Source organism: Balaenoptera borealis (assembly GCF_965194805.1).
Source record: "Balaenoptera borealis genome assembly, chromosome: 1".
In the NCBI taxonomy this organism is placed as follows: Eukaryota; Metazoa; Chordata; class Mammalia; order Artiodactyla; family Balaenopteridae; genus Balaenoptera; species Balaenoptera borealis.
Window position 1 is genome coordinate 92028968 of NC_138860.1, and position 220770 is coordinate 92249737.

General features: G+C 43.5%; 1 protein-coding gene and 2 long non-coding RNA genes across 4 annotated transcripts; all 3 read right to left on the reverse strand.

The window, feature by feature from the left end:
* Positions 1–36827: 36827 nt before the first annotated feature.
* On the reverse strand, positions 36828–182523 carry LOC309617473 (uncharacterized protein). Of its 2 annotated transcripts, XM_082369854.1 has the most exons (6): positions 176084–182523; positions 162755–162925; positions 150923–159633; positions 150448–150527; positions 45997–54269; positions 36828–36893 (listed from the first exon to the last, which is right to left on the reverse strand). In XM_082369854.1, the coding sequence occupies exons 3-5, from the start codon at positions 151150–151152 to the stop codon at positions 54250–54252; spliced, it is 330 nt and encodes a 109-aa protein (XP_082225980.1). In that variant the 5' UTR covers positions 151153–159633; positions 162755–162925; positions 176084–182523; the 3' UTR covers positions 36828–36893; positions 45997–54249. The 2 variants fall into 2 exon arrangements, with proteins under 2 accessions (XP_082225980.1, XP_082225979.1); XM_082369853.1 differs by lacking the exons at positions 36828–36893; positions 45997–54269 and adding an exon at positions 63550–66220.
* Positions 79308–89974, reverse strand: LOC309617586. The gene is made up of 2 exons (XR_014238068.1): positions 85320–89974; positions 79308–84540 (listed from the first exon to the last, which is right to left on the reverse strand). It is a non-coding gene; the product is annotated as an uncharacterized lncRNA (long non-coding RNA).
* Positions 182524–192153: 9630 nt separating the features above from the next.
* On the reverse strand, positions 192154–194134 carry LOC309617600. Its single transcript, XR_014238071.1, has 2 exons — positions 193998–194134; positions 192154–192353 (listed from the first exon to the last, which is right to left on the reverse strand). It is a non-coding gene; the product is annotated as an uncharacterized lncRNA (long non-coding RNA).
* Positions 194135–220770: the final 26636 nt, after the last annotated feature.

Below are 220770 nucleotides of genomic sequence, written 5' to 3' on the forward strand. Positions count from 1 at the left end.
CTTCCTCCTACACCTAAAAGACCAGATTTTCAGAGTAAATGTTTTCTGGACTTCTTTAGAAAGCCCAGGGCCAGTGGTGGTCTTCATGGGATGGAAGCTTCTCCTTTTAGCCACAAATTTTAAAAACCTCTGATGAAAGCATTTGGTTTCTGGAGACACAATTATAAATTGTCTTTGATGTCCTTGGCTGGTGTAAATGTTGTAGGAATTTTTAATTGTTGGGAACAGTTTTTGGAGTTCATAATGCTTTCCTGTCATTGCTCTTCTTTTGGCTACAGCTGATTTAAGTATTTTTTGCCTTTAGATTCAAATAGCAGGTATTGCTTCTACATGCCAAATTCTGTACAAGATACATCTATTTCTTCTTTGAATTTTTGTAATAACTTCATTAGTCCTGTGCTAGGAATGGGGAAGGAGAGACTCAGAGGGATTAGGGACTACTTCAAAGTCAGAGATAGAGGAAGGATTACACTCAAGCTTCCAGATTCCAAGTCCACTGTGTGCCCCTGAGGCTGAAGCTGTCTCCTTCTGTCTATGTGCGTATATACACAGCACTGAGCTAGATCTTGAGGAAAGTAATGTGAAATGCAATGGGCAGGTACCCATCTTAATGAAGATTATGATCTCATTGGGGCCACTAGCCACCAATGAAACATTAGGTTAGAGACATTGAATGTGTATTTGAATATATTAAATATATCCTCAGCTATTGGCTGCCTCTCCTCAAATACAACCGTGAAGAGACCAAAGGAGTATAAATAGAAAATATAATATTAATTTATAAAATTATATCTATCAATATGATATAATTTACATATACTGTAAGTCCAATCAAAATCACAGCAGGAATTTCTGGGATTATGATAAACTGATTTTAAATTTTATATTGAAGAGTAAGGATCTTGAGTAACTAACAACTTTGAAAAAGAAGGACAAAGGGAAGGAACAATTCTACTTGAAAATGAGACATTTGAGAAAGACATAGCAACTAAAGCTATAAGATTTAGGTGCAGAACAAGAAAATATATCATGGAAAGAATAAAGAGTCTCAAAATGAAACTATGCATCTATGAGAAATATATGATAAAGACAAGTATGTGGTAAAAGCATAGACTATTTAGAAAATTTGGGAGAAAATGATCTTACTATATGGAGAAAAATAAACTTGAATCCCTAACTTGACCCATTTTAAAAAGCCCTCAAAATGTGAAAGTAAAACTATAAAGCTAATAGAAGAAAATATTGGGGAATATCTGTTAGCCCTTGGATGGTAGAGACATTGCTAAATAAAACCTCATAAGTTTGAGGTGACAAGAAATAAATTGATGAATTTGACAATAATAAAAAATGAAAGACTTGAGTTCAATGAAGGACCTCATAGACAAAGTTAACAGTGACAGGTGGCTGGTGACAGCGTAGAAGATATTTGCAATACCTAAAATCTTTAAGGTATTAACGGCCAGCATGTACAGGGAATTAGTGCAAGTCAGCAATAAAAAGGTAGAAAAAAAGGACAATGGATATGCAAAGGCATGTCACAGAAGAGGAATCCTGAGTGGCTAATAACCATACAAGGAAATAAATGTTCAACCTGACCAGCAATCAGAGAAGAACCATACTGAGCATCACTGAGATGTTACTTCACATCATCAGACTGGCAAAAACTCTAAAGTCTGACAATACTAAGTGCTGATGAGAATGACTTGAAACAAACCTTTGCACCACTGGTGTGGGAAGGTCAACCACTGCAGCTCTTGTAAGGAACAATCTGGCAATTGTTATTGAAGTTACATAGGCATGATCCTATGACTCAGCAATCGCCCTCCTGGGTACATACCTCAGAGAAACAGTCCATAAGGAGAAACTGCAACTTTCTCTCTATGGACAGTTTCTCTGACCAGCATAGAGACCACTGCAAGTACAGTCAATTTACATGGACGTTCATGGAAGTGTTTTGGAGGCAACCTGAGGGTCCATCATGAAGAATACAGGTAAGTACACTTTGTATGTGCATTTGATAGAATAGTATGCAACAGGCAGAAGTGTTATACTAGATTTACATGTAGCACATGGATATCTCTCAAAAACATGTTGCAGGATTAAAGTAAGAACTAAAATAAGATTTGTAACACAATATTATTTATGTAATTTAAAAACATAGACATATAAACAGTTTTTTATGGATGCACATTTATCTAAACAAACATATACGAGTCAGACTGGAAGGACACACATTAAATGCACCAGAGGGGGTACTGGAGAACGGAAGGAAGTGGAAATTGAAGAAGAGAGTGAAAGGGAGAAAATAAAACAAAGATAAACCATGAAGGATATACTTTGGACTGAGGAGAATGAGGAATTCTGTTCTGCATAGGAACTGCAGAGAAGGGAAAAGATCAGAGTGGTTTGGGAAGACCCAAAAGACTTTTCAAGAAAGATGTAGGATGTGAGTGGGTTAGGGGTAAAGCAATTAGTGCATAAAGTGGCAATAAATTACGTCCAGCATTTCCAGAAGAAAAATTCCCATTAAAAATAAAATCAGAAAGACTCAAAATATAATAGAGTACCCTACATATGAAATGTCTGCACTTCAGTGACATTGTATATCTTTCTCTTTTCATTTTCAATCTCATTTTTAAAAACATAAATTCAGGGACTTCCCTGGTGGTCCAGTGGTAAAGAAACCACCTCCCAATGCAGGGGACGTGGGTTTGACCCCAGTCGTGGAACTAAGATCCCACATGCCATGGGGCAACTAAGCCCGCGTGCCACAACTACTGAGCTTGCGTACCTCAACAAGAAAGCCCATGCACTCTGGAACCTGAGCACCACAACTACAGAGCCCACACACCCTGGAGCCTGTGCGCCACAACTAGAGAGAGAAAACCTGCATGCCACAACTAGAGAGACGCCCACACGCCACAACAAGGACCCAACGCAGCCAATAAATAAATAAATAAATAAAATATTTTAAAAACCCATAAATTCATTAAAAGTGGCTACTACTATGAAGCAAAGTTGAATGTCAGTGCTTACTTTTAACAACTTTTCATATATTAGAGACATGTTCCTGTGTTGAAAAATAAAAATGTAGATTTTTATTAATCTCCTATATTAGTTTTATTTTTGAGGTACTTATTTTTTTTAACAAATTTCATGCACTGGAATTGAGTCTTAATATTGCTTATGGAAAGTATGAATTCATTTTGATTCCGAAAAGACAAAAATGTAATGATTTTTAAAAATCTCCCGTTTTTAGATATTTTGACATAAAAAATGAGGTTACCAGGTAAGTAAAGTCTGTCACCTGACAGACAATATAAAATATTTTTACAGGTGGCAACATTAGGTCTACACTGACAAGATAAAATTCAACAGGGATAAATGTCAGCTCCAGCATTTAAACTCAATAAAATCAATTACTCAAATAGAGAATGGGAGAAACCCAGCTCCACGATAATCAGTGAGAACAGGATCTGGGGGATTTAGTTAAGTGCAGGCTTAATTTGAGGCTATAATATGATGTGCCTTCTACAAAAGTTGCTCAATATTTGCCTGCATTAGTAAAAGTGCGCTTGTACGTCATAGGCATGCACACTTACTGTACTCTATGCTGGTCAGACGTCATCCGGATGATTATGTCCAATGCTAGATACCAAGTCTTTTTAAATGATAGTTTTGTTTGTTATAAAGATAATACATATTGAAAGAAAGATTTACAAGTGGTCAATAAGCACAGGAGAAGATTCAATATCATTAGTCATTAAGAAATGTAAATCAAAATCATAACAAAATACCACTTCACAACCACTGGAATAGCTATAATAAAAATGATGGACAATCACAAGTGTTGGTGCGAATGTGGAGAAATCAAAACATTTATAACTTGCTGGTGGAAATGTAAAATGGTGCACTTACTTTGGGAAAACATTTTGACAGTTTCTTAAAAAGTTAAATATAGGACTTCCCTGGTGGTGCAGTGGTTAAGAATCCGCCTGTCAATGCAGGGGACACAGTTCAATCCCCGGTCCAGGAAGATACCACATGCCGTGGAGCAAATAAGCCCGTGTGCTACAACTACTGAAGCCTGCGCACCTAGAGCCCGTGCTCCACACAAGAGAAGCCACTGCAATGAGAAGGACATGCACCACAATGAAAAGTAGCCCCAGCTCTCAGCAACTAGAGAAAGCCTGTGCACAGCAACAAAGACCCAATGCAGCAAAAAAAAAAAAAAAAAACTATGTGCTGCCCCAATGCCTCTTTAAAAACAATGAAAAAATGTTAAATACAGACTTATCATATGACCCAGCAATTTAACTCCTAGGTATTTATCCAAGAGAAGTAAAAATATCTATCCACACAAAAACTTGTTTACAGAGATACATATAGCAATATTATTTACAATACTTAAAAAATGGAAACAACCGAATTTCCATCAACTAATGAATGAATTTTTTTTAAAAAGGTGAGGTGATGAATATATTAATTAACCTGAGTGTGATAATCATTTCACAAACTATATATACGTCAAATCATCATATTGTACACTTTAAATATATACTATTTCATTTGTCAATTATACTTCATTAAAGCTGAAAAATTAATTGAAAAACCTTGTGAATGGATAAATAGTACAGTATATATCCATACAATGAAATACCATTTCCCAATAAAAAGGACCAAAGTACCAGTACGTGCTACAACATAGGTGAACCTCAAAAACATGTCCAGTGAAAGAAGACAGACACAAAATACCACATATTGTATGATTTCACTTTCACAAAAAGTCCAAAAAAGGAAAATATTTAGAGACAGAAAGTAGATCAGTGTTTGCATAGGGTAGGAAGGGGAAATTGGGAGTGACTATAAATGGGTTTAAGATTTCTTTTTAAGATGATGGAAATGTTTTAAAATTAGATTGTTGTGATAGTTTACAGTTCTGTCAATATACTAAAATGCATTAAAGTATAGACTGGAAATGAGTGAACTTTACAGTATATAAATTATATCTCGGTAAGGTCACTGAAAAAGACAAAAAATATAATAAAAACTCAAAGAACATAAAAAATTAAGATTATTAAGAGAAAACTCTAAAGTCAGGCAATACCATGTGCTGGTGAGAATGACTTGAAAAAATTAACAGATTTCTGTAGAGCACGCCATCCAACAAGCACAGAACACATATTCTTCTCAAGTGCACATGGAATATTCTCCAGGATAACCATATGCTAGGCCATAAGGCAAGGCCACAATAAATTTAGAAGGACTGAAATTATACTAAGTATATTCTCTAGCCACAATAGAATGAAATTAGAAAGCAATAACAGAAAGAAATTTGGGAAATTCTTAAATATGTGGAAATTAAACAACAAACTCCTAAATTACCACTGGGTCAAAGAAGTTACAAAGGAATTTAGAAATACTTTGAGGTGAATAAAAATGAAAACATAACATACCAAAACTTAAGGATGCAGCTATAGTAGTGTTTAGAGGGAAACTTACACATATAAAAAAGATCTCAAATCAATACCCTATCTTTTCACCTTAGAAACTAGAAAAAGAAGAGAAAACTAAATCCAAAGGAAACAGAAGGAAAGAAATAATAAAGATAGTGTGGAAAATAATGAAATAGAAAATAGAAAAGTATTAGAGAAAATAAACAAAACTGAAAATTGGTTTTTTGAAAAGATCAACAAAATTAGTAAATCTTTCATTAGACTTACCAAGGGGGGAAAAAAGAGAGAAGACTCCAATTAATAAAATGAAAATGAAATGAAAGAGGGAACATCATTACCAACCTTACAGAAATATAAAGGATTATAAGGGAATACAACTGTATGCCAAAAAGTTAGATAATCTAAATGAGATGCACAAATTCCCAGAAAGACACAAACTACCAAAACTAACTCATGAAGAATTAGAAAATCTGAATAGACCTATAACAAGAGATTGAATCAGTTCAAAAACAAAACAAAACAAAAAAACCCACAACACAATACAACAAAAAAACCACAGCAACTACTTACAAAGGAAAACCCTAGCCTAAATTGGCTTCAATGACAAATTACACCAAAGGCTTAAAGAATTCTTAACATGAATCATTCATACACTCTTTCCAAAAGTAGATGAGAAAGGAACACTTTCAACTCATTCTATGAGGGTATATCATTGATAAGGAAACCAAAGACAATATGAAAAGAGAAAGAGAATGAAAGAAAGACAGACAGACAGAAAGAAAGAAAGAAAGAAAGAAAGAAAGAAAGAAAGAAAGAAAGAAGAGAGGGAGGAAGGAAGGAAGGGAGAAAGAGAGAAAAGAAAGAAAGAAAGAAAGAAAGAAAGAAAGAAAGAAAGAAAGAAAGAAAGAAAGAAAGAAAGGAAATGGTAAGATCAATATATCTTATAAATATAAAAGCAAAAATTATTAATAAAGTATTAGGGCTTCCCTGGTGGCGCAGTGGTTGGGGGTCTGCCTGCCGGTGTGGGGGACGCGGGTTCGAGCCCTGGTCCGGGAGGATCCCACATGCCGCGGAGCGGCTGGGCCCGTGAGCCACAACTACTGAGCCTGTGCGTCTGGAGACTGTGCTCCACAACAAGAGAGGCCGCAATAGTGAGAGGCCCGCGCACCGTGATGAAGAGTGGCCCCCACTTGCCACAACTAGAGAGAGCCCTCGCACAGAAGCGAAGACCCAACACAGCCATAAATGAATAAATTAAAAAAAAAAAAAAGTTACTCCTTTCTCTTATTTGAAAAAAAAATAAAAAAATAAAAAAATAAAAAAATTTAAAAAATAAAAAAATAAAAAAAATAAATAAAATAAAATATTAGCAAACCAAATCCAATAATTTAAAAGCGATCATTACCAAGTGGGGTCTATCCCAGGAATGCAAGCCTGATTTAACACATGAAAACAAATTAATTTCATAGACTACAATTAATAGAATAAAGGACATAAGCTACATGATCATCTCAATAGATGCTGAAAAAGCATTTGACAAAATCCAATACATTTCATGAAAAAAACATGCAACATACTAGGAATAGAAAGGACCTTCCTAAACCTGAAAAAAGACATCTATGTAACACTCATAGCTAACATTATACTTAATGGCAAAAATTGAAAACTCTCTCTAAGATCAGGAACAAGACAAGGATGTCTATTCTCACCACTTCTGTTCAACATGAAGGTTTAAGCAAGAGCAATTAGGCGAGAAAAGGAAATAAAAGCTATCCAGATTGGAAGGAAGAAGTAAAACTATCTCTATTTGCAGATATTATAATCTTGTATATAGAAAACCCAAGGAATCCACAAAAATACTATTAGAACTAATAAGTGATATTGTAGGTAAAACATCAATATACAAATTGTATGTCTACATTAAATTGTATTTCTATACAGTAACAATGATCAATCCAAAAAATAAAATTAAGAAAATAATTCCAGGGGACTTCCCTGGTGGTGTAGTGGTTAAGACTCCATGCTCCCAATGCAGGGGGCCCGGGTTTGATCCCTGGTCAGGGAACTAGATCCCGCATGCATGCCACTACTAAGAGTTCACATGCTGCATGCTGCAAATAAAGGAGCCAGTGAGCCACAATTAAGAAGCCCACCTGCTGCAACTAAGACTGGTGCAAATAAATAAATAAATAAATAAATAAATAAATAAATAAATAAAAAAAATAAAATAATTTAAAAAAACAATCAGACAGGGATTTCCCTGGTTGTCCACTGGTTAAGATTCCACACTTCCAAAATATAAATAAATATTTAAAAAAATGAAAATAATTCCATTTACAATAGCATCAAGAAGTATAAAATACTTAGGAATAAATTTAACAAAAGGGGTATAGATGTAAATAGATGGAAAGGCATCCCAGGTTCATCAACTGGAAGACTTAATACTGTTAAGATGGCATACTCCCAAAACTGATCTTCAGATTCATCACAATCCTACTTAAGATCTCAGATGCCCTTGTGGTTTTTTGTTTGGTCTTGTTTTTTGTTTTTGTAGATATAAACAAATGCATTCTAAACTTCATATGGAAATGCAGGGCCAGTCACCGAGAATGGTCAAAGTGATCTTGAAAAAGAAGAACAAATTTGTAGCACTCACATTTATCCATTTCCAAATTTACTACAGAGCTACAGTAATTAACACAGTGTGGTACTGGCACAAGGACAGACATATAGATCAGTGGAATAGAACTAAAAGTACAGAAATAAACCTCCACATTTATGGTCCATTGATTTTCATCACAGATGCCAAGACAATTCAAGGGGAAAACACTAGTTTTTTCAAGAAATGGTACCTGGACAACTGGATATCCACATGCAAAAAAATGACGTTGGACCATTATCTCACACCATACACAAAAATTAACTCAAAATGGGTTACAGGCCTAAAAGTGAGAACTAAAATTATAGAAGAAGACATACGTAAATTTTCATGGCCTTGAAGTAGGCAATGATTTCTTATATACAATTCCAAAGGAATAAACAACAAATAAAAAAATAGATAAATTTGATTTCATCAAAATTAAAACACTTTGTTGCTTAAAATGGTGCAATCAAGGAAGTGAAAAGATAACCCACAGAACGGGAGAAAATACTTGCAAATCACTTGCCTGATAAGGGATCTGCACCTAGAATATATAAAGAAGTCTTACAATTCAATAATATAAAGACAAATGTGGGGGACCTTCAAGATGACAGAGGAGTAAGACATGGAGATCATCTTCCTCCCCAGAAATACAGAAAAAATACATCTACATGTGGAACAACTCCTACAGAACACCTACGGAATGCTGGCAGAAGACCTCAGACTTCCCAAAAGGCAAGAAACTCCCCACGTACCTGGCCGTGTGGCGGAAAGGGTCTTGGTGCTCTGGCCGGGTGTCAGGCCTGAGCCTCTGAGGTGGGACAGCCAAATTCAGGACATTGGACCAACAGAGACCTCCATCTCAATGCTAAGACCCAGCTCCACTCAAAGACCAGCAAGCTCCAGTGTTGCACACCCCATGCCAAACAACTAGCAAGACAGGAACACAAACCCATGCATTAGCAGAGAGGCTGCCTAAAATAATACTAAGTTCACACACACCCCAAAACACACCACCGGATGCAGTACTGCCCACCAGAAAGACCAGATCCAGCCTCATCCACCAGAACACAGGCACCAGTCCCCTCCACCAGGAAACCTACACAACCCACTGAACCAACCTTACACACTGGGGGCAGACACCAAAAACAACAGGAACTATGAACCTGCAGCCTGCGAAAAGGAGACCCCAAATACAGTAAGTTAAGCAAAATGAGAAGACAGAGAAATACACAGCAGATGAAGGAGCAAGGTAAAAACCCACCAGACTAAACAAATGAAGAGGAAATAGGCAGTCGACCTGAAAAAGAATTCAGAGTAATGATAGTAAAGATGATCCAAAATCTTGGAAATCGAATGGAGAAAATACAAGAAACCTTTAACAAGGACCTAGAAGAACTAAAGAGCAAACAAACAATGATGAACAACACAATAAATGGAATTAAAAATTCTCTAGAAGGAATCAATAGCAGAATAACTGAGGCAGAAGAATGGATAAGTGACCTGGAAGATAAAATAGTGGAAATAACTACCACAGAGCAGAATAAAGAAAAAAGAATGAAAAGAACTGAGGACAATCTCAGAGACCTCTGGGACAACATTAAACGCACCAAAAGTCGAATTATAGGGGTCCTATAAGAAGAAGAGAAAAAGAAAGGGACTAAGAAAATATATGAAGAGATTATAGTTGAAAACTTCCCTAATATGGGAAAGGAGGAGTCAATCAAGTCCATGAAGCACAGAGAGTCCCATACAGGATAAATCCAAGTAGAAACACGCCAAGACACATATTAATCAAACTATCAAAAATTAAATACAATTAAAAAGTATTAAAAGCAGCAAGGGAAAAGCAACAAATAACATACAAGGGAATCCCCATAAGGTTAACAGCTGATCTTTCAGCAGAAACTCTGCAAGCCAGAAGGGAGTGGCAGGACATATTTAAAGTGATGAAAGCAAAAAACCTACAAACAGGATTACCTAGCAAGGATCTCATTCAGATTCAACAGAGAAATTAAAACCTTTACAGACAAGCAAAAGCTAAGAGAATTCAGCACCACCAAACCAGCATTACAACAAATGCTAAAGGAACTTCTCTAGGCAGGAAACACAAGAGAAGGAAAAGACCTACAATAACTAACCCAAAACAATTAAGAAAATGGTGGACTTCCCTGGTGGCACAGTGGTTAAGAATCCGCCTGCCAACGCAGGGGACATGAGATCGAGCCCTGGGCCAGGAAGATCCCACATGCCGTGGAGCAACTAAGCCCGCGTGCCACAACTACGGAGCCTGCACTCTAGAGCCCATGAGACACAACTACTGAGCCTGCATACTGCAACTACTGAAGCCCCTGTGCCTAGAGCCTGCGCTCCGCAACAAGAGAAGCCACCGCAATGAGGAGCCTGCGCACCACAATGAAGAGTAGCCCCCACTCGCCGCAACTTGAGAAAGCCCATGCACAGCAATGAAGACCCAACACAGCCAAAAATAAATAAATAAATAAATAAATATTTAAAAAAAAAAAGAAAATGGTAAGAGGAACATACATATAGATAACTACCTTAAATGTAAATGGATTAAATGCTCCAACCAAAAGACATACACTGGCTGAATGGATACAAAAACAAGACCCATATATATGCTGTCTACAAGAGATCCACTTCAGACCTAGGGACACATACAAACTGAAAGTGAGGGGATGGAAAAAGATATTCCATGAAAATGGAAATCAAAAGAAAGCTGGAGTAGCAATTCTCATATCAGATAAAATAGACTTTAAAATAAAGACTATTACAAGAGACAAAGAAGGACACTACATAATGATCAAGGGATCAATCTAAAAAGAAGATATAACAATTGTAAATATTTACGCACCCAACATAGGAGCACCTCAATACATAAGGCAAATACTAACAGCCATAAAGGGGGAAATCGACAGTAACACAATCATAGTAGGGGACTTTAACACCCCACTTTCACCAATGGACAGATCAACAAAAATGAAAATACATAAGGAAACACAAGCTTTAAATGACACATTAAACAAGATGGACTTAATTGATATTTATAGGACATTCCACCCAAAAACAACAGAATACACTTTCTTCTCAAGTGCTCATGGAACATTCTACAGGATAGATCATATCTTGGGTCACAAATCAAGCCTTGGTAAATTTAAGAAAATTGAAAATGTATCAAGTATCTTTTCCAACCACAATGCTATGAGACTAGATATCAATTACAGGGAAAAAACTGTAAAAAATAAAAACACATGGAGGCTAAACAATACACTACTAAATAACCAAGAGATCACTGAAGAAATCAAAGAGGAAATCAAAAAAATACTTAGAAACAAATGTCAATGAAAACACAATGACCCAAAACCTATGGGGTGCAGCAAAAGCAGTTCTAAGAGGGAAGTTTACAGCAATACAATCCTACCTCAAAAAACAAGAAACATGTCAAATAAATAACCTAACCTTACACCTAAAGCAATTAGAGAAAGAACAAAAAAACCCACAAAGTTAGCAGAAGGAAAGAAATCATAAAGATCAGATCAGAAATAAATGAAAAAGAAATGAAGGAAATGATAGCAAAGATCAATAAAACTAAAAGCTGGTTCTTTGAGAAGGTAAACAAAATTGATAAGCCATTAGCCAGACTCATCAAGAAAAAAAGGGAGAAGACTCAAATCAACAGAATTAGAAATGAAAAAGGAGAAGTAACAACTGACACTGCAGAAATACAAAGGGATCATGAGAGATTATTACAAGTAATTATATGCCAATAAAATGGACAACCTGGAAAAAATGGACAAATTTTTAGAAAAGCACAACCTTCTAAGACTGAACCAGGAAAAAATAGAAAATATAAACAGAACAATCACAAGCACTGAAGTTGAAACTGTGATTAAAAATCTTCCAACAGACAAAAGCCAGGACCAGATGGCTTCACAGGTGAATTCTATCAAACATTTAGAGAAGAGCTAACACCTATCCTTCTCAAACTCTTCCAAAATACAGCAGAGGGAGGAACACTCCCAAACTCATTCTATGAGGCCACCATCACCCTGATACCAAAACCAGACAAAGATGTCACAAAGAAAGAAAACTACAGGCCAATATCACTGATGAACATAGATGCAAAAGTCCTCAACAAAGTGCTAGCAAACAGAATCCAACAGCACATTAAAAGGATCATAGACCATGATCAAGTGGGGTTTATCCCAGGAATGCAAGGATTCTTCAATATATGCAAATCAATCAATGTGATAAACCATATTAACAAATTGAAGGAGAAAAACCATATGATCATTTCAATAGATGCAGAAAAAGCTTCTGACAAAATTCAACACCCTTTTATGATAAAAACTCTCCAGAAAGTAGGCAGAGAGGGAACTTACCTCATCATATTAAAGGCCATATATGACAAACCCACATCCAACATCATTCTCAATGGTGAAAAACTGAAACCATTTCCAATAAGATCAGGAGTAAGACAAGGTTGCTCACTCTCACCACTATTATTCAACATAGTTTTGGGAGTTTTAGCCACAGCAGTCAGAGATGAAGAAGAAATAAATGGAATCCAAATCAGAAAAGGAGAAGTAAAATGATCACTGTCTGCAGATGATGTGATACTATACATAGAGAATCCTTAAGATGCTACCAGAAAACTACTAGAGCTAATCAATGAATTTGGTAAAGTAGCAGGATACAAAATTAATGCACAGAAATCTCTTGCATTCCTATACACTAATGATGAAAAATCTGAAAGAGAAATTAAGGAAACACTCCCATTTACCACTGCAACAAAACGAATAAAATACCTAGGAATAAACCTACCTAAGGAGACAAAAAATCTGTATGCAGAAAACTATAAGACACTGATGAAAGAAATTAAAGATGATACAAACAGATGGAGTGATATTGGAAGAATCAACATTGTGAAAATGACTATACTACCCAAAGCAATCTACAGATTCAATGCAATGCCTATCAAACTACCAATTGCATTTTTCACAGAACTAGAACAAAAAATTTCACAATTTGTATGGAAACACAAAGGACCCCGAATAGCCAAAGCAATCTTGAGAAAGAAAAATGGAGCTGGAGGAATCAGGCTCTCGGACTTCAGACTATAGTACAAAGCTACAGTAATCAAGACAGTATGGTACTGGCACAGAAACAGAAATATAGATCAATGGAACAGGACAGAAAGCCCAGAGATAAACCCACGCACATATGGTCACCTTATTTTTGACAAAGGAGGCAAGAATATACAATGGAGAAAAGACAGCCTCTTCAATAAGTAGTGCTGGGAAAACTGGACAGCTACATGTAAAAGAATGAAATTAGAACACTCCCTAACACCATACACAAAAATAAACTCAAAATGGATTAAAGATCTAAATGTAAGGGCAGGCAGTATAAAACCCTTAGAGGAAAACCTAGGCAGAACACTCTATGACATAAATCATAGCAAGATTCTTTTTGACCCACCTCCTAGAGAAATGGAAATAAAGACAAAAATAAACAAATGGGACCTAATGAAACTTAAAAACTTTTGCACAGCAAAGGAAACCATAAACAAGACGAAAAGACAACCCTCAGAATGAGAGAAAATATTTGCAAACGAAGCAACTGACAAAGGATTAATCTCCAAAATATATAAGCAGCTCATGCAGCTCAATATCAAAAAAACAAACAACCCAATCCAAAAATGGGCAGAAGACCTAAATAGACATTCTCCAAAGGAGATATACAGATTGCCAGCAAACACATGAAAGGGTGCTCAACATCACTAATCATTAGAGAAATGCAAATCAAAACTACAATGAAGTATCATCTCACACCGGTCAGAATGGCCATCATCAAAAAATCTACAAACAATAAATGCTGGAGAGGTTGCAGAGAAAAGGGGATCCTCTTGCACTGTTGGTGGGAATGTAAATTGATACAGCACTATGGAGAACAGTGTGGAGGTTCCTTAAAAAACTAAAAATAGAACTACCATATGACCCAGCAATCCCACTACTGGGCATATACCCAGAGAAAACCATAATTCAGAAAGAGTCATGTACCACAATGTTCATTGCAGCACTATTTACAATAGCCAGGACATGGAAGCAACCTAAGTGTCCATCGACAGATGAACGGATAAAGAAGATGTGGCACATATATACAACGGAATATTACTCAGCCATAAAAAGAAACGAAATTGAGTTATTTGTAGTGAGGTGGATGGACCTAGATTCTGTCATACAGAGTGAAGTAAGTCAGAAAGAGAAAAACAAATACAGTATGCTAACACATATATATGGAATCTAAAAAAAGAAAGAAAGGTTCTGAAGAACCTAGGGGCAGGACAGGAATAAAGACACAGACGTAGAGAATGGACTTGAGCACACGGGGAGGGGGAAGGGTAAGCTGGGACAAAGTGAGAGAGTGGCGTGGACATATATACACTACCAAATGTAAAATAGATAGCTAGTGGGAAGCAGCCATGTAGCACAGGGAGATCAGTTCAGTGCTTTGTGACCACCTAGAGAGGTGGGATAGGGAGGGTGGGAGGGAGACACAAGTGGGAGGGGATATGGGGATATATGTATACATACAGTTGATTCACTTTGTTATACAGCAGCATCTAACACAAAAATGTAAAGCAATTATACTCCAATAAAGATGTTTTTAAAAAAAGAAAAAAGACAAATATGTCCATTAAAAATGTGCAAAGGGGGATTTCCCTGGTGGCCCAATGGTTAAGAATCCGCCTGCCAATGCAGGGGACACAGGTTCAATCCCTGGTCGGGGAAGATTCCCACATGCTGTGGAGCAACTAAGCCCATGCACCACCACTACTGAGCCTGCGCTCTTGAGCCCACGTGCTGCAACTACTAAGCCCATGTGCTGCAACTACTAAGCCCACGTGCTGCAACTACTGAAGCTTGCACACCTAGAGCCGGTGCTCCGCAACAAGAGAAGCCACCGCAATAAGACCACGCACTGCAATGAAGAGTAGCCCCTGCTTGCTGCAACTAGAGAAAGCCCGCATGCAGCAATGAAGACCCAACGCAGCTAAAAAAAAGTAAGTAAAGTGTGCAAAGGATTTGAATAGACACTTCTTCAAAAAGATATACAAATGGCCATGGGGACTTCCCTAGCAGTCCAGTTGTTAAGACTCTGCGCTTCCACTGCAGGGGGTACAGGTTCAATCCCTGGTTGGGGAACTAAAATCCTGCATGCCACATGGTGTGGCAAAAAAAAAAAAAAGATATACAAATGGCCAGTAAGTACATGAAAAAATTCTCAACATCATTAGTCATTGGGGAAATGCAAATCAAAACCACAAGATACCACTTTGTACCCACTGTTGATTCCTGTAATAAAAAGGACATAAAATAAAAATTGCTAGTGAGAATGAGGAGAAAGCAGACTCCTCACACACTGCTGATTGGAACGTAACTTTGGAAAACAGTTTGTCAGTTCCTGAAAATGATGAACATAGAGTTACCACATGACTCAGCAATTTCACTCCTAGGTACATACTCCCCCCAAATTAAAACATAGCCACACAAAAACTTGTACGCAAATGTTCATAGCAACCTTATTCAGAATATCGAAAAGTAGAAGTAACCCAAATGTTCATAAATTGGTGAATGAATAAATTAAATATACGATCTATCCATCATGGAATACTATTTGGCAGTAAAAAGGAATGCAGTACTGATACATGCTAACAACAGGGATAAACCTTGAAAACATTATGTTAAGTGAAAGAAGCCATTCAAAAAAAGACCCCAGGGCTTCCCTGGTGGCGCAGTGGTTGAGAGTCTGCCTGCTAATGCAGGGGACACAGGTTCGAGCCCTGGTCTGGGAAGATCCCACATGCCGTGGAGCAACTAGGCCCGTGAGCCACAACTACTGAGCCTGCGCGTCTGGAGCCTGTGCTCCGCAACAAGAGAGGCCGCGATAGTGAGAGGCCCGCGCACCGCGATGAAGAGTGGCCCCCGCTTGCCGCAACTAGAGAAAGCCCTCGCGCAGAAACAAAGACCCAACACAGCCAAAAATAAATAAATTAATTAATTAAAATATTAAAAAAAAAAAAGATGTGCTATAACCATTAAATACGACCAGATTTTGAAAAAAAAAAAAAAAGACCCCATATTATATGAGTTCATTTATGTGAAAAGTCTAGAATAGGCAAATCTATACAGACTGAAAATAAATTAGTGGTTGTTTAGGACTAGGGGTGGGCTGGGAGGATTAGGGGGTACTGGTGAGAAATTGTTAATGGATATAGTGTTTCCTTTTGGGGTGATGAAAATATTCTAAAATTGATGTTGGTGATGGTTGCAAAACTGTGAATACACTAAAAACCATTGAATTGAACACTTTTTTTTTTACTAAAATAAAAATTTCAATTAAAATAAAAAGTAGAACCAAAATGTAGAAGTCAAAAACTTATGTTATTTCACTTTGAGAAAGAACTTTCCAGTAACTAGATCTATCTGAAAATGGAATGGGCTGTCTTTGAGTTGGCAAGCTCTCCGTGTAAGCAGTAAGTATTCAAGTGGAAGTTGATTATTGTCAGTTAAGAATCTCAAACCTTCCTTTCCAGATGTGCATGGTCCTGGAGCTGGCTACACAGCCTTTCATCTAAAGAAACCTCTTACCCAAAAAAGGTGTGACCAGGGTGTCTTCAATCTCACCCAAGGCTCTAGAAACTCAAACTCACTAGAGAATTCTGGGAGATTGTATAGACCATGCCTCAGAGTTATCCCAACTGAAGGATGAAAAAGTTGGGTTATTGATCTACCAACTTCCTTTTTCCTTTCCTTTTTTTTTTTCTTTTTGGCCACACTGTGCGGCTTGCGGGATCTTAGTTCCCTGACCAGGGATCAAACCTGGGCCCCTGCATTGGAAGCTCGGTGTCCTAACCACTAGACCGCCAGGGAATTCCCCCAACTTCCTTTCCATCGCTGGTTGAGGGCTGCTCTGGGGCATTAACTCTTTGGCAATTCCAGCTTGCCCTGTGTATGGGCCAAATCTATTCCTGAAGCCAGAACAGGCAGGGAGTCACCAGTGTTCACATAAATAGCCTATAAATAGGGTTTATTTATTTATATTTATTATAAATAAATATCCTATAAATAGGGTAAAGAGTGAATGTCAGGGGCCAGCACCTGCTGCAACACCCAGTGTCTAACTATAGCCCAGATGCCTGTTCTGGGCACCAGACCCATAAAAGCAACTAGTTACTAGATTTCTCCACCTATATCCACGAGCAGGGAGACTGGACTCCAGCGGGGAGTAAAACAGCCCTGGTCTCTGCCTCTTACTATGCCTCCAAAGGCATCTCAAATTCAACCTGCCCAACAAAAGACTCATTGCTGCCTCCTCCAATCCATTCCTCTTTCTGTATTTCCTGTCTATGTAGATGGCGACTCAAGCCCCCAGCCCAGAGATCTTCCTTGACTTCTCTTTATCCCCAACATCCAATCACACTATGCTTGTCAGAGCCACCTCCCACCTTTCTGGACTTTTCTAAATCAGCTATGTTTTTATTTATTTATTTTATTTTATTATTTAAAAAAAAAATTTATAAATTTATTTATTTTTGACTGCGTTGGGTCTTTCGTTGCTGTGTGCGGGCTTTTTCTAGTTGCGGCGAGTGGGGGCTACTCTTAGTTTCAGTGCACAGGCTTCTCATTATGGTGGCTTCTCTTGCTGCGGAGCATGGGCTCTAGGTGCACAGGCTTCAGTAGTTGTGGCTCGTGGGCTCAGTAGTTGTGGCTTGCAGGCTCTAGAGTGCAGGCTCAGTAGTTGTGGCACACGGGCTTAGTTGCTCCACGGCATGTGGGATCTTCCCGGACCAGGGCTCGAACCCGTGTCCCCTGCACTGGCAGGCAGATTCTTAACCATTGCGCCACCAGGGAAGTCCTCAGCTATGTTTCTAAAATATGTTATTTATTTAAACGGGAATGCAACTAAGCTAGAAAGGGGCCTTGATGATTTTCATGGTGGCTGTCAAGATGAGTTTCTATGGCTCAGTGATTGTACTGGGTTGGGCAAAATGTTCGTTCGGGTTTTTCCATAAGATGTTATGGAAAATCCCGAACGAAGTTTTTGGCCAGCCCGATACTCGTTGCCTTTGTTTTTCTGCCCAGCTAGGCTGGACGCCCCTTGAGTGCAGGCATAACACCTCACATTTTTTCTAACCTCCTGACTGAGCACAGGCCTGGGCACCAATCCCAGTAATGCTTGTGCATGCTGGCCTGCTCTCAGCATTAGACACTGCAGGCACAGTGGCCTGGACCCACAAGCCTTTTGGAGGCCCAGGAAAAAATTTTTTTTTTCAATCATAAAGAAGATGGACAGAGCATAATAAAAATAATGAATATATAGTAATGAATCCAGCCTGGATCATATTTGTCTTTATACCCACATAGTAGTGAAATACAATTGTTAATATCTTTTCGTTCTTTTTGTGGTCAAAGTGGCCCAGGATGGCAAGAGTGCCTGGGGCCCATGACAGGGATATTGCAGCCCTGGCTCTCGGGTCAGCATCACCTTCTCACCATGAAGCTGAAGCTTCTGGGCTTGTCAGGGGCTACACTAGCTGCACTACTGTTGCCCCTTGTTATTTATGCTTGAAAGAATAGCTCAGAGAACTGTGTATTCTGCCCTGTCCTACCTCCCTTTAAGACTCTGGGACAAAAATAGCCCCAAGGCCTTTTGGACTGGTTGAACTGAAGATAAGTTTAAATTTTAGAGGCTCTCAGCTTCTAACATAGGAGATAAGATGAAAAAAGAAATCCAGACAGTCTACTTTAGTTCTATCCCAATCAAACTTTCATTTCAAAGAACTATTTAAAGGACCTGACATATGTGAAACACAAAACTCTTTTTTAAAGCCTTCAGGGATATGACAAAGAGCCTGAAACGAGACCTTCTCCTTCCCACAGCCTTAGATACCCTGTGAGTGCCAAGGTATGGGCTGTGCAGGGAGAGCAGCTCTGTTTTGCCTGCTCTAAGGCCATCTGCGATACAAATTATGTGATTCCTGGACTTCCTGCAAGTTGCAAGCTGCAAGCATTTGCCCTGCAAATCAGGTGGAAATGAACAAAGGCAGCCTTGAAGGGGGATGTCTCAGAGGGCATTGCAGGCCACGGGGTGTGTGTAATGTGCGGTGGGTAAGGATGGGGTGGAACAGGTTGGAGAGGCAGAAAGTTGTTGCTAGGCAACCAGCCCGGGTGCCTTTGTAAATGTGGATATATTTTGTTTGAAGCAGCAGCTGGCAGCCACCACCTTCTTTTCTCTCCCTCCTCCTATTTATACCGAGAACATAGACCTGATCTAGAGCTCTCAGAGAGGTCCTGGGAAGATGGAGTAGGGGAGCTGGTTGGGGCTATAGGAGAAACATGCACATGAAAAGGCAAATGACTCTACAGTTCATCATAGACGTGGATGTTGACACTTACTAACCAAGATCTTAGGCAAGTGTATTTAATCTCTCTGACATTCAGTTTCCCCGGTTGGAAACCTGGAGACATAACTCTCTAGCAGGAATGTTGTGAAGATTAGAGAAAGTGCGTGCAGAGGACCCAGTACCTAGCACATAGTAGATGCTCAGTAATCAGCAGTAGAGTGTGAGAGCGTGGGCTCAGGCACCAGACTGCCTCGTCTCAGCCCTGCCACTTAGCTGTGTGACCTCAGGCATGTTTCTTAACCTTTTAGTGCCTTCACTTTTTTTCCGTCTGTGAAGTGGGGGATAATAATAGTACTTACTAACAGGGTTGTTTTGAGGATTAAATGCATTAATAATACAAAGTGTTTAGAATAGTGCCTGATCCAGAGTAAGCACTCAGTACATGTCAACGATGACTTGTAACACCATATGTACCATGTCTGAGTGCATCTGCAGACCAGGTGCTAGTGAAGCAAACTTGCAAGAGCTCATTTTTAAGGGGATTTTGATTTTGGCCAGCGGAGACCGAGGAGGAGGTGGGTACTTTGGTACCTTCAGAGCAGTATATGTGTTAATTAAGCAAGGACTGTAGCAGAATGAGACTCTGATAAACTGTGCGACCTTGGGCAAATTACTTAAACTATTTTAGCTGTCAGAGACCATTTTGTAAAAACGGGTATAATCAGGATCCCTATCCCATCTGGTGGTGATGAGGATTAAACAAGGTAGCTTGTCAGGTGCTTAGCATAATGCCTGGCCCAGAGTAAGCAGTCGAAACCTGGTGGCTGATATCATTTCTAGAAATAGAGACAAAGAAGAAAGGGAGCAGCATGGGGCCTGTGTCCGTTCCAACAGAGCCACATTAGGAAAGAGCCGCAGAAGGAGGCTGAAGAAGCTGTTTTGCCGGGCTCTGTCTTTGGGGGCTGAGATGGATGAGCTGAGGCACCGGCAAAGCCGCTTTGGCCTCCAGGTAACCAAGAGTGACCTAGACTAGGAGAGGCATCCTTCCTTCTTCAGTGTGGACACCACGACTGGCCACTTGGGGACTGTGAGGGTTGAGACCCTGGGCATTAGGACACAGCACTCTTGCTACAGACGTTGGAGTTCTCACAGTGAGAGGGGTTTCAGGAATGGGGGTGAAGCTCCCCAAAAGGAAGACCTCAGTGAGGAGGGCTGAGAAGAAGTTGTATGGTGATGGGGTCCATATAAGCAGGTAGGGACCAGACTGGTGAACCTTCTTATAATGACTACGACTATTAGCACCCCATATGGTGAAGCTGAAGGACATCTGGATGGCATGCACTTAGTAAATAATCTAAGAGGTAAAAGGAAGAAACCTCACCAAAACCTTGGGCTATTTTGCATAATTTCAGTTCATCATTTATAAAATGATGAACTAAGACAAGTGGAGAAGAAACAGCAAGCATCTATCCTTCTATCAATGGGGGAAGCCCAAGAAAAGATCCAACTGGAGTGATTAGCTGGAGGGATGAGGTTACATAGTTTGGGGTGATGAGTAGAGGTGGGTTTATGGAAATTTTTGAATCCTTAGCTCTAAAGCGTGCACTTTTTCCTAGAGGCAATGGAATATGTTGAACATTTCTGAGCAGGAGGATGATAGGAAAGAAATCATAGTTCAAAGAAATATGGGGGAAAGTATATCTTGCATCAGAAGACCTGGGTTTAAATCTTGACTCATCCTTGTAACGATGGAAAGCCATTAACCTTCCTGAGACATAAGATGAGGGTAATAGTACATTCTTCGGGGTAGTGTTAGGAACAAATGAGTGATGTGATTTGACACCAAAAGCAGAGGCAACAAAAGCAAAAATAAACAAGTGGGACTACATCAAACTAAAAAGCTTCTGCACAGCAAAGGAAACCATCAACAAAATGAAAAAGCAACTTACTGACTGGGTGAAAATACTTGCAAATCATATATCTGATAAGGGGTCAATGTTGAAAATGTATTAAAAACTCATACAACTCAATACTAAAAAGCCAAGCAATCTGGCTAAAAAATGTGTAGATGTGAACAGACATTTTCCCAAAGAAGGCATACAGATGGCCAACAGGTACATGAAGAGATGCTCAACATCACTAATCATCAGGAAAATGCACATAAAAATCACAATGAGATATTACCTCACACCTTTTAGAATGGCTATTATGAAAAAGACAATATATAACAAGTGTTGGTGAGGATGTGGAGAAAAAGGAACCCTTGTGCACTGCTGGTGGGAATGTAAATTGGTGTGGCCACTCTGGAAGATGGTATGGAGGTTCCTCAAAAACTTAAAAATAGAAACCACCGTATGATTCAGTAATTCCATTTCTGGGTGTTTAATCTGAAGAAAATGAAAACACTAACTCGGAAATATACATGCACTCCCATGTTCATTGCAGTATTATTTATAACAGCCAAGATATGGAAACAACCTAAGTGTTCATAGATAGATGAATGGATGAAGGAAATGTGAATATATATATATATATATATATATATATATACACATGTATGTGCATATATATACACACACACATACCCACACAATGGAATATTATTCAGCTGTAAAAAGGAATGAAATCTTGCCATGTGTGACAAGATGGATGAACCTTGAGGGCATTACGCTAAGTGAAATGAGTCAGACAGAGAAAGACAAATACTGTATGGTCTCACTTATATGTGGAATCTAAAAAATAAATAAATAAAAAAACCCCAAGCTCATAGATGCAGAGAACAGATTGGTGGTTGTCAGAGGTTGGGGGTAGATGGTAGGTGAAATGGGTGAAGGGATCAAAAGGTACAAACTTCCAGTTACAAGATAAATAAGTCCTGAGCATGCAATGTACAACATGGTGACTATAGTTAATAATACTGCATTGCATATTTGAAAGTTGCTAAGAGTGTAGGTCTCTAAAAAAATGTGGTGTGAAAGCACTCTGTGACTGTGTTCCCCCAGGTCTACCTCCTTTTTATTTCTTGACTCAGCTTCGTGAAGTGAACCTGCCTCTGGGCTTCAATAGCACCTGGTACATTGGCACCAGCCAGGCAACTCTTGACTGCAAAACCCAGATACCCCTTGAACTCTCTTGAACGATCTCAAACTATCTTCAACAATAAGGAAATTGGCTCCCGTAATTTAGAAGTCTAAAGGGAAGGTAGGTTTCAGGATTGGCTGCAGCAGCCTCAGGACTCAATCTGCGTACAATAATGTCTACAGGAAGAGAAACAGCGTTACTTCCAGTGGCGTTCCCTGAAGAAAAAGCTTTTCTCAGAATTCCCCCCAAAACCTCTCTTTACAGCTCATTTCCCCAAAGTGATCACATACTTATTCTGGACCTTTAGATCAAATGTTCTCAGCTGGGGGTGATTTTGCTCCCCACCTGCCCATGCCCGGGACATTTGGCAGTATCTGGAGACATATTTGATTGTCACTGCTGAGGGTCAAAGGAGTGTGTGTCACTGGCCATATAGTGGGTAGAGGCCAGGGATGCTGCTGAACACCTTACAACGCACAGGACGTTCCCCCACAATAAAAATTATCCAGGTGGGACTTCCCTGGTGGCACAGTGGATAAGACTCCACACTCCCAATGTAGGGGGCCCGGGTTTGATCCCTGGTCAGGGAACTAGATCCCACATGCACGCCGCAACTAAGAGTTCCCATGCCACAACTAAGGAGCCCACGTGCCGCAACTAAGGAGCCGGCAAGCTGCAACTAAGGAGTCCACCTGCCGCAACGAAAACCCAGCGCAACCAAATAAATAAATAAATAAAATATTAAAAAAAAAATTATCCAGGCCAAAATGTCAATAGTACCAAAATTGCGAAACGCTGTTTTAAACTTATTTATTTATTTTTATTTGTTTATTCTTGGCTGCACTGGGTCTTCGTTGCTGCGCGCGGGCCCTCTCCAGCTGCGGCAAGTGGGGACCACTCTTCATGGCAGTGCGTGGGCCTCTCACTGTGGTGTCCTGTCCCGTTGTGGAGCACGGGCTCCAGGCACAAGGGCTTCAGTAGTTGTGGCACACGGGCTCAGTAGTTGTGGCTCACGGGCTCTAGAGTGCAGGCTCAGTAGTTGTGGCACACAGGCTTAGTTGCTCTGTGGCATGTGGGATCTTCCCGGACCAGGGCTCGAACCCATGTCCCCTGCATTGGCAGGCAGATTCCCAACCATGGCGCCACCAGGGAAGCCCTGAGAAACGCTGTTTTAGACTAATCAGCCCGCACTTGGAGTGCAGGTAGCGGCCATGAATGTATGTATGGGTGAGCAGTGGCCACCTGAATAAAACTGAGACTTACTTGGGAAAAAGAAGGGAAAAGTGGGTCTGGAGTCAACAACCATGTACACTGCAGCTTTGCCCCATCAGAGCACTTATTGTGTGGCTGCTGTTTATTTATCCTCTGTGTTAGTTTTCTATTGATGAATAAGAAATTGGCACAAACTTAACGTAAAACAACACAGATTTATTACCTCACAGTTTCTGCAGGTCAGAAGTCTGGGCATGGTAGGCCGCATGCTCTGCTCAGGGTCTCACTGGGCTGAAATCAAAGCGTTGATTGGGGCTGTGGGTCTCCTCTGGGGTCCTCTCCCAAGCTCATTCTTGTGGTTGAATTCATTTCCTAGAGGTTTTAAGAGTCTGTTTCCTTTCTGGCTTGTCAGCTGGGGGCCACTCTCAGCTCCTAGAGGCCACACACACTCCTTACCATGTGGCCCCCTTATCTTCAAGCCAGCAAAGGTGCCTCAAATCCTTCTCATGCTTTGAACCTCTGACTTACTCCAGCACCAGCCATCGAAAACTCTCTGCTTTTCAAGTGCTCATGTGCTTAGGTCAGGTCCATCCAGGTAATCTATCTCAAGTTCTGATCTGGAACCTTGACTACATTGACCAAATCCCATCACAGCAGCAGCTATATTAGTGTTTGGGTGAATAACTGGGAAAAAGTGTGTGTGTTCCAAGCATCTTTGTGTTCCTGGCTTTTGGCAGGGTACCTGGCAAATATTTTTTTCTCAATAAATATTGTTTGAATGACTGAAGAACAGAATAAACAAACTCATTTCCTTTTTAGGGGGATAGAATGACTAGATTGGTCACTCGGGGCGTGTTATAAAGAGAACTGTACAATCTTGGAGTTAGAAGATACACATGGTCATAGAGGAATCTGTCGATCGTTCCAGGAATCCACATATTCACAGCGTGGGGTTCATCAGATCAAGATCTCCCTGGTTCTGAGGACTGTATTCTTTCACGATGCAGACTATTTTTCTTCACTGCCTTTTTGGCAGAACTGGCAAGCTTCTGACTCATATTAAACTCTCAGTTCACTTAAAGCTTTCCTGCATTAACTGGTATCGTGCCAGGTCTCATTTTGTACTTGGGCACATTTTATGCCACTTCCTTCCCACTCATTCTTATGCCATGGGTTCTGGCCTATCGTTTCAATCTTTTGAAGACCTTTGGGAATCCTGACTTTATTATTCAGCTTCTTGGCTCTCCTAACATGATAGTACTTGAAAATACAACAAGTACATTTTCTTTGTCTTTGTCCAAATAGTTTATAAAAAAGTGTTGAAGGAGACAAGGTCAAATTCAAAGCCCCGAGGCATGTTAACTTCTTTCCAGTTGAAAACAATGATTTAATCAACATGCGTTGCATAAGGGTTGCTGAACCTATGATGAATCTACTCTTTTATTTCTCTATCATATCTACAAGCCTATTATGGAATACTTAAATGTTTGGCTAAACCTATGCTATACAGTATACATTCAAATATACTCCTAGGAATACAATATACATCTTTTGCAGTCAGGTATATCCACATATCAGAAAATTCTCTTCTAAATTCTCAGATACGCTGTGCCTTTTTTTTTTTTTTTTTTTTGCTGCTCCGTGTGGCACGTGGGATCTTAGTTCCCTGAACAGGGATTGAACCCGCACCCCCTGCAGTGGAAGCGCGGAGTCTCAACCAGTGGCCCGCCAGGGAAGTCCCAGATATGCTGTGCCTTGAAGTATTTCATGTTGTTCTTGAGTAGAGACATAGGTATACTTTAACCCCCAGAAGGGTCTATGAACTTAAACAGGGAGGAGAGATAGTGGGGAAAAATTTAACTGTGGTAGGGGGTCCTCAATGATCTCTGACTTCTGGTATCCACATTCTTGTGTATTCTCCCGCCATATTGTACCAAGGTCAGTCTGTGTGACCAGTGGACTATAGCAGAAGTGATAGTAAGTCGCTTCTAAGATGAGGTTATAAAAGTCACTGCAGCTTCCAACTTGGCCACTCTGACTCTTTGGCCGGTCACTCTAGGGAAAGCCAGCTGCCAGCAGTGAGGCGACTACAAAGAAACCTGTGTGATGAAGAACTGAGCCTCTGACCATAGCCAGTGAGGAACCAAGTTCTCTTACCAATAGCTATGTGAGGGACTTGTGAGGGGATCCTCCAGTCCTGGACAAGCCTTCCGATGATTACAGCTTCATAAGAAACCCTGACTGGAAGCACCCAGCCAAGACACTCCTGGGTTCCTGATCCTCAGAAACTACATCAGGTAATTTTGGTTGTTTTGTGATGGCAAATTTTGAGGTAATTTGTTATGCCGCAGTAGAAAACGTATACACTAGGAGATGCTAAACATGTTGATTGGGTTTCCTTAAGGGAAGTGAATAAAATGCTCAATTCCCAGAAAACAGTGCAAGACGAGCTAGTTAATTTCTAAGGTCAGAACACTGGAGGGTAGCGCTATGAAACTTACATAGATAGGCCTTTTACCATTTTTTAAAAAAATGTCAAAAACACTACTTGTCCTTTGTTAAAACACACACATATTCACACACAGATAAAGTAAAAAGCACAAGTACCATTTCTATTCTTCTTATCTTATTCCTCAGAAGCAATTGCTGATTTCAGTTTGGTTTTTATCTTTCCTGATTTTTTTCCCAGTCAGTTATAATCACACACACAATTACAAAACCCAATTTGTGTGTATGTGTGTGCTTGTGATATTTGACAAATGTCTTTATCATTTAACATTTATATCATATGTTCTTTCAATGCCAATAGACTTGGCTCCAATATACTCATTCTAAAAGCTACATTATATCCCATACTCTGGGATTCTATAATTTATTTAAATAATTGTTCATCAGTAATTATTTATAATGTTTTATTAATGTATTTATTTGCCATTATACGCAAGGCCACAATAAACATCTTTGAGCACTTGTACAAATATTTCTGTAGGATAAATTTCTAGAAGTGGGATTGAGGGTTAAAAGGTACGTAGATTTAAAATTTTGGTAGATGATGCCTAATTACGTTTTATAAATGTTGTTCTTATTTCTTTTCCCACTAACATATTTTTGCATCCTAACACTAGATAGTAATAATTTTAAAAAATTTCTGCTAATTTGACGGGCAAAAGTGTGCAGCTTGTTTATATTTGCATATTCCTGATTTCTGATGAGAAATCCACAATCACTTGAACTGTTTTCTTATAGGCAATATATCATCTTTCTGGCTGCTTTAAAGAGGTTTTTTTTCATCTTGGTTTTCAGCAGTTTGATTATGATGTGTTTAGCATGGATTTTTTTGTGTTCTTCCTATTTGGAGTTCACTGAGCTTCTTGAATCTGTATGTCTATGTCTTTTGCCAAATATGGGAAGTTTTCAGCCATTATTTTTTCCAGTATTTTTTTTTTTTCCTGCTCTGTATTTTTTTCTCTTCCTCTGAGACTTGATTGACACAAATGTTAAGACATTTTGGTATAATCTCACTGGTTCCTGAGGCTCTGTTCATTAAAAAAATTTTTTTCTATGTTGTTCAGATTGAATAATTTCAATTGTTCTATTCAGGTTTTAAAATTTCAGTTACTGTATGTTTTAATTCTAAAATTTACATTTAGATCTTCTTTATACTTTCTGTTTCCCTGCCAAGACTTTCTCCTTCCATTCATTTCAAGAGTGTTGTTGTCCCTTACTTTGTGGAATATTTTATAATACCTGTTTTAAAGACCTTGTCAGAAAATTCCAACATCTGCATCACCTTAGTGCTGGCATCTGCCGATTGTTTTCATGTGAGTTGAGATTTCATGGTTCTTCATACACTAAGGGTGAAAGGTAGAATAAAGTCTCTCTCAGAGATGTCTGCATCCTAATTTCTAGAACCTGTGAATATGTTACATGGTAAAAGGAATTAACATTGCAGGTGCAATAAGATTGCTTATCAGATGTGGACCTTGAGATGGGGAGATTATACTGGTGGGACATATATAATCATGAGCATCTTTAAAAGTAGAGAATGTTTCCTGGTTATGATCAGAAAGAGAGGTGACAATGGAAGAAGGGTTAGAGAGATGCTATGTTGCTTGCTTTGAAGATGGAGGAAGGGGTCCACGAGCCAAGGAATGAAGGCAGCCCCTCAAATCTTGCAAATGCAAGGAAACGGTTTCCCCACAGATCCTCCAAAAGGCGCCAGCCCTACCCATACCAGGACTTTAACCCAGTGAGGCTGATTTTGGAATTCTGACCTATAGAACTTAAAACAAACATACAAACAAACAAACAAAAAAACCCCAAAACCAACTATTATTTTAATGACCACTAGGTTTGTGGTCATTTGTTGTAGCAGCAGTAGAAAACTAACACACTGAGTAATGTTGGATTATATCTTGGATATTTTGAATATTATGTTTTGAGAGCCTGGGTTTTATTTACATCTCATGTAAATTATAATATTTATGTTTTAACAGGCAATCAACCTGGATGGATTCAGGCTGAAAATTCTGTCAGCCTTTTGTAAGTCATAGTTTCAATGTCAGGTTTGTTTTCAGAGCCTTTGCAGCTACTTAGATTTTCTCCATGCGTGTGCCATTGGGGGTCATTCTGGGACCTGAGTGATGGCCCACCCTTTAGTTCAGTCTCCATGTCTTTGGTGTGTATTTAGGAGCAGATCCACACCCACACAGCACAGGATTGAACCCAGGAGTTTGTGAACAGCTTTAAGGGGCCCCTTGCCCGAGTTCCTCCCTTTCTGAGATCTCTCTAGTACTTCCCGGCACTTTGTGGCCCCCCTTATCCATCCTCTGGACGGAAGGCTTGTGCTCTATCCACCCTGCTGTGCTGCACATTTCCTGTGAATGCACCCACATTAGGGGCCAGGTGGTGGGAGAAGTGAGAGAGGAGAAGAGGATGGGGGTTCCCCCATTCTCTTGGGGAGCAGCTCCTCCAGGCAGAGAGAGAGGGTCCCCTGTGGGCTCCACTGCTGCCATTCTCACTGCCACTGCTCTGATTGCCTGGGGAGGGTGCGGCTGGGAGAATAAAGAAAAGGAAGAAAATGAACAGGGGATTTCCCCACTGTTTCTGCGTGTTAATTGCACCTGGAGCCAGAACCAGAGGGCGCTCTTTTTAGCCATACCTGTTGCTCATTTCTACATTTGGGGCTGTCTCCCATCCAGACCAAGGACGTGGAGGACAAGTGAGACACTCAGTGCTGGTTCAGTGACTCGTCGAATTCTGCTCTTCCTTCCCAAGCCCCCTGCTACCATTTACTTTTCCGAGTCCTCAGATAGGCTGGTCCATGTGTTCTGTGCAGGTTTTATAGCTGCATTCATGTGTTGACTCCATTTCATCCAGAACTGGACCCCTGCCTCTTCCCTTGGTATCTGAGGACACTTACATTTTCCCTCAGGGGTTCCGGTCGCATGACAGCTCCCCTTTTCCTTGCTGCCCTTCAATGGGAACAGGCCACAGGCAGACGTAAACCAATCATGATGAAGCAACATTCTTCATGGCACCCCCTACCTGTTCTTGCCACCTCTGTTTTCTAGGACTTTTATCAGAAAACACACATAGAGGTCGAGCTCAGTCTCAATATCCATCTATAAAGAATTCCAGAGAGACAGCTTAATGCAGTGTTTTATAAGCACGAAAGGATCTGTTGAGAATGACTGAACCCTCCCTATGAAACGGGAACCATGGAAACATTTCATTACACCTTAACATTTTAGCATGTTCCCTGCAACAAACTATTGCCATTCTAACATAAACTAGTTCCTTCTTACTGAAGACCTGGTGCACATCTTTAGATGGTGTGGCTAAGAGAATAAATGTGAATTCATCCCCTTGCCCCACCGTGTGCGTGTGCCTGCCCTTGGGAAGGCTTTTTTATACTAGTTCCCTAGTGGTCATTTGGGAAAGTTCCAGGTCCCTGCTTGTGTTTGAAGTTCATCTATTGTATTGCAAGGGAAGTGTTTCATCTTTCCTCTGTACTCTAAGGACCGCTGGCCCTTACTTTACATACTTACTTTAAATATGAGCTTTTTCCTTGTTTGCTTTAATACTGCAGCTTGGTTTCCGAACTTGAGCAATTGACCCGCTGCCTCTACGTTCTGCCCTTTTGTTTGTGATTGGACTGTGGCAAAGTAATGGGTTTTTAAACCCCTTTTGGTAGGAAACATAGTTTCTGAGCTAAAAACAGATGGCTCCCATTGGGCCAGGATACTTCTGTGCTCCCAGTAAACATTCCTGCTCATCATTTCTCATCCGATTATCATGCAGGCCAGTGCTTACCAAACATTAATATACATATGAATCATGTGAGGATGTTGTTCGAATAGAGATCCAGATTTCATTGTTCTGGGATGGGGACCGAGATCTTGCATTTCTAACACCCTCACCTGGGATATACATGCTTCTGGGTCTGCCGACAGCACTTTCGTAGCAATGTAGCAACGTGGGGCTACCCAAGAGCATTTATCAGGAGAATGTCACATAGTTTAAGACATGTCGCTAGCAATGGCTGAGATGGAGATGCACGCGCGAGTGCCTTAGGAAGTGCTCTGGAGATTTCCACCTGTGCAAGAGGCAGAGGGGAAGCCGGGCAGGGAGGCAGTCTCAACAAAAGGCTGCTCAATCCTGGAGCTCTGAAGCAGAGATGCAGCTCTAGACTCGTCTTGAGTTGAGGTGAAGGGACTAGGCCTTTATAGCCAACCCTGACCAGTCACTGGGTGCAGGCTGCCCCAGGGAGGGGGTGTCACCTTGAGCGAGGTGACTCTGCAGCTGAGGCCCTGCCGGCACAGGGCTGGCACCTCAGGCTGTTTGCACACAGTGCTTGCAGCGGCTGAAGGGCCAGCTGGGCTGCGTGTCATGTTACACACTCAGTCCTGAACCCTGGTCTCCAGTTCCTCTCTTGAGATGAGCTAGCTGAGAGCCCTCCTCTTTATTTTCCATGCTGATTTAAACACCCTCAGACATAATCCCTCCTTAGAACCTTGGCCTGAAAAGTCAACTACAGTTGGCAATGAGCGTCAATTTGAGCCTTTAGGTGGGTGGTTTGCATTTTTAAGAATTTCTAGGCTAGATTTTTTTCAACCCTGGAATGGTTCCATTTAACATTTCCTTATAGATTGCTGCTAAATCAGAGGTTCTGATGGCTGTAAGAAAACCTCTGTCTGAGGTAGAAGAGGGACTTGAGGGCTAAAAAGAAAAGAATTCCGTTTCTTGCGGGAAACAAAGGCCTTGAAGTATTTGTAGGCTGAATTGAAAGGAGAAGGGTTAGGACTGGAAAAGCCCAGTTGCAGGGGACTGAAGCAGGAAGACCGAAACCAGGCTGTTTAAAGATTTAATCCTGTGCCCCAGTGATTGTGTAACGTGAACTTTAACCTCTGCTAAATATAGCTTGTACCCTGAGAATCCTTCACACTCTAGTAAAAATAGCTGCACACTTGAATGGCTCATGTGCTCAGTGACTACAGGAAAAAGGGCCTGGGAATCCTGGGTGAGAGGAGAGAGAGGGGCAGGGGATCCCTGGGGAGACTGCGTGTGTCTCCTCGGACAATTCATTTCTGAGTGTTAGACAAGAGCCCACTCTCGGGCCCTGGAAGGGGTCCCCCTTCCTGCAACAGTGTGGGTAATGGAAAAGAACCCAAACCAGAGAGCTGGGAAGGAGCTCTACTCAAAGGCAGGCACAGAATAAGGCACAGAGGTGGCTTCCTTGGCTGGAGGGGGCCCCTACTTGTGTCATCACTGGATATAGGCTGAGGACAAACAGTGGTCTGGGGCAGGGTTGCCAGCAGAAGATCAGGTGTCCAGGAGGTGAGAGCTCTGGGTTTTTTTGTTTGTTTTTTCTTTTTACTCCCTGCAGCTTTTGAAGTACAAGTGGAATAAAGAAAAACCAAGCGTGGAGCACAAGTTTTGCTTCTGACACTAGGGTGGCTCCAAGAATCAAAGGCATTGATTGTTGCTATTTACGTATTCTAGCTCCATGCCCTGCTTCCTGTGGCACCAGAATTTTCCACATGCTGTGTGTTCAGAGATGAGAATAGAAATGGTGTCTGATGCCCCTGGGCGGGGCCACATGGAATCATCTACACACTCATTGAGGCATCTTACAAGGGCTGGGCCGGCAGAGAACCACCATGCGTGTAGAAGTGGCACAAAGTGCGTCTGACAGAGAGAAGAGATGTGTCTCTGCCCCTAGCCAATCTCCTCCTGCCTTTATCTTATCTCCTAAAAAGATTCCCTTGATAGCTTACTGCTTTCGAGCAGAAAACCTACACAAATGCAAGGTCCATGGAAGCTGCCCGACCTGAACCAAGTGATGCAAATCACCGAGTGGACAGACCTACCTCCTGGGGGATTAAGTGCGTCTAGCCATTGATTTACATGGATATTTATCCAGCAAAAAAAAGGAGCCAGCAGAAGGCAGAGAAGAATTCAGATACACTGATCCTGCACCAAATACTGTTCACAATGTCAGGCCCCTCTAGTTATCCTCAGGCCTGTTCTCTTTCACTGGCTGACTTCAGGCTACTTCTTTGCTATTGCCATTTAAATGTAGAAAAGAAAGAAGAGTCAAATTCATCGAGAAACTACTCTGTGGTTTATATACTAATCCAATTTAATGCTTATAGCCCCTCAACGGGATAGGATATTTTTCTTTCTTTCTTTCTTTTTAAATATATGAGGGGAAACTCAGAGAAAATAGGTATATGTGTCAGGGTAGGGGATTTTTAGCCCAGCTCTGTCTGACACCACGACTTTGCTTCCCAGTGGTTCTCAATCCCATCTGCACCCATGTATCACCAAAGGAATCTTGGGAAAATGCCCAGTGCCTGGGCCCCAGCCCAGGTCAAATAAATTAGAATCTCTGGAGGTGTAGCCCAACATTGGTACATTAAAAAAATCTCTCTGAGTGATTCTGGTGCATCTGGGGTTGAGATCCACTGGGCTACACCATACTGCCTCCATCCCATTCCAGTACAACCCCTGTGTTCTGCCCTTCCTCCCACTGTCTTTGGCTTTTCAGAAACACCCTGAATCTAGCTGGTCCACGGAGACCCAACAGATGAAGGAAGCCTAAGGATCGTTCCTTTCATAACAAATGTGTGCAGGGCATAAACTGATGCTGGCTTTCCTTGTTAGCTGCGTATAATGTCTGATGAACACTATTTGAATTGCAGTGTAAGCAAAACAGCAATCCTGAGAGATGTTTACTGACTGACTTGCTGTTACTACATGAGGTGGTAGGAAAAGCACTACATTTGGAGCCATAAGCATGGAAGTTCTCATTTTTGTCTGCCTACTAGCTAGCTGTGCAATGTGAGGAAAAGTTCTCTTACCCAACTGGACTTCAGTTTCCTTACTTGTAGAAAGAATGCGGGCATAGGATCTGATAATGTCTGGCATTCCTTCTATTATCTACCATGTAGATCAGGTCATTGCAACTTTCTCAAAACCTTGCAATATCCATCTATAAAATGGCTGTCATTTACTCAGTAAGTGTATCTTAAACATGTGTTTATCTCCTTATTTTAAAAAAAAACTATGAAAACACAAAAGGCAGTTTTTTCCTAAAAAATATTAGGTCAAGCTCTCTCTCCCCTACCATCTTTTTAAGAACAATCTGAGTCGATTTAGAGAATCTAATGCTTATGCTTAGACGTTAATTATAGGTTTCTTCAGTGACATGTGTGACCTTGACTTTTAACTCTTCAGGAGTGGCAATTACAGAACCTAAAGTGGGTTGTTGACACGAGATGCTTGGAAATAAGGTAACCCTTTTCTCTTTCTCCCAAATCAGAACGCATTAATTAGTTTTTGATGTAAGTATTAAGGACGTGTTCATTCTAGAGGACGTTAATTTAGTTCAATGTGTAATTCTGTAATTTAGGCATTATTCATACTTGCCGACAATGAATATTAGAGGGAGTGTAAGGAGGGAGCCCAAAGAGGCTCTTTCTGGTTTGGGGCTTGTTATGATGAGGAGACCAAGACACCCACCCATAGTTCCTGGGGTGGAAGCTGCTGGTTTACTAAGGGGAATATTTTTACAGGCCTTCCAAGGCCGCCGTGGAGCAGGCCTACTCTGACAATTCAGCTAACATGTGCTAGGCTCTGCTGCAAACCCAGCCACTCTGCTGGTTGAGCCTCATGGTACAGGGGAATCCAAGCCAACACGTAACGATTTGATCAATTCCGTGTTTCCCAACTGAGCGTGGAGGAGCGTGGGAGGCCCAGGAGGTGTCCCAGAGGAGGCCTCAGAAGGGGCAGGAGGAGCCGAGCAGGCAAGGGAACCACCATCACCAGCTCCTGATGCAGCCTGAGCTTCTGGGCTTGTATATAGTGGCCAGTGTATTTGGGCTGGCCAAAAAGTTCGTTCGGGTTTTTCGTGTTAGGGCAAACCCGAACGAACTTTTTGGCCAACCCACTAGGTGTTCTTTGGGGGAAATATCCCTTGCAAACCAATAAACAAACAAAACAACTCTTCCAACCCCACCCAAGTGAATTCTTACCTAATCCAGCCGATCAGGATTGAATTAGCATCTAGTCCTGAGGAGAGCAGCTCCTTTTCCACCTCCATCGCAGGTGGTACAGGGACCTGTAAGAGCAATTCCCCTCCGTAAAGATGTATTTACTTTGCAACATAACACGGTCAAGAAGGCTTTCTTGCGGTTTGGCTCGGGCCTTGAATTTTAGCCTTTCATTGGCAGACGGGTGGTCATGCTTACCCGGGGAGCTTCAGAAGAATGTTCAGAAAGGAACGTGGGGCTCAGACTCCCCTTAAGCCCCCATTCCCCTTGCCCGCCAATCCTCTTCGGAGTCAGGCCGGTAATGGCTTTTCTCCCCCTTCTCTTTTGTTATGGGATACTGTCTTGGGATATGGTCTCTTTAGACCCAGAGCTCAAGCCTTAACATTCCCAGGAGCCCTCACAAACTGGAACAAAGCCCTCCAGAAAGTTCACAGGTGCAGCCTGTGAGAATAATATGTTCCAGCCCGAGGTACTTAAGAGCCTGAATGCCTGGGTTCCTGGCCGGCACAGGTGTTTACTGAGTGCAGGACAAGAGGTTTCTGTCTCGGGGAAGGTTTTTTGCCCCATTACAGTTCTAACAGTCTGCTGGTTTTAGAGTCGCTTCTCCCCACCTCACCCCACCCCCCTCCAGCTATAATAAAGATAGGTCTGTGGAGATCACATTTCCATCCGTACACTGTGTTTTTGTTCCTTCTGACTAAACATTTCCTATGTTTTCCTAGCTTGTGACAATCCTATCAAAGCCCCAGTTCCCTTCCTGAACTTCCACACCTCTGGCCCGAGGACTGTGAAATCAGGATGGGGCTTCTGTTCTTTCGAAGGTTAGGCCACAGGTTTTCTTCCTAAGAAATGTCTTTGAGGATGACTAGTCTTCTTAATTATTGGGGGAGAGCTAGGCTCCCACGCAGGTGGGCCTCATTTTTTTTTTTGCCTAATGCATTTCCTAAAATGAGAGAGTATGAACTCATAGTTAAATTCACTCTCTAGTGGGGGAATGAGAAAAATACACTTGAAATTGCCCCATTTTCCTGATAGGTTTGGAGATTTGTAAGCACTGAATTTTTTAAGGGGGAGAAGAGGATACACATGGATATGCTTGAACTGTGGTCTAATTGTAGACCTCCTATCTAAGAGGAGTGTTTCCGTCTCCCTGAGAACTTTTGCAGTTGCTCCTCTGCTGTTTGGTCCTACCTAAAAAGAGCCTGGACTCCCTTCTAGTATTCTGCTTTCCTTAACCTTCCTCCTACCTGGGCTGGCGGGACAGGCTTTTGCATGTGTTCCCCGTGGGTGACACTGTTCAGAAGCCCATGGCAGGAAAGGCAAGTGCTCAGGGCTGGGCTGATGTGGGATCCTGCTGGTTTATGGTAGTTGGCCAAGCCCAGCAGGATAGCTCTGGCTGCATGAAATAGGATTCATGTTGGTGTCTTGTTTGTCTTCAGAAGAGGAAGGGAAATAGTATTTATTTACAGAAGAGGAAGGGAAATAGTATTTATTTTTGTGATGACTCAGTTCACAATGTTTTTCTCCCAGCAGGTGATGTCTAAGCTTTGACAAATCTAGGGATCTCACTCGTGCAAAAACTCTTGGGGAAGAGACCCATCTCTAGAGGATGACCAGTTGGGACAGTTGTTTGTGGACTTGCTTCTCTACGGACTGTGGCACCTGAAGGATGACTAGGAGGCAGTGCTGGGGATCACATTCATCTCCTGTTATTATCAGCCTTTGCCTTTCCTTCAAACTCCCTTCAGGGTCCCTACGGGCCATGTTGGTGATGTTTTTCTTGCGTTGCTTCTACCACCTAAGTGCGGTGTTGGCTATTGTGGGTACCATTGACCAAGGCTGACCTCAATGTCCATTTAAGCCAGAGTTTGCTTGTATACAGATAATACAAGAATAGGAAACACAGGCTCTGCTGACTGTCAATAACCTCAGTTTGAGGTCCCTTAGAGATTGTTCATAAACTGTGCTGTTCTTCAGAATACAGTCCTAAAGTCTTGTCTCATGCTATATACTCCTTGGGCTATTTCATCTATTCTTGTGGATCTAAGTTCCACCTAAGTGCTGAGGTCTTCTAAATCTATGTTTCAAGATTTCTTTAAGGGACTTCCCTGGTGGTCCAGTGGTCAAGACTCTGTGCTCCCACAGCAGAGGGGCGCGGGTTTGATCCCTGGTCGGGGAACTAAGATCCCGAGTGTCACGCAGCATGGCCAAAAAATAAATAAATAAAATCAAGATTGGGAATTCCCTGACCGTCCAGTAGGTTAGGACTCTGCGCTTTCACTGCCGGGGCTCAGGTTCAATCCCTGGTCGGGGAACTAAGATCCCGCAAGCTGTGTGGCACAGCCAAAAAAAAAAAAAAATCTAGATTCATGTATCTAATTACCACTTAGTATGTCCATGCGGGTGTCTAATCGTTACCTTGAATTTAACATATCCAAAATGTAACTCATTATCTTCTTCTCCCAGCCAGCTCTTTCTTCTGTGGTACTTCTCCTGGTGGGTTACATCGCCATCACCTACACAGAAAATCAAGAGAGAAATTTAGTCATCAGCCTGGACCCATTCCTCCTCACCTACACAATCCCTACTTCACATCACTGCCTGCTTCAAACGACCTCAATGGTTTTCCATCTCCTTCAGAAGAGAGCTGAAACTCTTTAGAATAGCACAGAATGCCCTTGTTCCCCACATATGTATACATGATCCATGAACTTGCTTTAGCCAAAGTGTAACTCCTGGCAACTTTCTGAGTTACCTATTTTGTTTTTCACGCTCCCCAGCCTTTGCACACTTTCACGCTGGGAACGCCCCTCACTCCCTTCTTCCCCAGCAATTTCTATTGCTTCTTCAAGGCTGCTCTCCAGAAATCTCCATCTCCAGATATCCTTCTCTCCACAACAGTGTCCCATCATGGGAATGAAGAGTTATTAAATTTCTGTTAGGGGCTTAGTATTTTTGAGTATATTTACATATCTTTTTCTAATCCTTTCAACAGCCCTGTAAAGAAGGTATTATTGCCCTTGCTTAATAATAAAGCAACTGGGCTCAAAGAGGTAAAGAAACCTGGGAGCAAGTTAGAAATGCAAATTCTCAGGCTCCACCCTTGGCCTACTGATTAGACTCTCTAGGGGTGGGACCCAGCAGCCTGCGTTTTAATGGATTCTTCAGATAATTCTGCTGCACACCCAAGTTTGAAAAACACTACAGAGCTTGAAGAAATCACAGGGTCCATGAAGAGAGCAATTCCAGAGGGGTTGGCCCAGAAGTAAGCACCTTTCTCTCAAGTGCTTGAAAACCAATTTCATGTCATGCAAAGATAGTAATGATACTAATTTAAGATGGGAATTAACTGGGAAATGAATTAGAATACAGGAGTTATGTAGGCACATGCAAGCTATAATTAAACCTATTGCTGAGTTTTAGGAAAATCCTCTTTGAGACCAGGAAAGTAGACTAAATGTTATCTTGTTTGGCAAAAATCTGGACTTTGAAAAGGGTCCTCTGGAAATAGAATGAATTGAGGGAAGATTGTCCCAAGTATGTATCACCTTTCTTTTCTTAACCACCCACATCTCCTGCTGGGCTACACCACGTCCCACTCCCTAACTTAGGACTGTAGCTGGGCATGGCTGGAGGTTAGGGTGACTGGTCAGCAGTACTTACCTTTAAGGAGTCTCAGCCCCCAAAGCATGCATATTTCTCTAAAGGTGAAATTTCAGGCCAAGAAGGGATATTTTGGGAGTAGGAATCCTCAACTTAAAAAGATGACTGCCTGGACTTCCCTGGTGGTCCAGTGGTTAAGACTCTGCACTTCCACTGCAGGGGACTCGGGTTCAATCCCTGGTCGGGGAACTAAGATCCCACATACCTTGCAGCACGGCCAAAAAAAAAAAAAAATATGACTGCCAAATGGATCAACTCATAGTCAGCTTATAGAGGAGTCTTTAACTACTACCACTGCTGCTAATAAAATAAAAATAACAATAACTGTCATCTAAGTATCTCTTTACACATAAGGATACTGAAATTTAATTTAATTTATTTATTTTTAAAAATATTTATTTATTTAGGCTGCGCCGGGTCTTAGTTGCAGCATGCAGGATCTTCTTCGCGGCATATGGACTCTTCGCGGCGGCATGCAGACTCTTAGCTGTGGCATGTGGGCTTCTTAGTTGCGGCATGTGGACTCTTAGTTGCGGCACGCATGCAGGATCTAGTTCCCCGACCAGGGATTGAACCCAGGTCCCCTGCATTGGGAGCACAGAGTCTTACCCAATGGACTACCAGGCAAGGCCCAGGATACTGAAATTTAGAGAGCTAAAGTAATTTATCCCAACTTATATTCTGGGGCAATGAAGCAGTCTTGCATAGTATACAGAGTAAAATAGGATGGAGAAAAATTCCCCCCCCGACTAACCTCTAACAATTAGAGTCAGAGGCAAATTAAAATTTGGCATCTCCTTCAATCATAAATGTAAGCCACAGCCACTGTAGTGATAGCGGTACCTATATTATGTCAGTAACAGGAATTGCAGATAATTTCATATTATACTACATTTGTGAATAGCTCAAATCTCTTCTATGCTCATCATTATGTCAAAATGTTGGCACTTATGGAACTTGCCTCTGGATCTTGTTGCTTAATGTACTAATAAAGAGGTAAAAATATTACTGTAACAAATTAATTTTTAAATATTATGATAACAACACAATTTCAATTATGTTTCAGTAAAATGTTTTCTCTCTAATTTTATAATTTTAGTTTATGCATTAGAAAAGTTCATACTTGGAAATGCAATTTCTTCTGTCAAGGTAATAAGAAAAGGAGCTCATAGCTTTATTCTCAAACCACCAATGCTTTTGGGATGCAGTTGCAGGATTCACCCAGAGTTTGACTAAAGCCAGCAGAGTTGCTCCTTCTTGCCAGCTGCTTCCCTTTGTGCCTGATGGCCTAACTAGTTCTGTGCTGGCTTTGGCTCTGAGTATTGCCAGAGCGTAACATCAATTTACTGCTAGCCTTGGACCAAAATGGACGAGGGTAGGAGGTGGTGCGAAAAGAAGATGGGCATTGGAATCAGCCAGGGCTAGGTCTGAATTCCAGGTTCAACACCCACTTTCTTTCTTTGCTAGGGGATTCATGAGAAAAGAAAGGAAGGAAGGAAGGAAGGAAGGAAGAAGGAAGAAAGAAAGAAAGAAAGAAAGAAAGAAAGAAAGAAAGAAAAAGAAAGAAAGAAAGAAAGAAGGAAGGAAGGAAGGAAGGAAGGAAGGAAGGAAGGAAGGAAGGAAAGAAAGAAAGAAAGAAAGAAAGAAAGAAAGAAAGAAAAAGAAAGAAAGAAAGAAGGAAGGAAAGAAAGAAAGAAAGAAGGAAGGAAGGAAGAAAGAAGGAAGAAAGAAGAAAGAAAGAAAGGAAGAAAGAAAGAAAGAAAGAAAGAAAGAAAGAAAGAAAGAAAGAAAGAAGGAAAGAAAGAAAGAAAGAAAGAAAGAAGGAAGGAAGAAGAGAAGAGCCCCCTGTGGGTGTTGAACCTGGAATTCAAACCTAGCCCTGGCTGATTCCAATGCCCATCTTCTTTTCATGCCATCTCCTACGCTGGTCCATTTTGGTCCAAGGCTAGCAGTAAATTGATGTTACACTCTGGCAATACTCAGAGCCAAAGCCAGCACAGAACTAGTTAGGCCATCAGGCACAAAGGGAAGCAGCTGGCAAGAAGGAGTGACTCTGCTGGCTCTAGTCAAACTCTGGGTGAATCCTGCAAATGCATCCAAAAAGCATTGGTGGTTTGAGAATAAAGCTATGAGCTCCTTTTCTTATTATCTCTGACAGAAGAAATTGCAAAATCATTGGCAGCATTTGTAATATTCATCGAGTGCCAATAATATGTTGGTTTCTATCCTGATGCCTTAAGAGAAACTCAGTAAATATTTATGTAGCATTGCAATGCACAGACATTATGATAGGTAGTGGGAATAAAGGGGGAAAATGACAAGGTCTCCACTTCAGGGGACACAGTCCAATAGGGCAAAATACAGGCAAACTCTATACTGTAGATTGGGATAAACAAACGTGCCTATGAAAGGTAGGGATGGGAGAGGCTCATCCTGACAGTGTGGGGTGGGGAAGCCTAAGGGAGAGAAGGGATTGTCTAGGACCATGAAGGTTAGGCAGGGCAGGTGGATTTGGAGAGTGTTAGGGGCTCTAGACTCTATAGAAAAATGTAGCGTGTCTATGGTTCAGTATATAAATGTCAAACTCTTTGCAATGGCTTACAAATCCCTATGCAGTCTGGAGCCCCATGACTCTCCCACTCCTCCTGCTTTCTCCCCTTTGCTCACCTTAGTCCAGCTGTACTGGCCTCCTTGCTGTTCCCTGCACAGACCCCCAGGCGTGCTCCTGACTCAGTGCCTTTGCATTTGCCATTCCTTCTGCCTACAACACTCTCCCCCTAAAATCAATCAATCAATCACTCTCTCCCTGGATATCCTGGAGGCCCACTCCCTCACCTTCTTTATGTCTCTGAGCAGATGCCACCTTTGGAATAACCACCTTATTTAAAAATTTTAACCCCCTGCCCACCCTGGTGTTCCACCCCGTTTCCTGCTTTAGTTTCCTCTAGAACACAGATTATCACAACCTACTATATCAGTGGTTCTTAAACCTAAGTACTAACCAGAATCACCCGGAAGACTTGTTAAAACTGTTACAACCGGTCTCGGATGCAGTAGGTCTGGGGCGGGGCCCAAGAATATGCATTTTAACAAGTTCCCAGGTGATGTTGATGCTGCTGATCTGGGACTCACTTTGAGAACCGATGCGCTGTTAATTTTACTTACTTATTTATTGCCTATCTCCACTAGAATGTAAGCTGTTTGTGGCAGGGTTTTTTGTCTGTTTCATTCCTGGCTATAAATCCAGTGCCAGAACAGTGGCCAGAACACCCAACATATTTGTTGAGTAAACAAGTGTTTGTGGCTTAAGTGTAGGGTATGTAGGGATGCTGGGAGGCATGCAGTGGGAGTATGTTTGAAAGAAAAAGTTCGGCCCGTATTTTTGATAAATTGTTATAGTAATAATAATACGTTATTATTGTGAATATAATAGTGTAACAAAACTAACTACCATTTACTGTTTCCACTGCGCCAGGCCAGTTAACAGTGGGGTTCAGAGGGACTGTATGACTTTAATTTGCTTAAGATCACTTAGTATATGTAGTAAATGGTTTAGTTAGGATTTTAACTTAAGTCTGTCTGACTCCAAAAGGATGGTCTTGAACACTAGGCTAAAAGCCATCTAATGATTGATTTTGAAACTTTTAATTTTACAATAATTTTAGATCTACAGAAGAGTCGCAGAGATGGCTTAGAGAGCCCTCATATAACCTGCGCCCAGCTTCCTCTAATGTTAACATCTGATACAACCATGCTTCATTTATTGAAACTAGGAAATTAAAGTTGGTATAACACTATGAACCAAACTACAGACTTTATTTGGATTTCACCTATTTTTCCATTCTAATGTCCTTCATCTGTTCCAGGATCCAATCCAAGACACCTCTGTCTAACAATTTTTAAAGACTCACCATGGACAAATTTGAATGTGCACAGCATGAAGTGCCAAAGATACAAAGAAGATACAAAGATGACTAAAATGCAGGGCAGTCCTTGAGGTGCATATGACAGGGAAATAGACACAGAAGTAAAGAATTCCACTAGATGAGGTCATGCCAGGACAGGGGCCAGCTCAGGGAGATTTAAGGGCCAATGGAAGGCAGACGGTTAGCCTAATCCTGGGGTTTGGGAAGGCTTCTTGGGAGAATCAGGCAGGAGGAACAGTGTGGGTAGATATTGCAGGCCACTGAGAATCAGCAGAGGGAAAGGCCAGAGGGTCATGATGGTTGAAGGGAAGAAACAGGGAGAGCTTGGTCGGGAACCACCAAGAACTGGGACATGACCCGTTGGTGCTGGGGACTAATCAGGCTACGTTCCAGGGTGCCAGCGTAGTCAGGGATATGTTTGAACTAGAATCTTCCAGCAAGAGACTGTAGGTCAAATGTTTATCCTTTGATAATTAACCTAATTGTTTACATAATGCCTTGACTGTCATTTCATTATACTTATAATTGGGAGGCAATATAACACAATGGTTAATAACATAGGCTCTGGAAGGAAACTATCTGGGTTGGAATCCCACCTGACTGCCACTTTCTATTGTACTTATGGAACTTGGAAGGTTTCTTACTTGTCTGTGCCTGTTTTTCCTATCTGTAACATGAGGATAATACTAGTGTTCATCTCATAGCGTTGGGATGACCGTAAGACACTTGGCCAGTGCTTGTGCACAGTGACTAGCCAATGAACATCAGCTACTATTATACAAGCGTGCATCTATTTCACACCTTGCTTATCTTTCTTAGACAGAAGCCAAGATACCTGAATAAAAGTTTCAAACAGCTTTCAGGTATACAGTCTCATTACACCTTCAGCATAATGTGTTGTGACCATTTAACAGGTAAGGAAAGTAGAGCACAGCAAAGTTAAGTGACAAAACTGAGATCATCTTAAAATCAAGGAGAAGAGCAAGTTTTTGGTTTAAGTTCTCAGATTCTTTATGCTGCTACTGAAACAGTGGCCAAGGTCCATTAATATTAAGGAACAGTTAGAAAAACAATTAACTGAATGTTCTCAGAGTCCTGCCTAGCCTTTATCAGCAGTTTTACCACATAAAATATTTGATGAGTCTGCCTTGCTGTGGTGAAATACCAGACCTGTGAACATTTAAGCAACTCACAAATACAGATGGATTTCATTTGCTCAGGGCCAAAGAGTCCCGAGAGTTGACAAATTCGCTGTCATAAACACGGCTCTCAGATGTGGGCTTTGGAGATGGGTGGTCTTGGGGTTGATCAAGCCAGACTAGTTCCTATGTAAACTTGGGTGAATTGTAAAACATTTAAGAGCCTCAGTTTATTCACCTGCAAAATGGGGATTCTAATACAGACCTCTTAAGGTTGTAGGGAGATATAAAAGCCGTATACATTGTACAGACCCTGGCATCCAGACAGCATTCACTAAGCATGAATTATCTTTTCCTACTCCATTTCTTTCTTTCTTTCTCTCTGGTAGCTGTAGATTACCATTAACACAGGCCAGGAAATGCCATAGATGAACAGGGAACACACAAAAATATAATTTTATCAGAGACATTAAGTGTTAGGTAGGAAGAGTCCTTACAAGGCAATGTTTGGGTGGATAATAAAACCAAGATGTGTTCTTCGTCATTAAAACTCGGAGAAGCCAGAATCACCAGCTGGATACTACAATTCTCACCTTACATTTGGATTTTATTTCTGTGAATGGGGGCTGAAATTTTGATTGTATTCGAGACTTCAAGTGTCTCCGGTGGCCTGATGGAGTCATGGGGGACAGCAATTGGACAGTTAGGTGGGACACAATCCAGATGGACCTGAGAGCAGCAGGCCTCAGCTTACTGATAGGCTCAGGCCCACAGCCCAGTCCCGTATGACCTACATGTCTAAAATGTGCTCAGAATGTTTGTCTCTATGGTTTCACCTATAAATACATACATATATACATATCAATACATATATGTGTATATATATGCGTGTGTGTGTATATATATATTTTATATACGTAAAAGGAAATAGTCAATAACTATTGCAAGACAACCAATCACCAGACTCATCTGAAAGCATCTTGTTCCGGCACCCGGGAGCTGTCCTACCTTCTAGGCTGAGCTCTGAGAGCGGCACTTCTCAGAAACATTGCTCTGCCTGGGCAGGCTGCTTCAGAGGGAGCTCCCATTTCCCTGAGAGGGTGGCTGTGTGGCCTTTGTGATGAAGCTTCTGGTCATCAATATTTGAATAGAGGCCCCTAAATAGGTGTATGCGTGCTGAGGTGCACAGTTGCAGGAAGCACCTGTGTCCTCTTCATGCGGCCTCTCTAACCCTGCCTGGAATAAACGGCCTAATCTCGGGAACCCAGTGGAGGATGGGTCGGGGGAAGGAGGCAACGCCAGCCAGATACCCCGTGTGCAGAGGTGCTATCTTGTTCTCCAGACTCTGAGGTATCTGATGGTTGCAGGCTGCTCAGCCAGCATGCTTAGCTGTGCACTGGGGCTGTCAGGGGGTTCTGGACAGTGTTCCACTAAACCTTCAGGGACTGGCTAGTCTCGATTGCCTTTCCTCTAATATTTAAAATGAATTACAGGAACTATACTCAATATCTTCTAATAACTTTTAATGGAAAAGAATCTAAAAAAGAATATATATATATTATATATATATGAACATATATAATATATTCATATATATATAACATATATGTTCGTATATATTTTATATATTCATATATATAATATACATTCATATATATTCATATATAGTATATATATTCTATACTATATATGTATATATAATATATATATTCATATATTATATATATTCATGTATACTATATATGTATATGTAATATATATATTCATATATATTATATATATTCATATACATATTTATCTCTGAATCACTTTGTTTGCTGAACACCTGTAACCAACATTGTAAATCGACTATATTTCAATGCAAATTTTAAAAATAAATAAAATAAAATATAGTAAAATGAATTCCAGATCTGTCCCCAACAGTGGATAAACGTCCTCACATTGCCTGGGCATTGTGCTGCCACCCATGTTCTCACTGCCATGAAATCCTAGGACTTTTGGCCAATATATGCCAGTAACCAGAGTGTCTACCTCTCTGTCCCAGATGTTTATTTCTACATATTGACCTTCACAGGGGGAGTGGGCATCAGAGGAGCCGTATTCCAGTTGTTTCTGCCTCTAGTCAACTAAAACTAATAAAACGTGATTTAGCCTTTTTCCATCTCGGTTTCCAAATCTGCTAAATGGAGCTAACTATCCATACTTCGTGTACCCTCTAAGAATTTGGTGGCAATAACATAGGATCACATCTACAAGAATAGCTTAAAAAAATATAGGACGTATATAGAAATGAAGGTGGTGGTAGAGTTTTAACAGTAAAACTTAATTGCTCTGGATCCCACTTATGCAGAATGTGTGGCTATATAGAAGGGGCAGTGCAAAAGTTTACCTTTGCCCTATTATGAAAGAAAGGATGTATTAAATAATTAAACAATGCATATAATATACGAGGGATATGTAACCTACTTATGAGACTGATCGGGTTTCACAAACCTTGCGGCAGTCGTTTGCAAATTAAAAATTAACGAGTCATTCCTCTATGTTCTCCAAGGCAAGTCACGGAATACCTTGACTTAGCAACACTTAGCTGTTAAAATCAGAAACATAGCACTGGAAAGGAACTCTTAGCTCATCTTAGCCAAATTTGTCATTTTACAGGTGATGAGACTGACTCACAAGGATAAATAACATGTCCGAGCTCTCTCAGTCCACCGGGAAGCCAAAAATTACACCAAAATCTACTGTCTGTTGTCATTCGTTCCATGCTGTTGGCCTGGCTGAAGCTAATTTTTCAGTTCCACTGAACAAATCCCATTTTCTTTGAATGGAAACTTACACGGAAACACAGACTCACCAGCTATGAGTAAAACAAAAGTAAACTTTACTATTACCTCACAATGTCCCTTGACCAACCATGGATCCAGGTTTTGTGGGAGGCCTGAAGCTTTTTAGATTTGGGGGATCCTCTGTCAGAAAAAGAATCAAAATTATGAGTAAAAAATTATTACCAATATAAACATTTATTTAGAGAGAAGAATCACAGTAAGTTAAAATTTTTCGAGTTGACAGATACCAGAAATATCACAAATCCAAAGAAATAACAATAGTTTTATTAATGGCCTTATCATTTATCTTATTATTGCCTTTTATTAACTGTACCTCTTTAAAGTCTTTTTAAGAGCATCCTTTGTCTGAAAACTCTTTCATTACTTCTTCACTTGATAACAGTTTTGTGATATCAGAACCTAAAAGGAGAAGAAAAAGGTAATTTAACATTTCCTTCTTCCCGGAAGCCTCTAGAATGGTTAATCAAATTTGTTTTTATTATTGATACTTAAAAATTTTTTCTTCTAGCTTCCCAACTTGTTATGGGTAATGCCGTGTAAATTTGTATGATTGTATTCAAATCTGAGAAAACTTCTCTTGTTTCTATCGTATGTGAACCATTATAAACACACTTGCTTTTGTTATTTTGCTTGGAACATACACCCGATAAATATAGAACTCTTCATAAATTCTATTTCTCACAATTCCCATAAACAATAACAACAAAGGGGATTTGATTTTCTTTGTAATTGTATACAGTACAGCATCAGGCATTTTCCTGGTAAAAGAGGACTTCTAGTCTGATTAGATGTTGAAAGGACTCAGTCATCCACTTAACAACTTTCTATATCTTATGCTTGGAAGAATTTCCATATATTATCTCTGGCTCAATGCATTTCAAACTTTACACAACAAAGTGATTCAGTTATACATACGTACATTCTTTTTCATATCCTTTTCCATTATGGCTTATCACAGGATATTGAATATAGTTCCCTGTGCTATACAGTAGCACTTCATTGTTTATCCATTCTCTACACAATAGTTTGTGTCTGCTAACCCCAAACTCCCAGTCCATCCTTCCCCCACCCCCTCCTCCTCCTTGGCAACCACAAGTCTGTTCTCTATGTCTGTGAGTCTGTTTCTGTTTCGCAGATAAGTTCATTTGTGTCATATTTTAGATTCCACGTATAAGTGACATCATATGATATTCGTCTTTCTCTTTCTGACTTACTTTACTTAGTATGATAATCTCTAGGTTCATCCTAGAGATAATGCTGCAAATGGCATTATTTCATTTTTTTTTAATGGCAGAGCAGTATTCCATTGTATATATGCACCACATCTTCTTTATCCATTCCTCTGTCAATGGACATTTAGTTTGCTTCCATGTCTTGATTATTGTGAATAGTGCTGAAATGAACATTAGGGTGCATGTATCTTTTTGTATTAGAGTTTTCTCTGGATATATGGCCAGGAGTGAGATTGTATATTTCTCCTCCACTCTTCATATATATCTCATGCTGGGGCTAAAGGACATGTTCATATTTCCATATGACCGAGGCACTGTACCTGAGAACTAAGATGGTGAGGGTGTTGGCAGGGTAGGTGATAGGAGTGTTTCAGAAAGTCATTCCTCTCTGGGACGGCTGGCAGTAATACAACTATACATGGAAGTGACTGTGACCCACACAAATATAGCCTCATAAACCCAAACTAAACTTCTCCTTCACTCACCTTCCCCTTAACTGGATTCCGAAAATGCCTGGGGCTCCTCCAATGTTACTCCACCTAGAGGTGTGTGAGGGAGTGGGTATCTGCACTCAGAATACTGCAAGAAGCAGTATTCTTAATCAATTGCAAGGAAAACGTATTACTTGGGTGAGTTTTACAAAAACCTAAGACCATGTGAACACATTGGCGAGACTCCTGCCAGGGCCGTGGAAGGGGCCTATGCAAATGAGAGGCCCTGAAGGTTAAGCTTCATGGACTTCATGGTGAAGGGCAGTCTCCAGTTCATGGAAAAGAAAGAGCTACAGCTCTCAGCACCGCGGACAGGGTGTGGCACGTGCTTACAAGGTTGGAAGTAGGGATGTCACCTGAGCAAACTGAGAAGCAAGGAGCCCACCAGGCCTGGTCAAGGGAAGGCTGACAGTTTCATCCACAGGTTCCAGCAGAAGCAACTGCAGTGGCACACGCTGGAGTAGGTCTCCTGCTACACTGGGGTGCTTGGGGAAGAGGCTGGCTGATGTTAACTCAGTGTAATCAGTCTTCTGCCCACGGCAGCCCATCATCCCTGGGCCAAGCCACCCCTGACAAAGCGACCCAGTAATCCCCTGAAACGGCATCACCAAAACCCCGTCACTCTTGTTCCAATTTAAACATAACATTTGAATCTACATTTGGACTACTGCGTCATAACAAACATGGATTTCCATGGATGTCAACTAATATAGGGGATGGTCTGATGACCATAGGGAGAATGTCTCATTAAAGGTAAACTTCTTGGACTTCCCTGGTGGTCCAGTGGTTAAAAATACACCTTCCAATGCAGGGAACACGGGTTCGATCCCTGGTCGGGGCATTAAGATCCCACATGCTGCAGGGCAACTAAGCTCTCACACCACAACTAGAGAGCCCGTGTGCCGCAACGAAGAGTCTGAGCGCTGCAACGAAAGGTCCCGCATGCCACAACAAATATCCCACGTGCCGCAACTAAGACCTGACGCGGCCAATTAAATAAATAGATAAAGGTAAACTTCTCATGGAAGGCTCAGATCCTACACAAAGGACTGTTGTCCTGGGGTCCCTTTCCAATTTATCTTCATGGTTTGTTTTACAATATGAACTTGAAGAAAAACAATTCTTTAAAATATTCTGAAATTCTGATTTTTTAGAAAGTCAGTCTGGCTTTTAACTTTCAGTGGAACTCAGACTCTTAAGGAAAAGCACTCCACGTTTGTGTCCCGTCTTCCATTCTTTCTTAATCTTCATTTTTGCTTGTCTGGACTATGGCAACAGCCTCTTAACTAAGCTCTCAGATCCACCCTATACACTGCTGCCACATAAATGCTCTCAAGCTGACCTTCCCTGTTGTCCCCTGCCAGGAGCAATCTGTCCTTGTGTGGAACACTCAGAACCCTTTGGTTGGTTCTAGTCTTCTAGCATTTAGGAAAGTCACCCTTCATCGTGGTTGTCTGTGTATGTGCCTCTCACCCTCTCTAGAGTATACATTTCTTGCATTCCCAGCCCACTGCAAAGTCAAGGCACAAAATTGAAACTTAGTAGGTACCAATGGCAGACTCCACTATTGATGTTTTACTTGACAATCATAGTAATTGTATTCTCCTTGCCAGTGACTGGTATAGAGAGGTGTCCAATAAAAGTGTCTCTGATCATGGAAAAATAGCTAGTGTGATTGATGTACTTTTGAATTTATCAAATTCTTTTTTTTTTTGCCAAACCACGCAGCTTGTGGGATCTTAGTTCCCCGACCAGGGATTGAACCCGGGCCCTTGGCAGTGAAAGTGCTGAGTTCTAACTACTGGACCACCAGGGAATTCCCTGATTTTACCAAATTTGAATGAACTAAAATGTAAACTTCACTTGCCACATCTATGGGACCTCTCAGGCCAGGTAACTCAGGTGACTCAGTTCTGGCAAATGAAATACAGGACGGCCAGTTTTTTCTTCTGCAGGATTTTGTCTCATCTGGGTGTGGTACCCAGGACTGTACGGCCATCCTGTAACCTGGAGAGGAGCACAGAGGACACAGCTGACACCCTGAGGATGGCAGAGAGAGAAATGGAGAGAGTCTGAGCTGTGGACTCAGTCAACCTAGAGTTGCCCTACCTGGGACTTCCTCATGTGTGGGTAAGGACATTTTCCTCACTGTTTAAGCCATTTTGACCAGAGGTTTCTACAAACTTCAGCCCAAAGCATCAAAAATGACAATGCTGGGCTTCCCTGGTGGCGCAGTGGTTGAGAGTCTGCCTGCCAGTGCAGGGGACACGGGTTCGAGCCCTGGTCTGGGAAGATCCCACATGCCACGGAGCAGCCGGGCACGTGAGCCACAACTACTGAGCCTGCGCGTCTGGAGCCTGTGCTCCGCAACAAGAGAGGCCGCGACAGTGAGAGGCCCCCGCTCGCCGCAACTAGAGAAAGCCTTTGCACAGAAACGAAGACCCAACACAGCCACAAATAAATTAAATAAATAAATAAATAAATAAGAGGTCCCCTCACTTCACTGTATCTCACATGACCTAATTCTAAAAAAAAGAAAAAAAAAAAAAAGAAATTTCCCATTATTCTAGTATCCACACAGCCAATGTCTACTATGTTTAAAAAAAAAAAATGACAATGCTGTTATGATAATTAGGTGGAAAGAGGGGGCAGGATACAACATGTCCAATGGGTTTTGCAGACCTCTTGTAGACACTGTACACAATGATGCAAGAGAAATATGCTAAAAACAAACCATTATGGAATCATATATCGAAAGTATAAGGTTTTTTCCAGGCAAAAGACAGAGTCTGCGAGCTGTTGCTGAGTGAAGAACAAGAATTCTGCAGAGGATATCTGTGGCTTTGGTCTATTGAGGACTCCTTTTGCCCTTCCTTTCATTGCCAACCCTATGTTCTGTGGGGAACTGTTCCTTGTGACTCAGGGAAGGGTGACCCCAAATTCCCTGGCCACGGGGGTGGGCCTGGCCAGCAGGATACACCATACCTCCAGCCATGGTGACTGTTTGAGGAATAGGAAGTGAATTTTCACTAAGGTTTGATACATGGACAATATGGACACTGGGAGAAAGGAAGGGTGCTCTTGTTTGGGTGGGGCTGTGGTTTCTGCCCCGAGGAGAGAGTTTTTTGAGAGTAAAGCCAGTCCTAGAACCCAGAGGTCCGGGGAGGATAGACAGAGCCTGTTGACACTATCTGAGCCCCTGAGTGCAGCCATGCCTGAGGCCCAAGTCCATCTATGGACTTTTCATGTGCATGAGCACATGTCTCTGATGTGCTTAGGCCGGTTTGCTTTGACTTTCTGTCACTTGCAACTGAGACAGTCCTGACTGATACAGTAGAGAATCAAACAAGGCAAGAGGGAAGTCCTGGATCTGCCTCAGATCAAAGTGGCGTCAGGTGAAGAAAGATGTGCAGGAGATAAGCATCTGTTAGGGCTTCATGAGGCAGTCCGATGCTGTGGACAGCAGCTTGGTACCCAGACAAGTGTAGATTTGGGGCAAACTGCTCTGAGTTTTAATACCAGCTTATCCACTTACTTCACTGATAAGTCTGCGAAAGCTGTTTAAACAGTAAACCTGGGTCTCAGTTTTTCCATCTGTAAAATGGGAAAGGATGACTTACCTCACAAATCTGTTGGGAGTATTAAGTAGGATGATGTATGTAAAATCCCTCACACAGAACTTGGCAGATAGCGCTCCCTGAATTGATGTTAGTTCCTGGCACTGTGGAAAAGAGGTATCAAAGTTGCTGCAATAAAAACGTTCAAAGTGACTACTAATATTCTTTGGCTCTTCCTTCCTCCTCACTGCTTTTGACTTTTATCTCTTTTGTTTTTTTATGTAATCCTAGAAGTTTAAATTGAAAATAATACTAGTCACCATTATTTGAACGTGTACCTTGTTCTTGTGCTTTACATACACTATCTGTAATCCTGACTATAATGATTCGTACATTATTCCTGACAATAATAAAGTAGGCGGCACCATGTCACAGGCCAGGAGAGATGAGTGACTTGTCTGCCCTATTAGTATGTAAGGTAAAGCCAGGAGGGCATCTAGATGCAGTTGGTGGGGGACATGAAACCCTAAGGGCATTGTTTACCATTGAAATTTTTCTTTCTCAGGAGAATTATAAAAGACATACTGTTGTTTTGAATTTCAAACCACAGTTACCCGTGTAATTAAAGAACCCGTAAGTCCTTCAGTAGGAAAAAGTGGAAGCTGACCCCGTGAATGCCAGACCGAAGGACATATCCAATTACAGTTCTAACTGGGATATACGTAAGAGAATGTTCTTGAACTTCACACAGGCTGATCCAAAATTGAGCTTTCAGGTTAAATTTAAAAGGAACAGTTTTAGAATTCGAGCTAGAAAATGAGATTCATGCTAAATGGACTTTTCCTTCACTACTACAAAAATACTGACACCAGGCCCCAAATCCACCATTACCATCACCATCCCTTCTCTGCACCTCCATCCCAATCTGTTTTTTCTTTTTTTAATGTGGGTGGTCCTATTCTGATTAGCAGCACCACCCCTTCATTAGGACATAAATGAAACTATTTTTGTTCCTATAGAAACACAAAAGTTGCCAAGACGTGTCTGAAGATGTTTGCTGCAGCCTGTTTGCAGGAGCAAAAAAGTGTTTGTCTTTATTGCTGATGTCCAGTGACAAGGGGGTTATTTGAATAAATGGAACACTCTGGTCCAGCTAAAAAGAACAGATAGATTTTTATATACTGACACGAGGAAACGTGGACAATATAGCTATACTTTGAAAAGTAAGTTGCAGAATGTTATTTAGAATATAATCTCATTTATGGAAACAAACAAACAAACAAAAAAGCAAAAGCAAAGCAAAGTATCTGCATAATGGAAAAGCCTTGAAGGAAGAATACCTTGTGCTACCAATGTGTTACCTTGTGAATACCAATGTGTTATTAGTGGTTGTTGAGTTTTGCTTTGGAGTGGGTCACAGAGGACTTTGACTTTTCACTTGAAACATTTCTATATAATTGTGAGGTTTTGGCTTCAAAAACCATTTTTTCTTTTCTTGTTTTTTTCTTTTTACAATGAGTCAGCTTTATTTCTATAGTCAGAAAATATGTAAAGATTTTAAAAATTTACCATCCACTGGTCAGTACCTAAGAGGACAGGCTAAGCTATTAAATGATGTGGTCGTGAAAGTTAGTCTCTATATTCCATGACCTTTGTCCTCTGTTTATTTGCATCACCCAGAATGGTTTTTCTTTCTTTTTTCAACATCTTTATTGGAGTATAATTGCTTTACAATGGTGTGTTCGTTTCTGCTTTATAACAAAGTGAATCAGTTATACATATACATATGTCCCCATATCTCTTCCCTCTTGCATCTCCCTCCCTCCCACCCTCCCTCTCCCACCCCTCTAGGTGGTCAGGAACAAGACAAGGTTGCCCACTCTCACCACTATTATTCAGAATGGTTTTTCTAATCCCTGACTTTTAAGACGTTTGCCCCTCACCTGACAGACCGCTGGGCTGGCTATGGGGGGGCAGCTGCTCTCCCTCTGGCTGTGCCAGTCCCTCCTCTGCTCACTTCCCCTGTCTTAACTCAGAAAGATCCGGTCAGGATGTTGCAGCTACTGGGCTCTTTCCCGTATCCTGTCTGTGGTCCCCGAGTGGAATGAAACAGCAAGATTAAATGAAAAGAAACCCTTCTTACATATTTAGATAAAATACTTCCTTTACCTTATTCTTTAACATTTCTTCTGCATCTGCCTCTTGTCGAACGCTGTGCTAGGTGGGGCACGGTCTCTGTGCTCAGGGCACACAAAGCGTCCTGGTAGAGACAGACAGGTAGGCAGTGACAGTGACAATACAAGGTGACAACTGTATTGCTACTTTCTCAGCATCCAAGTGTGTGTCTGCATTAGGTGCTGGGGGTACAAAGATAAGTAAGTCAGGGTCCCTGACCTAGAGAGGTTTACAGTCTAAGCAGTGCCGTCCAACAGAAATATAATGCAAGCCACATAGGTAATTACAATTTTTCTAGTAGCCCCGTTAAAAAGTAAAAAGAAACAGGTGAAATTAATTTTAATCAGCCATTTAATTTAACCCAATTTATCTAGCATATTGTCATTTCAACATGTAATCGATATAAAAATTATCAATGATATATTTTAGGTTAGTTTTTTCATACTAAGCATTTCACATGTGGTATGTAGCTTACAAGACATCTCCATTCAGACCAGACCCAGTTTACGTGCTCAGTAGCCACATATGGCTGGTGGCTACCATATCGGACAGGGCAGATCTAAGGAGAAGATGAGCCTATTAATAGATCATTCCACAATGTATCGAAAGCTCCCCAAGTTTGTACCTAGGATGTTGCGGGCGATAGACCTCACTCCTGAGGTGGGATGTGTGGGGGAAAAGGTAATGGTCAGGGAAGGCTTCTTGGAGGAAGCAGCACACGAACAGAGGTAGCCAGATGCACCATGGGAAGACCATGTCCAGAAGGTGGAACAGGCAGCCTGAAGACGGGCTCAGTGGTTTCAAACAGTGCAGTGTGAGCAGGGCTCATCACTAGTTTGGTGATTACAGCTTAACAAGTGAATCTGAAAAACATAAATTAAAAAAAAAAAAGTGAAACCTTTAGTGAATAGGAATGAGGTAGAAGGGAAGGACAGAAGAAGGGCTGGCAGAGAGGGAAGCTTTCCTACTCAAAAGGGAAGTCTTCATGAGATGGGAAAGTTGAGGAGCACTGTACCAGGGTAGGACCCAGTTAGCGGAAGGCAGGCTGGATTTTGGCCACTGCTCAGCCCCTCATCCAGGCCCTTTGTAGAGTGTGTGGTCTGCACAACCATCCATGGCAGCCCTCTGCTGTTCTGTCATTCTGCAGCCTCTCCAGCTGCACTGTTTTGCCACATTTACTTGAGAATAAGCATACTGGAGCTGGTTGGAGGATGTGACGTTGATCTTTTTTTCAGGGTTTGTCTGGAAACATAAGCTCCTACCTGGGCCTGAGCCTTGCTGCTTGCCATACAAGGCCCAGTGAAATGGACAGTCTGTGCCTTCTGGGGGCTTCTCTGTCCAAACACTAATAACGTGAAATGTGAAACTGGCACTGCCATTGAAAGGGCACCTGTGCCTGCAGGTCTGGAGCATGAACACCACACATGCTCAGCACGTGTCCAGGCTGTGGAGAGCTCAGCAGGACACCGATTCACTGTGCAACCTTGGACAAGTCACCTTGCCTCTTTGGGCTTCCTCTCCTCTGTGAAAGTAGGGGTTGGGACAGATGACAAAGCTCATAGGTGTTGTGATTAGCAATCTGCCACAAACTGGAGCAAATCTGCGCTCAGCAAACTATGCCCCCGGCCTGTCCTCACCTCAACCCTCATCCCCAGACCCCAGTGACACACAGACCTGAACACTTTGTCCTCCCAACCTTCCCCGCACAACCTGTTGGCCAAAACCCAGGAAAATCTGGTTTGAGATATGTATGTCCTTATGCATCAGTTTCTCCCCCCCCCCCCCCCCCCCCCCCAGTTTACACTGCTGGTGCTTTAAGAAACACAATATTGGCAAAATGCACTATGCTCAAAATGATTCCTGGGAACCGAACAGACCAGTTTGGTTGGAAGCCCGAGGCACCTTCTCTAAAGGGCTGGCCTCTCCTTCCTGTTCCCCCTTCACTGGGATGCGGTGGATGGCAAGCCAGGAGTCAGGTTAGGTCACAGGATGAGAAGTCTGAACTAGCCGAAGCTGCCTGGGACAGCTCTAGCGTATCCATGCCTTGGCTCGGCTCACTGGGCCTTTAATAATGCAATAATAACCAGCTTCTAAAGCACACAAAGGCTTTTGGAAAGCCGGAGATAAAAGCGACTTTGTTCTGTTCTTGCCCAGTACAGTAGACATCCATAGGTGTTCCCACACAAACTGGCCACTTGGCTGTCACTGTTGTTGGATTTCCCCCCCCCCCCCCTTCTTGCTTACTGAGAAGCTACAGATAGCTTAGAAGGAAAATAGCATCCAGAAAATGCACTTGAAAAAGAAAGCTGATGAGAGGAGAGCATGTTGGAAAGCTGGGTGCACTTTCTGCTGAGTTCTTCTCTTCCCTGACACTGTCGGCCCCTGCAGGATGCTGCATCTCCTTCATCAAAAAGTCATCGTGGGCCCAGTGTGAGGCTTAATGCAGTCAGAGCGTGGGCGGCCGCCGAGACAAAGCCATTTCTCCTCCGTGCTCTGCATTTGGGCTGCATCGTGCCTGCTGGAGGGAGCAGCCCCACACCTCACTCTCCCTGCCACTGCGACCCCGCCTGCCCCCATCTTCCCTATCCTTTCTCCTCCCCTCCCACTATCTCCCTCCTCCTCCCCCAACACATAGAGTTTATATAGCTGGCTTCTTCACCCCCCACTGTCTTTTCATATTACTTTTTTTTAAAACATCTTTATTAGAGTATAATTGCTTTACAATGGTGTGTTAGTTTCTGCTTTATAACAAAGTGAATCAGCTATACATATACATATATCCCCGTATCTCCTCCCACTTGCATCTCCCTCCCACCCTCTCTATCCCACCCCTCTAGGTGGTCACAAAGCACCAAGCTGATCTCCCTGTGCTATGCATCTGCTTCCCACTAGCTGTTTTACATTTGGTAGTGTATATATGTCCATTCCACTCTCTCACTTCGTCCCAGCTTACCCTTCCCCCTCCCCGTGTCCTCAAGTCCATTCTCTACATCTGCATCTTTATTCCTGTCCTGCCCCTAGGTTCTTCATAACCATTTTTTTTTTTAGATTCCATATATATGTTAGCATACGGTATTTGTTTTTCTCTTTCTGACTTACTTCACTCTGTATGACAGACTCTAGGTCCATCCACCTCACTACAAATAACTCAATTTCGTTTCTTTTTATGGCTGAGTAATATTCCATTGTATATATGTGCCACATCTTCTTTATCCATTCATCTGTCGATGGACACTTAGGTTGCTTCCATGTCCTGGCTACTGTAAATAGACCTGCAATGAACATTGTGGTACATGACTCTTTTTGAATTATAGTTTTCTCAGCATATATGCCCAGTAGTGGGATTGCTGGGTCATACGGTACTTCTATTTTTAGTTTTTTAAGGAACCTCCATACTGTTCTCCATAGTGGCTGTATCAATTTACATTCCCACCAACAGTGCAGGAGGGTTCCCTTTTCTCCACACCCTCTCCAGCATTTATTGTTTGTAGATGTTTTGATGATGGCCACTCTGACTGGTGTGAGGTGATACCTCATTGTAGTTTTGATTTGCATTTCTCTAATGATTAGTGATGTTGAGCATCCTTTCATGTGTTTGTGGGCAATCTGTATATCTTCTTTGGAGAAATGTCTGTTTAGGTCTTCTACCCATTTTTGGATTGGGTTGTTTGTTTTTATGATATTGAGCTGCATGAGCTGCTTGTAAATTTTGGAGATTAATCCTTTCTCAGTTGCTTCATTTGCAAATATTTTCTCCCATTCTGAGGGTTGTCTTTTGGTCTTGTTTATAGCTTCCTTTGCTGTGCAAAAGCTTTTAAGTTACATTAGGTCCCATTTGTTTCTTTTTGTTTTTATTTCCATTTCTCTAGGAGGTGGGTCAAAAAGGATCTTGCTATGATTTATGTCATAGAGTGTTCTGCCTATGTTTTCCTCTAAGAGTTTTATAGTGTCTGGCCTTACATTTAAGTCTTTAATCCATTTTGAATTGATTTTTGTGCATGGTGTCAGGGAGTGTTCTAATTTCATTCTTTTATATGTAGCTGTCCAGTTTTCCCAGCACTACTTATTGAAGAGGCTGTCTTTTCTCCATTGTATATTCTTGCCTCCTTTATCAAAAATAAGATGACCATATGTGTGTGGGTTTATCTCTGGGCTTTCTGTCCTGTTCCATTGATCTATATTTCTGTTTCTGTGCCAGTACCATACTGTCTTGATTACTGTAGCTTTGTAGTACAGTCTGAAGTCTGGGAGCCTGATTCCTCCAGCTCCGTTTTTCTTTCTCAAGATTGCTTTGGCTATTTGGGGTCTTTTGTGTTTCCATGCAAATTGTGAAATTTTTTGTTCTAGTTCTGTGAAAAATGCCATTGGTAGTTTGATAGGGATTTCATTGAATCTGTAGATTGCTTTGGGTAGTATAGTCATTTTCACAATGTTGCTTCTTCCAATCCAAGTACATGGTATATCACTCCATCTGTTTGTATCATCTTTAATTTCTTTCATCAGTGTCTTATAGTTTTCTGCATACAGGTCTTTTGTCTCCTTAGGTAGGTTTATTCCCAGGTATTTTATTCTTTTTGTTGCAATGGTAAATGGGAGTGTTTCCTTAATTTCTCTTTCAGATTTTTCATCATTAGTGTATAGGAATGCAAGAGATTTCTGTGCATTAATTTTGTATCCTGCTACTTTACCAGATTCATTGATTAGCTCTAGTAGTTTTCTAGTAGCATCATTAGGATTCTCTATGTATAGTATCACATCATCTGCAAACAGTGACAGCTTTACTTCTTCTTTTCTGATTTGGATTCCTTTTATTTCTTTTTCTTCTCTGATTGCTGCAGCTAAAACTTCCAAAACTATGTTGAATAATAGTGGTGAGAGTGGACAACCTTGTCTTGTTCCTGATCTTATTGGAAATGGTTTCAGTTTTTCACCATCGAGGATGATGGTGGCTGTGGGTTTGTCATATATGGCCTTTATTATGTTGAGGTAAGTTCTCTCTATGCCTACTTTCTGGAGGGTTTTATCATAAATGGGTGTTGAATTTTGTTGAAAGCTTTTTCTGCATCTATTGAGATGATCATATGGTTTTTCTCCTTCAATTTAATATGGTTTATCACATTGATTGATTTGCATATATTGAAGAATCCTTGCATTCGTGGGATAAACCCCACTTGATCATGGTGTATGATCCTTTTAATGTGCTGTTGGATTCTGTTTGCTAGCATTTTGTTCAGGATTTTTGCATCTATGTTCATCAGTGATATTGGCCTGTCGTTTCTTTCTTTGTGACATCTTTGTCTGGTTTTGGTATCAGGGTGATGGTGGCCTCATAGAATGAGTTTGGGAGTGTCCCTCCCTCGGCTGTATTTTGGAAGAGTTTGAGAAGGATAGTTGTTAGCTCTCCTCTAAATGTTTGACAGAATTCGCCTGTGAAGCCATCTGGACCTGGGCTTTTGTTTGTTGGAAGATTTCTAATCACAGTCTCAATTTCAGTGCTTGTGATTGGTCTGTTTATATTTTCCATTTCTTCCTGATTCAGTCTTGGAAAGTTGTGCTCTTCTAAGAACTTGTCCATTTCTTCCAGGTTGTCCTTTTTATTGGCATATAGTTGCTTGTAGTAATCTCTCATGATCCTTTGTATTTCTGCAGTGTCAGTTGTTACTTCCCCTTTTTCATTTCTAATTCTATTGATTTGAGTCTTCTCCCTTTTTTTCTTGATGAGCCTGGCTAATAGTTTATCAATTTTGTTTATCTTCTCAAAGAACCAGCTTTTAGTTTTATTGATCTTTGCTATTGTTTCATTTCTTTTTTATTTATTTCTGATCTGATCTTTATGATTTCTTTCCTTCTGCTAATTTGGGTTTTTTTTTTTTTCTTCTTTCTCTAATTGCTTTAGGTGTAAGGTTAGGTTGTTTGACATGTTTCTTGTTTCTTGAGGTAGGATTGTATTGCTATAAACTTCCCTCTTAGAACTGCTTTTACTGCATCCCATGGGTTTTGGGTCGTTGTGTTTCCATTGTCATTTGTTTCTAGGTATTTTTTGATTTCCTCTTTGATTTCCTCAGTGATCTCTTGGTTATTTAGTAGTGTATTGTTTAGCCTCCATGTGTTTTTATTTTTTACAGATTTTTTTCCTGTAATTGATATCTAGTCTCATAGCATTGTGGTCAGAAAAGATACTTGATACGATTTTAATTTTCTTAAATTTACTGAGGCTTGATTTGTGACCCAAGATATGCTCTATCCTGGAGAATGTTCCATGAGCACTTGAGAAGAAAGTGTATTCTGTTGTTTTTGGATGGAATGTCCTATAAATATCAATTAAGTCCATCTTGATTAATGTATCATTTAAAGCTGGCTTCCTTATTCATTTTCATTTTGGTTGATCTGTCCATTGGTGACAGTGGGGTGTTCAAGTCCCCTACTTTGATTGTGTTACTGTCGATTTCCCCTTGTATGGCTGTTAGCATTTGCCTTATGTATTGAGGTGCTCCTATGTTGGGTTCATAAATATTTACACTGTTATATCTTCTTCTTGGATTGATCCCTTGATCATTATGTAGTGTCCTTCTTTGTCTCTTATAATAGTCTTTATTTTAAAGTCTATTTTGTCTGATATGAGAATTGCTACTCAAGCTTTCTTTTGATCTTCATTTGCATGGAATATCTTTTTCCATCCCCTCACTTTCAGTCAGTATGTGTCCCTAGGTCTGAAGTGTGCCTCTTGTAGACAGCATATATACGGGTCTTGTTTTTGTATCCATTCAGCCAGTGTATGTCTTTTAGTTGGAGCATTTAATCCATTTACATTTAAGGTAGTTATTGATATGTATGTTCCTATTACCATTTTCTTAATTGTTTTGGGTTTGTTATTGCAGGTCTTTTCCTTCTCTTGTGTTTCCTGCCTAGAGAAGTTCCTTTAGCATTTGTTGTAATGCTGGTTTGGTGGTGCTGAATTCTCTTAGCTTTTGCTTGTGTGTAAAGGTTTTAATTTCTCCGTCGAATCTGAATGAGATCCTTGCTGGGTAGAGTAATCTTGATTGTAAGTTTTTCCCTTTCATCACTTTAAATATGTCCTGCCACTCACTTCTGGCTTGTAGAGTTTCTGCTGAAAGATCAGCTCTTAACCGTATGGGGATTCCCTTGTATGTTATTTGTTGCTTTTCCCTTGCTACTTTTAATATTTTTTCCTTGTATTTAATTTTTGATAGTTTGATTAATATGTGTCTTGGCATGTTTCTCCTTGGATTTATCCTGTATGGGACTCTCTGAACTTCCTGGACTTGATTGACTATTTCCTTTCCCATATTAGGGAAGTTTTCAACTATAATCTCTTCAAATATTTTCTCAGTCCCTTTATTTTTGTCTTCTTTTTCTGGGACCCCTATAATTCGAATGTTGGTGCATTTAATGTTGTCCCAGAGGCCTGTGAGACTGTCCTCAATTCTTTTCATCCTTTTTTCTTTATTCTGCTCTGCAGTAATTATTTCCACTATTTTAGGTCACTTACCTGTTCTCCTGCCTCAGTTATTCTGCTATTGATTCCTTCTAGCGAATTTTAAATTTCATTTATTGTGTTGTTTATCATTGTTTTTTGCTCTTTAGTTGTTCTAGGTCCTTGTTAAATGTTTCTTGTATTTTCTCCATTCTATTTCCAAGTTTTTGGATCATCTTTACTATCATTACTCTGAATTCTCTTTCAGCTAGACTGACTATTTCCTCTTCATTTGTTTGGTCTGGTGGGTTTTTGCCTTGCTCCTTCATCTGCTGTGTGTTTCTCTGTCTTCTCATTTTGCTTAACTTACTGTGTTTGGGGTCTCCTTTTTGCAGGCTGCAGGTTCGTAGTTCCCTTTGTTTTTGGTGTCTGCCTCCAGTGGCTAAGGTTGCTCAGTGGGTTGTGTAGGCTTCCTGGTGGAGGGGACTGGTGCCTGTGTTCTGGTGGATGAGGCTGGATCTTGTCTTTCTGGTGGGCAGGACCACATCCGGTGGTGTGTTTTGGGGTGTCTGTGACCTTATTATGATTTTAGGCAGCCTCTCTGCTAATGGGTGGGGTTGTGTTCCTGTCTTGCTAGTTGTTTGGCATAGGGTGTCCAGCACTGTAGCTTGCTGGTTGTTGAGTGGAGCTGGGTCTTCATGTTGAAATGGAGACCTCTGGGAGAGCTTTCACCATTTGATATTATGTGGAGCCGGGCGGTCTCTGGTGGACCAATGTCCTGAACTCAGCTCTCCCACCTCAGAGGCACAGGCCTGACACCCAGCTGGAGCACCAAGACCCTGTTAGCCACATGGCTCTGATGAAAAGGGAGAAAAAAAAGAAGGAAAGAAAGAAAAAAAAAATAAAATAAAGTTATTAAAATTAAAATAAAAAAATTTAAAAAATAATTTAAAAAAAGGAAAAAAAGAAAGAAAGAAGAGAGCAACCAAACGAAAAAACAAACCCACCAATGACAACAAGCGCTAAAAACTACAAAAAAAAACAAAAAACAAAAAAAAAACCAGACAGAACCCTAGGACAAATGGTAAAAGCAAAGCTATACAGAGAAAATCACACAAAGAAGCATACACATACACACTCACAAAAAGAGAAAAAGGAAAAAATACATATATCTTTATATAAAAAAAAGGAAGAGAGCAACCAAATCAATAAACAAATCTACCAATGATAATAAACTCTAAATACTAAACTAAGATAAACCTAAAACCAGAAACAAATTAGATGCAGAAAGCAAACCCCAAGTCTACAGTTGCTCCCAAAGTCCACTGCCTCAATTTTGGGATGATTCGTTGTCTATTCAGGTATTCCAGAGACGCAGGGTACATCAAGTTGATTGTGGAGATTTAATCTGCTGCTCCTGAGGCTGCTGGGAGAAATTTCCCTTTCTCTTCTTTGTTTGCACAGCTCCTGGGGCTCAGCTTTGGATTATGGCCCCGCCTCTGCATGTAGGTCGCCTGAGGGTGTCTGTTCTTCACTCAGACAGCACGGGGTTAAAGTAGCAGCTGATTAGGGGGCTCTGGCTTACTCAGGGCAGGGGGAGCGAGGGGTACAGAGTGCAGGGCAAGCCTGCGGCGGCAGAGGTCGGCGTGACGTTGCAACAGCCTGAGGCATGCCATGTGTTCTCCTGGGGAAGTTGTCCCTGGATCACGGGACCCTGGCAGTGGTGGGCTGCACAGGCTCCTGGGAGGGGAGGTGTGGATAGTGACCTGTGCTTGCACACGGGCTTCTTGGTGGCTGCAGCAGCAGACTTAGTGTCTCATGACCATCTCTGCAGTCCACGCTGATAGCCGCGGCTCGCGCCCATCTCTAGAGCTCGTTTAGGCGGTGCTCTGAATCTCCTTTCCTCCCGCACCCCAAAACAATGGTCTCTTGCCTCTTAGGCAGTTCCAGACTTTTTCCTGGACTCTCTCCCAGCTAGTTGTGGCGCACTAGCCCCCTTTAGGCTGTGTTCACACAGCCAACCCCAGTCCTCTCCCTGGGATCTGACCTCCGAAGCCCAAGCCTCAGCTCCCAGCCCCCGCCCGCCCTGGCGGGTGAGCAGACAAGCCTCTCAGGCTGGTGAGTACTCATTGGCTCCGATCCTCTGTGCGGGAATCTCTCCATTTTGCCCTCTGCACCCCTGTTGCTGTGCTCTCCCCCTTGGCTCCGAAGCTTCCCCCCTGCCACCCCCATCTCCACCAGTGAAGGGACTTCCTAGCGTGCGGAAACCTTTCCTCCTTCACAGCTCCCTCCCAGAGGTGCAGGTCCCGTCCCTATTCTTTTGTCTCTGTTTTTCGTTTTGTCCTACCCAGGTACGTGGGGTGTTTCTTGCCTTTTGGGAAGTCTGAGGTCTTCTGCCAGCATTCAGTAGGTGTTCTGTAGGAGTTGTTCCACATGTAGTGTATTTCTGATGCATTTGTGGGGAGGAAGGGGATCTCCACATCTTACTCCTCCGCCATCTTGAAGGTCTTCACTTTACTCTTAATGGAGAGAGCTGGGCTGCATATGGGATTCATCCAGACTTCCCCACCTATGCCTCTTAGATTAAAGAGTAAGAATCAAAAGCCCAGAGAGCAAAGTGATGGGACCAAGGAAACACAGCTGGTTCCATTTTGGAAACTACTAATCTGTATGCTTATTGCTACACGTGTGTGTGTGTGTGTGTGTGTGTGTGTGTGTGTGTGTGTGTGAACAACAATCGCTTTGTTTATAACCTCAGTTGTCATTTCAAGGAAGGTGGGTCCTGTGAACTGTATGAAGCACATCTTATTTATCTGAGCTGTGTTTTGGACTTGGGTATGCAAATTTGGGAATGGCAGCTAGGGCAGGACAGAATGACCTTGCATAACAGAGCAGGAGGAATCTGGGAAGGAGAAAGAGGATCCAGGAGATTAGACCAGGGGGATGGGCTGAAAAAGAGACCCCTGGTGGTTGTCCAGAAAAGGAGGGCTTTCAGAACATAATATCTGGTTGTTTGTTTCTTCTTTTTAATTGTTTGCTATGGGGTGTGCACTGTATATTCCCTCACGAAACTGTCAGGAGATTCTCCACTGTTCATTAATGTGATGTGAATAGATTTGGGGAGGGGCTGGTGCACTTAAAGGTTGCTGAGATCTGAGTTCATGTTGATGTGATGTGAAACAGACAGCTGCTGCAAGCGGCTGGTTGAGAGGATGAGGAGACAGCTGGCATCTGGGTTCTACGTGGAAGTCCACGGGGGCCCGGCAGTCCTTGTCATAATGGGCCCATTTAGAATTGAGCATGCATAGGTTTGCACATGGAGGTGACATTCACTGATCTTATAGCTATTGCCAGTCCGTTAGAAAGAGGTGCAGCCTTTTGCACAGCTGTGTGCCAGGCCCGAGGTCTTTGGCTCTCTTTCCTAGCTTCTAGGCTGTCTGAGTGGAAGCCTCCCTCAGGCCATCCTAATCAGTAGTGCTGCTTCCCAGCCACTGGCTGCTTTCCTGTTCTGCTCTCAGCCAAACGTTAGCCATACATGTTCAAACCATCATGGCAGGACTGGGACAAGCATGCTTCAATGTTGGCAAATGGAATGTCTTCCAAGACCTTCAAGATTTTTCAAACACCACACCAATGGTATCTTTTTCCTGTTCCAAACTGCTGAGGTTTCCTAATGCTGATGGTATCAAGTCTAAAGTCCTGATCCTGTTGTTCCAAGTTGTGTACTTTCTGGCCTTAACCTACATTCATGCATTCATTCATTTGTCAGATACCAATTTTGCTTATTTAAAATTGAAGATGTTCTAGTCACTTTTATCTCCCACCTAAGAAAATAAAATCCCTTTCCACCCTTCCCTGAGTAGTCCGTGAGACATTCAATCTTTGTGCACCATCCATACTGACCTGGGCTCCTGGAATTCTCTTCCCCTCCACTCTGCTTGGTTGAATCTATTTCAGTTTAGCTCTCAGGTTGCAAGGAACGGCATTCAAAAGAATCACCAGGAAAAGAAGGTTAAGAAGTGGCTGTAAGGCTACAACATAGATTTGGACTGCAGATGACAAGACTTTAAGTTCCAAGGTGGCTTCAGGGACTAGCCGTTCACCTCTCTTGTCCCAGGGGCAAGGTCTCCCTTTTCCTTTGCCGTTGCCACTTACCTTGAGCGCTGGCTCCTTTACTGACAGCTGGTTCTGTCTGCTCCTGGTTTCTATTTCCTCATAATTTTGGCTTACACATGGCTCTGACTTGCCCTGAACTTTCCAGCCCCATCTTTACCTGAAGCTAACGCCTGAGGCAAGTCTTTTAGCAACTGCCTGTGTTGCCAGATCTCCCATTTTGGTTTCCCAATTTCAGATTCCAGAAGGGAATCTAACTGACATAGCTTATCTTTTTATGCTGGTCCAAGTCATAGATCTCAGCTTGCTCAAGGAAGAACTGCCCTTGCATCAGCTTTCTCCAGTCAGGTTGATCAACCTTGGCTGGTAGACAAGGGTCCAGTTCCATCAGTGGGGACTGGAGTTGGGGTGTTTCCACACGGGCACATTTAGGTGTGAGCTGGCACACCTCTGTAACAATGACCTTAAAGCCCAGCTCAGGTCATATCTCCTCTGTATTTCTCTTCTCAATTACTTCTTCACTTATTTGGTACTTACTTTACTTATTTGGTACTTCACTTATTTGGTACAATACTTTGGTATTGTATTTTTAGTTATCCTTGTCTGTGCATTTGTCCTTTGTCACCCAGATGTTCAATAGCTTAAGGTCTGAGACTCTTAAAACAGAGGCCTAAGAACCTTGCAATCAAGGCTAAATGACCGCCCAACCTGAATTCTTAATTGCATTGTGATTTCAAATATTCTCTACTGCTGTCCCTGGAAATCACTGAAACATTTAAAGAATGCTAATCGTTTAGAATTTACATCTGTTTCTCAGAAAACCTCATATCTGGAGGTGTCATGAAAATTCCATGCCCCAATTTTTGAGGTTGAAAATATGGGTACAGTGTTCAGAATGGATAGAGGACTTCTCTAAATGTGCTAACGGAGGGCAACTGACATACTGGAGAGAGATTACAGAAACAGAGTAAGTTGGACTTGGTGACTCTGGCTATAGGGAATAAGGAAGCGTGGTATCTATTAATAGAGACACCCATGTTTTGGGCTTGGGTGATTGGGTGGAAAACGGGAAGGGAATTGTAAACTTAGAAAATGGGAAGAAGTTTTGATGTGATCCATATTTTACAGACCTTCAAATATTTATTAAGTCAATAAATATTTATTTAATACCCACTCTCTGCCAGGCACTAGGCCAGGACGGGTGGCACCAAGGTGATTAAGACACAGTGCCTGCCATCAAGGTGTTCTGTCCAGAGTGGGAGATAGCTGTGGAAATAAAAATTATAAGACAGTGTGATAAGTACTATAATGAAGAGAGACCCGTGCAAGAGATAGTGGTAGACCAAGACTTCTTAGGAAGGTCATAAAAATTTTAACAGAGAAGAAGATACTTGAGAAGGGTCACAAAGGATGACCAGGTGATTAGGGAGGGTATTCTTGCTATCAGAAACACCATTTGAAATGTCTTGGATACATTCAGAGGAGTGATAGGAAATGAAGCAAAGGCCAGTACCTGGAGAAACTTACAAGTCAGGCTAATGAGTTCAGATTTTATTTTACAGGGAAGAGGGAGTCATTGAAGAGTTTTAGTATGGTAGCAAGGAGAGCAGATTTGAGGTTATGAAATGATCACTCAGGCAGCAGTGTACAGTGTGAATTTGATGGGGATGAGACGGGAGGCCAAGAGAGTGGCTAGGAGATTATTGAAATAGTTCATAAGAGAGATGAGGAATGCTTCATCCTAGGGAGTTGCAGTAGTGATGGAGAGAAGTGAAGGCTGGAAAGACATTACAGCAATAGAATGCATAAACCCTGGTGACTCACTGGATGGAGGGGATGGGGAAGAAGGAGGAGTCTTGGGTAACTGGGCCAGTGTTGATAATAATAACCAAACCCAAAAATACAGAAGTTGGTTTTGGACAAACTGATCAACTCTACTAGACTGCTGTTTCCTTAAGAACAGGGACTATGTCCTGTTCACTGTCACAATACCTGTGCCTAGCACAATGTATTGAACACCTAGTGATTAGAGAATTTTGAGCATGTGAGTTTGAAACATCTGAGGGATATCCAGGTAGACACATCCAGTACTTAGCTTTGAAATTCAAGAGACAGATAGAAGCTAGAGAGACACATTTGGGAATCATCTTATGTAATGGTGGGTGAGCTCATCCAGGGAGACTACAGAGAGAAATGAGAAGGGGGTGGAGGACAGAATGTTGGGTAATAGCAATAGTTAAGGGGCAGGTTGAAGCAGAGGAGCCATTTGCAAAACTAGGAACATGGTGTCATGGAAGCCAACGTGGAGAGAGTATTCAAGCCTGGGAGAGGTCAACCACGTCAATGGCCATCAAGAGCTTAGAGCTCCCACTAGTGTCAGTCCAATCATTCCAGTTAACTGGTTTGGTTCTGGCCTTAGAACCATCGACTGCCTTCCCATCAAAGCCAGTCCTTCCAGGTATAGTCCCAGGTCCATAGCCTCTGTTTTCTCATCCAAGGAGCCATAGTGGTAAGTGACTGAACCTGTCTTACTTTTTTTTTTTTTTTTTTAAAGAGCAGTTGATATACAAGCTGGCTTTTTATTTTTATTTTTATTTATTTAAACACTATTTTATTTATTTATGGCTCTGTTGGGTCTTCGTTTCTGTGCGAGGGCTTTCTCTAGTTGCGGCAAGTGGGGGCCACTCTTCATCGCGGTGCGCGGGGCCTCTCACTATCGCGGCCTCTCTTGTTGTGGAACACAGGCTCCAGACGCGCAGGCTCAGTAGTTGTGGCTCACGGGCCTAGTTGCTCCGCGGCATGTGGGATCTTCCCAGACCAGGGCCCGAACCCGTGTCCCCTGCATTGGCAGGCAGATTCTCAACCACTGTGCCACCAGGGAAGCCCCGAACCTGTCTTACTTTTCACATGTTGGGATGGTTAAGTGAGATAATGCGTCAGCAGCTCTCAAAAACTTTTGGTTTCAGGACCCCTTTATACTCTTAAAATTTATCAAGAGCCCAAACAAGCTTTTGTTTAAATGTGTTATATCTATTAATATTTACCACATTATAAATTAAAACTGGGAAATTTTAAAAAACTCATTTAAAATGAATAATAATAAACCATGATATGTTAACATAAAGGACATATTTTATGAGATATCACTATATTCTCAAAAACAACTTAGAGAGAAGGATAGCATGGCTTTACAGTTTTGCAAATATCTTTAATGCCTGACTTAATGGAGACAGTAAATTCTTGTATCTGCTTCTGTATTCAATCTGTTATGATATCACATGCCATGTAACCTCTAGAAAATTCTACTGTACTCTTGTGAAAGGATGAGAGCTAAAAAGGGCAAATAACATCTTGGCATTATTACAAAAATAGGTTTGTCTTTGAGGACCCCTGAAAGTGTTTCAGGAAAACTCAGGGATCCTTAGACCATACTTTGAGAATCACTGATGTATGTGAATGCACTTTGGAAGTTAGAAAGTCCATACAAAGGTGTTATGATCACCGTGAAAAGCTATACTCTGGAATCAGAGGGATCTTTCTCATGTGGCTATAATTTGCCCCCAGAGAAGCATTATGTATGAGTAACATTGCTCCCAACAGGTACTTAGGCCATGATAGAGAAAGAGTTTCCAGCCCATATTTTTTACTTTTTCCTTCCCGAGAATTAAATTTAAAAATGTAAGTGAGAATGTGCTGTAAAAATGCAGAGTGTTAATCCAAATTATGTTGTTTTAAGTTAAGATCTTGTTATCCTCAGGCCAACCACAAAGAAAAAATAAATTAAAATATGCACACACACACATATATGTATGTAAATGTGTTTATATATCTATGTATTTCTCTCTCTCTCTCTCTCTCTCTCTGTCTCTCAACCCTTCTCCCTCTCCCCTGTCTCTCTGTCTTCTTCTCAGAGAGAGAGAAAGAGAGAGAGAGCGAGCAAGGGAAAGTTTTATGCTAGAAAATTTCTATTTAACACAGAAGAAGGCAGTAATGAAGGCACAGAGGAACAAAAAATCCATAAGGCATACTGAAAAAAAAATAGCAAAAGGACAAATGAAACCTTATCAGTAATTACTTAAATGTAAATGGACTAAAACTCCAATAAAAAAGCAGAGGTTGGAAAAATGGATGGAAAACCTCAATCCAACTATATGCTATCTACAAAAGACATATTTTACATTCAAAGACACAAATAGGTTGAAAGTGAAAGGATGGAAAAAGATATAACACACCAACAGTACCCCAAAGAGAGCTGGAATGGTTATACTAATATCAGGCAAATAGACTTTAAGACAAAAATTGTTACTGAGACAAACAAGTACATTTTATAATAATAAAGACTATGGTGGAAATTAATGAAAAATAGAATAAAAAAAGGGTTAGAGAAAATCAAGGAAATGAAAAGTTGGTTCTTTGAAGACCAACAAAACTAAGAGACGTTTCACCAGACTGACCAAGAAAAAAATACTCAAATTACTAAAATCAGGAATAAAATAGTAGGCATCACTACCAATCTTACAGAAATACAAAGGATGATAAGTGAATACTATGAACAATTTTATGCCAACAAATTAGATAACACAGACAAAATGAACAACTTCCTAGAAAGTTACAAATTACTTAAACCAAGAATAGCTGATCTAAATAGATCTATAATATGTAAAGATATTAAATTATTAATTAAAAAAACTTCCCACACACAGAAAAGCTGAGGCCTAGGTTACTTCACTGGTGAATTCTAACAAATCTTTAAGGAAGAATTAACACAAATGATTCACAAACTCTCCCCCCAAAAAACAGAAAAGGAGGGAATACTTTGTAATTCATTCAATGAAGCTGTTACTACACTGATATCAAAACCAGACAGACATTGCAGGAAAAGAAAGCTATAGGCCAATATCTCTAAAATATAGATGGAAAAGTCCTCAACAAAGTACTAGCAAACTGAGCCAGCAACATAAAAAGTATCATACACATGATCAAGTAGGATTTATCCCAAGAATACAAAAGTGGCTTAACATATGAAAATCAATTAGTATACACCATTCCATAGAATGAAGGACAAAAGCTACATAACTACCTCAACAGATGCAGAAGAAACATTTGACAAAATCTAATGTGCTTTCATGATAAAAATATTCAACAAACTAGGAATAGAAGGGAATGTCTTCAATCTACTGAAGGCCTTCAATGAAAAACCCACAGCAAACACCATACTTAATGATGAAATACTGAAATCTTTCCCCTAAGATCAGGAACAAGGCAAGTGCTACTGCCACTTCTATTCAACATTGTAGTGGAGGTTCTAGCCAGAGAAATTACGCAAGAAAAAGAAATAGAAGGGATTCAGATAGAAAAGACAGAAGTAAAAATACCTTTTTTTTTTTTTGCAGATGACATGATCTTGTACATAAAACATTCTAAAGAATCCAATCTAATAAAAATCATTAGAACTAATAAATGAGTTCAACAAAGTTGCAGGATACAAAACACAAAATCAATTGTATTTCTATACATTAGCACTGAACAGCTCAAAAATCAAATTTGGAAAGTGTAAAGAAAAAACACACTCCTTCTGTGTGTCTCCTTTACTCTCACATTATCACCACACTACTCCTGACTCTTGCTGTCACCAAATGTGTGTGAGGGGCTTCCCCACACCAAACAATCCTGTGACACTAGCTGGGTGTCCTACAATTTAAGTCAATTCTGACACCATCTATCTGGAGATAGTGTCAGATCCCACAGGTTAAGTGTTCAGTCCTACGATACTGCTCCCCTCCCCCACTTCAGACGCCAATTGCATGTCCAGGTTGTTACGTGTGCTTCTGACCAACTGGCTATAGATCACAGGTTTTCACAACCTCCTCCTTGGTTTAGATTAATTTGCCAGAGTGGCTCACAGAACCCAGGAAAACATTTTACTTACTAGATTTCCTGCTTATTATAGAAGAATACAACTTAGGAACAGCCAGTTGGAAGAGATGTGGGAAAGAGTGTGGAGCTTTCATGCCTTTTCTGAGCTCTCCACTCTCCCAGTAGCTTTGTGTGTTCACCAACTTGGAAGCTCTCTAACCACATCTTTTGGGGATTTTGTGGAGGCTTAATTACATAGGCATGAGTGATTTAAATCATTGGCCATTGATGACTGACTCAACCCCCAGTCCCTCTTTCCCCCTAGAGGGTAGTGGGTAGGACTGAAAGTTGCAGCCTTCTAATCATGGTTGGTTCTCCTGACAACCAGCCCGCGTATAAGGGGCTTTCCAAGAGTCCCCTCATTAACATAAGTGGTTGAAAGGGGCTTGTTATGAATAACAAGATACCCATTTTACCCTTATCTCTCTGAAGCCACATCAGGAACTGAGGACAAAACTCAATTATTGTAACAAAAGATGTCCCTATTGTTCTAACTACTTAGGAAATTACAAGGGTTTGGGGAGCTGTGTACCAGGAATGAGGATGAAGACCAAATTTGTATTTCATATTATAGATCACAATATCACAGAGAGCAATCCCATTACAATAGCATCAGAAAGAATAAAATACTTAGGACTAAATATAACAAAAGTAATGTAAGACTTGTACACTGAAAACTATAAAAATCATTGAAAGAAATTAGAGAAGACCTAAATAAGTGGAAAGGCATTCAAGGTTCATGGATTGGAAGACAATATTGTTAGGATGGCAATACTTCCAAAATGGATCTATAGATTCAGAGCAACCCCACACAAAATCCTAGTTCCTTTTGTTTTTTCTTTGCAGATATGGACAAGTTGATCCTAAACTTCCCACGGAAATGCAAGGGACCCAGAATAGCCAAAGTGATCTTGAAAAAGAAGAATAAAGCTGGAGGACTCGCACATCCCAATTTTAAAACTTACTATAAAGCTACAGTAATCAAGGTAGTGCAGTACTGGAATAAGGATAGTCATAGAGATCAGTGGAATAGAATTGAGAGTCCATAAATAATCCCTCACATTTATGGTCAATTGATTTTTGACATGGTTGCCAAGCCAATTCTATGGGGAAAGAACAGTCTTCAACTAATGGTGCTGGCACAGCTGGATATCTACATGCAAAGGAATGAAGTTGGATACTGACCTCACACCATATATAATAATTAACTCAAAATGGATCATGAACTTAAATGTAAGAGCTAAAAGTATACAACTCTTAAAAGAAAACATATGTGTAATCTTTGTGATCTTGGATTAGGCAATATTTTTTAGATATGAAATTAAAAGTACAAGCAACAAAAGAAAAAACAGATAAATTGGACTTTACAGAAATTAAAAAACTTTGGTGCTTAAAAGGATGTTATCAAGAAAGTGAAAAGATGATCCACTGAATGAGTGAAAATATTTGCAGATCATATATTTGATAAGGGATTTGTATCTAGAATATATGATCCAACAATAAAAAGACAACCCAATTAAGTGGGTAAAGAACGTGAATCGACATTTCTCTAAAGAAGGTATTCAAGTGGCCAATAAGCACATGAAATGATGCTCAAGATCATTAGCCATCAGGCAAGTGCAAATCAAAACCACAATGAGATACCACTTCACACCCACTAGGAGGGTAATAATAATAATAATAAACAACTGATTGTAACACGTGTTGGGAGGATGTGGAGAAAGTGGAACCCTTCATACACTGCTGGTAGGAATGTAAAATGGTGCAGCCACTTTGGACATAGTATAAATAGAATAGTAGAGTAAATAATAAAGAAATAAATAAAGAGCTGCCCTATTCTGGCAATTCCTTACAAAGCTAAATATACAGTTACCATATAACCCAGCAATTCCACATCTAGGTATATACCAAGGGAAATGAAAATGTATGTCCATACAAAGCTTACTCCCAAATGTTCACAGCAGCATTATTCATAATAGCCAAAAGGTAGAAACAGCTCAAATGTCTGTTAACTGATACATGCATAAATAAAATGCAGTATATCCATACAATGGAATATTATTTGGTCATGAAAAGAATGAAGTACTGATACATATTACAATGTGAATGAAACTTGAAAACATTATGGTGTAAGTGGAAAAAGCCAGACACAAAAGGCCACATACTGAATGACTGTAGATATAAGAAATATACAATAGTGTAAATTCACAGAAACAGAACAGATAAGTAGTTTCCCGGGGGAGAAAGGACCTGGAATGGGCAGTGACTGCAATGGCCATGAAGTCTCTTTCAATGGTGATGAAAATGTTCTGGAATTAGTGGTGATGGTTGCAAAACTTTGTGAATATACTACAAACCACTGAATTGTACATTTTAAAAGGATGAATTTTATGGTATATGACTTATACCTCAATAAAGCAGTTATTTCAAGAAATGCTAGATTTCTGCTTTTATCATGAATACTATCTTCCATTTCCTTCCAATCCATTGACCAGCCTTTTTGCCAAAATTTACACAAATCCCAGGAGTCCAGAAGCTTGAGTCTCCATCTCCTCTCTAATTTGGACTATGGATGGAAATGCCAGTGAAGGTGGAGATAGCCCTAGGAAAGGGGTCAGAAGATGGAGTTTAAATCATGATTCTGTCTTTTACTGGCTTGTTGACCTTGGGCAAGTCACCTTGCTTCTCTGAGCCTCACGTTCCTATTATGAGAATACAAATGACCCTGACCCTATACATCTCCCAGGGTTGTGTCAGCAGATACCCTGTAAATGAGAAAGTTTACTAAACTGTAAGCACTACACAAATATTAGTCTTTGTGATTGGGATCTCCATACTTAATGTCAGGGTGCACAGATTGTGAGGGGAGATATTACCACCATCCCAGGCGACTTTAATCACAACCCGAAAGAAGTGCAGAATCTCAAGTCTTATTATAGTTGTCGCCTTCGGCTGTCTGGGAACAATGATGATATTCTCCAGTGCCCAAGAGATTGAGGTCATTATTTTTAAGTGATTATTTAGAGGACCTTTCTTTTAAGGATTTTCACTTGTCTGACCTACTGTTTTGCTTTTGTTTATTTTGGTGTTTATAAACATCATTTATTAAAGCACAGCATTCTTGAGCTTTGGTCAAATGTTGATAGGCATGAATTAAAGGTTTACCTAACAGAGTCCTCTCCAGCTGCTTCCTAAAAGCAGCACAGTGCACAGCAGAGACGTTAATGTCAGCTCTATCTGGCTTTAAGTTCCAGTTTTACCACTTCCGGCCGTGAGACCTTGGGCAAATGATACTGCTTAAAGTCTCTGAGCCTCGGTTTCTTCATCTGTAAAATAGAGATTTCCAGCTTCATAAGTTGTTGCAAGGAGGAAAAGGGACAATGTTAGCACAAGGTCAAGCACATAATAAGAAGTTAATAAATCTAGTCATTATTACCGGGCCCAGACAATAAGTAATCAAGGTCAACTTCTTACCCAAGGGAAGAGGTTAGCAAGGCTGGCTTTGGGCAAACTGAAAGGAAGAGGCTCTGACAGTTATCAACTGCCTACTCGATGCCGCGTAATTTTCCACATGCTCTACCACTTGATCCCCACAGCCCTGAAATACGGGTTTTAATTCATATTTACATGTGACGAAACAGGCTCAAAGAGATTAAATACTAGTTTAAGGTAACACAGATTATACTGGAGTGTGGAATCCAGGTTTGACTGATCCCCAAGTCAAGGGTCTTTCTTTCATTCTGTGTGACCCCAGTCCACAGATTCTGGGGCCTTATTTCTCCTTCCCTTCCATCTTGTCTTCCTTTGGCTGCATAAACACAGGCCTGCCCTTTGCCTAGTGACTCCATCTGTCGCATTTCTCTCCTCCTCATTCCTCTATCTCCCGCTCCAGCCAATATCTGGATGCATGCCTCCAGGCAGAGGTCGATTCCATGTGATGGAATGCTGTAGCTGTAGCGGTAACTCGGGGACTGGATGCAGGGTTGGACCAGATGAACAAAGGTCTCTTCAACTTTATTCATCTTTCAAGGGTCAGCTCAAATATCACCTGTAGCCCTCTCTGAATTAGTCCTTCTTTTCATTGTTCTTTGTACTTGTATCCTCTGTTATATATTTACCATTACATTGAAACTCTCTGCCTATTTGTCTACTGGTCTTCTAGGCTCGGTAGAATCTCCAGTCTCAATTAAGATTGATTTAATAAAGGGCTTCTTAACATTTTTGTCCCATCTACACTTTGGCAGTTGATTAAGCTCATGAACCCCTTCTCAATTTATAAATACATAAAATATAATATATAGGATTACAAAGGAAACCAGCTATATTAAAATATAATAATCAAAAATTTAGTAAACCCAATTTGGCAATAATAATATAGTGCTTATTTATCAGCACATTAAATAACAAGATCTAGTGGTAGGTCTAATAACTACCATGATTTTGATGTAGTGATGAGCATAAATGACACCCCAAGATCTACGACAAACTTAATAAAATATATAAATACCTGTGATTTTTATTATGACAAAGTCATAGTTGCTGCAAATACTACTCTGGTTTGTTCCTTACACACATAAATGAAGATAATGTTAAATTTCAACTTCAGGTATTAAAAATAAAGATGTATTTTTTTATCTTTCAAATTAACAATCCCTTGAGTTCTATCCAAAGACTCCAGATTAAGACTCCCTGATTTAACAAGTCATCTGAAAATCTAAGGCGATCAAGACTACTGTGTATAAAATAAATAAGCTACAAAAACATATTGTACAGTATAGGGAATATAGCCAATATTTCATAATAACTTTAAATGGAGTAATCTATAAAAATATTGAATCACTATGTTGTACACCTGAAATTAACATAATATTGTAAATCAACTATACTTCAATTTAAAAAAAATGGACTAACTTCCTTCACTGTGCTTCCATAATACTTGTAATTGCACTGAGTACTTTGAATTGCAAACACTGATATTTGTTTATGTGTTTTTCTTGCCCACTGGACTGTAAACAACTTGAGAGGGAAGAACTGTCTTATTTATCTTTGCTTCCTAGAAGAGTGCTTAGCATAGAGTAGGTCCTCAATAAATAGTGGAGAATGAATGATAAGGTTTATCTTATTATTCAATGATAAAAGGTTCAGCACTGCAGCAGTGCATCTCCTTGCCTGTTTACAGCCTACCCATCATTCAAGGTGCATCTTTCCTTTAAGATGCCCCTGACTACTCCTGGCCTCACAGCTCTCTCTTCTAAGACTGTGTCCACTATGTTGGGACTCACCTTGGCACTGAATTAAGAGCCAGTGTATTTGTTCCCCCAATTTTTCTATGTTTATATAAATATTTGTTAAGCATATATCTGATAAGGGACTTGTATCTAAAGTACATTAAAAAAAAAACTCTTATAAGTCAATAATAAAAGACAAATAACTCAATTAAAGATGGCCAAAGGATCTGAATAGACATTTCTCCGAAGAAGACACATAAATGGTCAACAAATCGCATGAAAAGATGCTTTAGTGTCATTAGTCATCAGGGAAATGAAAAGCAAAATCACAATGATATACTGCTTCAGACTCACTAGATTGGCCACAATGAAAAAGATAGATGTTAACAAGTGTTTTAGAGGATATGGAGAAATTGAAACTCATATACTGCTGAGGGGAATACAAAATGGTGCTATAGCTTTGGAAAACAGTCTGGCAATTAGGTTAAACATAATTACCATATGACATAGCAATTCCACTCTTAGATATATACCCAAGAGAAATGGAAACATGTGTCCACACAAAAATTTGTACATGAATGTTCACAGCAGCTTTATTCATAATAGCTAAAAACCTGGAAACAATCCAAATGTTGATCAACTGATGAATGGATAAATAAAACGTGGCATATTGATACAATGGTATATCATTCAGTAATAAAAAGGAATGAAGTCCTGATAGATGTTACAACATGGATAAACCTTGAAAATACTAAGCTAAGTGAAAAAAGGCAGTCAAAAAGGCCATAAATTGGATGGTTCCATTTGTATAAAATGTCCAGGATAGGCAAATCTATAGCGGCAGAAAGTAGATCACTAGCTGTCCAAGGCGAAGGGGGTTGAGAAGAAATGGGGAGTGATTGCTAATGGATACTGGGGTTTTTTTCTGGAGTGACGAGAACGTTCTAAAATTGACTGTGGTGAATGTTGTACAATCCTATGACGATACTACAAACTATTGAATTGTACACTTTAAATGGGTGAATTGTATAATATATGAGTTATATCTCAATAGTGCTATTACATATGCTTTTGAAAAGCCAAATAAAGGCGAGAGAGAGCATAATTTATTCAGCAAACAGAAAGATGTTTGGCAAGGCTGGATCACTGAAGGATTTCTGGCAAAGGAGAGGCATTGGAAGCTGGAGAGTTAAGCAGGAGCCAGGTCTCAAATGATCTCGTTGAACATGTTAAGGAGTTTTGATTGATTTGAATCTGAGGGTATAGCAAAGGTTTCCAAAGGGTTTAAATAGAGGGATGAAATGATCAGATTCATCGTTTAGAAAGATGTCTAAGGATATGGGTGAAGACAAGTTCGGGGAAAGGCTTCCTGGAGGCAAGGAGACATGTTGGGGGTTGTAGGCATCCAAGTGGGAGGTGACAGTGGAAGGGATCAGGGGAAAGTGGAAGCAGAATCGACAGGACTTGAGTTTGATTGGTTATAGGGGATGGGGGGAGTGAGGGGGAGCAAGGGCTGAGTTTTAGCAAGGAGTGGGTAAAAGTGTTGAGTTTCAGGTGCAGTCTACGAATGCTAAGGTGCCTAGACTCATCTGCCTGTGCGGTCGACACAGATCTGAAGCTCAGGAGAGAGAGGTGAGGATGACTTAGAACCTCTTGTGGGGAAAGTCTTTGAGAATTTAATCTGAAGCAGAAAGTCTGGGAAACCAAGCTCTGTGTTCTAGTCAGGTTCCCGGAATGTTAAGCTCAAGTGACTGCTTTAAAATGCTGGAAGGTTCTCTGCCCCATGATTCATTTAACCACAGACATCCATTTCGTGCTTTTTTCTCTGAGTCTATTACGTCACTCCATGCAAAGGACTTTGAAGTTTTAGAAGTGACAATGCAATTTTTAATATGTCTTTGAAAAACCACTTTGGAAATCTGTTTGGCAGTATTTAATAATGCTAAACATATGCATTCTTTAAGACCCAGCAATCCCACTCCTTAGGGATATGCCCAACAGAAGCACATACATATAGTCACCAAAAGACATATACTAAAACACTCATAGTTGCACTATTGATAATAACTATAAATTGGAGGCAACCCAAATATCCATTAATCGTTTAATGGATAAATACATTGCCGTATAGTCACACAGTGGAATACTACACAGAAATGACATTGAACCATCTACAACCAAACACAAAAATGTGGATGAATCTCACAAACATAATGTTCAATGAAAGAAGCCAGACACCAGTGATTACTTATTAAAGTTCTATTTATAAAAACGGGCAAAAGGGTGTAGTTATTGGAAGCGAGCCTGAAGGGGCTTCTGGGTACTGACAGTGTTCTGTTTATTAATCTGGGTTCTGATTACTTGAGTGTGCTCTGCTTGTGAAAATTCAGCAAGCTATATAATATGTGCTTTTCTTTATGTATATTATACTACTACAAAAATTTTTTTAAATAGGAAAAAAAACCAGATTTTTTTTTTAATTGGATTAACTAAGATGTTTGCTGCTAACAAAGCCTATTGATTTCCTGCACAGACTCCAAGTGGCGTTACTATAAATGTGGTTTTTTAACCAAGAAAAGTAATTCTGATTACCACCTGAATACTTTGGCACAAGTATTCAATTCATCTGCTTCCCAAAAGCTGGTGGTGGGTGTGGTCTGTACATGTATAGGTAGTAAGGAATGCATTGTCGTCAGGAATTTAAAAGAATAAAAAAATGAACTAAGAGTCAGTTTGCCTTTTTATGATTACCATGAACTAGCAATTCTAAACAATACCAAATATCTTTTCCCTCCCCTACTAAATGATATGCTAAGTTTGAAACAATTGCTGTGGCTACTGTCGAGCTGGCCTGGACTGCTTCCACTGCCCCACCTTTAGTAGGCCAATGATGGAAATGGTAGCTATGATTTTGAAGGTATGTACATTGTATCAGAGACTGGACCTGGTCCTTTTGGTATATGAATCTTATTTAAACCTGCCAGCTGTGTGGGTTAGGTGTTATCATCCCATTTTACGGATGACAAAACTGAGGGTCAAGCAATTAAGTGACTTGCCCAAATTCACTCAGCTGGTAGAGGGAGGACCGAGGCTGTCAGTCTAAGCCTTCTGAGTCAAAGCCCACTTTCCTACTAGGCTTTCCTGTCCTTTGGTACCAAGAGGTATGTGGAGGACCCTTGAGATGTACTTGCTGAATGAGTGAAAGGGTAAATGGATGAATTGATCATTAATTAGTTCAAGGAGGAGGTTCTACATGACTATAATTTCTTTTTTTTTTTTAAATAAATTTATTTATTTATTTATTTATTTATTTTTGGCTGTATTGGGTCTTCGTTTCTGTGCAAGGGCTTTCTCTAGTTGTGGCAAGCGGGGGCCACTCTTCATCGCGGTACGCGGGCCTCTCACTGTCGCGGCCTCTCTTGTTGTGGAGCACAGGCTCCAGACGCGCAGGCTCAGCAGTTGTGGCTCACGGGCTTGGTCGCTCCGCGGCATGTGGGATCTTCCCAGACCAGGGCTCGAACCCGTGTCCCCTGCATTGGCAGGCAGATTCCCAACCACTGCGCCACCAGGGAAGCCCTATAATTTCTTACTTAAGTTGGTTTAGATAAGAAAACTCTCCATGTGCCTCTTTCCTTCAAATTTTAAAGGTAAATCCTTTGAAAGCATAGCTACATTTCTTTGCTTATTGTTTCATACACATCATCTAAATCTCACCATTATTTTAAGTAGGTTTCATTATTTCCATTTTACAGACAAGGAAACTCCAACCTGAGCGCTCAAGTGATTAAGCAATGGGCGTGCAGCTAGTAATAAGAGTGTAAGGATTAACTCAGTGGTTAAGAACAAGGGCTTCGGGGTCTGGAAGACCAGTGTTGGTGCTACCTTTTGCTAGCAATGTGACCCCGATAACATTTACAACATTTCTGGGCCTCAGTTTTAGAACCCCCCAAATTGGAATTATAATAGTATTCACCGTAGAGGTTGTAAACTGAAATGCTAGCGGGAGCCAGGGGTTCTGCATTTTTGCTTTAATGAGAGACTTGACACCTGCCTGGGATGCCCCTAAGGGGGTTGGGGGGGGGGCGGATTCTGGGGGTGGAGGTGGATTGAACTCCATTCTTTAGGCTCAAGCTCACCCATTCCCTGAAATCAGTATTTCCTGAGCGTCCATGATGTTCTAGCATGATTCTAAGTTCTGGAAATGCAGAAGTGAATAATGCTCAAGCCCTTTCTTCTCTTGAGGGAGGCAGACATGGAAACAATCAATGAAAACACAGTGTCATTTCATGGCATCTTCAAGTTCTGGGAATCTCATCACAGCAATTCCAAGGCTGAAAAGGCCACTGGCAGCTCGCGTAAGCACATCTGCCTTTCAGTAGGACGGCATCCAAACTCTTTCAACCAGGCGAAGGGCTCCATCTCCGTAAAGCCCAGAGAAAGTGTATTTTACAGTATTCTGCAGTTCACCAGGCATTTAAAGACACTCAGGTCTGGGAACCAGGTCATTTAGTTAGTCAACAAACCCATGACAGAGTTGCCAGCCCTCATCATTACCAGCAATGAGCCCTTCGTGCCTGATGGAGCACAGGCAGCGCTAGATGTGGGTCCAGTCCTGTCCTTTGGAGGTTTACAGCCTAAGACAGACAATCTAATCTGGACAGACACCTCAGAACCATCATAATAGGGCTTCCCTGGTGGCACAGTGGTTGAGAATCTGCCTGCCAATGCAGGGGACACGGGTTCGAGCCCTGGTCTGGGAAGATCCCACATGCCGCGGAGCGACTAGGCCCGTGAGCCATAACTGCTGAGCCTGCGCGTCTGGAGCCTGTGCTCCCAAAAAGAGAGGCCGCGATAGTGAGAGGCCCGCGCACCGCGATGAAGAGTGGCCCCCGCTTACCGCAACTGGAGAAAGCCCTCGCACAGAAACAAAGACCCAACACAGCCAAAAATAAATAAATAAATAAATTAATTAATTTTTTAAAAACCCATCATAATAATAATATCAATCAATCAGCACAGCCCTGGGTCTCTTGGTTGACCATGCAGTATTTCTTACACCCACTGGATCCTTCTCCTCCTCCTCCCTCCCTTTGTTTCCTGCTCAGACCTCACCTCTGCTCTCAGTCATCCTTGTTCCTAGAGAGTACAAGCCAGGAACCCTCTCACCCAGTGTTCTGAACGGACCTGTGAATGTCCATATACTATCTTTGGGCTCCCGCAAATGAACATTTCAGGGTATCTGTGGACACACACCTCATTTCATACTTATCTCTGTGTGCCACTCATATGGGTTCCAATGCGGTTTGTATATGTTCTTAGTTGTTTGAGGGGGACATTTGTGTTTATTTGCATGGATGGGAACATAATAAAGAGAATCTGAGTAGATGTGATTAAGACCTGTCTTGTTCTAGAAAGTACTCCAGTGGTTTATTTGGTGGTAATAAAAAACTAAACCAAGTCGTATGAGTTAAAAGTAGGGAGAAAGAAATAAGAAAATGGAAGGGTGTTAGGCTGGGGTTTAGTGGAACAGGAATCAGGCAAAAAGAAAGCCTGCATTCCATAATGACCTCTCACTTTCCAGGTGAATAAATGTGTGTGAACATAAATGTGTGGATTTCAAGCTAGGGGTATTTCAGATACTTGAACATCTGTTTCCCACCCTCCCAGAGTTTACCAGGTTCCCAGCCCAGCCCCCCGGTAGCCTTGCTTGGGTGGGACAGGAAGGTGGAGAGATGCCCCCTCTCTCCCTTCCTAGCGATTCTGTGGTCTCTTTCCCTACTCCACCACCCGTCTTTTTTTTTTTTTTTTTTTAATTGGTTTGGCTTTTTCCTCAGATAATGACGTTTTGGGAGTGGCATCTGAAAGGTTAGCTGGAGTGGAACAAGGAAAACAAGAGCTCTCCTCTCACCTGCCCAGGAAAGCCTAAGGGAAGAGGAAGTGTTTCTGGAGGTGACAAGAATGGCCAAGGGCAGGAAGCAGAGAATTGGCCAGGTGACCTGGGAGAAGAGTTGTAGGTGAGCACAGAACAGAAAGGATTAAGCCAACAGAGGAAAAAATAAGAGTGTGAAAGCAAAAGAGTGCCAAGATGCAACCTGGGTGCCAGGGTGGGGGGCTGAGGCGCAGTTCCCACAGTTTGGCTTCCAGCGAGGGCCCCAAGAAATTGCAGGGAGCGGCGTGTTACCCAGAGAGGAAGAGCTCTACTCCACAAAAAATGAGGCCAGTGCCTGGACCGAGGCAGTGATAGGGTGGGGTTTGGGTCCGGCTAAGCAGAGCTAGCCTTCAGATTCACGGGCGTGAATATTCCTTCGCAACCTGGAGAGACTCCAAGCCCTGCAACTGAAGAGAGCAGCCCTGAAATCCTAGGCACGGTGTTATGTGCAGAAAGGCTATGCTAATTTCTTGAGACTTTTGCACAGAGTACTGTAGGAGGCCTCTGTGAAAGCCTGCAATTCCATACACTGCCACTAACTAAGCCCTCTAGGCTTATATACGGCACTCCCACTTCCTGAAGAAAAGCTACCTTCTTGTTGAAGGCTACTCATGCCTTCGGTGGGGTCTATTTTGAGACAGCTCAGTGGGTGACTAAGAGCGAGAACAGTTAGAGGGAAGGAGCTAGTCCTTGCTAGTCCCCTCTCTTGTTTCTCATTCCCTGGACAAATATTGCCTACTTTGTTATGGCATTGCAGAGAAACAAGGACTCATTTTTCAATTAACAGGGAATCTGGAGGCTGGAGTCACCTGTTTGGGGGCTAGGTCACTGTAATATTGAGCTAAGATATCTCAACGTTGGATTGCTTGAGAGGAGAGAGTGTGGCCCGTGTGAGGATGGAAAGAATCACAGAAGGAAGATGGGGTGGATGATGAGCTCGTGCTTGAGTACGGAACGTGGAACTACTCCAGGCTTCCTCACTCAAAGCTCCTCCCACTCCCATCACCTACCAAGCTCTCCTAAGCTTTAAGGATTCTTCCTCATATGATTTGAAACCTGTCTATGGATGATTATGGGAGCATTTGGGGGCATATGTTGTGCTTTTGGGAAGGATATAGAAACATGTTTGAGTTTCCAGTGGGACACTGAAAATTTGTGGCTATTTGGGAATGTGGTTGGTGGCAGGTGGTGGTCTAGTTACCAGCTGATAGTTGCTATTTGTGGTTGAAGGTCAGAGGGATGTAGCCCAGGAGAGAACCTTAGAGACAGAAAACTCTTAGCGTTTCTCTCTGCAGGGAGGTGGCAACTGATTCCCAGGAGAGTGGATTACAGTGTCCTGGGTCCTGGATCCTAATGTATAAGAAAATAAAAACGTGAAGAAATGAAAGTCTGGATTGTATTTCTTCACTTTCCTTTTTATTAAACCTCTATTTGTGAGAACGAACTGCAGATTCTCAGACCCTAGAGATACCTATAATTGAATTCTACATGGTGGAGTTGAGCAGTTCTTAATGAGCGCTGTGATTTGAGGGTTAGAGGTTGGGGCTTGATGCATGTGAATGAGGATGCGGGTGAGTCTCCAGCTGCTATTCTCACAGATGAAAATGCACTTGCCGGCAAAGCCCCAAAGAGTTCTGGAAATTGCCATGTTTCTCCCAACACCAGTGAAGAAAAAGGCTGAACTGATACGCAGCAGCCAGGCATATAGGGTAATTTACAAAATCTCAGAATCATGGAAACCGTCCACATGGGTATTTTTAGTCCTGAGTCACAACATGTTTCTGACTCAGCCTCTTGCTAGTGTGGATTTGCACCTGCCCGTGATTATTTTGTTTCTGGCTTAACCTGGGGAATTAGAGGGCTTGGAGACTTCTTCCAGAACACCTAGTACACATTAAGAGATCCTACCAGAAAAAAAAAAAAATAACACCACCCACAGTACAAAGGGGCTACACTTGTACTAGATGAGAAAACACTTCCCTGTTTGGGGACTTGACCACCAGCTGGTGAACAGGGCCAAGGTCAGTCCCTCTGTGACCAGGTAGCTCCCATGGGTTCCCATCGCCTCAGGCTGCTCAGCCCTGACTCAAGCCAGTTTTGCACAATTGGTCATCAGGGGAATGTGTGAGAAAATATGGATGGATCATTATTTTTCACTATTGGAAAAACACCTGAAAGCCTACAGCAATTAAATCTTGCCCATTCATACATTGTCTTAAATACCATTACATGTACCTTGGCTAATTAGTAGCTTTCTACAAGTTTAAATGTTGAGCTGTCTAATAATCATCTCTGAACTTGCCCTTTCCCCTCCTGCAGAGAGCTCATGCATGGTGGAAGAACCTTCTGACTGCCGACTCCCTGTTCACAGTGTCCAAACGGTCACAGTTGAACCTCTCTCACCAAAGGCTTCCGGATGTTCCTGAGAACCAGGTAACACGTATTCAGTAGCTACATGAGCCAGGTGCTGTGCTTTGTGTGCAGTGTGTGATTTGCTCTTGCATCATAAATGCCTAGTATCATGGAGAACAGTATGGAGGTTCCTTAAAAAACTACAAATAGAACTACCATATGACCCAGCAATCCCACTACTGGGCATATACCCTGAGAAAACCATAGGTCAAAAAGTGTCATGTACCACAATGTTCATTGCAGCTCTATTTACAATAGCCAGGACCTGGAAGCAACCTAAATGTCCATCGACAGATGAATGGATAAAGAAGATGTGGCACATATATACAATGGAATATTACTCAGCCATAAAAAGAAATGAAATGGAGGTATTTGTAATGAGGTGGATGGAGTTAGAGTCTGTCATACAGAGTGAAGTAAGTCAGAAAGAGAAAAACAAATACAGTATGCTAACACATATATACGGAATCTAAGGAAAAAAAAAAAAAAAAAAGGCCATGAAGAACCTAGTGGCAAGACGGGAATAAAGACACAGACCTACTAGAGAATGGACTTGAGGATATGGGGAGGGGGTGGGGTGAGATGTGACAGGGTAAGAGAGTGTCATGGACATATATACACTACTAAATGTAAAATAGCTAGCTAGTGGGAAGCAGCCGCATAGCACAGGGAGATCAGCTCGGTGCTTTGTGACCACCTAGAGGGGTGGGATGGGGAGGGTGGGAGGGAGGGAGATGCAAGAGGGAAGAGAAATGGGAACATATGTATATGTATAACTGATTCACTTTGTTATAAAGCAGAAGCTAACACACTATTGTAAGGCAATTATACTTCAATAAAGATGTTTAAAAAAAAAAAAAGAAAAAAAAAAAATAAATGCCTAGTATCATTGCTGTTTTACAAATGAGGAATATGAAGCTCAGAGAAGCCAACTACTATGCCTAAGGTCAAACCACTTGTAGATGGTGGAACCAGGATTCAAGGCCAGACCTGCCCAGCTCTGCTTTCCATGCCCACATCCCCTATACCTCTATATTCTAAACTAAGGTCTGTGACACCAACAGAGAAAACAGTTCACTCATTCATTCGATATTTGTTGAGCCTCTGTTGTGATAGAGGCAATATTCTAGATCAGGGACTGTTAAACTTTTTCTATAAAAGGCCCGACAGTAAATATTTTAGGCTTCACGGGCTATGTGGTCAGTCACAGTGATTCACCTCCGCCGGTATATTATAAGAGCAGCTGTAGACAATATGTAAATGAATAAGCAAGGCTTGTTCCAATAAAACTTTGTTTACAAAAGCAGCCTGTGGACAGATTTAGCCCATGAATCATGCCCCTGCTCTAGGCACTGGGGTTATAGTACTGAAGAAGAAGAAGAAAAAAAAAAAAAAAAAAAGCACAAAAATGGCTGCCTTTGCAGTGCTTATTACATTTTAGAAAGGGAAAACAATTGTGTTTCCTGGACTGTTTATCATGCAGAAACTATCACAGTATCTTGGAGACATTAGGGGTGACCTAGTTCACTACTCTTCTCCCTGGGTAGCCCCCCCTTACACCTCTCCTGGCTGGTGGGCCTTCATTCTGTGTGAGTGCAGCCAGCATCAGGGGAGCTACCCCCATGCCCCCCACCAAGTCCATCCTTGTTACCCAAGCCCTCCTTTTCTGCCTCCTGTCAATTTGACCCATTCATCCCAACTCTGGCCAGAGGGCCTCAGACTTTAAAGCATCAGGATCACTTGCGGGGCTTGATAAAACACTTTGCTGGGCCCCACTCCAGAGATCCTGATTCAGTAGGTCTGGGGTGAGGCCCAAGACTTGCCATTTCTAGCAAGTTCCTAGGTAATGCTGATGCTCCTGGTCCCTGGACCACACTTTGAGAACCAATATTCTCTAGCAATAATGAGCGAGTCTAACGACTTCTCTTACACAACCTTCCAGGTATTTGATCATCAGTATCACATCAGCCTGAAGTCTTCTTCAGGCAAAACCCTCTTAGGCCCTTTAACTCTCCACGTATGAGAAATAACTTACAGATGACAAGCTCTGTCACCACCACTCAGGCTGAATCCCTAGGATACAATGCTAATGACCTCCAAGATGGTCACTGCAGATCTGCACAAACAATGGGAAACAGTGAAACCAGTTTTCAGGGCCAAAGGGTGAGAAGCAGTCCAGCGCTGAGACAGGGCAGGGTAGAGGACAAGAGCACTGGGACAGCAGTCAAGAAGGCTGGATTCCAGTCCCTCTTCTGCTGTGTGACCTTGGGCAAGGCACCTCCCCTCTCTGGGTCTCAGCTTCCTCACCTACAACATGGAAGCTGGCTGAGGTCCTTCAGACAGTGGTAATTCTATAATTAACAGGTGGGGAAATCTCAATAGACAACCCTACCACCTCACTCCCCAGGGACACCCTCGGGTGCCACTTACCCAGATTGCTCTCCTCTCCCAGCAGTCTGTGAGATCTGCCCCTTCTCTCTGCTCTGTATTCTAGTCTATTGGTACTATTTGTTCTCAAGTGTTGCTTTGCATTCGCTGAGTCTGTTAAAATCTGATGTGTGATCTGTGACTGCCACAGGCTTACATCAGTTACGCTCCTTTGCCTCACATCTGTAAGCAGAATGTTCTCTCTGGGCCTCAGATCGGCAGTTTGTGAACTCACAAAGCCAAACCGAACCTGCCTCCTTCTCTTCCTGCCACTTGGCCCCAGAAAGTACTCTGTTGGCTTCCAAGATTTCTGCAGGGACCAGTGGGCCCCCAGAGCCAGCCAAAGTGGCTTAAGACTCTCCTTCCACCCTGAGGTCCAGGCCTCAGCCACAGAGCAAGAGTTCCCTGGCTCCTGCCACCTACACCTGTGGAAAGTTAAATTGTCATCTATCCCTTCGTCTGGTCCAGCAGCTCAGCAGTCCTTCAGTTTAAATAACAACCACAAAACAAATATCACTGAGGACTCTTAGCAAGGTTTCTTTAGTCCAGTAGGATGTGGAATCCACATTCTGGTCAATATTGTGAAGGGGGTTCATTTCCCTCCCTGTGAAAATGACAATTGCCATGTAAAGAATAAATCTAGCTTAACGAGTTTAGGTAAACAGGCCTACTAGGTGGGTCAGCCGTCCATCCATCCTCAGGAGGTGGTATAGCAGGAATCAGGTAAACAGCTGAGTTAGGGGCTGCTGGTGAGAAGTTCCAGTTTGGTTGGAAGGTAAACGTGGTGAGGGAAGAGAAAGCACTGCTTAGGTCTAGCCAGCAGCAGATTTGTTATATCAGTTCATGTGGTAATTAGTCATTCTTTCTAAGCCACCTATAATTATTTCCAGGTGAGTCAATAAATCTTAGTAAAGCATTCGGGTTCTGACATGAGACTACCATGGGTTTTTATCTTGGCCCTGTTGTTTACTTGCTACATGCCCTGGGCCAGTTTTCTTAATCCATCAGCGTCTGTTTTCTTCTGTATAAATGGCAATGATAATACCTACCTCCTCAGAACTGAGAGTTAAGGGGTATAACATACATAATAGTGTAACATACATAATAGTGCTGTTAATATTATTTACAGTGCTTGTTCCAAAATATTAACCCAATTGCTTAACATGTAATAAGCCTTCAATAAACGTAATGAGATTAAGTTAGAAACTGTGGTGAAATGTTCCAATTATTGCTTACGAAATCCCTGGTGAGAGATGAAAGATGTATGTGCTGAATTTCCTTCATTCAGCAAATCTTCTTTCTCTCTGGGTAACCTCTAGTGCTTCTAGAAGTTCAGAGTCTAAGAAAACACGTGAAGTTGAGAATTCAATAGAGAACGTTGATGCAGAAGGAATTTCAGATATGTAAACCTAGTTAACCCACAGAGAGGGGGGCTACCTGCTCAAGGTCACGCAGTGGGTTAATGGCAGAGCCGGGATTGGGTACCATCCTATTTGAATCCCTCTAGCGCACATGTTTTCTCTGTTGCTTTATGCCGAGCCTCACTTGAATTCCTGAGCCATATTATTGAAACCACTCAGGCTGTTGGTGCCAAAGCTACAGTGACCTTTGTGCCTTAGAGGTCAGGGCCAGAACAGATGGGAGAGAGCTGGGTTAGGATGGGAAAGAGCAAGGAAGTAGAGAAGCAAGTCTGAAGCTCACCCTGCCCATCCCCCATACCTTACCCTTGGTCTACCAGCCTCCCACAGCACCTGCTTCTAGGTACAGATGTCTGAGGACTTTACAAACCTGGCTTATCTAACCCAGATGTCATATACTTTCCTTTCATGGGAGAACTAAGCCCCATGAAATTGACAGAAAAATCACTTTAAGGGCAGCCATGAAACTTTCATTGACTTTACTGGTTTTGCATCTTTGGCCTTAAAACCTTTGACTCTATCCACTCCCTCAGATGGTCATCTTCCCTGGATACCCAGAGATTCTTTGCAGCAGCATTTTATAGTTCTCATGGCATCTTCTAATCTTCACCAGTTCCTCCAGGGCCTTTCCACCAGGCAGGGATTTTATCACTAGGTAAAGCAAAGTCTTGATTTGGAGACCTGGAGGCTCTGGGCTCTGCAATGGGCGGCAATTTTTTTCTCTCTACTTCTATCTGAATTCAGTTTCTTTCCCCAACCCCCTCTTTTGCAATTAGACTAGGTCCTGAAGGGCAAGGACCCAGGCTTACCCTCTTTGTGACGCCTGCTGGCTCAGTGCCTGGCACACAGCAAGTGCTCGTACACAGGTGAATTAACAACTGAACTCCTCTCCCTTCTAAGGCTTTGCTATCTCTCTAGGGCTGCCTTGGATGGAGCTGTGGCTAGAAGCCAAGATAGCAGGAGAGGAGCAAGAGGGACTCAGAAAAAGGCTGCTCATCCTGGTTTTGGTGCTGGAATCAATTATTGCTGACAAGTTGCTAGTGGAGAAGCAGCTCTCTTTACGCAAATACCCAGCTTTGCCAGTGGTTCTATTCTCTTTTTATGTGAGGATTCTAGTATGAGTCATCAAAGAGTTTAAGAGTTTCTTCGTAATTTTCCAGACAAGACCTTTCCCCCCACCCATTATCCGTCTATCCAACATTATGGAGAGTCTTTTATGTAAGATACACTGTGCTAAGAGCTGAGACTGTGAAGAGAGTGAAGTATATCCTGCCTTGAGGGTATTTTACACCTGCCCTCTTCCAAACAAGAGCATGGAGAGGTGCAGGGACAGATAGATACGTGAGTGGGGTACTGTGGGGACCCTGCAATGGCACCAGCCTAGCCTGGGGGTGGAGCATGGGGAGAATGCCTTAAAGAACATTTTCTTTAAGGGGGAGAGAGGGAGAACAGGGGAAGGTAGGGAGTGAGGGGGCACATGGCAAGAGCAAAGTCCTGGGAGGAGAGTTTGAGAAGGAGACTGAGAGGCAGGCAGGACAGATCTTGGACAGCCTAGGCAGGTACTAAAAGACAAAAATGCATATTCAGTTATTTATATTTTAAAATAAAATCAATATACGTGTACAGCAAAAGAAAGGAATGAAAGGAAGGAAGTGAGGAAGAGAAAGAAAGAAGGAAGGAAGGAAGGAAGGAAGGAAGGAAGGAAGGAAGGAAGGAAGGAAAGAAAGAAAGAAAGAAAGAAAGAAGGAAAGAAGGAAGGAAAGAGAAAGAGAGAGGGAGGGAGGGAGAAAATATTTCAAAAGAAAACTGCAGATGAATAATGGATGATTTGAACAGTCAAAAGGGGGAAATAAGAAATTTTGCAACATATTCTTGTGTGAAAATGGGGTAAGAGAATAATGTTTGCAAGCAAGGATGTGAAGAAACTAAGGGGAAATAAAATGCTGAAGAAATGTGGCAGAAAGAGATGAGAAGGAAAGGTGACATAGGGTTCAGAGCCCCTTAATTAAGACTGAATAAAAAATACTTTTTAAATCATCTATCTCTGATACACTTTTTTTTTAAAATTGAAGTATAGTTGATTTACAATATTGTGTTAGTTTCAGGTGTACAGCAAAGTGATTCAGTTATACATATTTTTTCAGATTATTTTCCATTATAGGTTGTTATAAGATATTGAATATAGTTCCCATGTTATGCAATAAATCCTTGCTGCTTATCTATTGAAAGAAAGAAAACTGTCAAATGAATCTAAAATTCTGCCTTTCTTCAGTCAAATCCATCTGAAAGCAGCAGAATACACTTTCTTCTCAAGTGCACATGCAACATTCTCTAGGATAGATCACATGCTGGGCCACAAAACAAGCCTCAGTAAATTTTAAAAAACTGAAATCATATCAAGCATCTTTTCCAACCACAGTGCTATGAGATTAGAAATCAATTACAGGAAAAAAAACTGTAAAAAACACAAACACATGGAGGCTAAACAATATGTTACTAAACAACCAATGGATCACTGAAGAAATCAAAAAGAAATCAAAAACTACCAAGAGACAAATGACAATGAAAACATGGCAATCCAAAACCTATGGGATGCAGCAAAAGCAGTTCTAAGAGAGAAGTTTATAGCAATACATTCTTACCTTAGGAAACACTGAAAATCTCAAATAAACAACCCAACCTTACACCTAAAGCAACTAGAGCAAGAAGAACAAACAAAACCCAAAGTTAGTAGGAGGAAAGAAATCATAAAGATCAGAGCAGAAATAAATGAAACAGAAATGAAGAAAACAATAGAAAAGATCAATGAAACTAAAAGCTGGTTCTTTGAAAAGATAAACAGATTGATAAACCTTTAGCCAGACTCATCAAGAAAAAAAGGGAGAGGGCTCAAATCAATAAAACTAGAAATCAAAAAGGAGAAGATATAACTGACACCACAGAAATACAAAGGATCATAAGAGACTACTACAAACAACTATATGCCAATAAAATGGACAACCTAGAAGAAATGGACAAATTTTTAGAAAGGTACAATCTTCCAAGACTGAACCAGAAAGAAATAGAAAATATGAACAGACCAATCAAAAGTAATGAAATTGAAACTGTGATTAAAAATCTTCCACCAGGACTTCTGTGGTAGTGCAGCGGTTAAGAGTCCACCTGCCAATGCAGAGGACATAGGTTCAAGCCCTGGTCTGGGAAGATCCACATACTGCGGAGCAACTAAGCCCGTGCACCACAACTACTGAGCCTGCGCTCTAGAGCCTGCGAGCTGCAACTGCTGGGCCTGCATGGCACAACTACTGAAGCCCGCATGCCTGGAGCCCGTGCTCTGCAACAAGAGAGGCCACCGCAATGAGAAGCCCATGCACTACAACGAAGAGTAGCCCCCACTCACCGCAACAAGGGAAAGCCCGTGTGCAGCAACGAAAACCCAACACATCCAAAAATAAATAAATTAATTAATTAATTAAAAAAAAATCTTTCAACAAACAAAAGTCTAGGAGCACATGGCTTCACAGGTGAATTCTATCAAAGAGAAGAGTTAACACCTATCTTTATGGAACTCTTCCAAAAAATTGCAGAGGAAGGAACACTCCCAAGCTCATTCCATGAGGCCACCATCACCCTGATACCAAAACCAGACAAAGATACCACAAGAAAAGAAAATTACAGGCCAATATCACTGATGAACATAGATGCAAAAATACTCAACAAAATACTAGCAAATCGAATCAAACAATATATTAAAAGGATCATACACCATGATCAAGTGGCATTTATTCCAGGGATGCAAGGATTCTTCAATACCCACAAATCAATCAGTGTGATACACCACACTAACAGATTGAAGAATAAAAACCATACGATTATCTCAGTAGACACAGAAAAAGCTTTTGACAAAAGTCGATGCCCATTTATGATAAAAACTGTCTAGAAAGTGGGCATAGAGGGAACTTACCTCAACATAATAAAGGTTATACATGACAAACCCACAGCTAACATCATTCTCAACAATGAAAAGCTGAAAGCATTCCCTCTAAGATCAGGAACAAGACAAGGATGTCTATTGTCACCACTTTTATTCAACATAGTATTGGAAGTCCTAGGCATGGCAATCAGAGAAGAAAAAGAAAGAAAAGGAATCCAAACTGGAAAAGAAGAAGTAAAACTGTCACTGTTTTCAGACTTTAGAAAGTCCTAAAGATGCTACCAGAAAACTACTAGACCTCATCAATGAGTTTGGTAAGGTTGTAGGATACAAAATTAATACACAGAAATCTCTTGCATTCCTATATGCTAACAAAGAAAGATAAGAAAGAGAAATTAAGTAAACAACCCCATTAACCATCACATCAAAAAGAATAAAATACCTAGGAATAAACCTACCTAAGGAGACAAAAGACCTCTATTCTGAAAACTATGAGACACTGATGAAAGAAATCGAAGGTACCCAAATGGAAAGATACACCATGTTCTAGGATTGGAAGAATCAATATTGTCAAAATGACTATACTACCCCAGGCAATCTACAGATTCATTGCAATCCCTATCAAATTACCAATGGCATTTTTCACAGTACTAGAAAATTTGTTTTTTTAATTTGTATGGAAACACAAAAGACCCTGAAGAGCCAAAGCAATCTTTTTTTAAAATTAATTAATTAATTTATTATTTATTTTTGGCTGCGTTGGGTCTTTGTTGCTGTGTGCGGGCTTTCTCTAGTTGCAGTGAGCAGGGGCTACTCTTCACTGCGGTGTGCGGGCTTCTCATTGTGGTGGCTTCTCTTGCTGCAGAGCACGGGCTCTAGGCGTGCAGGCTTCAGTAGCTGTGGCACGCAGGCTCAGTAGTTGTGGCGCACAGGCTTAGTTGCTCCGCGGCATGTAGGATCTTCCCGGACCAGGGCTCGAAACCATGCCCCCTGCATTGGCAGGCAGATTCTTAACCACTGTGCCACCAGGGAAGCCCCCACTAAAGCAATCTTGAGAAAGAAAAACAGAGCTGGAGGAATCAAGCACTCTGACTTCAGACGATACTACAAAGCTACAGTAATCAAAACAGTATGGTACTGGCAAAAAACGAGAAATATAGATCAATGGAACAGGACAGAAAGCCCAGAAATAAACCCATACACCTATGATCAATTAAGCTATGACAAAGGAGGCAAGAATATACAGTGGAGAAAAGACAGTCTCTTCAATAAGTGGTGCTGGGAAAACTGGACAGTTATATGTAAAAGAATGAAATTAGAACATTCTCTAACACCATACACAAAAATAAACTCAAAATGGATCAAAGACCTAAATGTAGGCTGGACATTACTACAAAACTCTTAGAGGAAAACATAGGCAAAACACCCTTTGACGTAAATTGCAGCAATATCTTGTTTGATCCACCTCCTAGAGTAATGAAAATAAAAACAAAAATAAACAAATGGGACCTAATTAAACTTAAAAGCTTCTGCACAGCAAAGGAAACCATAAACAAAACAAAAAGACAACCCACAAAATGGGAGAAAACATTTGCAAATGAAGAAACTGACAAGGGATTCATCTCCAAAATATACAAATAGCTCATGCAGCTCTATATCAAAAAAACAAACAATCCAATCAAAAAATGGGCAGAAGATCTAAATAGACATTTCTCCAAAGAAGACATACAGATGGCCCAAAAGCACATGAAAAGATGCTCAACATCACTAATTATTAGAGAAATGTAACTCAAAAAACTACAATGAGATATCACCTCACACAGGTCAGAATGTCCAACATCAAAACTCTACAAACAATAAATGCTGGAGAGGGTGTGGAGGAAAGGGAACCCTCCTACACTGTTGGTGGGAATGTAAATTGGTACAACCACTATGAAGAACAGTATGGAGGTTCCTTAAAAAACTGAAAATAGAACTACCATATGATCCAACAATCCTACTCCTGGGCATATATCCAGAGAACACCATAATTTGAAAAGATACATGCACCCCAATGTTCATTGCAACACTATTTACAATAGCCAAGACATGGAAGCAACCTAAATGTCCATGGACAGAGGAATGGATAAAGAAGATGTTGTACATATATACAATGGAATATTACTCAGCCATTAAAAAGAATGAAATAATGCCATTTGCAGCAACATGGATGGACCTAGAGATTATCATACTAAGTGAAGTAAGTCAGAGAAAGACAAATATCATATGATATTACTCATATGTGGAATCTAATTTTTAAACAATGATATACATGAACTTATTTACAAAATAGAAACAGACTTACAGATATCAAAAACAAATTTATGGCTACCAAAGGGGAAACGTGGGGGGAAAGGATAAATTAGGAGCTTGGGATTAACATATATATGCTACTATATATAAGATAGATAACCAACAAGGAAGTACTATATAGTACAGGGAACTCTACTCAATATTCTGTGATAACCTATATGAGAAAAGAATCTGAAAAAGAATGAATATATTCGTATGTATAACTGAATCACTTGGCTTGTACACCTGAAACTAATACGTTGTAAATCAACTATATTCCAAACAATTTAAAAAATTAAAAATAAATTTAAAAAAATAAAATCCTCCCTTCCTGCCTACCTCCCTATCCTTGGTCCATTCCCGCAAATAAATTATAGACAGCTTCCAAGGCATCCTTCCAGGAAATAATGCATATATTAGAATATTTGAATATTTATTTATGCATACTCTTTCTTATTTACACCAATGATCATGTACAGTGCTTACTGTTCTGCACCTTGATGTTTTTAGGTGTTTTTTTTACCTTATGTATTAGAAATCTTCTTGAATCAGAAGGTACAGATGCATGACATTGATTTTAACAGCTGCAGAATTCTCCAGTCATTTGTTTAAAGCCTCCCTGTTGCTGGACATTTAGGTTGTCTTCAGTTTCTATTACGAACATTGCTATAATGAACATTTTGGCTCGTGTGTTCATTCAACAAATATTTGTCGAGCATCTCTGTAGGCCGGGAACTGTTGTGAAAACTAGCATACAGTAGTGCCATATATTATTGTTCTTTTGTGAGGATATCAATAGAGTAAACGAGAATTGCTGGACTAAAGGAAATGTGCATTTTTAGTTTTGATAAATATTTCCAAAATGCTTGCTGAATGGCTGCAGAAATCTATACTCCCTCCAAGATTATATGTAAATGGTCAGTTTCTCCCTCCTCCCCAGCATGGAATATTATCAAACTTTAAACACGTTACCAATCTGACAGCCAAAAAATGCCCTCTAGTTGCTGCTTAACTGCATAATAATGAGTGAAATTGGGCATCTTTTCTTGCTTATTGACACTTGTATTTCTTTTTCTGTGAATGGCATGTTCCTGTCCGTTGGGCATTCTTCTACTGAACTATGGTCTTCCTACAGTTCCGTGCCTGTTCATTGTAAATTAAGGAAATTAGTCCCCTGTCATATGTTTTGCAAACATCTCTTCCAGGTAATCTTTTGTCTTTTGACTTTGTATATGGTATTTTTGCAATGCTTCCTGGTAGAGATAAGGTTCAAGTCGAGTCTTGAAAGATGAGTAATAATGATGAATAACTCTGTCTAATGCTTCTTAAGTGCTGAGCACACTTCAAAGTGCTTCATATGTATTTGATATTGTATCATTAATTTCTACAACAATCCTAGGAGGTGAAACTATTATTATTCCCATTTTAAGAGGAAGAAACAGAGGCACAGAATGGTTAAATCACTTGTCCAGGGCCTCATAGTTGCAGCAAACCACAGATGGGATTCAAAGCAAGGAAGAGCTATTTGCCAGGTAGCCTAGGAGAGTCAGCAAAGGCATGGAGGTGTGAAACAGCACAAAATATCAGGGGAATTTCAAGATAGGCCGCTTCTGAGGGAGGGAAGGGAGATAGAGGTCGAGAGGCATGCGGGTCAATTTTACACGCCTTCGCAAGGGGTGGGTTAGTCTGGTCTCCCCAACCAGGGCATCGTGCCCTTGAAGGCAGGGTCCGTGTCTAAGCCCCGTGTTAATAGCACCGTGCAGAACATGTCCAGGCAGCTGGGGAAAATGGAAATGCCCGTCACTGTGCCTGTGCCAGGCATGTGTGATGTAAGGCATTTTACAGCCTTAGCTTATGACTCAGGAAGCCTTGGTGGGTTCACTGATTGAACTCCTGGGTGTCTCAGCCATGGGTGGCCAGGCCTTCTTTCCACAGTCCATGCTCCATCCTCTGCAGATGGGCTCTCTGCTTTGTGGTCATTGGCAGCAAATGCTTCTCCAGTCCCACCATTGCATAGCACATTTCAGGGATGTTTCCGTGTTCTCAGGGGACTCAGAGGACAAGAGAACTAAGTAAGTCTGTGCTCAAAGGTCACGTCACCCCTCCAAAAGTAGATATAAATAAGTTTGGATTATCTGTCTCCTGTCATTAATGTATTTGTGCCCTTCTTACACGGTGGTGATACTAAGCCCTGTGTGATGGACAGAAGGTTTTAGACTAACCAAATGTGCATTCAGTTCCTTTCTAACAATGCTTGGCCTCCAACTTGTCTGTGCTTGGCAACCTTCCCATAAGGCTTCTCAGTGTTGAGGCAGAAGCTGTAGAAATATTGGCTTCAGAAGTAGTATGGCGGGGAAGAAAGAGTCCTGGATTAGGAGCCTAATACTATAATATTCCAATATCATCCAGTCCCAGGGATGGCAGAACCCTGCCACTCCCCTCCCTGCACCTGTGGCAGACATTGCTAATCAATCGTGCACTCTTTTCTACAGAACCTAGATGTAGCCTCAGACTCCTCAAAATGCTGGACCCAGTAAGCATTCCCAGTTAATTGCACCTGGCTCTTGAAATGAAATGTATTTGTCATCCCCAACCTACTGGTTTAAAGCAGAGTTCTGGAGTCGGATAAACCTGAGTTTAAATTCTGTTTGTGTGATCCTGGGCAACTTAGCCTCTCTAAGCCTTCATTTTCACCATCACAACATTCCTCAGAGAGTGTATGGGAAGTCAAATGGGGATAGTGTGCCTTGAAAGCTCCTTGAAAAACACAAAGTCCAGTTCCAGTGTCAAATCTGAGAAGTCATCTAGAATCTCCAGACTGTTCCCAGTTCTCTTTTGTGAAAAATCAGACGGAAAGACTAGTCCATCTCCAAAGTCCTTCCAGCTCGTTCAGTGGGGCTGGGCTGCTTCCCTGTCACTCATTCATTGATTCATTCAATGGCTTTTTCCCAAGTGCTACTTCGGGCTAGGCAGGCACTGTTCTAGGCTCTGGGGCAAAGGCTCTGTCCTCTAGGAGCTTCCATTCTAGTAGGGAGGGAAACAGTAAACAAATTGTGTAATGTCAGCAGGTAGAAGGGCATGGAGAAAAACAAAAGACAAAAAAAAAAAAAAAATTGGAGAGAGAGTGTCTGGGGCAGATTCCTGAGCTGCAGATTGTGAGGTGAGAAGTACCCTGTCAAGAGACAGCCCAAGAGAACGGAGGCTGGGAGGCTGGGGGGCAGTCCTTTGCCCTATCAAAGCGCTTGGGAATGATAAGAAGATTGCGTGATTGCCAGCCCTCCTCCCACGCAGCCTATCAGGGAGCTGGAGCCTCTCTTTCTGCGAGAGACTTGGGTGGAGTACTCGGACTTTAAATCCATTTATGTGAGAACTCTTTGCAGGGAAATCCTGAGTCCTAGTATCAAGGCTCACAGAAAGGGAGAGAGGATGAGAGCTGTGGTCCCATTTAGGAGTCTTGAGGAAGTAAGGCAATCACCTCAGGGCACTGCTGACAACTGGCCAACAGTGGGAGACTGCCAAGCCTTCCCTGGCAGGCAGCTGTCACGAGCCTTCAAAGGGGCGACTGCAGGCACCTGCCAGGAAGGACTTGAAAACCTGACCGGAGGGATGACAAGAGGGTCTTAAAAATGGCACCAAGATGATAAAAACCACAGATAACCAAAGTGAGGGAGAAAAAGAGAAGGCACCAGAGCCTCATCTGAACCAACAAGGAACCTGAGGGGGGCCTATTCAGGACAAAATACAAACGTGGAAGTGGATTTGACACAAGAACCAAGAAACAAGGGAAACTGGCATTAATGGCTTCATGACAGGGCTCTGTATTTTAGATTTACTGAGCATTTACCATGTGCCAGGAGCTATTCTAAGTCAATTAGTCTGTTATCTCATTAAATTTCTTCATCAGCTCTGTGAGGTTATTATCCCCATTTTACAGATTAGAAAATTAAGGAACAGGTGGCTTAAGCAGCTTGTGCAGGGCCTCTCAGCTAATAAATAGTGAGGTAGTATTCAAGAAATATTAGATCATTGAATGGATAAATGAATGTGAAACTAATCTCTTTTCCTCTTGAGATATTATAGTAGAGTACTAGCTCCTTGGACATGGTTTATCAGCAGTTCACCTAGTATTTGACAAAATCTCTTGTAAACTCTTGTAGAAAAGAGTGGAGAACTGAAGGGGGAGTGATGGTTGGTTGGTGGGATTTGTTAACAGGTCAGGACGTCCATAAGAAGGCCTCCAGTGGCATTTGCCATTCATGCCTCTGTTTTGTCAAATGTGTCTTTAACTTCTGCCTTGGACAAATGCATGCTCATCGAATTTGAAGAGGACCCAAGAGGAGTGAGGTATAGAATGACAGAATGAGAATCCCCAGTAATGGCTGGGACAATAAATGAACAGGGTGAACTTTACCAAGGACAAAGGGAAAGCCCTGCCCCGGAGGCTGCAAAAGCTACCTGCCCTTGACAACCGGGGCAGACTCAGAAGAAGTGTAGATGAAGAAGACAGAATGCAAGAGGACTCCAAGTTCAAGTTGTCAGTGGAATGTGCCTCCTTAAGACGCGCATATAGTCTGAGGTTCTGCTGACAGAGGGTAGCCAGAGAAGGGGGTCCCAAGGTACTTCACACTGGTCAGACTCCAATTGCAGCAGGTTGGTTTCAAGCACATATCAAGAGGGGCACTGAGCATGCCCAGAGAAGGGCATTTAATGAAATCTCTGCAAGCTATTTGACATTCAGAATATAAGGAGGTACTCGGGATGCTTCCCCGAGAAGACGCAAGTCTTAGGGGTTATGTCATAGCTGTCTAGTTATTTGAAGAGCTTAGCCAAATAACTCCAAAAGGCCAAAGTACAATCAAGGAGTAAAAGCATAGTGTGGCAAGCCCTCACAGTGTAAAGGTTTACCACGAAGATTTTGTCCTTGAAATACCTGAGTTACTTAATGTCTTTTAGCTTTAATTTCCTCCTCTGTAAAGTGGAGCTAACAATAGTATATCTTTTCCCAGGAATATTATAAAAAGAAATTGGAAAATGCCTGTAAAGTACATAGCCCAGCGCCTGACACACAGGAACCACTGAAAGTGTTAGTATTTATTTTACTTTAAAATGACTTACGCTTAGAGCTGACTAATAGTGGAATAGATTGCTATCAAAGTCAGTGAGCTAGCTTCCTATCACGGATCATTGCTAAGTGTTTACAGGGGTGGTGTGGAGAGGATTCCATCACTGGGTTGGGGATTGGAATCGATGGGCTCCAGCGTCTCCCTTCTTCCACTTTTATTTTAAGGAACCACCTCACCTCACCCTCCATCTCAGCTCACAGGATTTGGATGAGTCTGATCCCACCTTGAGACCCAGAGGTTGGTAGCAGACCCAGGCTTGGCCCTTCCCTGGGTGGGGTAATTTATTCCCCTCCCACAGGACATGCCTGTGACCCATGTCAGTCCAACAACAGCTTCAAGATGGTGCTAAAACTACTGCCACAAAGAAGGTTTCTTTCTCCTGGGGTTGCTAACCTTAAGCCTGAATCTCTTAGTGGTGTTACTGAGAAAGAAGTCGAGAGAGAAAACTGAATTTGAGAGATGGAGTGAAACAAATTCCTAATGACATTCTTTTAACAACTAGATCCAGCTCTTCCTAAAATATTCCTGGACATTTCAGCTACCTGAGTCAACAAATTCCTCTAAGTTAGTTTGACCCAGAGACGAATAGCCAAGCCTCCATCCTACTGTCTTTAGGAGGATAGGGATATACAGGAAGCTGGGGAAAACAATCACAAATTCCTTTGGGCAATTCCCATCGAAACAATAGCCCACATATGACTGCAAGTACGTGAGAGACCCCAAGTGAGGACCACCCAGGTGACAGCCCAGTGAAACCCCAGAACCGTGAGTGATCATAATAAAACATTAGAGTAGTTGCAGTAGGTAACTGAAACACACATGGAACAAGGGCACCTCAAAATCTGGAGCCCACAGTGAACTTTCACTTTGTTTCTGGGCTACTTGGAGGCTCTAACTGAGATAGAGTGACACTATAAATGCAGCCTTTATAACCCCTTGGTCTACCTTTTTCCTTATCAGTGGTTAGGATGACAGCCCTTCTTAAATTCCCAAGAATTTCTTTTATTCTTCTCCCTCATCAATTCACCTCCCTCTTATTCACCCAATCTGTGTGCACACACATTCAACACTGTGCGTAGTAATAAGGGGATCCTTTTCCAATGTCAGGTCAATCCCTTTCACCTTACTTTGGGGGTGGGGTGGATTAAATCAGGGAAACCCTTTTGTTCCTTGGAGTAGCTGTTACTTATAATGAAGTTACTGAGTAGGTAATATCTATAAAATTAAAGTGCACGTACTCATGGATTTAGGAATCCTGCAATAAGCATTTATTCTGTGGATACTCACAAAGGTTTGCTAAGATATCTGCACAAGGATATTAATTGAATCACTTTTGTAATTGGGTCGGGGGAGAACACATTATCCATCCACAGGGACTGGTTGAGTAAATTATGGTACATCCAAATGATGGGATCTATGAAGTCAGACTAAAAAAAAAAAAATAAGAGAGATAAATCTGTGTTGCTCTGGAAAGAACATTGGTATATCTTATGAAGTGGAAACAACACTCTTACCATGTAGCATAATCCTGGTGGACACCATCCATTGTGGAGCCCCATCAGGGCTCCACAAAGCACAACGGGGTGAGTGACCACAGAGCCGTGTAATCCTCAGGCTATTTTGGTGTGTTAATAATATTTAAGCACAAGCAGATATGTAGGTATATACAAAAAATTTTTCCCCTGGGAAAAAATCAAAATAAACTCTTAAAAGTGGCACCCTTGGGAGGGGGCTAAGTAAGGGGATGGGAGATATCACTTTTCATTTTGTACATTTTTGTATGTATAGATTATCTAATCAAGTACTTGTCTTCCTTAATGTCTGCGGATATTACTTGATGGTGGGGAAGAGGAGATTATGGGCCATGACTGTTTTATTCTTTATCCCTCTCTGTACTTATTTTTCAAACACTGACATGTGGCTTTTTTTTTTTAAGCCACTAAGCTGTACCATACGCCAAGCATAATTTTTGAAGATTATTCAAGTGATCCATTTTTCTCATGCAAAGTATATATTTTTCATGTTGCAACATTCCCTCCCATGAGATGCTTGTTTCTACTTGTGACAGAAGCCCCGAAATCCTTGGGCAAGCGCATACTTCTGCACCCCGTGCAGTCAGCGGAAGGTGGGACTGGGGTAGCAGGTGGGTGACAGCTCCTGCAGAAAACCGCCGCCCCCTGCTCCACCTGCCTTGGTCAGTCCCTGCCAGGTGGCCCATACCATCAGCCATCAGATTCCTCAGCGCTGCTTCCTGCGTGCCAGCTCCCAGGGCTTGTTTAGATGAAGAGGGAGTTGAGTCAGCAGATTTGCCCGATGCGAGGCCGGCCTGGTGCCAGCACAATGCCCTGCCTGGCTTCAACCGGCCAACTCCAGCAATAGCTGGCAAGATGGGGTCAGAGCCGCCTCTTGGGTTCCGGAAATGAGCTCACTTCCATTGGCTGCCCTAGGGAGACAGATGCTCGGCCAAGGGGAGCTAGTCTGGAGGAGGGGCTGCTATCTCACCAGCACCTCGGGGAGCGGGAGGGCACTGGGTAGAGTCTGAGGAACCCCGACTCTCCCATCTGACACCATCTTCTGGGCAAGGGCAGCTCCCAACACGGCCCCTCTGCGACCTCGTGGACAAGGACATCTTGCACATTTCTCTGCAACACCCTCTGTTCTGTTTCCTCTGCCTCTTCTTGGCTGGGGTCCACAACTATCAAAAGCCAAATGACTAGAAGAATTCAACAATAATTGAATTATTATTCAGGATGGTATATCCGTGAAGTGGGAGACTTCCTTGCTGCCAGCCCTAAATCACTGTCTCTTTTGAGCATCTTCTCCTAATGGTCGGTCAGGCTGAAAGAACTCCCCTCTCAAACCCTGTATATATACCTACTCAAGCCCCGATCGCTTCTTCTCACAAGTTCACTCTGCATCCAGGCTCTTCATGAATCAACAGAAGAACTGGCTGGAATGATCACTCTTCATTCTGGGGGTCCCATAAGCTCTGTTTGGCTTCGTGTTCCTACTGACTGAGAAAAATGCTATCTTATCCCAATTTTCACGGTTTGACCGTCGGAGTGGCCAGCTGGTTCCCGTGGCATTTTGTTGCTTTCCATGGTATCACTTGCCTTGAATTTGAGCTGCTCTTTTTCAGAGGCAGAGAAGTATTCTGAGCTTCCTTCAGGAGAAAGCCCCAAAGACTTCAAATATTGGGCGTCCGCTTGATGTGAAGAACAATAAAGAACAGCAAAGTTCAAGAGATGATTTTATGCCAATAGAAGCTTCTGCCCGGAGACCCTCCACTTCAGAAGGGATGAGTCCCCCTTGTCAAGAGACCACAAATGCTGGTACCACTGGGTATGTGACGGGGGAGACAATGTTATTGACTGATGTCGGTCAGGTCCTAGGAGAAACACTAAGAATTTTGATCTTATATATTCCTCCCAAGAATTCTGAGTGGAAGCATTTTTGCCCTTTTCTTCATAGAGGACGGAACTGAGGTTCAGAGGCATTTGGTGACTTGCTAGGGTCACACAGCTTAATAGAGCCCCAGTCTGTCTCCTGCAAACCCCCGACAGCTTCTTTCTGGATGAATGAGGTGACACCACAGACTAAAGAAGTAAACAACTCCTTAGTTAGTGAATTTGCAGATTGAGTGTTCAGACAGACCCAACTTGCCACCCTCACCGATACCAAATGAGTGTGACCCAGCCCTCTGGTTCACTCACAATGGAGGCTCTGTGCCACCACGGCAAAGAGATGGTGAGTCTCTACCTGCAGCAAACAGCATCCCTGCCCTGAACTTAATTCTCATGAAAGTTTATCAAATAGGATTGAAAGGAAAACCAAAGGAAGCTGCAAATCCCCTTTCCAAGGCTCCAAAATTGACAGCCTTTAAGCCAAAGGCCCAGCTCACTTATCCTTCCCAGTGTTGGTGGATCTAACTGTTGGAAAACCACTGTCCTCTGGGGCTATGTGGGCCCTGGTCCCAGAGCCTTTCCCTTCTCATGACAATATGGCTGAAAGACTGCACAGGGGCTACTGTCCCCCTGAAACACCTTCTTGTGGGTAATGATAACAGCAGATGTTGCCATTTAGAAAAGCACCTTGCAGGCCTGGCTTTTGGCCCCATGGTTTCCATGACGAGGCTAGAATGGAGTCTCCTGGGGCCCAGCTCTGGCCAAACCATTATCAAAGTCAATTTTCAAATAGAGCCGACTCTCAATTATTCATGGATAAATGGTTCAATCTGTACACCCTCTTACTCCTCCTCACTATTGCTCTTCCCTCCCTATGCCAGCTGCCTTTTGGCTCTCCTCATTAATACACCCACCAGAGCAGGAATAGGCAGAGGACTGGCGATCAGTCAATGTTAGGGCCTGTTAGCGATCACAGTGGAGGGTTTGTTTAAGGAGCAGGTTGGGTGGAATGTGGATTTCAAGTATTCTCGCTAATCTCATTCCCCCTTATGGACAAGAGACAACTGCCTTAATTTCTTTGAGCCCCTCTGCTAAGTCTTGCCAGGAGAAGAAAGAGAAGGACTGAAATCCACACCCCCAGAGCCAGGTCCCAGGCTGCGACTAGCTGGATTGAGAAGGCAGGCTTGCCCCGTGCTGCCCCATCTTGCAGACCTAGGATACTTGTGTGTATTTGCTCAGAATCTTCAAAGGACTGTCTCTTGTGGTGGATGGGAGGAAAGTGGGTTTTGAGATAAATGAAACGCTCAAGATGTTTCCTTTCTTGAGTGGCTGGCGTTTTAGATTTCCAAATCAAATAAATTAGCAAATAAAATATGAAAACTACTTTTAAAAATTCTAATTCACACACTGTAGCAGACATCACCTCTTTCCTAGCAAACAAGAAGACTTCCCAGGCTTAGGATGAGTTACATTCCCCCAAAACGATACCATAACTTCTCCTTATGTTATTAATAATAATAAATCCTAACTTATATTGATGCATAAGTGCCTGATGCTATGTTAATAAACATATATGAAAATATTTAATCTTTACAACTCCATGAGGTAGAAACCACTATTATTCCTGTTCGCAGCAAGTGAGACTTAGGGAAGTTAAGTCACTTGCTCCCGATGGCTCAGCAATAAAGGGGCTGAGTGGACTGTCTCACCCAATCAACGGACCTCATGGCCCTTGATCCACCAAGTGTTCCACCTTTTCTACAGTGTGGTCCACGTTACATGTTTTAACCTCTTCTCTTGACCAGAACTACAACAACCAAAACCCCAGTTATGTAACTGGCGATCCCCAGCCCCCATCCTGTCCTCTCCATGTGACCTCCTGATCCCCAAATGTCTAGCCTGAGGGCTCCTCTGCTCTGCTAGATCTTCCACCCCGTTTAGCAGTGAATTGTGCACATCACGTGGTTCATGTATTTGTTCTTTCAGCATTGTTAGGTCTTACGTTGTTATTTAACTTTTTCTGTGTAAACGTCATCTCCCTAGAGTCAAGAGTCTCCTGGGAAGGGACAGTGTCATGCGTCATACATAACTGTAATTTGTCATGGTTCTTACCATTATACTGGGCACAGAGTAAGCCCATAACACTGGTTTTCTGATTATTTAGTTGACTGATTCAGAGGTAGAAACCTCTAGTGTATCTCTCATGGTGCTTAACATAGCACTAGGCATATAGTAGTATGGACAAAGAATGTCACCTGCCATATCAGTAAACAAAGGATGTTGCAACTATCAAGCCATCAGCCACTGCAGCTGCCCCCAGCTGTATACCCTGAGGGGATTCAGGATGGAAAAAAATAGGATACTGGCCCTAGATAGTTAAGGTGCATATCAAAGGAATGATTTCAAGAGCCCAGACTCTTGCTTCTTCCCATACATAGAAAAGCACTAAATTCATTAACTTGGGATGTCTGGTTTTCTTTAATTAACAATAATCTTTTGATGTTTTGACTACCTGATTTTTTTTTTTTTGCAAAAATTCCTATATATCCTGGCTCCTCCCTCACCTCTTTGGAATAGTCCCTCAGAGCTATCTGAGATCCTGCCTCTCAGGCTTAAGTTCTCAGTATGTCTGCTGAATAAAACATAATTCTCAACTTTTAGGTTGTGCATTTTTTTTCAGTCAACAGTTTATACTCAATACAATTTTCGTTGACTGTTTTGAGTGTCAGACTACCCAGAAAAAAGAAAGAATGAGTCTAACAGTTACTGAGCCTCTACTATGTGGTTTATATGTATTATCTAATTTAAACTTCACAATAATTATGTGAAGTAAATACTGTTCCTATTTTTCATAAAGCCCCAAATCCACAGTTGATGAAGGGTGATACGAGGGTTCACAAGCAGAGCCCAGGCAGCAGGGTGAAGAGACCCCAGGCACCTGAGGAGGTTGGCCTGGGACAATCAAGGATCCCTCTTGGGGACACCCAGGAGGTAGTCATGTGGCGGGCAAGATGGGTCCGGGGTCAGACAGGTCAGGTCCTAGGACCAACGGAGAGTTTGGGCTGGGTATCTCATCCAGCAGCCCCCAGGAGTGGCCCATGGGGAGTTTCTGTCCCCAGCCTTGGACCTAGTTTTGAAGCCAGGCTCCGCCCATGGCTAGTGTTTGTCTTTGGGCAATTGACAGAAACCACTCTAGCCCATTGCTTTCCAGTTGTTCTGGGACCTGAGCTGGTTCCAGCTGGATAAATCTGTGTCAGCCCAGAGAGAAGGCTCCCTAGGAATCTGTGGGAATGTAGGGGAGGCGGCAAGAAAAGAGACAGCAGGATTAAAAGATTTAACAAAGAAAGCATTCCTTCACATGGGACAATGCCCCACGGGCTGGTTCTGAAGCATTTGTGGAGTGGGATTTGTATAGCCCAGGAACATGAGAGTTTGTATTTACCTAAACTTCTACAAACTATTCAAGCATGCATGTCTTGGCGGGAGACGGGGACTGCTCCAGGGTTCCCAGTTCATCCTGCCAAGTCTCTGCACACAGACTCAGTACATGCCTGCTCCCATTTCAAGTCGTGAAATGTCCATTTCAAGTCTTAACGGGAAGGCTGATAGGTGAGACAGACGTCTACCAGCAGGAAGGAGGGCAAAGACAGTGCCCTACCGCAAGCCACGCCCCAGCCCACCCCAGGGTGCACACCCTTGCACACAACCATCTCCATTCTGCCCAGAGGAGACAGCGCTGTCTTTGCCTGAGCTGCAAGAGAGGGGCCGCCAGACTGGGCTCTGCAGGTCCTGAGACAGAACTGAAAGGGGCAGGGCACAACCAGTAAAAGAATAACACAACCATTAAGAACAGGATACCACAAAACCAGTTAGAACCTACTAGACCCAAGATGGAGGAAGATTCAACTTCCAGTAGACCTGAGCCTCATTATGTTCTCATTGTAATACATTAGCATATGCTACATGACACACCCACAGGTGCCAGGACAGTTCCCAGGCCGACCATAAAAGGCCAAAGAGTGGGCGATGCCCCATTTCCTAGAAATCCCTTCCTTTTCTCCAAGATGGTTAGACTATTTCTCCCACTCATTAGCCTATGCAATTACCCAGCCCATAAAAAAGTTAACCGTCTCCGTACCTTGGGGTCTCTCACCTTCTGAGACGGCCCACACCCTGTCTATGGCGTGTATATCTCCCTGAATAAATCTTTCACTCTACTTTGACTCACTCTTGAATTCTTCCCTGCTTGAAGCCAAGGACCCTCACTTGGCGGCCCATCCCAGGGACTCACCCCAGACCTTGGACATGACCATCCTCTTGTGCCCCATTTTTCCTACAACAGTCCCTTCCTGTCCCGTTTCTCAGGAGTCTGGCCTCGGCATCTTCCCTTGTTCGCCAGTGCCTGAATATAGTAGGTGTTTGATAAACATCTGTCCAATAAGTTAGTTGACAACGTTTCAGGTATGTCTATTAACCTGCCCCTCTCTGCAGCGCTGCGGCTGGCCTGGCGATTGCATAAATCTGGCAGGCAAGGTGGAGGATCGGGGAGAGGGGCGTGCAGGGGGCCCACTAGACAGGTGTGATGCTGCTCAGTTTTCAGAGCAAGACAGGGATTGGCTCTCGCAGACTTCCTTCCTTACGGATGCAGAAACAAGGCCCAGGGAGGTGAGGGGACGACACATGAAGATCCAGCCTCCTCATGCCCTGTCCCTCCCCTTTAATTACTCCCTGTGGCTTACCAAGTCCTACCTCCTTAGCCTGGCACCCAAGGCCCCTCCAGACCCTCCCAACTTAACTCTCCAATCTCAATTCTCCTCATGCCCCACAGCTTCCACTCCTGTCGTACATTTAGTACTTCTAGTACTTTGTGGTTCCTCTACCTCCATCACCCTTCTCTCTTTTTCCCCTCTTCATTTGACAGACTTCTCAATTTGGATTCCACTGCCATCACCTCCTCTGAGAAGTCTTCCTGGGATGCCTCTAGGAAGGCTTAGAAGCAACCTGTCTTTGAGTCCAATAGTATACTAGCACATGCAATGGTGCTGTGTTTGGGTTACCTGGCTTTCTCTCTCTCCTTCCCGGGAGATCTTTGAGAGAAAGGATCTTCCACCACTACTGCCTGCCTGTTACACAGCAGAAGCTCAAGGAATGTGAATGACAATAGCTACTAGTTATTCAAACCAGGCACTTTAAGAAGCTCTTTCCGTAACGTAACTCATTTAATCCTCACAAAACAACCCTAGGAAGGAGATTATTGTGATGTTTATTATTTTTAAAGTATCTGTTATTATAATCATCATGACCATCCCATTTGATAGGAGAAGACAAGCCAAAGGGGCCTGGAGGGGAAGGAGCACACAGACATCACCTTGCTGACCTCCACCTGCCAGCCAGAACCCCTTCCCTCTTCCCAGAACCTCTCCCCTCTCCCACTCTCGTGCCAAGCTCCTTGCCTTCTCAGCAATGTTCCCCCTGTTCACAGTCTTTTGAAACTGTAACTGTCTCTCCAGATCCAGTCACATTTTCCATGACACTTTCTATGCCCTCTGGCCCAAATAGCTGGCTCCTGACTTCCCACGGCATTAACAGCAGCGTGTAACACATTCTTTGATTTCTCTCTTATTTGTGTCATAACATCACATTCTTTCCAAAGTAATGGATGCTACGTGCTCTTCCAGGCAAGGGTCTGAGCCCTCTGCTCTTTTTGTCTTCCCTCTTGTGCGCCCAGCTGACTGTTAGGGGCATGAGACATGCTCAGTAAATACCTACTGATACTTGGAACAAAACACCCAGAAGATCCACCGCATCTTCTCAGATGATTGTTGCTATTTGCCATCATCGTAACTGTCACACCGTATGGGGCTCCCTTGCTAGATGCATGTGTTCTCATCTCGGGATGCGCAGACAGAAGACCAGGTCTGGGGATATTTGGTTCAATGTAATGTTCTTGTCCCATTGTTTGCCGATCTCTGAGTAACCATTAGGGGAGCCACTGACCAAAACCACCCACCCTGGCCAGGCAAGATAGTAGCCACTTACATGAGTTATCTTAACAATAGGAGGTCCTGGTAAGGGACGCAGAACTAACAAGCTATCACCAACCGGAAGAATTCAGGAAAGGTCAAAAGGAGAGAGGAGACGCCAGCTCATATGTCCTACCGACTTCCCAGAATCCTTCTCAGTGGAATCTATCTCGGCCGAGCGATGTGTACGCCATTGGGAAGGACCCTGAGTCGGAATGATTGGCCAGAGACAACCCGGAAACTAACCCCATCACCATAAAACCCGAGACTGTGAGCCACGTGACAGAGCAGTCCTCCTGGGTTCCCTTACCCTCCTGCCCTCCGCCCGGGCGCCCCTTCCCAGTAAAGTCTCTTGCTTTGTCAGCATGTGTGTCTCCTCGGACAATTCATTTCCGAGCGTTAGATGAGAGCCCACTCTCGGGACCTAGAAGGGGTCCCCCTTCCGACAACATAACTGGACTCTCCTTTTTCCCTCTCTTCCTTTGATTTCCTTTCCTGACCCATAGAGAGAGAAGAGGAGTTGGTTCAATATAAAACAGTTAAGGAGGTTGAGCCACGCTAGAAAAAGACACATAAAATATAAAAAAGTGTCCAGGAAAGAGGTCTGTGGATCGGCTGGGGAATGGGATCACATGTGCCACCTCCGTCATTCTGGGGACCTCCTCATGATGGCCCAGAAACCCTGCAGACCCACGTACCAGTCTGTTTGAATGAGCCCATCGGAAGGCCAGAGAACGGGAGTTGAGAGACCACTTACTATGGACGTGACAGGAGCAGGGCAATTTCTCTCTAGATTTCAGTCTTTTTACATGAAAAATGAAATAATAATGTCTAGCCTACCTACCTCATAGGGGGCTGTTGTGTAAATGGGAAAAGTACGTGAGAGTACTCTGTGGACAGTAAGTTATTATATTCATTCATCCGATGAGTATTTATTGAGCACTCACCATGCACCCAGCACTGAACGTAGTCAATGGGGATACGACAGAGGGCACTGAACCAATACAGGTACTTCCTGCTCTTCTGATGCCTACATTCCAGGGGGGGAATGGCTTTCATCAAGTGATCACACTATTGGATGATGGATGATCACACTACTCAACAAGATATTAGGAAAGGAACAGGGTTCCATGAGACAGCAAAGTGGCAAAGAAGGAGATCACATGACACGCTTTATTGCTATTGCTGCAACCTAGGCAGTGGTTCTCAAATTTTTAATTGGGAGAGTCATCCAGAAAGCCTGTTTAGCAGGTAGATCCCTGAGCCACATCCGCGGCAAATTTAATTTAGTAGGTATAGAATCCCTTCCAGATATTTACATTTTTAGCATGCGCCTCCACCTCACCCCTCTAAGTGATTCTCATGCCAATGACTTTGAGCAAAATTTTAAGAGAGTGACAGTGTGGTGCCTTAGTTGGAGACTGATGCCTACGGAGGTCTCCAATGATGGTCATGATGTGTTTCTAAGCTGACTCTACTCCGGGCCATTTCGGAAGCCTGTTTGGTGAGCCAACAGGTTTTCCTCTTTCCTTGAGCTAGTTTGAGTTGGGTTTCTGTCACTTAAAAATACCAGCTCCTGACTAATTTAGGTCCCCTCTGATCTCTTCAAGCTCTTCTCATGATCTCTGCTGGCTGTGTGCTGCATATACAATCCACAGGGGCGAAGTCAAGATTTATTGTTGGAAACAACATTTAGCATCATTATCTGTTCTCAGCCCCACCCCCTCTTTACAGGTCCTCACATTCATCTCCAGGCTTTTTATGAGTACTGCGATATGTACAAATGCACAAAACAGGAACAGCAGCAACCAGTCTCAAAATACTAATTTCTGACCGAACAAGACTCCTACTCATGCTTATGACTACATACAAATCATTTTGGTTGGATAATTACTCCACATCACCAAACCACATATGATGGGGGTTGCATGTTTGGATTCTGGGGTCAGGCTATCTGGATGTGAAACCTGGCTCTGCTATTCCCCTCTGCTGGCTCTGTGATGGTGGACTAAATCACTTCACTTTTCTGAGCCTTAGTTTTTTCACCTATAAAATGAGTATAATGAATAAGTCTTGTCTCATAGCTTTGTTGTGAGGATTAAATACATTATTGTGTGTAAAGAATTTAGAACAGAGCCTGGTACCCAATTAGGGCTCAAAAAATATTAGCTAATATTATGTGGATTTAAATGGGTTTGCAGTAGCAATCCCTACATAGGGTTTCCCCAACCTAATGACCTCTTACCCACAATAGGTAATCTTGTTTGTAATTGCACTTCCCTTTCCCCTGCTAATGAATATTATTTTCCATCTACATCTACTATTTACCTCCTGTCTCCTAGAACTTAGGCCTCCTTAACTTTCCCCTTTCCTGCCAGTTCATTGCCCCCTCCTTTTCGTGAACCCCTGAGTCTCTCTGATGTCCTTTCCTGTACCTCAAGGCTCCATTTTGAGCCTCTCTCACTGTGTATGTCTCCTCCATGGTCCTGGGGGCACCCAGAGACCACAGAGAAGCTCCAGCTACACCTATGCCCCTATGCCTAGCACACATCCCCATGACCACTGCGGCCATGTGCCAAGCACTAGCTAGCTAATGACATAACTCATTCAATTTTTGCTCAAGCCCCTGAACCTTGGTTCCCTCACTTTCCCATTGAGGATAATAATACCTACTTAATTGGATCACTGGAAAAATTGAAGGCTGTGATACATGCAAAGCCCAGGTTAGTGCTCAATAGCATTTATTACTGTAATTATTTTCATTATCTACATCTGTCAAGAAAATGAAACAGGGCTTCCCTGGTGGTGCAGTGGTTAAGAATCTGCCTGACAATGCAGGGGACACGGGTTCAAGCCCTGGTCCAGGAAGATCCCACATGCTGCGGAGCAACTAAGCCCATGCACCACAACTACTGAGCCTGCGCTCTAGAGCCCGCGAGCCACAACTACTGAGCCCGCATGCCTACAGCCCATGCTCCGCAACAAGACAAGCCACTGCAATGAGAAGCCTGCGCACCACAACGAAGAGTAGCCCCCGCTCACTGCAACTAGAGAAAGCCTGCGCGCAGCAACGAAGACCCAACACAGCCAAAAATAAAAAACAAACAAATTAATTTTTTAAAAAAAGAAAACAAAACAAATGAAAGGTCTACATTTTCACACACATATGCCAACGAAGCTGACCACTGACCACCAGCCCCGGTTTGGAATGATGAGGGCTGCACTTCAGTACCCGCCCTGGTTGGTAGAACCCTGTTACTAGTCACTACCATCACTACCATTTTGTTCTATAACTCTCTCTCTCATAAAATACACTGTGAGTGAAAAAATGTTGCCTGCCGTATCAGTAAACAAAGGATGTTGCAGCCATCAAGCCATCACATTAGAGCCACTCCAAAGGTGAGCCCTGAGGGAACTCGGGATACAAACAGGATGCCTGCCATCAAGCCACTGCAGCCACCCTGCAACAGTGCACCCCGAGGAGACTCAGGATGGGAAAACACAGGATTCTGGCCCCAGATAGCTGAGGTGCATATCAAAGGAATGATTTCAACAAGCCCAGACTTTTGCATCTTCCCATACATAGAAAAGTGCTAAATTCATTAACTTGAGGTGTCTGGTTTTCTTTAATTAATAGCAATCTTTTGATGTTCTGACTACCTGGTCTTTGTTGCAAAAAACTCCTATCTATCCTGGCTCCTCCCTCACCTCTTCAGAGCAGTCCCTCAGGGCTATCTGAGAGGCTGTGTCCCAGGCTTAAGTCCACAGTTTTGTCCGCCAAATAAAACATAATTCTCAACTTTTAGGTTGTGCATTTTTTCAGTTGACAACACATAAAAATTACCATCTTAACCATTTTAGAGTGTGCATTTCAGTTGTGTTAAAGATTCATTGTCGTACAACTAACCTCCAGAACTTTTCATCTTGCAAAACTAAAACACTATACCATTTAAACAACTCTCTAGTCTCCCCCTCCCCCAGCCCCTGGCAGCCACCATTCTACTTCCTGTCCCTATAAATTTGACTACTCCAGGTATCTCATATAAGGGGAATCACACAATATTTGTCTTTTTGTGGCTAGCTCATTCACTTAGCATAATGTCCTCAACTTTTATCCATGTTGTTGCATGTGTCAGAACTTCCTTTCTTTTTAGGGTTGAATAATATTGCATTGTATGTATAGACCACATTTTGTTTATCCATTCATCTGTCAATGGACACTTGGGTTGCTTCCACCTTTTGGCTATTGTGACTAATGTTGACATGAATATGAATATACAAATATCTCTTCAAGACCCTGATTTCAATTCTTTTGGGTATATACCCAGAAGTGGAATTGCTGGATCATATGGTAAGTCTATTTTAATTTTTTGAGGAACTGCCATACTGTTTTCCATAGCAGCTGCACCATTTTACATTTTTACCAACCACGTGTAAGGGTTCTCTACATCCTTGTCAACACTTGTTGTTTTCTGCTTTTTTAAATGATAGCCCTGCCAACGGGTGTGAGGTGCTCCATAACTCTCCTTTAACCCTGGCTTTAGGGGTTCTCTGACCAAGGACAGGCTTCAGAAACAGATTTTCCAAATACTGCTCCAGGGGACCGGGCAGAGTCTTGACAGAGGGAGCCCAGGCCCCATACCTGGGACCTTAATTCATTTACTCTTCAGAATTACCCTAAACTTTAGTAATTTCATTTCACAGGTGAGAAAACAGATCAGAATGGCTAAGCAGCTTGCCTAAAGGCACACAGCTGGAAAACTGGAATCTGAACTGGGCTCCACACCATGTAGGCACATGAGAACTGTCATGGGTCAACATCCACACTGTACTCCAGAGTCCAAGGTGAGAACACTCCCTCTCTGATTCTCTTGAAGCAATACAACCCTGAGGTTCTGCTCAGCTGCCCCTCCCCCAGCTGTTCAGGGTCCTTCCAGGCTGGATGAATAGGAAACAAAGCAGACTGCACTTATTATTTAACCAAGCTTCCTGGTGCACCTGTTGCAGCATTAGGTGCTGTTTATGATTGCAATAAAATCTGCGGTCCGAGCATTAGAGGATTTACAAGAATTTCCTTCAACTCCAAAACTCAGAGTGAAGGAGGGGAAGGTGTCAGCCAGCTGGGGTTCTTCGAGTGGGACCTGCTTGCAGAGAGGGCCATTGAGATATGATGCACTGGGCTTGGCTTTGCCTGACCTTTGTGCAAACAGCAGCACAAAGACCTCTCCCCCCTGTGGAGGCTGGGTGGGGTCACTCAGATACGCCACGTTCTGTACAGAAGTAGGAGGTAAGGCAGGGTAGACTGCCCCAGATCCCAGCTGGACAGAACTGGTCTTGCCTGACCCAGGCTTGCAGAGTCAGCCAGCTTGTTCTACCTGAAAGTCTTTGTCCCAGACATGGGTATCTTAACCGCACCCTGAGGGATTACTGATCAGTCAAGGCACAGCCTCAGTAGAAGCGGTGAGAACCTTGCATCGGTGAATACACATGTACTCCGATGTTACCTCCCAGCCATAGGTTAGCAAGGCTTGACCATCCCCAGGGCTGTTACGCTCTTGACTTATTTCAGAAGTGACCATCATACTGTGACCTGGTCACGGAGGGGCCAGAGGTCAGCCCAGTGACAGCTGTGCCCTCAAATAAAACTGGGAGAGAGGCCAAAAGATGCTTGCAAGCCCAGCTTTCAGTAGCAACGTGGAGCGGGAAGGAAACAGTGAGCAGAAGGCCGGGGGCTTCGAATGGAAGGAAGCCCACCAGAGGTCTTGGAGCCAAAGGAGACTTTCTTGGTAGGGTCCACAGCTGATTTGGCTTGGACAAAAATTGCACAGATACCACAGCCCAGGAGCTAGAAAATGAGATGAGGGGAATGGCAGAACTCCATTAGGGATGTAGAGGAGCTTGTCGTGAGCTCCTGTACGAGAGAAACGACAGGGCAGAACACGTGGTTGGTTAAAGGTGTGAGGAAGGGACCGGCCGCAGTTTCAATTTATCAGTAAAATATCTATTAAAATCTACTTTGTGCAGGGCTAGCGGGAATTTCTAAAATGAGTGCAACCCTCAAGATGTACGCTTTAAAAAGATCACATCTTCATATTCAGAGGCTGTATGTGTATATTCGTATGGTTGAACGCTCAGACCCTAGCCTCAGAGAGCTTGAGTTCAAGTCCAGCTTCACACGTGCACTGGGAGCTTGTGCAAGCGGCTTACCTCCTGTAGTTCTCAATTTTTAATCTGTAAAATGGGTATAGTAGTCCTCATTGTAAAGCACTGGACACGCTTCTGTGCCACACACTGCTTGGCCCAGAGTGAGCACTCAGTAAAAGTTGGAAATGATTACCGAATTTCAAACCAGTGCTAATAAAAAAAGCAGAGTGGCACCTACTGTGGGCCAAATTATATATATGAATTCATAATATTTACCGCTTATGACTATTACCCAGGCAGTTATTATCCCCATGTTACAAACAAGGAAGGGAGGAAACGGCATCCCAGGTGGAGGGTTTGCCCTGACATCAAACCAAAGCCAGGTGAGCTGCTGGAAAATGGTGATGCACACATCCCTTTGAATTGGCTTTGAGCCTAGAGTTGCTGGAGGAAGTAGAGGAAGATCCATCAATTGAGAATTCATCACTCCTAGGCCGGTTCAATGGGATGGAGTTGGATCTCTTTCTGACATCCAATGGCTTCCTCCATCTTGTCAACAGAACTGCACTGAGGTGCCCAAACCTCCCCAGACACACTTTTTTGCTGCATCAACAGTGCCTCCCGAGTGTACCCAGTAGCCCCAGGAGTTCTGTGGGATGAACGTGGAGGGGAAGGAGGCTGAGGCAGGGATGTGGAATGAGAACAGCCACTTCACTGAAGGATGAGCTTTAGAAAAGGGAAGCCAGGCGGATCAAAGGAAGAAAGAAAAGGGCACCTGCATCTCGCTCTCAAGATGTCCACACACAGGCTCCGGTGTCTTCACGTTCAGCTCCTGTTTAGACCTAGTGACTCAATAGGACTTTAGTCCTGGAAAGGACTTAGGGGCCAATTGGTCCAGCCACACCGTTTTACCGATGGCTCTGAAACGCAGGTAATGTGCCCAGGGTGACATTGCTAGCAGGTGACAGAGTCCAAACTAAAACCTTGGTTCCCTCATTCCCAGTGCAGTGTTATTTCCATCCTCCTCCTATGGCTCCCAAATTGCTCACTTTCCAGACCGCTCCAATAAGACTTTGTCCCTGGCCCCAAAGCAGCAGGCCCTTTGGACAGCAGCCGGCACTCAGGGAGCAGCAGGAGGGGGGGCCCCGCCCTGCAGGTTCATTTCCTTCACTGCGATGGGACCAATAGGAATCAGAGCATTAACAAGCTGAGTGTGCCTCAGTGCTGTCGAAACCAGCCCTGAATACTAACCAGGGTGCTTAGATGGAGCTAAAAATAACTGGCTAATCACCACCAGGAAGAATTAACAAGGACTCAGAAGAAAGGAAAATGTCTTAATATTCCATCTCTCTACAGCTGGGCTCCAGCTGAGGCCAGTCTCTTCCCGCTGCCACAGGGCAGGTAATTAGGCAGCACAGAAGCGCCAACACTTATGGGCTCTGGGAGGGGGCCTGCCCCCGCCCGCAGGAGGGTAAACGGAACAGGGTTACTTGGGGTGAGGTGAATTGGAAAACAGTGAACACAGAAGAAATGTGAGGCAACAGGAGGCAGGTGTTGAAGGATAAAACAGTTGTTGCATTTTACACTGCTTCTCCTTTGAGAAAGTAAAATCCTTAATTAAAAGGGAAACATCGTTTCCTTCTGCTCGGCAAACCCTCTGACCATCTTCCCTTCCCTCATGTGCAGGTGCCTAGTTCTGAAAGCATCATTGGTGTCCGTGCCCTGGGGATCATATTGAAATGAGGTCTTCCTGGCAGTTACCCTCTTTGGACAAGGACCAAGACAGATCCACAGTAAACTGAACACTGGGATGGAGCAGAGCAGGTGAATAAAACCATGAAAAGCATGATTAGAATGATTCCTTCACATAACTTTAAAGAGTAGGACTAGTGAACATTTATTGCAACTTGAACTTGGAAGAGGTCAGTTCAAGAGAAATAAATCGAAAAATAGCATTTTGTAGAGGGCAGGGTAATATCTGAAGAGCTTACTTTCTCCAAAACGTATAATGGGCTTATAGAAATCGGTTTAAAAGATTCATGAATGACAGGTACACTATTAAAAACAACTGCCAGTGAGGAGCTCTTTGGGAGCACATCAGAGCCGTTTAATTCAGTGTCACAGCCAACGTCCTCACTGATGCGTCCCCCAGCCTGTGCGCATGGCGAGGGCAGGTGCTGTGTCTGCTGAGTGTAAGAATAACAGACAGAATGATATAAGGGAAGAATGTGGATTAAAAGAAAAAGAGGAATGCAGAAGGACTTTGGATGCAGAAGGTGGGATCAAGTCCTGCTTCATCAATTTTTACCTGGATCGTAGCTTAGCTAGATTTAGAAAGCTAGATTTAGCTTGGCTCTCCGGGTCTTTCTTTTCTCACCTGCAGAGAAGGATGATAGGAATATCATTTTCTCTGTAGGGAGAATCAAACCACCTAACACAAGTAAAAACACTTCATTCATTCTAATGAAGTGAAATATTCTAATGAAGTACAAATATTAATGACTTAGGCAATGGAAAGAGACAGACGTGAGCTGGCAAGGTTTGGGCAATCTTTCTGATGCACAGAATAAGATGAAGACGCATTTAACTGCTCAGCACCCGCACCCCTTTCCCATCACAGCCCTCCTTGAGTAGGCGGGTTCCGGCATGTGACTTTTTCTGCTGCTTGTTCTGGCCCTCGGGCTCTAGTGGCTGGGCGCCCCACTGCTGTGGCCCGGGAAGGGTGCTTGTTGCTGAGTTGCAAGAGGGCAGCGTTCTGGAAGTCTCTCTGTTGTTTTCCCACAGCCAGAGAGGCCCCATCCTGCTGCCTGAGTCACACTGTCCTCCCCAGGGAGGAGAGAGTGACCACAACTGAGATGGAAAGGCTTTAGAGGACCCTGCCTGAAACACTAGGGAAAGGCAGATCTGGAATTTTTAAAAATCCACTAGTCTGAAGTTGTTCCTGCTCCAAACCAGTAGATTTTTCGGGAGGGGGTCTTTATCTGACAATGTTCAAAATTCCTAAAGAGCATGATGACGCTGAAAGAGAAAAGAGCAGAAATCAAAAAACTACAATGGCAGCTGTGTGGCTTACTAGGTGCACGATACTATCAAATGACTGAACGACTCTGAGCTTCATCTGATAAAGAGCAAAAGGGGGCTTGCCCTGCTGCCTCTCAAGGCTGCTGTGGGATTCACTGGAGGAAATGTATGGGAAACGAAGTTATGAACTATATCATCTCATTCAAATGGGAGCTTAATCCATTATTTGAGCTCTTAGGTAGATGATTATTAATATAATTGCTTGGATTAGCACAGCACTTATTCTTTTTTGGTCAAGGTTATTAAAGTATAAATTACTACATAAAATGTGCCCTTTCTAATGAAGATATAGAACAGTTCCACCACCCCTATCATTTCCTTATACTCCTTTGTGGTTAACTGCTCTTCCCATCCCGAGCCCCTGGCAATCACTGATTTGCTTCCTATTCCTATAGTTTTACTTTTTCCAGGATATCATATAAATTGAATAATACGGCATAAAGCCTTTTGAGTCTGGCTTCTTTCACCTAGCATAATGCATTGAGGTTCATCGACGTTATTTCATATATTCAGTAATTCATTCCTTTTTGTTGCTGAGTAAGCAATATTTCATTCTATGGATGTACCATAGTCTCTTTATCCATTTGGATTGTTTCCATGAATAAACCACTATTAACATTTGTATATAGGTTTTTATGTGAGCATACGTTTTTATTTCTCTTGGGCAAATACCTAGGAGTGGGACTGCTGGATCATAGAGTAAGTGTCTAACTTTATAAGAAACTGACAGGTTTTTTTAAGTGGCTGCAGAATTTTGCATTCTAGCACATCACTTAAAAAAAATCTTTAAAAAATAATCCAAAGCCCTCATGTGCCCAATTTTATTTTATTCTCCAAATAGCTCTGTGAGATAGGGAGGGTAAATATTACTGCCCTCCTGTAATAGATGGGGATGTGAGGGCTAAAGAGGAGAAATAATTGGTCAAAATTTGCTGTGGCAGAGGCTGCTATCCCCAGTATATATCCTCTCCCCTTCTCCCTCATAGCAGAGCCTCCTGCTTCCTGCTGAGTTTTGACTGAGCACATGGTACCCATCAAGAAACTACATTTCCTTTGGAAAGATATCCCATGCTCTTGGACTGGAAGAATTAATATTGTTAAAATGGCCATATTACCCAAAGCAATCTACAGATTTAATGTGATCCTTATCAAATTACCCATGACATTTTTCACAAAACTAAAACAAATAATCCTAAAATTCATATGGAACCATAAAAGACCCAGAATTGCCAAAGCAATCATGAGGAAAAAGAACAAAACAGGAGGTATAATCCTCCCACACTTCAGACAATACTACAAAGCTACAGTAATCAAAACAGCACAGTATTGGCACAAAAAACCGATATATGGATCAGTGGAACAGGATAGAGAGCCCAGAAATAAACCCACACACCTACGGTCAATTATCTTGGACAAAGGAGGCAAGAGTATACAATGGGAAAAAGACAGTCTCTTCAGCAAGTGGTGCTGGGAAAGTTGGTCAGCTGCATATAAATCAATGAAGTTAGAACACACCCCACACCATCCACAAAAATAAACTCAAAATGGCTTAAAGACCTAAATATAAGACATGACACCATAAAACTCCTAGAAGAGATCATAGGCAAAGCATTCTCTGACATAAATCATACCAATGTTTCCTTAGGTCAGTCTCCCTAGGCACAGAAATAAAAACAAAAATAAACAAATAAGACCTAATCAAACTTACAAGCTTTTGCACAGCAAAGGAAACCATAAACAAAACAAAAAGACAACTTAGAGAATGGGAGAAAATATTTGCAAATGATGCGACCAACAAAGGCTTAATGTCCAAAATATACAAACAGCTCATACAACTCAACAACAAAAAAACAAAAAACCCAATTGAAAAATGGGCAGAAGACCTAAATAGACCTTTCTCCAAAGAAGACGTACAGGTGGCCAATAGGCACATGAAAAGATGCTCAACATTGCTAACTATTAGAGAAATGCAAATCAAAACTATAATGAGGTACCACCTCACACAGTTCAGAATAGCCATCATTAAAAAGTCTACAAAATAACAAATGCAGGAGAGGGTGTGGAGGAAAGGGAACCCTCCTACACTACTGGTGGGAATGTAAGTTGGTGCAGCCACTATGGAAAACAGTATGGAGGTTCCTCAGAAAACTAAAAATAGAGTTACCATGTGATCCAGCAATCCCACTCCTGAGTATATATCCAGACAAAACTATAATTCAAAAAGATAGGGACTTCCCTGGTGGCTCAGTGGTTACGAATCCACCTGCCAATGCAGGGGTCACAGGGTTGATCCCTGGTCCGGGAAGATCCCACCTGCTGTGGAACAACAAAGCCCATGCACCACAACTACTGAGCTTGTGCTCTAGAGCCTGCGAGCCACAACTACTGAGCCCACGCGCCACAACTACTGAAGCCCGCACACTCTAGAGCCCATGTGCTGCAACTACTGAGCCCACATGCTGCAACTACTGAAGCCTGCACGCCTAGAGCCCATGCTCCACAATAAGAGAAGCTACCGCAATGAGAAGCTCACACACTGCAATGAAGAGTAGCCCCCATTCATCACAATTAGAGAAAGCCCACGCACAGCCATGAAGACCCAATGCAGCCAAAAATAAACAAATAAATAACAGTTAGTTTTAAAAAGTATATATATGTATAACTGAATCACTCTGCTGTACAGTAGAAATTAACACAACATTGTAAATCAACAACACTTCAATTTAAAAAAAACATAAAAAAAGAAACTATTGGGTAGGCCAAAAAGTGTCTTCGGTTTTTTAAGTAAAAATAAAAGACACATTTCTCATTTTCACCAAGAGCTTTATTGAACAACGTATTCACCCTTTTGTTCCCCTACCTTTTGCCATTTTTCAGGCAACTTCATAATTCCATCTTCCCAAAACTTTTTCAAAGAACTGTTCCAGGTGCCTTTTACAGTCTTCCAGGGAATTGAAATTTTTTCCATTAAAAGAATTTTGTAAAGACCAAAATAAATGGAAATCTAAAGATGCAATGTCTGATGAATACGGCGGATGAATCAGAACTTCCCAGCCAAGCTGTAACAGTTTTTGCCTGGTCATCAAAGAAACATGCGGTCTTGGGTTGTCATGAGGGAAGATTGTGCGTTTTCTGTTGAATAGTTCTGGACGCTTTTCTTCGAGTGCCACTTTCAGTTCGTCTAACTTGGAGCAGTATTTGTTGGAATTAATTGTTTGGTTTTCCAGAAGGAGCTCATAATTGAGGACTCCCTTCCAATCCCACCATATACACAACATCACCTTCTTTGGATGAAGACTGGCCTTTGGTGTGGTTGGTGGTAGTTCATTTAGCTTGCCCCATGATCTCTTCCATTCCACATTACTGTACAGTATCCACTTTTCATCATCCATCACAATTTGTTTTTAAAACGGGACACTTTCATTATGTTTCAGTAGAGAATCACATGCGGAAATAAGGTCAAGAAGGTTTTTTTCGCTTAACTTATGTGGAACTCAAACATCAGAGTGATTCACGTAACCAAGCTGGTGCAAATGATTTTCAATGCTTGATTTGGATATTTTGAGTATGTTGGCTATCTCCCTCATGGTATAATGTTGATTGTTCTAAAGTGTTGTTTCGATTTGATTGCTATCAACTTCAACTGGTCCACCGGACCGTGGAGCATCGTCCAGTGAGAAATCTCCAGCACGAAACTTCGCAAACCACTTTTGACACGTTCGTCAGTCACAGCACCTTCTCCATACACTGCACAAATCTTTTTTTTGCGTTTCAGTTGCGTTTTTACCTTTCTCAAAATAATAAAGCATAATATGCCGAAAACATTGCTCTTTTCTTCCATCTTCAATATTAAAATGGCTACACAAAAATTCACCAATTTTGATGTCTTTTTTTAAATGCACGCTGATATGACAGCTGTCACATACAATCTAACAAAACTGTTTTGAATGAAGTTAAAGACAACTAAGTGTTACTAGAGCCATCTTAGGGAAAAAATTGAATGAACACTTTGGCCTGCCCAATACGTTTCCCAGCTTCCCTTGCATTAGGAGGGCCATGCGACTAGACTTTGGCTAGTGGGATCTGAGTGGGAGTGATATGTGCAAAGTCCAATTCACTTCCTAAAAACTGAATTTGCTAACTCTCTACATCCTCTTTTCCCTTGCCTGCTGGCTGGATTGTGGGTATGGCAGCAACTCACTTGCACTTGAAGCTGAAGGCAGTACAAAATGGAAGAAACCTGGGTCCTCGATTGACAACACGGGACAGAGCTGTCCTGACAGACAGGGCCACTGAGACTGCCGTGTGTTTCTTACTTATCCCATCGTCACTTTGGAGTCTCTTTGTTACCGTGGCTTAACACATTTACCCCAGCTAATCTAGTCATGCACCAGATAAGTGGGAGTATAGTATAGCCAGTTCACCCAGCTTCATCAATCTCGTACAGAAGATTATTGAGAAAAAAACAGCTTTGCTGAAATCTAGATATACCATCTTTATATCCATTCCCTGATCAACAGTTTGATAACCCCTATCGAAGAAAAAAGTGAGTCTAGGGAGTGGTATAATGTATTCTCCATGAAGCCTCACCAGCTCCCAGAGATCACCTCTTCTCATCTTCCACACCTGTAGTGTTAGGCCCACTGGACACCAGTGAGAGGATTTATCTTATTCGTGGAGAACTCCATGTGAAGGAGCCGCGGGACTTGCACTTGCTGGATGTGAGGATGGTTACCACAAGACGTCTGAAGTCATACCAAGGCATTTGCACCTCGTAGATTAAGCAGAGGCAGGAGATCCTTACACGGGACTGAGGAGATAAAAATGCAGTTTACAGAAGTGGCTTGTGGCAGTTGTGCAGTGAGGAGATGGGAGAGGAGGAGCCCGGGAGTAGGAGGCCCTCTCAGGGAGAGACTGTGACAGAACAGGGCTGAGAGTTCAGAACGCACAGGAAGAGTTTGGGCAGCTACTGGTCTGCAGAGTGGGGAGAAAAGGTGCCAACGATGAAGGGAGAGTGGGTGGGGGTGGATTTAGGTGATAGGGGATGGAGTGGATTGTTAAGAACCCCCCCAGGGACACCCATAGCCGTACCCCCTTGCTATTTCCTTTCCTACTTTTTGAACAAGCACTTCTTTTTTCTTTTCTAATTGAAGTATATTTGCTGTACAATACTATGGGAGTTACAGGTGTACAATTTAGTGATTCACAATTTTTAAAGGTTGTACTCCATTTGTAGTTATTATAAAATATTGGCTATACTCCCTGTGTTGTACAGTATATCCTTGTCGCTTATTTTATACCTAATAGTTTGTACTTCTCACTCCCCTACCCCTGTATTACCCCTCCCCCCTTCCCTCTCCCTACTGGTAACCACTGGTTTGTTTTCTATATCTGTGAGTCTGCTTCTTTTTCATTATTTTCACTAGTTTGTTGTATTTTTTAGTTGCCACATGTGATATCATACAGTATTTGTCTTTCTCTGACTTATTTCACTTAGCATAATGCCCTCCAAGTCCATCCATGCTGCTGCAAATGGCAAAATTTTATTCTCTTTTATGACTGAGTAGTATTCCATTGAATATATATACCACATCTCCTTTATCTATTCATTGGTTGATGGAGAACAAGTACTTCTTCACTTGTTGGCAACACCCTATTTGTTTTAGTCTTCAAATCATGTGGCAAGGGCCAAATAGGGCCTGACCTGTCCTCTGCAGTATCACACAACATGCCCAGCCTGAATCCCTGAATCCCAGAGCAGGTGAAGGAGAGGGGAAAGGCTTTGACGCCATAGGTAATGGGGAGCCACTGCCGGTTTTGGAGGAAGAGTGTATCTTACTAAAAACAGTATTTGAACTACTAATGTAAATCCCACCAACAACAAATAATCATATATAAAAATGATTAGATTTATTTGGGTTATTAATTAATTCTATTTGTCTAGGACCTAAATGCAGTCTTGAAGAGAAGATATAAAGCTGCTTGGAGTCTACAGACAAAGGTGAATGATAAGGAGTAATGGATTCAGAAAGAGAAGGTATCATAAAGAGTGCACAAGGGTTAACTTCTGTACCCTTAGTTAGAATTATATAATTTTAGAAATAGATGGGGTCTTCAAAAACACCAAAGGATAAAGAAAGATATGGAAGAATGGAGAGTCCTGACTGACAGTCAGGACACCTGGGGACAAGCCCCAACTCTACCCCCCAACTTGCTCTGGGACCTCAGACCCGTCATTACCCTCTCTGGGCTCCATATGGACCAACAGTACTTTATGATTCCTGCAATTGCTAACATTCTATACATCTAGTGCAATTAAATAACACCTAAATCAAACGTGAACACATCAGCTATACTGTTGATAGTGAATTGGTGGGCTTGCAAATAAGAAAGAAGAAAGCAATAATTTATAGATCTGTTTCTCAGACAAGATACAGGTGTCCCTAGGAATGTTCAGCCGTGCCCCAAGGAGTATAAGTAGCCACAGGACAAACATGGAATGTCTTCTTGGAATGCCAATTATATTTGCTAGTACATGTTTTAAAATGTATTTATATGATATCAAAAATAAATATATTATGGAGGAGAATACAATATTCCAATAAGTTTAAAAGACATACTATGAAACTTCAAAAAATTTTTGAGCATGGGGAGAGCTCTTTGGAACTATGCCTAGGGATTCCCAACGTGTGTGTGTGTGTGTGTGTGTGTGTGTGTGTGTGTGTGTGTGCGCGCGCGCGCGCGCGCGCGTCCTGGCTCAATAGATCTGAGCAGACAGAAATCCATGAAATATGTATTTGAAAATTGCACTCAGCTTATAATAGAACTAACCCAATTTGAGGGAAAGGTGCAAAGAAGATGTACAAGTACACATTTGGTGAGGGAAACTCATAAGGAGGCCCAGGGATACGGAACTGGATGAGAATTCACAATGAGGCAGGGCCAGAGCAGAGGGAAGGGTGGGGAGATCCCTGTTGAGGGGGTGTGACATTTTGTCTCCACAGCGGCCCCCTCAGCCATCACCTCTGTCCCGGGTTTGACTGCCTGGGTAAGCTGTTGTTGACGGTGGGTCTGGTAGGGAGGAAACAGTGAGGGGATGAGGAGGCAGGACTAGGGGCTGCCGGCGAAGGGGGAGGGGGAGCTGAGGAAAGGTGGAAGAGGAGCTGCTGCTTCTTTCAACCCCAGTGCCAAGCCTTTCACTGTTCCCAAGGCCGCTAAATCCCATCCTCACCATGTCTCCTTCCCTGAGACCTTGGAGGCCACCAGCTTCCCACCCCACCTTCATATCTCTCCACACCTGCATCCCCCCCTCCTCCAGCCTCCGAGGCTGAGGGTCCTTCCTGTCACAGGCCATCCGCTTCCAGGCTCTTCAACTCCCACTTCCTGTCACCTGGAGGCTCCTCCCCCGTCCCTCCTCCTCTCTCACTGGTATTTTCACTCTCACCCTCCTTTCTTGTTTTCCCCCTTCAGTCTATACATGTAATCACATTTCTTCCCCTAAACCCAGTCTTCCCCTCCTCCTCAGATCCCCTTCCCTGTCTCCTTCCCTCCTCCCTGGAGTCCTGGGTGACACTGCCTCTTCACTCCCTTGGGTCCCCTGAACGCCACAAACCACTGCCACAGCAGCAGGCAAACACAACAGGTGCCTGGGGTACCATGGAGCCAAAGTGTTGTGAAGAAATAAAGTAATAATAAAAGGATATACAGGGGCTTCCCTGGTGGCGCAGTGGTTAAGAATCCGCCTGCCAATGCAGGGGACACGGGTTCGAACCCTGGTCCGGGAAGATCCCACATGCCGCGGAGCAACTAAGCCCGCAAGCCACAACTACTGAGCCCGTGCGCCGCAACTACTGAAGCCCACGTGCCTAGAGCCTGTGCTCGACAACAAGAGAAGCCACCGCAATGAGAAGCCCGTGCACCACAATGAAGAGTAGCCCCTGCTCGCCGCAACTAGAGAAAGCCCGTGTGTAGCAACAAAGACACAATGCAGCCATAAATAAATGAAAAATAATAGTAAAAGTATATATGGATGTATGCATGTATATGTATACATATGTATGTTAAAACGCAGATATTTAAATTGATGGTATCTTGGGGAAAATCAAAATTCTGTTGGCCTTTATTGCAATTACAAGTTAGCATTGATTTTATTTTGATATATACATGGGGAGGACAACACAATCTTTTTAGTGCTTAGAGCTTCTAACAGTCTTACTCTTGCCCTGGAAATCAGGACTTTACCCCGATCATCCATGTGCCATTGAAGGCACTGCTGCCCCAGAGACTTGGACCAGAATCCTTGGAATCACCCTGCACTCTGTCTTGCTTACTCCTCACTGCAGGCAACCACCAAATAGTGATGACTTTTTTCTAAACCACTTATATCTCAAATCTACCACTTTTTCCCTATCCCTACCACCCCCCGCCTCACCCACACCCCCATCGTTTCTGAAATGGTGTAGCACAGACGCCCCTCGCAATGCTCCCTGCCTCCAGCCTGGCCACGCGTGGGTCCATCCTCCACTCTGCAGCCAACGAAGGTCTTGTGATTTCCCCACTTGAAACCATTCATGCATTCCCCAGCTTGTACACCAGAGACTAAGCCCTTAGCCTGGCTTCAAGGGCCTTCTAGGACCTTCTCCTAGTACTTCATCAGACTCACCTCCTGTCGCATCCCATGTAACTGCTCCCTGGTAGCTCCTCTCATAAGCCACGTAGTTTCCTGGCTCTGTGCCTTTGCTTATGTTGCCGCCTCTTTCTGGAATTTCCTTCCCATCTTTCTTCACCTGGTATCACTTTCTCCTGGAAGCCTTCACTTAACTCCCAGGATAGGCACCCGCTCTAGACACTCAAGATCTGTGAACATCTCTATCTTATAGCTTACCTAGTGCACCCAAAGCATTTGTCTACCTATATCTTCCCAAATAAACTCTAACATCTTATTCATCTTTGTAACCTCAGCCCTTAGGCCAGGGCCTTATATATAGTAGGTGCTTAGTAACTACTGAGATAAATGTAAGTTGAACTGGACAGGAATTCAGACTGGGTGTGAGAAGATAGGGCTTGGGGATTGTGTGATGGGGGAGGATGATTTGGGGTCCAGAGACTGTGTGGGCTGGGAAGGGTTGAGGAGACGCAAATGTGATGCGAGGGCATGTCACAGGGAAGCTGTGTGTGTGTGTATGTGTGTGTGTGCACGTGCATGTGTGCAAGCTTAAGAGAGAAAGAGGGAAAGATTATAAATATAAAGAAAGAGTAAGTGGAGAGGAAAAGGGAGGGAGACGACAGCTGGAAAGGAAGGAGTGAGGGATGGGGAGAAGCCCACAGGTTGGACCTTTCCATAGTCATAGAAAGCAGGCAGTCAGCAATAAGGGAAGCAATGGGGGCGACATCCACATTTGGCTCTGCTTGGGACTGGAGCTGGCTTGGGAGATAACCAGGATCTATAGACTTTAGAGATTTTGTGTTTCTTTCTTGAGTTCAGGGTTACTTTTTCCTCCCCTCTGAGCTCTTTTGGATACAGAGGCTTTTATTGCCTTGACAGAATAAAACACTAGCTGTTCATAAAAGTGTCTTTTTGCTCAGGAAACACAGCCTCCGTATTTACTCTGTAAGGTGCTTTCTTTCCCCAGAGAAATCAGTCTTGGCTGCGAGTCCGCAGGCCTCTGGGAGGTATAATTTGCTAAAGGAGTTCAAATCAATACACCACCCAGAGCAGAGCCATGCCCAAGGCTGGAAAGAGTCCTTCGTGTTCAGGAATCTGAAGAGTCCTACTTCTCCCAAGTGGCATCTTGAGGGGCTGACGCAGAAAACCCCCCAAAATAGGCGAAATGAGAGCTTTGCCCCAGCATTTGCGGTCGGAACTTTGGAGCGAGAGAGAGTCTTTTTTTACGTTGCTCTTCAGCAGCAGAAGGGGGAGGGAAAGGCCGAGCTCTGCCCTCTGAACCTGGCTTCAGGCTTGGGTCTGCGGGCCCAGCCCAGCTGCAGGCCTGTAGGAGCAGCTAGGTGGGCCAGGCCGGGCCGCTAGGGGAGCCCTGGCAGCAGAGTCAGCGCCCTCCTGCTCACGTCCGATTACTCTAAGGAGCATGCTTTTAAGGGCCTGCTTTGTGCAGGCACCACACTGGGTATCAGAAAACCAACATGCCAAAGACTTAGCCTTGCCCTTGAGAGGGTCACAGCTTGGTGGACGAAACAGGTTGTCAGTAATTTCTGCACAGAGCGGTGTTTCGGGTGAAGGAAATTCAGGATGTTATGGCGCCTGGGAGGACCACCTGTTCCAGCCTTCACAATAGTGTCAGCAGAAGATTGCAGGTCCAAGGGACCAGCGTGGACGGAGACCCAGAGGAGAGAAGTGACAGGTTGTGTGGACCGCCACACGGAGTCTGCTGTTGCCCGAGGGAGAGATGTAAGAAGGAGATGCAGGAGATGGGGCGTCCCAGGAGGATGGTTATGACTCCTCGGCCACACAGTTTACTTTCTTCTTATCTTCCTTTTCTACTCTGACCTTTTGGTCAAAAGATACAGATTTGAGGGGTGAAGGAAGGGTAGGAGGAAAGAGTTCTTCCCCAGGCCTTGCCATCCAAGTCCCTGGTCACCACCCCAGCGGGGCCTTTTTCACTGAGGACGGTGACCTCCGGGAGCTCAGAGGGGCAGCTGATGTGTGTCAGGGTGTGAGGGCCTCAGCCACAGCAGAGCAGGGCACAGAGGGCTGGCCAAGGCCCACAGCTCCACGGAAGGCCAGGAGGGCATTCTTACTTCCTTCTCAACTTCCAGCCAACCAAGGCAGTACAAAATTATTTACTTTCCTTCCCTTGATGACTGCTTCTCAAACATATTAGTTGCTTTATATCCTCTGGGCATAGCAGAGTTGGAACGTTCTGTCATGGCAGGACATCCCTTCTTGGAAAGCTTTCAGAAGAAGCTGCCCTTTCTGGTCTAGAGCAAAGGCGACCTCAGGTAGATGCTGCTGCAGTCAGGTGCTTTCTGTCTGCTGCTGCCTTTGGAGAGAGGCTGGACTGCTGAGAATCGGCGAGGAACCTGCAGTTACTGATTCTGGAGGGGGCAGGCCAAGGACTTGACAAAACTGGTTATTCAAGATAGAGTTGTTATTTAAGATAGAGTTGTTATTTGCAGGTTCTTAGTGAAAGACAGTTTCAGCCCATCAGAGCTCTTCAGGCAGGTGTCTAAAGGCACAGATAGATTGCCTTCTCAAAATGAAAGCAACTGCACCACTGGGCTTGCTGCTTGTCTTCCTTTCTCTTCCTTCTGGGTGTGATGGTCGGACTTCCTAGGCCCCAGAGGAGGGGCCTAGATCCCAGAGAGTGAGCCTTACAACCCGGCAGTGGTTCCCTCCAATTTGCAGAATAAATTTCAAACCACCCCTCCCCCCTCCCCAGCATTGCTACAGTCTGCTTTTTATTACTAACAGGGGAAGGGGCGGGGAATGTGATCCAAAACCAAGCAGCAGACAAACTGTATTCTGCATCTTTGTGGCCTGAATGAAACAAATCATCAGGGATGACTGTTTAAAACCAGAACTGGAAGTCCCACTTTGGCCCTCCCCTCACACTCCGGCTTCTGCTCGGCCCCCTGAATAATCGGCTCTATTTCCTGCTTACCTGTCAGCTGACCCCATAAAACACCACTGCTGGGGATGCAACCTGGCTATTCCAAATACAGAGAGAAATGGACCCTTATCATTTGCTTCCTAAATGTGCCAGGGCTTTTTGTTGTGTTGTTTATTTTTCTCTTTTGACTGATGGTCAGCACACCTGCATCTTAGAGTGTCCTACTACAACTGTCCTTTGGCACAACCAATGTGCACTTGATATTGTTATGATCTTGTGAAATGACCTTGCAATTTTTCACACTTTCAAAACTGGCTACTGTGCAAGATTCTTTTTCTCAACTGTATAACCTCTCTCTGAGCCAGCACACTCTTCAGTCTCCTTGCTGGTTTCTTTGCTAGCAAGATAATAAACTCGGACATGTACTCAAGATCAATTTGTCTAAGGCATTTAAGGTCTTGACATCACTCTGCCCTCAGGGCACACCCAGCTACAAAGGTTTTCTCAGCCTCCTCCTTCCCAGGCACTTTCAAGTGCATGGAAGACAGGTAAGTCTCTACCCCAGTCCCATGCCCACTCTATCTCCACCTCCCCTTTTTAATCTGTTTACTCCTATTTGTCTTTCAAGACTCATCTCAAGGGCATCTCTCCGAGAAGACTTTCCTGATGGACTCTCTACCCCTCCTCATCCTTCGATCCCTCTCTCCATACCAGGTTAGGGAATCCTTTGTGCTCCTATGACCACATTGTTTACATCTGTCATTTGAGATCATGAGAAAAATACAATTTTTAAAAACTACCCAGGGACTTCCCTGGTGGCTCAGTGGTTAAGAATCCTCCTGCCAATGCAGGGGACGCGGGTTTGAGCCCTGGTCCGGGAAGATCCCACATGCTGAGGAGCAACTAAGCCCATGTGCCACAACTACTGAAGCCCACACACCTAGAGCCCGTGTTCCACAACAAGAGAAGCCACCACAATGAGAAGCCCACGCACCGCAACGAAGAGTAGCCCCCGCTCGCTGAAACTAAAGAAAGCCCGCACGCAGCAACAAGGACCCAACGCAGCCAAAAAAAAAAAAAAAAAAAAAAAAAACTTGCCTAGATTGATAATGTAATTGTGAAGTACATGAGAAATATTAACAGCTAACATTGATTGAGCACTTGCTATGCACCTGGTGCCATTCCAAGAGCTTTACACAACTGATCTCATTACAAATTGACAACAGCCCCGTACCTGTTACCTACCAAACCACCCCTGCCCTTCTTCATGGCTGGCAGAGCCCTAATTTCATTTGAGTGTCTACCATTCTTCCAAGTAACTCAAGGAAAGCTATATCCCAATTGGTCTAAACCAATTACTGTGATCCCATTTCTCTTAGAGTGATTGGTTTCAGCATAGACGTGGCATAAAATTCTGGCCATAAGGAATGAAGAGAAGTCTAATCAGTGGGAGAAAAGGATGTGCTTCTCAATAATTTCTGGATGCCAGAAACTTTGGCAATCATTTGCAGTTAGGAGGGGAATTAGCTTGAGAACAAGGAGACATAAAGAAAATGTCAGAACCAAGAAATGGAAAGTAATTGAGTCTTTGATGGTGTCATTGATTACTGAGGTAACCAACCCAGAAGTAACAGGACTTCTTTTTATGTGAGGAGATATATTTTCCTTATTGTTTAAATTGGATTACTTGTAGCCCAAAGCATCTTAATCATTGCAAAATCGATTAGAATGTTCTATTATTATTTCCATTTCACAAATAAGATAACTGAAGCTCAAAGAGCTTAAGTAAGTAATTTACTCAAGACTAACTGCTTGTAAAAAGTTAACCTGACTCTAGGACTTTTAGACTCCACACAATGCTCACTCTCTGAGAAAAGAGCCCAATCTTATTCAGGTTTTTTTTTATCCTTGCTTCTAGCTGGCATATAATAGGTGCTCAAATACTTTTTGAATATGTGAGTACTTGTATGATCTGAACTTTTATGGCCATTCTCCCCTTAACGTCACTGAAACACCTGAGTCTCCTGAAAAGGAACAGAAAAATATATTTCATTTGGGTCCTGCACCACTACCACTGGCTCCCCTGAAGAACCAGTATTTAAAATAAGGAAAAAATGTATTATAACAGTATTATAAACAGGAAAGTAGATGAGAGCAATGGCTTAGAACCTCTCCACTCCAACATAATTGCCATTTGGGGGGATTCCCTTGTAGTCCTTTTTATACGCTTACTGGGCAGTTTGGTAGATGCATAAAAAGCACTTGATAAAATTTGATAGTCATTTATAATTTCAGAAAAAAAATCTTAGCAAACTGGAAAATTAAGAACATTTCCTTAACCTTTTAAAGTATATTCCGTCAAAAATCAACTGCAAACATCTAATTTAATGTTGAAGATTTAAATGATCTCCTTTAAGTTCAGGGTCAAGACCATCACTGCTTCACTACTTCTACTCAACATCATATTGGAAATCCTAGCTAGTGGATTAACAAAAGGAAAATAAACAAAAGTTGAAAAGACAAGAAACAAAGCTATTATTATTCACAGGCAATATTATTATCTACAAAAAAGAAAAAACATGAGAATCTTTAGAAACACTATTAGCATTAATTTTAAAATGTTCTGCAAAGTTGTTAGATCAATATGCAAATACAGATTACATTCCAATATACCTACAACAATTAGAAAATAGCATTTTCCATAACAACAAAGCCTGAAATTTCCTAGGAATAAAACCCACAACAAGGATATGCAAAATCTCTATGGATAAAATTACCAGAGTTTATTGAAAAACATAAGACCTAAATAAGAGAAATATGAAAAGCTTATGAATTGACTTCGATTATTATAAAATTTCCAATCCTCCCCAAATTAAACTATGAATTCAACATGAAGAACAGAGGGGCACTTGACTTATCAGACATCAGTACTTGAAATAAGGCTATAGTAATTAAGATTTCAAAAGCATGGGGGGGACTAGTGCTTCTCAAACTTTCAGGCTCCCAGGAATCCTCTGGGGATCTTGTTAATCACAGATCCCAACTGAGAAGGTCTGGGATGAGGCTTGAGATTCTACATTCCCAACAAGTTACTAGGTGATATTGATGCTGCTGGTCCATGAACCACAACTTTGAAAAGCAAAGGAGTAAATAATTGAAAGAAGAGAGTAACAAGTCCAGAAACAAACCCATGCATTTATTAAAGCTTGCTATATGATAAAGATGGCATAGTAGATTAGTAGGGAAAGTGGACTATATAATAGATTGGGCTGACCCAAAGTCCGTATAAGAGGGACATAGGAGTGTCAAAGTTAGGGAGAGATTTGAAGATTATACGTGGCTGGCTTTGAAGATGGAAGAAGGGTCTACAAGCCAAGGGATGTAGGTGGGCTTTAGAAGCCAGAAAAGGCGAGGAAACTGATTCTCTCTTAGAGCCTAAAGAAAGAATGCAGCCCTGCTGACATGTTGATTTTAGCTCAGTGAAAGCCATTTTGGACTTCTGTCCTCCAGGCTGTAACAAATTTGTTGTTTTAAGCCACTAAGTTTGTGGTATATTGTTACAGGAGTATTAAAAAACAAATGCACCACATAACAAAAGTCACCATAGAACAAAGTGAAAAGATAAACCACAGACTGGGGGAAATTTTTGCAGTGCATACAGCTGACCAAGAATTAGAATGGAAGACTATAAGAAAGACTATAATAACATCAATAAAAATAAATCAAGAGGCCAACTAGAAAAACAAGCAAAGGATATGTACAGAATTCACAGAGGGGGATACCTCAACGACCAAGAAAAATAAGAAAAGATGCACAACCTCATTAATAATCCTGGAAGTGCAAATTAGAAAAACAGTGAGATGCCATTTTACACCCATCAAAAATTTTTTTTTGGAAAAAAGGAATCGCTATCTCTTTTTTAAATCCATACACATAAAACAAATATCATATAATATCACTTATATGTGGAATCTAGAAAAATGGTACAGATGAACTTATTTGCAGAGCAGAAATAGGGACACAGATGTAGTGAACAAACGTATGGATACCAAGGGGGGAAGGGGGGGTGAGATGAACTGGGAGATTGGGATTGACATATATACACTACCATATATAAAACAGACAACTAATGAGAACCCACCGCACAACACAGGGAACTCTACTCAATGCTCCGTGGTGACCTAAAAGGGAAGGAAATCTAAAAAAGAGGGGATATATGTATATGTATAACTGATTCACCCTGCTGCACGGCAGAAACCAGCACAACGTTGCAAAGGAACCACACTCTGACAAAAATTAATTAAAAAAAATAAATTTATATGCTTATTCTCAGTCTTCATCTGGGTTGAACTCTCAGCATCTTTTAAAACTATTTTTCAAAAAAAAAATTAAGAAAACAAGTCCTTTTTTTTTTTTTTTTTTAGATTCCATATATATGTGTTAGTGTATGGTATTTGTTTTTCTCTTTCTGACTTACTTCACTCTGTATGACAGACTCCAGGTCCATCCACCTCACTACAGATAACTCAGTTTTGTTTCTTTTTATGGCTGAGTAATAAAAAAAAAAAATGGTTATAAAGAACCGAGGGGCAGGACAGGAATAAAGATGCAGATGTAGAGAATGGACTTGAGGACACAGGGAGGGGGAAGGGTAAGCTAGGATGAAGTGAGAGAGTGGCATGGACTTATATATACCACCAAATGTAAAACAGATAGCTAGTGGGAAGCAGCTGCATAGCACAGGGAGATCAGCTCGGTGCTTTGTGACCACCTAGAGGGGTGGGATAGAGAGGGTGGGAGGGAGGGAGCTGCAAGAGGGAGGAGATATGGGGATATATGTATATGTATAGATGATTCACTTTGTTATAAAGCAGAAACTAACACACCATTGTAAAGCAATTATACTCCAATAAAGATGTTAAAAAAAAACAAAAAACAAAAAACAACAAAAAAAGAAAACAAGTCCATCTACAAGAACATCAAAAAGAGTAAAATACTTAGGAATAAATTTAATAAAAGAAACATAAGACTTGCACGATAAAAATCATAAAATGCTGTTGAAAGTAATTTTAAAAGTCCTAAAAAAAGGTACTAAATAAATGAAATGATATCCCATGTTCATGAATTGGAAGACTTTGTACTGTTAAGATGACAATATTCCCCAAACCCCATCTGCCTTTTTTTTTTTTTGGCAGAAATTGAGAAACTGATCCTAAAGCAATGGTAATTAAAACAGTGTGGTACTGGCATAAGGCTGTACATATAGATCCATGAAACAGAATCGAGAATTCAGAAATAAACTCTGACATTTATGGTTAATTGGTTTTCCAAAAGGGTGCCAAGATAATTCAATGGGGGAAAGAATAGTCTTTTCAACAAATGGTATTGGGACAACTGGATATCCAAATGCAAAAGAGGCTGGATCCCTATATCATACCATGTAAAAAAATTAACTCAAAATAGATCAAAGAAGGAAAAAAAAGGATCAAAGACCTAAATATATGCACTAAAACTATAAAACTCTTATAAGAAAACATAGGAGTGGATCTTTGTGACTCTGAATTAGGCAATGGCTTCTTAGATATGACACCAAAAGCTCAAGCAACAAAAGAAAAAATAAACTGGAATTCATCAAAACTTAAAACTTTTGTGCTTCAAAGGACGCCATCAAAAAAGGAACAGACAACCCAAGAAATGGAGAAAATACCTGCAAATCATATATCTGATAAGAGTTCAGTATTCAGAACAAATAGAGAACTCTTATAACCCAACTCTTATAGCCCACTTTAAAAATGGGCAAAGTATTTGAATAGACATTTCTCCTAAGAAGATAACACAAATGAAAAGGTGATCAACATGATTAGCCATTAAGGAAATGCAAACCAAACCCACATTGATACACCACCTCACATCCATTTGATCTTTTGTTGGGTCTTCATTGCTGCGCGTGGGCTTTCTCTAGTTGCGGCGAGTGGGGGCTACTCTTCCTTGCGGTATGCAAGCTTCTCATTGCGGTGGCTTCTCTTGTTGAGGAGCACGGGCTCTAGGCACGCGGGCTTCAGTAGTTGTGGCGCATAGGCTCAGTAGTTGTAGCTCTCGGGCTCTAGAGCACAGGCTCAGTAGTTGTGGTGCACAGGCTTAGTTGCTCCGCAGCATGTGGGATCTTCCCAGACCAGGGCTCAAACCCGTGTCCCTTAGAGAAGCAAGAATCTCATAACTGGTTCTCATTACTTGCTTGTAAAGCTCCTTCTGCCATGCCTCTAAATTCCGCCATTCTTGCTCCGAGAAATAAACGGCCACATCCTCAAAAGTCAGAGGTAACAGAGCGGGCTCGGCCATGTGTCCTCGCGGTCCCACCTGGCCCCGGACCGGGTTATGGCCAAGCCAGGTGTCCCAGCTGCCCGGGGCACCTCCCCCGTGGTGGCCTCCCACTCCCCCCATCAAAATTTTAAAATTTTGATAATGCCAAGTGTTGATGAAAATGTAGAACAATGGGAACTTTCATAAAATACTGACAGGAGTGAATATTTTTGCAATGACTTTGGAGAGAGCAATAGAGCCATATTTAGTAAACCTGAAGGCACTCATACTATATGACTTAACAATTCCACCTGTAGGTATTTCATTAGAGATGCAATCACATGTGAGTAATCAGAGAAATTTACAAGAGTATTCATTAAGGCATTTTTGTAATACTAAACAATTGGCAACAACCTAAATATCCTTCCATGAGCAAACGGATAAGTAAATTATAGCATATTGCCCCAATGGAATACCACACAGCCATTAGAATCAATTAATCAGCACTTCCTCTCTTACCTAACTATGTACATAATTATGCCTTAGCTGGTTTCCCCATCTCTGGTGTCTTCCCATTTTTGTACAACTGGAAGATATTTAAAAATCTGATCATGCCTCTACCTTACTTAAAAATTCTCCAGTGTGTTTTTTAAAAAAAGTTTTATTGAGGTACAATTGCTATACAATAGACTGCATATATTTAAAGTGCACAATCTGATAAGTTTTGACACACATATAAACACCACCATGATCAAGGGAATGAACACATCCATCACCCCCAAATGTTTCCTTGTGTCCCTTTGTAGTCTCTCCCTCAACCTCTCCTATCCCCAATTAACCATTGATCTGCTTTCTGTCACTATAGATCAGTTTGCATTTTCTAGAGTTTTATATAAACAGAATTATTCAGTATGCATTCTTTTTCTATCTGGCTTCTTTCACTCAAAATATAATTATGTTGAGATTCATCCATGTTGCTGTGTGGCTTATCCCTTTTTATTGCTGAGTAGGATTCTCCTGTACGGATACACTACAATTTGTTTATCCATCCACCCATTGGTGGACATCTGGGTTGTTTCCAGTTTTTGACTCTTACAAAGAAAGCTGCTATGAACATTTGCATACAAGTCTTTGTGTGGACTTGTGCTTTCTTTTCTCTCAGGTAAATCCACAGAAGTGGAATAGTTGGATTAGACGGTAGGTGTATGTTTAACTTTTTAAGAAACTGCCATAGTGGTTGCACCATTTTACATTCCCATCAGCAGGCTTCAGTGGGTTTTAAGAATAAGATTTGGGGCAATTGTTACAACAAGGAGCTACTGCATAGCACAGGGAACTATATTCAGTATCTTGTAATAATCTATAATGGAAAAAATCTGGAAAAGAATTATATATGTTATATATATATATTCTGGAAAAGAACATATATCTATATGTAACTGAATCACTTTGCTGTACACCTGAAATATTGTAAATCAACTACACTTCAATTAAAAAACAAAGAATAGGGGCTTCCCTGGTGGCGCAGTGGTTGAGAATCTGCCTGCTAATGCAGGGGACACGGGTTCGAGCCCTGGTCTGGGAAGATCCCACATGCCGCGGAGCAACTAGGCCCGTGAGCCACAACTACTGAGCCTGCGCGTCTGGAGCCTGTGCTCCGCAACAAGAGAGGCCATGATAGTGAGAGGCCCGCGCACCGCGATGAAGAGTGGCCCCCGCTTGCCGCGACTAGAGAAAGCCCTAGCACAGAAACAAAGACCCAACATAGCAATCAATCAATCAATCAATCAATCTCTAAAATTCTTAAAAAAAAACAAAAACAAAGAATAAGATCTGGGGTACTTGTTAGGCATTGAAAAAAGGGCCTTGGTAGATGTAATTAAGGATCTCGAGATGAGATCATTCTGGGTTTAGAGCAGGCCCTAAGTCCAATGACAGACATTAAGAGAAAGGCAGAGGGAGACAAAGGCAGAGATTGGAGTTATGCTGCCCAAATCAAGGAATGCCTGGAGCTCCTGAAACTGAAAGAAGCAAAGAAGATTTCCCCCCAGATCTTTCAGAGAGAATGTGACCCTGCCGACACCTTGACTTTAGACTGCTGGCCTCTGTAACTATGAGAATAAATTTCGTGGTTTTAAGCCTCCCAGCTTTAGTAATTTGTAACGGCAGCCCTAGGAAACGAATACACTCACCATAGACTTTACACTGGCCACTGAGGATCTGAAGATTAAAAGGTGTGGATCCCACTCTTGAGGAGTACGAAAAAAGAAAAATAAACTTACAGAGAACAATTACATCAAAGTGAGATAATTGCTGCGACTAGGTGTATTTAGTAAGGAGAGTGATGGCAAACGTCTGACCAAAAGCGGCAGCCCTGTCCTGTCCTCTCCTTCCTCCCTCCCCTCCTGTCCTTCTGTGGCTTCTTTTCCCCTGTTCCCTATCTCAATGAACAGCATCCTCACTATGCAAAGTACACAGGCCAGAAATCTACAAGTCACTCTTACATCTCACCTTCCCCTAACCAATCTGTCACCGAAACCCTATTAGCCCTATTTATTTTCTTAATATTTCTAAAAATCTCCACTTCCCTCCATCTCCACAGCCATCACTATAGTCCAAGCCCCCCATTGCCTCTGGCCTGAGCAAAGCCCTCCTATTGGGTCTACCTGCATCCCTCTGCTTTCCTCCCATCTGGTTCTCCCTCTGCGGCTGGAGTGAGCTTATCACAGGGAAATCTGGTGGCCCGGTCCTGCCCTGCTGATGAAACTCCCCCGCCCCTCGGGCCGTGGGTCCGCGTGGCTCTTGGGGTGAAGGGTAAGCTCCTCCAGCTGGTCTAGGAGGCCTTGCTGTGTAGTCCTGCACTTGGCCCCTCTTAGCTCTGCCCACTGGTCCACCTTCAGGCCCGGCACACAAACCCTGGCACATTCAGCTCCTTTCTCTGCGGGCTGTCAGGAGAACTGGAACTCTCCCTTGCCAGGCTGACTCCTGCTGCTTCAGTGCCATCCCCTAAGGGAGCGCTGCTTTGTCTCCTGAGGCGGTCACCCTCCTGTTTCCAGCTCTGAGAGTATTATGTGCCTCCCGGTGACAATTTTACGTTTACCTGTGCCTCCACTGCACTGGAGTCCGCTTCCAGACTACCTGCAGGCTCCTTCGTCGTGGGGACCGTGACCCTGTTCACTCATTTTCGTGTCTCTGAGGCACAGCCTGGCACCTGGTGCACGTAGCGGCTCAGTCCGTATTTGTTGAACGAACAAAGTGCACCACTGTTTATAATAGTGAAAAACTGGAGACACTTTCTCGGGAAGAAGTTAAATAAATTATGCTCTATCCATACTCTGTAATACCATGCATGTCTTTAAAAACCAGCAAGGTAGAGCTGTATTTACCGACGTGGAAAGTGGGCTATGATAGACTTTGAGTAAAAAACAACAACAAAAAGCAAGTTTCAGAACAATCCTTAGGGCGAACCATTGTTTTAAAATCAAAAGCAGTATATACAAAATAAGTTCTCCTGGGCCTGGGCGAAGGTGTGGAAAGACCGCACCAAATCATTAACATGCTTCGTGGTGCCGTGGAGCTAGGGGAAGAAGACAAGCCATTCACAGTATTTCGTAAAGAATTTAGAGAATTTTGCACTGTTTAAACTTTTTATTTTTACAAGTATGTATGAGTTTTGTAAGTCAAACATGTTTTTAAAGAGTGCAAGGAAGACAAGATGCCACCCGGGGTGGGGGGGGAGGGCATTTCCTGCTACCACCTCCTTTGTCTGCCCTCACGCCCCATAAGTGCTTGGCCCTACCCACCCAGCAGTACACCTGTGCCCCTGCTGTCTCACCTATGCCTGTGTCTTCTTACCTGTACCCCTACTTTCTCATGTGCACCATGCCCTCTCCCCTGTGTCCGTATTCTCTCACCTGTACACCTGTCGTCTCACCTGTGCCCCATCTTCTTACTTGTGTCCCATCCTCTTACCACTTCCCCAGAGTGTGTGGCTCTTTTGCAGTTTCATGAAGGGCGAAGCCCTTAGAGTATAGTTAAGTTCAAGTCAATTCATATGAGTGAGCTTACCTCCCCAACTGGAATGTAAGCTCTCTGAGAAGGAAAGGAACTAACATATTAAAAAATTGAACTCCTAACCCCTGGCAGCCATGTCTATGTACTTTAGCCCATCAAATCCTCACAAGAACCTTGTAAGTAGATAATTTTATCTCCATTTCACTGAACGCTAAGTTCAGAGAGCTTGTCGCTTGCCCAGGGTCTCACAGCAAGGACTCAAACAGAGCTCTGATTGGCTCCCAACTCTGAGCTTTCTGTGCCTTGGCTCAGGGGGACACAACTGCACCACACCCTCCCATGTACTTCCCAGCTCATTTCCTCCAAGATGATAAGTGCTGGGTAAACGTTTGCATAATGATGGAGGTTGTTTATCCTTCAGCCAGTGAGTCCATTAACTAGTCTCTGTGTTCACTTTCCATTAAAGCTTCATCTCCCCAAAGCTTAAAATAGGACTGGAAATTTGCTATGTTTGACCTACTTTCACTCATTAGCATAATTTATCCAATTAGAGAACTGAGAAGCTCTTGGATAAAGAGGGGGGAGCCCAGGCAATCTCAGGGTGGGGAGACAGGGTACCACTAAGGGCCAGGGGTCCTGGGAGCATTGAGGGAGAGAAAGGAGGAGGGCTGCAAAAGGCTCAGAAGTTGAGGTGGGAAAGAGAAAAGACAAAGTGTTTCATGGCAGAGTGGAAGGATCCCCAGACTTAGTAGAGGAAACCTGGACTCACATCCCAGCTCTGCCGCCCATTGGCTGGGAACCTGGGGCAAATCAGTTTACCACCTGAGCTTCTGCTGCCTCCTCTGAAAACTGTGAGAGGTTACCAACGTCACCAGGGTGATAACACTAGTTCTAATGAGACGTTGTGTGTGAATGCTGCTGGTAAAGAACTAAGACTGAGGCACTTACAATGTTCCACATCTGCTTATATAACATTATCTTCTTTACTTCGGATTGAAAGTTCTCAGTCTGAAAGGTGGGATGTTATGAAATCGCAGTAAGTGCTTTAGAGCAGTGGTCCCCAACCTTTTCGGCACCAGGGGCCGGTTTTGTGGAAGACAATTTTTCCATGGATGGGGCGGGGGTGATGGTTCAAGCACTATGCGAGCAATGGAGAGCGAGTGGCAGGTGAAGCTTCACTCACTCACCCATTGCTCACCTCCTGCTGTGTGGACCGGGGGTTGGGACCCCTGCTTTAGAGGCAGGGATCATCTTTACACCCCCTCCCCCATCTCCTGGGACCTAGAATGGTGCGTTGCACATAACAGGTACTCAGAGAGGTCTGCTTGAATGAATGATGAATGAATGAATGAATGTAACTCGTAACTGCTCAAGCAGTGGCCCTATGCAATTATTGCTACCATGCTCAACCCTCCTCCGGAGGGCCCTCAAGTACAAACCTGTGCAGCAACAGCCCCTTGGAGGTAACTGTAATAAGCGGGAGCAGCTATTAAGGAGTGGGGCAAACATGGCGAGGAGAGTCCAGTTTACAGGTAAGAGGAGGCCCCTGAATCATCTCTTTGCTGGCCACCAAAGTTCTGGGGTTGGTGCAAGAGTGAGACTAGGGGGGCTTCCCTGGTGGCGCAGTGGTTGAGAATCTGCCTGCCAATGCAGGGAACACGGGTTCGAGCCCTGGTCTGGGAAGATCCCACATGCCACGGAGCGACTAAGCCCGTGAGCCACAACTGCTGAGCCTGTGCGTCTAGAGCCTGTGCTCCGCAACAAGAGAGGCCGCGATAGTGAGAGGCCCGCGCACCATGATGAAGAGTGGCCCGCACTTGCCGCAACCAGAGAAAGCCCTCGCACAGAAACGAAGACACAACACAGCCAAAAATAATAAATATAAATAAATAAAATTTAAAAGATAGTCGCATTATTAAAAAAAAAAAAAAAAAAGAGTGAGACTAGGGAAGGATGAAGTGACCTGATGATGAATGGAAAGGGGTCTTCAAATTATTAGCTGAAAGCAAAAGCAACAAACAAAAATAATAACAGATCCTGATCAAATGACTTTTTAAAATATATAACACATATATAACACGCATTCTAACACACACACTGTGCTTATAGTCACTCTAGCTGATGATATATCTAAGGAGAATAAGATTGTGTTTGGTGTTAGGGGCTTAAGATAAAATGTTTCCTTTGTGTGTGTGTGTGTATGTTTTCTCTATATTCCAGTAAACATTGTGCTGGGTTTCCATCCATAGGTCGTAACACACATACTGTCCATTTCCAGCTGCAATTCTGGATTGATTTTGGCAGCAAAAGCACCGCTTGGGTTTGAGATGAGAGAATGATTTGGTACTAACAAAAGATGGATTCTCATAGAGGGCTGAATGATGCCCCCCCAAAAGATACATCTACGTCCTAATTTCCATAACTTGTGAATGTTATCTGATTTGCAAAAAAGATCTTTGTAGATATAACTAAATTAAGAATCTTGAGATGAGATTATGCTGGATTATCTAGTGGGCCCTAAATACGATGACCAGGGTCTTTAGAACAGAAGGGCAGAGGGTGGTTTTAGACAGATGGAAGAGGTGAAGGCGATGTGAAGACAAGAGGCAGAGACTGGACTGATATGGCTACAAGCCAAGGAATGCCAAGGAATGTCAGCAGTCACTGAAAGCTATGAAAGAGGCATGGAATGGATTCTCTCCCAGAACGTTAGAAGAAAGTCTGGCCCTGCTAACTCCACGATTATGGACTTCTGTCTCCAGAACTGTGAGAGAATAAATTATTATTGTGTTAGATCATCCAGTGTGGGATATTGTTACAGTTGCCGTATGGAACAAATACAATTTGGAAATGCTATTTTCCCACGAATGTTCAAAATGAAAGATATTAGCACTCAAACTTCAAACCCCAGTGGTGAAAAGTCCCCACGGAAGCTCAGGTCAACAGTCTCTCAGAGTAATCTTCCAGCGCTCCCCAGGTTCCCTGATTCCTCCATCAGACCTTTGCCCCTTTCGCCATGTTGGGGGTCTTAAATAACCTTCGCCTGAAATGTGCTCAGCTGAGCCCCACACCCCAGCTCTTAAGAACGTCTAGGACTATGTCTCACCTGCCCAAGTTCAAGGGCTCTAAGGCTTGGGAAAGTCTAAGATGTACCTGAAACCTCCATGATGAGGGCATGTTGGTTCTGACGCTGGGAGCACAGGGACTGTCTTTGTAGCACCGTGCTTGTCCCACGGTGTCTCATCACTATTAAGCACTAGATAACTGCGTGCTGAATGGTTACATCTAGCATATATCCCTACGCGACCTGCCTGGCTAAATGGCGAATGGGACGAAACTGTGTTCTAATTTCCTCCACATCTTCAGAAGCTCCTATGCCCCTAAGCGCTCAGGGCCCCTGTGCTGGTCTCATCTTCTCTCTGCAGGGCCCATCTGCTGCTCCTCTCATCCCACCCACCAAATGAACCTGTCCCATGCCTGCTGATCTAGGCCTTTCTCTAATGCTAGGGACAATTATCAGTAATACATTAATTAGGTCAGAGTCCAGAGAAGAAAAGACTGAGGAAACATGTTTTCTATCTTCACATATCTGAAGAGCCATCCACTTAGAAGGGCTGGGAGTGTAGGTGGAGGGCAGGTTGAAATCCTAGATATCTAGGATTTCGAAGACAAAAAATCTGAAGGGACCAGATTTGGTTTTATGTCTGAGATGCAGAGGTGTACAGCAATAGGGTGGCCTGCCTTATGAAGAGGTGACAGTCCCATCCTCAAAAATATTCAAGCAAAACTACTGTCCCAGTGATCATCAAGTTGGGCTAGACTGGACTCACTGGCTGGTTGGGTTCCTCTTCCACCTTCACCACTATGTGTATGTCCCCTTAGAAGCCACATGATTGGTGAAAAAGGATGCCTTTTACACACCAAGGCATCCTCCAGTAGCATTGTCCCTGGTTAGAATCTCTAAATAAGCTTTCACGGTCCATTTGAACAAGTCTCTTGGATAATGTTACATTTACTTGTGTATAGTATCTTACCATGATTATTTTCATTTCAGGTAAAAGATGCCCAACTCAAATCAACTTAAGGAAAAAAGGGAAGTTTTTCATATAACAAACATAATTCGTTCAGGTACTTCTGCAGGACAGCGGTGGAGCTGGCCTCAGACACAATCAGTCAGAACCGCCCTCTCCATCTCTAAACTCTACTTCCTCCATTCAGAACCCAGGGCTGCAAAGAGCTCTAGGCTGACTTCATCCTAGCTGGTAGCCCAAGGGAACAGGGCAGTACAATCTCTTCTTAGGGATGAGCTCTGATTGGCTCAGCCTGGGTCATGTGTTCACCCCTTGGACAAATCACTGTGCCAAAAAATTGGGGACCATGATTGGCCAGACCTCGGTCACTTTCACTATTTTAGCCCCACAGAGGGGACTGCAATTAGCTGCCAATCCAGAATCACATGGATAGATAATCAAAGGAAATTGCCTGGCAGATAAAACAACAGCCACCCATTACTGTGTTCAACAGTTTACAGAGCACTTACGCACACATGATGTCATTTGATTTGCACTATAATCCTGTGAGGAGTGTAGATCACACATTATTTTTCTCCACCACACGACGCTGCCTCACCTTACAGATGTAGCTGGTTGCACATTCAGCAAAATACTATGAATTTCTTAAAGAATTTTGTCATAGAAGGATAGATTCATTAAATGTCCTTTATTGTCATCTGATACAGTCCTTGCACACCACCAGCTCAAGCTATTTCAACTGAGCTCCTGACAGTAGAAAACTCCCTTCTGAGTTTTCAGATAGCAGGTCCCTGGGAAGTAGAGCCTAACATCACACAGGGAGTGAATCGGTAGCAAAGCCATCACTTCACTCCCTGGTGACCCACTTCTGAAGCACAGGTCCTCCCTCTCTTCCCCAAACTCTTCCCTGACTCTTTCTCTGCCAGGAAAACCAGAGATGCCATTAGGAAAATTAGGTGTTATTTCAAGCAGAACTGCAGTTGGCAACAGGTCATTTTCTGATACGTGCACTCATTTTCTTTATTCTTGTATTAATTCATGCATCCATTCATTCACACACTAAAATGTATTGAGCACCTGTACACTGATTAGTGATGAGGCTGAGCAATTTTAATAAAGAGATCCCAAAGTAGAATAGCTTAAGAAAAATAGGACTGTATCTGTTTCTCATATAAATGTTGGGGTGAGCTGTTCAGGGGCTGGGGAGCTTTGCTAGGGACCCAAGTGCCTTCCATCTATTTGCTCTGCTATCTCTGCTACCTCTGTGTCCCATCCCATGGGAAAGGGAGAGCACAAAAGGGACAAGCTACTCTGTGATTAGGAATGAGAAGTGGATGGTCGCCTAACTTCTGCTCTTACCTCTTTGCAGAAACTGGGTAGGGCCATGCCTAGCTGCCAAGGAATCAGAAAGGCAGCTCTAGCCAGGCAGCCATGGACTTGGCCAAGACTTGCTAAAAGGAAGAAGGGGAGAATGGGTAGTTGGTACAGTAGCAGTGTCTGCCCCAATCTGCCCGACGTAATGCAGGGTGCTAGATAAGATGACAACTGCACGGGGCTGCTCTCAGGTTGCTTGTAAACTCATGAGAACAAAGTGCCTTTTTCCCTAGTAGCAATAGAAAGCAGTACAGAAAGAGGCAATACAGACGGAGGAGCAATACAGAGGCAATACAAAGAGCTGAAAAAGTTCAGAGGAGAAGGAGGGATGGCTTGAACTTGAGATAATTATTCTGACTCCTGAAGGCGGGGGCATTTGAGCTGGTAGGCCTGGGCTTGAAAGACAGATATAAACCTGAAAATGGAAATGGGGTGACGAGTGCAAGCAGAGCAAAGAACAGTGATAACTGCAAACCAAAGGACAGGTGTTTACGTGAATGAGGGACTCCTTGGCTACCCTTCCCTGACAGCACTACATACCCACTTCCCCGTTCCCCACTCCGCGTACCCATCTGTGTCAGCACCTGCCGGTCACCGGCATCCTCCTTGGTCTTGGAAGACACAGAGGCATGCAGATGTGCAGGATATCTTTCAAGTCATCTTCCATCCCCTCGGAGCGAGAGGGGCCTCGTGGCCTAAGGAGACAGGCCAGGCTGTGAGTCAGAGTCAAGAAACCTGCAGTCTAATAACTTATTCATGACAAACCTTTTCAGAGTTTTGCAGTTTACAGAGCGTGCTGACCTGTAGAATTTCATTTGATTCTCATCTCAACTCAGAGGGACTGGCTCAAGGAAGACATCAGATAGGAAAATGCTTTGAAAACTCAGCAGTGCTACAGAGTGGAAAACATCACTATAACAACACTAAAATCTTTTTATTTCAAACTGCATTGATTCAGAATTGGTGTTAATTTGCACAAGGGTCCAGGCTGAAAATTATCTTTCTGCTCACTATAATTAAAAAGCTTTGCTAAGCAAACTAACAGCATGGCCAAGATTGCCAGTGGTGGGTATTGTGGCACTACCGTAAGCGTATTGGACTTCAATTAATTTTGAACAATGCTCCTTTCATTAAAGTAGTTCTGGTGGGACTTTTACAAGGCAATAAAACTTTGTTAGTCATTTGTTTGAGCTTCTGAATATTCTAAAGAGTAAGAAAATTGCTAAGCAAATGAGTTTGGGGCCTCACAGAGAGAATGTGTTTAAGAAAAGACTGGACAACCATTTGGCCAGGATGTTGAAGAGGAGATTCTGGCACCAGTTTGCAGTTTGGATTAATTCTGGCAGTGAAAACACTTCCTTTTCCTTTCCCCTAAAATCTCCATAAAAGCTCCATCAAGCTGACTCATGCAGAGCGATTCTGGTTGCAGGGAGGGTGGATCCTCTTAATTTCTCACCTCTAACCCCACTCCTCTCAAGTCACCTTTGACCAGGCGCTGAAGCACTCCAAAACTTGGTGACATTTAGAACGTCTTTGAATCCTGTGTCTATAAGCTTATGGAGAACTACAATAAATGGCAGCCAACACTTATTCAGAGCTTATTCTGTCGCAGGTCTATGCCAAGTGCTTGTTTTCACAGATGAGGAAACTGAGGCTTTGGCGGCTTGCGGGATTTTAGTTCCCACGACCAGGGATCGAACACGCGCCCTTCGCAGTGAAAGTTCAGAGTCCTAACCACGGGACCCCAGGACAGCAATAGTCTACTTTCTCTCTCCAAGTCTTGGCCCCAGGGGCTCTTCCACGTCACTATGGAGACTGCCCTCTCCTTCTCCTGGTGTTGCTGCTGGAACATCTGTAACCTTGTACTATCAGGCCCCCTGCTGCCTCCATGGCCCTGCTTGACATCCTACTCTCTGTGGATTTTTTTCAGTTTCTCTTTCTGCCCCCAAACCCACCAGCCCTCTCTTTATAACCTCCAGTTCACATTCCTGCTTGGCTAGAAATCTCTTGCAATATTACTTGCCCACTGCTGGTCCAAACAGCAACAGCCAGATGGTCACAGTCACGTGGTATCACAGTGGCTTCTGATGAAGGAATGTCCCTTAGTAGAGGGCTTCGGGCTGGTTCCATAACTCCCACCTCCCCCACCTGTCCCCAACCCCGTGAAAAGGCAGCTGTAGGCATTGGTGCATTAGGAGGCCTATCCTGCCCAGTTAGGGACTCTGCTTTCAGACACAGGCTCTGAGTAGGAGGGGCCTTAAAAGTCATCTAGTCCAAAGTCCCTATGAGACGGAGGTCCCTTGTACCACAGCCTGGCCAAAGCATCATCCAGCCTCTTTTTAAATACCCGCTGTGACAAGGCACCCATGCCTTCCAAAGCAATCCAGTCAACCTGTGGTCCACCCTGCCTGTAGAAGGAAATTTTCCTTCTATTGAGCTTGAATCTGCCGCAGCCTGTATTCTGCCAAAGATAGAATCACTGGTCCTATTCTGTTCTTCCAGGGCTTAATGGGCCAGTTTAATCCCTTTTAAATATCATGCCCTCTTAGATAATAGACGACAGTTTCCTTGCATTTTCCCTTCAAGAACCCAATTCCCTCCAGTTCACACAAGTATCCCTCATGTGACTTATTTTGAATTATCTTAGCACTTACCATCCTCCCTGGAACCTGCTCCCATTTACCTATTTCCCTCTTAAGATGCGGCCCCAGAAGAGAAGCAGTTCTCTAGGTGACAAGTTCCCAGGCAAGTGTGGCTAAGCCTGCTCCCATTCCAGATTTCTGGTTGTTCCTCTTATACTTTATTCTAGCCAGGGGTTCCACGGTCCCTGCTGAGTGATCCTGCTGAGTGGCATACTATCCTCAGCAATACTTCTGTTTTTAGGATGTGCATATTTATTAAAACTGAATCAGCCAAAGACCACCAGGGACAACTGTGGTCTGGGACGGACACACTCACACACACACACACGCACGCACGCACGCCACAGTCAGATTTCCTGGCTTGCTGCAGTGAGGGAGGACACTCCAGAGGAACGGTGGCCAAGAGGGAGGAGAGAAGCATCTTCCACCAGGAGTGTGGTCCTGCGGAAGGATTCTGAGAGGGCTGTGAGGGTAGAGTCCTCTGCTCTGGACTGGTTGCCTTCTGATTCAGACTCAGGGGAAGTGGAGGGATGAAGGGCTGTTAAGAGACCAGAGCGGCTTAGTAACTGGGTGTCCTCAGTACTGAGCGGGTTTAGCAAAGTGGGTCTGGGGCACCACTGGGAAGAAAAGTGGTGGTCGCTCATTTTACAGCCACTACAAGACCTTGGGAGAAACCAGGTCGCCTGTTAAGTTTGCAGCTGCTTTTATCTGCGTCCTCCCAGCCTGATTAACTAGAGGATTCTTTTTTTGTCTTTCAGTCTGAACTGATTTTCACTCTTTCAATCCCAGCTTGATATTTATTCTTTCAGTATCTTCACGGATTCAGGGGGTTTTAGGAGGCAGGAGGGGCACTGAGCACAGTCTCCACATTCTGCCGTGTGTTTCCAATGAGAGTCCCAGGTAAACCACACAGGCCCAGTGGTGGTTCTGGCCTGACCCTGTTCTTTTCACTCCTCCTACTGTCATTCTTAGGCCTCACTTGGACTGTGGCCACAGTCTCCAAGTGACCCCCAGACCTCTCATCTGAGCCCCAGATCCATGCATCCAACTGTCTGCCCAATAGGCCCCCTGGCAAGTCCAACAGGCCCTTCAAATTCAACACCCCCAGCTCACCTCTCTTGTCTCCCCCCAGCCACCCTCGATCACTTGCGCCTGCCTTAGGGTTGCTGTTGGGTGCACTGTGGCTCCATCCACCCACGCATCCTCCTCGCCCAAGACGCCTCCCTCCCCACCGCGTACAAACTGTTGCCATAGCTCATTGGTTCTTCCTCCTAAATAAACCTTTTAAACCTGCTTCTCTTCTCTCTCTCGGGTCCTTTGATCCTTTGCTTGGATTAATATAAGAGCCTCATGGGACTTCCCTGGTGACACAGTGGTTAAGAATCCACCTGCCAATGCAGGGAACACGGGTTCGAGCCCTGGTCCGGGAAGATCCCACATGCCGTGGGGCAACTAAGTCTGTGTGCCACAACTACTGAGCCCACGTGCCACAACTACTGAAGCCCACGCGCCTAGAGCCCGTGCTCCGCAACAAGAGAAGCCACGACAATGAGAAGCCCACTCACTGCAACGAAGAGTAGCCCCTGCTTGCCGCAACTAGAGAAAGCCCACGCGCAGCAACAAAAAGACCCAACACAGCCAAAAAATAAAAATAAATAAATTAATTTTTTTAAAAAGAGCCTCATAACCCACCACCCCCCTCCAGTCTCGTCTCCCTCTAATCCACCGATGCCCTGCTGCCAGAAAGGAATCTTAAACATGCAAATCTGATCCTTTCCCTACCTGTGTAACGTCCTTTCATAGCATCTCATCACCTGGTGTGAGGCCTGAAATATCTTACACAGCTCACGAGGCTTTTCATCTGATGGGCCCATTTTCCCAACCTTGTTTTCTACCAACCTTGCCTTCGCCAGATGACCCAGCCACAGAGAACCACCGACTCCCTGGACTGGCGGCCCTTCCTCCTCTCCCACCTTTGGGCAAGCTGTTCCCACCGTCTGGGATGTCAGAAATACTGACGACATCATTACCAATGGTAACGATACTGTTACCATTTATTGATCACATACTGTAGGTCAGGCACTCTGCTAAGGAATTCACGTGCATCAACGTAACAATTCTGTAAAATTGGTGCAATTGGTATCTCCATTTTACAGATGAAGAAACTGAGGCTTAAAAGAGGTTAAGAGACTTACCCAAGGTCACACAGCTGGTAAGTGGCTGAGCCAGGATGTGAATCCAGGTTTCAGTGAGACAGATTCCACTGCATCTCCTCCTGCGTACGTGATAAATTCTAGTCACGCCCTAAAACCCAACTGCCACATCCCCGTATCCTGAACCTGTCTCTCGCCTCTCCTTCATAAGCAGTTAGTTTCCCACCTTCCTGCCACTGCATCTCGTACCTGACTGTGTTATATCAACCATCTCCCTGCTGGCCTGGGACTGTGGGTGGTGCCCACCCATGTGTCACAGCCCTCCCCAGCGAAGCGGCCAAGCTCCACACCGTGGGTTTTGCCTACAACCCAGGCTGTGGCTGACCAAACATGCAACAGACATCCAACCCCAAAGGGCTAGTGGGCGGGCTTGGACTACAGCTGTGATGCCGATGTTTATCTGCCTAAACTGAGAGCTCCTGGAAGGCCGTGTCGGCCATGGAGGTGCTCCACTCACATCTCCTTCCAAAGCTCCTGCCGTGGGAAATGTAACTGGCTGACCGCCTCCAGCTGCTGCCTTTTATATCCACCATGGCGTTCCCGTTTCTCCCAGTCTGTCCTCAGCCAGTGAGTACACTGCAGGGACTGGGGCTGGTCTGTTCCTGCCCCAAATGGGGCTCCTGCAACTGGCAGCCTTGGCTTGGGAGGCTCTCTGTCGGCCTGGCTGAGACCTTCTCGGACCTGCATGGCGCCTGATGCTCTTCCTTCCGGCTCTCCTTTCACAGGTGTCAGACTTGTGTCAAGTCTGAAGACTCTCCCCACCTGCTCCAGCTCCTTCGTCCTTTAGCTTTCATTAGCATTTCCCCCAGTAAGTTTCTTGCACATCACATTCCGTTTTGGTGTCTGCTTGATGGAGGACTCTAAAATGACATAGAAGCAGAAACCATCTTTATACAGCTGACACATAGCAAGTGTCCAATAAATGTTTGCTGACCAAGCAGTCTCCCTGACTGTTGCTAGTTCTCCCCAACCCATCCCTATACCACTTCCAGAACAGTCCTCCTAGAAAGGACTGTGTGCACGTCACTTCCTTTCCTCCCCACAGGCAAAGTCATAGCAGATAAAAGAGGAAAAGATACAGCGGCTTCAGTATTTTTAAATGTGGCAATTAATATTAATAGGGATACTAGTGATGTGGAATGCAATTTCTCGAACTGCATTATGAGTTTTTTTAAAAGGAGAAATTCAAAATGGCAGGATAACTGTTGACCATTGAGTCATGACAATGGGTTTAAAAGTGGTTTTAGAAAATGGGAACTTCACTGGAGTGAAAGTGCCTCTGTTTCTCCCACCCCAGCGTGATTCCCTTGGGAGCTGCATGTGCCAGGCTTGGGTGTCTGCCTGATTGCCTCATTGTACCCCCGCTGGGAAGAGCTCAGAACACTCGGCTATCCCCTGAAGTACCTGCTTCCCCTATCATTAATCTTGAATTCAGGTTTCAGGGTCTTCCACAGTTGCCCGCCTCCTGCGGGTGGCATCAGGGCTGCCAAGTGTTCACTCCAAGGGGTACCATTCCCATCATAATTTCTCTGGATGGCAGCCCCTTGAGTCACAGCTCTGTGTGGACTCCTCTTCCCCAGGGCAGCCTCCAGGAAAACTTCTTTCTCCCCCAGACTCTACAGCTTGAAACCAACCCAGAACAACTCCTCTGTGATCAGATGCATTCTGCTTTCCCTGGCAAATTTCCTTGAAAAAGACTCTTCATGTAGTGTTTTTGGCATGATAGTCCAAGACAGGGTTATAATAAGCATCCTCTTGAAGCCTTAAATACAGTCTCTGGCTCTGCAAATACCATTATGACAGACTTGCGTTCTCAGTCCCAAGAAATGTTGTGGGCACTGGAGCTCAGAAACGTCCTAGGCGTGGAAGCAGGCTTTATTCTTATTCGTGTCTGGGATCCAAGGAGAAAAATGACGGGGTTCCAAGTGCCAGTTCACGCGACACTCTCACGGAGGCCGAGGGAGGGTCTCTGCAAGTGTGCTTCTGTGATGAGAAGGTGAGCAGAACACATCTGGGTGGGTCACGAGGTGCCTCTGGGCCACGGGGCTATGGGAGTGCAGTGTCAGGGTCTCAAGTTAGCACGATAATGGCCAAAAGCAGAAGCTGGGGAAAGGCCTCAGCGTTGCTAAGTGGTCAGAAACACTCATGGTTACTGCTGGAATTGGAGACACGGGGCTCAAATGACGTCGGAAGGTTACCGAGGGGTTACCTCGCTAGAACCACGAAATGGAAAGGGTGACCGTCAGGCTCCCAGTGTGCCCCACCCTCCCCGACCCCCACCCTTCCCTCATTCTCTCAGGGTAGTTGCCCTGGGCCCCATCCAGCCATTCCTGGGGCCTAAGACAGACTTCTCATCCCGAAATCAACTCCGATACTTATTTCAAATCCACGTGTACCTTTGTTTCACAGAAGATGAATGTGTTTGAGGAATTCAGGTAAAAATACAAAAATTTTGAAGCCTTGTATTTTTGATAGGAAGGAAGGCCTAGTTGAAAGGACTTCGGTTGAGAGTATTTTTATAAATCACACCCAGTTTGGAAAGCTAGCTTTTTCATCCATTGAGTTCCTTAAGGCCTGGATAAAACTGCATTTTCCTAAGGAAACTGTGGAATCCTTGTGAGTTGCCTTACCTTTCAGGATTTTTCAGAGAGGGGCACAAAGTTGGTGGCCCGTGAGTTGGCTGTCTGGGGGGCACTGTCAGGGCCCTAGTGCTGGCACAATACCGGCCTGGACGGTGGGGTGCAGTGAGGCAGGGCCAGAGTCCCAGGGGATGCTACTGCCATGGCCAGAATGTCGGCAGTTTCCAGGGCACCCCTTTTCCCCCCAGGGCAGCCACTTGTCTTCTGCAGCCCAACCTGGGCTTCCAGGCTTCACCAGAGGCATGGTCCAGGGGGGACGAGGCAGAGGATTTCCTCCCGTGAGCAAATTCTCCATGAGTGGCACCTTTGCGATCATTTTTACAAGGTGATATTGTAACACAATGGTTACTTACACTGGAGTGAAAATTCATTGCCAGAAGCAGAGGGAAACTGAGGGTCAGCCTGCTCAGTTAGCAACTGACACCTTAGTGGTTGTATTAGTCAGCACCAGCTGCCATAACAAATACAATAGTCTGGGTAGCTTAAACAGCAGACATTTATTTCTCACAGTTCTAGAGGCTGGAAGTCCAAGACCAAGATGCCAGCCAATTCAGTTTCTGGTGAGAGCTCTCTTCCCAGCTTGCAGACAGGGCTACCTCCTTGCTGTGTCTTCACATGGCAGAGAGAGGAGAAGCAAGTTGTCTGGTAGCTCTTGTTATCAGGGCACTGATCCTAACAGATGAGGGCTCCACCCTCATGGCCTCATTGAATGCTAAAGACCTCCTTATAGGCACTATCTCCAAATACAGTCACACTGTGGGGTTAGGGCTTCAACATATGAATTTGGGGGTGGGGGGGATAAATTCAGTCCATAGCAGTGGTCAAACAGTGAAACATTCAAGAATGATGGTACCCTTTGAGGTATTTGCTGCCCTTCCAATCAAAGTCCCAGGCCTCATCCTCTGGCCTACCCACCCGAGGCTCCTTCTCCCATCTTAGAATCTGGTCATGTTTCTGCCACATCACCCAGGGGCAGGGTGGGCACCCCTGAGGCCTGGTGCAGGAACACAGGCTGGCAGGGCTGTCTGGACAGCAGTCTGTGGGCGCAGCCCAATGGTCAGGCCCTGGGTGACCCTGGAGGAAGGGGAAGAGGAAGCAGAGGGACAAATCTCATCTGTCACTTAGCAGAAGCATGAAGCCACCTGGGGTCAGGACACAGCAGCCTTATAAAGTCTGTCCTTGGGCAGACTTCCTCATACATTTCACAGGTTAAACCATTGAATCTTGGGGGCTTCCACTTGCCTGGCCTATAATGTGGAGACCATTCATCATGTGTTAAGGCCAGGTTAATCTGCTAAATAAAAAACACTTGGGGTGGGGGAGGGATGGAGTGGGAGTTTGGGGTTAGCAGATGTAAGCTATTATGTATAGAATGGATAAACAACAAGGTCCTACTCCATAGCACAGGGAACTATATTCAATATCCTGTGATAAACCATAATGGAAAAGAATATGAAAAAGAATGTATATATATGTATAAGTGAATCACTTTGCTGCACAGCAGAAATTAACACAACATTGTAAATTAACTATACTTCAATAAAAATTAAACAAACACCTGGGATTTCTCTATCATTACCAACAGCTCAAATTATAGGCAAAGAAAAGTCTCCAATCCCCTTTATTCTTCCCTTTTCACCCTGGAAAGTTCTGTGGTCTCTATTCTCCTCAGCCTGCACTCCCACCCCCACTGTTGGCTGCTGTCCTTTCTCTGCCTTTGTTTTATAGCAGTGAATGGTAACGACCTTCAAAAGCTCAGGGGACATTCTTCCATTGTTAGAGAATCCAGCTACGCCACTCAGGCTGCCCCCACTCAAGACTGTATTCTTCTAGCCATGAGTCACTGCTGCCATCTTGTTCCTGTGCTTCCTGCGAGGAGATGAGAGAAGGAAAAAGAAAGGGGGGCCACCCGGCCGGCTCATGGAGCACCTGCAGGCCTGGGTGGGCTCCGGCCATAAAAGTCTGCAGAAGATGGAAAAGGGAGGAGGGGGAACTGGGCTGTTACCCTGAGCAGGGGCAAAAGCCATGCCTCTATGGGGGCAGGGGTCACATTGGGCCGCACAGTCCTCTAGGTAGGGGCCTAGGGCAGTACCATTAACACAAACAGCTCTGGGATCCAACAGGCCTGGCTTTGAAGTCCAGACCCACTGCTTCCAGCGTCCTGGACAGGTTCCCCAGCCTCCTGGAGCCTTCCTTCCCTCATCTGTACAATACGGAGCCCGGTCCCCTTCATAGGATCATGGTGAAGGCTGAAGGACATGACCTATGCAAACCACCTAGAACACGGCCTGGCATAAAATAGGAACTGGGCATTTAGTAGGTTTCCTCTTTCTCTCTCAGATCTTCCTTCTCTCCTTCCTCCTCCTAATGGGAGAGCAATCATCCCTAAGCGAGAGTACCATCCTCAGAAAGGTTCAGCAGTGCCCAGCCATCTCACAAATGCTGGCTGCCACGCACACAAAGGGACTGTTTCTTGCTTAGAAACGGAAACAACTGGGGGAAGGTCTGGGAACAATGAACCTTGCCCTACACCAAGGGGGACCTCAGCCCTCTCATTTGTTTGATCTTGACTCTGTTTGGCAATGGTTAATTCTCACATCTCAGATTCGTGGCAAGAATTTGAATCCCCATTTAAAGGCAGCTCTTATCATCATTCAGCTCCACGATCATCATTCAATATTTATTATGTTCAGGGCCTTCTTCCAGACATTATATATTTCCTTCAGTCTGGAAAGTGGAAGGCTGAGAGGGGCTGCTGAGAGGTCCATAAAGTCCCCAGGGATGCACAGGGCTTGGGAGCAAGTCCTTGTTCACCCAATCCCAGCAGCATAGGTTTAGGAAGGGATTGGTGACATTAGAGCAAGAGGAATTTTAGGTTACGTGAAAGGAATCTATTTCATTTCCAGCAAGTAATAAACTCACAGAATTCATTACCCAAGAGGGAGCTGAGTGTAAGCATAGAAAGTACATCAAACGAAGTTTCAGGCAAATTCATGGTTGGCTGATCTCTGTATGGGGTGTCCCCTGACCCTGCGACCTTGCCACCAGGAAGGACATCGAGCATTTGGCAGGACTTAAAGAAGGAGAACACTGTCCCCTTGGGCCTTGGGTTCTGGTCCGTGCAGCAATTCCTATGCCCATGAGATTGTCCTAAATTTCTTAGATTTGTGATTTTTCAGAGTCATTCATCTGAACTGGGGGAGAAAGGGGGTAGCAATCCTGGAGAGAGGGGACTTTCAACAGTGGCATAAGAATCTCCCGGGCAGCATACCTTACTGTGATTTCTTTTCTTGTCTAAAATTCCAAAGGCCTACACCCTTTTAAGACTGCAGCAATTTCATAAGAGCATGGGGCGTTTGCATTGGAAGTGAGTTGCTGGACCATTCCACTTACTGCAGTTTCTGCCCTGAACAGTTCTGTGCAATAGCAATTAGATTCAGAAATAGAAACAGTGACGATGCTAGAAATGCAGTTGCTGAGCTATGTATCTTTGAGGCAAAAAAGTCTATATACCTGAGGACCGAACGTTGACTTATTTATGCAACAAATATTTTGAGCACTAACACTGAGCCATGTGCTTTGAATACAAAGATGAATAAGACATAAAAATATCTGTCTTCTGAGAGGTTAGCCAGTGGGGAAAACAGGCAAACAGCTCTCATATTGTGGGTGTTATGGGAACAGGAAGAACAGGGGGTCTATCCATCTTTATCTGCAGGAGTCAGGATTCGAAGGACTGCCAGGGGTTCCCTGGTGAATGTGAGAAGGGGAAGAGGGATTCACGCAGACAGGAGAGTGTGGAACATTTGAAATGCTCAAAGTCACTACGGGTGGAGCTCAGGCCACCTGAGACAAATGGGAAGGAGGTGATTCTGGAAAGAAGACACTGAGGGTGGTGGTCCAGGCTAAGGAGCGGGGCGCTGATTTTCGAAGGGAAGCTGGGAGGTGTATAGTCAGATTCTAACCGTAGGGAGATCATGGGATGACCTAGATGAGGATGAAGCTAGAAACAAGGACAGGAGTAAGGTGATTTGCAGGAGAGCAATGACTGGGGACCAAAACAAAGCCCTGAGCCTGGGCCAAAGGTAAGATCAATGGGCATAAGGGGGAGGGAGAGAGAGGGGGCATTTGGGAGTGACTTCATGATTTCTTTGAGTGGATGGAGGTATCATTGAATGGTAACTGAATGCTAAGGGAAGAATGTGACGGAGAAGATAACGATTAAGTTTGATATGCTGCACTTGCTTTCTGTATGAGGCAGTCAAACTGAGATACCCGTCAGCTGGTGTATATAGAGATCCAAGTCCCAGAGAGAGATGTGGTCTAGGGATCCTCGGTCCCAGGGGCATCAGCAGGTGGAGATGAAAGTTTGCCAAGGGAGAGTCCAAACGTGGACAGAGGAGTGAACTGAGGGTGCTATGCCAGAGAACGCTGAGGGCAGAGGAAAGTGAACTCCCCAAGGAGAGCAAGCAAAGAGGTGGGAAGAGACAGGCTTCTCAGAAAACAAAGGAAGGGTGATTTTTGAAGAAAGGGGAAGTGTTTGACAGTGTCAAATGATGCAGAGGTCAAGGAATATAAGGACTGAAGAGAAGCCGTTAGACCTGGCACCTGGGTCCTTATTGCTGACCAGGTGGAAGAAGATTCTGTGGGAGATGCGGGGAGAAGCCAGAAGGCAGTGGGTCAAGGAGTGAATGAAAGGCAGGAAGTGGTGACAGCAGGTAGACTATTCCACCCAGAAACTCAGCTAGGAAGGGAAGGAGAGAGCTTGGAGGATGAACCAAGGAGGAAAGTTCAGTAGAGGAGACTTGAACATAATCAGAAACCGACTGTTAAGGAGATTTAAGAGAGAGAGAAAATTGATGGAACAAGCATGCAGAAAATGCTCAGAGTGGAGCTCAGCTGTCATGTGTCAATTTTCCCTCCCTGCTCCATTCCTTCTCCGCAACCCTATGACATCCATTTGGACCACTCATCCGTCTTCAGACACTGCTTTGCATTATGGTTATTTGAGTGTATATCTTATCTTCTGTAATTAATTTTGTATCTCTTTCAGGGCAGGAACTCTGTCTTAAACATTTTTGTTGTAATCCATGGAGCTTTTATTTTTTTTTTAATAGAATGAGTTTCATAGTATTTTTTAAATTAAGGCATAACTTACATACAGTAAATTACTGGACACAAAGATAGTACAGCTTGATGAATTCTTACATACGTATAAACCCATGAAACCACTATTCCAACATACAAATATTTTCAGCACACTTGAAGCCTCTCATGGTCCTACCCAGACAGTATCCCACATCGAAGTAACCATCATTCTGACCTCTACTGCTATATAGTTTTGCCTGTTCTTGGTCTTCTTATAAATAGGATCACTTGGTGTATGTTCTTTGTTATCTAATTTCTTTCTCTCAATAATATGTCTTTTGTTGTGTGCAATGGTTTAAGTTCTTTTTTTTATCTGTGAAGTAGTCCATTGTGTAAATATATACCACAGTTTTTCTATCAGTTGATAGATGCTAGGGCTTCTTCCAGTTTGGGGCTATGAGAAATAGTGCTGCCATGAACGTTCTTGACTACATACAATGGGGTCATAGCACTCATTCTGTTGGGTGTATGTCCAAGAATGGTACTGAAGGGTAATAGGTTGATATTTGTTCAGCTTTAGTAGATGCTGCCAAAGTGTTTGTGCCAATTTATATTCCCTTGCAGTGTATGAGTGCTCTGGCCCTATAGTATTTTTAAATAAAATGCAATTCAATGAGGAATGCTTAGAACATTGAAAAGAACAACCGCTTTTAAGAACCATCAACACTTCAGAAGTATCTATTGATATGTTAACAATTACTGTGGAAATAACAGATCACTTCCCTATCCACTAAGACTTCTATCATAGAACCCCTGGTTGGTCTAGTTTGAATTGAGGTAAGTTCTCGAGTATAAAATAAGTGCATTTCTATATAATTAATTTCTATAATGTACTATTGTCACTAATTTTAAAAAAGCTTTCTTGCCTCACATTCAGATCCATGAGATTTTATTTTAATACTCCATTATGGATCTGATTTTTATGGAAGCTGGCAGAACCGCCTTATCCTAACATGACGTATGCATCCTGGATGTCTCAAGAGTCAGCGTTAATTCAATTATTTATTCATTTGTTCATTCTGTAAATATATATTGAGCAGCTACTCTGTGCTAGGCACCGTACTAGTCACTGGGGGGTGTGGGGCAGGGGATATAAAGAATCCTCTGTTATGGATTCTGCCCTCAAAGAACTTGGTCTAGAAGAAGGCTTGGATGCAAAGAACTTAATGCAGAGGAGAAAGTTAGCAAGCCTCATACTTCATCGAAAGCTTTTCTACGAGAGCAGAGCCGTACCAACTTTGGTGGAAGTTTAGCAAAAGAAACTGTCATTTAATAGGTCAGTTACCTGTCTGAGTGAAGACAGCAAGTCCCCTGAGGGCAGATCTTTGTTTTCAAGTCACTTGAGTGTTCCCTCAATGTAAGCTTCATAGGCGCCCATTATCTAGAGGGGAAAAGAAATGACAAGACCCTTACTGGGTTTGACAAAGCCTGCTCTTTCAAAAACCCCTAGGGAGAAACTTCCTTGCTTGAAGTCAAGGAACCTCTGGGAACCTAGAAGTCCTAGACCCTGACATGCTTATAATCTTTCCAATTATTGAGATGGTTCCAAATGGTGTTAGCTGGCAGTAAAGGGCCCAAGGATCCCCAAGAGTAACTCATTAAACTCAACGCTAGGCCTAGATGGTTGCCATAGGAGTGCTGATTCTGGCACAGTGAGCAACCAAGGACAGAAGCTTTGCTCTCTGGACCCACTATGGCAGCACAAAGGACCTACTTTGGAAACAGCAGCTGAGTATGCGAGTGTGATCTTGGAATCCAAGTTAGAGCATCCTTAGCTGAACGTCATTTGGGAGAGAGTGGGAAGTGAACATTTAAAAGCTGAATTCCTATTCACACTTCAAGCTGCTGAAGAGCTTCATACCAATTATAGGCTTAGCAGATACTACTGGTTATTGTGGCAGAGTTGTTTTTTTTTTTTTTTTTGTGGCAGAGTTTTCATCCCATATTCCCTCCAGACCCCTTTACTATTTCTTGAGCACATGGGCTTCTGAGGCCTTCCTACAGGAAAACTGTCAGAGAAAAATGACTGCTATGTATATTCTGTCTCTAACAATATATATTCTGGGATTTTTTTTGCACCATCCTCCTAGAAATACTTTTACTTCTCTCCTGTGTTGAAACTTCTGCTCCTGTTATATCTTTCCCTTTCTCAAGTAAGGCTGCAAGGGAAATACATGTTTTGAGACGTTGCATGTCTGAAGATGTCTTTATTCTATCTTTGTACTTTTTGGATAATTTGGCTGGGTATAGAACTCTAGTTTGGAGAGCATTTCCTTTCAGAATTTTGAATGCATTGCCTCATCTTCTTTCTGTTTCCAGTGATGCTATTGCGAAGTCCAAAGCCATTCTCATTTCTGATTCTTTGTATGTGACTTTTTTCTTCCTCTAGAATCTCGTAGACTCTATTTCCTCCAATTTTATGAAAATGTCCAGTGAGGTACCTTAATGTGGATCTATTATTAGCCAACGTGTTGGGTGTTTGATGCATTGTTTAAAGCAGGAAACTTTTGTCTTTTTTTTTCTCTGGGAAATCCGGGGGAGTCATTTCATTTGTGATTATCTTCTTTCCGTTTTCTGTTTTTTCTTGTTCTCTCTCTAGAACTCCTATTATTTATGTATTGGACTTCTTGGACTAGTCTTCTAATTTTGCTTTCTTTTCTTTCCAATTTTTAAAAATCCCTTTGATTTTTTACTCTACTTTGTGAGAGACTAACTATTGAGTTTTTTATTTCTGCTGTTTTTAATTTCCAAGAATTCCTTTTTGGCCTCTGAATGTTCCTTTTTTATTTCACCCTGTTCTTTTTTCTTGGATGCAATATTTTCTCTTATCTCTGTAAAGATGTAATTTATATACACTTTAATTCTCCTCTCCTTGCATGTTCTCAGTTCCCCCACACACTACTTTTTTTTAAAAGTCTTTATTGAGTTTGTTGCAATATTGCTTCTGTTTTATGTTTTGGTTTTTTGGTCCCGAGGCATGTGGGATACTGGTTCCCTGACCAGGGATCAAACCCTCACCCCCTGCATTGGAAGGTGAGGTCTTAACCACTGGACCACCAGGGAAGTCCCCACCCATACACTACTTTTATTTTTTTTTATTTTTTTGCTTTATAGCTACTTTATTTATTTATTTATTTTTGGCTGTGTTGGGTCTTAGTTTTCGTGCGAGGGCTTTCTCTAGTTGCAGCAAGCGGGGGCCACTCTTCATCGCGGTGGGGGGGCCGCTCTTCATCGCGGTGCATGGGCCTTTCACTATCGTGGCCCCTCCCGTTGCAGGGCACAGACTCCAGACGCGCAGGCTCAGTAGTTGTGGCTCATGGGCCCGGTTGCTCCGCGGCATGTGGGATCTTCCCAGACCAGGGCTCGAACCCATGTCCCCTGCATTAGCAGGCAGATTCTCAACCACTGCGCCACCAGGGAAGCCCACTACTTTTATTTTTAATTGTTGTCTTGGTGTTTATTGTCCACATTATTAGCTCTCCTCAGATAGTAGTATTGGGATATCTGATCATGATTAAGAGAGTGGAACTATTAATCTGATTGGAAGTTTTCAAGTTGATTGAAAACTCTGCAAGTGGGTGAAGCTTTGGACTTTTTGTGCTGCAATGTAGGATTGTTGGAGAACCTCCTGTGTCAGTATTCCTAGTCTGTTCCTTGTAGGTTACACAGATTCCCTAAGCACTCTAAGTGTTTAAAAGAGTGCCTGACACATAGCAAGCAAGTACTCAGTACTTGTTATTATTGTGAAAGCTACTGTTATTGTTATTGTAGAAAATACGTTCACAGAGAAGCAAATATATACACAATTCAACTAATCAAAAGCCAATACCCTTGTTTGGATCTTCGTAGAGATTCACAAAGGTGCAATCATTCTCAGAGAGTTGCACACAAACGTTAAATGGTGCTCTGATGCTTCATGGTTGGGTGAATGATAGAGAAGGTGAGTGGAAGGAAGATGTTTGGGGCCAACCTAGGAGAGGTGGGGAGGCAGCTGACTGAGAAGGAGGAAGTGGCTAGAAGGAATGCCAAGTGGTCATGGTGGCTTCCAGAGAATGCTAGTGGTTTCTCCATTTAAGCTGGTATCTAAACAGTCGCTATCATTGCAGTTCTAGTGGAATGGGTTTTGGCACACTTGGGGGCAGATTTGTTAATTGGCTCCATGTCTCCTTGGGTGGCCTTCAATTTTATGGGTGATAGCACCAGAGGACCAGCTCTGCCAGGGGAAAGAAGGAATATTCCATTAATCTGGCTATGGGTTATTAAGCCACTCTTTCTTCCTGTCACCGACAGATTGTGAATAACACTGTGTTCTCTCCCACCCTCCTCCTCTGCCTCCCCTTCTCTTTCCACAGCCTGGGGAGCACAGTGAATCTAGAAAAGCCTCGCTGTTCTCAACCCTGGTGGGTCCTGGCCTGTCTGGCCCTTGGTAATGGGAAGGGACCCCTTTTTCCTCCTTTCTACACCTGTTGGTCCCCAGCCACCTGGGAGTCCCCTCCAGAAACCTGACTTGCAGCTTCCGCAGTGCCGGACCGCTGGCCAGAGTGGTGGATTCCTCCCAGGAGCTGGTGTAGCCTTTGGCAGGGGATCAGCTCCTCGGGTCATTGATTTCAACTGCTCAGCATCTTGTCTCAGCTCTTCTTGTGCGTCTGCCTCTCTCAATTCAATTCTAATAACTTTATTGGCACAAAGATGCGGAGAAAGGATTGCCAAAGTCAATAATCAAGTTTCTGCAACCGAGATAATTTTTTTTTTTTTGGTGGTTGTTTCGTACAGATAAGAATTGTGTGGGCTCATATTGGGTTTTATCTTTGGATTATTCTCTCATAAGACAGTACATATTAGGAGGTCTGAGTCAGATTATTTCTCTCAGTTATACAGCCTCATTATTCTCTACTTCTTGGTTTATGCTTGTTTGTTTGCCTGTCTCTTTTTAACACAATTATTTTAATGACAAAAAATCAGGTAAGCGAATTTTTATTGATCACCTACTATGTCCTAGGCAGTGTGATGGGGTATTTAAAAACATACACTATATTTTATCGAGAGTAGGAAAAAGCTGAGTCAGGCTATAAAGAAGTGATGAAATGTGACTGCCCATCTATCCAAGGCAACTAATAATATAATTCCTATCAGTTAGAGAGGAAAGAGAGCTGAATGGTTAAGTGTGTGGGTTCTCAGCTCTTCCCCCTCTTTATGTGACTTTGGGCAAACTTCCTTGTGCCTCAGTTTCTTCACCTAAGAAAAGGGAATAATACCAATAGCAATACCTCTTAGGGTTGTTGTGAGAGTCATGTAAGATTGAACATAAAGCACTTAGAAAAAGCCCTGGCAATCAGTAAGCACTTAATAAATGTTAGCTATTTTTATTACTGTGATTTCCAGAGACCTTAACGGTTTTCTTTTCCAAGCTCCTCCTCTTCTCAGGGAGTATCTAGGGGGCCAGCGAGACTGACTTGCCCAAAGTCACAGTTTGGTCTCTAACTGCAGACAACGATGCTAATGACCTCGACACCATGCTGCCCCTTGGTCAGTGGTGTGAATTTTGATTCTAGAAACTCAAGCAAAATTTCGGTGGGGGATTCCTCTCCAGACCACCATACCATGAATAACCACTCACAGAGTATGCTGGGACTTCCACTGTCTCCGACTCACTTGATTTCTTGGAGTGGAATTACACAGACATGACCAGCATCCGACTGAATGATGGTACCTCTGGTTCATACGGTGTCAGGATGGTACAGTGTTTAAGAGCCACAGTCTGGTGCCAGACAGACTTGATTCAAATCTTGGCTCTTCCCTTTATACATGCTCTGTGATCTCAGACCAGTTACTTAACACCTCTAAGCCTCAAGTTACTCACAAGTAAACATGGATAGTAATGACACTACCCCTCACTGCATCATCATAAGGATGAAACACAGTAGCATATAAAGAGCTCAGCCTGGTGACTGGTACAGAGTAATTGTGAATACGTGGAAATTAATATGGTTTTTATACTAGTTTTTGGTACTTTCTTTTACCCATCCTCATTTTATCCTCAAGACATCCTTCTAAGAGAGGAAAGAGAGATTCTTTTATTCCCACCACTTATTCATAAAGGTTAACTTAGCATCATAGCTGGCAGTGGGACCTGAACACACAAAGGCTTCAGTGACCCTAAAGCAGTGCTCCTTCTCCTATACGTACACCTCAGGGACTAAGGAAACCTGAAAATGTCCTCGAAATCGAGAGGGGAGGGGAAATAAAGAAGAAAAACTGGGAAAATTAATAGGGTCATCACAAACTGAAAGTTGGAGTGATGTTTTTGTTAGACACATTAAATCAAAATGCACACAAATGAAGCAGAGATGGAAAAAAGAAAGTTCCATGTAGCCCCAGAAGGACCAAACAACAACAACAATGTGAAGCACGCTATCTATAGAGAAGGACAGACAAACCAATAATCAGAAGCTCCCTTGTAAGTTAAGGCCAGGAGAATGGTGTAGGGAATTAAACACTTTCAGCTTATCCCAGATCTGGTGCAAAAACAAGACAGGGAGAGGGAAGGGAAGAGGGCCATGGAGTAAAGGATCAGATCATTGTCTGCAAAGACTGTGCATTGTCACGAAAATGGTTCTGAAGATGAACGTGGTTGCTAAGATCATAAACTTTGCATTCACGTAACCACAAGCTAGGAGGTCAGTGCATTCTGGAATTGTTCGTTAAGTCAGGATGCAATCGGATGAGAGGAGGGAAAGGTGCCCATTTCCTATAGGTCCTTCTTTTCCCTCTCTTCCCAAGGCGCTGCGAATCTGGAGGTCCTGCACAGCCGTTTACTTGCATTGGGAGAGGCAGGGGAAAGTCCATGCACTGACTGCCTACTCTATGGAGACAGGAGCCAGGTCTGTCCACCTGGGACCTCAGCACCTTGGACAGTTTGCCACCTTCTGTAACTCTTTGTTGATGGATCCCTTGGGAAACTCTACTAGGCACTTTGCTATCCAGTGGTAAAGGGACAGCTGCCAGGGCAGTATGGCATGACAAGGAAAGAATGCTATGAAAATCCAAGAAACAAGAAAGGAACCTGGGTCTTTTACACTGAAAGAAAGTAATGATGGGAAGGAGTATAAGGTGAAGAGTGAGAGATGGGTACCACGGTGAGGGAACAGGAGCTGGCATGCCAGTCTTGAAGGGTCTGAGGGACTTGGAGCAGATTCACAGAGGGGACCAATCATGGCCTGGGATAGTCCCAGGGGTGGGTGCTCACCTCGGACAAGCAGAGGAAGGAGCAACTGGAAGATTGTCCTGGTCTTTCAGCTACACTGGCATGTCCTGACTTCACCTACTGGGAGCAGTGCTTGTCGATGGGTTAGGGGTACTTCAGTTGGTGCCTTTTTTCAAATCAGCTGCTGAAAAAAGGTACAGGGCTCATCCATGAGCTTGAGGATGACATTTGCTTATGGAGAAGGAATCTTCTACTCCTTGAAACCACAAAGCCTACTTTCAGGCCTGTCCTCATGGGGTGCACTTTTTTGAATTCAGTAAATTAAATTGGGAAGTAAGAGCCATCACGCTGTTTGGATTTATTGCCATTTGAGTTTTTAAGCCAACATTTGTAAAGTGCTGTGTAATTTAAAACAATCTCATACATTATCCATTTGGTTCTTGAAATAACTCTGCTAGTTCCATTTTATAGAGGTAAAATCAAGGTCTTAAAGATTCAAATAAGGTCACGCAGCTAACAAATGTCCATCAGACTTCCTGATTTTGCTGTTTTGTTTTGCTTATTTCCTCACACATAATTTTTTTTTTCACTATACCAATCAAGGTTATCATGAGGCTATAACTTAGAGTTCATGAATGAGTGACAGGGCATCAGCGAATCTCCTAAAATTATTTGCAGAATTTGCATAAGAGGGCATATTTGCTCTTTTTTCTGGGGAGGAGAGGTCACAGTTTGAGCAGATTCATGAAAGTTTTCATGATACACGAAACATTAAACAGCACATCATAAAAAGAAAAACTGTATTGCTGAACACTTCTTTTGCATCCAACACGTACCCCCACCCACTCCAGTGCAAACTTAGTCCAAACTAAGCCCCTTATAATTATTCCAATATTTGGAATTGGGCTACATAAAACATTCAGATCAATTGAATCTTCACTTTTATTGGAAAGTTTTGGCTCTGTGTAGACACAGCCCAGCTCTCTCTTGTCCTTACTGTTCCCTGTGTCTTTTCCTCCCATTTACCATCCAGCCCGGGGAGGGGAGAAGGTGGACAGGCAGGAAATGATGTTTCTGGTACTCTTTAGAATACTAGCCTCCAGCCCAGCCCCTTTAACAGACATTCTTGGTTTCCCACCCAGAATCCCAGTTTGTCTGTTTTTCCTCGGGGTGGTCATGGACTTTCCTGAACTTGGCCCTATTCCCAGGCCCAGCACATCAATCTTGATAATCTCACCAATCACGGTAATTTTATTCCCCCTGCTAGGAACTGGCTTAAGAGGGAACATGTGGGACTTCCCTGCTGGTTGAGTGGTAAAGAATCTGCCTTCCAACGCAGGGGACGCGGGTTCGATCCCTGGTCGGGGAACTAAGGTCTCACATGCTGGGGTTCAGGGGCGGGGCAACTAAGCCCTCGCACCACAACTACTGAGCTCGCACACCTCAACTAAGAGAGCCTGTGTGCTGCAAACTACAGAGCCCACGCGCCCTGGAGCCTGCACGCCACAACTAGAGAAGAGAAAACCCGCATGCCACAACTAGAGAGAAGGCTGCAAGCTGCAACAAAAGATCCCGCAAGCCTCAAGGAAGATCTTGCGTGCCACAACTAAGACCCGACACAGCCATAAATAAATAAATAAATAAATTTAAAAAAAAAAAAAAAAAAGAAGGAACATGTAACTCAATTCTGGTTAACAAGATTGGAGGGTAACTCTTCTGGGAAAGATTTTTAGCTTTTCAAAGAACTACAAAGAGTACAGAGGTCTCTTTTCTACCTCTGAACATGGTTGCACACAGATCGGATCCTTGGAGCTGTAGCAGCCATCTTGTGGCCACGAGGGAAAATGGCCAACAAGGTGAAGATGGCTGAGCAGAAAGTACAGAAAAACGCTAGGTCTTTGATGAGGTGGTTGAAATATTGAATTAACCAAGGAGCTGCCCTCCTTTTAAACCCTGTGTTATATGAGATAGCAAATGCCCTCATTATTTAAGGCATTTTGAATTGAGTTGACAGTGACTTGCTGGCAAAAGCATCCTAATGAACATGAGTCCCTTGCCATGGAACTCCTTCTATGGAATGTCTTAAAGTGAGATCATTTGCTGTTTATGAGTTAGACCCGGCTTATAGAAAATAAAGAGCTAGTGTAACTGAATGAATGACCAAAATAGGAGGGGTTGGGTAAGATCTCATGAATTAACCTATATGACCCCAAATTCCAAATTTTAGAAGGGACTTTTGAGATAATTTAGGTGATTTTTAAAATTCTGACCCATGGACCCCTACAGTTATGCAGGGATGCTTTAGAAACCTATAAATGTTTGATTCAAATTCATTTAGAATTGTGTTCTACAATTTAAAATTCCTCAATTAAAAACTCACAGTTATGGGCTTCCCTGGTGGTGCAGTGGTTGAGAATCTGCCTGCCAATGCAGGGGACACGGGTTCGAGCCCTGGTCTGGGAAGATCCCACATGCCGCGGAGCAACTAGGCCCGTGAGCCACAACTACTGAGCCTGCACGTCTGGAGCCTGTGCTCCGCAACAAGAGAGGCCGCGACAGTGAGAGGCCCGCGCACCGCGATGAAGAGTGGCCCCCACTTGCCACAACTTGAGAAAGCCCATGCACAGAAACGAAGACGCAACACAGCCAAAAAATAAATAAATAAATAAATAAATAATTTTTTAAAAAAATTAAAAAAAAAAAAGATATACTCTCAGTAATCTTCAAATATACAACAGTACTGTCAACTGTAGTCACCATGCTGTACATTACATCCCCAGAACTTATTAAAAAAAAAAAAATCACAGTTAAATATTTCACACACCAAATGCTTATTACTGGAGACAACTCAGGCATTAAATTGTGCTTCTGTGTATACAGTTCCTAACATAAATATTTTGTAAATGTTCATTTATTCAGAATATGCAGCTCTGTACTGGTTCTTTCTTTATTATTATTATTATTTAAATGCAGGCCTTCCCATGTCTGTTTACATAAAATTATACACATGAGTATCAAATATACCATGCATGGGCCCTGTGAAATTAAGTGTCAGGTGAAATATACCTTTGCTCAGCCCCTATGTGATCATGGTATAATAATAAGTTTTTAAAAAATAATTAGGCAGGTGTTGTGGTGCAAAGATTGTGTCACCTTACACATAGTTTTAGCACCTATTATAAAATGTGAATGCTTCTCTCTTCCTTTTAAAGATAATAAGCTCACCTTGGCAAGGTAAAGCTTCTGGGTTAATCCTAGAAAATTGGTCAGCAAAGACATTATACCTAAAATACATATTCAGTGTTCCAAGCAAAATAAATTTGTTTATCTTAAAATTTTGAGTAAATATCTGACAGAGATAAGCAATGGAGAAGCTGAGACATCACTGGACATAACTGCTCACGGTTGTTATTACAATGTATCCAGCACTGTTCTAAGGTCTCACCTGTATTGACTGATTTAAACCACCCACAAACCTTGTAAGGTTGGTACAGTTATTGTGCCCCATTTTACAGATGAAGAATCAAGACAGAGGCACTCAGCCAGCAAGTGGTAGTCCAGGATTTGAACCCACAAAGTTTGCCTCCAGAATCTGGACTCTCATTCACTACATCGTATTTTCCCTCAAACAATGAAGATTTACTTGGTTGAAAAAGCTGTTCACTAACTCCCTCCCTCCAGATTGGATGTTTGCCAGTTAAGGAATGACAGCAGATCTTACCTGCTGTTATTGACTCCACTTTGAAGGGAAATTCTCTTCATAGCCTTCTTTCAAACTTTTGGACCTGAAATTGTAGGGTGAAAAACTGATGTATTTGCAACCACTTATTTGTGTGAATTAAGATTTTCTCAATACTATGCAACTAAAACAAATTTTTAAAATACATTGAATGAGAATTATTTACAAATTGCTAAGATGTGGAAGCAACCTAAGTGTCCATCAAGAGATGAATGGATAAAGAGGATGTGGTACACACACACACACACACACACACACACACACACACACAAAATGGACTACTACTCAGCCAAAAAAAAAATGGCTGGGCTTCCCTGGTGGCGCAGTGGTTGAGAATCTGCCTGCCAATGCAGGGGACACGGGTTCGAGCCCTGGTCTGGGAAGATCCCACATGCTGCGGAGCGACTAGGCCCGTGAGCCACAACTACTGAGCCTGCGCATCTGGAGCCTGTGCCCCGCAACAAGAGAGGCTCCCACAGTGAAAGGCCCGCGCACCGCGATGAAGAGTGGCCTCCGCTTGCCTCAACTAGAGAAAGCCCTCGCACAGAAACAAAGACCCAACACAGCCATAAATTAATTAATTAATTAATTAAAAAAAAATGGCTGAGCAGTATTTTGCCATTTGCGACAGCATGGATGGATTTGGAGGGTATTATGCTAAGTGAAGTAAGTCAGACAGGGAAAGACAAATACTGTAAGATATCACTTATATGTGGAATCTAAAAAATACAACAAACTAAATATAACAAAAAAGAAGCTGACTCACAGTTACAGAGAAGAAACTAGTAGTTACCAGTGGGGAGAGGGAAGGGGAGAGAGGTAGGGGACTAAGAGGTACAAACGATTATATATAAAATAAATAAGCTACAAAGATATAATGTACAACACAGGAAATACAGCCAATATTTTATAATAACTATAAATGGAGTATAACCTTTAAAAATTGTGAATCACTATATTGTACACCTGTAACTTATATAATATTGTACAGCAACTATACATCAATTAAAAAATACATTGATGAGGCTGATATAAGATTATAACTGTCATTGGTTTCCCTTGTTTTCAAATTTTATGCATTCATTGGAACCTTTTTTTTCTTATAGATTAACATGGTGACAAGTAATTGTTACAAAACTCAACTTATAAAGTGAATTTATGGTAATGTCCACCTCTGTCTTATTTGATAGATGTGGACCTGTCCTTCCTGTTTTGGGCAATGAACTTTGGAACATTCTGCGGCTGGTAGAGAGCAAATTTTAGAAAAGCACTTAGGAGCAAGGAATAAAAACTCAGTGGCTTAAACAAAGAGGGGTTTGTTTCTCTCACATAACAAGAAGTCAGGAGGTAGGTGGTGCTGGTGATGGTCTGGCAGTTCAACAATAGCAGGGCCAACCTCTCTGTGATTCTCTTGGCCTTTCCCTCGTGGGCACAGGAAGACTGGTGTAGGTGTGGCCAACACATTCACCCTCTAGACAGGAAAAGGAGCAAGGACAGCACCTGCCTCCTCTTTCCCTTCCATCAGGAAAGCAAAATGTTTATAGAAAATTCCTGCAGCTTCTGCTTACATCGCACAAGCCAAATCTGTCACCTGGTCACTTCCAGTGCAGGGAGGCTAGAAAAGTACTTAGCTTCCCTGGGCTTTATAAACAAGGTGGGCAAGAGAAATGAGGCTGGGAATGGATGCTGAGTCAACCACAGAAGCTGCCACAAAGAAAAACGAAGACTTTCCAGGTTACCTTGGGCAAATGGTCCTTTAGGGAACCAAACAATGTTGGCTTTGAGGGATTTAATAAGTAGGACATACGTACACCCATTTTAAAACATTTGATTAACTGCTTATTATGCATCTAACACTGTACTGGGTGCTGGGGAGTCTCAGAGGTTGGACTGTAGAGGCTTCTCCCACCTGAAGAAGGAGATGAGTTTGCTAACCAATTTTCCACTGTGCTAAGGAATCATGGGAAATTCTCCATCTCCATTTTTGTATAAACAATAGGGTTAGATCTCTAAGAACACTTCAAACTCGAGAGTTCTCTGATTTTGTATAAAAAAATCACTGGGCTTCCCTGGTGGTGCAGTGGTTGAGAATCTGCCTGCCAATGCAGGGGACACGGGTTTGAGCCCTGGTCTGGGAAGATCCCACATGCCGCGGAGCGACTAGGCCCGTGAGCCACAACTACTGAGCCTGCGCGTCTGGAACCTGTGCTCCGCAGCAAGAGAGGCCGCGATAATGAGAGGCCCGCGCGCCGCGATGAAGAGTGGCCCCCACTTGCCGCAACTAGAGAAAGCCCTCAGAAACGAAGACCCAACACGGCCAAAAATAAATAAATAAAAATTTAAAAAAAAAATCACTTAAGATGTTCTCTGTCCCTGCTTCAACGCCACTATCAGTGTTACTGTCAGCAACATGTAATGACCCATATTTTTCTAGCAGCTTACGTGTCATGGCATTAATTTGATATGATGGGAGCAACCAGAATGTTACATGGGAATTATATTTTAATGGGAAGTAGTGCTACAAGCTTCAGAAGCAAGGACAGATGGTAGAAACTTGGAAAAGAAAGGAAAAAGTCAACATTAACAGGAAATAAGGATTTAGACTATGAAGCTAGTATCAATAAGCAATTTATAAAGATGAATTTTTGTCCTTCTAAGATTCTATCACTCGTTAGACCCCCTTTCAGGAACAAGTGGCATACCTGTTTCTGAAGGTGGTTGCTCTTCATACGACCTCAGGTACTTACCCTGAGAGACCATGTAGACACAGTCTTTCACACATTCAATAAACCTGCAATGAGCACCTATTATGTTCCAAGCACTGTAGTAGGTCCTTGGGACATAAACACAAAACAAGTCTTGGTCCCTTACCTTAGGATGCTTATGTCTACTGGAAGAAAAATGGATACTTTGACTAAAAGTTGAAATTCACTGCGACAAGCTGCCATAATAGAATTGTGCAGGGGAAACCCTGCAGCGATCCGGGTCAATCCCACCTGATGCAGGCATGGGGCAGGGAGGGGGAGGGTGGTGGAGGAATGGAAAGAGTCTTCACAGGCAGAGGAGAGGTAACTTTTGAGCGGTAGGACAAGTGTAAAGACATGGAAATGTGTTTGGAAAATTACATGTCATTTCATGCATCTCCTAGAATACAGTGTACACGGGGGAGAAGGGTGAGTGAAGCATTTGGAGCGTTTAGCTCATTTTGAAAGTGTTTTGGGTACCTTATACACAAAAGGATAGGCTAGCAAATTAAGGGAAAGCTTTGCTGGATACTGGTTTTTCTTGATTTCTTTTTGCAACCAGCTTTTATTTCTACTATCTGTTTATTACAGGGGCTGAAGCCTGGGAACTACTCATCCCAGCCTCCTTTACCTCCAGGGTTTTGAACACCATTAACAGTCAGCCAATGAGATGCACTTGCTCACATTTGGGGATGGAAAGGAGCTGTGTTATTCTGTCTCTGGCAGTGGCTTGTGTGTGTTTGGGCTTTGGCAGAAACAAGGTTTTACAAAGTTCTCAAAGCATCCCTGTCGACTACCCCCATTCACTACCGTAGGACGGCTGTGATCATCAGTGACAGCTTCCTGCAGTTTCCTGACCCGGATGTCAACAACAACTTTCTAATTTGTAGGACCACGGCTGCCATGGTGAACCTAAAAGCTAGCGGTAGCTCTCCCTACTCTCATTTTCTCAACAGTTGTGTAAGCATCCAATCCCCTCTATTAAATATCGCTGCTTGAAATACCAAGAGCAGTTTCTCTTTTCCTGACTGAATGTTGACTGATACCATATAAATATAAATGAAGGTAAGGGACAAAACCATCCTTAGTGGCAGGCAATATAATTGTCTACATAGAAAATCTACAGTTAAATTTTAGAACTGAAAAAAATGTTCATCAAGGTTGCTGGATATTAATATAAAAAAAAATCAATGCACACATCACAAACCTGGATGTCATCCTTCTTTCCTCTCTGTACCTCCCACATCTAACCAATCACCAAATCTTGTTGATTATACCTACTCAATATTTCTAAAATGTACCAACACCCCCCTGCCACCACCCTCAACCAGACCACCAACATTTTCTCCTAGATTACTTAGTCCATCTGGGATGCTATTTAAGGAATACCATAGACTGGGTGGCTCATACACAACAGAAATTTTTTTCTCCCTCTTCTGAAAGCTGGGAAGTTTAAGATCAAGGTGCTGGCAGATTGTGTGTCTGCTGAGAGTCTGCTTCCTGGTTCATAGATGGCTGCCTTTTCACTGTGTCCTGACACAGCTGAAGGGACTAGGGAGCTCCCTGGGGTCTCTTTTATAAGGGCATTAATTCTATTCATGAGGGCACCACCCTCATGATCTAATCATCTCCCCAGAACCCCACCTCCAATTACCCTCACATTGAGGGTTAGGTTTCAACATGAATTTTGGGGGGACACAACATTCAGTCTATAGCAATCACCATAACGGACTCCTAACTGGTCTTCTGGATGCAGTTTTATCTTCTTGCATTCCTCACCGCATAGCTGGAATGGTCTTTCTAAAACACGAACTCAATCCAGGCATTCTCTTGCTTCAAAGTCTCCTCATTACTCTTAGGAACAATTCCAAACTCCTAAACATGGTTTATAAAGTCCTTCACAATCTGCCCCCATCTGCCTCTCTAGTTTTATTTCTTTCTACACCACACTTCTCTCTTGAGAGCTCCAACCATACTGTAATTCTTTCACATTCTCAAATAAACCTTTTCATAAGCAGTTGTCTCCATCTGGGACATGGCATCCTTCTCCATAGCCCCACCGCACCCCCTCCTTGCCCCTTTAGCTCCTAAACAACCTTCAAGCTTGGGATTGGACCTCATCTCCTCTGACTTGGTAAACTAGGCCAAGAGTCCTGCCAAGTGCTCTCATAACTCCCTGGACCCCCAGCCCCACCATGGCGCATACTGTACTTTATTATTGTTGCTTGTTTAATTGTTCTCCTTCAGCCAACTGTAACCTCCACAAAGGCTGGAAGTGTGTGCATCATTGTATTTCTAGTGCTGACACATAGAAGATGCCTATTAAATATATGCTGAAAATAAACCCCTATTCTAGGTCCTTTTCAGAGGTTGGATTAAAGGATGAGGGGGTTTGGCGAAAAGGGTGAAGACCACCAAGCCTCTACTGATGGGTTATGGTCCTGCACAAACCACCACAGAGGACCACAGTGAAGTTCATTTGTATCTCAGTAAACTCCAGAATGAGGTGAAGCACTTGTCTTGGGGGCACAACTTAGGGAGGTACCAAAAAGCTCAGGAATTGAGATACAGAATACTTTACTGAATGTGATAGCCATAGCAGAGCTGGAGGCATAAGGAAAGACCAGGAAAAATACTGAGCCTGTCTATATTCAAAATTTGCCTATTTTGTATATTTTGTTCAAGTTTTTGCATTTTGCTTTTAAAATATTGCATTAAAATACTATTTATTCTACCGATTACTGAGTTTTTTGGCATGCTCTTAAATTTTGTACCTCAAGTAAGTTCATCACTCACCTAACCGTAGTCCCAGCTCTAAAGTATCTGTAGCGTGTTTTACCAAACTCTCATGGGGAGGCTTTTTCTATCTCCTTGTTCAATATAATGTTTGCTGTAGGTTTTTTTTTTTATATACCCTTTATAAATTAAGAGCTTCCCTCTTATTCCTGGCTTACCAAATATATTTATTAGGAATGGTCATTGAGGTTAATAAGTACTTTTTAAGTATCTATCAAGATGATTATTCGTGTCTCTCCTTTAAGAATCTAGTGAATTCAACAGCCAAGACATGAAAACAACCAAAATGTCCATCAACAGATGAATGGATAAAGAAGATGTGATACATATATACTATGGAATATTACTCAGCCATAAAAAAGAATGAAATAAAGTCATTTGCAGCAACATGGATGCAACTAGAGGTTATCGTACTAAGAAAGACACATACCATATACCGATACCAAATAGCACTTATATGTGGAATCTAAAATATGACACAAATGAACCTATCTACAAAACAGAAACAGACTCAGAGACATAGAGAATAGACTTGTGGTTGTCAAGGGGGAGGAGTGTGGGGGAGGGATGAAGTGGGAAGTTGGTGTTAGCAGATGTAAGCTATCATATACAGAATGGATAAACAACAAGGTCCTACTGTATAGCACAGGGAACTATAGAAAGAATATAAAAAAAGAATGTATATATATATATATAATTGAATCACTTTGCTGTACAGCAGAAATTAACACATTGTAAATCAACTATACTTCAATTAAAAAAATAAGAAAGAGAATGTAGTGAATTACATGGATAACAAGTTATATTTTTCCCAATTATTTTAATCATAAATAAACAGTATGCATATCTATGGATCAATTATCTTCTGTCATTTGAATTATAACCTTAGGTCAAATCCCCTACTAATATTCTCATAAATTAGTGTGTTGCCATTTTATTTTCAGCTTTTTCATTTTAAACTTTTCCCAAATGCAGCATATGTTTTTAAAAAATGCTATTATCAGTAGCTGCAGTCTTCCTTCACTAGTGGTCTGGGGAAATTTAACAGGTTTTCATTTCCTAGTGCATCTTGTTTTCTGTCACATTTTGTGCTTGAGGGAGGGCCTTGCTGTACTGACAGTACAATGATCGTTACACCTGAAATTTTCACTACCTTTTAGGAGAAATAAGAGAAAATCTCCACACATGGCAGAATTCTGTCAGGGAAATTTACTGCCATAGAATCCTCTAACACGTCTGAATGCTGCAGAAAAATTAACTTGGCGCTTAGGTAGCCAACTCTTTTATGTCTTCTCTTCATATCTTGGCTGGGAATGTAAAGTAAAAAATTATTTCATGACTGACTCACCAAGGGCCGTTCAGCCTCTTCTTCCTTTTCTAGGAGGATCTGCTGACAGTTGATTAATTGGATAAGTCAATGTGAAGCCCTGCATCAGAAGATGCAAGATGGAACAGCTGCACGGGGTAAAGCCAAGGAAGTAAGTAAGATTGTCCAGGAGAACTGTGGACAGCGGTTGTGCACAGTGGTTGAGGAAGTGGGCTAGACTCGAGTGTAAGCTTCAGGAGAGCAGGGGCCCCGTCTGCCTCCGTGGCTGAATCTGCTGCACGTAGCACACGAGTACTCAGTAAATACCTAGCAATGGATAAAAGAATGAACCACTAAATCCTGCCAGACTCCACCGTCAAGGACTAAGCTAAGGGGAGGAACATGAGAAGGGATCAAAATATCCAGCAACATAGCGTCACGAATGCCAAAGAATGTTTTAAGTGGAGGGAACAGACATTGTGTTAAATATTGCCAAGAAGTTGCAGCAATTACAAAATGGTTGATTGGAAGTAAGAAAAGAAAAACACCACAGCAATGACTTAAAAAAATAATGGTTTGGAGACTTCCCTGGCGGTCCAGCAGTTAAGACCCCACGCTTCAAATGCAGGGGGCGTGGGTTTGATCCCTAGTCCTGGAACTAAGATCCCACATGCCACACGGTGTGGAAAAAAAAAAAAAAAAATGCTTTTGATGTTGTTGTTTGTTTGGTGCATGGCAGGAAGTTCAGGAGGTAGTCTAAGATGGGGCAGTGGCTCAACAATGCCAGAGACCCAGCTCCTTTCTCTCTGCCCTTCGCAGTGTGCTGACTTGCTTCTTGTGTCACAGGATGGCTGCTGCACCTCCAGGTGTGTCCACATCCTCAGCAAGAGGAGGCATGGGCAAAAGGGTAAGGAGCAGGCCAGCTGAGTCCGTCCATTTTTCTCAGGAACACCAAAACCTTCCCAGAAGAAGCTTTTACTTTCCTTTCTTTGTTGAGATCTGGGTCACATACTCACCTCTTGATCAATTTCTGACCAAAAGTCTTGAGACTGTGTTACCCAGCTACGGCCTGCCGCCTGACGCGCATAGAAGCCAATACTACAGCAGCAGCTTTTGAAAAAAGAAAGAGCTTTTTCACGAGATCGGGAGACAAGGAGACAGGAGGCAAGACTCTCAAACCTGTCTCTATGATCCAGGGTTCGGCGTGATTTTTAAGGGGTTAGGAGACTTTCAAATTTGGAAGCTGATTGGCTAGTCTTGAATTAGTCCATGAGCTACTCATGCTGCTGGAAGCCAGATTTTCCTCACTGAAGAACTTCTGGCTTCTTAGAGGGCTCTGGTGGTAACATCTCTACCCTGTGAGTTCCATAGACTTTAGAGTCTTGGTTCCGGGTCATCCTGGAGACGGGAGTTCCCACCTTGCCCATGCGCAGTGCTGCCTCTGTGAAACAACTCCAGGTTTGATTAATCAACAACCTATTTAAGGAGGCAAAACCAGTTTAAGCTGGTCAGTTTTACGTGTTTTAATCAGATTCGTTCCCTGCAGCTGAGGAAGGGCCTCTCCCTGCACTCAACTGGTCTCCAATGGTGACTCAAAAAAATGGGATTCTGTTGGAGGGAAGAAGGGAAAATGCGTGTTGGGTAAACAATGGGTGTTGTCTGTTGCAGATGTTACATTTTTAAAGGACCCAAGCAGGATCGGCAGCATAATTTGCGGGGTTCACTGCAAAATGAGAATTTAAGATTCCCTATTCAAAATTTATTACGAATTTCAAAACCACAGCAGTGAAGCATTAAACCAAGCACGGAGGCCCTTCTGAGTGTGGAACCCCTCTGAGTGTGAGGCCCTGTGCAAATGCATTTATACCATGTCCGTGAAGTCAGCCTCAGACCCAAAGCTGCCCATTGAGCTGGGCAGTTGGGAGATCATTGGTCAATTCAGGTGACTTGGGGAGGAGAGAAGGGGAAGAGAATGCAGTAGGCAGAGGATTGAATGGGAGGTGAGAAAGTGGAGATGGCACCAACATTTCTTGTAGAAAATAGACATGATGCAGTGGGAGAAAGCTGGCTAAATAGGGAAAGAAAGTAGAGAGTGGGCAGAGGCTGCATGTCCCCAGCAAACCACTGCCCGGACATTTTCTTTTTCCTTTTTTTTTAATAAACTTTTTAAAAATTTGTATTTATTTGTTTTTATTTTTTGGCTACGTTGGGTCTTCGTTGCTACACGTGGGCTTTCTCTAGTTGTGGTGAGCAGGGTCTACTCTTCGTTGCGGTGCGTGGGCTTCTCACTGTGGTGGCTTCTCTTGTTGCAGAGCACAGGCTCTAGGTGCACGGGCTTCAGTAGTTGTGGCATGCGGGCTCAGTAGCTGTGGCTCGTGGGCTCTAGAGCGCAGGCTCAGTAGCTGTGGCACACAGGCTTAGTTGTTCCGTGGCATGTGGGATCTTCCTGGACCAGGGCTCAAACCCATGTCCCCTGCATTGACAGGTGGATTCGTAACCACTGCGCCATCAGGGAATCCCTGCCCAGGCATTCTCTCTCTCTCTGTCTCTCTCTCTCTCTCTGTCTCTCTCTCTCTCTGTCTCTCTCTCTCTCTCTGTCTCTCTCTTTCTGTCTCTCTCCCTCTCTCTCTCTCTCTCCTAGGCCAGTGTGTGTTGGAAACTGGCCGTGACTTTCATGTAGGGCAGATACAGAGGGGCTGGGGCTGAGAGCTCCACTCACCTTTATCAAGGCCCATGCCACCAAACCAGGAGACACTGTATGCAAAGGAGAGAGCCCTGGGTCAGAAAAGCTAGGTTCAAATCCCAGTTCTTCTAGGGACTAGCAAACCTGAGTCCCTGCCCCTTAATTAGTTCAGCAGAGGATAGCAAAACATGTGTCACATGTTTTGTATGAGGGTGACTTGCTACAAAGGGAAAGCAGGGTTGCTGCCCTTTGAGCAGACACCCTCCCTACAAAGCCTGGGCATCCCCTTCCTGCCTATTCCTCCACATTATTGACCCCAGCCCCTCAATAATTATATAACGATACTGTAAATACCAGTGGTGGGTGAGATGGGGTGGGGGATTGTGTCGGGGGAGGGGAAGGAAGAGGTAGACCGGTTGGTTTATGTAAACCCACTCTGTTCGCTCCCACCTCCCACCTTTGCCATGCATTGGAGACTTGGGCTCTGGGTTTATGCCACTTGGTGATGTAATCAGTTCTTCAGTGATGTCACCCCCATCAATGCCAGGAGACATAAATTTCATTTCCCAGATGATGCAGCAGACAGCTTCTGGGCAAACAGTGACTCTAGCAATAAATATTGGCAGAGAAGAGAGACTTTTAATGGAAAAGCTTTGTGAACCTAGAGTAGCCAGGCCGTAAATCCCAAAACAAAGAGGGATTTAATACTTTAGATCAGAAGACAGAGTCATCAGAAGCAAAATAAATAATTCCAAAGCCCATTTGAAGCAATCAGCTATTTAAATCTCAGTATTAAATAAAACCACAGCTAACTGAGGTTAAAATATATATATATATATATATATATATATATATATATGAAAATGAGACAGAAACCCCCTGTCTAGAAAGAAAAACGCCTTGCCTAGGCTCTGAGCTGTGTAGCCAGGCGGAGGGGCGTGTCCTTCCCCAAGGAGGGAGAAAGCAGAGCCAGTCAGGAGATGGTGGGCAGAGCCCCTCCTCTGGGGCCAGGAAGAAGGATGGAGCCGGGAGAGCCACAACTTTGGATCACACCAGATGGAATCTATCTGATGGTTACAAAAACTGAAAGTATGAAGGGAGGATAGCAAAACAAAACAAAAAAGGACATGTTGTAAGCTTACGTAAAAATCAGAAAGTGTCCCCCGAATATCATATGTCAGTAAAACACATTAGGAAACCGAGTTCTATGACATGTTAAGTAATTTAATGTGAATTTCATGTCGTATTCCTCTGCAGTGAGTTCACTTCAGACGCTGAGTGATGCAGGAAGAAACCTGAGGCTTGTCTTCATCCTAAAAGATGCCTGGGCACCTAACACCTAGCAGACCCTGACACTAAATCCTGGTTCTAGGAATGACCTCCACCACCTGGACGGAAGGAGTGTCCTCTGAGGTCTGGCGTCCTGAGCAGGCAGAGGTGAAAGAGGATGTTCAGCTCGTGGCCGAGAGTCCCAGCTAGATGCTGATACACTCAGGACGAGCACCAGGTCTCATTCATCTTAATATTCCTCCTGCTCAGCACATCGCCTGACCTTTGGTGCCCTCAAAACTTGAATAAATGAACAAATAAACTCTGGATAAAATACCTGTATCTGAGTCTTGGCTCTGCCACGTAAAGGCCGTGTAACAGTAAGCAAACTCCAAAGCTCTTCAGACTATAATTTCTTCAGGGAAGTCATGCCTGGGGTTGTAAGGAATAAGTCAACTAAAGTGTGTGAAAGAGCCTGATAAAATGCACCCAAAAAAGTAAACATTCAAGAGGAATCACTGCTAACATTAGAAATCCTTTTCTTGACGGCTTATTATCTTTCCTTGCTATCCTCTCTCTCTCCCAGGTTCACACTAATTTATGGTCTCCCACTCTGACCTAAAATGCACTGGCGTGATGGTGGTGGTGGGGGAGATAAATCAGCCTCAGGCTGCTGACGGTCTACACAGCTCTCTCTCACCTAGAAGTAACAATATTTCTAAAAGTGCATCTGCAATGTTCATGGACCCGGAGACTGCCCCCCCTCACACCCTGGTGTCCAGAACAGTGGCCACGTATTAGATGGATCTGTGTGTGTGTGCACATATGCGCACGCGCACACACACACACACACACACCAGGGAGGAGTGTGGATGAACCAGCTGTTGAGGCACTGTATCTCCCAATGGCTATTAAGTGACCCAAAAGTACCCATGGAAGATCTAGGTCTACTCCCACTGAAAACAGGAAGTGGGCCTTTTTTGATGCCAAGGCTCAGTAAACTATAACCTGTGGGCCAAATCTGGCTTATTGCTTGTTTTTGTACAGCCCACAAGCTTAAGAATGGCTTTTACATTTTTATTTTATTTTTTTTATTTTTGACTGCGTTGGGTCTTCATTGCTGTGTGCGGGCTTTCTCCAGTTGCGGCAAGCAGGGGTTACTCTTCGTTGCGGTGCGTGGGCTTCTCATTGCCGTGGCTTCCCTTGTGGAGCACAGGCTTTAGGTGTGCAGGCTTCAGTAGTTGTGGCACACGGGCTCAGTAGTTGTGGCTCACGGGCTCTAAAGTGCAGACTCAGTAGTTGTGGCTCACGGGCCCAGTTGCTCCACGGCATGTGGGATCTTCCCGGACCAGGGCTCGAACCCATGTCCCCTGCATTGGCAGGCGGATTCTTAACCACTGTGTCACCAGGGAGCCTGGTTTTTACATTTTTAAATGGTTGAAAAATCAAAAGAACAATATTTCATGACTTGAAAGTTCCATGAAATTCACATATCAATGTCCATAAAATAAAAATGTATCGGGACATCACCCCACTCCTTTGTTTACGTATTATCTGTGGCTGTCTCACAGTTGAAATAGAGCTGCAATAGAGACCATATGGCCCACAAAACCTAAAATATTTACCACTGGGTCCTTTACAGGAAAAGTTTGCTCACCCCCAGGGGTAGGCCTTTGATTTAACAAACTTTCCGTGAGAATAGATTCTGGTGAGTCAGACTCTGGGCTCATCCCCAGGGGTCCACTGTTGTATAATGCACTGCCTCTGTCCTTGTAAGGCCCAAGGTCCAGTAGAAGAGCACACAGGTTAAGCACATCGTCCTCTGTGTTCCTAGAGATGCATGGGACCATCCAGCCTGGGACCCTGGTTTATACAGAGATCCCAGTTTGAGGTAATGGGGCTCCTGCTAGAGGTCCTAGCCATTCATGATCTCACTGAGGGTGCAGTTCTGTGGGAGAGCAAGCTGGTCCCTTGAGGCATACCCAGCGGTCCCTGTGAGTGCTGCAACTAAGACCCGATGCAGCCAAAAAAAATAAAGAAAATAAAGAGTTCGCATGCTGCGACTAAAAAAAAAGTGAGCCTTAAAGATAACTAAGGATGTAAAAGAAACACCTCTTGCTGCTGAATGGCAGGGACATGAGATGGTCAAGGGAAAGGCCCCAAAAGCAGTAACTGGCAAGGAGAGGAGGAAGAGCGGTGGGGCAAACAAGGTGACTCTACTGGAGAATCAAACCCTGGTCGGATGCATATGAGGGCTCAGTGTGGAGGGGGAAGGTGTGTGTGTACGTGCCTCATCCAGGAAGGAAGATTGCTATGGCAAAGGCGTGGTTTTGCTTGTTTTGGAAGGAGGCCCTCAGAATGCAATCTGTAATCTTAGGGGGGAGAGTTGAAATGGGCTATGGAATTTAGAAGCAGGTGAAAGATTTCAATGGTGTGAGGGGTGGCAGTTGTGGAGTTTGCTCTTTTGCACCTGCTTTCAGGGCCTGTTCTGCCCAGTTGGCTGCAGAGGGCCCCCGCTGTGCTGAGCGGGGACTGTGTTTACCAGTGTCTCTGCACTGTCCAAGGCCACTTGGTATCCTGAGACAAAGGATTCACATGGGGACAGGCTGCTTGATGTTGGAGTAGCAACATCAAGGAAACCCCCAAATGCATTGGTGCTTCTACCCGCACTATACCTCACTTTCAAGAAAGCTGCACATGAGCAAAATGTGTATAATTTGAATTAAAATACAAAGGCACTAATGCAAATAACACTTGTAACTTGCGTTTGTATAGTGCTTTACAATGCTAGAAGCTCTTTTCAAAGGTATGATCTTCCCTAGGTCTTTACAATAATCAGGGAGGTGGCTGTTATTATCAGTTCTACTATTTTACAGATAAGGACCGTGAGACTGAGTGTGAATCTATTACTTTGCACAACAGTAAGTCCAGAGGTGGGGAAGCTCTGGGTTAATCCAGTGGCTCAACGTCATTAGCCATAAGGTCTTTCCATCTTTCCACTCCACGCTGCTCACCTCTCGGCCTTGTCCTCAGACTGTCCTCCTAGATCAGAAGACAGCTGCCACACCCTCATACCACAAACCCCGGCAGCATAAAGGGATTGTGCCTTCCTTGAGTTCATCTTTAAGATAAAGGGAATCTTCACTGGAAGCCCTTCCCTGCAGACTTTTCCTCCTGCCACATGAGCTAGAATAGGGTTATAGGTCCATTCTTAATGGAATCGCTGGAAGGGGGATGCATTATCAGGATGGGCTGGGATGAGATGCACTGACTGTCCACTCTAAATTCATGGCCACTCACCTCAAGAAGGCTCTTACTGCCGGCTTGCAGCACACCGGAGACTCCTAGACTAGTGCTTCTCACACTTGAGTGTGCGTCAGAGTCACCTGGGGGGCTTGTTCGAGCAAGACTTGGCACCAGCGTGTCTGGTCCAGGAGGTCTAGAGTAGAGCCTGAGAATCTGCATCTCTGACAAGTTCTCAGGTGATGCTGATGCTCTGGGTCCTGGGACCATACGTTGGGAACCACTGCTCTAGATCACTGACCTTTACGGTCTTAGACAACACCATCTGCCTCTAATCTTTTTTCCTCAAGCATCTAACACCTCTCCCCACTTGCTTCTCCATCTCAACTAATACCTTGCTGCCCGTTTCATTGAGACTACCTTGCTGCTGCCACCATCACATCTAACATGGTACTCATACACTCTGGTTTCCTTTCTGTTACTCTGGATGAGCGGCCATGCTCATATCGAAGGCCAATCCCTACATCTGCGCACTCAACCTCATCTCCTCTCCCCTATCCAGGAACATCTCTCCAAAAAGTGTTCCCCTTGTTGGCCAACATGCTCTGATATTGTCTGTCCCAAAACAAAACGAAACACAACCAAAAATAGAAAAACTGGACTTCCCTGGTGGCGCAGTGGTTAAGAATCCGCCTGCCAATGCAGGGGACACGGGTTCGAGCTCTGGTCTGGGAAGATCCCACATGCCACGGAGCAACTAAGCCTGTGCGCCACAACTACTGAGCCTGCGCTCCAGAGTCCGTGAGCCACAACTACTGAGCCCGCGAGCCACAGCTACTGAAGCCCATGTGCCTAGAGCCTGTGCTCCGCAACAAGAGAAGCCACCGCAATGAGAAGCCTGTGCACCACAACAAAGAGTAGCCCCTGCTCGCTGCAACTAGAGAAAGCCTGTGTGCAGCAATGAAGACCCAACGCAGCCAAAAATTAAAATTAATAAAAAAAAAAAGAAAAAGAAAAACTCCCTTGAACCCCAATCCCTCCTCAACCATTACCTCAATTCTCTGTTTCCCTTGACAGCGAAACTCTTGAGATCTCCATTCTCATTCTCCTCACTTCCTTTTTTCATCCTCTCTTGAACCCAGTCCCAGACAACTCTTGTTTCCACCTTTCTGTTGAAACTGCTCTAGTCAAGGTTAACGATGACGTCCTGGTTCCTAATTCTAGTAGTACTGAAGTCCCAGGGCCCATCTTACTCAGCCCATTAGCAGCGTCTGACACAGCTCGTCACCTCTCATTTGGAACCACACTCTCTACTGGCTTCTGGCCACTGCTCTCTCTTGGTTCTCCTCTCTCCTCTCTGGCTGTTCCCTCTCAGTATTTCCTCCTGAGTTTTCTTTGTTTCACTGGAAAGACTGGAGAGTCCTAGAGCTCATTCCTCTCTACCTACATTCTCACTGGATGTAGTTTCATCTAGTGTCAGGATTTTAAATGCTGCCTACCTGTCATGATCCCCCCAATTCATATCTCCAGCCTAGATCTCTCCACTGAATTCCAGACACATAGACCCCATGGCATGTATCTCCATTTATACAGTGGATATGTCAACATTAACATTCCCCAAAACCAGGCTCCTGCTTCTTCCCCAGCAACCCAGCACACATATACCAAGTTTTTCTTCCTACTCACAGCAAATGCGGACTTCATTCTTTCCATTCCTCACGCCAAAACCTTGGAGTCATCCTCGACTCTACTCTTTTCTCTCCCACACCAGATCCAAACCATCAGCAAATGCCATTGGATCTATCTTCAAAATGTATCCAGCATCTGACCCCTGACCACAGCTTCTACTGCCACTGATTCTGATCCAAGCCACGCTCCTGTCCAGCCTCCACTGTTACAAAAGCATCTTAACTAGTCTCCCTGCTTCTTCCCTCCCCTCCCCCCAACCCCCATCATCTATTCTTGACACAGCCAGCCAAAAGATGCCATTAAAATGTAAATCAGATTATGTCACTCTTCAGCCCAAAGTCTCGCTCAGAGCAAAAGCCAAAATCCTTACAAAGGCCTGCAAGGGATCTGGCCCTGGAAGTTTATCTGATGTCATCCCCTTGCCCCTTCTCCCTTCTCTCGCTTCTCAGCTGCTAGGCTGGCCTCCTTGTAGTTCCCTGAACCCATCAAGCACATGCTTACCTTATACTTGCTGTGGCTCTGCCAGGGGTAGCCCTCCTGCAGAAATCTCTGAATCTTAGCTCCTTCACGTTTCTGCTCAGATGTTTCCTGATCAGAAAGACTTTCCCTGACATCCCTAAATAAAATAGGAAAATTTCCTACTCTCACTTCCAACCCAACACTTTCTCTTCCCTTTAACTGACCCTAATTTATGCCTAACATATTCTATAGGTATCTGCTTATCATGTCTCCCCACTAGAATGTATGCAGCATAAGGGGAGGCAGTTTGAGCCCATACCAGGTACCCAATAAAAATTTTGAATTTATTAATGGAAAGGCAAGTTCCCACAGAAAACAACAAATTAGCGACTAACTTATACTTTGGACTCTTATGAGTTAGATTAGGGGTAGTCAGTCCCACAGAGCTCTGTCAACTTTATTTTCAGTCTGAGCTTCTGGATCTGCATGGCCAAGAAACAGACTCTGGACTACATTATCTCTCTGTAGGTGTTGTCATACTCAGAGACCTGGCCAGTGGGTTTTCCTCAAAAGAGCTCCATTTCGAAAAGGGAACCCTTGTACCCTGTTGATGGCAATGTAAATTGGTGCAGCCAGTATCAAAAATATTATGGAGGCTTCTCAAAAAACTAAAAATAGAACAACCATATGACCCTGCAATTCCACTCCTGGGTATATATCCATTAAAAAAAAAGAAAACACTAATTCGAAAAGATACACGCACCCCAATGTTCACAGCAGCATTATTTACAATTGCCAAGATATGGATGCAACCTGAATGTCCATCCACAGATGAATGGATAAAAAAGATGTGGCATATATATATATATATATATATATATATATATATATATATATATATATACACACACACACATATATATATATATCGCACACATTCGGTTGGCCAAAACGTTCGTTCAGGGTTTTCCATGAGATATTATGGAGAAACCCAAACGAACGTTTTGGCCAACCCAATACATATACACAAAGGAATACTACTCACTCATAAAAAAGAAAGAAATTTTGCCATTTGCAACAACATGGATGGACTTAGAAGGTATTATGCTAACTGAAATAAGTCAGAGAAAGACAAATACTGTATGATATCACGTATACATGGAATCTAAAAAATAAAACAAACTACTGAATATAACAAAACAGAAATAGACTCACAAATATAGAGAACAAACTAGTGATTACCAGTGGGAAGAGGGATGGGGGAGGGGCAAGATAGGGGTAGGGGAGTAACTATTAGGTATAAAATAAGCTACAAGGGGCTTCCCTAGTGGCGCAGTGGTTAAGAATCCACCTGCCAATGCAGGGGACATGGGTTCCAGCCCTGGTCTGGGAAGATCCCACATGCCATGGAGCAACTAAGCCCGTGAGCCACAACTACTGAACCTGCGTGCCACAATTACTGAAGCCCATGTGCCTAGAGCCCATGCTCCTCAACAAGAGAAGCCACCACAATAAGAATCCTGTGCACTGCAATGAAGAGTAGCCCCCGCTCACCGCAACTAGAGAAAGCCCGCGTGCAGCAACGAAGACCCAAAACAGCCAAAAATAAGTAAATAAAATAAATTTTTAAAAAAAGCTACAAGGATATATTGTACAACACAGGGAGTATAGCCAATATTGTATAATAACTATAAATGGAGTATAACCTTTAAAAATTGTGAATCACTATGTTGTACCCTGGAAACATATGTAATATTGTACATTAACTGTACCTCAATTAAAAAAAAAAAAAGCACCATCTCCTCTCAGATTCTCCAAGTCCCAGGTCCTTTAGTATTTAAAGGAACTGCTGTCAGGGACTTCCCCGGTGGTCAGTGTTGAACAATCCGCCTTCCAATGCAGGGGACGCATGTTCAATCCCTGGTCAGGGAACTAAGATCCCACATGCCACGGGGCAACTAAGCCTGGGTGCCTCAACCCGAGAGCCCGCATCCGCAAGTAGAGAGAAGCCCGCGCGCCGCAACGAACGATGCCGCATGCCTCAATGAAGATCCTGCATGCCGCAACTAAGACCCGATGCAACCAAAAAAACCCAAAAACGCTGCTGGCAAATTCTTCTGGCAAGCAGATAATCCCTCCCTGATTGATCAAGTTCACAACCAACTAATTTTTGTACATTGTTTTCCCCAAAGCTGGCTACACACGTATGCCCCCACAAAGAAACCTACCTGGCATAGTTCACCCCCTCCTTTCCTGCCACGAGATAATACACTCCTTAAAAACCACCTGATCAGCCAGATGAGGATAATTTTGGTGATTGCTTCCCATCACAATATAATCACCTGTACCTTGACAAGTAAACCGAGTATTCTATCAGGATCCTTTACTTTTTTATCGGCATTGATGTGACTTTCTTCTTTCACATAAGCCAAAACTTTTTCTCATCCCGACAATGACATTCTTTTGTTAAAAATAGAAAAATTCAGCATCCTGTGAAAATGGCAAGAATGTCCATGAGGAACTGTCTGGGTTGGAGCGTTGCCAGCGCGGCATTTAATACCTGCCTGCACTATCAAGAGACCTGAAGTGACCTCCCAGGGTGATTTTTTTTTTTCTTTTCTATGAAAGCCCACACTAGAGATTTTGGAACAATCCATCAGATCATGAGATTGGCAAAAGGAGACAGAAGGACTCAACTGGGAATGAGACAGGGCAGCAGCCTGACCCCTGCTGCCCCCCTCCACTGAAAGGGATTAAATTGAACTAATTGGATTAGAAGCTAAGGCAAGAGGTCTGGGATGCTGGGAGGGGTGGGGAGGGCTTTCAGTATCCTGCCAGTGGTAAAGCACAGGTGTAGTTGGTTTAGAGCAAGCCACCTGAAAATAAGGCAAATTCCAAACCCACGGGTGAAATCTTTGCCAAATGAATCATTAACTCTCCTCTTTGTAATAAGGAAGAAAGATCTCCTTAGGCAAGAAACTCAGAGCTAGCTGGGGGCATTTAGTTTTGAGAGCAGTATGAAGGGGGTAATCAATACACGAAGTCAAAATAGAAACTTCAGAAAAGAAAAAAAATACAATAAAAAAAAAAGAAAAGAAACTTCATCCAGTCTGGAATAGGGCCAAATGCTATGAAAATGGCCTGGGGTCACCCACTGGTAGGAGTGAAGGGAATTTAAAGTCATAGATACTCCTGATAGTTAAGTGATTAGAGTTTTTACTTGTGCTTGAGTTGGGTATTTCAACATTTTTTAACAGATGTAGAACCAGTTGTAGGTAAAAGTGCTTCATAAACTGCAAAAGGCATAACCAAACCAAACCAAACCAAACAAAAAAAACCCACCAAAAAACAGAACTGTTGTGTTTGTTATCAGCTGCTATTATCCAAATTCATAGTTTATGTATTAAAAAGCTCAGGTGAGTTCCTGTGTTACCAACATCTCAGCTTGTGCCCATGTCCAGTGGGTCATCATAGCTACTATGCCTGGGGGCCTCTGCTCATCTTGTGAGACCATCAAGATTCAGGTGTCCAGGAGAAATTAACACTCAGAACTTAGCTCAAAAGCAGAGCCTGTCAAACTGTACTGTGTCTTCAAATCACCTGGACAGTCTTATTAAAATGCAGATTCTGATTCCTTGGGTCTGGGGTGTGGCTCCGAAAGTCTGCATTCTAACAAGCTCCCAGGTGATCCCAATGCTCCTGGTCTGCGGACCACACTTTGAGTAGCAGGGCTTTGGGCTACGTAGTCTGTAACTTCGGTTCTCTTTTCAAGGATAGAATTTCCAAGTAGGTGGATTCAGGGGTCACTGGTTAGGTCAACTGTCTGGGGCAGTGGTTCTCAAAGTGCGGTTAGTCCAGGGAAAGGCAGCAGAGGCATCACTTGGGAGTTTGTTAGAGAGAGGCTAATTCTTGGGCCCCATCCCCAGAGTTTCTAAACCAGAGCCTCTTGGGGGGCAGGGCAGTAATCTGTGTTTTGATGAGCCCTCCATGTGATTCTGATGCTCATTAGCGTTTGAGAACCGCTGCTCCAGCACATTAAAATCACCTGAAGAGTTAAAAACAAAATTAAGACCTGAGTCCCATCCCAGAGAATCTAATATCCATGGAGATTCTACTGTGTAGTCAGTGTTGGGAATGGCTGGGCTGGAACAGAAATCTGAGCCTGCTCATATAGGAGAATTAACTGTAAAGCATCTCAGTGAACCACAACAGGCTCGTTGCAGGTCCGGACATCTATCTGAACAGGGTGCACCCTGGGTCTCCAGCGTGACTGAGTCAGAGGGTGGATGATGCAGAATTAAGTCCTCACTTCCCTGGCTCTCCCCTGTCTCTCCTTTTGCTCACCATGTGCTCTGGCTGGAGCAGCCTCCCGCTATGCTGCCACCAGTCTACAGTTTCACCCATCCTTAAAGACCCATGTCAAACCCAGGTCTTCAGAAATCCCTTCCTAAACTCTCTTGCTGGATTAGATTTATTCTTCTGTAGAGTTTCATGGCATGTTATTTGCAATTCTTATTTTCCTGTATTACCTTCATTTCTTGACTCTTCCTCTCCCCTGAACTGTAAACTCTTAGATACCAAGAACCGCAAAAGATTCGACTTTGTATCTCTTCCTTCAGTGTAAGTGCTGCACTGTGAACCTAGTAGGCATTCAGTAAATATCTTGTTGAATCTGGAGTTGGAACAGCTGGGGTTGAGACTTCCCTTTGCAACTAGTGACTGTGTGACTCAGTTTGTTAGCTCTCTCCTAGCCTCGCTTATCATCTGTAAAATTAGGATGTTGAACTAGATGATGTCCCTTCCAAATCTCAGATTCTATGCTTCTGTGTAGTCTATTCTTATCCCTGGAAAAATAAGTCTACGCATAAGCCCTACTGATACTGGGTGTAGTTGGCCACTGGGTTAGGGATGGACACAAATTCTTTGACCCTCCTCCCACAGAGAGGTGGGGTCTATTTCCCCTCCGCATTATTCTGGGCTGCACTGTGACTTGCTTTGACCAATAATAGACTGCAGCGGACGTGACATTGTGCCAGTTCTGGGCACAGTAAGTGGCTGTCCTGAGCAGGGTCAGGGTGAGGTAGAGGGAGGGAAAGGGCGAGGAAGAAATTGGGAGCGTTGAGACTCCAAAGAAAAGCCTTTAATAGGGTCTGACAATTGGGGCTTTAGGAGTTCCGGAACCCTTGGTGTTAAGAGATCTGAACTGTAATAGGGAAGAACAAACCTGACTCCTATTAGATCTGTTTCTTTTACTTTAACCTTTGTATTCTATTGCTTTTGCTACAAGTTAAGAATGTTGCTTATAGCCTGAAATATACGGTATAGTCCATTCTCAAGGCTCTGACCTTTAAAGGTGTAACACTTTTCCATTCACATAGAGATAAAAAGTTGCAGAACAGAGAATAACATTCTCTTGTTGGAGGTTTATAGGAACCTTGTGACCCGCGGACAGAACAAAGGATTCTGGCACCAAGAAGTTTGCAGGATGGGACTTCCCTGGTGGCGCAGTGGTTAAGAATCCGCCTGCCAATGCAGGGGACCCGGTTCCAGCTCTGGTCCGGGAAGATCCCACATGCCGCGGAGCAACTAAGCCCGTGCGCCACAACTACTGAGCCTGCGCTCTAGAGCCGGTGCGCCACAACTACTGAAGCCCACGTGCCTAGAGCCCGTGCTCCGCAACAAGAGAAGCCACCGCCATGAGAATCCTGCGCACCGCAACGAAGAGTAACCCCTGCTTGCCGCAACCAGAGAAAGCCCACGCGCAGCAACGAAGACCCAACGCAGCCAAAAATAATTAATTAAAAAAAAAAAAGTTTGCAGGAGCCACCCACACCCCCTCCTCTTTTAGTATAAAAGAAGCCTGAATTCTAACTCAAGGAAGATAGTTTCTTGGGACCCTAGTCCTCCATCCTCCTCGTCTGCTGGCTTTCCAAATAAAGCCGCTATTCCTTGCCCCGATAACCTGTCCTCAATTTATTGGCCTGTCATGCGGGGAGCAGTATGAGCTTGGACTCGGTAACAGAACTGTTACGTAAAGTCTGGCCACCTGGCTGGAGAGACTATGCAGAGAGGGCTTGAGTCTACAGGAAGAGAGAGGGGCCCGTGGAGTCCACCCTTCCAGCCATCCCTGCCAAGGTGCCAGATGTGTGAACAAAACCGTTTTGGACCCTCCAGATCAGCCCCACTACTAGCTGAATATCACCAAGTGATCCCAGTTGACACCACCTGGAGCAGGAGAATCACGCAGCTGAGCCCTGCCCTCCTTCCTGAGTTACAAAATCACAACAACATAACAAAATGGTTTGCTGTTTAAGTCACCAAGTTTAGGGTAGTTCATTATGCAGCCATAGACAGCCGAAACACTGTGTTGATGGCATTATGTGAATTCTTTGCAGTTTAACATGTAAATACTTGATAGTTGTTGGAGAAAACATATAGGAATACACACGTTCAGAATAGGGGGTTGTGGAAGTGGATGACATTTTGTGCTATTTCCACTGACTTTGATTTCTCGAGTCAATTATATGGCTTGTGGACACATTTCTAGAGCAAACTGCACACCCACTGAAACAAGGGCCTCCTTGAGAGAGACGCTCAAGGCCTGTGACAGTAGCCCCAGCGCAGTAGGGACTTGTCCAGCGGATGTAGGGCGAGGCAGGGAATTGTAATGAAGGCTTGAGAAGGTGGAGCTCTCAATCAAAGAGGGCTTTGTCTGCTCCTGAACACAGTGTGGCCATTTCCTCAGGCGAAATGTTCAGTTTGGGAGAGATTTGCAATTTGAAAAGGGGGATTTTATTTCCTCCACTCCCCAGCTAATTTAAACTTCTGCCAATCCCAAGGGAGATTTTTAGTGCAGTATAATAAGGAAACTTTCAGCATCACAGCCTCTTTTTCTGAATGTGTTTCTTATGTAAATGCTGCATCAGAGCCATTTCCCTCTTCTTTACACTTTAATTCTGCTTTTAAAACCTGCAAAATAGAAACACAGAGAAAGACACCTTGAAAATACTTTGGGTTTCATCTCTTTTCCATTTTTACCTCAGGCTCCCCACATTTTTTTTAATCCTTGTTCTTCAAGTCAAGCATATTTCAAAATCATCTCCTGTTGAACTGGGAAAGCGGGGGGGGGGGGGGCGGGGGGGGGAAGATGATTCCTGTACATTTAGGATGCCCAAATATACCATGAAATGCAGGGCACTTCATAATGATCTAATAATCCTCAGAACGCTGCAGTGAAGTCAGGTGGCCCTGAGCAGGGGCGTCAAGGGACATTCAAAGAGGCCCCGTCCGAGACCCCGGTGCTCCCCCCCCCCATATCACAGTGGTTTCTGGAGGCAACGCGGGGGAGGGGGAAGAAAAACGCCAGGCTGAACAGGTCTCTTTCAAAAAGGTTTTCTTTTCTTCCTGGCTCCCTTCCACTTGCCCACTGCCTGCCTACGTGGAATTGGCCACGATTTAGCGTTTGTGGTCCACTCACAGCACCCCATACAGCGACTATCATACAACACCTAACTGTAGTGATTTGCTCATGTCTATTCGCCTGCTTGGGAGCATAAACAGGGAGGGGAGGATAATATCTCATCTCCATATCCCTGCACACAGCAAAAATAATAAAGAGTACAAATACGCTTAAGGAATGAATGAATGGGTTTCGATTCCAACTCAGGCACTTCCTAGCAGCAATGTCCCTGGGCCAGTTCTTTCACCTCTGCGAAGACCCAGGTTCTTCTTCTGTGAGATGCGGAGAATAGCAACCACCTCGTGGGGAGCTGTGAGGGATCGAGGGGTGGGTAACATGTACGAAGCGTGTGGCCGAATGTGCCAGGCACGCAGTAGCTTCTCAGCTAAGGTCCAGCCACTCCTCTTTTCCCCGGAAAGCCGAGCCCACGGATAGAAAGGGCGCGGCTTCTCTAGGGGCTGCGGGGTTTGCTGCGCCCACAATACCGCTCTGCGTTCTTGGCTGTCACTTAAATCAGTTCCCTTAAGACATGGCCCTTTCACCTGAAGCTTAGATTCTATTTAAAAGGCAAATCTTGGGGAGGGAGGAGAAGGGGGCACTTCAGGCCTGAAACCTCACTGTGGGTGGGATAAGGAGGGGGGCGGGGATGGAGGAAACTGGGAATGTTGGGATTCCAAAGACAAGAATCAGGAGGGGCTGCCGGGTATACAGGAGAGATCATGGCTCCCATCCGAGCTTTTCCTGCTGCTGGAAGAGTGCAAATTACTTAACCTCTTTGAATTGTAGTTTTCTGATCTGTAAAAGGGGGCTGTAAAAGCTAATATACGGGGTGACTCTGGGGGTAAATGATGCAGTGTAACAAATGCTTAGTAGATTGTTAGTGCCCACGCGCAGTGGGTGCTGGAGAGAGGAGAGCGCAGCGCCGGCGGGCTCCGCCACTCAGCAGGAGGTTAAGTAAGGCTCTCTTTGTGGCTCATCCAGGCCATGGTTATTATTTCCTTTCCATCGCCTCAATTTCTCAGGCTCTGCTCTTTGCCTGGGGCCAGCTGTGACCACAGCGACAGCCACCTAAATTAATTATGAGAGAATGTACCTTCTCCATCCTCAAATCCCAAACCAGACAGAAGCGAGAGTACAACAATAATATTTCATACCAGCGAAGACAGTGGGCCTCAACCTCAGCTCCAGGAAGGAAATGGTGAAAACATTCCACCATTCAACTGAAAGCTAGGAGAAAATACCAGTAGGTGGGAGACGATTCAGCGGGCGGCGGCGGGACGCGGCGCGGAGCCGCCCGGCGCTGGGGGCGCAGGTGGAAGCCGGCCCCGCGCCCCACGCCACTCCTCCCCACCCCATCTCCCAGGGCAACGTCAGTAAAACCTCCCGGGCCCTGTGCTTCCGCCCCTTTTTGTCCCCGACTCCTTCCTTCTCCTCCCACCTCAACCCTGCCCGAGGCTCCCGCGCCCCCTCTCCAGACGGCCTTGCGGGGACGGCGGGTCCCAGCGGCTGCAGCGCGGGCGCATCGGAGCGCGGGGAGCGCCAGCCGCAGTGCGGCCTTTGTCGCCCTCTCCCCGCCCTTCCCCTGGCTCCACCTTCTCTTCCTTTCTCTTTCCCAACTTTCTCCTTCCCCTTACTCTCCTCCCCCGTACCATTCCCCCCTTTTCTCCCCGCCTTCTCCCTTCTTCCCTTCCCCCCGCCTCCCGTGCCGCCTCCCTTCCCACCTCCACCCCCGGTTTAGAACGCCCCAGGAGAAGGCCGGTGCCCTGACAGCGATCCCAGCGCCCCCCTGACCTTTTCTCGCTTTGCTATGAGAAGGAGTTGGAGAGACTTCTCTGCAGCATGCTTTGGCTGGCTTGTCCCAGTCGGCCCGCTGGCCCGCTGAGCTGTTGGAGACCCGGACCCCTAGTCTCCTCCTGGGCATTCCACAGCACCCTCACTGTCCTGTGTGCCCACTAGGCTGGCCCCAGACCCAGTAAGCTAGTCAGCCTCGGTGGTCCCCATACACCACCTCTGAGAGCTGCATGCGGGGGGGCCGGGCGGGGGGAGCGAAATGTAACAAAGCAGAGATGGCTTCTCCTGTCCCTGCTGGCCTCTGGGGACAGAAATGCTGCCACAGGGCTCAGGTTCACCCCAGTTGGGGTGGGGGTGAAGGCGGGAGAACCAGGTGCACCCCTGGGGTGGGACTGGAAAGGGGCCTCTCAAAGCAAAGACTGGAGGGCCTTCTGGCGAGGCTGGACCCCAGAGCAAAGCCTTATCCAAATTCAGTGCCACACTCTGGAAGCCTTTGACATTTCCTCCTCTGTGGGGATGGGTTTCTCTATAGGTCACATTGCTCCTGGAAAGAAACAAGAATCGTGATCTGAATTGTTGTGGAAAGTGTGTATTTAAAATCTTATTAAGGTTTATTTTTAGAGCCCGTGTCTGCTGCCCTTATCACCAGAGATGAATTCTAGAGGGGTCTCTCTGCTTTACTGACCTTTAAGAAAAGACTTCAAAGATGAGAGAAGAGCCGGGAGAGGCAGGTTCTGTCCTGGGAGGGTAGGTTTTTGCGATGCTTGCAGCCCTCACTTGCCTTGACAGGGAGGCGGCCCTGGGCTGGGTCCACCAGGCATCCTAGATGCACCCAATAATTCCAGGACAGTGTGAATCCTTTCCAGGGGTGAAGGGCATTGACGTTCCCTTCCTCCAAGCCTTGACACCACAAAAGACAGGTCTCCCTACCCTCCCTTACCCCCCATGCCCCACGAACCCTGGGAAAAGGCCAGATTGACCTCTGGGATTGTCTAATAGTAGCAGACAATTGTTGAGTGCTTTCTACGTGCCAGATACTGTCCTAAGTGCTTTCCATATGGTAACTCACTTAATTCTCACCATCACCCTGTTACCATCCCCACTTTACAGATTAGAAGACAGCCACAGAGGGCTTAAGCACTTTGTCTGACATCACAGAGCTTTCTGATCGTTTTCCCTCATCCTAAGAGAGTCCCCAGCTGCGGGCACCCTGCCTAAGCCCCACTGCCAAAGAGCATGGTGGGGGTGGTCAGTCACATCCCGAAGCCCCGGGGCACAGGTGCTGAGGAGGAGGGAGCGCACAAAATCGCGCAGGAGAACTGCTGCAGAGGGAGTGACTTTGCATCCGCCCTCTAGCAGCTGATGCCAAGAGCTGCCAGGCTGCAGAACCCATCTCCCACATCTGCCTCTTGAACTGGCACTTCTCTCCTGACAGCCCATCAGCAGGTTCGCCTTTCCCTCTCCATCAGAGTCCAAATAGTCACAGGTTGTCACAGCCCTCACAGACCCCAGTTCTCCCAGCGTTGAGGGCACCGTGGAGGCTATGAGTACAATCCCCAGAGATCTAGAGAGGAGCCCGGAGGCACCTCGGAGGGTGACGCTGTTCCCCACTGGAACCAATCAGAGGCAGAATGACTAGAGAGGTGAGGGCCCTCACCCATGAGTTGTGCCCACCTGGGTTGGGGGGAGAGGCTCAGATCAGAAGGGGATGGAGTGTGGAATGCTGAGGTTCATGGACATGGTCGTGCCATGGCGCTGGGGACTCCTGGGCACTGTCTTTTCTTTAGCTCAAAAGCTGCCTCCAAACCAGATGTTTGCCAGCTCCCTCTGATGAGGCCCAGGGGGCAGTCCACATGGGTGGGCCAGAGCAGGAGAGGAGAGCAGAAACCAGTGGGAGTAGAGGAAAGCTGGAGGGGTTGTTCCTACAGGAACAGAAGCCAGCAAAGAACTGAGCCACCTCAGTTCTTGCCTGCTCTGCGAAGCAGGGCCCAGATGGTCTTGGAACATTGCTGGGGGCCTTGGAGCGGCACAGGAGGAATGCCAAGGTGGCTATAAGCCACTAGGAGTGTGTTGAGAGCCGCTAGGAGAGTCAGCCCATCACACACACGTGGACGCACAGACATACCTCCAGCCTCTCTCTTCCACACACACAGACTTTGACACACCTTATGCTCATGTTGGTACATACCCACATTTGACATAAGCCACACACACACACACACACACACACACACACACATGTGGGGGAAATAAAGACACAAAGGGACAACCAGTGAAGCACACCCTTGTGAAATACACCTTTGTCTGTTGGACAGGCCCAGCCCCAGAGGTACACGATGATGGGCTCTAAGATGTGTCCACTGGGTGTTCCTGGGCAGGGTCCCCGTGGCCTACTGCTGGCCGTGCCCGGACAGCTGGTCCCAGAGCCCGGGTGTCCGTAGCTCATTTACTCAAACCAAGTCTGGTTCTAGGAAGCTTTGAGAATTCCAGGAATTGCTCTGGAGGTGCTGGGCTTCCCACAGGGATGTCAGGCACACAAACTGGAGTTACCTGAGAAACTCTGGGAACATCTCAGGGAGAAAGGAGAGCTTTGTCCACTTTGAATGGCCTAACGCTTCCACAGGGCTCCTCTTCTCATGTGGGTGGTTGTCAGCGCTCCTCGGCTCCACGGTGTCCGCTGGTCTGGATGCCACCTGTCATGCACCCCCGGTTTGTTCTGTATGTAGATCCACACAGAAAAAGCACCAGACCGGGGGGCTGAATAGCACGAAGTTAAAAGCACAAATTATGGAGTCAGTTGGCCCGGGTTTGAATCTGTGCTCTGCTGCTGACTAGCTGTGTGACCTGCGCGAGTTACTGAACCTCCTTAACCTCTCTAGGCCCCAAGTTTTCTCAGCTGTGAAATGAGAACAGTAATAATACTTACCTCCTAAGGCTACTGTAAGAATTAAATGGGTACATTTGAACAAAGTGCTGAGTGCTGTACACCGTGAGTGCTCTAAAGAGCTGGGTACGTGGGTGAGAGGGCTGGAGGCCCAGGGGCGGGCGACAGGCTGGCTGATTAGGAGAGGAGCGTGGGACCGGGAGACGCAAATGGTCTGAAAATGACCACAGACCTGTGTCTCTGTGCTGTCAATTTTGATATTCTGGAGAGAAAATAAATAAGAGCGTATTTCCTCACAGAGTAGAGTGTGCTCAACCAGAAAGCCACAGAAAACAGGAATACTTCCTCATTATTATATAATAATAGCAAAGGTAGTGCCTCCTTCTCAAAGGGGCCCAGGGCACTTAGAGATTGCATAGTCAGAGCCCGACCAGCACGGGCCCTGCGCTGCGGGGTGGAGGCTGCCGGCTTACCAGCTCGGGCTGCTCCTGCAGTGGGGACAGCAGCACGTGGGCTAAGGGCATCCCAGGGACCCCTACACACACACACCCACCCCCACCACCACCACCATACTCAACCTGAGGGCTGCATCCTCAGAACTCCCACAGTGGGTCCGCTGCCACATGGCCAACCCACACGGAGAGGCAACTGACCTTGGAGGTCACCAGCAGCTTAGAAACCTTGGAAGGCCTCCACAGAAGGAGGGGAGCCCTCTTAACCCACTGCACTGTCAGCAGGAGAAATGAGCTGGTGGGGTGCAGGCCTGCCTGCAGCAAATGGGCGCTTCCTCCCCGCCTCTCTCGCAAGCTAAGTTTGCGTCTGAGAAGGTCCCAGGAACAGAGCAGCTAGAGCGATGCTCCACAAGGGAGGGCAGGAAGTGACCCCCCTTCTGTCCAGCGCAAGCCCTGGCTGAGTTGTGGACCCCACTTCCGGGGCGGAGAAACCCAGGTGGGCACAGCTCATGGGTGAGGGCCTCCCGTGTCTGTCCAAGCTCTGGATTGGACTACACGCAGAGAGAGTATGAAGAAGCAGAGACCCACGGAAGGATTCCATGAGGCCAAAGCTATTTCAGAGAGTTGCCGACTTGATAGGGCCACTGAGGCAAAGAAAAGCTGTCCAGCCTACTAGAGAATGGACTTGAGGATATGGGGAGGGGGAAGGGTAAGATGTGACAAAGAGAGAGAGTGGCATGAACATATGTACACTACCAAAGGTAAAATAGCTAGCTAGTGGGAAGCAACTGCATAGCACAGGGAGATCAGCTCTGTGCTTTGTGACCACCTAGAGGTGTGGGATAGGGAGGGTGGGAGGGAGGGAGATGCAAGAGGGAAGAGATATGGGAACATATGTATATGTATAACTGATTCACTTTGTTATAAAGCAGAAACTAACACACCATTGTAAAGCAATTATACTCCAATAAAGATGTTAAAAAAAAAAAACAAAAAAACCCAAAAAGAAAACCCACCACGAAGTTATCAGCTCTAGCTGGCACCCCTAATAAATGTTCAACTATCAAAAAAAAAAAGAAGAAGAGCTGTCCAGGATCAAGTGTGAGTCTGGTACCATGGAGGCTTGATACTTTTCTCCACTATTAAACATATTTGGTATTTTCCTTTTAGGAGAAAGTGGGAAGCATGTGGCTTCCGACTTGAGGAGCTCTTAACGCCCTTCTTTTGGCCAACCTGCCTCCCTGGGCTCTCAGATACCCACTCTTACGCTTGCAGCTGATCCTAAGCAACTTCAGCAAAGGATGGATGGATCATGACCATTTCCTGAACACTCCGGCAATTGGCACCAGGGAACCCCATAGTCACAACCCTTTTTGACTGGATTTCTGTGAGGTCTACGTCTCGTACAGGTGTCATAAGACAAGTGAGACCACTGTACTCCTGGTGATTCATGTAAAGGCAGGTACACAGTAGGTGCTCACAGTTTTTCAGTGCCTTCCTATCACTGATAGCATAATAAGAGCAACGACCTCAGCAACAACAACGATCACCACCGTTCGCCAAGGGCTCATTATTGGCTGGCACAGTTCTGCATGCTTTGTATGCACTGTCTCATCTAATGCTCTCAGCAAACCCATGGGACAGGCACTCTTCCCAACCACATGTTACAGATGAGGAAGCTGAGGCACCTAAAGGTTAAGTACTTTGCTTAAAGCCACACAGGTCCTAAGTGACGGGGCCAGCATCTGAATCTGGATAGAGTCCAGCACCTAGCTGTGAGGCACAGACTTCAGCGCCCCCCTCCAGCTTCAGCCCGTGACACTCTCTACCTCATGTCCCGCTCACAACTTTTGCACCCCTCTGTCTCTGTCTCTCTCTCTGTCTAGGCTGTTTTCTACCTCATCACCCTCCCCCCACTTTCTCCTGGCTAATAGCTTCCTCTCTTTCCAGACTCATTTTACCTGCTGCCCCCTCTTGGAAGGCTCCCCCATCTGCACGCCCTCAGTCCCAAGGCTGAGCTGGGTGACCCTCATTTGTGCTTCGCTAGCAACATGTGTATGACCCCACTGCACTTGCTGTGAAGGCGCATTTATTTTCTCCCACACAGGTCAACAATGATGTCTTATCCATCATGGGATCACCAGCGCCTGGCAGTGTGCTTGGTACTTGGTCATTGCTTGTTGAGTTGTGAACATTACCTATAAAGGGCCAAAGAGTAAATATAGACTTTGCAGACCGCATGCAGACTCTATTGCTGCCTCTCCTCTTCCTCCTCCCAGTTCTTTAAAAATACGAAAACCATTCTTAGCTTGAAGGTCACCCAAAAAAGCAGGCCATGGGATAAATTCTGCCTGTGGTTCATAGCCTGCCAGCTCCTCTGTCACTGGGTCAGATATTTCTAAACAAAAAAATTACTAGTCAAACTAATTCAGTGATTTTCATGTGAGGGCCATTATGGGTATTTCAAAATGGTAGGAGGAGGTTGGGTGGATGTGTTTGGTTGTCACAGTGACTGAGGAGGGGGGTTAGCAACACTTGGTACCCAGGCACCCAGGATGCTAAGCATCTGGCAACGTTCAGGGTGGTCCTGGGCAATGTGACAGCAACTCACCGAGGGACACGGGCTGGCCGTTTGGTGCTTCTTTCTCACGGCTTCCAGTAACGTGAAATAATGTTGGGAATTCACTGAAAGAAAAGGCATTAGAGAACCAATTCCTTCGCAGATCCAATTGTTTAGGTAGTACAAACAGGAGAAACGGGACCGTATGCCTTGAGGCGAGGACCCTCTTGGGTTTTTCATGGGATCCCAGGCACAACCTCAGGACCCGCTGTAGCTTACTGTGTCTTCCGAGGACTGCCCTGAGCAGGGTTGTCCCGGTAAGATCACCTGGGGAGTCTGAACGGAAGCAGGGATTCCTTAAACAGTGTCATAATCTGTCCTGAGCAGGCCAGATCCATCTGCGAGGCCTGTCCCCTGTTGAATTTGGGGAGGCACGAAACTGCAAGTGGGCAGGCTGAGTCGAAAATGGGCAACCAAGTGGCAGGAACTATGTAGTGCAGAGGCTTGGTTAGTGGTCAATCCAGGAAGCCCAGAGTAGCCTGTGGAATAGCTCACCTGATTCCCTCTTTCTCCCCCACTTCATCCCATTATATACTTGGAGTTTAAGCACATGTTGCAACTCAAGTAACATAGGTAAAATCTCACATACTGTCATCATGAAAACTAATGAAATATTAGTCTAAACTATTACTCAGATGCTTGCAGGCACTGTAGAAAAATGCACCAATAAGTACAAAAGGGTTCAGTTGTCTTTTGAAGAGCTTTAACCATAGTCCTCTAGACCACAGAGACAGAATTGGGCATAAGAGTCTAGGTTTGAGACTACTTCTAGCCCTTATTAGCCATGGGTGATTTCTTTACTCTCTTGGAGTCTTCACTTCCCCATTTGTAAAGCCAAAGTGATTGATCCCTTCCCAGCCTTTTCTCTGGGGGTGATTTTGGTAATGCAAAAGAGATGAGGCATGTTAAGGTCATTTATGAACTATAAAGCACCATAAAAAATAGAAAATCCCTCAGGACATCTTGTTTTTGCATAAATCAGAAGCTAGTTCTTTATAAAAATTCTTGCTGCTTTAGAATTACCTCTCTTTAAAACAAACTAGTTTGCACAAGAAAACAGGTCATGTCGACCTTTCATTTGGGGGCCAGATACTAAGGTACCAAGATTAGTTCCAATTTTATATCATTATATGGAAGTTCCAAGATAGGACTTCATAAGGCATTGGGGTGATTTACTCTGTCATTGATTTATTCATGCAGTTCATATCCATACCTTGGTTCTACACTTGCCCAGCAGTGCAAGGTGCTCTTAAGATTGCTATCTTATCTTCCCCGTGTCATGGCAACCCCATGAGGTAGGTTTTATTATCTCTGTTTTACAGATAAGGAGACTGAGACTTAAGAGTTTAAGTAACTTGCCCACAGAAATTCAATGAGAAATTAACCATTTTCTTTAAAGACAGTTTTTTTTAAATAAAATTGAATCTAGTTATTTTAGTCTTTGCTAGAAGACTTAAAACAAGTATTTCCTTCTTGTTAAATCACCAACACATGTACAATCATTCTTCAGTAAAAACAAAATATGCAAGTGCAAAATAAATTGATGGAAAAAATGCAAATTCCAAATTTTCAGAAACATTGGTTTTGTTTTGTTTTGTTTTTATGTGCTGAAAGCAGACCCTGCGAATTAGCTTTTAAAGAAAAATGGGAAAGGAAGTGAAATATGACTGGAAACTTCAAGAAGAATGAAAAAGATGTGGTTATGAGGACTTATGGCTGTTAATTCTCACTTTCTCCAGAAGTCTTTCTTGTTGGTTGATCTCTCAGGTGTCTGGAAGGGATGGGAGCTATTTTCACCTCACATTTTCCCCTCTGTTCCTTCAGGCAATGAGCTGGAGACCTCTGGCCTGAAGCAAATGTTTTCTTTCCCACCCCTTGTCATTCTACTCTTCTCTGGCTTCAGCGACTCCAGTATTTCCCGGCTTCTGTGGGCCAGAGAGGCCAGAATCCCAAAGTTAATTTGACTCACGGTCACAACCTGGCAGCGTGTTCCAGGGTCTACCAATGAGTCGCTTTATTGTCTCGAGTCCTTGACTTCCATGTTCTTAGCTCAATTTCTGACAAAGCTGAAGGACCAGCTCTGTCTGTGAGTTTGCAGGATGTGAGGGAGGTAGAATACTCTTTTGATCTTCGTTTTTATTTTTGTCACCCCCACCTTTACCTCTGCTGGCCCAGAAAACACACAACAATACCCCTTTCTCTAAAGGCATTGGGAGCTGCCTCCAACCTTTAGAAGACCCTCAGTCTAGTGAGTCTTATGAGTCCATTTCCCAGATATGTGTGGACTGAGCAGGTCAAGTGTGCCAAGTGGCAGCAGGCTCAGTTGGGCACGGGAGGAGAGGTGCCCACAGGGCAGCAGCTACTGCCACTACCAAGCAAAGTTCTGTCTAACTAGAAATGGCCTTCCCTAAGACCATCACTATAGAAATCGTACCCATTTTCAAGGTCCACCTCACACTCTTGACCTTGATCACCTCAGCTGGAAGAGACCCCCATTGCCGTGCTGCTCTGCACCACGCAGAAGCATGTATCACCGACCACCATGCATCCCACTTATTTGCCAGAGTCTTGGCTTCCCTCCTAGACAGTCAGTTCCTTGAAGGCTGGAATTAAATCTCATGCAGCCTTGGACCCAAAACAGCACCTAGCCTAGTGCCTTGCACACAGGAGGTATTCAATAAGTTATTGAGTTTTAAAACTAACGGCTTTTTTAGATTTCTGCAGTATTCCTAGGTTTAATGGTCATAGAAGCATATGTGAGAAAATCTCTACACTCTTGGAAATTACATAAAACACTTAAAAATAATCCATTATTCAGAGAGGAAGTCTCAAGGAAAATTAGAAAATATTTTGAACGAAATGAAAATGAAAATATAACATATCAAAATTTATGGGATGTACTTACAACAGTGCTTAGAGGGAAACTTATGGGATTAAATGCTTATACTAGAAAAGAAGAAAGATATCAAATCAATCATCCAAGCTTATACCTTAGGAAACTAGACCAAGAAGAGCAAAATCAATCCAAAGCAAGTAGAAAGGAGGAAATAACAAAATAAGAGCAGATATCAGGGCTTCCCTGGTGGCGCAGTGGTTAAGAATCCGCCTGCCAATACAGGCGACACGGGATCGATCCCTGGTCCAGGAAGATCCCACATGCCGCGGAGCAACTAAGCCCATGCGCCACAACTGCTGAGCCTGCGCTCTAGAGCCCGCGAGCCACAACTACTGAAGCGCGTGTGCCTAGAGCCCGTGCTCCACAACAAGGGAAGCCACCGCAATAAGAAACCTGCGCACTGCGACAAAGAGTAGCCCCCGCTAGCCACAACTAGAGAAAGCCCACGCACAGCAATGAAGACCCAACACAGCCAAAAATAAATAAATTAAATAAATTTAAAAAAAGAGGTGCTTCAAAAACAAACAAACAAAAAGAGCAGATAGCAATAAAGTTGAAAACAGAAAAACAATAGGGAAAAATCAGTGAAACCAAAAGACGGTTCTTGGAAAAGATCAATAAAATTGATAAACGTCTAGTTTAAAAAGGAGAGAAGACACAAATTACCAACATCAGGAATAAAAGAGAGATATCACTATAGACCCTGTAGACATTAAAGAGATAATAAGGGAAGTACTATGAACAACTCTACACACACACATCTGACAAGTTAGATGACTTGGACCGGTTTCTCAGAATCACAAACTATCAGTTCAGTCATTATGAAATAGATAATCTGAATAGTCCTATAATGACTAAAGACATTGAACTAATAGTTTTAAAACCATTTGAGGGGACTTCCCTGGTGGCACAGTGGTAAAGAATCCGCCTGCCAATGCAGGGGACACGGGTTTGAGCCCTGGTCCGGGAAGATCCCCCATGCCTTGGAGCAACTAAGCCTCTGTGCCACAACTACTGAGCCTGCGCTCTAGAGCCCGTGAGCCACAACTACTGAGCCCACGTGCCACAACTACTGAAGCCCATGCGCCTAGAGCCCGTGCTCCACAACAAGAGAAGCCATCGCAATGAGAAGCCCGTGCACCGCAACAAAGAGTAGTCCCCGCTCGCCGCAACTAGAGAAAGCCCGCGTGCAGCAACGAAGACACAACACAGCCATAAATAAATAAATAAATAAGTTAATTAATTAATTAAAAAACCCAAAAACCGTTTGAAAAAGAAATCTTGGGACTTCCCTGGCGGTCCAGTGGTTAAGACTCCGTGTTTCCACTGCAGGGGGCGTGGGTTTGATCCCTGGTGGGGGAACAAGATCCTGCATGCTGCGCAGTGGGGCCAAAAAGAAAAAAGAAAAAAGAAATCTCCAGGCCCAGATGGTCTCACTGGTAAATTCTAACCAACATTTCAAGAAGAAATAAGGGCAAAGACAGGACATGGACGCAACCTAAGTGTCCATCAACAGATGAATGGATAAAGAAGATGTGGCACATATATACAATGGAATATTACTTAGCCATAAAAAGGAATGAAACTGAGTTACTTGTAGTGAGGTGGATGGACCTAGAGTGTGTCAGACAGAGTGAAGTGAGTCAGAAAGAGAAAAACAAATACCGTATGCTAACACATATATACGGAATCTAAAAGAAAAAAAGAAAAAAAAAGGTCAGAAGAACCTAGGGGCAAGATGGGAATAAAGATGCAGACCTACTAGAGAATGGACTTGAGGATACGGGGAGGGGATAGGGTAAGCTGGGACAAAGTGAGAGAGTGGCATGGACATATATACACTACCAAATGTAAAATAGATAGCTAGTGGGAAGCAGCTGCATAGCACAGGGAGATCAGCTCGGTGCTTTGTGACCACTTAGAGGGATGGAATAAGGAGGGTGGGAGGGAGGGAGACACAAGAAGGAAGAGATATGGGGACATATGTATATGTATAACTGATTCACTTTGTTATAAAGCAGAAACTAACACACCATTGTAAAGCAGTTATACTCTAATAAAGATGTTAAAAAAAAAAAAGAAAAAAAAAGGGGCAAAGAGAAGAGGAAGAAGCACTTCCCCACTTATTTGATGGGGCCACAATTACACTGATACCAAAACCAGATGAAGACATTACAAGAAAATAAAACTTCAGATCCATATCCCTCATGAACAAAGATGTAAAATTCTCAACAAAATATCAGCAACTTGAATCCAGTGATGTAATACAATAATAACACAGCACAACTAAATGTCCTTCAGTGAATGAATGAGGCAATGCTATTCTATATTCTCACTGTGTTGATGGTTGCACAAATCTATAAATGTATCGCAAGTCATAGAAATGTACACACACACACACACACACACACAAACCAGTCAATTTTACTGTATGTTAATTTCTACAGTAAAGTTTAAAAAATTGTGTGGTGTGTGTGTATGCTATCTTTGTGACGATGGTAACTAGCATTTGTATTATACTTTATTTTTTTATTGAAGTAGAGTTGATTTACAATGCTGTGGCAACCTCTCCTGTGCAGCAAAGTGACTCAGTTATACACATAGAGACGTTCTTTTTTTATATCCTTTTCCATTATGGTTTATCTTTGGATACAAAGTGTGCTTTCAAACACATTTCACAAAATCCCCTCAACTACAGTCATATGAGGTATGTATTCCTGGTCTCGTTTTTACAGACGGGGAATCTGAGTCTTAGGTGAAACGTCCTCCTGTGTATTAATGAGGAGAGTCCAGCTACAGGTGCAGACCCTCAGTGGAAGGTCCTATCAACCCAGATTCCCACTAACACTCCCCTGGCTCTGTGCTTGTACCACCCGATGGTGACGGCAGTGAAATTCCTTGTCCCCTGGATAGAAAGCGAATCCAGGAGCAATCCTGCTCCAGGGCAGTGGCTGCTGGGACCTCACTGGAGAAGGGGTTGGGAGCTCACAGCGCAGGGAAGCTGTGGTCTAGCTCCCGGCCATGGCAGGTAACTCCATCCCCCTGAGAGTTCAGTTCACCTGCAACAGAGAAGCCTTCCACTCTTTAAATGCCTGCTCTCCATGCGGTTTCTTTTCATCGTATGATTTTCTTTCCTACAGTGAAGGTAAGGTATTCTACCATGTTCCAAGGAAGCAGTGGGAGGTGTGAGTGGAGGAGCGAGAATGAAGATTGCCACAGTATTCCATCCTATCAGTATTTTCTCTAATTCCCTGCAACTTCATTAAACCCCTTCTCTGAGAGCTCCTCCCTCTACTCCTCACCCCCACCCTCCTCAAAAAGCACGTGAGTTACAGGCGGAGGAGAGAGCAGGACCTGGGGAAGCACACCCACTGGGGTCCTGTTGATTGAGGTGGTCGAGAGGAGTGGGTTATGTGCCAGAAACACACCAATGAGAAGCGTGCTAACGAGCAACTGTATTTTTTTTTTGTATATCTCTCCCCTTCTTTCAATTCAATTAGTATTTATCAAATATCCAGAGAGGTATTTGGTACAAGTAATTGCTTATATCCCTTCTTCATCAGAGAAGTAGATCTTACTGGCCAAAAGCCATTTTCAAAGGACTTAATTTTAAAATGGAATCACAGCTCAAGGTACTGCAGGAACTTTTGCCAAAATGCTAGAACCCATCAGGAAACTCTGGACAAGCAAGGGGCCGGTTTATTTACCAGTGGTCACCCTATTGAAATCACATCTTGCTCGAGTGATATAGTACATCAGGCTTGATTCTGGCTGCTGCATCCCAAGGCTGAGTCATTCCCTACCATTCCAACCTCACGGGAGTAAGTCTGGCATGGGGGCTGCAAGGATGAGAGAATTCTGGAAGGCACAGAAGATGTAAAACTGAGTCTGAGGCTATGTTGGAAGGGAGTAGTAGGCTAAGGGAGAAGTTTGCAGAGTCTTTGTAACCTGCACTTTGTGAGCAGAGGTTACGGGTAAGCCATATTTCACATACCAGCACTAGCAAATCACAGCAAAGGGCAAGAGATGACTTCACCTTGTTTTTCTGGGAGCATGAGACACAGGGACATGGTTTTTAAGGAAGCCAATTGTGTGGCTCCCGTGCTTGAAGCAACAAATCCTAATGGCTGGAGGAGGCACAACCCTAGGAGGACATATTTTAAGGACGAGTAAGAGAGAACCCAATTGCTTCTCAGGCAACCTGAGGTTATCCTGGGAGCCCAGGACTCTTTCTTCCTCAAGAATCAAGAATGGTAGATTTAGGGGATTCCCTGGCGGTCCAGTGGTTAGGACCCTGTGCTTTTACTGCCGAGGGCCTGGGTTCTATCTCTGATTGGGGAACTAAGTTGATCTCACAAGGTGGGGTCAGAAAAAAAAAAAAAAAGGTAGATTTAGAAATAATATTTTAAAATATCCCTATATCCAGAAGCTTTCTTCTTTGGGGGGCAGATAGCCAGCCTTGGTGTTCTGCAAAGAAAGCCAGTACAAGGCCCTAGAATAACCCTGAATTGATTTCAAGATTATGGGGTACTTTATTTTTAGTTTAAGAAGCAATTTCTCACGTGCTGTCTTATTTGATTTTCCATTTCTGTGAGGCAGGTTTTATGATTCCCCTTTTGAGGAAACTAAGGGTCCGCGGGATTAAGGAACTTGCTCGAAACTCTCCAGAGTCACGTGATGAGGCAGGGACGAAATCCTGGGTTTGTGTAGCACCCTTGCCCTGCCCTATGTCGCCTCTCCTACCTGGAGTGAGTTTCTCTCAGCGAAAGCCATCTCTAGGGATTGCAAAGCTGACAAATGCAAGATAAGAACATACTGTGAATTTAACAAAGGCAGCTCCACTGCTGGCTAGGAGTGTTTGTTAAATGTTTTCCAAATCCCTGTTTTCCTTTCTCCCTTCCTTTCTTCCTGTCCTTCCTTCCTTCTTTCCTTCCTCTCACAAACACACACTGAGGGGCCACTACACAGATGGGATGACGTTGGCATCCTGGAAGTTCCAAAGAGAAGTGAGACTCACATTCTTCCTTCAGAGGGTTTACCAGGTAGTGTTTGATGACAACTAAGCACGTTACAAGTAGACTGTATCAGGGCCAGTGACTCCAAGAGTTCCCCCACCGTACTTATTAGAATCGATAATTTTCTTGTCTGTTTGCTTGTGTGTGTTCTGTCACCCTCAACAGTAAGCTCCCTGGGAGCAGAAGCTCACCTATCTTATTCGCCCCCCAATTCTCAGTGCCCGGAAACAGAACTTGGGGTACAGTTGATACTCAGTAAATACTTGCTGACTGAATGAATCCAGGAGAAATTGATCCTTCATGGGGGCCTCCTAGAAAGTTTCAAGGAAAACATAGCATTTGCACTGGGCCTTGATGAAGAGGTCATTTTTATAGGCAGGTGCGGGAGTTGTCCGTTTTCCAGACAGAACAGGAAAAGCATGGGGACAAAGAACAGTAGGCTGGGTGAGGGACGCGAAGTTTGGCTGAAGCAAAGTGGGCGTGCGAAGGGGGCATTAGGTTGGGCCTACATGGGGGTGGGTGTGCAGATGGTAGTTTGTTCACTTGGCCACAGGAAACCATTCAAGTGTCTGTAGTGGGGAGAGGCTGGCTAGAGCCGGGGATTAGTGTGGTGACCCAGTAGTGACACTTCCTATGGGTGGAGTGGAGAGTGAAAGCAGGGGGGCTGTTGAGGGTGCGAGGGCAGTAGTGAGAACTCCTGTGACAGGTAAAAGGGCCTGAACTGGATAGAAGTCGTGAGACTATGCAGAAGAGGGGCACGTCACATAAGACAGCCTGTTCAGGTCTCAGCAACTGAAGGAATTATGGAGGCTGAAGGACAGCAAGTTTGCAAAGATGGTTTTGAGGTGCCCAGCTCCCGGGCCAGGAAGAGAAAAGGGGAAGTCAGAGGAGTTAGGCTGAGAAGAGGGGCAGAGGGGAGGGACAATGTGTCTGCGTGGGGCATCTGAAGACTGAGGGCCCACTGGGATGTCTAGTGAGAATGTCCAGTCAGCTGTCAGAATGTTAGAGATATGGGTATGGCCGACAAGCCCTCTAATCACTGAGCCAAAAATAGTCAACGGAACAGAGCTGGGGGAGCCTTTGATGGCAGCCTGCAGGATTGCGGGCTGCAGAGCACTGGCCTTGGAGGGGACCTTGGAGCTCACTCCTCTTCTGTACAGAAGGGGAATCTGAGGCCTAGAGGGGTTGGGTGACTTGCCCAAGGTCACACAGCCAATCTGCCTCCTGAATTCTTACAGGAGGTCAATGAACTTTAAGGTGATTGAAATGTTAAAATAGAACAGTCCCTAGCTTGCATCTCTCTAAGTGTAAAGCTGATTAGGGTATGTAGTAAGGAAATGATCTCTGTTGGTAAACGTAGCTGCCACCCAGATAAGAGCAAGCTCCTAAAGGAATCAGGTGCAGGATGGGTGGTGGCTTGGATTTTATTTGTTTTTTGTTTTTGGCATGCTTTGTCTCCTAGGGTCTCTTACATATAGAACTGCCCCTCCCCCCAGGGCCACAGCTATAGATGATCAACTTATTCTGAGTCCTGAATTCATAACCTCTCACTGAGAAAATGTTTCCAAACTCCTGGGAGATGGAGGGCAAGGAAGAAAACCAAGCTTTGTCCTGAACCCCAAATTCCTTTCTTCCTCACTGAAAGGACATTGGTCCAATTACAAACTCCAGGATTTTTAAGAAAAGCAAACGAAAGCCCAATCACATGGCAAAGGTCATCTGGCCTGTGGAGAGAGTGAATGATTAACTCCTGCGAAAGTGAGTTTTGAGGATTTTTTATAGCGTTCAAAGGTGCTGTTTAGAAAATTTTAGCCCAGGGCAAATTGTAAGAACAGCTCTCTCTCTCTCTCTCTCCCATCCTCATGCCATGTGCTCCACCCATCCCCCCTTCCCTGAGGACCTTGACCCCTGTCCATGTGAGGAGTGTCCTACGTCCAGAGCAGAGGGTGTGGGTCCCTTCCTGCCAGGCCCCTCTCCCTTGGTTCCTGCAGGCTGGTTTGGCTGCAGAGCCAGCAGGAAGGGCAGAGGCTTCCACTTGGAACCCAGGTCCTAGTCTGCTTTGCTCCACGTGTCTCTACTGTCACCTACATTGTGAGAAATTCATTAGGCCAAGTGCACAAAACATGGCCCTGTTCACCTCCAGCAGGGTGACCTTGGGGGAATTTCTCTTACTCCCTCAGCCTCCATTCAGCTCATCAGCAAAATGGGTTGATGATGTTTACCTACCTCAAAGAGCTATTGAGGGGATTAAATGAGAGAAAGCATAAAACACTCCGCAAATGTGCCCGGCACAATGGAAGTGTCCACATGTCTCGTTGGACGTCCTTTCCTTTCTGATCCTGAAACATTCCCCCACCCTCTCCTCAACCCTCCTACCGGGACGCCTCTGGGCTTCTACTTTTCCCTCTCCTTTTCCTACAGGCATTATCTAAGGAAAAGGGGACCAGAGGAGCACGGCAACTTTCTTCCCTCTCCCGCGGCCGCTCCAACCTTTCAGGGAAGGCGGGCGAGCGACCTACAGCGACACAGGTAGGTCTGTGCTGGAGTGGCCATGCCTCGCCTCGTGCAATAAGCACTCCCCACTGCAAAGGGGGGCCCAGGGAGCACGGCCCGCCCTGTGGATCGGAACAGCCTTGCTGGGCACTGGGTGAGCTGTGGATGCAGGGCCCGGGTGGGGCCGCTGGGAGCGGGTGCTGCAAGCTCCCGACAGCTTGAGAGGGCCGAGCGGCGCCGAGGTCCGCAGTGTCCCGGCCTGGTCCCCGCGGCCGGCTGGCTCTGGGCTGGCGGAATTTCCCCAGGTTCCGAGCTGCGGAGGCGGGTCCGCTCGAGGGAGCCGCGGGCGCCCCCTGCTGCCCTACACCGCAGCGCCACGGCCGCCCCGCCCCACAGATCCCGTCCTTTTCATCACCCACCCCACCCCCCGTCCCCCGCCCCCTACCCCCGGCAGCCCAGCCCGCGGAGGGTTTTACCAGGCCCGCCCTGCGCCGAGCCGAGGGTGCCCGCTTCCACACTCTTTCCTGCTCCTCCTTACTCCTTCAAGAGCCCAAGTCCTGGTTACCAAGGGCACCAGTCATTAATGGTAGCCCCTGGCCACAGTCAAGGGCAGGGAGCATTCTTGATGCCCCTCGCATCTCACCGTGTGGGCAAACATCCCGGAAGGAGGCAGGAGAGGAGAAGAAAGAGGAAGCGGAGAGGAGGGGCCCCGCCCGAGCGGCTGTGGTGATGGGGATAAGCGCAGGGCAGGAGCCAGAGCTCAGCTCCCTTTGACCCCGGCCACCACCCCCGCCCCCGCAAATGTCCCCAGCTGTGCCTTTCTCTCCCAGGGCAGCCTGGCTTGCTCGGCTGGTCTCCCAGGTCTCAAACGACGAGTTGGGGCACTCCCTAGGGAGCACGCAATATCTTGGGTGCTGGACCCAATACCCTAATATCCCTCTGTGCCCTGAAGAGGGAAGTGACATTTCACGTGATCGTGAAGGGTTCTGCATTAGGCTGTCCGGGCGTTTTGTTCATTTACAACCACATTCTGTCTCACAGGAGCACTCTCATTGGTCTTTTGCACCAGTGTTCAAGGGGTAGGTCCTGACCCGAGAGTCACAGGTTACAACGTCCAAGCACAGAAGATATTAAGTTCACAAAAGAAGTCACACAGCCAAAAATAAAGCTGGCTGAATGAGCGGAAACGCATGGTCTAGACTCGGAGACTTTCTGCCACTACTATTCGTCCCCACGCTTGGCAGGAAGGGAGGGTGAGGGCCTGAGGGCCTTTCTGACATGCCTTGTTTAAATGCAAAGTGTGGATGTGTGTGTGTGGTGTGTGTGTGTGGCTTACAGTCACAAAACACATGTGTTGGATGCTGGCTGAGTAGCTGTATCTGGCAAACACCCTACAACAAATATGTGCCCGTATCCCCACTGGCGGTGGAGGGAAGCTGAGATGCCACCGTCGCGTCTGCAGCATGAGTGAGCATCCTGGCTTTGCTGCACCACTGCTGTGCTCTGCAACGAGAGAGGAGCCAGGCCCTTCCTGGAAAAAGGCTTCTGGAGCCAGAGGTAATTCCTCTTTCTCTAAAGCTAAAGATGTGATTCTTCAACCCCTCAAAATATTACTTTGTGCGGGAAAGAGCCTGGCCTGAGAGTCAGAAGACCTGGGTTCAAGTCCAGGCCTTGCGAGGAAGCAGATGCCTGTCATGGAGCAAAATCATTCACTCCTTCATCCATTTAACCAATATGCCTCGAGCACTTGCTGTGCACCAACATTGTTCTGGGTGCAGGAGATACAGCAGTGAGCAAGACAACTAACCCTCTGTTGGCACAGAGCTTACATTCTAACAGGGGACCAGCCACCCCACTACGGGGAGAATAAAGCAGGGCAAGCACAGAGGGATGGGGTGCTAATTGTTAGGCTGGTCAGGGAGGAGTGGGCAAGGGATTTCTGAGCAGGGGGGCAGACAGGTGTAAAGGCCCTGGGGCAGGAACTCGGTGTTCACTTGGTGTGTTTGAAACAAAACAAGAGAGCCCGTGTCCTGTCCCCAGCACAGAGTGAAGGGGAGTGGTAGTGGGTGAAGACAGAGAGGGGAGCGGCAGATTGTGTGGGTCTTGTGAGCCATGGTAGGGAGTTTCAAGTTTTTTCTAAGAGTGATGGGAAGCTGGTGGAAGGATTAGAGCAGGGAAAACACATGATTCGATGTGCATGTGGAAAAGACCACTCTGGCTCTTGTGTGGAGGAGACTTTTATGGGATGGGGTGAGGTGGCATGAGTGGGTGTAAGGGACCAATTAGGAAAACCCCGCAGAGTCTAGAAAGGAGAGGAGGACGACGTGGCCTGGCAGTGGGGCAGCTTGGGGGGTGTGGGGAGTCATACTTGGACTATAATTAGAAAGTAGAGCCAAAAGGATCTGCTGGTGGATTGAAGGTATGGGTCATGGAAAGAGGGCTCAAGGATGACTCCTGGGTTTCTGGCTGAAGCAAATAGTTGAATAATGATTCCATTTACAGAGGTGAGAGCAGGGTTGAGAGGGGAACTCGAGAGTTCAGTTTGGGACATAATAAATTTGAGCAAATCATTTTCCATCCTCTCTTTTGGCCTCTGCCTTCTCAGCTATAAAATAAAGAGGATGCCCACGTGATCCCCAGGATCTCTCTGTGGTCATTAGGGTTATTTTTCTTAATTCTTCCACATTCTCATGTCTTTTAAACCCACCAATATATTTTGAATTCAGAGAAAAGAAGTGACAGGACTCTTCTAATTCTTCTTTGGGGAGAGAAAGAGATAGAGATAAAGAGAGAGAACAAAAGCAAGTCTCCATTTCCCACAAGGGTTCCCACCCATGCTGTTGTCCTAACAACCAGGAAAAAGGAAACAGGGTGGCGGGTGAGGGGACTGAATCAGAGCAGAGGGCACAGATGAGGAAGAATCACCAAAAATGTATGACTGGCCAGTGTGACTTAGACTTCATTTCCTACATTTCTTAGGTTTGCACTTGAGAAGTTTCAAGGGCTTTTGAAAGGAAAAGCACTTTAGCCTTTGAATCAAACTACCTCAAAGTTTGTGATTTAAGCCCAAAGAGTCATTCAACCTGTCTGAACCTCGGTTTCCTTTACTGTAAATGTAAAGACCTCCACTATCTCTTCAAGCTAGAACATTTTATGATTCTATTGCTTTTAAGGAAAGAAAAAAATCTGAATGCATGTCAAAGTCCAAGAAACTTGAGACCTGAATGGTTAATTTTTGAAAAAGTTTTGCAAACATTTTCATTCAACACCTTATTTATGGGGCACTTACTATGTGCCTAGGGTTGTAAAGTTACAACCTTGAAAATACAGATAAAAGTCCCTTCCTTATGGGGCTTTCCCTCTGGTTGTAGATAGATAGATAGATGATAGATAGATAGATATATCGATAGATAGATAGGGCATCCAGGTGGTGATAAAGCAAAGAAGGAGGGTAGAACATGTCAAGACTTGGGTGAAGATGGGATGGGGACCAGTGATACTATTTTATGTAAGGAAGTTAGGGAAGGTCTCCAGACAGAGGGAACAGCAAGTACAAAAATCCTAAGGTGACGTCACATTTAGAGTGTTCCAGGAAGAACAAGGAAGGCAGCAGTATGACTGGAGATGAGTGTGAGAAAGGGGAAAAGGAGGAGGAGATAGGTTTATAGAGGCAGGGGCTCCAGATCATCCAGGACCTTTGGATTTTCATGTGAGTGAGATGGGAAGTGACTGGAGGATTGTGAGCTGAGGACTGACGTAGAAGAGTAGAGTATCCTCTTGAGGAGTTTTCTATAAGAATTACGTGATTCTGCCTGAGCCAAGTCAGGGTGCTCACCTTTGGGGGTGGGGGCAACACTTGTTAGGTTGGAACAGCCTGTGAAACATCAGGTGGAGGCGGTCCATAGGAATTATCTGGAATTCACAAGCAAGGCTTGGCTAGAGCTATGCACTTGGACATCCTGGAATGATAGATGGTATCTGGAGCTATAGGAGTGGGTCAAATTGCCTAGGCTGAATGTGTAGAGTCTGAAGAGAAGAGAGCTCAGGACTGAGCCCTCAAGAGAGGGATGACAACATTTAGGGGTGGGCAGAGAAGGAGTCAGAAAGGAGACTAGGAAGGAGCAGAGGGAGAGGAGAGAGAGGGGCGTCACAGGAACCCAGAGAGGAGTGGTGCAAGGAGGAGAGGTGGACTGTGCTGAATGCTTCCCAGAGGTTGTGCAAGATGGGAATGGAGAAGTGGCATTCGATTTGTCATGCAGGGTTGGGCAGAAGCGACATTTGAGTTGATGTTTGAAGTTTCCAGCTGCCTTGGGTCGTGCTAAGTAGCCAGTAGTATAGCAGATTAGGTGTTCTGGGTGACTCTCCCCCGACCTGAAACAGCTAAAATGCTGGGTTACATATATATATTTTTAAAACCTTTATAAATGTCTCCCTGAGATAGAATGAAAGTAATAAATCCATAGACTTCAAAAATGAAGTAGAACTAGGAACCCTGGCAGGTGAGTGAACAAAGCTCGCTTTTACCCTGAGGGTTTGCTGACCCTTAGAGATCTGGACCTTTCATTGGCAACTGTGCAAGTCTAGGGGACAAATGAGATCATCTAGGGCCTGCCCCAGGTGGGAAGTCTGATAGTATTTTCCTGCATAAATCCGGACCTCAAAAGGCTGTATTCTCAGAATAAAGGTGAATAAGGAATAAATGTGCCATGAAGAAGGCAACTAGCTTGCCTTGACCTTGGCGCTGGGTGGAGGGAAAAGAATCCTCCCAGGATTTGCAGCCATGAGCTAGCCTCAAATATTTTCTGTCTGAATTTATCTGTCTGTTAGGCTGAAAAATCTCAAGCATTTAAATTTAATTTAAATGGCCTTGGGTTGGTAGTGCTCTCAGATAACTAGCAGAATTAAAAAGAAATCCTTTCCAGGTACCAAAACAACTTCAATCCAGACCTCAAACAATTCTCACAGGTAAAGTTTTAAGAAAAAATGAACAGTTCACCTTAAATATTTACAAAACACACAAGGAAACAAGCTCTATGACTGGCAATCAGTAAAAACAAACAAACAAACAAAAAATAGACAGCAAAACAACCAGTCAAAGATTTCAGATATTTGAATTTCAGATGTGGAATATAAAACAATTATGTTTAGTATGCTTAAACAAATAGAAGAGAAGCTTAAAAACATGAGCAGGAATAAGAGATTTTAAAGAATGAACAGGCAGGCTTGAGAAATAGGCCTAAATGAGAACTGAAAATAAGACCTGTAACACTAAAAATTTAAGACTCAGTGGATGGATTAAACATTAGCCTAGATGCAGCTGAAGAAAGAATTAGTCAACTAGAAGGTAGATCCAAAGAAATTATTGAGAATGCAGTTTTGAGTGATAAAAAGATGCAAATTATAAAAGAGAAGATAAAAGTATAGAGAGTAGACTGATAGGGTCTACTATACATGTAAATTGGATTTCCCTCTAGAAAGGAATATAGAGAGATTGGGAAAGAGGCAACATTTAGCATTAAATGGTGATAATTTTTCAGAAATACTGGAAATAATTCCTCAGACTCAGGAAGCCTAACAAATCCAAAGAAAAAGAAAGATGGGAGGTGGGAGGGAAGGGAAGAGAGAGAGAGAAAAGAAGAAGAAGGAGAAGGAGGAGGAAGAGAAGGAGGAGGAGGGGGGGAGAGATGGGGGAGGGGGAGGAGAAGAAATTAAAAGCAGCCAGAGAGAAAAAGCAGACACCCCACAAAGAAACACCAAATAGTCTAGTGATTGACTTCTCAAGAGCAACATTGAAGCCAGAAGAGAGTGGAAAATATCTTCAGTGTGCTGAGAAAAATTGTGTGAACCTAAAACAAAACACTCAGAGAAACTCTCTGTCAAGAATGAAGGTGAGGGCTTCCCTGGTGGCGCAGTGGTTAAGAATCCGCCTGCCAATGCAGGGGACACGGGTTCGAGCCCTGGTCTGGGAAGATCCCACATGCCGCGGAGCAACTAGGCCCGTGAGCCACAACTACTGAGCCTGCACGTCTGGAGCCTGTGCTCTGCAACAAGAGAGGCCATGACAGTGAGAGGCCCGCGCACCGTGATGAAGAGTGGCCCCCGCTCGCCGCAACTAGAGAAAGCCCTCACACAGAAACGAAGACCCAACACAGCCAAAAATAAATAAATAAATAAATTTAAAAAAAAAGAATGAAGGTGAATAAGGACAATTTCAGACAAATAAAAACAGAGAGCTTACTCTTGTGGACTCTCACTGTAGGTCATGTCAGAGCATACAGTCCAGGCAGAAGGAAAATGATCCCTAATAGGAAGTGTGAGATTCAAGGAGTGGTGATTATAGAGAGTGGCAAATATGTGAGTAAAATAAGAAAATAATAATGATTATTTGTATTATTTATAAAATGATAATATTATTTTATACTGTAATATAAAGTTATAATATTTTAAAATAATATTTAAATATTTTAAATATTAATTTATAATATTTTATACATATAAGATTTATAATATAAATAGATAATAGTATATTATAATACATTTATAAAATAATAAATAAAATTTCTGTTTTACATATGTGAGTGTATGTGGTGGCAGGGGGGACGGCCAACAGGCGAGAACCAGAATCCTGGCTACAGCAGCAGGTGCCATGGGACGGGGAATGGCAGGAGCCATGCCTTCTAGGTTCCTTGTTAGAGAGGAGAGTAAAGGTGTTGGCTAACTTTTGACTCTAGAGTTTAGTCTATATGGATAGGCTTTGTAACCATTAAAAGGACAGAGGTAGGATACGAGCCTTCCAAACTAGTAAGGGGGGGAAAGGAATGAAACAAAGAAAAAGAAAAAAAAATCAAGGTTTTAAAAGGCAAGAAGGTGAGGTGGGAGGCAGAGGAAGACATGGGTCAAGTAGAAAGTAAATAACAAGAGACAAATGAATCCAAACACATTATTCACCGTAAGAGACGCACATGGACTAAGCATTAGAGTTGCAGATCTCAACTGTCAGATGGGATTTTTTTAGAAAATCCACCATTTACAAGAGACAGTTATCAACCACACAGAGACACAAATAGGTTAACAGTTAAAGGATGGGAAAAGATATAAGAGGCGACAGGGAAGCAAAATAAAGTGGTGTCCCTATATTAAGATCAGACAAAATCAATGTTTAGGCAAAACATTTATAATAGTTTAAAAAAGGTCACTTTATAGTGACAGAATCTTTAACTGGGAAGACGTAAAAATTCTAAATCTGTATGTCCCTAATAATATCATCTCAAAGTGTATTAAGTAAAAGTTTGAGAGAACGATAAGGAGAAATTGAAAAATCCACACTCAATGGAAGATTTAAAAATAACTCTCTCAGGATTTCCCTGGTGGCGCCGTGGTTAAGAATCCACCTGCCAATGCAGGGGATATGGATTCGATTCCTGGTCCAGGAAGATCCCACATGCGGTGGAGCAACTAAGCCCGTGCGCCACAACTACCGAGCCTGCGCTCTAGAGTCCGCGAGCCACAGCGACTGAGCCTGCGTGCCACAACTACTGAAGCCCGTGGGCCTAGGGCCCGTGCTCTGCAACAAGAGAAGCCACCTCAATGAGAAGCCCATGCACTGCAACAAAGAGTAGCCCCTGCTTGCCGCAACTAGAGAAAGCCTGCATGCAGCAACGAAGACCCAATGCAGCCAAAAAAAAAAAAAAAAAACTCTCTCAGTAAATGTTGGAAAATGCAGCCAAAAGACAAGTTGTGATACATGGAAAATTTGAGCAGTGCATGATCTAACTGACATTTCTTGAACATTGTATCTAAACTTGCATCCCTTCTTTGTATGACATAAAATAAGGAAGAAATGATAGGCTAAAAGCTGACCTCGAGGGGTATCAGAGGATTGAGGCCTTTCAGACTTTCTCTGACTATAATTCAGTTTAGTTAGAAATCAGTAACAAAAACATAATTAGGAAACACAAAGAATTTGAAAATAATACTTTTTAAAAACTTCTAAGCACCTCATAATTCAAAGAGGAAATCATGGCTGAAATTAGAAAATAAATAGAACTGAAAAAAGATGAAAACACAATATACCAAAAGTTGTAAAATTCCACTAAAGTGGTATGAAGAGGAAATTTATATAGTTAGAAAAGAAGAAAAACTGAGGATTTCTGAGCTAAGCATTAATTTAAGAAGTTATAGAAAGAACATCAGGATAAACCTGAGGAAAGTAGAGGGAAAGAAAGATATGAGCAGAAATGAATGAAACAGAAAACAAGTATACAATGGATAAGATCAACAAAACTCACAACTGATTCTTTGATAAGTCTCTAACAGATTATCAAGAAAGATGTGTATAGATGCATCAGAGTTTAAATAGAATGAACAAGTTTGTCAGTAAATTTGAAAACTTTGATAAAATGGGTAAATTTCTAATAAAATACAAATTGATAACACTTGCTCAAGAAGAACTAGAAAACCTGAATATCCTTTATCCCTAAAAGAAAATAAATAGTTTAAAATCTTCTGACAAAGAAAACAGAAGGCCCAGTCGGCATCTTAGGTGAGTTTTACCAAACTTTCAAGAATAATTTATGCATGAAATAGAATAGAATAGAAAAACTAGAGGGCACTTCCTAAACCTGGTGAAAGGCACAACTATAAAATTTTAGAGAACAATATAGGAGCATATCTCCATGACCTTAAAAAAAAATGAATGGGAAAGATTTCTTAAACAAGACACAAGATGTGCTCCATTATAATGGAGAAAGTCACTGAAAATTCACCTATGTTAAAACGAAGAATTTAGATCAGTGTTATCACTTCAGAAAATATGTTGACATTACCTCATAAATTTAAACACACATTTATTCCTTGAACCTGAAATTTCACTCCCATATATATACCCTTAAAAGACTTGATTGCATCAGAAGACATATATAAAACTGTGCATAAAGACAGTTCAAATCACTGAAACTAGAAACAACCCAAATGCCTAATTGCAGTAACATAAATATATGAAGTGGCATAATCTTACAGAGGAATATTATACAGCAGCTAAAAGGAACACACCACTCCACATGCATCCACATGGAGAGTCTCAAAGGTGTACTGTGGACATAAGAAGCAAATCACAGAAGACTTCGTTTAAAAAGACAATTGGGATGTACGCAGGTCACATTTTTTAAAAAAATGATTTCTGACTGCATCTTTATCAAGAACAGTATTTCTTTTATCTTTTTTTATATATTTATTTATTTATTTACTTTTGGCTGCGTTTGGGTCTTTGTTGCTGTGCATGGGCTTTTCTCAAGTTGCAGTGAGTGGGGGCTACTCTTCGTTGCAGTGCGTGGGCTTCTCATTGTGGTGGCTTCTCTTGTTGCGGAGCATGGGTTCTAGGCACGCGGGCTTCAGTAGTTGTGGCATGTGGGCTCAGTAGTTGTGGCATGCGGGCTTCAGTAGTTGTGGTTCACGGGCTCTAGAGCACAGGCTCAGTAGTTGCGGCGCATGGGCTTAGTTGCTCCGCGGCATGGGGGATCTTCCCGGACCAGGGCTCGAACCCGTGTCCCCTGCATTGGCAGGCGGATTCTTAACCACTGCGCCACCAGGGAAGTCCCGCAGGTCACATTTTGTTGATTCTAAAATTTACTTTTTCACCTTTTAATCTCTAAAATTAGGATGCATCTCATCCTCTAAAATTAGGATGCATCTTATAATCAGTGGTGTTTTGTAATTACCCTTAGCAGCACTTTTTCTTTCTTAGACATGAAATAATGATGCATCTCACAATTGTTGGG

Coding starts and splice junctions, on each gene's coding strand:
- LOC309617473 (XM_082369853.1), bottom strand. CDS start 151,152: ATGCAGGTCCGAGAAGGTCTCAGCCAGGCCGACAGAGAGCCTCCCAAG. Junction 150,528..150,922: donor CAGGAGCTTTGGAAGGAGAT/GTGAGTGGAGCA, acceptor TCACGTACGCAG/GAGGAGATGCAGTGGAATCT. Junction 66,221..150,447: donor TACCAGCTGTGTGACCTTGG/GTAAGTCTCTTA, acceptor TTATTTCCACAG/CTATCTCCCACTCTGGACAG.